Source organism: Tamandua tetradactyla, chromosome 15 (genome assembly GCF_023851605.1).
Source record: "Tamandua tetradactyla isolate mTamTet1 chromosome 15, mTamTet1.pri, whole genome shotgun sequence".
Classification (NCBI taxonomy): domain Eukaryota; kingdom Metazoa; phylum Chordata; class Mammalia; order Pilosa; family Myrmecophagidae; genus Tamandua; species Tamandua tetradactyla.
Window position 1 is genome coordinate 39,322,855 of NC_135341.1, and position 248,376 is coordinate 39,571,230.

At 39.8% G+C, this 248,376-nt stretch overlaps 2 protein-coding genes, 1 non-coding gene and 6 pseudogenes across 12 annotated transcripts; 4 read left to right on the plus strand and 5 right to left on the minus strand.

Moving 5' to 3' along the window:
* Positions 1–3,298: 3,298 nt before the first annotated feature.
* On the plus strand, positions 3,299–9,225 carry LOC143656798 (cytochrome c oxidase subunit 6A1, mitochondrial pseudogene; annotated as a pseudogene).
* Positions 9,226–29,478: 20,253 nt separating this feature from the next.
* LOC143657279 (transportin-1 pseudogene) lies at positions 29,479–31,765 on the minus strand (annotated as a pseudogene).
* Positions 31,766–31,794: 29 nt separating this feature from the next.
* On the minus strand, positions 31,795–35,260 carry LOC143656799 (transportin-1-like; annotated as a pseudogene).
* A 1,049-nt stretch (positions 35,261–36,309) lies between these two features.
* KLHL18 (kelch like family member 18) lies at positions 36,310–98,037 on the minus strand. Of its 2 annotated transcripts, none has more exons than XM_077129499.1 (10): positions 97,590–98,037; positions 63,956–64,086; positions 61,106–61,246; positions 56,732–56,930; positions 53,586–53,746; positions 51,995–52,131; positions 50,234–50,456; positions 44,964–45,068; positions 43,052–43,163; positions 36,310–42,308 (listed from the first exon to the last, which is right to left on the minus strand). In XM_077129499.1, exons 1-10 carry the CDS (start codon positions 97,716–97,718, stop codon positions 41,922–41,924), a joined length of 1,725 nt encoding a protein of 574 aa, XP_076985614.1. In that variant the 5' UTR covers positions 97,719–98,037; the 3' UTR covers positions 36,310–41,921. The 2 variants fall into 2 exon arrangements, with proteins under 2 accessions (XP_076985614.1, XP_076985613.1); XM_077129498.1 differs by having other exon boundaries at positions 50,234–50,471.
* On the minus strand, positions 70,258–70,366 carry LOC143658206 (U6 spliceosomal RNA). The gene has a single exon (XR_013163207.1). It is a non-coding gene; the product is annotated as a U6 spliceosomal RNA (small nuclear RNA).
* Positions 97,864–180,165, plus strand: KIF9 (kinesin family member 9). Of its 9 annotated transcripts, none has more exons than XM_077129489.1 (22): positions 97,864–98,210; positions 98,517–98,647; positions 102,602–102,699; positions 104,765–104,930; positions 106,670–106,776; positions 110,112–110,336; positions 138,793–138,876; positions 139,011–139,103; positions 139,941–140,088; positions 140,745–140,809; positions 144,706–144,783; positions 145,984–146,052; positions 146,750–146,854; positions 147,964–148,019; positions 148,755–148,845; positions 149,338–149,471; positions 151,030–151,224; positions 152,452–152,666; positions 155,419–155,595; positions 155,911–156,026; positions 156,420–156,524; positions 176,828–180,165. In XM_077129489.1, the coding sequence occupies exons 1-22, from the start codon at positions 98,095–98,097 to the stop codon at positions 176,876–176,878; spliced, it is 2,625 nt and encodes an 874-aa protein (XP_076985604.1). In that variant the 5' UTR covers positions 97,864–98,094; the 3' UTR covers positions 176,879–180,165. The 9 variants fall into 9 exon arrangements, with proteins under 9 accessions (XP_076985604.1, XP_076985605.1, XP_076985611.1 ...); XM_077129493.1 differs by lacking the exon at positions 98,517–98,647 and adding an exon at positions 99,205–99,449 and having other exon boundaries at positions 98,097–98,210; XM_077129495.1 differs by lacking the exon at positions 98,517–98,647 and adding an exon at positions 99,260–99,449 and having other exon boundaries at positions 98,099–98,210.
* LOC143657931 (DDB1- and CUL4-associated factor 16-like) lies at positions 115,717–116,364 on the minus strand (annotated as a pseudogene).
* LOC143656800 (cleavage stimulation factor subunit 2 tau variant-like) lies at positions 177,440–203,686 on the plus strand (annotated as a pseudogene).
* Positions 203,687–219,367: 15,681 nt separating this feature from the next.
* LOC143658183 (U2 spliceosomal RNA) lies at positions 219,368–219,499 on the plus strand (annotated as a pseudogene).
* The last annotated feature ends 28,877 nt before the right edge of the window (positions 219,500–248,376 follow it).

Below are 248,376 nucleotides of genomic sequence, written 5' to 3' on the forward strand. Positions count from 1 at the left end.
TTTATATGCACATATAACCCACATGTCAAATATTATATATTGGCTTATATGGGAAAAATAGTTTTAAAAGATGCAAAACTGAAATGCAGAGGGGCAGCTTCTCCCGAACATCAACTAGTTCCATCCCCCTATCTCATATTAACAACAGCCCCTTCCAACATGAAAAAGCTAGAATGGTCATGGCCCAAATACCCCTAAAGAGTGGGAGAAAGATCAAAGGTGATGGTGGAGTTATACAGAGAAGGTCGGGCTTAACAAATTAATATGATTGCTGAATCATTATACTGATATTTCTTTTAGTCTCCAGTATCTTAGGGCAGCTAGAAACAAAAACCTAAAATTGCAGAATTGTAACCCATACCAAACTCTGAAATCTGTTCTACAGCTAATTGTTGCAGTGTACTTTGAAATTTATTGCTTTTTTAGCGTATACGTTATTTTTTACACACACACACACAAAAAAAAGGAAAAAAAGAAGGAAAAAGCACACCCCTTTAGGACAGAGTATCTTTGCCCAGGCCAAAAGCTCTCAACACACTCAGTACATTCCCAGAGTCAACTACAGAGCCTCCCCAGTAGATGGAGGCAACATTTTGACAGGGAGTAGGTATGAACATTGGTTTGGAAATCTAGATGATAACAGTTTTTACTCTTTTCACTTAATTTGAAAGAGCACGGGCTTTAGAATCAGAACTACATATTACTGTCTTCTTTTCTATCTACTGACTATGAACACGTTATTTACCCTTTCTTAGCCTGTTTCTCTTTGGAACAGAAGATTATTCTGAAAATTATATGAGGTGATGTGGGTAAAAGTTAGCACAATGCCTATATCCTAAAAAAAAAAAAAAGCTGGAAAAAGAGAATTCTATTATGTTGAAGTCCTTAAAATGTTGTGTTTCTTTATCAGTGTTTCATTTATAAATAATTTCTGCGTACTTTGAGATATCTGTAATTTCAAATTTATTTGGATATAGATCAGAAAAGGTTGTTTTCAAGACAAATTGAGGAGTATAAAAATACAATTGAGATTTAAAAAAAAAAGGCAGTCACAGGCATGGTCTATCATAAGGCAAAATTTTCCTCTGGCTCTGGACCTATAAAACTCAGAACAAGTTATCTGCTGCCAATTTACAAATAAAGGATAGTCAGAATACATATTCCCATTTCCATAGGGAGAAATTGGAAGGAACACAGGGGTCACCAGACCAAAACAGTTCTGAAAACCTGCAGGGCAAATACCATTAGATTTCAAAGTCTAAGAGTCATTTATCCTTGGGGCTTTAGAAAGCAGCAGTCCCACCCTTTCCAAGGGCCTACTTAGTGGCCCTGCTCTCTGTAAAAGCTGGGGTATTGGTTGCAACCTTGGGGGACACTGGGGAGACCACCTTTTTCTTAGTTCTTCCCTCTCCAAACTCGGGGCAGCACTTTTAAATTACCCTGGCTCGCCACTTTTAAATTCTAACATCCATCCAACAGCAGTACTCAATTTGGCCAAATTATCTGACATTTTAAAACAAGGACTGCCTTCCTTCCAGTTTGCACCGACACATTCCCCATTTCTGTCTAAAGCCTTATCAGAGGTATCTTTAGAGTACACATTTCTACCAACAATTTCTTCAAAGCATTCTAGGCCTTCTCTATCAAAATCTTATTCTCACAAGTTTATCATATATAAAAAGTTACCAAATCTGTGCATGAGTATTTCTATTACAGCAAACATTCTCTTTAACTAATAATAGCTTTTCCAGATGATTTAGGGTTTTGAAACATAAATAATTCCTACTAGATTGCAAAAAAAATAAATAAATCACAGCATTAAAGTAATACTAAATTACCATTGGTACAATACTTTTCCAGCAGTTCTGGCAGGCTCACAGTCTTTTGTAAATGAAGATACCAAACAGCTTTAAGCAACAAAAAATTTTGCACTTTCCATAATTCTTGACAGAAGGAGGATGCCAGAACATATGTTTGCCAATAAATATTGAACAATCTCTAACAAGGAAGACAGTTTCTTTCTGGTGTGACTGGACCCCCAGGGAGTTTCAGATATCTGCTCAATGCCCGAGGCCATCATCCTGGCCACCAGGATTCCCACTGGAACCCCCAGTTTTAAGGCTTGATCCTGCAAAGTGGAGCCTATAAATGAAGTGGAAGTGTTCCTATCAGCCTTAGGACTGTTACAACCAATCAAAGATGTACATCCATGGTGGGGCATTCATCATAAATTCCATTTAATACCTACAATGAGAGAGAGAAATAGCCAAATGTGCAGCAAATAAAAAACTGTTCAATTATTCTTTTAAGAGTCTTCTATGCTTGAGTTAGTTTCTGTTGATTGTGGTATAGGAGTCTTTTTACACTCAAATTTATATTCCTTCCCAATATATGTCTTCTTAAGGAAACTTGGCATCCTGCAGCCCCTGCTTAGGATGAAATCATTGAAGACAGTCATTCCATGAAGCTCTTCAAGTCCAGAGGTTCAGAACACCTCTGTCAGCTGGAAAGGCATGTGGTGGCATTTGCTAGCTTTCTGTCCTATAATGAGAATTGTAACTTCTCATTTCATAAGGATTCCCTGGGAGTGTTCTTCTGCATCTCCAAAGATTTTGTGGCTGTGTGGACTCTCTTGGTTCTAGGTCATTGAAGTTTTGATGGCTTGTCAGGAGGTGAACTGCTGCTTTCTTTAACTTCTGCTCACTTTCAGGGTTGTATTTTTACCTCTTCACCCTTCCCACCAGCAGTTCATACTAGGACCTCCAGCGCCACTCGGGTCCAGGCTGGAGGCAGCGTTCCATGCCCATATGCCTGATATGGCCCCAAAATTCTTATCTTGTGCCTTTGTCCACTTTTTCACTTTAGAAATTTGTAAGGGCAAATACCCTAATGCTAATGAAGGAACTGAAGTCAGCCATTAGCTGGTTTTAAGGTTTTACATTTGTAAATGGTTTCAGCCTATACTGGCTATTGAAATAACTCTGCCTCCCTTCCTTCCTGCTTACCTTTGCCTATTGAAATGATAACTCTGTCTGTCTTCCTCTCTGCTTACTATTGAAATTGTAATGACTTCACTTACCCTTGTCAGAATCCATAAAAACCTTGAACCCCCTAGCCTCGGAGAGACAAATTTTGGGGCCACTAGGCCGTCTGCTCTCCTGCTTCATGCATAGCAATAAACTTTCTCTCTTTGAAACCCCATAGTCTCAGGAATTGGTCATCGAGTACACTGGGCAGAGAATTCACCACCTTTGTCTGGTATCAGTTGGTGACTCTGGTGGGACCAAAAGATCCTAAGATGCAAAGAGGTCGTCTACTGGAGGTTCAGGTAAGCACAGTAACTGAGACTTTTGCGGCCAGTTATTTAGTCTACAGCCTCAGCAACCGGTTTTGTTTCTGTTCTGCCAGCACTACACACCCTTTTGGCACCTTAAAAAAGCTTCAGAGAGAAATTGTTTCCAGGTCCAAGTCTGGACATCTGCCTGGGTGAGTGGGTCAACAAGGAAAAAGAGTGGATAGGGAAGTTAGCTCAGTTGTTTGAGTCCCCTAGACCTAGGCTTGAAAGCCTGGGTCTCTCTTCCAGAGCAATCCCCCTTGCTCTGACCTCTACACCTTCTGTTTTCTGAGTATCATTCTGTATGAAGTTTGAGGCCCTGACCTGAGTTTGTGGGGTATACTCCTGGAAAATAATTAATCCAATAATTAATTGTTGTTCAATGAAATTAAGTATGCCTGTTTAATTGTTAACTGCTGTGTTAACTAGGTATAGTGTGTAATGTTTGCATAATTGTTAATTGATTTGAACACTTGTTTGAAACTGTTATGTGCCCCCAAAAAGCTGTGTTCTTCTAATTCTAATCCAATGTTGGGGGGCAGCCTGTGTTTTTAATCCTAATCCAATATTGTAGAGTGGGGCCTTCTGATTAGATTGTTTCCATGGAGATGTGACCCACCCAGTTGTGGGTATGACCTTTTGATTATATGGAGATGTGAACCCACCCATTCAAGGTGGGTCTTAGTTTACTGAAGTCCTTAAAAGAGCTGACACAGAGAGCAGAGAGCACAGTTGCTTGGAGACAGACAGAAGCTCAGAAAGGTGGCCACTGGAACCAGTTGCTGAAAACAATGAAACCCAGTAGTAAAAGGCCAGCAGATGTCTCCAAGAGCTTTCCCATGTGATAGAGAAACCCTGACTGCTGTGTTTCCTCCAAGAAGATATCCTCTTCTTAGTGCCTTAATTTAGACATTTTCATGGCCTTAGAATTGTAACTTGTAACTTAATAAATTCCCTTTATAAAAGGCAATTAATTTCTGATATATTGTATTCTAGCAGCATTAGCAAACCAAAACAGTGTGTAACTTAGATATAATGATACCTGTTTAATTGTTAATTGGTGTGTTTGGTCTAGTCTTTAATTGGTATGCTACTTAAATATATAGTGTTAAGAGTCTTTAAATTTGTTAGTTGGTGTCTTACTGCATTTATATTGGTCAAGTGCTCCTAATTAGTCACTGATTACAGAAGTTCTTTAAAATGGCAACCTTTAGGCTGTATTAAAAACTGAAAAAAAAAAATAGTTACGAACCTATGAAATAGAGATTTATTTCTGTAACACAATCTGGCCTCAATATGATTTAGAATCAGGAGAGAAATGGCCTGAGAATGGCTCTATGGAAAGAATACTGTATTACAGTTAAAATTGTTCAGCAAAAAGGTAAAAATGGGATGAGATGATATATATTCAATCCTTTATTTGTCCTTTTCAAAAGTATTTCTGTGTTTCTGTGTAACTAGCTTTCTATTTGTGCCTGCCTGTTCAATGTGTCCTCTCATAATTCCAGATGGTAATAGCAAATTAACAAAAAATTTCTTAAAAGAGTTCTATTTGAATTGCTTAAAAATAAGTAGGTACTTTAATATAAATATTTAATTAGTACTTCTGAAGTAAAAAAGAAAGGAAAAACTATCTGGGCAGCAGGGTTCAAGTTTTAGTAATTACTGTGAAAAAAAAAAGAACATTAGGAAAAAACTGCCCTTGGAATTTCCCTAAGCTTCCAGGAGTTGCCTCAGGGAAAAGGCAAAGCCCTTTTCCAATTGTCCAGGCCACAGATTTAGATGAAATAGACCTATAATTGAAAATAATTAAAAGAAGGGCATAAAAACTCTCAAATCTCACTGCCCACATTTAAAACGTTCAAAACCAAGTTCAGAGACTTGTGGGAAGATGGCAGAGTAAGGTAGGCTGGTTTTACTCATGCCCTGTGAGGCAACGAGAGGTGACAGAAAAAATAACTGAGATTGAAGTCCCAGGGGGTAAGTGATCAAAGAGGGTCTTCAGCATTTTGGAGGGTGGCTCTGGTAGAGAGAAGTGGGGAGATTGGGATGAGGAGAGCAGGGTGAGTCTTTCTGGACACAACCCTGCCAGGGGAGGTTGGAGTTGTCCACAGAAGTCCAGATCTGAGGGAATGGATTGTCCCTCCAATCTAACCTCCCCAGCAGACACCTGGGGAGAGGAGCCCAGAGGCAGGCCTAGCTGCCCAATATAAAAAGCCATGCCCACTGGGTGCTGGGATCAGTCACTCTGCTGGGCGCTGTGGATGGCTGTCCCATCAGGTACTGTGAATGGAGGATCTGCCAGGTGCTGGGCACAGCGATCAGCTGCTGATGATCATTGTGACCAGCTGCCCCATCCCCACCCTGGGAAAGCTGTTCCTCTGCTGTGTGCTGAGAGTGTCCTTCCCCCACCCATCATGCATGCCATCTTGTGCAACTGGCCACTGTATGTAGGGAGAGGTGGATCTGAAAGAAAGAGGAGGCACAAGAACACAATCTGCTGGGAAGAAGCAGTAAGTGCAGTCTGGCAAACTCCCTATCTGCATAGTTCTTTTTAATTTTCTTTATTTTTAATTTTTATTTTATTTTTTCATTTTTTCTTTTCCTTTCTCTTCTGTGGGCACCAGTCTGAGTTCATTCCCAATATATCTTGGGGTATCTCCTTCTGGCTTTGGAGTCTACTCTTGCTGAGGTGTTTTTCTTTTTTTTGGGGGGGGGGGTAGTAGTGGTGGTGCATGGGCTGGGAGTTGAGCCCGGATCTCCCATGTGGTGGGTGGGCATTCTGCCACTGAACTATTCATGCTTCCCTGTCTAGCAATTAATAGATGCTCAAGTAGAATTGCACTCCATGTATAAGATCAGGGCCTTGGTTAGGTGGGGAATTACTGACAAACCAAGTACAAAAGGACCTTCAGGGCAGTGCAATGGTGGCTCAGCAGGCAAAATTCTCGCCTGCCATGCCAGAGACCTGGGTTTGATTCCTGGTGCCTACCCATGCCAAAAGTAAAAGAAAAAGGGACCTTCAATGCAAACCCAAGTAAATACAAAACGTTATATGCGTGAAGGAAACCAACTTGCAAAATAACATTAATGTAATCAAATGCCTCAAATAAATATGAAACTCACAAAGCATGTGAAAATCCAGGCAGAAATGGACTAGCTAAATGACCAAATCAAAACACTGAAGGTGTCATAGAATATGGACTACTCAAAGATATTTATAAAGAAATAAAGTATATCCAGAAGACAGTAATAGAGCATAAAGATAATTTGAAAGATTAAATAGAAAAATAGCAGATCTCACAGAGAAGAAAGATACTGTAGACCAAATTAGAAATATACTAGAGACACACAGAAGCAGATTCAAAGACGTGGTAGGGAGAAGAAATGAGCTAGAACACTGAATAATTGAACTGAGCACACAAAATAACAAATGGCAAGAAAAAATGAAAAAAAAAATGGAACTGGATGTGAGGGAAATGATGGACAATAAAAAGCATGCAAATATAAGAGGTGTCCCAGAAGGAGAAGAGAAGTGTAAAGGGCTGGGAAGGTTAGTTGAAGATACAATCAGAGAAAACTTCCTAAATACTATAAAAGACATTCATATGCAAATCAAAGAGGCCCAACAAGCCCCAAATAGAATAAATCCAAATAGGCCTACTCACAAGACACATACTAATCAGACTGTCAAATGTTCAATAGAAGCAGAAAGTCCTGAAAGCAGAAAAATAAAAGCAATCTTCTATATATAAAGGAAACCACGTAAGACTGAATTCAGACTACTCAGCAGGCACCATGGAGCGAGAAGGCAGTAGTATGATATATTTAAGATCCTGAATGAGAAAGACTTCCAGACAAGAATTCTGTATCCAGCCAAGTTGTCCTTCAAAATTGAAGGAGAGATTAAAATCTTCAAAGACAAACAAAGACAGAGAGAACTAGTCAACAAGAGACCTGCCCTATAAGAAAAACTAAAGGGAGTGCTGGCAGCTGAAGGAAAAAGACAGAAGAGGGAGGTCCGAAGAAGGGTACAGAATTGAAGTACCAAAAAGGGTAATTTAAAGGATAAAAAACAGGGTGAGAAAAGGATATATAAATCTGACAAATAAAAACTAAAGGATAAGATGGTAGATTCAAGAACTGCTTTACAGTAATAACTTGGAACATTAACAGACTAAACTCACCAATTAAAAGATACAGATTGGCAGAATGGAGTAAAACATATAACCCATTGAAAGGCTGTTAACAAGAGACACATCTTATACCCAAAACCACAAATAAATTGAAAGTGAAAGGATGGAAAAAGATCTTCTCTGCAAACTATAACCAAAAGCAAGCAAGAGTGGCTAAACGAATATCAGATAAAATGGACTTTAAATGTAAAGATGCCACAAGAGCCAAAGAAGACACTATAAATTAATAAAAGGGACATTTCACCAAGAAGAAATAGCAATCATAAATGTTTATGCTCCCAGTTGAGGAGCTTCAAAGTCCATGAGGCAAACAACAGCAAAATTAAAGTAACAATAGACGTTTCAACAATAATAGTAGGAGACTTCAGTGCACTACTCTCCACTATAGATAGAATAACCAGACAGAACATCAATAAGAAAATAGGGAACTTAAATATCTGTCATAAAGGAATTAGACCTGATAGACATATATAGATATATAGATCGCTTCACCAAAAAAAAACCCAGGATAAACATTCTTCTCTAGTGCTCATGGAAGGTTTCCAGGATAGATCATATGCAGGGACACAAAACAGATATTTATAAATTTAATAATATTGAAATAATTCAAAGCATTTTTTCTGAAGACTATGGAATGAAACTGGAAATTGATTATCTCCTAGAACCAGAATTTTCACAAATACATGGAAATTAAACAACATATTCTTAAATAATCAGTGGGTCAAAGAAGAAATTGCTGGAGAAATCGGTAAATATCTGGAAATGAATGAAATTGAGAATACAACATATCAGAACTTATGGGATATGGCAAAGGCAGTGCTGAGAGGGAAATTTATTGCTCTAAATACTTATATATAAAAAAAGAACAAGCAAAAATTGAGGACTTAACTGCTCACCTGGAGAAATTAGAGAAAGAACAGCAAACTAACTGCAAAGCAAATAGAAGAAGAGAAATAACAAAGATTAAAGCAGAAATAAACAAACTGGAGAACAACAACAACAAAAACAGTAGAAAGAATCAACAAAACCAAAAGTTGGTTCTTTGAGAAAGTCAATAAAATCGATGAACCCCTAGCTAGGCTGGCAAAGAGAAAAAAGAGTGAGGATGCAAATAAACAAAATCAGAAATGAGAGGGTATCAATACTATGAATCTGGAAGAAATTTTAAAAATCATAAGAATATTATGAACAAACAAGATAACTTAGATGAAATGGACAAAAACCTAGAAACACACGAACCATCTTCACTAACCAGAGATGAATCAGAAGATCTCAACAAATCAATCACAAGTAAAGAGATTCAATCAGTCACAAAAAACCTTTCTACAGCTGTTTCTGCTTCTGGCACTGCAGTTGTCCATCTCGAAAATAGCGGCTGCTACTGGGTCCTGGATTTCAGGGCTGCTAACTCAGTCTTGGCCACAGAGGTGGCCTATGTTGAGTGGCACCCATAGTGAGGAGGGCTCAGCTTGTATGCGGAAGGCCCTCATTTTCTTCATCGTACTTCCCGGGGTGAAAGTGAGCATACTGAGCACTATGCTGAAGTTGCACCACGAAGAGCACACGAGGCCTGATTTCATTGCCTACCTCCAGTTCCACATCAGGTTCAAGCCTTTTCCCTGGGGAGATGGTAACCATACTCTATTCCATAACCCTCATGTGAATCGGCTTCCAACCAGCCATGAAAATGAATAAAAAGAACTTGGATCACTACTGAAGCACTGGGGACCACAGCACTGGGTTGGACCTTTACTCTGTACATGGACAAGAGTGGATGGGATCCTATACTCACCTTTACTTTCATCAAATGATGACCAAATGATGATGATCTTCCATCCCTTTACTTGATGCAGGAGATGTCTTACATATATAACTTATCTTAGATTGGTCAAAAATAAAATAACATAAAATAAAAAATTAAAAAATAAACCTTCCTACAAAGAAAAGCCCAGGATCAGACAGTGTATTAGTTAGGGCTCTCTAGATAAACAGAATCAACAGGGAACACTTGCAAGTATAAAATTTATAAAAGTGTCTCACGTGACTGCAGGAACGCAGAGTCCAAATCCACAAGGCAGGCTGTGAAGCCGACGACTCCAATGGATGGCCTGGATGAACTCTGCAGGAGAGGCTCACCAGCCGAAGCAGGAATGGGGCCTGTCTCCTCTGAGTCCTCCCTAAAAGGCTTCCCATGATTAGATTTAGCATCACTAATTGTAGAAGACACTCCCCTTTGGCTGATTACAAATGGAATCAGCTGTGGATGCAGCTGAAGTGATCATGACCTAATCCTGTGAAATGTCCTCATTGCAACAGACAGGCCAGTACTTGCCCAACCAGATAAACAGCTACCACAACTTGGCCAAGTTGACACATGTCCCTAGCCATGACAGCTCACCCCTTGTCAACTTGGCACCTATATATATATCACCTTAAACCATACTTAATTTCCAAACGAGAACAAATAAGCACACATTTTTTTTTCTTTTACCTGACAATACTCAACCGTCCTGCATATAACTGGAAACACATTAAATCTCTCCAGAATACGGTGCAAATTCTTAGGCAACATTCATTCTTAAACTTGATATCTTACAACTTAAACAGTATAACATGAACCAAATAGCATTACAGTCCTTGTTGCTGTAACTGGTCATGTGGTCGAAGTTCATATTTATCACTACCTTCTTCCACTACCCATTCCATCTTCCCTTTACCCTCTGTAAGCACTTCAGCTGGCCGTGGTTCTTTGCCTGGTGGGGTGACCCAAACCTTCATTCCTGAAGTTTCAGAGCCATTGGTAGTTCTGCATGGATTGTGTTGTTGCAGTTTTCCATTGATTTTAATCACAGGGCATGGTAGTACTAAAAGACTCCCTAGGGGATCTCCTATATTCCAAGAAAACTCTTCTTTACCTCCATTATGTAGTTGCAGTCCTACTTCCTTCTGATAGTCAGGGTCAATTACCCCAGACAATAATGTAATCCCCTTCTTGGCTTGTTGATCCAGAGGCATAAGTAGCCCAAAGTGACCAGGTGGCAATCTTAACTTCCAGTTCAGTGGTATCATTGTTGTTTCTCCTGGAGGAAGCACACCCCGTTTAAAACCTGTAGACCAGCAGAACTCAGGGTAGCAGGGACAGGAAGCAAAAATTTTCCTAGTGGATCACTAGGGATAATAGTGAGTGGTACCACACCCATTTCCACCCCTTGGTTCCTGGACCCACGGATCCTGGCTATGGGAGAAACAGCACCATACAGCGGACGCTGATTCAGAGCATACACAGCTTCCTGGAGAACATTACCCCAGCCTTTCAAGTTTTTGTCATCTAGTTGGCACCGTAATTGAGTTTTCAAAAGGCCATTCCACTGTTCTATTAATCCACCTGCTTCTGGATGATGGGGAACATGGTAAGACCAGAGAATTCCATGAGCATGTGCCCATTCCTGCACTTCATTTGCTGTGAAGTGTGTTCCTTGATCCGAAGCAATGCTATGTGGAATACCATGACGATGGATAAGGCATTCTGTAAGCCCACGGATAGTAGTTTTGGCAGAAGCATTGCGTGCAGGGAAAGCAAACCCATATCCAGAGTATGTGTCTATTCCAGTTAGAACAAATCGCTGCCCCTTCCATGAAGGGACTGGTCCAATGTAATCAACCTGCCACCATGTAGCTGGCTGGTCACCTCGGGGAATGGTGCCATATCGGGGGCTGAGTGTGGGTCTCTGCTGCTGGCAGATTGGGCACTCAGCAGTGGCTGTAGCCAGGTCAGCCTTGGTGAGTGGAAGTCCATGTTGCTGAGCCCATGCATAATCTCCATCCCTAACACCATTACCACTTTGTTCATGAGCCCATCGGGCAATAACAGGAGTTGCTAGGGAAAGAGGCTGACTGGTATCCATAGAACGGTTCATCTTTTCCACTTGATTATTAAAATCTTCCTCTGCTGAAGTCACCCTCTGGTGTGCATTCACATGGGACACAAATATCTTCATGTTTTTAGCCCACTCAGAAAGGTCTATCCACATACTTCTTCCCCAGACTTCTTTGTCACCAATTTTCCAATTATGGTCTTTCCAAGTCCCTGACCATCCAGCCAAACCATTAGCAACAGCCCATGAGTCAGTATACAAACGCACCTCTGGCCAGTTTTCCTTCCAAGCAAAATGAACAACCAGGTGCACTGCTCGAAGTTCTGCCCACTGGGAGGATTTCCCCTCACCACTGTCCTTCAAGGACACCCCAGAAAGGGGTTGTAATGCTGCAGCTGTCCACTTTCGGGTGGTACCTGCATATCGTACTGAACCATCTGTAAACCAGGCCCGAGTTTTCTCTTCCTCAGTCAATTCACTGTAAGGAACTCCCCAAGAGGTCATAGCTCTGGTCTGGGAAAGAGAAGGTAATGTGGCAGCAGGAGTGGAAACCATGGGCATTTGGGCCACTTCTTCGTGTAACTTACTTGTGCCTTCAGGACCTGCTCTGGCTCTATCTCGTATATACCATTTCCATTTTACAATAGAGTGCTGCTGTGCACACCCAACTTTGTGGCTTGGTGGGTCAGACAACACCCAGCTCATGATAGGCAACTCAGGTCTCATGGTAACTTGGTGGCCCATGGTTAAGCGTTCAGTCTCTACTAAGGCCCAGTAGCAGGCCAAAAGCTGTTTCTCAAAAGGAGAGTAGTTATCTGCAGCAGATGGTAAGGCTTTGCTCCAAAATCCTAAGGGTCTGCATTGTGATTCTCCTATAGGGGCCTGCCAAAGGCTCCAGACAGCATCTCTATTTGCCACTGACACTTCCAGCACAATTAGATCTGCTGGATCATACGGCCCAAGTGGCAGAGCAGCTTGTACAGCAGCCTGGACCAGTCGCACAGCCTCCTCTTGTTCAGGTCCCCACTCAAAATTAGCAGCTTTTCTGGTCACTCAATAAATGGGCCAGAGTAGCACACCCAAATGAGGAATATGTTGTCGCCAAAATCCAAAAAGACCAACTAGGCATTGTGCCTCTTTTTTGGTTGTGGGAGGGGCCAGATGCAGCAACTTATCCTTCACCTTAGAAGGGATATCTCAACATGCCCCACACCACTGGACACCTAGAAATTTTACTGAGGTGGAAGGCCCCTGTATTTTTGTTGGATTTATCTCCCATCCTCTGACATGCAAATGCCTTACCAGTAAATCTAGAGTAGTTGCTACTTCTTGCTCACTAGGTCCAATCAACATGATATCATCAATATAATGGACCAGTGTGATTTCTTGTGGGAGGCAGAAATGATCAAGATCTCTGCGAACAAGATTGTGACATAGGGCTGGAAAATTGATATACCCCTGAGGTAGGACAATGAAAGTATATTGCTGACCTTGCCAGCTGAAAGCAAACTGTTTCTGGTGGTCCTTACTAATAGCTATTGAGAAAAAAGCATTTGCCAGATCAATAGCTGCATACCAGGTACCAGGAGATGTATTGATTTGCTCAAGCAATGATACTACATCTGGAACAGCAGCTGCAATTGGAGTTACCACCTGGTTGAGCTTACAATAATCCACTGTCATTCTCCAAGACCCATCTATTTTCTGCACAGGTCAAATAGGAGAGTTGAAAGGGGATGTGGTGGGAATCACCACCCCTGCATCTTTCAAGTCCTCAAGAGTGGCAGTAATCTCTGCAATACCTCCAGGAATACGGTATTGCTTTTGATTTACTATTTTGCTTGGTAGGGGCAGTTCTAGTGGCTTCCACTTGACCTTTCCCACCATACTAGTCCTCACTGCATTAGTTAGAGAGCCAATGTGGGGATTCTGCCAGTTGCTCAGTATGTCTATGCCAATTATACATTCCGGAACTGGGGAAATAACTACAGGATGGGTCTGGGGGCCCACTGGACCCAGTGTGAGATGAACCTGAGCTAAAACTCCATTGATCACCTGGCCTCCATAAGCCCCCACTCCGACTGGTGGTCCAGAGTGATGTGTTGGGTCCCTTGGAATTAATGCCACTTCTGAACAAGTGTCTAATAATCCCTGAAATATCTGATATTTCCTTTTCCCCAAAGCACAGTTACCCTGGTAAAAGGCTGTCGGTCTCCTTGGGGAAGACTTGGAGGAAGATTAACAGTATAAATTTGTGGCAGTGTAACAGAGTTCTCCCCCAAAGGGACCTGGCCTCCCCTTCATCCAAGGGGCTTGGGGTCTGTAAATTGTTTCAAGTCTGGAAACTGATTAAGGGGCCATGACTCTGTGTTTCTGTAATTCAGGTTAGACTTCTGTTCACTTGACCTAGAACTCTATTGTTTATACAGCTCCAACAAGAATTTAGTAGACTGCCCTTCTATTGTATTTCTATGTACCCCATGATTTACTAGCCAATGCCACAAATCTCTGCATGTCATATAATTTTGACACCTCCTTTGAGTCTGCTGTCTATTATAATAGCCATGTCTACCCTGTCTTTGGTGATTAAGTGCTGCCACCTGACATCTGCCAACTCGGGATCATGTCATCCCCATTGTGTTTAAGGATTCCAGTGCAGTGGACAGCAGTTCCTACAGTAATATCTGACCTACAGAGAAGTGCAACCACAGAGCTCTTCAGGGATGATGGTGCTAGTCTCACAAATTTATATCTCACTGTTCTGGTAAAAGGTGCATCCTCTGGACATTCCTGGGGTGTAAGAGCAGGCTTTGCATGATAAACCCACTTTAACATTCCAATCTCTGTAAGCCTCTGGATCCCCTCATCTACATTATACCAGGGCAGTTCTTGCATTTCAACCTCAGGTAATGTCGGCCACCTTTTGATCCATGTTTCAACCAACCACCCAAACAAGCTGTTAACACCTTTTCTAACCACTCGAGCTATAACATTGAATGCAGAATCTCTGCTTAGTGGGCCCATATCAATAAATTCAGCCTGATCCAGCCTTATATTCCTCCCACCATTATCCCACACTCTTAAAATCCATTGCCACACATATTCCCCTGATTTCTGTGTATATAAATTGGAAAACTCACACAGTTCTTTTGGACAATAACATACCTCCTCATGTGTGATACTTTGTACCTCACCTTTAGGGGCCTGTTGAGACTTTAGTCTAGTTATAGGTCTGGAAGAAACGAGGGGTGGTGGGAGTGGGTCATGAAAAGAATTAGAAATATCTTCCAAGCCATTTGCTTCAGGGTCTTCATTTGCAGTTTCATCTGGTGAAACAGGATTAATCACTCTAGGGCTAATCCCTTCAGGAGGAGGTTGGGTGGCCAATTCCTCAAGGCAGGCTGGAGGTGGGGCAGCTATGTCCTCAGGGAAGACTATTACAGGGTTATCTAGAGAAGACGCAGCATGGCCTAGGGTTTCAACCTCGCCCCCAACATCATTATCAATCCATATGTCACCATCCCATTTTTCAGGGTCCCACTCCTTTCCAATCAATGCCCTCACTGCCATTCCAATCAATGGCAGACACCATGCAAGACTGAGATTTCAGTTTATGTTGTAAAGTTGCTACTCTAACAATAAGATTCTGAGTCTGATTTTCAGAGATCTCAAGTCTACGGCTACAGGAAATAAGATTTTCCTTCAGGATACTCATAGAAACTTCTACATCTTTCAGACGGCGCTTAAGCTTCTTGTTTGAAGCCTTAAACCCATCCCTTTCATCCCTTAATGTAGCCAGTGTATCAAACAACAACCAACCAACATCTCTATAACTCTTATTTCTACAAAACTCTGTAAAGGTGTAAAAAACATCATCCCCCCAGAGTCTGGCTTCGTACAAGCAAAGCATTAGGAGAATCGAATGATGATATTTTGACTATCTCCTTTGCCAACTCAGTCCATGGATTGGGAGTGTCATTCTGATTATGGGAATCAGAGTCCTTAGTGTCTCTGAGTCCAGTCAGAGTAGAAAACCATTCATAAAAACCCACTTTTAAGATTCTGTTTCTTAAGAACCACTTTCAGTACCAAGATGTATTAGTCAGAATTCTCTAGAGAAACAGAATCAACAGGGAACACTTGCAAATATAAAATTTATAAAAGTGTCTCAAGTGACCGTAGGAATGCAGAGTCCAAATCCACAGGGCAGGCTGTGAAGCCGATGACTCTGATAGAAGGTCTGGATGAACTCCGCAGGAGAGGCTCACCAGCCAAAGCAGGTATGGGGCTTGTCTCCTCTGAGTCCTCCTTAAAAGGCTTCCCATGATTAGATTTAGCATCACTAATTGTAGAAGACACTCCCCTTTGGCTGATTAGAAATGGAATCAGCTGTGGATGCAGCTGAAGTGCTCATGACCTAATCCTGTGAAATGTCCTCATTGCAACAGACAGGCCAGTACTTGCCCAATCAGATAAACAGCTACCACAACTTGGCCAAGTTGACACATGTCCCTAACCATGACAGACGGCTTCAGAGGAAAATTTTATCAAGCATTCGAAAAAGAACTAATACTATCATGCTCAAACTCTTCCAAAAAATTTAGGAAGAAGGACCACTACCTTACTCATTTTCTGAAGCTCACATCATTCTGATACCAAAAACAGATAAAGACACTACAAGAAAGGAAAACTACAGGACTAATCTCCCTAAAGAACATACAAAATTGTCAACAAAATTCTACAAATTGAATCTAATGACACATGAAAATAATTAAACATCATGACCAAGAGGGGGTTATACCAGGAATGCAAGGGCATTCAACATAAGAAAATCAATGTAATAAAGCACATTAACAAATTGGAAAAGAAAAATCACATGATCATATCAATTGACGCTGGAAAAGCATTCAACAAAATTCAGCATCCTTTTTTGATAAAAACACTTTGAAAGGTGGGAATCGAAGGAAACTTTCTCAGTATCATAAAAGGCATACATGAAAACCCATAGCCAGCATCATACTTAATGGTAAGAGATTGAAAGCATCTCCCTTTAATTTGGGAATGAGACAAGGATGCCCATTGTCACCACTATTATTCAACATTGCACTAGAAGTCCTAGCTAGAGTGATTAGGCCGAGCAAGAAATTAAAGGTATCTGAATAGGAAAGGAAGAAGTAAAACTTTAGTTATTTGCAGACTACATGATCTATACTTGGAAATCTTGAAAAATCTATGACAAAGATATTTACGCTAATAAACAAATTCAGCAAAGTGGTAAATACAAGATTAATGCATACAAATCAATAATGTTTCTGTTCACAGATAATGACCTAATAGAAGACATAATTAAGGAAAAACTTCCATTCAAAATAGTAACCACAAGAAAAATGCATCTAGGAATAAGCTTAACTAGGGGTGTCAAGACCTTGTACACAAAAAACTAGAAAACATTGCTAAAAGAAATCAAAGAAGACCTAAATAGCTGAAAACACATTCCATGCTCATGGATCAGAAGGTTGAATGTCATTAAGATGCCAATCTACCCAAATCAATCTACAGATTCAATGAAATACCAATCAAAATTCCAACAACCGACTTTGAAAACTTGGAAAAGCTAGTTATCAAATTTATTTGGAAGGGAAAGAGACCTCAAATAGCTAAAGGTATCCTAAAAAAAACAAGAGTGAAGTGGGAGGACTAACTCATTCTGACTGTAAAGTTTATTGTAAAGCCACAATGGTCAGAACATCATGGTATTGGCACAAAGATAGAAGTATTGACCAATGGAATTGAATCATGAGTATAGAGATACACCACCAAATCCATGGACAACTGATCTTCAATAAGGCACCCAAATACACTAAACTGGGGCAGAACTGTATTTTCAATAAATGGGCCTGGGAGAACTGGATATCAATAGCCAAAAGAATAAAAGAGGTACCCTGCATAATACCCTATACAAAAATTAATATAAAATGGATTAAAGATTTAAATACAGTACCATAAAACCCCTAGAAGAAAATACAGGCAAACATCTTCAAGACCTCATAATAGGAGGTAGCTTCTTAAATGCTACATCCAAAGCACAAGCAACAAAAGAAAAAATAGATAAATGGGAACCCCTTAAAATCAAAAGCTCTGGGCCTAAAGGACTCTGTTGAAAAGGTGAAGAGGGAGCCAACTCAATGGGAAAAAGTTTTGGAAACCACATATTGGATAAAGCTTTGCTATCCTTTGTATATAAAGAAATTATGAACTTCTGGGCCAAGATGGTGGCTTAACAATGTGTGCATTTTAGTTTGTCCTCCAGAACAACCTCTAAATAACCAGAAATAGTACAGAACAGCTCCTGGGGCTATGTCAGTGACCGAACACACAGCATACCCCAGTCTGGACCAGCTGGACTGGCTGTGAGCCACCCCCAGAACCGTGAGTTCCCTAAGCCGCGGCGGCTGGTGCCCCTCCCTCACAGGCTGCTTCCCAGAGGAGAAAGGAAAGAGATTTTACCAGCAGCAGGAGCTGAGCCCAACCAAACACCAACTGTGGAATTAATTAACAAATTCTGACTACTAAAAATAGGCCCCCAGCTTAGGTGAACCTGGTCAAAGCTGAGGGCACTCATTTTTGCCCTGGCGCCAAGGGGGCAGGGCTGACAGAAAAAGAAAAAAATAAAGGAAACAGAGGTTTTCATGGCCATGTTTCTACAAAGGATTGACTGCTTTTGGATACAGCAGCAGGGCTTCTCAGGCTGCAACTGCCCCAGGCATAGGCAGAAGTGAGCTCTTTGGGGGGCTTGTCTGGAGACTGTACCTTCCCCAGGGGAGGGATGAAGCCCAACTCAGGTGGAATCCCTCCATCAAGGAATTCAGACACCAGGGCTTGGTAATTTGAAGCCATTAAAACCAGCCTACAACCTCTCCTCTGTCTCCACCACACCACCAGCAGGGAGAGTCTGCCGAAGTTAAAGGTACCGCATCATCTTATGCTGGTGGGACCTGCAGTCAGACAAGCGCCACACACAGGGCAGGATAAGAAAAACAGAGTCCAGAGACTTCACAGGAAAGTCTTTCAACCTGCTGGGTTTCACCCTCAGGGAGAACCAATGCAGGTGACTCTTCCTCCTGATAGGAGGCCAGTTTGGTCTGGGAAAATCTGGCTGCGGTCTATAATACCTAAGTACACTCTCCTAAGTGTGGGGGGAAAAGATACCATACAAGCAGGGCAAGAAACAAATACAGAAGAACTGAAAAATTCTCCTCTGTTAAACAAAACCTAAGGAAGAAGTCCGGATAAAAGCTGAACTGAATGTCAAAGAACAGATAGACAACAAATTCATCCAGCAAGAAAACCCTAGGTAACAGAAGTGAAAACAATCTCCAGAATAAACCAATTAAGGTAATTAAATGCCTAGATACACCAGGAAAATAACAAATCACACCAGGAAAATTGAAGATATGGCCCAGTCAAAGGAACAAACCAACAATTCAAATGAGATAAAGGAGCTGAAACAATTAATTCACAATATATGAACAGACATGGAAAACCTCATCAAAACCCAAATCAATGAATTCAGGGAGGATATAAAGAAGGCAAGGAATGAACAAAAAGAAGAAATGGAAAGTCTGTAAAAACAAATCACAGAACTTACGGGAATGAAAGACACGGTAGAAGAGATGAAAAAAACAATGGAAACCTACAATGGTAGATTTCGAGGGGCAGAACATAGGATTAGTGAACTGGAGGACGGAACATCTGAAATCCATCAAGAAAAAGAACATATAGGGGAAAAAATGGAAAAACATGAGCAGGGACTCAGGGAATTGAATGACAATATGAAGTGCACGGATATACGTGTTGTGGGTATCCCAGAAGGAGAAGAGAAGGGAAAAGGAGGAGAAAAACTAATGGAGGAAATTATCACTGAAAGTTTCCCAACTCTTATGAAAAACTTAAAATTACAGATCCAAGAAGTGCAGCATACCCCAAAGAGAATAGATCCAAATAGATGTACTCCAAGACATTTACTAATCAGAATTTCAGAGGTCAAAGAGAAGGAGAGAATCTTGAAAGCAGTAAGAGAAAAGCAATCCATCACCTACAAGGGAAGCCCAATAAGACTATGTGTAGATTTCTCAGCAGAAACCATGGAGGTGAGAAGACAGTGGGATGATATATTTAAATTATTAAAAGAGAAAAACTGCCAACCAAGAATTCTATATTCAGCAAAATTGTCCTTCAAAAATGAGGGAGAAATTAAAACATTTTCAGACAAAAAATCACTGAGAGAATTTGTGACCAAGAGACCAGCTCTGCAAGAAATACTAAAGGGAGCACTAGAGACAGACATGAAAAGACAGAAGAGAGAGGCGTGGAGAAGAGTGTAGAAAGGAAGACTATCAGTTAAGGTAAAGAGAAAGAAAATTAGATATGACATATAAAATCCAGAAGGCAAAATAGTAGAAGAAAGTACTACCCGTGCAGTAATAACACTAAATGTTAATGGATTAAACTCCCCAGTCAAAATACATAGAGTGGCAGAATGGATTAAAAAACAGGACCCATCTATATGCTGCCTCTACTCAAAGGGCATGAGGGCAAGAACACAAATGGACATTTGCACACCAATGTTTATAGCAGCATTATTCACAATTACCAAGGGATGGAAACAGCCAAAATGTCCATCAACAGATGGGTGGCTAAACAAACTGTGGCATATACATACGATGGAATATTATGCAGCTGTAAGACAGAACAAAGTTATGAAGTATGTAACAACATGGATGGACATTATGCTGAGTGAGATTAGGACAAATACTGTATGGTCTCAGTGATATGAACTGACATTAGTGAATAAACTTGGAGAATTTCGTTGGTAACAGAGACCATCAGGAGACAGAAATAGGGTAAGATATTGGGTAACTGGAGTTGAAGGGATACAGATTGTGCAACAGGACTGAATATAAAAACTCAGAAATGGACGGCACAATACTACCTAACTGTAATACAATTATGTTAAAACACTGAATGAAGCTGCATGTGAGAATGATAGAGGGAGGAGGGCTGGGGGCATAAATGAAATCACAAAGAAAGATAGATGATAAAGATTAAGATGCTGTAATCTAGGAGTGCCTAGAGTGTATAATGATAGTGACTAAATGTACAAATTTAAAAATGTTTTTGCATGAGGAAGAACAAAGAAATGTCATTGCTGCAGGGTGTGAAAATAGATGGTAATAAATATTTTAAAATTAAAAAAAAAAGGAATCATGCAACTCAACAACAAAAGAACAAACAACCCAATTATAAAATGGGCAAAGGATATGCATAGACATTTTCCTGAATAGTAAATAAGCAGGGCAAGGAAGCCCTTCATTAGTTATAAAAGAAACACAGATCAAGAATACTGTGAGTGAAAGGCAGAGTAAGATGGTGGTGTAATACGGTGTATAATCTAACTTGTTCTCTAGCGCAGCTAATAAATAGCCAGGAACTGTATGGAACAACTGATTGAGGAATTTCAATGACTGGACATGCATCGTACACCAGTCTGGAATGGGTGGAACATCCAAGATCCCTCACAGAATATGCAGATAGTTACAGATGGTTTAAATGAGTACAGAGAAAAAGAGGGAATAAAAAACATCAGTGTTTAACATGGATTATTGTTGGAGGCTTCTGATACTGGTGGGAGGAGAACGAGGGGGGGTCAAGCAAAACAGGAAGAGAGAAAAGTGGACTGCATTTTAGCAAAGCATGAATATGTGGCACATTACAGTTATATGAAATGGGCATGTATGTATGAGGTGAGCACAGGCATAAAGGATTAAAATTTCCAAACAGGGATAATCTTGAAGACTGTGTAACATTGAGGAAAGTGTTTATGCCAAGTGATAGAAGCAGGATCCAGAAGCCTACCTATCATGGTAAACTTCATAGTTTACCTATCAGGTAAACTATGGGGTATTCAACCATACCCCAACCCCAGCAAAGAAGTTACAGGGCAAGAGTTGCCCCCCATGGCATGGGGGCCATAATGCCCTTGAGTCCAAAGCTTCCCTTTCTTATTCTGGCCTGACCCCAGCCCAGGAGCTGGAGCACCAGATGGGTCACAAAGGGCAACTTCATCTGGAAAAGCAGACAGCTATCGACAGATAGACCTTGGGAACTCGGGAGCCCAACGAGAATCAGTGTTCTACTGTTTTTTATTTTTTCAAACAGAACTATTGTGCTATGTAGCTTATACATATAATAACTTGTACAATTTTAAGTGTACATTTTTTTTTTTAGTTTTTTATTAGAGAAGTTGTGGTTTACCGAACAGTCATATATAAAATACAGGATTCCCACATGCCACCCCACATCAACACTTTAAGTGTACATTTTGATAAGTTTGTCATGGTATACACCTGTGAAACCATTACCACAATCAAGAGTGAACATATCCACCATCCCACAGTTTCTTTGTGACCCTTTGTCATCCCTGCATCCCTCTCCTCAGCCAACCCATGCTCCTCACCCCTCCCCCATCCTCAGGCAATCACTGATTTGCTTTGGTCCCTATAGATTAGTTTGCATTTTATATAAGTGAAATCATACCACATGTACTATTTTGTGTCTGGCTTCTTTCACTGAGCTGTGAATCAAGAGTTTATTCCTTTTACTGCTCATATGGACATATCACAATTTGTTATCATTTACCTGCTGATTTTTCCATCTGCCACTTATTGAGTGACCTTGAGGAGGTTTTTTTTCTTACTCTAAAACTTAGTATGTTCATCTATAAAATGGGGATATCCCAGCTTTGTTTTTTCAAGCAGGCTATTGGGAACCTCTGATAAGACTTAATGTGCAAAGAGGTTTCTTACCCAGTCCGGTGGCAGTATGAGGATAAGACTTACCTTCATACTGGCAGCAGAAAATGCATGTTCCAAGAAGTATTTTCTTGCATGGCACTTTTTTTGGATCAAATGATGTTATTCATCAGATTCCTTTGGGAAAGGAATGGTTAGCTTCAGAGTAAGAACCAACTCCCTTTAAAAAAACAACAAACCCAAGGAGGAAAGCTCTGCTTGGGATGGAGGGGCTGAGTGCCCCAGACTCTCCATCTCTGGGGGCCACATATCCTTTATGTTAGGGGAGCTAGTCTGAATTGCTACCCACCTCCCACCCAAACCATCTGTGATAGTTAGATTCAGTTGTCAATTTGGCCAGGTGAGCATACCTAATCTTGTTGCTGCGGACATAAGCCAACGGTACGTGAACCTCATCTGTTGCCAATTACATCTGCAGTCGGCTAGGAGGCGTGTCTGCTGCAGTGAGTGACGTTTGACTTAATTGGCTGGTGCTTAAATGAGAGATCGCAACGTAGCACAGCTTAGCAGCTTGGCATTCCTCATCTCAGCACTTGCAGCTCAGCCAGGGCCCTTGGAGATGGAGAAAGAAATCACCCCGGGGAAAGTTGTTGGAACCCAGGGGCCTGGAGAGAAGACCAGCAGAGACCATCCTGTGCCTTCCACGTAAGAAAGAACCTCAGTGGAAAGTTAGCTGCCTTTCCTCTGAAGAACCAGCAAAATAAATCCCCTTTTATTAAAAGCCAATCCATCTCTGGTGTGTTGCATTCCGGCAGCTAGCAAACTAGAACACCATCCAAACAGGAGAACACGGCTGTCCTGCTGCCTATGGACTGCAGGGGTGGAAGCAGGAGATCAGTTAGGAGGTAATACCAATAATCCAGTTGAGAGACATGCTGGCAGTGTGGACCAGGGTGGAGGCAGAAGAGACAGAATTGGATTGGAAGTAGAGTCAGCAGAACCAGGTCATCACTTGGCTGCAGGAGAGGTGGAAAAAGGAGATGAATGACTCTCATCCTCTCCCACTCCCCTAAAACCACAACTGAGTTCTTGAATGAGTAAATGGGAAGGTAAGGGATACATTTAAGAGGAAGGGGAAAACCCAGAGATGAGGTTTGAGGGTAAGATCAAAGCTTCTGCATTATATATAATCATACTGAAACATATACAAGTGAATATGTGACTCTGGGCTGGTTCAGAGATAAGGCTACAGATACTAACCTCAAATATGGGAAAGAGAGATATCCACTAGGAATAATGTATGGAGTGAAATCAAAGTCTAGAACTGAGACCTGAGGCCTCCAACATCCAGAAGCTAGAATGACGTAAAAGTGGGCAGCACAAGTTAGAGAATGGGGGATAATCTTTGGGGTAAGAAGACCAATTCAGCAACAGATAAAAAGGTTTATACACAATGACCAAATGGGAATTACCCCAGGAATGCAATGTTGGATCAATATCTGAAAATCAAATTAATGTTATTTACCATATTAACAGGCTAAAGGACAAAACAAAACATTATCATCTCAATAGACTCAGGAAAAACATTTAACAAAATCGAACACCTATTTGTAATGGGGGAAAAAAAAACCCTAACAAACTCGGAATAGAAGGAAACTTCTTCAACCTGAAAAAAGTTATAAATGGAAAACCCACAGCTTTACATAATATTTGATTGTGAAGAACTATATGCTATCCCAAGGGAAAGATTCCTACTTTTGTCATTTCTATTCAACACTATATTAGAGGTCCTAGCCAGTGCTTAAGGTAGGAAATAATAAAAGGCTTCCAGATTGGAGAGGAAAAATCTATTCACAGATAACATGATCATGTATGTAGAAAAACTCAAGGAATATACGACACACACATATACACACACAAAAGACAATTTTAAAAATCTACCAGACCCAGTATGAGTTTAAAAAGGTCATAGGATATAAGATCAGCATACAAAAGTCAATTGTATTTCTACAAACTAGCACACACATGCACAAAACACTCTAAAACAAAATTAAGCAAATAATTCCATTCACAATAGCATAAAAAAGAAAAAATTTAACAGAAGAAAAGCAAGACCTGTACACAGAAAATGACAAATCACTGCTGAGAGAAATCTAAGATCTAAACAAATGAGTAAAATTTCATGTTCATAGATTGGAAGATCTAATATTGTCAAGATGACAATTCTCTACAAATTGATTTATTATAAACTCAATAAATTATCCATGAAAATTCCAGAGGTTTTGTTGAAAATGATAAAATGATCATAAACTTTATCTGGGAATGCAAGGCACCTAGAATAGCCAAAACAATTTTGAAAAAGAGCAAAGTTGGAGAACTTACACTACTCATTTTAAGAATTTACTATACAGCCAGAATAATAAAGATAATCATATAGATCAATGGAATAGAGGAGTCTACAAATAAACACATATTTATGGTCAATTGATTTTTTCTGACTTATTACATTTTTTTTAATTAGAGAATTGTAGGTTTCAGGAACTCGTGTAGAAAACAAGAGTTTCCATATACCATCCCTCACTTACAATTTTAACTATTACAAACACTTTGAGTTAGTGTGGTACTTTTGTTACAATTGATCAAACACTATTATATTATAGCTTACATTATGGTTCACTATTCATGTTGTACAGTCCTATGATTTCTTTTTTTAAATTTATTCTATTAATATATACAATCTAAAATTTCCTCTTTAAAGCACATTAAAAATATATAATTCAGTTATGTTAATTATTCACAATGTTGTGCTGTCATCACCACTAACCATTACCAAAACGTTTATCACCCCAAACAAAAACCCTGTGCCAACTAAACATTAATTTCTCATTCCCTTCTTTCACCTGAGCCCCTGGTAACCTTGTATTCTAATCTCTGACACTATGAATATGCTTACTCTAATTATTTCATATCAGTGAGATCATACAATATTTGTGTCTGACTTATTTCATTCAACATGATATCTTCAAGATTCGTCCATGTTGTTGCATTTATCAAAACCTCATTAACAAAAACAAACACATATGTGTGTGTACATTTTGTTTATCCATGCATATGTCAATGGATGTATGGGTTTGCTTCCATTATTTGGCAACTGTGATTAATGGCACTATGAACACTGGTGTGCAAATATCTGCTCAAGTTCCTGCCTTCAATTCTTTTGGGTTTATACCTAGAAGTGGGATTGATGGGACATATAGTAATTCTATATTTAACTTTTTGAGGAATCACCAAACTGTTTTCCACAGTGACTTCTCCATTTTACATTTCTCCCGACAATGAATGAGTGTTTCTATTTCTCCATATCCTTATTGACAATTGTTATTTTGAGTTTTTTCTTCTTTTTCTTTTTAGTAGTAGCCATTCTAGTGGATATAAAGTGGTTTCTCATTGTGGTTTGGATTTCCATTTTCTTAATGGTGAATGATGCTGAGCAGCTTTACATGTGCTTTATGACCATTTGTATATCTTTGTAGAAATGTCTATTTAAGTCTTTCCCTATTTATAAATTGGGTTGTTTGTCTTTTTGTTTGTTTACATGGGCAGGCACGGGGAATCGAACCCGGGTCCTCTGGCATGGCAGGTGAGCATTCTTGCCTGCTAAGCCACCATGGCCCGCCCAGTTGTTTGTCTTTTTGTTGTTGAGTTGTAGAATTTCTTCTTAGATATGTGGTTCCCAAATATTTTCTCCCCTTCAGTCGACTGCCTTTTACTTCCATGATGAAGTCCTTCAATGCATAAAAATTTTAAAGTGTTGATGGGGTCCCACTTATCAATGTTTTCTTTCATTGTTTCTGCTTTGGGTATAAAGTCTAAAAAATCATTGCCTAACACAAGATCCTGAAGGTGTTCCTCTGTGTTTTCTTCCAGAAACTTTAGTTTTGGTTCTTTTATTTAGGTCTTTGATCCATTTTGAATTGATTTTTGCATATGGTGTGAAGTAGGGGACCACTTTAAATCTTTTGCATGCAGATATCCAGTTTTCCTAGCATAATTTATTGAAGAGATTTCTTCCCCTATAGAGTGGACTTTATACCTTGTCAAAATTCAACTGGCTATAGATATGACAGTTTACTTCTGAACTCTCAGTTAAATTCCACAGGTCTATATGTCTGTCCTTGTACCAGTACCATGCTGTTATGATTACTGCATTTTGTAGTAAGTTTTAAAATTGGGAAGTATGGGTCCTCCAACTTTGTTTTTTTCCAAGATGGCTTAAGCTATTCAGGGTTCCTTACCCTTCCATATAAATTTAATGATTGGCTTTTACATTTCTGCACAGAAGGTCATTTGAATTTTAATTATGAATGCAATGAACCTGTAAGTTGCTTTGGGTAGAACTGACATCTCAACAATATTTGTTTTTCAATCTATGAACATGAAATGTTCTTTCATATAATGGGTCTTCATTTATTTCTTTTAGCTATATTTTCTAGTTTTCTGTGTACAGGGCCTTTACATCCTCAGTTAGATTCCTAGACATTTGATTATTTAAGTTGCTGTTATAAATGGAATTTTTAAAAAGTTCTTCTTCTGATTGATCATTACTAGTGTATAGAAACACTACTGATATTTGGATGTTGACCTTATACCCCACAACTTTGCTGAATTCATTTGTTGACTCTAGGAGCATTGCTGTGAATTTTTCAGGATTTTTTATATGTAGGATCATGCCATCTGCAAATAGGGAAAATTTTACTTCTTCCTTTCCAGTTTGGATGCTTTTTTTTTTCTTCTTCTTCTTCCTTTTTTTTTTTTTTTTTTTTGCATGGGCAGGCACCAGGAATTGAACCTGGGCTTCCAGCATGACAGACAAGAATTCTGCTGTTGAGCCACTATTGCACCACCCTAATTTGGATGTCTTTTAATTCTTTTTCTTGCCTAATTGCTCTGGCTAGAACTTCTAGCACAATGTTGAATAAACAGTAGTGACAGTGGATATCCTTGTCTTGTTCCTAATCTTAGAGAAAGCTTTCAGTCTTTCACTATGAAACAGGAATGGTAGATATGGGTATATCATATGCACTCTTTATCATGGTGAGGAAGTTTCCTTCTATTCCTAATTTTCTAAGTGTTTCTATCAAGAAGGAGTGTTGAATTTTGTCAAATGTGTTTTTTGCATCAATTGAGATGATAATGTGTTTTTTCCCCTTCATTCTGAATGTGGTGTGTTACATTAATTTGTTTTCTTAGGTTGACTCACTTGGTTATGGTGTATATGTTTTTTGATGTGCTGTTGGATTTGGCTTGTTAGTATTTTTATTTATTTTTAATTTGTATTTCTGGTAACATATATACAACCTAAAATTTTTCCGTTTAGGTTTGCTAGTGTTTTGTTGAGGATTTTTGCATCTATATTCATAAGAGTTATTGGCCTGTAATTTTCTTTTCTCGTGGTATCTTTATCTGGCTTTGGTATGTGGGTAATGTTGGCCTTGCAGAATGAATTAGGGAGTGTTTCCACCTTTTCAATTTTGGGGGAGAGTTTAAGCAGTATTGATGGTGATTCTTCTTGGAATGGTTGGTAAAATTCCCCTGTGAAGCCATCTGGTCTTTGTTTTTTCTTTGTTAGGAGATTTCTAATTACTGATGCACTCTCTTTATTAGTTATTGGTTTGTTGAGATCTTCTATTTCTTTTTTGAGTCAGCGAGCGTAGTTTGTGTATTTCTAGGAATTTGTCACTTCATCTAGGTTATCTAATTGGTTGGTATATAATTGCTTATGGTATTGCTTTATAGATAGCCCTTTTATTTCAGGGGGGTGAGCAGTAAGATCCCCCTTTTCATTTCTGATTTTGGTCATCTTGAGTCCTCTTTTTTTCTTCATCAATCTAGCTAAAGATATGTTAATTCATTGATTTTTTTAAAGAACCAACTTTTGATTTCATTGGTTCTATTGTTTTTTAATTCTCTATTTCATTTATCTCTGCTCTAATCTTTGTTATTTCTCTCCTTCTGCTGGCTTTGGGCTTAGCTTGCTCTTCTTTTCTCTAGTTAGTCTAGGGTTGAGTTAGGTCTATGATTTGAAATCTTTAGTAAACATTTAGAGGTACAAATTTCCCTTTCAGCACAGCTTTGTTGCATCCCACAAGTTTTGGTATGTTGCATTTTCATTTGCATTCACATCAAGGTTTTTCCTAACTTCCCTTGTGATTTCCTCTTCAACACATTGATTGCTTAAAAGTATGTTGTTGTATTTCCACATATTTGTGAACTTCCCATTTCTCTCTGTTACTGTTTTCTAGCTTCATTATCTCGTGGTCAGAGAAGATACATTGTATAATTTCAATACTTCTGAATTTGAGACTTGTTTCGTGACATAAGACATGGTCTAACCTGGAGAATGGCCCATGTGCACTTGAGAAGAATGTGTATTCTGCTGTTGTTGGGTGATGCTTTCTATGTCTGTTTGTTGGGCCTACTTGATTTAGAGTATCATTCAAGTCTTGCAGTTCCTTCTGTCTAGATGTACTATCCATTATTGAAAGTGATGCATTAAAGTCTCCTACCATTAATATATAACCACCAGTTTCACCCTTCAAATCTGACAGTATTTGCTTCATATATTAATGAAGCTATCCCGGCTCTCTTTTGGTTACAATTTGCATGGTATATATTTCTCCATCCTTTCATTTTTAAACTACTTATGTCTTTGAATTTATGGTGAGTCTCTTGTAGACAGCATAGAGCTTGATCATGCTTTTTTCTTTTAATCCATTCTGCCAATCTCTGCCTTTTGACTGGAGAGTTAAATCCATTTACATTTAAAGTCACTACCGATAGTACAGGATTTTCCTCTGTCATTTTTCTATTTAGTGTTTGTAAGTCTTATACCCTTTTTCTCTTAATTCTTTCATTAACGCATACTTTAATATTTATTTATTGTTTTGTATTGTAACATTTCTATCTGAATATATTTTTCATATATTTTCCTTGTGGTTACCATGGGGTTAAAAGTTAACATCCAAAAATATAATATTCATATTTGATTTGATACCAACTTGACTTCAATCTAGCATACACATAAACTGTTCCTATATTCTTCTGTCCCCCCTTTTTATATTTGTTACAAATGATGACTTTGTACATTGTCCAAAACCATAGATTTATCATTATTTTTTATGTATTTGCTTTTTAGTACCTGTAAGAAGCAGAATTATATACCCCAATATATATATATATATATATAAGACAATAATACTGCATTTATAATTACCCAGTTACTTTTTTTTTTTTTTTTACTGTTTGTAACCCCCATTCTTAAGTTTCCTTTATTGTGCACAGTAGAACTTTTCCTCTTATCCCTATGTACCATTTATATGGTTCTTGTTTTGGTACAATTTCCCATATTTCAGAATGTACTGTTTTGTGAGAAGACTGTTTTTTTTTTTTTTTTACCTTCTTCACATCCAGTGTGGAGTTGTAATTAGAGACAGATTTCCACCCACAAAGGCTCCAGATGTTAAAACGCTTCCCAACATTGACTTAATCCATGACAATAACACCTCCCTTCCGCCCCTCCTAGTAGGGTTGGGATTGTACTGTATTCCCTATTGGTTCACCCTTGCCCCCTTTAAAGGGTAACATTTTCCCTGGGTGCAGAGGCTCCCTCTTAGTCTCCAAGACTGAAGGACCCCTAATTATCGGACTGCAGCCTAAGTGTATGAGATTAAACACCATAAAATGCTGCATAAAATGCTCTTTTAAGGGAAGAGAAAACTGATCAGAGAAAAGCCTCCAATTTTCATCCCCAAGTTGATTTTTAAATCCATGAAGGATCTTACAGAACATGTCTCTGAGATCATCCTTTGGGTTTATCCATGATGCAACAGCATCACAAAAAAATATAAAATCTTGGGTTACTCTACTGGGAGTACTGATCATGGTACAAAAACCACAAAATGAAGAATCATTTTCCTCATTGTTCCTTATGTTTCTCAGAGAGGTGCACCAGGGCTTTATAAACTGCTGTAGCATGGGGGCCACCTCTTGAGGACAAACATAACCAAGACGACTAACTGTTATTGCTGTATTGTCTAACAACATCTTTCATGTGTTGGGTCTGTTAATGATTTGTACAAGCTGGTGCAACACCATAGGAATATAAGGCTGCATCTCTATGCCCATTTGAATGGAAATTTCTCCATTTGCCCACGTGGCATTGTTGCAGACTGAAATGAACTCTGAGTTTAGGCTGGTTCCCAATACTGGCATGAAATCAGCTATACAAAGCTTAACATGCTGAAAGTAAGCTTTCGCCAAGTCACCTAACAGAGCAAAGGAACTCTATCCAACTTCTGGCATTTTATCCTGCATGTGTTGATACATTAGTGTTAGAATGTTAGTTCATGCTACTCGCTGTTCAATGTTGCCTCCAAGTCCTTCAGCCAGGCCACCGAGTAAATCAAGAGCAGCTATCATAAAATCTTTATCTGGAGCCTATATTGATCTGGCATTATTCAGCATGGCTTGTGTAAGAGTCTTCTGTACTAGATTTACACAATGCTGATATATGGGTTCACAATATGGAAGGAAGCCAGACTGCAGGGCTGTGGCAACTGAAAATAGGCACTCAAGTGAAGGGAAGAGATCTTTATCTTTGTCCTTTAACATGTTCCACTTCTCGATCAGTGGAGGCATTAGCATCTGAATATATTCTGGTTTATTTAAATGATGTCCTACTGAATCTGCTAATGTTCCTATGGCATCATAAAGAATGACAGGTTCTTATGCTGGCATTTACTAAATGCAAAGACCATGATATCAAGTATATAAGCAAGATAAGGAACAAGTTCTGTACAAGCCTCCTCTTCTAGGGCAGCAAAGGCACTGCAGGCAGCTTCTTGTACTCTCTTGCTGCTATCCAGGATATGCTTTAGCAATTCTGTCATTAATGGCTTCAGGTATATGTCTGGGAGCTGGCTGACTACCCAGTGTTCACAGCAGCTAAGAGTCCAGCACATTATAGAATGCACAAGAGCCTTTTTATCAGAGAGGTACTGAACGAGGTGAAGAATGAGCTCAGGCAAGTATGGAATCACGCCTTGCATGCAAAACTTCAGCAACTGCTCCTAAAACCAAGATGCCTGATTTTTTAACCACCCATTCCTGATGAAAAAGTAGCTCTTTCAAAAGGTGCAAAATATGTGGCAAAAGCTCATCATGATATACATTTGCAAGAACATCTAGGGTAGCAGCAGAACATTTTCTTAGATTCCAGTCAGAAATTGTATCATCATTATCCATTTCATCATCATCATCATCTTCCTCTTCAATTCCATCTTCATCATGCTATTGAGCTACTGTCTTTGATCGATGAAAACATGGCCTTATATCCTACTCACTATCAGGAATTGTTTCATCTTCTTCAACGTCACCCTTAAGCTGGGTAATATCTATATATGAATACTTCATGCCATTCACTAATGCAAGAATCAACCTGGGACAGAGCATCCTCTTCAATAAATGGTGCTTGGAGAACTGGCTATCCATATGCAAAAGAATGAAAGAGGATCTGTATTTCACACCTTAGGAAGATGCTTTATGAGTACATCTTTGCATATTGGTTGCTCAGCCAAAGTGAGCCAAAATTCACAAGCTTCTAAAGCCACATTTTCATCTTGATCTTGGGTCATCTGCAGCATGTACTAAACTATATTATGCATGTGAAGAAGCAGGTGATTCATTTGAACTTAAAGCAACATAACAAGAGCTTGGCACACATTTTTCCATATCTCTGGTTCTTCATTATTGGCCAATGCAGAGTTCTCAAGGAAAGAATCAGTGTGCAACATCAGAGCTTGAGTCCTATTGATGATAAACTGATTTTTTATCATCTATATACTAAACAGCATGAGACATTATTTTTGGACTATTGTACTTGAAGAACTGTAAAAACTTGGGAATCATGATGTTGAGAGGATGATCTAAAGCATCACTATCTAAAATCTCAGTAGAATCTTCACATATCTTCTGAAGGGCACCCAATGTTTCCTCACAGGTATTGTAATCTTCAGAATCCAAAAGGCTAGAGTTTTGGTAAGATGTCAAGCCAATTCTGCAACTCTCCTTTGGAGGCTATGGTTGTAATCAAATTACCTACAGTGGCTCTAATGAGAGGAGAGGAGTCACCAATATTATTCAAACATTCACTTTTAATAAAGTCTGTTACACCATTTGGAAAATTTTGAAAATGTGCTTTCACATTATTCTTCAAGATGAGATCACTCAATGATCTTGTGGGCTCATCTTCAGATTTTAATTTTGTAAGACCAAAAATCAGGTAGTTGTTAAAATCTGGATATTGATTGAGTTATTCCAGTTTCTAGAACAAAAGATAGTTAAGGAAATGTCCTAGGGTAATTTCTTTGGACTTAAATTAACAGGGGTAAACAGACGAGTATTTAAGATCAGATGAATGAATTTGTTTCTCTTACTGGATCCAATAAGGCCTCTCCATTTCTCCACAGTTTAGGGCAATGTCACCACCCATGGCCTGAAGCCAGTGGCACCCCCGGGCAGGGGCGCGAGGGCTGCATGCGCAGGAGCCCTGCGGTGGCAGGTGGGCCTCTGCCCACAATAGGAGGGAGGGAAGAGAGCCCCAAACAGTTACTTTTACCAGAGGCCTTTCTTTATGCTGATTTGAGCTACTACAGTCTGGTGTCCTTTCCTTTCAGTCTGAAAAATTCCCTCTAGCATTGCTTGTAGTACAGATCTAGTGATGATAAACCCTCTTGGCTTTTGTTCATCTTGGAGTATCTTAATTTCCCCCTTATTTTTTAAAAAACAGACTCACTGGATAGAAAATTCTTCTTTGGCAATTATTCTCTTTCAATACTTTATTTTGCCCCACGGCCTCCTAGCCTCCCTGTTTTCTGATGAGAAATCAGAACACGATCTTATTGGGGCTTCACTGTAAATAACATGTTGCTTTTCTTTTGCAGCTTCAGAACTCTTTCCTTGTCCTTGGCATTCAACGGTTTAACTACTATGTATCTGGGTGTATTCATTTGAGTTTATCCTATTTGGTGTTTGCTGTGATTCCTGAATGTGCATATTAATATATTTTGTTAAATCTGGAAAGTTTTCTGCCATTATTTCTTTGAATATTCCTTTTGCCCCTTTCTTCTCCTTCTGTGATTCCCATAATACATATATCAGTATACTTGATAGTATCCCACAGGTCTTTTAGGCTCTGCTCATTTTTTTTCTTTCTTTCTTCTCCTCAGCCTGAATAATTTCAATTGTCCATCTTCGAGTTCACGTATTTTTCCTTCTGCCAGCTTCTATCTGCTGTTGAAACCCTCTAGAGAATTTTTCATTTCAATTATTATGGTCTTCAACTCCAGTATTTCTAGTTGTTTCTTTTTTAAAATTTTATCTCATTTGAGGTTCTCATATAGTCATTCAGTATTTTCCTGGTATCATTAGTTCTTTCTCTGTGTTTAATCTCCTTGATGATATTGGGGACAGTTTTTAAATAGCCTTTGTTATGTCCAAGGTCTGGTTTTGTCCATTGCTGGCATCTGGATTTTTATTTTGCTCTTTTGGATGGTCCATCATTTTGTTTTACTTTTTCTTGCAAACTTGTTGTACACTCTAATATTTTAAATATTAACTCTGATTTAGTCCCTGCATTGTTTGTTCCTTATGCTTGTATCCACTAAGTGATATGAGAGATTTCCTTGAGTTCCTGTGTGCTGGTTTGAAAGTATCACATACCCCAGAAAAGCTATGTTTTAATTCTGATTCAATCTTGAGAGGGCAGCCATTTCTTTTAATCTTGATTCAATACTGTAGGTTGGACTCTTTTGATTCGTTTATCTCCACAGCGATGTGACACACCCAATTGTGGGTATGACCTTTGATTGGGTAGTGATGTGACTCCACCAATTCTAGGTGGGTCTTGATTAGTTTCCTGGAAGCCCTTAAAAGAGGAAACATTTTGGGGAGAGCTAGAAACTACAGAAGTCTTAGAGCCAACAGAGGGAGCAGATGTAGACACTTGGGGAACAGCTGTTTCAGAGAACAGAGACACAGATATTTGGAGATGCTTGGTGCCCAGTAGACATCACCATGAGATGTTAAGCAAGCCAGAACCTGGATAGAGCCAAGGGAAACCAAGAGATGAAAGCCAGCTCCAGAGAAGCAAAGTGAGGAAGCCCCACAGGAACAGAGACTGAAAGCTATGGAGCCCATGACCAAGAGCCCAGCAGATGCCAGCCACATGACTTCCCAGCTGACAGAGCTGTTTCAGGTAACCTCTTGTTGGTGTCTTAGTTTGGACACTTTCACTTTCTTAGAACTGTAAATTTGTATTAAATTCCCCTTTTAAAAAGCCATTCCAGTTCTGGCGTGTCACATTCTGGCAGCTTACAAACTAACACAGACAAGAGGTAATAAAAACAAACAAATGCAAAAATACTTTTTAGTCTGAAAATTGGTTCTGCTTTGGCTGTTCTCTTTCAGAGTTTAGCCTTCTGATGATCAGCCTGAGGCAAATGGGAAGTGTTGGCTTCTCTCTGTCTTTTCTGAGCCTGCCTCTTGTTCTCAGCCTGTGCTTGCTCTTGGCCTTAGGAATTCTCATTTACCAGAATTCAAATGCCCCCTCTACTTCCTATGAAATAGACTTTCTCTTCCTCCTAGGTGCCTTATTGTGTGACTTAAATTGGGTAAGCCTTTGCCCCCATTCACTCTGACTTGTTTCTTACACTGTTTTAGCCTTGGCAAGCTGCTTCTGCCTGCAGGTCAAGTTCTGGGAAGTTGAGCCAGCGAGGAATTTCTGGTTCAGTTCTTGAGGCTGCCACCCAACAGACTGACAGTGACATAGAGGCACTCCAGTATGTGTGTAAGGATTACTCTGCTCCTTCCAGAAAAGAGCCAGGGATCTACAATAGGAGCACAGGCTGGCTCCACACTGCACTGTGGAGGGGATAGGAGCGGCCAGTAGGGTGTCATAAGCTTCTCCTCCAAGTTTTTGAAAACCATGTTTTCTTGATTCGGCACTTGGCCAGTTAACAGCAATCCTTTTACTGTTATCTAAGGGTTCTGATGAACATAGCTCTGCTAATTTTTGATTAGTTATTTAAATCAGATATGGCATGCTGGAACATCTTATGCTGCCATCTGGTCCTTAATTGATTTTTGATAAAGGCATCAAGGCAACTTAGCGGAGGAAAGGATAGTCTTTACAATATTTGGTACAAGAAAAATGGATATCCACAGGCAAAAAGATTAATTTAGACCCTTTCCTCACACTGTAAACAAAAATGAACTAAAAATGGATCATATATCTGCATGCAAAAGCTAAAATTATAAAATGTCTAGAAAGACATTCTCATAAATAGGTTAGGCAAAGCTGTTCTTAGATATAACACTAAAAGCACAATCCATAGAGTGGTACACAGTGGCTCAGTGGCAGAATTCTCACCTGCCATGCAGGAGACCCAGGTTCGAGTCCCAGAACCTGCCCATGCCAAAAAAAAAAAAAAAAAAAAAAAAGCACAATCCATAAAAGGAATCATTGATAAACTGAATTTGGTCAAATTTAAAACTTTTACAATTCAGAAGATATTAAGAAAATGAAAAGATATGCCACAGACTAGGAGGATATATTTGCAAATCTTATATCTGATAAAGGACTTGTTTCCAGACTAAAGATTTCCTACAAATCATTAATAAGATATGCGACCTAGTTAAAAAATGGAGAAAAGATCTGAATAAATATTTTACTACAGATACATAAGTGGCTAATAAGCATATGAAAAGATTATCAAAAATATTAATTACAGGGCGGGCCGCGGTGGCTCAGCGGGCAAAGTGCTTGCCTGCTATGCCGGAGGACCTCGGTTCGATTCCCGGCCCCAGCCCATGTAACAAAAACGGAGAAACAGAATACAATAAAACAAGAAAATGTTTAAAAATGTTTCCCTTTCTTCCTTCCTTCCTTCCTTCCTTCCTTCTATCCTTCCTTCCTTCTCTCTGTCTTTCCTTTAAAAAAAAAAAAAAAAAAAAAAAAAAAAAAAAAAATATTAATTACAGAAATGCAAATTAAAGCCCAGTAAGATCTGTAGGATGACTATAATAAAAAAGACAGATATTACCAAATGTTGGTGAGGATGTGGAGAAATCTGAACTCTCATATGTTGCTGGTGGAAGTATAAAATGGAAAATGGCACAATCACTTTGGAAAAACCACTTAGACAGTTTCTTGAAAAGTTAAACATAAACTTAACATATGACCCAGCAATTCCATTTCTAGGAATCCACTCAAGATGAATAAAAATATATGTCCACACAAAGACTTATACATGAACGTTCATAGTAGTACTATTCTTATTAGCTCCAAATTGGAAGCAATGTAAATATCTATCAATTGTGAATGGATAAACAAAAATGTGGTATATCCAAATAGTAGAATATTATTCAGAAAGAAAAAAAAAACAAAAGGAATAAGCTACTGATATTCTACAATGTGGATGAAACTTAGCTTTTCATTATTCTAAATGAAAGAAACCAGACCACATATTATATAATTTCATTTATATAAAATGTCCAGAATAGGCGAATCTATTGTGGCTGCCTGAGGATGCGGTTGGGAACAGGGACTGACTACAAATAAGGATAAGAGAACTTTTGGGGATGATGGAAATAACCCCTCCCTGCCAAATGGAATGGCTGTACAACTCTGAATGGTTTAATGGCTGTACAACTCTGAACTTTGGCTAAAAATAATTGAATTGTACACTTAGATGATGGTCAATTTTATCCTATATTAGTATATGTCAATAAAACTATATATATATTTTTAAACAACAGTGAGGGAAAACACAGGAAGACTAAGGAAGCATGATTAGGTGACTTTGGAATCTGGATATACCTGACTGTCCTTAGGTTTTGTCAAGAAAGATTGTTGAGCTTCTACCTGCCCAGTGCTAGGAACACAATAGTAATGAAGATTTTCAAGGAGCTCACCACTAGTGCGTAAGTCAGACATGCAAAAACGTCATTACTGTGGCGGAATACAACTAGGGGCAAGCACAGAGGTGGGGCACTAGGCTGACCAGAGATGCTTTCCTGCAGGTAGAGCTATCCAAACTGAGCACCTGAAGGATTGGTTTAGGAAGGCTGAACTGGAAGAGATGTCAGATGACATCTTGCTATCTACTCCATGGGAGTTCCTGAGAGGATCAACCCATACTTTGAAGTTGGGTTTTATCTGGAACCAGCAAACCTAGAAAGAGAATTCAATAAGGAAGTAAGCTCTGTTAAAGAGAAAAGCATCTGTATACTAGTAAGAGATTAAATTAGGAATCTAAGACTGGATTAATGTCTATGAGAACTGTGTAATTCTCTTATAATTTTTTGGTTGTATAGTATTACATTATTGTGAGCAGCAGTAAAAATCAACAGTGCTGGTCTTTGGGGTGAAGAAGAGCAGACTGCTGCTAGTCTTGAGGGGAGAGGAGACCCAAGAACCAAATAATAATAATAATGATAGTAGTAATAATAATAATAATAATAATAAGGAAGAAAGAGGAATGGGAAATCTTGCTGATGAGTATAGTTAAAGCCTCTCTGGTTCACTCTTTACACATGGGGCTCTTCAGTTCTGATCAAGGAGGTGTAGATTACATGGAAAGGGCTGTTACTACTTAAGAGGCATTTGACATTTCTCCCGCAGTGCACAGCATGCAGGCAATTTGGCGTCCTGTTTCAGCACAAAGCTGACTGCTTCTAAAATCTAAACAGTTTCTTCTCTTTTCTCACTGCCCACTATGCTTCCCCTGTCCCTTTACAGTACTGGGCATCAGATTTTGAACACAGTATGCATGGAAGTTGGATGGACCAGCTGCTTCAAAGGTCAAGAAAGTGGTAGAACACTGGATTGAGTGTGGAGGTATGCCCTCAAGTGTTGACAAAACCAATAGTTGGTGAATCAGGGCAGTTAGCCATTCTAGGGGCAGTTTCCTTATGTTAAAATGAGCACTTGCTATCTACTCCATGGGAGTTCCTGAGAGGATCAAGTGAGCATTGATAGACATTAGTATTTATATATGAAACACATGCTAGTGGGATGGGTGTGTGCGCGCGCGCGCATGTGTGGCATCCTTCCAAATATTAAAAAAATAAAGTGCTCCTCGAAGAACGAAATCACTACCCAAAGGATGAGACAGAACATACACTAGCTTTTAGAAAACTGTGATTGAAGAATTTTCTAACATCCACAAAAATAACTAGGGTGAAATTTCAGGAAGGCAGATCTGGAATGTGATTCTGTTTGGGGAAGTGGAAACTAAAGACAGAAGTCCAGCTGTCACACTTTGATGGACATCAGAACTATTAAGAAAACTTGATCACACCAGAGCTACCTGGGCTGCACTCCAGACCCTAAGGAGCTGAGACTCGATAGGGACATACATATCAATTTTACAGTGACTTTTATGTGCACAAAAGTTAAAGCACCTATGGCCCAAAGTATCAAAAAAGGAGTTGAAGGTGTCTGTTCCAGGCAGTTAATAGGCCCGCCATATTTTGCCGAGCGAACTCTGGGAGTTTTGCGGCAGTGAGTGAAGGAAAGGAGAAAATACAAGAGAGAAATGGTGATTTAGACAGGAACACATATGCTGTAGTAGTATGCAATGAAGCCCTTTGCTATACATCTTGCTTTTCCCTTTTCTCCACAGAAATATTTCCACATTGTCCAATATATATTTTTTCACTGAATCACAATAAATATTTGCTTCTAATTAAACGAAATAAATCAAGAAAGGGCAAGCTATTAGTTTTTTCTTTTTTTAATTTCTCTTTGGTTTCTTAACACAAGACATGCATTCTTTAAATAAAAAGATATAAGATTTTCTGGGAAACAATAAATTGGGGAAGGGATGGAATTCCTACCTAGTTACATCTCTGTGGTCAAGTCAAAAGGCTGGTTTTCAGCCTCCTATCCATGGCTTTGATCTCAGGAGAAACCCAGAAGAGAGGGCTCTCTATGCTATTCAAGGGAAATGCCCAAATACAGTGAACAGCAGCCTCCTACTTAGAGATGGGTTACACCCCAAGGCCCAGTGTGTGCAGTATCTGTCTTTTCTTCCTGTTACACCCTTTTCACAATATCCTAGGGTGATGTCTTTTCCAACACCAGAGAGCCAGACCAACATTTGCAAATAGCTACTGATCATCCGAGCGAGGAACTGACCAGAGAGAGAGTGCAAAAATGTTTATTTGTTCACTTGTGCTCAGAGCTCGGATCAAAGCACTGGCTTGACCCTACCTGGAAATGCTGATCTCAGGTATGGCAGTGTAATTTCTACACAAGGAGAGGGGAGTGGACTAAAAAACCCAAGCTCCAGATCCTGGGAAAATGATCTTTCATCCCTACTGGCAAAATGTGGGACTGGCATCATAAGGATCAAGTAGGGCCTACTCAGTAACCCACTCATTAATGATTCTTACAGCTTTACAATACAGGTTTGTCAGTGCTGGTTCAAACTCACAAAAGAGGGGCTTTTAATAATAAGATGGGCTCTAATATACTACTTTCCAAAAGGAAACACAGACCTCAACCTGCTTCTGAGTCTACCTTCATAGGCAAACCTGGCACAAGGAAAGCACAGGTGGAGAACAACTGCAGGAGGGAGAGGCTGGAGCCCCACCATGAGCCCAAGTTAAACCATATCAGATTGTTGGAGCTTTTAAAATGAAAACATTAGTTTCAAGTGCTTGTAGGAGAGACCTAGCTCCTAACTTTGAACACATGGCAATCGCACACACCGGTAAACCTGAAAGCCCTGGGGTGGGAAAAACTCCCCAGGCTCTGCAGAATGCCTTCCACATAGGCTTCCACGACACTCAGGCAGGCAGCAAAGGTAAAGAGACCAACCAGATGGAGAGTTGGGACCCTAGACCCAGTCTTGGGTTAAAGGGATCATATCCTCCTTTTGTCTCTACTGGAAGATTTGAGCAGCAGCAGTTGAAGGAAATTGGCCTGAAGCATGCCACATAGTATACAATTTTATTTTTCCAGCTTGTCCTGGCTCAATTATAGAAACTGGAGGGATGGAGACAGCTCCACTGCCCAGAGCACTGGTAACAGAAAGTGTCTTCCTGTTGGGCCTCACTGTGCTACATCAGAGCCCCTTCAAGAAGTCATTTGTCAAGATTAGAGGAAGAAATATAAAACAGTGTTTTCTAGAGCAGCAGCAAGAAAGAAGAGATTCTTTTAGCCTTTAATTCTTTACGTCATAGAGCCATTTTTGCTTGAATCTAAAGATTCACATTGCTGGTTGGTTTACCAAGGGCCAAGAGGACGCCAGACCCCTGGAACTGGTGAGTAGATGGAGGAGCAGTGAACTGGCCGGGCAGACTACTTTACTAGACCAAATCAGCCTATGGCTGGTGGAAGGACCAAACCCCTGGTTAGGTTCTAGAGGTACAAATGGTCAGTGTACCCCAAAAGCATCACAATAGGGAGAATTATCTAAAAACACAGAAAAGTGAGAATCTGGACAGACCTGATGCTTCCTGCTGGTCAAGACGAGAAGGAATGAAAGCATGGGGTGGGAATCTGAATGAGTGCCCACAATGGCAGTGGGAGGTAATCACGGGAGCCCCTGGAGCCTTCGGCAAAGAGTTGGGGAGCTCCCACCCAGAAAAGCGGCAGTAGTTCAGCAGACTTGCAAGCCTACGATTAAAAAAAGTCCTCTGTTGACAGGTATGCAGACAAACCCATGAGAGCCCTCTACAGGACCACTTGAGAATGAACTGCTCCCAGATATACTGGGGCTCAGAGGGAACCCCAAGTGCTCTGTCAGGCCTCAGGACCCTGGGATCTGAGTGTGGGAATGGATGCCACCCTCTTCATGTTTGGCGTTTTCCCCTTTAGACACGTTTGCCTTTAGTATCTTTTATACATATTTCTTCCTATAAAATAGTTCACTCAAAAGCGATTTTTTTCCAGTTTCTTTCAAGTGTTTTTTGTTGTTTGTTTAATTTTCCATCAGTTTCTTTCAAGTATCTTTTCTTTTTCTTCTGTTCTCTTCAACAGGATGAGGAAAACCTCTCGAATCCCAAAATTAGACATGGGAAAAACTTGTTCTCTCTGTTCACCCAGGGGAGATGACAAAATCCTTTGAGACTCACAGTGGAAGGAGCATACTTGTGTGAAATCAGCACATTGCTGTGGCTGCATCATTGAAGGCAGTATAAAACATAACTCGGAGCATGTACTTCCTCTCCCAGCCATACTCATTTCCAACAGGTTTGGCCACTGCAGCTATCCCACGGCAAATAAGGAGGAATGTCAGATGGAAGGCCTTCTAGACGTGAACAGCCACAGAGCAGTGGTGGTGTGTGATAGGCTTAGATGGAGCCTGTGTAGGTATGGACCAGCAAAGCCGTTCCATGAAACCAGTTGCCAGGGCCCAGAGAGGCTTCTATCCCATGTGGTACATCTTGATGACCTAGGCCTGAAGGTCACAAGGGCAATACACTGAGGGAGGACTACAGCACCTGGAAAAACCGTACCTCTGGCGAGCTCACATTTCACCCCACTCTGGCCCACTGCCTCTCCTGAGAGGGACTGTCCCTGGAAGGAAGCACCTATGTTTATACCAGATCCCTACCCCATGACATCCCACCCTCTGCCTTAGATAGTGAGGAGAGGGACACAGCCCACACCGACCCCTCCTTCATGACATGCCATGGGAGCCATAAATGTCCAGCGGTCTGACTCTTGGTCATACATCTCCACCGAGCTGAGGTTCGACTGTCCATCATAGCCACCCACAGCGTAGAGACGCCCACAGCTGGCCACAAGGGAGACCCGGCTCCGGCGTGTGTGCATAGGGGCTATCAGGCACCACTGATCCGTCACAGAGCTGTACATTTCAGCGATGCTGAGGAAGCCAGAGCCGTCATAGCCCCCACAGACAAACATCTTGTTTCCCAGTGAGGCGGCTCCATGCCGGCAGCGCTTGTTGAGCATGCCAGCTGTGGGGTGCCAGGTGGCTGTGTGGTGGTTGTAGTGCTCCACCTGCAGCAGGGAGAGAGGTACAGCACAGTCAGAGCCAAAGCTTAGTTTAAGGGGTGACCTCACAGGGCACAGAGGCCCACATGGTGTCAAGATCCATGGGAGGCTTGAGAACAAGGAGCTCTGTCACCGTGTGCTCTGGCTCTGAGGCCCCGTTTCCTCAGCTGCATACCTGCTGCATAACCTAGTTTGTAGGCACAGGTAAGAGATCAGTCAATCTGATCCCTTCTGTTTGCAACTAAGGAGACAATTAAAAGCTTTGCCCAAGGATGCATTGCTATGTACCAACAGAGCCAGGATGAGAGCTGGAGCTTCAGAAATCTGTCCAGAGTACTTTACACCACAGTACTGGCTGTGGTATAGAACTACGACTAAATGGCTTTTGAAACTTTTAAAGAATAAATACAATTTCAAACAAATTAAAAGAATGCAACTATATGCAAATTCACACTCAGTGTTTGAGCTTATTTTTACCTACACAAGGTCTCATGCAGCATATGATGGACAGCTGAATAGGGTCAGGGAGAGGATGGCACAGCTACACTTTACCATTCTTTGTGTATACCAGCACTTATACACTGGATGTTAAGAATTTCAGAGCATACTGTAGTTGGCCTGAAACCTCACAAGATGATGATGCTTTATTTAGCAATGGCAAGGCTGAAGATTTTTCAAACCATTCTCTTTAAAAATAATTCCCAAAGATGGGAGGAGGTGTTCTTAGCCCAGGACAAACTTAGACTCACACTGCTGAAGATCTGTAAACCATCGTGGCCTCCCGAGACATATATCCTGCCCTCAAAGATGGTAACCCCAGCAGCACTGCGATTTGAGCTCATCGGGGTCACCACTGTCCACCTTCAGGAGAGAGCAAAAACAAGAGAGGATGCATGAGATTCAGAATTCCTGTCCTCCCAAGACAGCTTAGCCAGGCTCAGATGAACTGAACTGTGTTCCTTTGCACCCTGGGCAATGTCTTGCTTTCATTGCCATCCTACCACTTCTGCTGACTAGTCTCTCTGGTTGGTTGCCTTCTCTCAAGCTGCAGACTCACAGCAGTTCTTCTCTGCTCATCTCCATGGCCACTCGAAATCAGCATATCCCAAATAAGGCCTCTCTCTCCTACGGATCTGCTCATCCCTTGTACTTCTTGATTGTGTTAATAGAATCACAAGCTAGCTAGCTGCCATACTTATTAAACCCAGCATTTTCTTTGGCTTATTCTCCCTCACCTTTAAATTCTCATGGTCACCAAGTCCTGGTTGGTTTGCTGCCTAGTCTTTGCTTGTTCCCAAAACCTTTGCCACTGCCCTTGCTCCCATGGACACTGCAACAGCCTTCTCAAGGGTGATCTAGCTTTCAGACCATCCTCACCCCAGCCCCACACAGCCAGAGAGCAACTGCTCTCAAATACAAACCAGCACCACGACCCTCCTGTGGCTCCTCACTGTTTTTTTTGAAGGCAGAATCCAGGTTCTTTAATGTGGTTCTGTTCTGTCTGGTCTTCACCTACTTTCCCGTCTCACCCCCAGCCACATACCACCCATGCCTTTTCTATCTTCTTTCCACACCCTGGGTTGTAATTCCTCAGTCACATTGAGCACTTTCTCATCTCTGAGTTTCTCTTCTTGTTCTACGTCAACAGTGTGCATCTCTCACTGTCCATCTATGATAGGGTCTCACCTCAGATGATGTCCCTGCCAACTTGCCTCTCCCCTTAACACTGAGGAAGATGAAGGTACCCCCCACTCTATATCCAGCAGCTTCAGGCACAGGCTTCCTGGGTAGGATTATCCTACCATATCTGTGGCCCCACCAGACAGGGCACTTATTAAGGATATGAGACACCCAGTGTGCTGGCCAATATACAGGAAGTTGATTAAGTAAACAGAATAATATGGAATTAAAAGCATCCTCATGAATCCATTTAACTAATTTTTCTTACATAACTCCAGAAGATTCAAAGTACTAAAGTGAAAAATTTGGGCTAACCTTGCCAGTATTTCCCAATGAGTGTTCCACAAATATTAGCCCACAAGACAGTAACAGGTGTTACATTAAAAGCACTAGGTAGGGCGGGCCATGGTGGCTCAGCAGGAAAAAATGCTTGCCTGTCATGCTAGAGGACCTGGGTTCGATTCCTGCTGCCTGCCCATGTTAAAAAAAAAAAAAAAATCCACCAGGTAAACAGGTTTCTTTACTCCAGAATTTCTCAAAGCCATTATAATGTTACTGTCTATTACGGAAAAACAAAAACTGTGGTGGAATAGTTGTCATTTCCCAAGATTATCTGACCATGTTTTTCTTTTTTCCTCCCAAATCATATCCTACTCACTTTAGAAAATGCTGTTCATCTGTTTATCCCCTCTCCTCTACATTTCCACTTAAATGGTCTGATTTAGCTAAGTAGAACAGACCATTATACAAATAAATGTTTCCAAGTATCTAGGTAGTCTTTTTGTTTTTAAAATTCATTTACTCATCCATTCATTTAACCAGTGGTTCTTAAATAGTTCTTATATGCAAGGTACTATGGGGGCTGAAAAGAAGGGTCAGATATTCTCTACTCTTGAGAAGCTTATATAAAAAGTTGCAGTGTTAATTTTTCATATTTTCTGTTTAAATCCAAGTTGACCCAGGGGAAGTTGGAGTCCTTACTTGTCTGTTTCGGGTGAGTAGGTCTCCACGGAGTTGAGGGAAGAGTTGCCATCATAGCCCCCACAGACGTAGATCTGTCCATCCAGCACTACTGTCCCCATGGCACTGAAACAGACAGAGCCAACAGAGGCTGTCATCCCAGATGGGCCTCAGACTTCCTGGGCTCTGATGCTCCCTCATGCTCCCTGAGAAATAAACCTAATCATCAACACATCTTTCTAGAATGGTATGTGACTAAGGAAAGCAAAATTGAGACGACATGCTGTCCTGTGATTCCTCTTGCACTGTATCCCCAATAAGTCCCAGCTTACCTCCTCTTGCTCCTTCTCAGTTACTGTCTGTCTGAAATGCTCATGTCCCACTGCCATACTGAGCAACCAATTTACCCTCAATTCTTTTCCCCCCTCCTCCTCAAAAAGCCATCCAGGCTCCCTCCGCAAGAATTACTCGCCAATCCCACATTCTCAGAGTGGCTTCTTTATCACAGCACTTGCTACAGTCACTCACTCAACAGATATCAACAGTTTAGAGTGCTGAGCAAGCCAAAGTCCCTGACAACCAGGCACTTATATTCTGGTACCATGGGGTACTGGGGATCTGTGTGCCACCTCTTAACTAGTGGGGATCTCCTAGAAGGCAGAGACTGAGAGCTCTTAGTGTGATATTTTATAGATAATAGGTCCTCAACACATGTTTATTATATTATCCCATTATTTTACCACTTAATGCACCAAAAAGTTTGACAGAATGTTTTCATTACATATCTGGCCCTCCATGGCCTCTAATTTGTCTTAGTGGGCAACGCTACAGCTCCCACTGTTGTGTACTTACTATATGGGTCAGGTACTCTACACTTGCTATTTTCAACCCTCACCACACCCTATGTGCTGATTTGAAACTGTTATATACCCCAGAAAAGCCTTGTACTTTTACTCCATTCTTGTGGGGACAGATCTGTTGTTGGGTAGGACCTTTTGACTAAATTGCTTCCATGGACATGTGATCTACTCAGTTCGAGGTGGGTCTTAATCTGCTTACTGGAGTCCTCGATGAGGAGAATAAAAGGCAGAAAACAGAGTGAGAGAGCTCAGGGCTGATAGAGAGAGCAGTGTGATGGGAGATACTAAGCTAAGAGATGAAATCCAGTTTGCCCAAGAGAAGCTAAGAGAAGACCCACAGATACTTAGAGAAAGAAAACACCCCAGGAGAGGCCAGAAGGACCCACAGGAGCTGAGAGAGCCATTCTGAAACCAACCCAGGAGAGAAGGGTCAGCAGACATTGCTATATGCCTTCTCATGTGACAGAGAAACCCTGGATATGGTCGGCCTTTCTTGAGTGTAGGCACCCTCTTGTTGATATCTTAATTTGGACATTTTCATGGCCTTAGAACTATAAATGTACAACTTTATAAATCTCCTTTATAAAAGCCAATCTATATCTGGTATACTGCATTCTAGCAGCTTTAGTAAACTGAAACATCCTGCAAGGAAGGAAGTATCAGCATCACACTGTACAGATGAAAAGCTGTGGCCAGCAAGGCTGAGCTTTGTCTTCAAGACTGCCCAGTAAAAGTTTGCCTCCAATTTAAATGTAGACAGGTCTGGCTCTCATGTTATTCACATGCTAAGCTCTCCTAATATCAAAGACCTAAGATTTTGATGTAAGTCATACAATCTTCCATTCTACATAATGCCTAAAGAGAAGTTAAAACCTTGTGTCTGATGTTTCTTTTATCTACCTTATGGACAGATGTGTAAAACATATGGATTAAAAATAAATAAATAATGGGGGAACAAATGTTAAAATAAATTTAGTAGACTGAAATGCTAGTGATCAATGAAAGGGAGGGGTAAGGGATATGGTATGTATGTTTTTTTTCTGTCTTCTTTTTCTTTCTTTTTCTGAATTGATGCAAATGTTCTAAGAAATGATCATGATGATGAATATACAAATGTGCATACTGTATGTTGATTGGTTTTATTGATAAACATTTAAAAAAAGAGAGGAGAAGTTAAAAATGAATGCCCACACCCATCAGGATGGCTATTAAAATAAGAGAAAATAATAAGCGTGGGTGAGGATGCAATAGGAACCCTTACACATTGCTGGTAGCACTGTAAAATGGTGCAGCCACTATGGAAATCAGTTTGGCAGTTCCTCAGAAAGATGAAAATAGAGTTACATTATGACCCAGCAATCCCACCTATAGGTATAATGCCTACAAGAACTGAAAGCAGGGACTCGAACAGATCTTTGCATATTGATGTTTAGTACAGCATTATTCATAATTGACAAAATGTAGTAGTAGTCCAAATGTGGGAAGATGAATAGTAAACAAAATGTGGTATCTCCCTACAACTAAATATTATTCAGCCATAAAAAAGGAATGAAGTTCTGATATACATGACAACATGGATGAACCTTAAGGACATCATATTGAGTGAAGCAAGCTAGACACAAAAAAACAAATATTGTCTTGCTTATATGAAATACTTAAAAGGAAATTTCATGAAGACAAATAGTAGATTATAAATTACCAGGGGTCAGGGGCAAGGGACTACTGAGAGGGAGTTATTGGTTCATGGGCACAGTTTCTGTTTGAGGTGATGAAAAAGCTGGGGCAGCAGCTATTGGTGATGGTAGCACAATATTGTGAATATAACTAATAACTGAACTGTACACTTGAAAGTGGTAATATGAGAAATTTTGAGTTTTTACATATGTTACTAAAATAAAAAGTTTAAAAAAAAAAAGAATGCCAAACTGATTTTCACTGCTTTCAAACCTGATGCTGGAGAAGATTAAAAATGAATCTTGGCAAAAATACAACAAAAATAAAAACAAACAAAAAAAGAATCTTGGTGGGGGAATATATGAGAACTGTGCATTTTTTGCAGGATTTTTCTATAAACTTATAACTGCTCTAATAAAATTTCTTTGGTGGGAAGAGGTGAGGGAGAAAAAAAAATGAGTCTGGGTATGTAACCAACAAGAAAATAAAATACATCAGGTGTACTGCCACCTTGTAAGCATACACAGCAAATACAGTTTTGAAGAGCATCCATCTGTGAGCTCGTCTGATCCCCACAACGTCCCTTTGAGAGAAATGGCAATAGTGTCCCTGAACCAACCTTAAAGAGGAAGGAAACTTACCCCAGGCAAAGAGGGAGGAAATCTACCCTAGGCAAGGGCTGTGGGAAGATCATCAATTTATTAGACATGGTCACTATTTTTCAGATGCAGATATAAGATAAAAATATAAAAATTAAGTAATAATAAAGGTGTGAAACAACAATATGAGAAAGAATCAAGAGATGTCACAAAACTGTATGAGACTATCACATAAGAAATAAAGTCAAGTGTGAAGAGATACAGGAAAAAGTGATCAATGTGGACTAGAATAGTTCAGTATGAAAAAGCTTCATGGAGGTGGTCTGGAAGACTCAAGGAGAGGGGACAGGAAGAGACAATAGTAAGGAGGTTGTCACCAACCTTCAAGACAGCCAGCCATGTGGGAAGTAAGGTGAGAAGTGACTAAGAACATTTTGGGGGAGCCTATAATTTAAAGGGGAGGAAACGGAGCTGGGCCTAAGCTACTAATAACAGGGCATTAACCACTGTGAGAGAAAACATACCCAGAGGACGTTCCTCTGAAACAACACTCCAAACCCAATGCCATCAAAGCAAGTGGCCCCCAGCAAGCATACAAGGAAGGACAACTGATTGCAGTCAAAACAAGGAAGCCAGGAATAAAAGCAAGGAACAGGGTTGGGGATATAGAGCAATGAGTCATTTGATGCCACAGAAAGCTGCAAAGTATCCAAGGAACAGGAAGTGAGGAAGCACTAAGGTGGGAGTGGTGGGAGGAAAGAACCATGAGAAGATGAGCTCAAGGGTTTTGTATGGAGTAGATTCCTCTGAAACAAAACCCACTTTGATCCTTTGTGAATCTAGTCTTACCGGCACAAAGGCAGATTCTTCCCAGCCCCACCGCCACATACAACACTGCAGAATGTGGAAAATTTCTATTATGGTCATTACACTTTTATGTGGCAAAGGACTTCCACACTAACTTTTCTTCCTCATTATTCTGAACAGTTACTTGATTTTCTTTTTTTGTGGTAACCTTATCTTACAAAAGAGGATCCCAAGCATGGTCAGGTGAGGGGGCTGTGAGACTAGTGTGCAGATCACAGAATTACAAAGCAGAAAGGTTCTTGAAGAGCATCTGGGTCCAGTGGTTTTCAAATCCTCTGCCTTTTGAAAATTCACATACTTTTTTTTTCTCTAAAGTTGGGCATATGTCAAGATAAACACACAACAGAGATAGTAACAGAACTGTTTTGTTAAGTGGGTAGGGGGCTTGGTATCCTGTACTCTTGGGCTGTTTTCTACCTAAGTTAGTCCTCTGAAGAGAAACATTAGAGTGCCATCTGAAACCACTGATCTGGTGCAGCCTTGCTGGGGCAGAAGGATGGAAGAATTCGCCTAGTTAAACCCCAGCTGCTGCACTGGTCTCCTGCTCCAAAGCTCACACCGCCTGAGGAAATCACGTGTTTGAAAAAAGGAAAGATACCACCTGTCAGGTTTGCACTAAGAGGGCTAAATGGAGGAACTGTTTAGATGTTCTTTAATTCCACCTATTCAGGAACATAAGCAGGCAAATATTAAGTGACATACAAACTTAGTCTGTCTTGCAAATACCTATGTGTTTGCTCTATGCCCAGGGAGAAAGTGCAGTGACCGAAGTAAAGAATGTTGTTTTGGTTCATATAATCCCTGAGCAATGAAGGTGCTTATGTGGCTGGGACCATGAAGGAAAGAAAGTCCAAAAAACAAAAAATTTCACAAACAACCCATCTTGGGTTTTCTTTCATCTCTAATAAAGTTAAAGCCTCCCTACTCTTCTGGTTTCAATTTTAACCCCTCCACTTCTGTAAAATCTTCCAGACATTCCAGATCAGTTTGTCTCTCTTTGAATCTCCTATAATACACATTTTCAGTCCTTATCTGGCACTTAAATAACAATACAACGTAGTACACATGTCCATGTCTCATCTCCTAAATCCTCAAATATCAAGGCAGGTATTTTACTATTAAGCAGATGGGGGCTGGCTCCCTGGAATTACTGGGTGTGGCTGGCCTGGCTGTAGGGAATTCCCAGGCCAAAGGTTGAATAATACTTTATCATGTGGCCCGGCTTGTCTACACAGCGCTCCCCAGATACTCAGTGTGTATGTTTGGGATGCACAAATGGCTTCCAAAATACCTTCTCTTGCTATTCATGCTCCCCACTCTGGTCCACGTGTCTGTCTCCGGGTTGTAGACCTCCACAGTGCTGAGCCGCAGCTGGCCGTCGTAGCCCCCGATGGCATAGAGAAGCCCATTCACCACAGCCACACCAACACGGCTGCGAGCTGTTGTCATGGGATGGCACTTCTCCCAGTGATTGGCGATGGGGTCGAACACTTCCACCACATTCAGGGAATCACCTGCATAAAAATTTGCTACTCAAATTAAAACAAATGAGACCACACGTTTAGATCACACCTATTGGGCACTGATTATAAGGAATATTTGACTTGATTCTATCAGCTCTTCCGACAGAATTAGTCAAACCAAAAGCACTCAGTAAGAATTTTTAGCCATCATAACTTCAAACTAAATTTGAGTTGGAATAGGAGGCATTAATGTCTAAAATGGGGCAGTTTTCAGTTATAACCAGATACTCCACTGCTTAGAGCAAAAGATTAAGGACTATTCATAACAGGCCTACTATTTCCCTAATGCAGGAGACATGCCTGAGGAAAGGGCATAGGCTCCAATGCAGATTCTCATTTACTATGTATGCCCTTTGGCAAGCAGCTTTGTGTCCTTGAGCCTCTGTTCTCTAATATCTATTGCAAAGTTGCTGTGAGGATTAAATTACATAGTAGATAAAACACCTAGCATTTCTCTGGAATATAATAAGTACTTAGTAAATAGTCGTTGTCATAGCAAGGAATAATATTAATTTTGACCCTACCTTTTTCATCAGGTTTTTGTGAGATCAAATGAGATAATTCCCCACCCCCATTTTAGTCTACTTTGGGCACTGATCAGCACTCATCATGCTTTATTTTTACTTAATTGAAGACCTTACTTTTCTAGGTTAACCAGCAGCAGAGATTAGAATCCACCCTGCTTTCTTCCTGGCCTAATATTCTATTGCTCCACATTACCCTCTCCACATACCATCAACTAAAACAAAACTGCCCAGGACCGCCCCCCAACTCCCCCACCTCCATACAAACCTGAATAGACACTGGAAGGACACTGAAGATGTCAACTTCCTGTGCCATTGTACTGCAAGGATTCAGGTGTCCACATTACCCTCTCTACTAAAACTCAACTGCCCTGGAATGGTGTCTGGGGCAGGGAGGAGGGCAAAGGGCCCCACAAAGCTTTCCTGAAAACCTCATTGTATGATACAAGAGTGCCAATATACCACATGATTTATAAAACGTGTGTGTCACCAAGATGGGGATGAAGAATAAAAAGTATTATTGATAGTGGCAGATCCTGTGTATTTGGAGAACCTTCCTTCTGATGGTGACATTCTCACAGTTTAACCCCAGATATTCATATGACAATGTGACTAGCCTGATAGTGGCACGGGGTCTCAGAGTGTATGCTATCCAGAGTAGGAGTAACTGCTGTAAGCCAGTGCAATGCTCGGAAAAGAATGCTGGCTCAGGAGCCAGGACTGCTGAGTCCTAGTCCTTTCTCTGCCAAAATCAACTTGTGTGAACACATGGCAAGTCTGGGGTTTCAACTTTCCCTTTTATAAAGTAAGGGGGTGGGGAGTGGATCTCAAGTATCTTTAAAGGCCCCTCTGGATGTTGTATTCTGATTCAATGGTGTTAAAATCTGACATGCTCTAACTGCAGACCAATCAAGGCACTGCAGACCAATCAAGGCACTAGAAGGGCCAAGTGAGGTGTTTGGTGGAGTCCAAGACAGGGCTTTACAAAGGGGAGATGCAAGATACCTGCTGAGTTGAGGCCCCCCACAGCGTAGATAAGTCCAGCAATGGATGTACAGCAGCGGGGCCGAGTTCTGAAAGCTGGCAGGTGGGGCCGGCGTTCTGGCATGAGGTGATAGTCTTTTGCTTCATCCACCAGGTCCCTGGAATGAGGTGTAAGATGCTGGGATAGAAGGTATCCTCCCAACTTGGTCCATATTTGTACTGTCCAAGTCTTGGCTCCCACTCTCCAAATGTAGCAGGAACCTGGGAGGAAAAGCTTCTGGAAGGTTTGGTCTCAAAGAATCCAAGTAGGTTCTAGGAAAGCCACACATGGCTGCTGAGATATGTTCAAAATTGGAGGGACAAGACAAGCAGAGCCCATCTTAGCTAGTGGAATCAGAATATCTATTCTTTAACAACACAAACTAGGACTGAGAAAAAACAGAGTGGTGGCTAAAAGAGCTGGACTTGAGGAGGTCTGCAAAGCAGACTGCATCCTGTCTCCACTTAGATCCAGCCCTCCCTTTCCATCCCTATGACTGGACTGCCCTATGCTCATACCTTGTAGCCTTGTAGTTAACCATCTTTCCCCTGGACTGTAGCAGCAGCAGCTAACAGTTTCTTACTGATTTCCCTGCCTCCAGCCCTGCTTCCTCTATTCTACCCTTCACACTATAGTCTGAGCTGTCTGCTTTTCTAAATGCAGATTCACCATGTTGCTCTCTTTTAAGAACTTTTGATAGCTACCCATTCTCTACACAATAAAGTTCAAAGCGTGCTTGAGGCTGCTCATCAAGGGTCTCAGTTACTTCCAGCCACACCTCCACCCCTTCCTGACACACACACCTCCACACTGTTTGCACTGAGCTACTGAATTCTCCTGAACCAGCTACTCCCAATCAGGGATAGGAAAATGAAGGAGAAAGCCAAATATGTGTCAAATTGTGTCAGAGAAGGGAAAATAGCATTTGATTGCTGTGAATATGACAAGTAAAGTGAAGGAGGAAGAATAATTTTCTCCAATGATCTTTTTCAAAAATCCTCCTATAGAGCTGCCATCTTCTGAATTAGTTTGGTGGTACCCTCTGTTATAGTATCACTGATTTACTCTGGGTAAAAATTCTGTATGCTGGTAAACATATTGTTCCCTTTACCTATCACCATGGATGCAGAGCTTACATCCACCTGAGATCAGGAAACTGACCGGTACTTACTGAAGAAGGTGAGGAGCCCCAGGAAGTCACATTTGTACCACCAAGTCAGCTGCTGGTATAGATAGGGTCAGGGCAAGCAGAACGTACAGATGCTTGGAGGTTCATAAATAGTGCAATGGATGAAGATACTAGAAAATCCTCAAATGACTGAGGGGAAGAAAGGCCTTTCTGCCTTAATGCTCCTTTGTGGCATATTTTCCTGCCCAAGGTGCAAGATTTGGGGTCTTAAGAATTCTCCCAGGTTCTAGAGAGAGAGAGCAGGCCGATCAGTATGCCATGAATTAGAATGACCACTCCAAATCCTTCCTCCACTGAGCTGGAGCAGAAGTGGCTTAAATTGACAAGTTCTTTTCTTTGCCCAGACCCTCAGCATTGTCCTGTGCAGGTCCATCTTTGCTCACCTGCATTTGTGGCAGCAGCGCACCAGATCATCCTGCTGTACTCTGTCGGACAGGAACTGGGGCCGGCAGAGAGGCAGGCGGATATTGGACAGCAACTCAGGCAGGCAGGATGCCCTCTGCTCCCGGTCATATCGGACCCAGGCCAATGCAGCTTCAAAGACCTGCCAAGACAGAGTGGACACTGGCTGATGGCAGCAACTCCTCCCAATCAGAGGTCACACCCCTGCACTTTCTAATCACAAACCCTCCCTACTTCCTATGAGGCAGTCCCTTGGACCCATCAATCTTGTCTCTTATTTGTCTTCTGAATCCACTACTTTCTGCTTCTCCAGATAACTAGTTTGGTCCAATCTCTTGAAACAAAAGCCAAGGTCACTGTAACAGCTTCCTGGACTTCATTATGATGGCCTAATGAAAACTCATCAATGGTTCCTTTCCATTTCTGCATCTTAACAAAATGTTTATTTTCCTTCCCACTGCTCCTGTACCCCACCTCCACTGAAACCTCCTTTATCACCCTTCACTCTCCTCAGATTGGGCTCTTCCCCCCCATTCACACTGCCCCCTTCACCTAGAATATCCTCCCAACCTCTCCTCTTCAAACTCACTCCTCTCTTTAAGGCCTGGCTTAGGAGCCTCATTCCCCAAGAGACCACAAGGGTATCTCCTAACACCTTTCAGCCTTACAGAATGCATCATTCAAATAAATGTGAGCTGCCCCAAGTCATATCAACTAGTGGAAGAGGTAGGGTCAGAACTTCTCCCTCAGGATGAAGCTCTCTTCTCTAAATCACAGCATCCATACTGTTTGAGCTCAGGGTACACTTTTCTATTGGTCCCTAATATTCAGGAGTGTGGGCTCTTCAGACATTAAGGAAATTTGCTGAATTGGAATTGAAATCCCAACAGCTTGCCTCCTGCACACTGGGACTCCTCCAGCAGAGCCACACAGTTTCACGATTCTTTATTTCTAATATCTAAGCTGCTCTGCTTGGATTTTGTTAGACTTCTCAATTGACCAAACAAGCAAAGGCCTTGCAGCAGTACTGTTCCTCGTGCCTGTAGGACTACGTCCAAACTTCTCACCCTCACATTCAACACTCTCCAATGCCCAGCCCTTGCCACCTTTACCCTAAATCACATTACTTGCTATCCTTTTAAGATAACTTGCACCTCATCTTTATTGTTCAGAAAAAAAATGGTCTGTGCTCCTCTCTGGCTACTGATGCCCTATACTCTCGTTTAAGTTTTCCATGACCATCCCAAGATGACCTCTGTCCTTAGAGGGCACATATGGCCATCCAAACCTTGCATTACCAATAGCTCATCCCTTCCATTGTACTAGTTATCTGACTCTGACCTCCAATCTTTCCAGTTCAGTAACAGACTCCAATTAGCCTTTGACCTCCCTCTTTCCCACGGAACATCATTCTCAGGTCCTGCATATCTCCCTGCCTCTCTCTCATCCAGCTTAGGGTCCATGGACTATTATGCAGGTGCCCTTAACTTTCATGCCATGACTGGATCTCCCTCAATTATACTTGCTTGGAAAAAAAATCTGTACCTGATAATGCCTTTAAATTTTGTTCCTACTCTGCACTTGCACCAGAAGAGCTGAACATAGCTGACAGAGTACATAGCAGAAATGATCAGTTTGCTTTAAATTTGTGACTACTAATCTCAGGCAGCAGCTTCCTATCAAGACCTCCCCATTACCCTAGTATCGTCTACTTACTTTCTCTTTCTCCTAGAGGACTATTTCACATCATTTTTTAGCTTTCTTCAAGTTTCTAACACTCCTCCCTTATTCTCACTCTCAGTTTTCTCAGGTTTCTCTTCTGAAACTAACCAGAAAAGAAAGTCCATACGCTCTACCAGAATCTTCCTCCCAACCCTCCCTCCATCCTTGCATATGGGTGTGTGCACTAAGCTCTCCCTCCTGCCCTGGTGGCTGTGAATGGCCTGTGCTCCTATTAAAAGACACACCTCATTGAACCCTAGATCCAGTCTGCTCTCATTTACTCCAGGACATCATGCCAGCAACTATTCCCCCTTTTCTCTTGCATTACCAATTCTCACTCTTTGAGAAAATTCCCATCGGCAGTCTAATATGCTGTCATTTTTCTCATCTTAAAAAAAAAAAAAGCCCTCTTGACTTTACATTCCCCTCCATCGACTGCCCCAATGCCTTGCTCTTCTACAGAACATGAATCTTTCAAAAAGTTATCTATTCTTATACAACTCTGTGATGATATTGTGAGTTATTGATTATATAGCAAGAACGGAATGATCATATGGTAATAACGTTTGTGTTTGTATGTTGTTATGTTGAATTAAAAAAATTTACTTAAAAATAAAGTTATCTATATTGCTATTTCGAATTCACAGCAGGATAATTTCTAGTAGTAAATATTAAAAATAACCCAAATGTCCATGAATAAGGAAATGAGGGTTGATAAAAATCAATGGAATATTATTTAGATACTAAAATATATTAAAAGTTTTCATGAAAAATACATATAATAAAACAAAGCCCATGAGAGAGCTGCATACTTAAGATCTCAACTTTGTAAAAACAATTAACAGAAAACAAGATTAAAAAAGAGCAGCATTTTTCCTGTTAACCCAAAAGAACACTCAGGGCTCTATATGAGCTCCTACAAAAGGTGTATACACGTTTATTTTTCAAAACTGTAAAACCTTCAGATGGTTCCTAGGCCAGATAAGTCCTAAAACCCAGAGGTGCCAGTCTCTCCAAGAACATCAACCAATTCCATCCCCCATCCCATACTGTCAACATCCCTTTTCAACAAGAAAAAAGTTAAAATGGGCATTTTCCAAATATTCCCAAAGACTGGGAAAAGGATCAAAGGAGACAGAGGAGTTATAACAGAGAAGCTAGGATTTAAAAAATGAATATGACTACTGAATCATTTCACTGATATTTCTTTTTAGTCTGCTGTGTCTTGGAGCAACTAGAAGGAAATTGAGGAACGTAACCCATACTAAACTTTAGAATTTGTTCTACAACGACTTATTAAAAGGTACTTTGAAATTTATTGCTTTTTCAACATGCTATATTCACATACAAAAAGAACACCATCCTATTTGCCACCTGCATGGAACTGCTTCTGTGCTTTACGTACCTGCTCCTCTGATTTCACATTTAGCTCATCCCGAGACACTAGCTCAAGTACATCTTCCAAGGGCAAGGCCAGGAATTCTTCTGACATGGACACTTCCACAAAGTGCTGGTGGATGAAGCTGTTGGCCGCATCGTACAGCACAGCACACATCATTGTCTCAGCAAACTGGCGCACACCCAAACAATTTTTAGGATGAAGCCTTTTGGCATAAGAAAAGATGAAAAGGAAAAATTTAGAGGAAGAAAAACGTTCTTTTCTGTCATTTTCACACTGGTTCTTGGTAGAGTCACAGAATGAAAACAAACATTTTTCTAGCTTTGTTGGAAACTCCCAGTGTGACATCAGGTGTGCCTCTCTGGGCTACAACGACTACAGATATAAAATTAAGCAGATTTTCCTCAAAAGTCCCTGCCTCTTGGGCCTAGCGCTCCATGAGTAGAGGGAGAATGAGCAATCTGGGAAGTCCTGTGAAGCAGGTTTTCAGAAGGAAGGAAGAATCTGAGACCGCATACGGAACGTGTGCTGGCTTTCATTCAGCTGTGGTGGGCTTGGCTGAGGGTCTAGGGCAGCACTCCACTTCCAGTCACTAGAAAAGCAGCAGAGCTGAAAAGTTAGAGTTTAAGCAGGTGAAGAGATAACTCTTCATAAGGCCCCCTACACCCCCCCCCTTTTTTTTTTAACAGAAACAGGCTCTATGGGCCTAGTGATTCAGACATCTAGAAACAACAGTGGCAGCTCTCATTTATTTAGCACATCAATGAGTCATGTACTTCACTAGCCTTTCTCCTGAACCTTTTTAGCAACCTGCAAAGTAGTAATTGTTTTCATTTTATAAAGCGAAAACTGAGGCTCTGACATACTAAGAAGTTTTCTCAATCCCTCTACAAACAAATAGTGGTGCTGAGATTGAACCCGGGTCTCCTGTGCACATTTCCACAGCACCAAGGCAAATAGGCACTCACTGAAGCCAAGGAAACCTGGGGCAAATCCTGTCCCTATCGCTCACTGGGCAATGTCGGGAGTGTTCCTGAGGTTCTCCAAGTCTCCAAAGTTTCCACACCTATAAAAAGGTGATGACAACTGACCTTCTAGAGCCACGGCCATGATTAAGTAGAATGCAGACAAAAGCACTCAAAATGGGACTTAGGATGAAGTTATTTTTATTTTTATTATTGTTATTTTCCTTACTACTGTTGCATCTAAGAAAATTCCAGATGAGCCCAGTATGGTTCTGAAAATCTTGGTGACAGAAGTAGAACCTGGGAAGAATAAGCCTTTTCTTATGATGATTTTGAGACTGATAATCAGCAGAGGGAAAGCATATTTGTCAGATTAAAAATTGCCAAAGCACTTTTCTTCATCAGAATTTTCTCTCATTTTCCCCATAATAGTATAAGCTTATAGGTAAAACTTTAACTTACTAAGCAATATTCACCATTGCTCCCCACAGTCAAAGAATTGAGGTTGAAAATTTACCAGCAGCAGATCAGTCAAGAACTGAAAGGAGCCTGGCTTAAGACTAGCTAAATTCTATATAGCTATTGTTTCATTCCAATCTGTCCAGTGCTTTGGAAACCTATGTGAATTTCCAATGGCCAAGGAACATGAGCATCAAGCAACATATAAGCAAGGCATTGTAGCCAGTGAGAAGCCCAGGGCTCAAGATCAAAATGCTAGTTCAGTCATCTGTCAAATAGTACCCTTCCCTTAAAGCACTTATAGTGACTAAATGAGACTTATTAAAGTACTTTACAAGTATGTGGCAGAGATAAGGATAAACCTTCCCTAGGCTTCTATACTGTGTGAGTCACTCTTGCCTAATGCTCAGACATCATCTAAGAGGAGGATTCAAAATGTCATGAACTAGAAATTGGATAGAGTTCAAAGACATGAGAAAGGATGAACAATGTAGCTGAATTGTTATACATTTCCATCTTCTCCCCTCTCAGGTTAGGGCTCCTATATCTCATCTCTGATTGTCTCTGACTGCATAATATTGAGCACAAAGCATATCTTTTCAACTGACTGGGCTTTCTCATGCCAATTTTAACACATGGCATGTGTTAAGTTTGTTTGTATGACAATGGATGGGGACGAAGGAGGGAAAGTTGACATATAGGAAAGAGGTCCATTCAGAAACAGGAGGGAGACAGGAGGGAACAGTAAACCTTTGGTAGGTGGATTCATTTCTTTCATTCACCACTTCACATCCTTCTTTCTTGTCAACAAACACCAGCTGTGTTAGCAAGGAGGCCACATAAGATACAATGCTTTATCCCAGGTCATCTACCTAATCAGAGGGAGGAAGCAGTGACTTGAACTAAATAAATTATTTACAGTTTGGTTCATTGATGCATTCGATGTTCTGATACGGATTTAAGAGAAGAGTTTTGAGAAACACACAGCTCCAGTGTTCACCTGAAACAATGAGCCATATACCTGGAGGCTGTGGAAAGGGTCAGAAAGAAAAATTAACTTCAGCCTCAGGAAAAAAGCAGTGTTCTAAAAAGCAGCCTCAGAAACTACTGCTCTAAGGATTCTGATGTCTCTGCAGCTTCTCCTGTTATGCCCTGTTTTTTCCACTGCACTTTGGTTCCTAATAATGGTTTCCTCAAGACATTAACAATCAAACCTTGAAACTGAAAGGTCCATATATCTGTCTTCAAGGGCAAATAGGAAAAGGGTAGGGGTGAGCCCATAACATTCTGCAACCAGGATGAGGGAGAACAAGCCCAAGGAACAGAGACAATGATAGTAACTGCTAGAGAGAAAATAGAAAGCAGGTCAAGCCTCTGGGGCCTGTGACAAGGAATAAAAGCAGAAATGAGGTGTGGGTTTTGGCTTCAGAAGGGTTCCTGCTGAGCTGAAAGAAAAAAATGTCAAGGATAGATTCCAATACATCAGGCTTTATGTTTAAGTACCTGAAGTTCCTAAATTGTTATTGGTTCATACAAAAATTGCACAGGTCTAAAAATCACTTTTCTAAGCATCTTTTAGGTGACAGTATTTGATAGGAGCCTGCATTCAGTGTTGACAGTGATAACCTCAACAGACCCTAGGTGGAGCTGTTGTCTTCTTGGTGAGGGTGTGAGGATGGACAATTCAATCATTCGCAGAGCAGGTACTTAATTAGGTCATTCTCTAGGTTCTATGGGAACACAGAGATGAACTGAGTCCAGTTTTTGTCCTTAAGCAGCTCACAAATGAATAGGAAAGACACTGCATGCCTGCACACATCACCACACACATCTCCCTAGTCCATACCAGAAGGCATTTTAGGGCAGAGACATAGTTTGCTCTGGGGCCTCACTCTCACCACAAAGTCTCTGTTTGTAACACTGGGAATGGTACTACCTACTTCACGATGGAACCACTCACCCAGCACCCAGAAGATACATGCCTCTGCATTTCCACCATCCTTACCATGTCATTATGATTAGCTGCATACCCAGCAGCACTCAGTGATGACTGTGAGCACCATTCAGGGAGGATATGGATGCAGCAAGAATTCAGAGAACTGCCAAGTGAATGGGACTGACAGAGTAGGAGTAAAGGAAGCCATCTCTGAGAGGAGATGAGGCTCAGTATGGCAAAACTGAGAGTAGGAATGTTGGTCTCATTTGGGGATGAGAGGACTACACTCAGGTGGGGTCTGGGCCTGGGAGAGACCACAGAGGTAGTGGCACTGTTCTGTTTCTCCCTGACTATGTGTGGCCCAGAACTAACCCTCAGCCCAAGAACTGGAAGTTAAAAGCCTTTACCCTAATGACCAAGGGCTGTGCTTCCTGGGAAGGAGGAAAAGCCTTCTTATCTGCTTATAGTCACCAAATGTTCATGGAAGATCTACTAGACCTACTACCTGGTACAGGAAATACATACGGGTACAATCAATAGGCCTTATCCAAGAAGAGTTTTCGGCTTTACAATGATTGCTCCAGGGAATTCAGGGGTATAGGGAATTCTAGGAGGTGAAATTTGGGTTGTCTCTTCAAGAGCTGAGGTAAAAAGAAAAGTAAAAAAAACAATCATGAAGAGGGAAAGATCTAAACAAAGATGAAGATGGTTATGGAACAGTTAGGTAGCACCCAACAAATAGGATCGGTGAGAATAGTCCACTAAATTCCTGGCTGGTCAATCTGCAAAGGAGAAAGGAGAACAGGCAGGGCCATGTTAAATCATGTCTCACAAAGGTTCTTCCTGAAGAAATGGACACTGCTTGATAGTGATTACAGGAAATGTCTTCTTTGCAGAGTAACCTTCCTGGCTCATCCCTTCATACAACTCTATGTGTCCCAAAGACTTAGCAAGCAAGGGATTCCAGAATGGAAATGGTTATGCTCTCTGCCATGTGCCGGGCCCACTGCATCATCTCACCGTTCTCGGAGAAAAGCACAGCAGGCGTCTTTGATGCTCTGCAACTGCAGGAAGCTTGCTCCCATGAGCAATGACTGGACATTTTGCTGGTCTATGGCAAGGTGGCCGTTGTAGGCAAAATTGATCAGAGCCTCCAGGGCACTACAGGAAAAAGGAAAAGCCATGAAACACTCCTAGGAGATGGGTCTTTACCCACAGGAGACTTGGGCCCTAATTGAGCTGACATCACTGAGTGGAGATTAGATAAGCCTTGTTCTAAAACGCATTTGGCCCAGACTTTTGAGATTCTATGTGAAGGAACAACACTTCATCACAGCCGAAAACTCATTCTACTTCTTAAGTTATTCTTATTACTCAAATAATTTTATTATATAACATCCTAAAAAGAAAAAGCAATCATCCCAAACTTCACTATCGATGGCGGTTGTTTTTTAGGTCCCTCTTCAGAACGTGTTCACATGCACACATAACTGTATGGATATAATCATACAATACTTAAAAAGTCTTTTCCCATGTTGCTACAATGTCTTTGGTATTTATCATTTCTAGAGGTTGCTATATAATATTTCAACATGCATATGTGTTACAATTTATTTCTTTTATTGGTAGACATAATAGCTATTACATCTTACTGCCACATAAATAATGCTTTTGGATTATTAATTCCTTGGAATACATTTCCAGGAAGAGATTTCCTAACACTTTTTCTGGCCCCCAATTCACATTCAGAATAAAACCCAAATTCCATCTATAGGGCTGTGTGTGGTCTGGCCCACCTTCATCTCTCTGACCTCATCACCCTTCACTCTTTCCCTTCCTCATTCTATTCCAACATGCTGAACACATTCTCACTTCAGGGCCTTTGCACTGGATGCCCCCTCTGTTTGGAGGGCTTCCTCCCTCCTTCCCTTCAATTAATGTCTTGGTACAAATGCCACCTCATCAGAAAGGTCTCCCCTTTCTTTTCCACCCTCAAATAGCATTGATGGCTGGCATCATTTGCTTGCCTTGCCATTAGTCTGCATTACTTTTTTTTTTTTAACTTTTTAATTGTATAATATAACATATATACAAAGCAAAGAAATAAAAAAAGCAATAGTTTTAAAAGCTCTCTTCAAAAAGTAGTTACAGGACAGATCCCAGAGTCTGTCATGGGCTACCACATGATCCTCTCAGATTTTTCCTTCTAGCTGCTCCAGAATATAGAAGGCTAGAAAGAATAAATTTTTTTTATCATCACAATCGACTTTTTTTTTTCTTTTGTGTGAAAAAAACATAGAGACAAAAAAAGCAACAAATTTCAAAGCACAGCACCACAATTAGTTACAGAACATATTTCAGACTTTGGGATACAATTTGGGTTACAATTCTACAATTTTAGGTTTTTACTTCTAGCTGCTCTAAGATACTGGAGACCAAAAGAGATATCAATTTAATGATTTAGCAATCATATTCATTTGTTAAATCCTATCTTCTCTGTATAACTCCACCATCACCTTTAATCCGTCTATCCCTTTCTTTAGGGGTGTTTGGGCTATGGCCATTTTTAAATTTTCATGTTGGAAGGGTCTATCAATAATATAGGTAGGCAGATGGAACTAGGTGATGGTTTGGAGAGGCTGGGCCCTCTAGGTTTCAGGACTTATCTGGTCCAGGGACCCTTCTGGAGGTTGTAGGCTTCTGGAAAGTTACTCTAGTGCATGGAACCCTTAAAGAATCTCATATATTGCCCTAGGTGCTCTTTAGGATTGGCTGTAGTGGTCCTGTTTGGGATTTAGGTACACTGCTTTACTTTTCTCATATTACTTTCAATCCCAGTCATATCATGCATATATTTATCCACTGTTGGATCCCCACCACCAGAATGTCAGCAAAGCAAGAAGAGGTGCTTTCTGTTTTACTCTAGGTACTCAGTGTACACTGTAAGTACCAAGTCAATCTCTGTTGAATGAAGCACCTGAACTGTGCATGGTCATAAGCACAGGTCCTTCAGATATAGATCTTCAGAGAAGAGGAGGGCCTTTGGGACAACTGGCCTTGGAGGCTCACTTCTGTCTTTATTTACAAGTCTTACAGTGAATACATAAATCCCTCTCTTCACACAGTAGGGCAGATCATCTTCAAGTATCCAGAGATAAAGTCCCCTAGCTCCTTTCTCCTCAGTTTTCACCACTGTGATATTAAGCAATGAATTAAGCAACAAAAGACAGGTTACTGACTAACAGAATAACCTTGGACTTGACCTACTTGGGCTTCAATTTTCTGATCCATCAAACAAATATATCACCTACTACCTTATTGATTTGGATTGTTCAACAGAGTGGTCTCTAGACACATGTGGCTATTTAAAATGAAAGAAAACTTAAAATTTCCCAGTCCCACCAGTCACATTTCAAGTGCTCAATAGCTACATGTGGTTAGTAGCTATCATTTTGGACTATGCAAATAGAGTATTTTCATCATCACAGAAAGTTTTAATGAATAAGCACGGCTCTAGACTGATGAGAAGGGTAGCAAATGAAGACATTTATGGACTATTTTGCCAGCTGAAATGGCTAGCACAGAAAAGTACACAGAATAATAACATACCACCACCCTCATAGTCAGCAGCCAGTTTAAAAAACATCTTAGACTGTAACTCCTATTACTCTAGGAGCAGAGTAAAAACAGCATCAACATTCCTGTAATTTTAACCATGTCTCAGGCCACTGGCTGGTTCTAACTTGTTTGCTAATTGTTTACTTTGTGTGTGACACTGTACTTGATACGGTGCCTACTGAGGACTCCCAAATGGCACCAAGCACAAGGCCAAAGCTGCAGCCAGTGATAACTGGTGGAGGGCTTTAATACCTTGGGTCCATTCCTTGCATTACAATCTCATCCTGCTTGCACTCCATCATGTCATTCGTAAACATAGCATGGAAGTATGGGATTGAGGCTGCTAAGACGATCCGGTGGGCACTGAATTTGTGGTCCCCAATCTGTGGGCAAAGTAAAATACAAAGTCAGGTAGTGCGGAATGCAAATACAAAAAACCAACCTGTCCCTTCCACAGTTGAATCCTCTGTCTATCTTAATGGCACTGAACCCCAGTGCATGAGAACCAAGGTTTGTCATGGCAACCCTGAACTATTTTCAATTCAACATACTCAGTTACAGAAGAAGAATGTAAATAATACAGTGTAATGAGGTATTAAAATGGTGAAAAAATGTAAGTGTGAAAGCTTCAAGGAATGGTTTTTATAACTATGACAGTTTCCACTGCACTGTTCCCAATTCCCCTCAACTCAAATATCTGATACTGTTAAGACTAATATTCCAACCCCAGTTTTATTAGAAAGCAGATGGAATACACAAAAAAATCTGTCTAAGAACTCAGGCTCCTAAAAGTACGTTTCTCAAAAACAGCCCATACCAAGTGTTAGAAAGAGGTAAGCAGACACCAAGCCAGACTCGAATAGGGGACGCAGATGGGGACCAAGCATGGAGCAGGCACCGTGGAATGGGGTCAAATGCTGGGTGCCTTTGGGCACCAAGCAGGCTGTTTGGTAACAAGGGAACCAGAACTCCTCTGCAGGATCCCAGCAGCAGCAGGAGTAACTGGTGCCTTACACTGGCCAGAGCTCTGCCCCTGGCTCTTGCAATGACACAGGCAGACTCTCTCTTCAATATGTATCACTTCCTTACCATCACACCCTTAGCCTGACGTGTTCTACAAAGTTTTCCAACTATCTGCCAAAAGGATGTTCCCATTTACAGCTCCAAGCTACTTAGATATTTCCACTTAAGAACTTTCCATTTTTCAGAAAGAGCTAAACTGTCATTTTTCCCTTTCCCCTAGGTTCCATTCTAGCAAAATGGTGCATCATCCTACCTGATACTTGTCTCTTTGTGTCACGTTTGCTTAAGGATTCCAGCTCAGGTTTTGTTATTATGTCCTCTTTTTCACTGAACTTCAGGTTCTTTATCGTAAACGGTCCTTCACACACACATACACGATTTTCCCAACAGCAAAGATCTTTATTGAATTTAGATCCTATCAGATCCCTGCTTTTCGGTATTCATACCTGTGAGTACCATCCCACAAAGCATCAGGGTTAGTCCGTGTGCCCGACAGAATACAGCAGAAGTGATAATATGTTACCTCCAAGACCAATCATGAAAGGCACTATGACTTCCTTTAACTCTCTCTCCTGGATTACTCATTCACTCTGGGGAAGCCAGATATTACATTCTATGCTAATATTTTTATTGAGAAATATCCACATAGATACAGTCCAACCATATTATAAATCAGTGGTTCACAATATCATCACATAGTTGTGTATTCTTCACCATGATCATTCTTAGAACATTTGTATCACTCTAGAAAAAGAAATAAAAAGAAAAAAAAAAGAACTCATAAATCCCATACCCCTTACCCCTCCCTCTCATTGACCCACAGTATTTCAATCTACCCAATTTTTACCCTTTATCTCCCCCTATTATTTATTTATTATCCTTATTATTATATATATATTTTTTTAACTCATCTGTCCAAACCCTGGATAAAAGAAGCATCAGGCACAGGGTTTCACAATTACACAGTCACATTGTAAGAGCTATATAGTTAGTTATATAGTCTTTGTCAAGAATCAAGGCTACTGGTTACAATTGTGTTAATCATATTGGCTAAAGTCTGTATTGAAAGATAACTTGTCTCCCCTCCTTTGGCCTTATAACTTTAGTACTGAAATGATAGTTCTGCGTGCTGGTTTGAAACCATTTTGCACCCCAGTAAAGCCATGCTCTTTAATCCTAATTCAATATTGTTGGGTAGGATCTTTCTTATTGTTTCCATGGAGATGTGACCCACCCAAATGTGGGTGGTACCTTTTGATAAGATGGTTTCTATGGTTTCTAAGGTGGTTTCTATGTCTCCACCCATTTAAGATGAGGCTGCTTACTACAGCCCTTTAAGGACATTTTCACAGCCTTAAAACTGTAAACGTGTACCTTAATAAATTTCCTTTGTGAAAGTCAAAAAAGAAAAAAGAAAAGAATCAAGGCTACTAGAACACAGTTCAACAGTTTCAGGTACTTCCTTCTAGCCACTCCAATACACAATAAACTAAAAAGGGATATCTATATAATACATAAGAATAACTTCCAGGATAACCTCCTGACTGAACTCTCTCAGTTCAGTCAGCTTTTAGCTTTTCTCTCTTTCCTCTTTTAGTCAAGAAGGATTTCTTGTTTCCATTGATTCCAGTTCCTGGCTCATCCCCAGGACTCAGGTCCCATATTGTCAGGGAGATTTATACACCTGAGGGTTGATTTCTCAGTTCTCAATTCTATCCATTGCTCTATATGTCTGTCCTTGTGTCAGTACCATACTGTTTTGATCACTGGCTCTGTAATAAGTTTTAAGATCAGGAAATAGAGTACTCCAAATTCATTCTTCTTTCTCAAGATGGCTTTAGCTATTTGGGGCCCCTTATTCTTCCATAAAAATTTGATTATTGGCTTTTCCTTTGCTGCAAACAAGGGTGTTGGAATTTTGATTGAGATTGCACTGAATCTATAAAGCACTTTGAAACTCCTGTAATTTTAATACCTGTTAACACCTTTGTTCAGAAAATTAAAAGAGGTGATGGAGTTACACCAAGGGGAAGAGGATTGGGTTTTAAAAGTCAATGGGTAATTTAAATGTGCTGCATCTCATAAAAACCAGTGCACCTGGTTTTTAAAATCATGAACCTACTATCCTTTGATAAATATTAAAAATCAAAGAGACCTCCTGGATTCAAGTACAGACATGAAAAGGAAAATGATGTGAAGCTGGAGAAGCAGACAATGCACTCCCGAATTATGCATCCTTCTGAGCTACTGAACTCTTTGTATATAACCCTGGTCATTCCCTGAAACTTCGGGTATTTACGTGACATTGGAGACTCAGAAAGTCAACATTACCCCATTCAGCACCTGTTTAAAAAGTTGAAAAAGTGATCAGACTTTGTCTAGAGATATGAATGAAGCTTATCTGGATAAAACTAAGGTAAATCAGAATACTGGGTAAAGGATGATATGGACCATATTTTCAAACTTCAACCTGTATGTGAGATCAAAGGGAGAGATGTTTATTTGGTGCAAAATTTATATTTTGGGTAGTGCATTCCCTAATTTAATCTGTATGGTCAGTTTATCTGAACACCATAATTACATGGAATCTTGACTAGGGCGTGAGATCTTGTTGGTTTGTACATGTTAGTGTGATGTCCTAATATATCCCAGGGTAGTTTGGGCAGAGAATAAAAAAGTATTGCAAAGTCCTCTAGGGGGACTGGGGAGAAAAAAGGAAATATTAAACTTCCCCATCTGGGGAATTTCTGATATTCTTGCAAGCAATGGGGGCAACCAATTTAATAGGCTGAGCCCTCAATCTTGGGGCTTGCCCCTATGAAGCTTATTCCTGCAAAGGATATGCTAAGCCTACTGATAATTATGCCTGAGAATCACCCCCAGAGAGCCTCTATCATTGCTCAGATGTGGCCTCTCTCTGTAAGCCAACTTGGCAGGTGAACTCACTGCCCTCACCTCTATGTGGAACATAACTCCCTGGCAACATGGGACCTGACTTCTGGGGATGAGCCGGGACCCAGCATCACTGAAATGAGAAAGACTTCTTGACCAAAAGGGGGAAGAAAGAAATGAGACTAAATAAAGTTTCAGTGCCTGAGAGATTTCAAACAGACTTGGGAGGTTATTCTGGAGGTTATTCTTACACATTATATAGATATCCCTTTTTAGTTTATGGTATATTAGAGTAGCTGGAGGGAAGTACCTGAAACTGCTGAACTGTGTTCTAGTAGCCTTAATACATTAAGAAGACTGTATAACTATACAGCTTTTACAATGTGACTGTGTGACTGTGAAAACCTCGTGTCTGGTGCTCCTTTTATCCAGGGTCGGACAGATGAGTTTAAAAAAAAAAAAGAAGATAATAAATAAATAAATAATAGGGGGAGATAAAGGGTAAAAATTGCATAGATTGAAATACTGTGGGTCAATGACAGGGAGGGATAAGGGGTATGAGATGTATGAGTTATTGTTTTTTCTTTTTATTTCTTTTTCTGGAGTGATGCAAATGTTCTAAAAATGATCATGGTGAAGAATACACAACTATGTGATGATATTGTGAGCCACTAATTCATAATATGGTTGGACTGTATGTACGTGGATATTTCTCAATAAAAATATTTAAAAAAAAAAGAAAAAAGAATTCTACATTTTACTTTAACAATATCAGGAAACCAGGGAACAGTACTACACAAGGATTTTCAAGTTGACCAGGCCACTTGGTACAGGTAGAACACAAGCTGGGAAGGCAGAATTGTCGGTGAGGAGAGCAGTCAGGAGACTGCTGCCTAGTTCAGAGGAGAGAATTGAAGAGCTTGGTCTGGATAGTGTCAGAAAGGTGAAAAAAGAACAGGCTCAGGAAAGATGCTGAACTTGGAATAACTAAGACCTGGTGACTGACTACGTATGCGGGTGAGGGAAAGGAGGTGTCAATGACTCCCAGACTTCTGGCTGTTGTGACTTGGTACATGGAGGTGCTATTCACTTAGGTCAGGAACAATGGAAGAAAAAAGCGCCATCCTGTGCAGACCAAGCTGATGTTGCTGCCAACTCTGAGTCCTGTGTGGAGGAATGGATTTGACTGATTTGTACAAATGGATGTGACTCGAAGGCACACTTGCATACCTGACAAGAGAGGTGCTCCCTAATGGCAAATGGATAAATGACTAGCTTTTTCTGAGAAGGGCCTCACAACTACAATTTTGGTCTCATTAAATTAAGTGATATATAATACATGTGAAAATACCTAGTGTTCTAGTTTGCTAGCTGCTGGAATGCAATATACCAGAAACGGAATGGCTTTTAAAAGGGGGAATTTAATGAGTTGCTAGTTTATAGTTCTAAGGCCGAGAAAATGTCCCAATTAAAACAAGTCTATAGAAATGTCCAATTTAAGGCATCCATCCAGGGTAAGATACCTTGGTTCAAGAAGGCCGATGAAGTTCAGGGTTTCTCTCTCAAGTAAGAAGGCACATGGCGAACACAGTCAGAGCTTCTCTCTCAGCTGGAAGGGCACAAGGCAAACATGGAGTCATCTGCTAGCTTTCTCTACTGGCTTCCTGTTTCATGAAGCTCCCTGGGAGGCGTTTTCCTTCTTCATCTCCAAAGGTCGCTGGCTGGTGGACTCTGCTTCGTGGTGCTGCTGTCTCTGAATCTCTTATTCCCCTTTTATAGGACTTCAATAAACCAAACCAGACCCACCCTCATGGGTGGAGACATGTCATCACCTAATCTTGTTTAACAACCACTCTTGACTATATCACATCATCCAGGGAGATGATCTGATTACAGTTTCAAACATGCAGTATTGAATTGGGATTATTTTAGCTTTATGAAATGGGATTTATATCAAAACATGGTTTTTCTTAAGCGGCATACTTCCTTTCAAACCAGCACACCTAGTAAAGTGTCATACTTAACCTAAGTTTTGTTGCACCAGCTGAGAGCTCCAGCCATGAAAGATTAGAATACAACTGAAAGGTTTACAAGTTCTGATGAATAGAGAGCTCTGGTCCAGAGAATAGACTTTTGAGTCCTGCTCTATCATAAAGGTAGACCAAATCAGAGCAAGTTGTCCAATTTTACCATGCCTCAGGTTTCCAGCTTGGAATATAGGATTATTATTTATGGGGGCATGTAAGGAACACAGTTAAAATTTTTGAGATTCTCAAGAGAAGCACTATAAATACTGGCAAGCATCATCACAATCTCTTTGTTAGACGATACTATAAAGTACAGTACAGCTTTAAAGGTCAAAATACTTGGCAGAATCTTCACCCTGTGCCTGTCCCAGGGGAGACCAAACAGCACAAGTCATATATTATATACAAACAACACCTAATAGTGACAGCTTCCAGGCCAGCTGTTATCTTTTTGCATGACCCAGGCAAATCTCTTCGCTTCAACCCTCTGAGGATCAGTTTCTTCATCCGTAAAATAAGGGAATTTAGCTGGATCAGGTTTTCCAAAAGGCAGTAGTTGTGTTAATAATAATCTGCTGTGAATTCAACAAAACTTTTTTAAAAATTTTTTGAAAATATATGGAACGCTTCATGAATTTGTGTGTGTCATCCTTGCGCAGGGGCCATGCTAATCTTTTCTGTATCGTTCCAATTTTAGTATATGTGCTGCTGAAGTGAGCACAAAGCTTTTATTTTTAATCATAATGCTATCTACAAACATTTGACACACAATTGTACACACATATGAAAGATATAATTTATCTGGTCTCCAGATTAGTGGCACATATGAATTTAAAGGTCCTTTGCAAATAACCTCAGAAATCCTTCAACCTGGGAACCCCTGCAACAGAGGGGCTCCGAGCTCCTTCCTGGATAGTATAATCTAAGACTATGACTAGATAAAAGGACACAGTAATCATGACCACCTTATCACTCACCTTAGTTTTGGTTTTTTGTTGTTTTTTTTTTTTGCTGTTCATTTTATTTTATTTTTTCTTGCTCTAGTCAATTCGGATTGAGTTGCTGTTATCCACTTTAGTTCTGACTTGCTTTCACAAACACAGACACATGCAAGAAAAGCTTCCTATTTTCTTTCTTGGAAAGAACAGGAGAGCTTCCTCTTGACCCTGCTCTGCTAGTATCTTTGGATCAACAGGGACATGACACCACAAGGTCTGTTCCCAATCACAGGCAGATGCTCAAACAGGTGCTTATTCAAGCAGGAAAAATAGCAGAGCAAAATCTGTCGGGAGTAAACTGAGACAGGTGCTCCCAAAGAAATACGATACAACCAGAAAAGATTATCTTCGATGGAAAACATTTTGATACTACTGTTCCTTCTCTTAAGGAGTTAACAATTAATGTATGGAATATTATTCAGCTGTAAGAATGAATGAAGTCATGATGCATGTGACAACATGGATGAACCTGGAGGGCATTATGCTGAGTGAAATCAGTCAGACATAAAAAGACAATTAGGGTATGATCTCATTAATATGAATTAAATATAGTGAGCAAACTCACAGAGTTAATATCCAGAATATAGGTTATGAGGATAGAGAATGAGGAACTGATGCTTAATTTGTGTAGAATTTTTTTTTTATTAATTAAAAAAAGATTAACTAACACAACATTTAGAAATCATTCTGTGTAGAATTTTTTAATAAGATTGATTGTAAATGTTTGGAAATGAATAGAGGTGATGGTAGCACATTGATGCGTGTGTAAATAACAGTGCTGACTTGTGTGTGTGATTGTGGTTGAGAGCGGAAGTGCAGGACGTATCATCAGAAGGAAAGCTAGAGGATGAAATAAGGGATGATAATAACATAGTGAACCCTGTAATGGATGATGAAGTTGGCCATCGTACAAATATAAGAATGCTCTTCCATGAATTAGAACAAATGTATGCATAACTACAAGTTATTAATAATAGGGTGGATAAGAGAAAAATGCACATAATGCAAACTTTGGACTATAGTTAACAGTAATATCTTAATGTTCTTCCATCAGTTGTAACAAAGGTACCACACCGATGCGAAATATCAATAATAGGGGGTGTAAGGGGCATGGGATTTTTCTGTTTGGAGTTATGGAAATGTTCTAAAATTGTGGTGATGACAGCACAGCTCCATAATTACACTAAGAGCCACTGACTGTACACTCTAGATAGACTGTATGATGTGTGAATAAAACTGATTTGGAAAAAAAAATACCAGCCCACATCACAACCGGTTTTATGCTGGTATTCACAGACTGTTCCTGCTGAACCTGTTGAATGTCTACACTTTGAGGAATTCAACACTGAAATAAACTGCTGTCTTATACAAAATGCTTGTTCCTTTTTAGAAGCTGAGTTAAAAAAGAAGCACTCACATTGGAATCATACATGGCCTATTTAGGCCTACCACCACCAACGTGCTTTTTTGTTAACTTCAGGTTCTTCATCATAGTTACACAATGATTCTTCCTTCTCCATGAAGTTTAAATATTAATTAGCCCCAACAAATAATGCAGCCTTACCCATCAGAAATGTGGGTGGTAGACTGAATAGACATGCTTCGAAACACCTGTTTTCCTACTTCAGGTATCATCCAGTCGTCAAGTACAGAATAAGCCCTGCTCCACCCTCCAAACAAATCCCACCCCTGGCCTGACCAAAATCTTTCTCAGATGTTACACCAGTAAAGCTATTCTATATTTGGCAGGTGAAGTCTCTTTCTAAAGTGCTGCACTTGTTTCTGCTTTTTTCCTACTCTAGTAGTATTCAAACTCCTTAAGGGTAGTAAGTGTCTTGTATATCCATCAAATAGCCCAATAGGGTATTCATTGAAATTTAAAATACCCACTCTGACCTCTGGTAGCCTCTGAGAAAACTCAGCAGCAGCAGCCCAGAAAATCAGCAATTCCCTATGAAAACAAATTGCCTCAAAGTAAAAATGGCAGTTTCACTAAAGGCTATAGTCAAAACAGACTATAGGTTCTCTCAGTTAAATTCAGAAAAAGACGAAACGAAGGCATTGTGATTTTCTACTCATTCCCTTCAAATTTTCTCATCTATATAAATAGGTACAGTAAATCCTCAGATACCTATAATACTTAATACTTAAGGGCTGATATAAAAATACATATTATTATTATCTACTCATCAATTACTAACTATCTAGATATATCTCTATACTATAAATACAATTATCAACCATCTATATATTCATAATGCTATAATAATATATTTACTATTAATACTTTTACTATTATGGTTTATTAACTAATTCTTTTAGGTCCCTGAAGATTATCAGAAAACACTGGCTTCAACACATGCCAACAAAAAACTTCCTAAAACCTATGACTAGCAATAGGGTTCATTTCATGTTGGCTCTGTCCAGCACTCCTTACCTTTTGTGAACTTCTCCCATCTTCATTCTAACCACACTACAGGACCCAACATATAACCTAAGCTATAGGAATCATATCCTTTCTTACGACTTTTCCAATTAGAAAGAAGGAAGAGGGACAGTCTTTCCAGCATAGTAAGGAGCTGTCAGGTCTCCATCACCCTCCATGTGTTAAGGTCTATAGCAAACAAGTGTTTTATTGATTAGAAACACTGAGGAGCATGCAGAAATGTGTGAATGTGTACAGAAATAGCAACAGATAACTGCTGCATGGATGACTCAAGTGTTGAATTCCTAGCAGTTTATTTTCCTGAAAAAGTTACCATTGCTTTAGATAGGGATAGCTACCACTACCACCAGGATATTTTTCCAGCTGTTTTTGCAGATACCACTCTATAATACTTAGCAATTGGAAAAGGTCCCAAAGAATATGATGCTAGAATGGTGAACATTAACCAAAACAGAACAGAACACTGTAGGAGAAAGGCTGGGATGGCAGTTGTATGGAATAGCTAAAGGCTTATGTAGATGGTTCCATCAGGAATCATGCACTTAGGATGATCCTCCTCTTCTAAGGCCTCTGAAACACCCATACATCCATCATTTGAGGCATACTGTGTGGGGTATGTGAGCTGTCAAGATCACCAAGTATCTCCTCTGTAAGTGTGGACAGTAGATTCTGGAGAAACAACTCCTTTCCCCCCACCACAGTGACACCCTGAAGACTGGTTCCACTGCTAGTGGCAGTTGGAGATATCTAAATTTCTCAAATTTAACTTCTTTCCACCTGTGTTAATTTAGGCTGTAACCATCTCCTGCTTGGAGTGCTGAGGACCTCTTTCTTTTCTTCAGAAATCCTTCGGTCTCCAAACCACCTGCACAGAGATGCTCCACTTTAGCCACATCACTTCTCTGTTTTAATACCTCTGGGAACTTTTTTTTTTTTTTTTAGCGTTTGTTCTTCCTATTACTTATTTTTATTCCATATGTTCTACTTGTTTGTTGATAAGGTAGATAAAAGGAGCATCAGACCTCTGGGAACTTTTTTTTTTTTTTTTAGCATTTGTTCCCCCTATTATTTATTTTTATTCCACATGTTCTACTCATTTGTTGACAAGGTAGATAAAAGGAGCATCAGATCTCTGGGAACTTTTTAAGGGGCATTTTGTCAACAGTTACCAGAATCTTCCTCTTTGATTCAATAATGCTCCCTCTAGGATTGGTACTTACAGAAAGCTACAAACAGATATGTACTAGTATATTCATTCACTGCACCACTGTCTGAAATTAAACTGTATAACAACCTATACGTGCTCATCAATAAGGAAATGGTGAAATTATGTTATATTCATATACTGAATAATCACAAAAAGATGAGAAAATTCCAAGATATAATAAAAAGCAAGCTGCAGGATATTAAATGTAGTTTGATTTCATTTATATAAATAAATAGTTTCTTTCATTCAATAAATATTTCAGACATTACTACTTACCAGAGAAAGAAAGAGTAATAGAACAAGAGACATAAAGCAAGGGGGAAGTGATAGAATATGACCCAACAACATTTTAGAAGGATATTTAATTAACTGTTAATTAGATGTTCTCTGAAGTGCAGTGAGTAGGGCCTTTTGTCTTTCTGTTCGGATTCTTTTTTATCACGAGTATTTATTTTCAAAATTAAAAAACAAAACTCAAAGACTTAAAAAAAGACTTAACTTGGCACATAATGTTCATTATAACATTTCCTCTTCTCTCCTGCCACCCACCTCCCCTCCGTCAGGGTTCCCATGCTCCTAAAATATGGAAACTCTTCCTCCCCATCCCCAGACACACTAGGGTCCTCTCCAGGTGGAACCCATGTTTCCAGCAAGTGCAATTTCAATATGCTGCTACTCCTGCTCTTTTTACTATTGTTAGTTACTGCTTTGCTATTCTAAAATCCAGCTTCATTCTTCTCAAACTTCTCAAACTGGAATCTACCAGGTGAGGAGGTAAGGAGACCTAGAAGGAGGCTGACTCAATTATGAAGTTATGAAAATAAGGGCTTAAACTAGAGCAGTGGGAATGAAAAAGAGAAGATGCAGAGACAGCTTTGGTGATTGACTGGCTGCTCCATTAAACAGGCAGGCTGACACTGCCCTTACTGTATTACACTCATGGGATCACCACTTGCTTAACCAAGGAAAAAAAAGTAAAGACACAGAGGAAAGAAAAGGAGAACATAACTACAAATCATAAAGACATTAATAAGCAAATTCTGTGAAAAATGTTATGCAAATAAACTGAAAAATATGTAACATAGGCAAATTCTTGTAAAAATATAACCTGATATGCAAATGGACTTTTTTTTCAGGTTAAACAATGGGAGTTTATTTGTTCATGGTTTTGAGGTTAGGAAAAAGGTCCAACTAAAGTCATAATCAAGACGATGCTTTCTCCCCAAAGACTGTGGCATTCTGAGACTGCTGGTGATCCTTGCTCCTTAGCTGGTCACATGGCGAGGGACATGGTAGCATCTCTTTTCTCTTCTGGGTTCTACTGATGTTCAGCTTCTGGTTTTCTCTCTGTCTATCTGTGGCTTTCTCTCTCTGTGTCTGTTTGAATTTCATTGTGCTTGTAAAGGACTCAGGTAATAGGATTAAAATCCATCCTGATTGAGTTGGGCCACATCTTAATTGACATAACTTTATCGAAAGGGCTGATTTGCAATGGGTTCATATCCACAGGAATGGATTAAATTTAAGGACATGTTTTTTTCTTGGGAACATACAGCTTCAAATGGCCACATGGTCTATATTCCTTCTGAAGGGAGTCACACTGACTGCTCCATGGAGAAGAGACTCCCAGCAGCTCAGGTCAGATTTTGCCTCCTGAGGACTTAGAAAGCTTTTGGCTCACAATACACCTTTTGATTTCAGAAAAGTAGATGAAGCAGTGAACCCGGAATGGTAAGTCATCTAAGTCCAGAAAAACTGTTGAATATTCATTGATTGGCTGAGCCTGGCAACCCCACTGCTCTTGGCTCTGAGATTTGGTAGGTAGCTTCTGGGGTTTCCTAAATATGGGGGTCAAGGTGGTACCTTCCTGTTCAGAAAGGACTGACAGCCTTAGGTACTGGTTTCCTGCCTCAAATGGACTTTTAAAATAGTTTTGAGTAGTCTTCCCATAAAGAAAACCTAAGGCAAGACAATTTTGCAGAGGATTCTACCTCACTTAAATTTAGCAAATCACACCCTGCAATGTATTAAAACAAAAACAAAAACTTATGTTATGATCATGTTGGATTTATCCCAAGAAGACAAGATGAGCTTACCAACAGTAAATCTATTAATAATACCATTCTCCACATTGACAGATCAAAGGAGAAAAAGCATGACAGTAACAGATTTAGAAAAAGTATCTGATACTTGATAAAACTTATCACCCATTTGTGATAAAATTATTTGCAATTTAGGAATAAGATGAGAACGTCCTTAACTTGATCTATCAAAAACCTCCAGAAAACATGTTTTTTAAAGGTAAAATGTTATAAGCCTTTCTTTTAAAGTCAGGTACAAGAAAAGCTGTCTACCCTTATGATTTCCACTCAATACTCTATAAAGGTGCCAGTACAAGAGGGCAAGACAAAGAAAAGATTTATAAGGATTTGAAAACAAAAAAACAAAACTATCATTATTTCCAGATTATATAATTGATCTATGGATAAATTTTAGAATAAAAGTTTTATCAATATATAAAAATCATTTGCATTTCCATTCGTCAGCTACAAATGTTAGAAAATATAAATTTTAAAAGGTATTATTTACAATGGCATCAAAAGAGTAAGGTATCTATGGATAAATAAACAAAAACCTCTAGAGAAAAAAAACCTACAGAAAATGCTACTGAAAGATATTAAAATGGATCTAAATAAATGAAGAGATGTACTACATTCATGGACAGAAAGTTTCAATATCATAAAAATATCAACAGTCCCCAAACTGATCCATAGATTCAATGCAATTCCAATCAAAACAGCAACAGGTTTTTTTCAAAAAGTGGATTCTGAGTTTTACATGGTTTAGAAAAGAGTTTAAAAATAGACAAGACACTCCCCCCCCCCAAAAAAGGTAGATGGATTTGCCCTATAAGATGTCAAGATTTATTTTAAAACAATCAAAATTAGGAATGTGTGCTACCAAAACACTGTTAACATACTGACCAACTGAACAGTATGGGGTATTCAGAAACACACCCCATTTATACACAAACTTGACAAATGACAGAAATGGCATTACAGATAACACGGAAAAGAATGTCCATTTAATAAATGGACATATACAAAAATCAATTCCAGATAGAGTAAAGCCTTAAGTGTTAAAGGCAAAACTTTAAAACCTCTAGAAGAAAATATAAAGTCCTTTTGATTTTGTGATAGAGATTTCTTAATCAAGACTCCAAAAGCACAAAGCATAAAAGAAAAGAATGATACATTTGATTACAGTAAAACTAAGAACTTCTGTCCATTGAGACACCATGAAGGAAAAGGCAAATTACAACAGAAGGAAGCTATATGTGGCACATAAAGCTACAAATAATCAGAATCCACAGCATGCCAAGAACTCCAGAACATCAACAATCATCATAAGAGGACAGAGAGAAAAATAAATTTAGAATTTTAGTGAAACACTTAGATATTTCACAGAAATAAAAGATGCTCAATCTCAGCAGTAATTAAGGGCAATGTTATTGAAGACCACAATGAGACATCATTTCACATTCACGAGATGGACAAAAATTAAGAAGTCTAATAATACCAAGGGTGGATGAGGATGAACAGAGGAGCTCTGAAACACTGCTGATATGTATGTAAATTTGTATAATCCTCACTGTGAAAAACAAGGACACTATTAACAATGTCTTGAAAAGTTGAACATGCACATACCAGTGACTTAGTAATTTAACCTCTAGCTATACCTTGAGAAATTTCCTATGAGCTCCAGAAAACATTACTGAAATATTTATAGCATCATGTTAATAAGAGCAGAAAATTAAACAAAACCAAAAGCCAAACCAAATAGTCATTGAGAGAACAACAGATATATAAATTCTGATACAGTCACACAATGGAATATTAATCAGCAGTAAAAATGATTCAACTAAATCAATACATATTACAACATGTAAAATCCTCAAGGCAAGGATCCTGACAATGTCAAAATTTTTTGTTTTAAAGATTTTTGTATAAAAATCTTGTAGATAATATTGGATATATGTAAAAGAATATATATAAGTTAGGAAAACAATAAACACCTGTGAATTCACTATGGACTAAACAAGCTTCTTAATAATCCACAGATCTAAGAGGAAGTCTCAAGGTAAAGGAATAAAAAAATACATTGAACTGAATGAAAATGAAAACACAACATATCAAGATTTGTGGGACACTACTAAAGCAAGTGGTGCGATTATAGCACTATTTGCTTACATGAGAAAAGAAAATCTGAAATGAATATTCTAAGCTGTCATTTCAAAAAAACTAGAAAAAGAAAAGATGAACTCAAAACAAGCAAAAGGAAGGAAATTAAAAAGATTAGAATTAAATAAAATTGAAAACAAAAACAATACAAAAATTAATGAAACAAAAGGCTGTTTTTTTTTTTAAAAGATCAATAAAATTGACAAATCTCTAGCAAGACTAACAAAGAAAAAAGGCAGAAGACACAAATCACCAATATAGGAAAGCAGCAGCAGATATTGCCAAAGACTCTGCAAACATCAAAAGGATAAAATACTATGAACATAAATTTGACAACTTAGGAGAAATGTACCAATTCCTTGATGACCACAAACTACCACAACAAACTCAAAGTGAAACAGATAATCTAAATGGTCCTATAACAAAAAAGGAAATTGAATTTGTAATTTAAAAGCCCAAAAAAGGAAACCTCTGGCCCAGAAAGTTTCACTGGAGAATTCTATAAAATGTTTAAAAAAGAATTAACAACAATTCTACCCACTCCCTTCCAGAAAACAGAACAGAACAACTCCAAATTCATTTATGTGGCTAGTATTACCCTCATACCAAACTGGATAAAAAGCATTAAAAAAAAAAAAAAGAAGAGAAAACGACAGATCAATATTCTTCAGGAAGGCATATGCAAACTTCATTTAAAAACTGGCAAATAAAATTCAGCAAGATATAAAAATTATACAACAACATGACTAAGTGGGTTTTGTTTTAGGAATTCAAGGCAGGTTCAATATTCAAAAATCAATCATTGTAATTCGCCATATTAATAGGCTAAAGAAAAAATCACATAATCTGAACAATTAATGCAGAAAAAACAAAATTCAACAATATTCGTGATAAAAAGAAAAAAACAAAAAACTCCTACAGCACTAAGAATAAAGGAGAACTTCCTCAACTTGATAAGAACATCTACAAACAACCTTCAACTAATATCAATTTAATAGTAAAATACTGACTGCTTTCCCTTAAGACTGGGAGCAAGGCAAAAGATGTCTACTCTTGCTATTTAACATAGTCCTGGAAATTCTAGCCAGTGTATTAAGGCATAATGATTAGAAAGGAAGAGATAAAACTATCACTATTGGCCAAAGACATGATAGTTTACCTAGAAAATCTGAAGCAATTTACCAAAAATAAAGAATCCTCTAGGATTAATGTGAGTTCACAAGGTAGACAGAAACAAGACTAACATTCAAAAGTCAATTGTATTTCCATATGCTAACAATGACCATATGGAAACCAAAATTTAAAATACAATTGCTCCAAAAATATCAAATACTTAGGTGCAAATATAACAAAATTTGTATGCTGAAACTACAAAACGCTGTTGAAGTAAATCAAAGGAGAGCTAAATAAATGGAGAGACATACAGTGTTAAAGGTTCAGAAAAAAGATACAAAATAGCAAAGATATCAATTCTCTCCAAACTGATATACAGGTCTGTAGTAGTTAGGTTCAAGTGTTAACTTGACCAGGTAATGGTGCCCAGTTGTTCTGTTGCTGTGGACTTAAATCATCAACATGTGAATTTCTTCTATGACTGATTACACCTGCCATTGGCTAAAGGGAGAACCTTCTGCAATGAGAGAGGCTTAAAAGGAGAAGTCAAAAGAGAGGAGTTCATAGCCAGTTTAGACCAGATGTTTGCAGATGCCCAAAGAAATTACTCTGGGGGAAAGTTGTTTAAACCCAGAGTCCAGGAAAGTGGATCCAGAGGGAGGGGCAGCAGACGTAGCCCTGAGCCTTACTATGTGACAGAGGAAAGCCAGCTGCCTTTCCTCTGAAGAACTGTAAATTTGTAACTAAATAAATCCCCTTTATAAACGTCAGTCCATCTCTGGTGTATTGCATTTCACAGCTTTAGCAATCTAAAACAAGGTTTAACACAATTCCTACCAAAATCCCAGCAAGACTTTTAAAATAAACAAATAAATATAGACAAGCCTATTCTAAAATTTATATGGAAAGGCAAAAGAACCAGATTAAACAATTTTAAGCAAGAAAAATAAAGCAGAAAGCCTCATTTTACCCATTTCAAGACTTACTATAATTACAATAAGGACGACTGTGTAGTACTGGCAGAGGGATGGAGATGGGAATCAATGGAACAGAATGGAGAACACAGAAGAAGCCTCATATAAGTACAGACAATTTTTTTGAAAAAGGTACAAAAATAACTTCAATGGCAGAAAGGTAATTGGTGCTGGAGCACATGGATATCCATAGGCAAAAACAAATTTTAAAACAAAAAGAAAAAAGTATCTAAATCCCAGGCACTATACAAAAATTAACTAAAAATGGATTATAGATTTAAATGTAAAATCTGAAACTTTAAAACCTAAAACTTACCTCCTCAGTCTTTTTTCTGACCTCACCTGACTCTCCTGAGTTTCCTGCTTCTTTAGCAGAACTTACAAGAGGCGATTTTTTTTCTCCCATAGCCCTTGTACCCGAGCATGGGGATATGGTATGGGGCCTTCTTGTTCCCACTGGCACTACTACCCTCCTTCCTCTCTAGACCCACTCCCTCCTAACTTTATTTCCCCTCATGAGATTATATCTCTTATAAACCCTCACTGACATCTGCAGCAGTACTGTTCTTTTTTTTTTTTTCAATAATTTCAGCTCCTGACTCACTGTCTCTCTTAAATAGATAATCCTTTTATCACTTTCTGTTCTCGTTTTTTGAACTCCTTTCCTTTATATAGCTATTGTGCCCCATGGTCATATCCTAAACTTTGCTATAACCAATAATGCAACCCCTCCCATCACCATCTGCATAATTTCAATGTCATGCATCTCACTCTTTGATCACACCTCCTATCTTGCTAGAGCACATCATCTAGAACCCAGTTGTCAATAATTCTTTGACCTTACTAGAGATGTCAATGCATTGAGCCTAAATCTTTTTACTGACTCTGATCCCCCTGACCTTCTCTCTTGCCTCCTTATCCAGATTAAAATTCATGGAAAACGATTAAATCCACTCCTATGCTTCTCTCTCACTTATCATATTTTCTTGGCAAAATTACAACCTAGCACATTCTTGAGTCTGCTAGGCTGCTATGACAAATACCACACAATGGGTTGGCCAAAACAATAAGCATCTAATGTCTCATGGTTTGGGAGACTAGAAGTCCAAAATCAAGGCATGGGCAAGACCATGCTTTCTTCCCCAAATGTGTAGCATCTGGTGTTGGTTTGCTGTAACCCTTGGGGTTCCTTGCTTGCATCTCTGCTCACGTCAATGGTGAACTCTCTCTCTTCTAAGGTCACCTCTTCTAGTTTCCACTGAATTCCAGCTTTAAGCTCCTCCAATGGCTTTCTCTTGATTCTGGCTTCCAGTTTCTCCTCTTTATAAGGACTCCAGCAATATGGATTAAGAACCAACCTGATTCAACTGGCTATGCCTTAACTAAAAATATCATCTTCAAAGAATCTTATTTACAAATGGTTTCACACCCCCAGGAATGTGAATTAAGAACATGTTTTTCAGTGGGGTATATAATTAAACCTACACACCATTCCTCCAACATATCAGGCATGTTCCAGCCTGTGAGCCTCTGTATTGGCCATTCCCTCTGCTTGGAGGACTCTTCAGCCAATCATTCAAATGACTTACTCTCTTAGCTTCCTTCAAATCTTTGTTCAAGTATCTTCTCAACGAGGCCTATACTGATCACTCTACTTAAAACTGCAACCAAGTAATTATGCTAAAACTATCAGGAATCAATACCGTCAATATAAGGAAAACATAAGGAAAAAGTTTAAAATTAAAGAAGTAAACTTTCTATAATGTTAAATTTGAAGTAGAAAATCAATAGGATGTCAGTTTATTTTTATTTTCAAATATAGGTATTTCCTAGCTTTGTCCACTGGAGAAAACTTGTAAACAAAACAATCCAATAGTAATGAACCAATCTAGCACTCAAACTGGGTTCTCTAAATACCATTCCACACTTAATAGTATTAGGATCCTTGGAGAAATGGCTAATTCCAGGATTAGGACTAGAAATGCACAAGATGAGTCTGGGTTATCTTATCAGAAAATAAGGAAGCTATCAAAGGTTAGTAAATCATGTCAAAAGGGCATGTTAGCCAAAATGAAGAAGCTTCTATTGGTTAAAAGTGGAAAATTTAAGTATCAAAAAGAATAATAAATGCAACTGATAAACATTAAATAAACAACAATAAAACCTACAAAGTTCATAATGAAACAGAAAAACAAAAGGCTGCCTATTTCCACCAAAAGAAAAAAAGGATCAGTGTATATACCACTGGAGCAACACCTTACTCTAAAAAAATACAAACCATATTTCAGGGTAACAAAATGACTTGAGTTTATTAGGGAAAGCTGTTTCTTTGTTTGTTTTAGAAGAATCCCAGTTAATAACTAAGAAAGGGATAAGAAATCACCATCTTGTACTTCCAATGACCTAAATGAATCAAGCATGATCACTGAGAGGTGGAATTATTAGAGGGTAATATACAGTGTTTGTTAATAAGTTATTACCACTGGACCTGGCAGATCAAGCATAGCAGCATGGCTTGCACCACAAACAGACAGTGGCTGCCTCCTGACAAAAGAAAAAGTTAACTTGAATGTAATCAAGATTCCAGAACCAATTTCCACTCAAAGAAAATTGGGGATGGGAGTGAGAGTATGGAGGTAAGAAGGAACAAATTACATGGCACCACAAAGAAAGAGTCCAAACAAACCCTAAATTTGGAGCTTCTACAGCAGAGCTTCTAAAATTAGTCCATCAGTAAACCATTACACATCTGTGACAAAATGACAAGATAAAGAGTTTTCTTTGCCACGATGTAAACTGGCTATATCCCATTTAGTTTAGCTGACATGTTTACCTTAGCAAGTCTTTCTAGTTAAGGAAAACAGACCAATAGCCAGCAATCAATGGATGGGCACCAACTTAAAGGCAATTGTTTTAGATCAGCCATAAATCAATGACAAGCAAAAGAGGAGATAAAGAGACTCAAACATAAAACCAATGCGTGAGCACTAGATCTTGATCTGAACAAATCAAATGAAAAAATATATTTTGAGTCATTCAGGAAACTAATTATAGACTGAAGTATAGTAATTAATATACATTTTGTTAGGTGTGATAGCAGCTTTAAGTTGTATAAGAAAATGCCCATATTTTTAAAAGATGTGTGCCGAACCATAAGGCTTGAAATGATGATATTAGGGATTTGCTTTAAAATACCCAGCAACTGGAAGAAAAAGCAGCAAAAAAGGTTTAGATAATATAAGATTTTTTAAAAGGTTTAAACAATGTGGTAAAAAATCTTGATAACTGTTAAATCTGGATAATAGGTTTATGAGTTCATTGTACTTCTCTTTCTTCCATGTATGTAAGAAATTTTTCATAATAAAGAATGCCATTTAAGAAGCTGTTACCCATTCCTTTCTCCTTACTCCTTTCTCCATTTCCCTTACATTGCTTTTTCTTTTTATCCTAGTACTTATCATCTTTTAATATCTAGCTATTCAATATTTATAGAATGCTATCTTAGGTTTATAAAGATATAAAAACCAACCAAACCAAAATTCTTATTCTTCTGTAACTCAGATTCTAGTAGGGGGAGACAGGATAGCACAATAAATAGCAAACGGTGGCAGCATGTTAGCAAGAGAGGGGTCAAGGATGCTTGCGAGGCTCTGGTCTCAGCATCTGCCAGGATGGCATTGCCATCAACTAAACTGGGAGACCACAGAGGGAGGTGTCAAGGGTGTGGGGGTAGGATTATGAGTTTGGCTTTGGCTCCCACCAGTACAAGCAATGCTGTCAAGTAGGCATATGAGTCTGAAGTTTGGGAAAGAGGTTTGGAATGAAGACATAAATCACCAGCACACAGATGACAATTAATGCTATGAGATGGGATGAGATCATCACGGAAATGAGCATACACAGGGAAGTGACTCAAAGACTGAAAAATGGACCCTCATTTAGGGGTTGAAAAGAGGAAAAAATGACAAAGACAGAGAAGAGTGACCCAAGAGACAAGAAATCAAGTAAAGCAGATACTATTATAAGGAAAAGGGAGTGATCAATTATACCAAAACTGCTGGTAAGCAGAACAAGATGCAGACTAAGCATTTAACAATGTGACAGTCACTGGTAAACTGTGACAAGAGCAAATGGTGATGACCTCATATAACTAACTTATTTCTCCTTATAAAAGCACATGACCTGCAGTTAACAGGAAGCGCATCAACAGTACCACAGCAATATTAAGAGTAAATTATTGGGTGGGTGAAGGGCAAGAGTTAAGGGGAGATTTAGATTTGCTATTTGGTGAGGGTGTGCTTGTCTTTTTTATTTTCTCTTTGGACTAATGAAAATTGTCTAAAATTGAGAGTGTTGATGAATATACAACTAAATGAGACATGGATTGGGTATTCTGGACATTATCCATGATGCCCAATGGATGTAGGTGGCTGAAGGGTATACTGACGGAGAAGCAGGAAAACTGTGGGGTATACATATGATGAAATATTATGCAGTTACAAAAAGGAACAAAGTTGTGAGGTATGCAATGGAGTGAATAAACCTTGGGGACATTATGTTGTGCAAAAATATGCCAGAGACAAAAGAACAAATATTGTATGGTTTCTTTTAGAAAATATAAGAAAATCGGGGCATAGATTATAAGCTCTTATAGTGGTCTCATTTAGTCTGGAGTTGTAAGTGTATTTCTATATTCTGAGATGCTGTGCTATATGTGTATAACCTGGTATTTTCCTGGGACTCTGGGTGCCTGCATGACACCTAAGACTCAGAGTTGGAGTGCTGCAGCTATGAAAGTCAGCATTGCTATATACAACAAAGATTAAAAGAAACCAAGAAGAGAGACCAGGCTTCAGTTAGAGATAAGAACAAAATTGATCGGGTTGGGACTAAGGTAAATTAGAACACAGGGGTAAGGAGGACATTGTATTATAGAGCTCCAGCTACTGTATGAGACCAAAGGCAGAGAGGTTTATTTTGTCCAAAACCTAAATTCTCTGTTACACACAATCAAAATCAACCTGTCTGGATAGCTCATTTAAAATAACCCAGATACTCTGATTGCCTGAAACTCTCTCAAACATTAGGGACTCCCAAGTTAATAAGCCAGGTTCTTGATCTTCAGGCTTGCTCTTAAGAAACTTATTTCTGTAGCAGAGAAGCTAAGCTTAACTGTAATTATGTCTAAGCATTACTTACAGAAAACCTCTTTTGTTGCTTAGATGTGGCCTCTCTCTCTCTCTCTAAGGCCAACTCTGCAAGTAAAATAATTATCCTTCCACTATGTGGGGCATGACATTCAGGGGTACAAGTCTCCCTGACAATGTGGGACATGACTTCCAGCAATGAGCCTGGCACTGGCACTGTGGGATTGACAATGCCTTTCTGACCAAAAGGAGAAAAAGAAATGTAATAAAATAAGGTACCAATAGCTAAGAGAGTTCAAATAGAGTTGAGAGACTATTCTAGAAGCTACTCTTATGCAAGCTTCAGCTAGATGTTGTCATTTGCATTGGTTTGCCAAACCCCAAACAACAACATTTATGTTAAGCCTAAAGAACACCTAAGGCCTTATCTGGTATTCTACAAAAGGTTCACTAAGTTTATTTTCCAGAAACCTATAACCTCCAAATGGTTCCTAGGCCAGATGACCCCTGAAACCCATAGAGGCCAGCCTTCCCAGGAACATCAACTAATTCCATCCTACTATCCTATACTGCTGACACTTCTTTTCAAAATGAAAAAGTCAGAATGGGCATAGCCCAAATACCCCTGAAGATTGGGAGAAGGATCAAAGGAGAAGGAGGAGTTAGAGAAGACAGGATTTAACAAATGAGTATGACTGCTGAATCATTATATTGATATTTCTTTAGTCTCCAGTATCTTGGAGCAGCTAGAAGGAAAAACCTGAAATTGTGGAACTGTAACCCATACCAAACTTTGAAATCTGTTCTATAATTACTTGTTAAAATGTACTTTGAAATTTATTGCTTTTTTTTGTGTATGTCATATTTCACGATAAAAAACATTAAAACACATACACACACATTCCACCAAAAGAGAATTCTTTGTATATTTCAAGTTACCTAGAACAGCTTGGCAACTGACACTCATATTTGTTGAATGAGTTAAATTTTTTAATGAATCAATTGAACTATAATTGAGTCAGGTCATGTCAGTCTCCATTTTAATGGTCTCGCTATTGCTTACAAATCATATCCAAACACTAAGCTAGCTCCAATCTACCCCATTCAGGTTTTAGCCCGCACCATACCTAAGTACCAAGCTGATGGCAATTTCCCCAAATTGATCTGTTCTCTCTGCTTGAATCTTTATGTTACTTTTTTTGCCTAGTAAACAACACCTCTTACTTTAGGATACAGCTCAAATTCTCCTTTCTCTGAAGGGCCTTCCTGGCCTCTGGGCAGTCAGTTCTCCCCCTTCTGTGACACATGGCCCAAGCTTCCCACAGCACACATTATGAGTGCCTCCCCATCCAATCTGAAGATTCCTCCCAAGGAAAGACAAGGCTTAAATCTTAGCATGTAATGCAGTGTTTCATTCCCAAGTGGGGTTAATGAATCCTAAAACTCATTTTAGCTCAAAGGTTGCCTTTAGTCCTTTACCTGAGATGCAAACACATGAAAAAATTTCTGAAGAGCTTCCCCTCTTCTTAACTATTAACCTTCTTCTGGTTCACGAATGTTTCAAAGGTGGGAAAGCACAGAAAGTATTATTCTCTATCTTATGAAAACTCAACTGGCTGAAATAAAAACTTCAAGAAAAAGGTGGTAAGGCTTAGGGTCAACTTGTGGAGGGCTTGACTTCCAGGTTACCAATGCATTCCCAGCCCTAGAAGAAGAAAACAAGCCACACTATAGCTGCCTTGTTCAGGTAGGATTCTAATAACTAGCATGCAGGGAAATGGGGTGGGGGTCATGCTGGATGGCCTGCCTGACAGCCAAAATATGGGCAGAGGGGCAGGCTTCCATCCCATCTAAGCAGAAATGATCAGTATTCACAAATCCATGGGATTGGGAAACTGACAGCAAGTATAATAAAGACATCAAGTTTGATCCAGGGTTTTGATGACATTTTCAAGCATGCTGTCTGAAACTTTCTACTGATGGAACTTGGGTGTCTCTGGTTTAGGTGGACCTACTGGGAAGTGACTCAGAAAGGAGGTAAGGGAAGGTGTCAACCAGTTGGAATAAAAAAAAACGATCTGGGGCTATAGGCCCATTTACAGAGCAAGCCAAAACACTCAGGCCTAACAACATTGCCCAACTCTCCCCACCTACTCAGCCAAATTCAACAAGGTAGAATGGGGGAGGGGGGGAGAGGGAGATGGGAGGGCAAAGTTTTCAGGAATTACTAAATATCTGGCTTAATCAACAGCTTGTGATTGGCAGATGTTTCTTACTAGTCCAGACTCCTTACCATGAGAATTCAAGGAGTCACAGCCTGCATCCACCCCAACTCCCCAAACTCACTTTTCACCTCACTCCTCCTCATACTATCTGTAGAGAAACATACTAAGTGTGTAGTCTCATGCCTGGGCCTTTGAACTGACTTACGCAAACTTCAGTTAGACACTGCTACCTATCATAACTTGCCAAATCCCTAATGAGTGGGAGAAAGATCAAAGGTGATGGTGGAATTGATACAGAGAAGGTAGGGTTTAATAAACGTATGATTGTTGAATCATTACATTGATATTTCTTTTAGTCTCCAGAATCTTAGAGCAGCTACAAGTAAAAACCTAAAATTGTGGAACTGTAATCCATACCAAACTCTGAAATTTGTTCTACAACTAATTGTTGCGATGTGCTTTAAAATTTATTCATTTTTTAATATATATGTTATTTTTCACAAAGAAAAGAAAGAAGATGGATCATGATGATAACAAAAGAACAAGTAGAGAAAAATTTCGATGTACTATGATTACTTTCCAGAAACCTACAACCTTCAGTTGGGTTCCTAGGCCAGATAAATCCTGAAACCCAGAGGGGCCAGCCTTACCAGAACATCAACTAGTTCCATCTTCCTATTCCATATTGTTGACAACTCTTTCCAACATGAAAAAGTCAGATTAGGCATGGCCCAAATTCCGCTAAAGACTTGGAGAAAGATCAAAGGAGAAGGTAGAGTTATAAGAGAGAAGATAGGATTTAACAAATGTGTGTGACTACTGAATCATTATATTGTCATTTCTTTTGGTCTCCAGTGTCTTGAAGCAGCTAGAAGTAAAAACCTAAAACTGTTGGATTGTAACCCAGATCAAACTCTGAAATCTGTTCTATAGCTAATTGTTGTGATGTGCTTTGAAACTTATTACTTTTTTGTATATATATATTGTTTATCACAATAAAAAAAAAATGTCCGCGAGGTACTACAACAACAAAGAATCCCCAGATTCTAATTCAGTAGGTTTGAGGTGGGGCCTGAGATTCTGCATTTCTAACATGTTCCTAAGATACACTGATGCTACTGATTTAATGACAACATTATAAGTAATGTGGGTTAAGGCACAATGGAAGAGAGTTATTAACTGCATCTAGAGGGTTACAGGAAGACTATCTTCAGAGAGAAGAACATGAGGATTTCTGACAAACACCCACTGTGCTAGAAAGAAGATGGCATGGGTCTCTGAATACCAGAAACACAAAAGCTGGCAGGGGGATAGGCAGGCAAACTTGTGACCCCAAGACAAAAGAGGAGGGGAAGTTTGGCCAGGGTAGAGGCAAAAAGAATCTGGGTCTGCTCTTATTTCTTGCTCTCTTCCCTTGAAAAGAAAGAATGCGAATGGAGCCTTGAAGGATTCTGCCTCACAAATGTGAGGGGTTATCCCAAGTGTAAGGAATATCAGAGGCAAACACAGAAGCTGGAGAGCACAAGTCATGAAAAGATAGCCAGCTGACTTAGGAGGAGACCATGGGAAACTAGGGGAGAAAGGGAGTGAGGGTGCAAGTCTGGAGGACTTCAAATCTGAAGAACACAGCTGGTGGTCCTAGAAAAGCCAACCAGTAAGTGGCCACTGACATCAACAGAATGTCCTTAAGCTTCTTCCTCTCACATTTCACAGACAGCACTGATGGATTTCTGCGAGCCAGATTAGAATAATCAGAAATTCAGTTAAATCAGCAGTCCTTTCCTTAATCCTATTGAAAACCAGCCACCACCTGTTACTCCTGCATTCCCATTACTCCATGGCTCCCCCCAGATCTTGCTGACTTAAAGTGAGGGCCCATGGATATGGGAAAAAAGAGTCTTTACCCAACATGGTGGAGGGGAATCTTCTAAAACCTCCAAGAGCTGAGCAGCTCTGCCCTACTTACTATTCCTTTAATAAGTTTCTAAACTCTGATTTTTCTTATGTGCAAAAGAACAGAATTTCCTTCAAGAACAAATCCTTAGCATCATCTCTCCTGAATGGGAGAAGGATAAAGTAGAAGTGAAATCTTGTGCTGTCTGCATGAACTGTGGAAAATGCATCCTACCTTTCTATACCATAGGTATATCCCTAACACTCTTCCCTGATTTCATTCATATATAAGTAAATGAACAACTACTGCTTGGCTTCATTCATCCATCCATTCATCTACTCATCAAGTGTTTAGTGTGCGATACTGTACCATGCAAGGAACTGTGCTGGGCCTGGGGTGCAGTGGGGGCTACCTCTTTGACTTTGTGCCCTTCCACTTTTCTTCTTGGTCACCTTATCACACCTGCTTCCTGCTGTTTCTCAAAAACGCCAAGTAAGTGCCTGTGTAAGGGCTCTGTGCTTATTATTCCCCCTGCCTAGATTCACTCTTCCAGATATCCTCATGGATCACTCCCTCATTTCATTCAGATCTCAACTTAGGCTAGCTTTGGGCCCCTAACAAAAACAAGACTCTCAGTCCCCCATTCCTGCTTTATTTTTCTTCACAGCAGTATTATCACCTGACAATTACATCTATTCATCTATTATATGCTGACCTATGCCCACTAGAACGTAAGTTCACCCTCAAATGATGTTTGCCTACTCTGCTCGGTTATGTGGCCTCAGAATTTAGAACAGTGCTTGATGCACAGGAGGCGCTGACATATCTGCTGAGTATACTGTTGAATGGAAGTAGGAAGTCACTTAGAGCAGGAGAATGACATGCTCAGAGCTGAGCCTTAAGAAAATAAACCAGTTAGCAGCACAAGGATCATTCTCCAAAGGGTCTGTTAGAATTTTCAACATGTTACTGAAGTTAACGAAATCCTGGGTTAGGTAAAAGGCGATGGCAGACGGGGTGAGTGCACGGGTGATTCAGTGGTAGAATGCTCGCCTGCCATACCGGAGACAGGGGGTTGATTCCCAGCCCATGCACCCAAAAAAAAAAAGGCGATGAGGATGTGACCTAGAATAGTAGTTCACTGAGCATCTATCACATAGATACCACATAAACAATTCAGTTACAGCTCTTGCTCTCATGGAGCTACAATTCTGTAAATAATTATGTAATAACTCTTACGATAAGCACCATAAAGTACAGGTAAAAGAGGGAGGATGAGCCAAAATTCTGTGACTAGAGTTTCAGTCCTGCGTGACTACATAGCTGGGTGTCATCCTTTCCCAAAGGGAACAAAAGAAGAGATGATTTAGAAGGCAAAGAGGATTAATTTTAGACATAAAGAATAAGGGGGCTATCAGGACAAATGGAAATGCAGAGCTAATATCTGGGAGCAAAATAAAGGGTAGAAATATAGATTTGAAAGCGATTTGTAGAATATGCCACCAGATCTTTGCTTGGAAGATATGTTGGCACAGCATGTTTTGCTGGTCCTTGTGATACCTCTGTCAAGGTTACATGACATTTAGATTTTACAAATCAGTATAAGAAAAATAAACTCACAACTTGTGTGCGTTGCTTAAACATGTATCTCCTAGGAGTCAATTCCTTTTAAGGGACCATTTGAAGAGCAGTTAAAGGCTGAGCTAATACCTTCTAACTGTTAACAGCTGAAGTGGCATATACAAAAACAAAGGAATAGCTAAGATTACCCCTCAGTATCAAATGTCTGAGACATAGAGACAAATTCTGTTTTTAGAGCTTCTGGAGTCACAGAGCACCACAAGCAAACTTCACTTGCCCACCTTGTAATAAGTTTTATGAGCTTCTCTTTTGAGCTTATTTTTTGAAAAGCATGTTTTTGTTCTGAACAGATATTCAGCACACTCTGCCAAAACGTACAACTATTTTAGGCTCTACTTTGCCTGCCAAAAGCCCAAACTCTGACCCTTACCTTCAAGGCCCTGAACACAGACGGTCAGGTCCACTAAAACACAGGAGAAATCATGGTCTCCTCTGCTTCAACTGAGACAGAGAGGGAGTATGGTGTCTTTAGTTAGTGACCTGGAAGCATTCTGTTTCAAGCTCCAATACAGCTGCCAGATTTTAAAGATGAGATGTAAAATTTAACAGTAACTTCTATGTCAGTTATTTAGTCACCAACCAGTACAGTCCCATGATCACCTTCAGTGAACTGGAAGAAGCAAGCTCTTCACTTGTGGCTCATCTGTACTCTTTAACAAGAGGTGATTCCAATTCCTAGATACTGTGTTGAAACTACAGAAGTATATACTGGAGTATACTTTAAAAGCCTTAAATGTTACAAGGCCATATCAGGATATAACAAGAGTCAGTAAACTATGGCCAATATGCTTGGCCCATGCCTGTTTTTATAAACAAAATTTTACTGAAACACAGCCACACTCATTTGTTTATGTATTCTTTTTTCTTTTTTCTAATTTTTTTGTGAAATGCAATTTATGTATTTTTTTAAAGCTGCTTTTGTACTACAACAGCAGAGTTGCATAGTTGCAACTGAAACTAAATGACCCACAAATCCTAAAATATTTACTATCTGGCCCTTTTCAAAAAATGTTTGCCAACTCCTGGTACACATGCTTGGCTCACCCCCTCTTTTCCTCAATGAGAAAAAAAGTGGCATATACGATCAGCTGTTTGGGTAGAAAAGGTCTTCCTAAGCTTCTCACAGGAAAGCTGGGCTGGTTCCATGTCAATGAGGCAGCAGGCGTGCCAACAGTCAACAAATTAACAGTTGGAAGGTAGATGCCACTGTTGTAATTTAGGAGGGGCAAGGAACACACCTCCAGAAAAAACAATATGATCTCATTTTCCAACAACCAGCCTACAAGTTGAACCAGGTGGGGCCAAAGGGCAAACAATGGAGTCTCATGCACAAAATTATAAAGGAACTGCCTGCAGTAAGAAGCAGCCCCAGACACAGACTTCTTAAATTTATTCAGTCAGGCAGCTAGGCTGCAGAAGCCTCTAGGTGAAGCACCATGAATGTTGCTCGGCTGGTAACCAATTTTCCAGGGTGTATACTCAAATCTCTTTCCCCACCCACACGTTAGGCAGCATCAAGCTCTCTATTCATCTAATTGGTGTCCAAATTTAACATCATTCTCCACAACATAACTTGAATGAGAAAGAGACTAAAAAATGGACTTTTTAATAAATACAAATTCTTATCACAAGTGCTCTGCTGCAAGGAGTCTATTCTTCCTCTCAGCTCTAACTGGTCAATAAAAAGAAATAAGGCTGAAAATAAACACAACTACCTGAAAAAAGTCATGGGAAAGCCCTGGGAATGAGCAGTTTTCACAAATGCAAGTTTTCCAATACAGTGCAATTTCAAAATCAAAAAGTTAAGAATTCATAACTGGAAGACGAGGAGAAAAAACTTGCATCTTTCTTCTCTCCTGAAATAGGACAGCGGAGTGGCACACGAACACATACATCATTGTCCTCTGTGCTCAAAGATGACATTAATGATAGTGTCTGTTCCTTACTTTGCTTCATTCCAACAACAAGGCAGGTGAGTAATCTGACAAAGGGCATAAATGCATTTCTTTTACTAACAGACAGCTGGGTTGGTTCTCACATAACATAGCTTTGTGCCTTGGGCAAATCCCTTAATATCTCTTAAGCCTCAGGGATTTTTTTTTTTCATCTGTAAAATGAATGGCTTTGCTAGAGGACCTCCGCAACTCCTTTTAATATGATTATGCTAGCTCTATAATTATACCTGTGTCATTCACTATACTACACATAGCATAAAAATGGCATGCATCAGCAAGTCCTTACCTCATTTCCTGACATCCTTCTCCACCTACTCTTTCATCACGAATTAAGTGGTGACAACAAATTGGGCAAGATTCCAGACTCATACGTATAGCACTTGAAGCCAGTTTCAGTGAAAATTGTGTTCCTGGATTTAGTGGGTCAAAAGGAAATATTCTAACACTACGCCTTGTACCCATGGAAAAGACATTTTCTTTTGGAAGTGATATTTTCAGATTCAGGTTAAAAACCTCAGTAGAGGCTTTGAAAAAACACTGAGAAGACTGAAGCCAACAGATCTTTCAAGAACCATTTATCAATGGCTGCAATATAAAATGTATATGTGTGAGTGTGTGTGTGTAGAGGGTTCTTCTCATCTCTGTGCTTATGTGTTAGCAAGTGGTGTACAAATTTGGTGACCCCATTCTGCTCTCATAAATATGGAAAAAGAAAGGTATTATGTGAGTTGAAGGGAGAGTAGAAATATATGAATATGGTGGCTCCAGATCTCATAAGTAAGAAGTTGTGGAGAACACTTATTCAACCTGGGGAGTCTCTTCCTATAGCTGGACCCAGATCACTCTGACAGGTAAAGAGAGGCCTGAACCTTGAGTTCCTGGTAGCCCAGAGGAAAGGAGACGAAACTGACCAATGGGAAGAGGGATGAGAGCCTCCATGGATGTATGTCACTCTATCCAGACCAAGCCATATGCCACAGGTTGCTGAGAAGTCTTACACTGCTATCCTTCTAACCTTTAAGATACTGTCATTTGTCAAGGAAAAGGACGATGGATTTTTATTTACAGGAGAATAATATCTAGTTGGATTTATAACCCAAGGTCCAAAAAGATGGGTTTCAGGTAAATTGCCCTCAAAATGAAATGCAAAATTCTGCACGTATTCAAGTATGTGCACTTTTTTTTAAAAGAGGGTACTATAGCTTTCAGATTATCAGAGGTTCAAGTCACCATAAATGCAGAAAGAGATTTTTAAAATCCAGTACCTTTTTCTGTTATGCCTCTACTTAGCTATCCAACAGATTTCCAAGGAAATTAATTTCAAATATTTCCAAAAAAGAAAATTAAGTCTAGGTTTAAGAGTTGACAGTAAATTTTCAGAACATGGCATACCTGCTAATACCCACTAACACACTTTCCCTAAAACTCAGAAGATAGAAAGATGGCATGTTGTTAAGGATGAGTACAATTGGCTGAAGCACATGGTAGCAGCTGAAATCTGTTCAGTCACTGTCCGTGATGGAAGAGGCAGCAGGAGAGAATGAAAGGATGCCTGGCCTACAAAATGGAGACTGGGAGTTTAGTTTCAACTATGACTAATCTATTCCACGACCTTGGACAAGTCCCTTCCCCTTCTGGACTTGTGTCCTCATCTGTAAAACGTGGGCTACTTGAAATGAGCAGTGGTTTGCAAATTCTTTTATGGCAATGAAACATTTTGTTCAGATAAAATCCACCAAAAAATTTCATCATAAGCTAAACAAATTCAAAATGGCAGGGTGAACATACGCATTTATCTCCACTCCCTGTGGAAATCCAATTAACTTATTAATTGGATTAATACTACTTATTGAAGATTTATTACATGATTGTTTTTGAGTGTATTAATCAATGGAATCCCCAACAGGTAGGTTCTAACATATTCTCATTTTATAGATGATGAAACAATCACTGAGCATTGAAAGAACTTGCCCAAGTTTTCACAGCTAATCAGTGTCAGAGCCAAGATTCAAATGCAGTAGACTGGCTCCAGAGAATGTGCTATACTGGCTCTCAGACTGACAATCAAGAAATAGCAAAGGTACAAGCTCAAGAGGAAAAACAAAAGCAGAGAGGGATAGCAGATTGGAAATGTCAACAAAATTTTGGAAGATGAAAAGCAGACACGTGAGTAGTAACTGACATAGATAAGCAGTACAAAAGGGATGCCAATTCCCACTGCAGATTAAACACACTCTAAAGCACAACTATTGGAGGCACTGGTTTTCTCAGTGTTAGGAGGGACTGAAAACAGGTAGTCCAGGTCCCCTTTCCCAGGCAAGCAAGTTCTCCTTTACCACCCTAGCAAAAGACTGAGGTGGACAGGATGAACAGAGACTCCAGACTGCAGTAAATACGGCACTGATGAAGATGAGAAGTGGCATGACTCAGTCTGCATGCTGCATACTTAAGTGAAAGGCCCCAGTATGCTTCCACCAGAAGGCTCCGAGAATGATAATAGCTAGGCGTATACCAGATATAAGGAAGGAAGATCCATGGATTCTGGAGGAAGATCTATGCATTCTGAGCATATCCCAATGAAAAGGCTCATCATCACCCTACAGCTGTGGCTTTCAGGATGTGGTCCTCAGATCAGGAAACTTGTCAAAAATGTAAATTCTCGGACCCAGGCTAGACCTACTGAATCAGAAATTCCTGGGTGGGACCCAAGAGCGAGTGTTTTAACAAGGCTACCAGGTGATTCTGATGCTTGATGGGGTTTGGGAACCAATGCCCTGTAGTCAATAAGTCCATCCCATACTAAAAAGATTCGAATAGCTTTTTAGTGCCTCTCTGTTTATTTGGAAGACAGTCTGGAATCACCAGAAGTCCCCTTGGTTCCTCTCTCCCACTTCAGAAGATCCTTTTCCCATTTAGGCCACTTCACTCCTCTCCTGGAAAGCTAATCTCCTTTAAGAGGGGTTCAAGGCAGTGAAAATTTATGACAAGTATTATGAAAAGAACACCACAATTTTTTTCATTTAATCCTTACAATAATAGAATTAGGAATTATCCCTATTTTCATATTTGGAAAAGTGAGGCTTAGAGAGATTAAGTAACTAGTCCAAGGTTACAACTAGGATTTTAATCCAAACTCTTCTGTCTCCAAAGCCATACTCTTAACCACCTTACTCTTTCACTTCCAGAGGTCTGACTAAAATAGGTGAAGAACAAAAGTTTCCTTAACCTTGTAGAAAATAAGAAGAGCAAAAAGATATTTCCATAGATCTTTCTTTTTTTCCTTTGGTTCTTTCTTTCTTTCTTAAACAGTGGTCCTCTACAGAAACTGAGAGCCTTCCAGCCAAAGGGCAATAGGGAGCAACAACTGTAGCAGCATCTCCTTACCTAGAGGGTTCCACATGGCTCACCAGTTTGGCATAGCAGGAATGAATGCCAAGCTCAGGAGGGAGGCTGGCTCATGAGACCAAATGTTAGTGGGGAACAGGAGGTTAAGAGATCCTTTCCCTATTGATGCTAGCACCTCTCTCCCCATCACACAGCCCATCAGCCTACTGTCCAGGACGTTTGGGGGAGGGGAAGGGTGCAGAGCACCTGTTCACGTCAAAAGATTTCCAGATCCCGTTTTAAGAGCACTTAAGAAGACACGGTAATAACAACCGAGGCAGGCAATGACTACTAAGAAGCCTGAGCCTCTAAAAAAGCACCGCCAACTTCGAGAGAGCAAAAAGAAATGTTTATGGTAACAAGAGAAGATGCTTTAGTGGTGCCCATCAGAATGTACAGACGGCCAACGCCCCTTCCTCCACAGAGGGGCTGCAAGTCCATTTTCTCTTGTCTGTGTGACGGAAAGGGAGGCGGGCACCCCCATCTCTACTATTCTGAGGGCCTCAGATGCTCACCTCTGCCCCTTTCCTCCCAAAGGCTAAGGGACTCAATCCTATTCCTGCCTCCGACCAGCACGTCTCTCCTACAGGTCTTGGTTCCTCTCCAACCTCCTCTACCCGCCCCTCACCTCGGCTCGACCTCTGTCTCTCCGCTCGCCCCTCTTCCTGCCACCCTTCTCCTCTTCTCTTCTCAGCCCCTCACTACCCAGCCTGGGGTACCTTGAGCGTCACGTCGCACAGCTTGCCCTGCCGGCGAATCTCCTCCATAACGCCGTAGCCGCGACTGGGCAACTCGGACACGGAGAAATGCACTAGATCCTCCAACTCCTCTGCACCGTCCTCCACCATCTTTCCCGGCCGCCGCGACTGCGCAGGCCTGGCCGGCCGGCTCAAATCTAAACAGGGCGGGGCAAGACCGCGCGCTGGTGGCAGCTCCGAGCTTGGGGCTGAACCTGGATGAGCCTGGGCGGCCTCCGTAGTCGTAAACTGCTCTGAGCCGGAACTCCTGAAGTCCTGCTTCCTGGTTTATACGCAGCTTCGTTCCCTCGCTACTGCAACCCTGGCTTCGCTCCTGCCGTTTCCGCAGATTTCCTGCACCAATCGGTGCCATTTCCAGTCCTCTCGATTCTGTTCTGCCATCACCGGCATCCTCGGCCGAGAACTACGTACTTCATTTCCGCCACCATCCGGATACTTCCGCGATCCTCGAAAGCGTCCCGTTGCCATGGCGACTGCGTACACAGCCCGGCTGCCGCGCTTTTGGCCACCAAGTGCAGTGCTAGGCTTCGGCAGCTGCAATTGCAGCTGTGGCTCTCCAGGAGGGCTGCTGCCTTGCCAGCGGTGAGCAGGGGCCGCCTGCCGCGGGGGTGGGGAGTGCTGTGGGAGAGAAGGGACAGCAGAGAGCGACGTACGCCAAGGCGGCCAGGGTCCGTCTGCTGTACAGTCCTAGAGTCCCTGGGCTTGACTCGATCGTGTGAAGCCCGGAGGAGCGGGGCGCAACTTCGTAGGACCCTGTTCAGCTTGGCTGCGGCTTAGGGTCTTTGAAACTAACAGTCCCTGGCTCCACGAGAGAGGGAATTCTTGAGGCCCAAGGGATGGGAGGGGAAGGGCCAGGTCATCTGGACTCTTCTGTACTCCTTGGTTTAGAACTGGAAGAGGCTCTGGGTCTCCAGTCCAACCCCTTCGCTGTATAGATGAGGAAACCACTCCACAGAGGGAGAAGAATGGGCCAAAGGCCCGCATCCACTCGGCCTCCATTCAGGGATTTGACAAGTTGGGTGAGAGAGTTGAGAAAAGCTGGTTCTGCCTGGATCCAATGTATTTAGCCCAAGGGAGGATGCTTTTGTTCCCGGGTTCTGAGTTCAGATATTGCTCTTATCCCCCAGTAGGTCTGAGGGTTCAGGTTGAGAGACTTTGCTGATGGAGTGCTGGAAGATAGGGACTCACCTGTTGACTGTGAACCCTCCAGATGCTCTCTTTCCTCTTGTTGAGCCTTTAAGAGTTCTAACTGGCAATTCAGTTCATTCCCACTCCTAAAACAGAGTAGGAAAATGAAAGCTTTTGATCTTGGAGATCTCCTGGTGGCCACTCAGAGAGAGGCTCGATTTGCTGCACCAGAAACCCCAAGATTATGTCCTCTTGAGAGGGGGTGTTCCCCACAAAGTCTTGAGAGGGAATGACACTACTAAAAGTGATAGGGCTTCTTGTAAGTAGAAGTTGGAAACCAGGTGTCCCTCTGGAAGGGCCTTGGGCCCAGGGATTGGCGGTCTGGGGAGGGAATGACGTAACATTTTCCTTAGGGTGGTTTGAATGTGAGAATGGATCGCTCTTTCAGTAATGACTGAAGATGGACCCGTCTATGGAGATTCAGCCACCCTCTTAACTTCCAGCCATGACCATCACCACCATCCACCATTTCCTGAGTACCTGCTTTGTTCTCTGCACTGTTCTGGCCATTGTGGGGGGATTCAAAAGAGATAAAAGGCGCAGTCTTTGACTTCAGGCTACTTTGTGATTTAATTTGGGAGCTGAAACCCATTCAAATGAAGCGGCATAAAAATGGTAACAAGCAGTATTTCAGTAAGTGCAAGATGGCATGGGGTCCCCAAATGTGTGGGTGTTAAGGAGCTGCTGAATAGCTGAATATAACTGGGTTAATAGGCTTGCTGTGGGTGAGTCTGTCTTCTGGCATGGCCAGAACCATGGGTGTCCCTTGGAAAATACAGATGGGGGTGACTGCATGTGCATGTGCATGTTAAGAAGAATGCAGGGCAGAGGTAGGGGCAGTCTTACTCTGCTGGGAAAGAGTGATGCTTTGGGCTGGCCTGTGCTACCCTTGTGCTCTTTGTGGGTTGGGGCTGCCAGCAGGGAGGCCTGGCACCTGCTTCCAGAACTGCACTGTTTCTTCATGGACCCTTTCAGAGGGTGCCCTGGGAAGCAGCTGAACTTCCCTGGGCAGGAGGATGGGCCCGTGGAACTGATGTGGGAAATGGTTCCCACAGCTTTAGAGATTGAAGGTAAGTGTTTCCTTAAGCCAAAACATACCTCCCTCCATTCACACCTATCTAATAGGTCAAAGTGAACTTGGAGATGAGATTTTTCCCTCCGGTCTCCTCAGTTTAGGATGCATTTTTGAGTTGTTTTCTAAAATTTAAAGTGTGAATGACCCCGTAGTGGCTAGAAAAAGATATCTACAAAATCATTACTTGAGGAATATAGGAAGTGTGCACATACTCTGCAGTAGGTAAATTATGTAAGTATCATGTCTGCTTATTTGATTTGATGTTTGAAGGACTTGTAACAGGGGTCAGAGATTTAGTGTATCATCATCAGTGAAACTGTATACTGGAGGGGCAGGACCTGTTTGTCTGTTTAAATTGCTTGTATAGAGATACTTAATGCCACTTGTTGAGTTAATATAATTGTAAGGGAAATCAAGTGGTCACCACATGTTATATCTGGAAATATAGAAGGATATGAATATTTTTTAAATTTTGAATCATCTTTATCAGGTAACATTCATTGAACTTCTCTTAGATAATACATGTAGGATGTTAACTTTTTTTTCTATAATGTGTTTTGGGAAAAAATAAACTAATTAGTGGTAATTAAAAAGAGGACTCCTGCTATACCTGGCATTTCTTTTAAACAGTAAAGGTATTGAAAATTAGTTTTTTAAAGATATTAAATATCAAATCAGTTTATTTGTTAGAGTGCTTTGCAATATTACAAATAAGCTATTTTTCCCTTAATAATTGTGTTGATATTGTTATTTTCCAATTTGACAATGAAATTGAGGAAGCTCTCCATGCCTCATAGTCCCCTAACTTTCATAAATTTAGAAATTCCTTTGCTGGTTGTCTTTTTCAAAAGTGTTTCTAGGAGTTCTGTTTAGCCTCAACTCTTCTATGCTACCCCATGAAAGTACAGGTAATTTTAGAGGAAAAAGCCTCATTTCTTATCAAACTGGTCCAAACGTGACAGGGAGATCAGCAGAAAAGCATATGATGCATCACACATCCTGCCCTTTGGGTCTTTCCTCTATTCAAATTCTATTTTGTACATTGTGGAGCATTAATTCTAAATAGGTTTTTACCATTCTTTTTATTATACTCATGTTTCTGTAAAAGTGAAATTATTTAAATTTGAGAGCCTAGTCTCAGGCTGACCATAAGCTACTTGATGATGTTAAAATTACAAAAACTAAAAAAAAAAAAAAAATTACGAAAACCAAAACCAAACATTAGATTGATCTTACAATGAAAAATTTATTTATAAATCAAATTCAAAATGTTTCATCTTGGAACAGTTTTAAATTGTATTATGTTAATCTCCCCAATGAAGCTGTTCAGTATATTTTCATCACTTTTACCTTGTTTTATAGTATTAACCATATTTAATAAAATTAATAATGATTACATGTAGACTTTTGCTTAGCTTTCCTTAGAACTCTTGGTATTTTCGGTCAATATTCAGTCCTTTGTCATCAGTGTAAATGATTAGGCACCTGAACAGCTGATTAAGTTTTAAGTTCTCCTTAAAGCAATAAAAATCAGGTCAGTTATTATCTCTACTTAATCTGTTTCTCCACTATATGCCAAAATTTACTGTCTAATTAATATTAAATATTTTACACAGGCACTCACTCCCAGGGATGGCCTGGTGTGATTTGACCAATGAAACTAATATTTAATCAAATATGAGAATTATTTGTTGTCATTTGGAAGGTTCTGGTGCAAATCAATTTTTAAAAATTTTCTAAAATAGTTCAGTTGAATGAGATCTTAGAGCACAACTAACCCTTGACTCAATGCAGTAATCAATCCCTTTTGTAGCATCTCTGCTAGTTAGCATCTAGCCTTTGCTTGAGTATTGATGGTGTTTAAGTTCCTTACCTTGAGAAGGCCTTTTCCATTATGGGACAGCTGTAAATATTAGAAAAGCCATTTAGCGTAATCTGCTTCCTTATCACTTCTGTTTATATGCTTTCATCCCATACTATGAAATCACATGAAGCATTTAACCTATTTTATTATATACAGTAGTTATTTGTGATAGTATAAATGAGGGAAGACAAATATATGGGTGGTTACCTGAAAGAAAATGATACTCCTTAAACCTAATTATTTTCTCAATTGAGAAGAAAATCATAGTATATTTAATGATGGGGTAGTTAAATATACTTCTAGATGATCAACTTCTGATCTCTTTAGGCTAATGGAGATAGAGGAAGGGTTGCTGCATCTAAGGTAAGTTATGTAATTGAAGAAAAGAAAGTTAGTTTTAATGTTCCCCAAATAAGTATTTTAGAGAAAAATATAATAAATGAGGCAAAGTATAACTGGATTCTTCTTAGATATAGAGCATTTCTGGAAACCGTATCTAAGATTAGGCTCCTCAAAGAAGCATCCTTCTTGTTTTGTGTTCTTGTCATTGGTACTTACATTTGGGGATATTGGTGGAAAATGGTGAAGCAGGAAATACATGTGTTTGTTGAACAGCTAGCATCCTGTGGATAGAGCACTGAAATGCTGGGAATTAAAAAGGAAGGCTGATTATACAATTTAAAAAGTTAAAAAAAAAAAAAAGAAGAAAGAAGAAGGCAACTGGCTTTAAGCAGATAGGGTAAATTGGACTACACATCACTCTTTTCTGATCTTAATGAATGACGCAGGCCCTTCTAATTGTTGTTTGTCAATGACTATTAAATTTCGTTGCTCTCTTCTCTTTAGCTAGAATGAGTACTAGGAAAAGAGTGAATGCGTTTGTACGTGTCAAACCCACTGATGACTTTGCTCATGAAATGATCAAATATGGAGATGACAACAAAGTAAGTGCAGTATGTTTACTTCCATGTGCCTGGGTCTCTTTCTGTCCCATCTCGCTACAGTGTGATAGTGTTTCCAGACAACCTTTTAAGGAGTAGGACAGAATTGGTAAAAGTTCAGATGAACTCTAGAATTCATCAAATCCAAACCACTCCTACTACAGTTTTTTGATGAGGAAACTCATAAAGCTCCCATTTCATATTGTCTTAGTTAATAAGTTCACCTTTAAACTAATGTCTGGCACAGAAAAACTGATACTTCTATATACTCATAAAACCTTCTGGTCTGTCATTACATAATCTCAGAGGGGTAAGTCAGAGTCTCTTAACTTGATTGCTGTTAAACTTAACAAGCAGTGGAAGGAGAACTGAAAAGATTTATCCATACCATGCCCTCACCACTGTCCTGAGAACCCTTCTGAAGTCTGTGGCAGGCTTAGGACAACTTGAGAATGTTAGATGTTGTCATTCAGCAATGAATGTGGACTGATTATGGCTGGGCAGCACTGAGTCACTCTTTAAAGCCAGAATTCAAGGGCAAACTTGTAAATCCTCAAAGATACTAGCAGTCAGAAAAGAGCTCATGTGTGACCTTATGAGATATTCTCTTTTTTTTAATGCAATTTATTTAGATATGTTCACACACAATAAAATCATCCAAAGTATACAATCACTCGTTCACGGTATCATCACATGATTGTACATATAGCCTCATGATCAAATTTAGAACATTTTAATTACACCAGAAAATAAATAAGAATGGGAAAGAAACTCTAATACTCCCATACTTCATATCCCCCCCATATTATTGACCCATAGTATTGGCATGATACATTTGTTACTGTTGATGAACGAATATTAAAACATTACTATGAACTATAGTTGAGATATGCCCTTTTTGGGTATGGTTTTGATGAACATAGGCAGACAGAGCATTTAATGTATGAATGGAGCCAAACCTTTCTCTTTGTCTTAGTTATTCTGATTGTGGCCAGGTCTTAGCTCCAGGATTAGGGCATCTAGTGTAAGATTTCATTGAGAGTCTGTTGGCATCAGAACATCAGAAGTCCCATTAACAAGATTGAAATCTACCACTGACTTTAACCAATAAATCCCTGAGTCAACTGCTGCCACAATAACTTGCTTTGTAGAAGCATGCATTCGAAAATCTGCTCACTATGTGTAGGCTGGGCACCCCCAACTTACTCTAATACTAATGGGTAACTGTATTCTTCCATGCATTGACCCAGAGTGTGTACAGGTAAGTTGGTGTGTGCTGCAATGCAGAGCTAGGGAAGCCTCAATGCCAATAACCAGAATGATGGAGTGCGAACCTAGGCCTTTCATATCAAGCTTTCTGTTCTTTCCATCTTAATCCAAGGCCTCCCTGTGCTTATTAAATGGATCAAAAGCTTGTTGAATAAGAACATGATATCATCGATGGGTGGAGGTGGGGAACCAAGACAGCTAGCAACCTGTGTATGATAGTGAGATGTAGTGAAACTAGTAAGAACTACGATTTTGTTTGAAGAATACTTTCGGTTTATTAACGAACAAGAGAAAACAGCACAAAATGACTGTCAAGGAACAAGAAAGATGGACAGGGGTTTATTCTGTTCTATTCTCCCTCACATACCAATAATCCTTCCCTCAGCCTCATGGATGGTGCCTCTTAGATGAGGGAAGACCAGTCCTGAAAGAAGAGTGCAGTGTTTTTCTGGTTCCGTGTTATGGAAAACTCTTCCTCCCATGCTACCCCACAGAAAGTTTCTCTCTATAGGATCATAAACTTGCACATCTAATACCTATTAAAGAGGACTTTTGAAAAACATCTTCCCAATTTTGAAGCTATACTTTTTCACATCTTTGGATATTTTTTAATTTTGTTTGAAATAGCACATCTAGAGACAAATTGCAAACCCAGCACATTAGATACCATTCTTTTCTGCTTAGTAGCCTAGATCCAGGTTTCCTAGTAAGTTCACTTCCTGTATTTGCTCACTATCGATGATATTTTTATGTCAGTTTCCTTCCAGGTGATCTTTTTTCTCTCTCTTTTTTTCCCTAGAGCATTGATATCCACTTAAAAAAAGACACTCGGAGAGGAGTTGTCAATAACCAGCAGACAGACTGGTCATTCAAGCTGGATGGAGTTCTCCATGACGCCTCCCAGGACTTGGTTTATGAGACTGTGGCCAAGGACGTGGTTTCTCAGGCCCTCAATGGCTATAATGGTAATTTACTTAATTAGTTATTGCCTCAGGCAAGATCCCTCAGAGCCCCTCGTGAGGAAAAGATGCAAGTATTTTATGGTTAATAAGTTGAAACATAACCTAACTTACCGATATTTATTTGCTTGTTTGTCTCCATGTTCTCATGGTGGAAAATTTATGTGATGGGCAACTGGAATCCTACCTTCATAGGAAGATTAAGTCACCCTGGATCTCCATATGTCATGCACAAGTATTACCCTATTTTAAATCATTCACACATTCATTTGGAAGATATGTCTTTATGATGAGTTTGATGGAGTCTGAACATTTTTCTCTCCACTATCTGTTAGGAGCTCTTTCCATTCATTCTGTCAGCATAGTCAATCTACTGTTTATATCCTAGTTCAGGATTATTTGTCTATGTATTACTAAAGTCTTGAGCAGATTTTTATTTTCTCACATTAAAAACAATTTTGACAAAAAGTCTCGGTGATACTGTTTTAGAAATTGTCCTTAATAGAGTATATCAGTTTGTAGACTTTGCCAGTCTGGTGGCTTGCTGACTAGAATGTCCCATTTTACTTTTAGCAACCCATGTTATGTAGTTTAAAAGTCCATAAGTGTGGATGTCCAAACATTATGATTTGTCCCATGCATGATATATAGGTATGGTACCAAGTGATGCAAAGATGTTCTCATTGCTTTTCATGACTCCCTGAGAGTGTGACCCTGAGGAAGTAGAGACAGAGGAATTAAGGCCCAGGGACATCAAGAATCTTGGGCTGTGAAACAGTAAATGAGTTCAAATTCCTAGGCAGATTCTAAGGCAGTTTTCAGGTGAGGGAACTCCTTCCTGCTCACTTGTATTGGGTAAATAAATACTGTTTCTGGCCCCAACTCACCTACTGGTGTTAGGGCCCCTTGTGTAAAATCTGTTCCCAATTCCTGGAACTAGAGCATCTGTGTTACAAAGGCAAACAATGATTTCTGCTGTCCAGTGTTGCCATGTAGATCTGCTGGGTAAATACCCAGAATTAGCCTTTGGGGTGGGATCTGGTTCAAGGTTGCCCACACCAGGAAGAACAGTAGGATGTGATGCACAGATCACATCCCAGAGCTTGGTGGTAATGGTAGACCTAAAGGATAGGAGAGGTACAAGAGAAAGTCTTCCCAGGGCAGGCAATGAAATGGGATCATACCAGCAGCTGTTTGTGGGGGTCCCATTTCTAGAAGTTTCATGGACCAATCAGCAACCATGTTTCTTCACATAGGAACTTAGTCTACAAAGAATTCTTGTGCCTGTAGGGAAGGCTGATGCCTCCTGCCTGGCCAGCTCCCCAGGGAGGCTGACCCCTGAGACCCTGGAAGTTCATGGCCTTGCTAAAGAAGGACTGGAGTTCAATGCTCTGATCTTCTTTATCGTTACAGAAAAAGTCCCAGTTCATCTGTTCCCTGAGTTTCCCTGCTCTCTTCAGAAGCCATATGGCCAAATCCTCTTGAGGAAGGGAGCAGAAGAGCAAGTGTAAACCACAGATTCAGAGCAGATGTCTATGTTTTGACCATTTATGTCCCTGTTCCCTTGTCCACATATCTCCATGGCAGGAATTCCTGATGCCATTGGCTGTTCCTGCTGGTCACCTTCATACCAGAGTCCTTCTGACTAGTGCTGGACATGCATTGGGCCCACGAGAGATTGCATGCTAGGGAATGGGAGAGCTTTTTTCTGGATGTGTCTGAAACACATTTTGAAATATTTGCAGGCACCATCATGTGTTATGGGCAGACAGGAGCTGGCAAGACATACACCATGACTGGGGCAACTGAGAATTACCAACACCGGGGGATCCTGCCTCGAGCTCTTCAACAGGTAGAGTAGGCCACAGTTGAGAAGCCACATGGGTCCCCTTTCTACATCATAGATGCTTCAGAACCCGGGCTGATTACTGGAGATAATGGGGTCTGGCCCTCAAAGAGTTGCAGTCTTTGTGAGAGAGAGGGTATGCATTACTCGGCAGGGGGTACCTCAGAAAAGTGGGAGTTTGGGTTTAGTCTCTGACACATACCCATGCGGATCCCATTTCCTCATTCATGAAGGAGGGAATTGAGCATGCTAACTGGACCCTTACTGCTCCTACAACCTGTGATCCAGTAATTAAGGATTTGGAGGTCCTAATCAATTTCCTTCCTGGTTTTGATAAGGGGGATGGAGACCCTTACAGAGCTTCTTTTCTGGCTTATTCTGGTTTCTTCCACTACCACAGCCCCTGTAAGAGCAGACAAGGAAAGAACAAGGCACAACCTCAGCTCTCAGGGCTAGATTAGCCCTGAGAGTCTGTTGGGGAACTGTGACTTAAAGTGAGGCAGACGCACCTTCCCTTAGGGGTCTGTGAGCCTGGGTTCTGTGAAGATCCTCTGGTTGGAGGCAGCAGGCAAAGGGCCTTCCCCTAGTGGCATCTTGAGGCTTTACAGCCCTGTCCTATAAGAAGTGTAAGATATCCTTCTACTATATAAATCATTCGTACCCCAGTTTTGGAAGCAGTATCCTTAGTATCCCACTCCAAAACCCCGTGTCTTAGACTTTAGTACTCTAGGCGAGTGCTGCCCAATAGGAATATAATTTGAGCCTCATATATATATATATATATATATATTTTAATTTTTTTATTAGTTAAAAAAAATTACAGAAACACAAACATTCCCAATATGTGATCATTCCATTCTACATATCAGTAATTCACAATATCGTCACATAGCTGCAGATTCATCATCCTGATCATTTCTTAGAACATTTGCATCAATTCAGAAAAAGAAAAAGACAACAGAAAAAATAAAACGAAAACAGAAAAAAAAAACCATACACACCATACCCCTTACTCCTCCCTTTCATTGATCACTAGCATTTCAAACTAAATTTATTTTAACATTTGTTCCCCCTATTATTTATTTTTATTCCATATGTTCTACTCATCTGTTGACAAGGTAGATAAAAGGAGCATCAGACACAAGGTTTTCACAATCACACAGTCACACTGTGAAAGCTACACCATTATACAATCATCATCAAGAAACATGGCTACTGGAACACAGCTCTACATTTTCAGGCAGTTCCCTCCAGCCTCTCCATTTCCTTAGTTAACAAGGTGATATCTACTTAAGGCATAAGAATAACCTCGAGGATAACCTCTCGACTCTGGTTGGAATCTCTCAGCCACTGACACTTTGTCTCATTTCACTCTTCCTCCTTTTGGTCAAGAGGATTTTCTCAATCCCTTGATGCTGGGTTTAGCTCATTCTGGGGTTTTTCTCAATCCCTTGGGGCTGAGTCTCAGCTCATTCTCAGATTTCTGTCCCACGTTGCCAGGAAGGTCCACACCCCTGGGAATCATGTCCCACGTAGACAGGGGGAGGGTGGTCTCATATATATTTTTAAGTTTTCCAATAGCCACATCTTTAAAATTAAAGAAGTGAAATTAATTTTATTAATGTATTGTATTCAACCCAATATATCCAAAATATTTCAATATGTAATCAATATAAAAATTATTAGAGCTATTTTACATTCATTTTCTCATACTTAGGCTTCAAAATCTGGTGTGTATTTTGTACTTACACACATCTCAATTCAGACATTAAATATTATTCACCAGAAATACTTGATTGGTATTTTAGATTTCATAAAATTTACAGTTGAAAAAATAAATTCACATACCCAAGTTATTCCAAGCCTACTTAAAAGTTTACCAATAATTGAATGAAGTATCAGTTTTTTACATTTAAATTAAAATTAATTTAAATTCAGTTACTCATTCATATTGGCCACAATTCAAGTGCTCAAAAAACCAAACAAGCAAACAAAAACATTTCAAGTGCTCAGGGGTCACCTATGGCTGGTGAACACTGTACTGGACAGACTGTATCTAGACTGTCAGATCTTGGACCTCTAGCCCAACTCACCATTTGACAGGTGAGAAAATTAAGGTCCAAACAGGCGAAGAGACCAGTCCGAAGTAACCTACAGAGAAATACTGAGAAGTCGAGAAGGCTGAGTTGTGGCTTGGCTTCTACCCTTAGAAGTTGAGTGACTGTAGACAAATAATTTTACTGCACAGAGCCCTGTGCAAATGGGTCTTGCCCCTGCCCTGCCTCACTCACAAGGGTGTTATGGGATGGAATTGAATAATGAATATGAAAGAGATTTATAAATGGTGAGACTCCATACAAATTAGAGATCTTCACTCCAGAGTCCTTTCTACTCATCATGCTTCTATTTCTTGGGACTCTGTAAGTATTAGCCAATCTGTAAATCTAAGCTCAAAAAACTACAAGATGATAATAGTTATCACCTGAAAGAATAGAAATATTAATAGTAGTTGTGGGAGTGGTGGTGGTGATGGTAACTTCTTGTTTGAAATGATGTATGTACCCTAGAAAAGCCATGTTTTAATCCTAATCCCATTTTGTAAAGGCAGCATTTCTTCTAATCCCTATTCAGCATTGTATGTTTGAATCTGTAATTAAATCATCTCCCTGGAGATGTGATTTAATCAAGAGTGGTGGTTAAACTGGATTAGATGATGAAATGTCTCCACCCATTCGGGTGGGTCTTGATAAATTTCTGGAGTCCAATAAAAGAGGAAACATTTTGGAGAATGAAGGAGATTCGAAGAGAGCAGAGAAGGCTGCAGCACCACGAAGCAGAGAGTCCATCAACCAGCGACCTTTAGAAATGAAGAAGGAAAACACCTCCCAGGGAGCTTCATGAAACAAGAAGCCAGGAGAGAAAGCTAGCAGATGAGTTCGCCATGTGCCCTTCCAGCTGAGAGAGAAACCCTGACTGTGTTTGCCATGTGCCTTCTCACTAGAGAGATAGACCCTGATCTTCATCGCCCTTCTTAAACCAAGGATGCCTTAGACTGGACATTCTATAGACTTGCTTTAATTGGGATATTTTCTCGGCCTTAGAGCTGTCAACTAGCGACTTATTAAATTCCCCTTTTTAAAAATCATTCTGTTTCTGGTGTATTGTATTCTGGCAGCTAGCAAACTAGAACAGTAACCATCACACCTATATACATTGTAAATTCTTTTAGGACAAGGATTATCTTGTACTTCTTGACCTTCCCTCCTGAGTAACAGCTCCCCTAACGCTAGCAGACTAATGGAGTTCTGCTCTTGGTGACTGCTGTCCAATCTTCCATCTAGGTTTTTAAGATGATCGAAGAACGCCCCACACATGCCATTACTGTGCGTGTTTCCTACCTAGAGATCTACAATGAAAGCCTGTTTGATCTCCTGTCCACCCTGCCCTACGTTGGACCCTCAAACACTCCAATGACCATCGTGGAAAACCCGCAAGGGGTCTTCATTAAGGGCTTGTCGGTCCACCTCACAGGTCAGGAGGAGGATGCATTCAGCCTCCTTTTTGAGGTGAGATGATCCAGACCAAGGGTTTGTCTCTTTCTTTCTCTTTACCTTCCTCCCTCCCTTTTAGTATTTTACTTGCTTTGATCATCAGAATAAATAGTAATATCTTCTTATTTAGAAAATTCAGATAGTAAAGAAAAAGATAAAGGAAACTTTTTTTCCACAAAAGGCAACAACAATGTATATTTTGGCTTATTTCCTTCTGGTCTTTTTTCCTGTGAAATTTTTTCTTTATGTAGTTGAAATTGTTCTATGTCCATTTTTTCATTTAACATTAAGCCATGTACATTTGTAGTATGGGAAAAAAATAAGGATTAATTTCCTTAATATATAAAAAAACTCATAAATCAATTTTTTAAAATTTCTAATGTATGTTATTTTTTAAAAAGTCATATAGGCTGGAACTTTCATACATTGCTAATGGGAATTTAAAATCATGTAGCTACTTTGGCAGTTTCTTAAAAAGTTAAGCATAAATTTTACCATAAGATCTAGCAATTCTGCCCCTAGTTAGCTATCCAAAAGAATTGAAAGCTATGTCCAAACAAAGGCTTGTGCATGGATGTTCATAGCAGCATTATTTGCAATAGCCCCAAACTGGAAATAACCCTAATGTCCATCATCTGGTGAATGAATAAACAAAATGTGGTATAGCTGCAGAATGGAATACCGTTTGGCAATAAAAAGAAATGAAATACTGATTCATGCTACAACATGGATGTACCTCAAATTTATGTAATTACTGATATATTTAGGTTTAAATCTGGCATATTTTTGCATGTGAAAGAAGCCAGTAACAAAAGACCATATGAAATGTCTAGAACAGGGAAATCTATAGAGACAGAAAGCATATCAGTTGTCATCTTGGGAAAGGAACAGAAATGAATGCATGTGGACCTGATGGAACTTTTGGAGATGATGCAACTGTTCTAAAATAGGATTGTGGTGATGATTGCATACTTCTGTAAATTTACTGACAGTCATTGAATTGTGCACTTTAACAGAGAATTTTGGGACATGTAAATTATACCTTTTATGACTTAAATTACTCCTATATGACTTAAAAAAAAACTTTTTTTTTTTAAGTCATATAGGAGTCCTTTATACCTGGATCCCTTGTGTCTAAAGCAAAGAATGAACCTCTCAGGTGGCCCCAATGGGATATTCTTGTCTTGTTGTTGTTCCTAACATTGCACTATGAAGAGTGATGTTTGCTGTAGGTTTTTAGTGCTTAAGGAAGGTTAAGGAAATTCCCTTCTGTTCCAAGTTTGTGATGAATTTTTATCATGAATAAGTTTTTATTCATATCACCTAGAAGTAGCCACTCTCCTAACTTCTGTGGTAAAAATTTCCTTGGTCTTCATTATAGCTTTACCACTTAAATATTTTGACCCGAACAGCATAATTTAATTTTTTTGAACTTTATGTAGAAAAGATTATGTAGGATGATTTCTATCATATCTTGTTTCTTTTACTTGCTTTTTTATGTGAAATTTATCCATGCTGTTCCTGTCGTTTTTCATTTTCATTATATTTCATTGTATGACTGTATTACAATTTTAGTTATCCATTCTACTTCTGATGAACATTTAAGTTTTCCCACTTTGAAGATATTTCAGAAAATGCTGCTTGGAACTTTCTTGTATATCCGTGCAAATAAGCATGGATTTCTCATGGTAAAGCCAAGGACTACAATTGGGTCAAGGACTGTGTATAAGTAGCTTAAGCTTTCCTGTGGATGATGCTAGCTATTTTCTGAAATGGTACACTCCCACCAGGAGGTTATTAGAATTTCCATTATTCTGACTTTAAAATTATGTATCCCACTGTGGATTTTTCATTTTTAAGATATTTTTAGCTATTTGGGGCCCCCTGCCCTTCCAAATAAATTTGGTTGTTGTTTTTTCTATTTCTGCAAAGTAAGTTGTTGGGATTTTAATTGGTATTGCATTGAATCCTTAAATCAATTTGGATAGAATTGACATCTTAATTATATTTAATCTACCAATCCATGAACATGGTATGCCTTTCCATTTATTTAGGTCTTCTTTAATTTCTTTTTATCAGTTTCTTGTAGTTTTCTGTTTATTCCTAAATATTTATTCCTAAATATTTTTGGTTAATATTGTAAATGGAATTATTTTCTTGATTTCCTTCTCAGATTGTTCAGCTAGTGTATAGAAACATTACTGATTTTTGAGTGTTGATTTTGTACCCTGCCATTTTGCTGTACTGATTTATTAGCTCTAGTAGATTTGCTGTACATTTTTCAGGATTTTTGACATATAAAAAATATATGTTTGCAGTGAGAGCTTTATTTCTTCCTTTTGAATTTGGATGCCCTTTATTTCTTTTTCTTGCCTAATTGCTCTTGCTAGAACTTCAACCACAATGTTGAATAACAGTGGTGACAGTGGGCATCCTTGTCTTGTCTGTGATCTCAGATATAAAGCTTTCAACCTTTTCCCATTGAGTATGATGTTAGCTGTGGATTTTTCATACATTGCCTTTATCATGTTGAGGAAGTTCCCTTCTACTCCTATCCTTGAAGTGTTTTCTTCAAGAAAGGATGTTGAATTTTGTCAAATGCCTTTTTCTATATCAATCAAGATGATCATGTGGTTTTTCTGCTTTGAGTTATTGATGTGGTGTATTAAATTAATTGATTTTCTTGTGTTGAACCAGCCTTGCATACTTGGAATAAATCCCACTTGGTCTTAATGTATGATTCTTTTAATGTGCTGCGAGATTCAGTTTGTGAGTGTTTTGTTGAGGATTTTTGCATCTTTATTCACTAAAGAGATTGGTCTGTAATTTCTTTTTCTTCTAGTATCCCTGCCTGGCTTTAGTATAGGGTGATGTTGGCTTCATAGAGTGACTTAAGTAGCTTTCCCTCCCCTTGAATATTTTTTTGAAGAATTTGAGCAAGATTGGTATTAATTCTTTGTTTTGTTTTGTTTTAATATATTTTTATTGAGATATCTTCACACACATACAGTCCACCCAAAGTATACAATTAGTGGCTCATAATATCATCATATAGTTATGTATTCATCACCATGATCATTTTTAGAACATTGTACCACTCCAGAAAAATAAATAAAAAGAAAAAAGAAAAAGTTCATACATCCTATATCCCTTCCCCCTCCCTCTCAATAACCACCAGTATTTCAATCTACCCAATTTTTACCCCATCCCTCCCCCCATTATTTATTTTTTTTATCCTTCTTTTTTAATCATTTGTCCATACCCTGGATGAAAGGAGCATCAGACACAAGGTTTTACCAGTCACACAGTCACATTGTAAAATCTGTATCATTATACAATCGTCTTCAAGAATCAAGGCCACTGGAATACATTTCAACAGTTTCAGGTACTTTCCTCTAGCCATTCCAGTATTTCCTCTAGCCATTCCAGTATACCATAAACTGAAAAGGGATATCTGTATAATGTAGAAGAATAACCTCCAGGATAACCTCTCGACTCTGTTTGAAATCTCTCAGCCACTGAAACTTTTTTTTTGCATATACAAAGCTGTTGTTTTGTTCAGCTGCGAAGCTGGAGACAGGATTCCTTTTGGACTGAATAGCAAAATGAGTTTATAAGCAAGGCACTTTTATACACACACACGCACACACACAGACAACCATACTATAGTTCCATAAACAACAAATTTTAATTCTCAAGACCTACTCCCTGTATCCTCCATTCCCCCTTAAAAAAAACAACAGGTTCTTGTAATATTTATAAAACCAATTTCACAAAACAGTCACAAAAGAACAGTTTCTGATACATTCATTTACACTAATAGTATGATATAGTTCAGAGGTCAGTAATTTTCCACTAACAAATATTTTTTCTAGCTATTATAATTCCTTCTTTTTTCCTTAAGGCAGGACAACTAAGGCTCAGCAGAAATAATCATTAGGTTGTAATATTCTCTCTCTTTAAAGTTGCTACGCATTTATAGAATTTGTGATTCCATTACTCTTCAATCTTTCTGATGTCACACTGCATTCAACACTTAATTAAGCAGAATAGGAAAAAACAAAACTAAAGTAAAGATAAGGACACTTGATATACTTCTAACAATCTGTTTTCTGATTCCTTTTAGATGCCCAGCCAAGCAGAGCCACACACAGGTTTCACTCTTTCTTGTAGGATACATGAAAATATTTAATGGTCTCATAATGGCTTATGATGATGATTTCTATTTTTTGATTTATCTACATAAACATGCCAAGATTCATTTACAAGGGCACATACTCTTACCTCTTCAGTAAGGAGAAAATCTAAAGCTAAGCTACATAGAAAAACAATGCTGCTAAAACTCTTTAAGTTCAGATTTTATTAGGCTATTTTTTCTCTTTAAGTTCAGATTTTATTAGGCTATTTTTTATGGTGAGGTTCTCTAAAGTTAAAAAGGTTCTTGAAAAGTTTGCAATGGATATAAAAAAGTACATAAACTCTGCTCCAGGAAAGAGTGTACAGATGAAATATTTTAATCCATTAGAGGTTAATAATGAAAGCATAAATGCTATTAATCCTATCAGATTAGTTTTTCTGAGATGTGTTTGATTTGCTCTTGACAAAAGTTTGGGTGCCAAGATGCAGGAAACACTCCCTATAGAATAGTTGTCTGTTTCATCCCAAGAGACAATCTTCTACGTCAGTTCAGCTGGAAACACCCTAGTGAGAGCCTGTGATTCAGAATGTCATGCTGTAATGGCAGGCAGCACCATAATAAGTCCAGAGTAGTATAGGCTAGGTTTGAAACTGTATCCTCCCCCTACTCCCAAATAGGAGCCCCTAAAGGGTGGCATACAGTCGTATCTATTTATAAGTTGGGAGAGAATCCATATTCCTATCACTTTTCTCACCGTTTTCCTTTGTCTAGTTGTTCAGTTTAATCCACCCATGTTGGAGCAGAGTGTGTTCTGAAAGGTTTTATAGTGGGTGGCCGACTTTCCACAATGGCTATTCTGAAGGTTGGGTGGCAAAAGAGGTGATGACTTACCTTTTTCCTATTAATAACTGGTTGTTTAGTTAAGAGTCTGTTCAGATAGGTAGAGTAAATTGGGGGAAGAACTGGGGTAGAGAATAGTCAACTTATCTTCTGTAATATGGTCCCTTATAAGTAATTCTCCACTGAAGCTCATTTTTTTCCACAGCATCTGTCAAAGGGGATGCCAAAATATGCATTTTCTATAGATGAATTATGAGGCCCTTAGGTATATATATTCAGTACTTAGTAAATCTGACTTGTCAGAGGGTGATAGCTTGCTTGCAAAGACATTTGTTTCTCAGCTGGGGCTATATGATGATGAACTTTGTACCTTTTTCTCAATTAGCTCTGAAAGTTATCAGGGCAAATGGTGGACCTTTATAGTGATGCAGTTAGGAGTTTGTTGGCTGTCTTTTGAAAGTGAGTGTAGGAGTAAGTAGTGTTGATGGGTTCAGTGAGAGTTGTTTACTTAACTATTTTAGTTAGGCAGCCACAGCAACAACCAGAAACACAAGAATTAGGGATGTGTTTTCGGTATTGTCATGAGACTGGCTTTACTTAAAGTTCGACCTAACTATCCGGTGGCAAATTGCAGTGCTCCATTTAGAGTGACATGATCCCTAGACTAGGGACCTGACTAGGGCTTTTAAGTGGCTTTTCAAAAGGTGGGATTCCACAAATGGCTGGGGAGGGGGGCTTGGGGGGCCATTCAGGAATTGGCTCTTGTTTGGGTACACAATTGGAGAATCTTAGACTTTTCTCAATGTGTATGGACTGGTGTGCTAGGATCTAAGAGTTTAGCATGATATGACCAGGAATTAGGATTTAAAGGTTTCCAAGTTGTAGACTATTTATAAGGCACTTAAGCTGCCAGGCAAGACTCTCAAGAGATATTAAATTGGGCACCGCAGGATCCTCTTCGGAGGATCTTCTTCCCTAGGACTCTCATTTTGGTAGTTAGCATTTTTTCTGTTCCTCACTTTCTGATTCTGATAGGAGATTAAGAGATGGATTTCTGGAACCCATTAGAATAGAGTAGAATAAGGAACCAGAAAAAGGTAACAATCTAAGCAAACAAACACTGACCAATATTGGTAAAGAGAAACGGGATTAAAAATCCTTTCAACAAGATTAATTTGTCTTTCAATCCATTACACACACACAGTATACCTCTGGTCTACAACACTGTACAGTTCTTCAAGATTATGTTGTATGTTCTTCATTTACAGAGAGGACATCTCAGTTCTCAGGACCAGTTCAGTGTGTAAAAGTATTAAGTCAGTTACCAGTGGCACAAGTCCTTCAAATCTTGGCTACCCAAGAAAGGTCCCCCATCTAGACAAAACTGATTTTTTTAGAGTGATGTCAACTGGCAGTAATACTGTGAAGAGGCACAATGTGCAGTCTGTTTTGTTGACAGTGATATTATATGTACTTGGCAACAAACAGAGGCTTGGTCACCCACTTTGTTGTCCAGTAGAGCAGCACCTTTTGTACAGGGGAATGGCAGTATGAGTTGTCAAGAGCATCTAGTGTGCAAAGAGCCAATGTTTTCCACAGGTAGTTGAAATGCTTTTGGAAGCTGGTGATTTAGTTGTGGAACTGACTGGAAAGGTAGCCATAATATTATGTTGCAATAAAAGGAGGACTCCTGTTAGAATAAAGACCTCAAGTCCTGCCACATGACCCAAGCAGATCTAATGCTGCCAACCTTATGTCCCCACCTGCCACAGGACCTGAAACTTTGCCTCATTTCTTTCTTCCCCCTTTTCTCAATCCCATGATACCAGGTCCTGGATTATCCCTGGAGTCCTGTCCCACGTTGCCAGAGAAATTTACACTCCTGGGAGTTATGTAGGAGGGAGGGCAGTGAGTTCACCTGCCAGTTGGATTAGAAAGAGAGGCCACATCTGAGGAACAAAGGAGGTTCTCTGGGGGTGATACTTAGGCATAATTGTAAGTAGGCTTAACTTCTCCTTTGTAGAAATAAGTTTTACAGGGGTGAAACCCAAGATCGAGGGGTCAGCCTATTGAATTTGTTGTCCCCACTGCTTGCAAGATTATCAAGAATTCCCCAGATGGGGAAGTTTAATATTTCCTCCTTTCTCCCCATTTCCTCCTTTCTCCCCATTCCCCCAAGGAGACTTTGGAAATACTTTTTTATTTTATGCCCAAATTTCTCTGGGTTATCGGGGCATCACACTACCTGTACAAACCAACAAGATCTTATTCCCTATTCAAGAGTACATGTAATTATGGTGTTTGAATAAGCTGACCATACAAGTTAAATTAGATAATGTACTAACCAAAATATAAATTTTGTAAAATAAACGTCCCTTCCCTTGGTCTCACACAGAAGTTGAAGTTTAAAATGTGGACCATATCATCCTTTACCCTGTATTCTGACTTACCACAGTCCTATCCAGATCAGCTTCATTCATATCTCTAGTAGAAGTCTGATCCCCTTTTCAACTCTTTTAACAGTTGCTGTATGGAGTAATGCTGACTCTCATAGTTTTAGTGCTCTAACTCTGAGTCTCAAATGTCACATATATACCCAAAGTTTCAGGTCACAACCAGGTTATGTACAAATAGCTCAGTATCTCAGAATTTAGAAATAACAGCTACAACTCTGGAATAGATGTGACTGCTCTAAGACTTTACAATCTAGGACCATTTACAGTAGGCCGCAACCTGATAACCTGTGCTCTTGACTTCAGTTCTCCCTGCTTGTATTATGGTTAGTCCATATGGGTGAGGCATGATAATATTTGTTTTTTCTTTCTGACATTTCATTCAACATACTGTCCTCAACGTTCATTCACCTAGTTGCATGCCTCACAACTTCATTCCTTCTTTCAGCCGCTTAGTAATCCGTTATATGTATACACTCAGTTCCCCTTCCATTCCTTAGTCATTGTTCCCTTCATCCATTGCAAATCACAAACACTTCCACCATAAACACCAATGTTCAAATGTCTGTTCATGTCTCCACTCTCAGTTTCTCCAGGTATAAACCTAGCAATGGGATTGCAGGATCATACGGCAGCCCCACCCCTAGCCTCCTGTGGACCCACCACATTGCCCTCCAGAGGGGCTGTACCACTCATCTTCCCTACCGATAGTGAATAGGTATATTTCTTTCTCCACATTTCTCTAGCATGTCTTTCTCTTTGTTCATTAGAAAAAAAATTTTTTATTGAGAAATCTTCACATACATACTAGTCCATACATGGTGTATACTCAGTGGCTCATAATATCATCACATAGTTATGTATTCACCATGATAATTTTTAGAGCATTTGCATCACTCCAGAAAAAAATAAGAAGAAAAAAAACTAGTATGTCCCATACCCCTTACCCCTCCCTCTCATCGACCACTGGTATTGCAGTCTAATCAATTTATTTTACCTCTTATCCCCCTTATTATTTTATTTTTTATCCACATTTTTTTACTCATCTGCACATACCCTGGATAAAAGGAGCAGCACACATTTCACAATCACACAGTCACACTGTAATAGCTATAATTATACAATCATCCTTAAGTATTAAGGCTACTGAAACACAGCTCAACAGTTTCAGGTACTTCCTCCCAGCCACTCCAATATACCATAAATTAAAAAGGGATGTCTAACTTAATGCATAAAAATAACCTCCAGAATAACCTCTCAACTCTGTTTGAAATCTCCCAGCCACTGAAACTTTATTTTGTCTCATTTCTCTCTTACCCTTTTTGGTCAAGAAGGCTTTCTCAATCCTGTGATGCTGGATCCTGGCTCATCCCCGGGAGTTCTATCCCGCATTACCAGGGAGATTTATACACCTGGAGTCATGTCCCACGTAGGAGGGAGGACAGTGCGTTCACCTGCCAAGTTGGCTTAGAAAGAGAGACCACATATGAGCATCACTGTTCATTTCTGATCAGTTTTATTCATACATCATACAATCCACCCTAAGTGGAAAATCAGTGGTTCCTGTATAACCACATAGCCATGACTTCGCCACCACAATCTATAGGGAGACATTTCCTTTTCTTCCACAAAGAATCCCATATCCCTCCCCCATATACCCTACTTGTTGACATTTAGTTTTTGCATAATGCCTTTGTTAACATTCAGTGTAAGCATACTAGAATGTTACTGTTGACTATAGACCCTAGCTTGAGTTGATTGTTTTTTTATCTGTGTACTATCCCATTTTCAACCCCTTGCAATATTGACATTCATTTTTTCTCCCTCTTTCAAAAGAATGCTTATATTTGTACATTTAATCACCATCATAGTATATTCTAGGGATTTGTAAGTTATACCATCTCAGTATTCATGCTCTATCTTTCCTTCTGGTGTCATATGTGCCCCCAGCCTTTCTCCCTCAACCATACTCACACATTCAACTTCATTCAGTGTACTTACATTACTGTGCTACCATCGGATAGTATTGTGCTATTCATTTCTGAATTTCTATTATCAGTCCTGTTGCACATTCTGTACTCTTTTAGCACCAAATGCCCAATCTCTACCTTCTTTCTGTCTCCTGATAACCTGTATTCTTAACTTGAACTCTCAAAGTTCATTCATTAATATATTAGTGAGACCATACAGTATTTGCCCTTTTGTTTCTGGCTCATTTCACTCAGTATATTGTCCTCAAGGCTCATCCACATTGTTATATACTTCATAACCTTATGCTGTCTTACACCTGCATAATATTCCATCGTATGTATATACCACACCTTGTTTAGCCCATTCGTCTGTTGATGGACATTTGGGCTGTTCTGTCTCTTAACAATTGTGAATAAGACCTCTATAAATACTGGTATGCAAATATCTCTTTGTGTCATTGCCTTCACTTCCTCTGAATACATACCTAGTAAGGGGATTGCTGGATCATACGGCAATTCTATACTTAGCCTCCTGAGGAACCGCCAAACTGCCTCCAGAGTTGTTACACTATTTTACATTTCTACCTACAGTGGATAAGAATGCCTCTTTCTCCACATCCGTTCCAGCATTTGTCTTTTTTTTATATATATAATGGCCATTCTAGTGGGTGTGAGATAATATCTCATTGTGGTTTTGATTTTCATTTCCCTAATAACCAGTGAAGTTTAGCATCTTTTCATATGCCTATTAGCCATTTGTATTTCCTCTTCTGAAAAGTGTCTGTTCATGTCTTTTGCCCGTTTTTTAATTGGGCTGTTTGTATTTTTGTTGTTGAGTTGTGGAATCTCTTTATGTATTCTAGATATGAAATCTTATCTGATGTGTTGCTTTCAAATATTGTCTCCTATTGCATAGGCTGCCTTTTTATTTTCCTAACAAAGTTCTTTGATGCACAAAAGTGTTCAGTTTTCAGGAGATCCCATTTATCTGTTTCTTTCTTCATTGCTCATGCTTTGGGTGAAGGCCTAGGAAACCACCTGCTATTAAAAGATTTATAAAATATTTCCCTACATTTTCTTCTAAAAGTTTTATAGTCTTAGCTCTAATGTTTAGGTCTTTGATCCATTTTGATTTACTTTTTGTTTAGGGTGTGAGATATAGATCCTCTTTCATTCTTTTGCTTATGGAAATCCAGTTCTCCAAACACCATTTTGAAGAGGCTGTTCTGACCTAGGTGGGATGGCTTGACCACCTTATCAAAGATCAGTGGTTTATAGATGAGAGGGTCTATTTCTGAACACTCAATTTTATTCCATTGGTTATAGCCAGTACCATGCTGTTTTGACCACTGCAGCTTTGTAACATGCTTTAAAGTCAGGTCATGTAAGACCTCCCACTTCATTTTCCTTTCTCAAGATACTTTTAGCTAATTGTGGTCCCCTGTGCTTCCAAATAAGTTTGGTTATTGATTTTTCTATTTCTGCAAAGTAAGTTGTTGAGATTTTATTTATTTGTTTGTTTGTTTGTTTGTTTTTTGCATGGGCAGGCACCTGGAACCAAACCCGAAGTTGTTGAGATTTTAATTGGTATTGCATTGAATCTATACATCAATTTGGGTAGAATTGACATCTTACCTATATTTAATCTTCCAATCCATGAATACAGTATGCCCTTCCATTTATTTAGGTCTTCCATGATTTCTTCTAGCATTTTATTGTAGTTTTCTGTGTATAGGTCTTTTTATGTCCTTAGTTAAATTTATTCCTAATTATTTGATTCTTTGGGTTGCTGTTATAAATGGAATTATTTTCCTTGATTTCCTCCTCAGATTGCTCGTTACTAGTGTATAGGAACACTATTGATATTTGAGAATTGATCTTGTATGCTGCCATTTTGCTGTACTCATTTATTAACTCTAGTAACTTTGCTGCATGTTTTCTGGATTTTTGACATATAGTATCAAATCATCTTCAAAGAGTGAAAGTTTTACTTCTTCCTTTCTAATTTAGATACCTTTTATTTCTTTTTCTTGCCTAATAGCTAGAGTTTCCAGCACAATGTTGAACACCAGTGGTGACAGTGGGCATCCTTGTCTTGTCCCTGATCTTAGAGGGAAAGCTTTCAGCATTTCCCCATTGACTATGATGTTAGCTGTGGGTTTTTCATATATTCCCTTCATCATGTTGGGGAAGTTCCCATCTATTCCTATCCTCTAAAGTATTTTCATCAAGAAAAGATGTTGAATTTTTTCAAAAGCCTTTTCTGCCTAAATCAAGATAATCATGTGGGTTTTCAGCTTTGACTTACTAATATGGTGTGCTACATTAATTGATTTTCTTGTATTGAACCAGCCTTGCATACTTGGAATAAATCCCACTTGGTCATGATATATAATTCCTTTAATGTGCTGCTAGAATCAATATGCATGTATTTTGTTGAGGATTTTTTAATATTCATTAGAGAGATTGGTCTGTAATTTTCTTTTCTTGTAGTATCTTTGTCTGGCTTTGGTATTACAGTAACATTGGCTTCATAGAATGACTTAGGTAGCTTTCCCTCCTCTTCAATTTTTTTGAAGAGAGAGCTGGATTGGTTCTAATTCTTTCTTAAATACTTGGTAGAATTACATATGAAGCCATCTGGTCTTGCACTTTTCTTTTTTGGGAGCTTACTGATGACTGACTCGGTCTCTTTACTTGTGATTGGTTTGTTGAGGTCATCTATTTCTTCTTGAGTCAATGTTGATTGTTCATGCTTTTCCAGGAAGTTGTCCATTTTGTTTCCGTTGTCTAGTTTATTAGCATATGGTTCTTCCTAGTATCCTCTCATTATCTTCTTTATTTCTGCAGGATCAGTAGTTATGTCCCCTCTCCCATGTCTTATTTTATTTATGTGCATCACTCTCTCTGTGATCTGTTTTTGGTTTTTGTTTTTTTTTTTTTTTTTTGCCTGGTTGGTTTTTAGGTCAGCCTAGGTAACGGTCCATCGATTTTATTTATTTTCTCAAGAAACCAACTTCTGGTTTTGTTGTTTCTCTCTGTTGTTTCATGTTTTTGATTTCATTTATTTCTGCTCTAATCTTTGTTATTTCTTTCTTTCTTTTTGCTTTGGGGTTAGTTGCTATTCTTTCTCTAGTTCTTCCAGGTGAGCAGTTAATTCCTCAATTTTTGCCCTTTCTTCTTCTTTTTTAATATAAGCATTTAGGGCAATACATTTCCCTCTCAGCACCACTTTTGCTGCATCCCATAAGTTTTGATATGTTGTTTTTTATTTTCACTTGCCACAAGATATTTACTGATTTCTCTTATAATTTCTTTCTTGACCCACTGCTTGTTCAAGAGTGTGTTATTTAGCCCCCATATATTTGTGAATTTTCCAGCCTTTCATCTTTCATTGATTTCCAACTTCATTCCATTATGATCCAAAAAAGTAGTAATTGATTAAGTGTGTAATTTCACTCTTTTAAATTTTATTGAGGCTTGCTTAATGACTCAACATGTGGTCTGTCTGGGGAATGATCCATGAGCACTTGAGAAAAATTTATATCCTACTGTTATGGGTGTAATGTCCTATAAATCTCTGTTAAGTCTGGTTCTTTTATCATACTATTCAGACTCTCTATTTCATTATTGATCCTGTGTCTAGAGATTCTATCCACTGATGAGAGTGGTGAATTGAAGTCTCCAGCTGTTGTTGTAGAGGTATCTACTTCTCCCTTCAGTGTTGTCAATGTGTGCCTCATGTATTTTGGGGCACTCTGACTCAGTGCATTAAATATTTATGATTGTTATGTCTTCCTGATGAATTGTTCCTTTTGTTAGTACATAAAATCTTTCTTTGTCTCTTTTAAGTGTTTTACATTTGAAGTGTAACTTGTTGGATATTAGTATAGAACCCCTGCTCTTTTCTGGTTGTTTACGTGAGATAACTTTTTCCAGCCTTTCACTTTCAGTTTGTTTTTGTCCTTGGGTCTAAAGTGAGACTCTTGTAGACAGAATATAGATGGGTCCCTGTCTTTTAATACATTCTGCCAATCTGTGTCTTTTGATTGGGGCGTTTAATCCATTAACATTTAATGTTATTACTACCATTGTGTCTTTTGGATTTTATGAGTCTTATATTTTTTTCTCTTTTTGCCCTTAACTGATAGTCTTCATTTCTACACTCATCTCCATCTCTCTCTCCTTTCTCTTCCTAAATGCCTATAATGCTCTCTTTATTATTTCTTGTAGAGCAGGTCTTTTATTCTACAAACTCTCAGTGACTGTTTGTCTGAAAATATTTAAAAATTTCCATCAATTTTGAAGGACAGTTTTGCCTCATATCGAGTTCAGTTTTTCTCTTCCAGTACCTTAAATATAACATACCACTGCCTTCTCACCTGTATGGTTTCAGCTGAGAAATCAATCCATTCATAGTCTTATCATACTTCCCGTGTATGTGATGGATCACTCTTCTCTTGCTGCTTTCAGAATTCTCTGTTTTTGACTTTTGACAATCTGATTAGTAAGTGTCTTGGAGTAGTTCTATGCAGATCTATTCTGTTTGAGGCATGCTGTGATTCTTTAATCTTTAATTTTATGTCTTTCATAAGAGATGGGAAATTTTCCGTGATTATTTCTTCCATTATTCTTTCTGCCTCTTTTCCCTTTTCTTGTCCTTCTGGGATACCCATAGCATGTGTATTTGTTTGTTTCACATTGTCATTTAATTCCCTGATACCCTGCTCATAATTTTCCATATCTATTCTTTTTTGTGTAGAATTTCAGGTGTCCTGTCCTCTAGTTCACTAATCCTTTCTTCTGCCTCTTCAAATCTGCTATTGTAAGTCCTCATTGTGTTTTTAATCTCTTCTGTTGTGCCTTTCATGTCCATAAGTTCTGCCATTCGTTTTTTTCAAGCTTTCAAGTTCTTTATTTTGCCCAATGTCTTTTTTTTGGTGCATGGTCCAAGAATTGAACCCAGGTCTCCTGCATAGAAGGTGGGCATTCTAACCACTGAACTACTCATGCACCCCTGCCCAATGTCTTCTCTATAACCTTCATATCTTTTGTCATATCTTCACTCAACTTGTTGATTTAATTTTTGAATTGATTTAGCATATTTTTTGAATGCTAATTAGTTGTTTCAACTCTTGTATTTCTTTTTTCTTTTGCTTGGGCAGGCACCAGGAAATGAACCTGGGTCTCCAGCATGGCAGGAAAGAACTCTGCCTGCTGAGCCATCGTGGCCCACCCTCTTGTATTTCATTTGAAGTGTTAGTTTGTTCCTCTTTGTTTTTCCTTGTGTGTCTCATAACTTTTTGTTGGTGTCTCAACATCTGATTTTCTTTATTAATTTATTAATAAAGAATAAATTAATTTATTCTGGAAGTCATTTTCACTCTTTTACTTAGTGAAAATTTCACTCTTTTACCTAGGATTTTCTTGTTGGTTCACTTTGTTCTCTGTCTCTTCTTTGGCATTCAGTTCGGCTTATTCTAGACCTCTAGCATAGCTTATATTTAATTGATTAGAATTTTTCAGCTCTTATTTTTCTGGTTCTTGCTGTGCCTAAATGGATCCTTTTTCTTTTTTTTAGGAGGGTCTACCCAAATATGATAGGCCACAGTCAGGTTTTCCCAGATATGTCAGGTCCTGGTCTCAGGAGGAAGGTCTAAACAGTGTCACATTTCCCTGAGGATGAGAGCCAGCAGGTTAACAGGAATACCTGTGAAGCCTCTAGACTCTGTACTTTTCCTATTCTTTCCAGCAGGTGGTGCTTGTCAGCCCTGCAGTTCCCTACTGGAGTAAAGTGGTATGGTGCCTTTAATTCTAAGAAGACACTGTATCTGCCAGGGGCATGATTGAGACAGAGGCTGAGGTAGAAACTGAGTTTAGGGCTTAGCCCCTGGGATCTGAATTATCTTTTTTTTTTTTTATTAATTAAAGGAAAAAAAAAAGAAATTAACCCAACATTTAGAAATCATTCCATTCTACATATGCAATCAGTAATTCTTAATATCATCACATAGATGCATGATCATCATTTCTTAGTACATTTGCATCGATTTAGAAGAAGAACTAGCAAAACAACAGAAAAAGATATAGAATGTTAATATAGAGAAAAAATAAAAATAATAATAATAGTGCAAAAAAAAAGACAAACAAACAAACAAACAAACAGACACAAAAAAAAAAAAACCTATAGCTCAGATGCAGCTTCATTCAGTGTTTTAACATGATTACTTTACAATTAGGTATTATTGTGCTGTCCATTTTTGAGTTTTTGTATCTAGTCCTGTTGCACAGTCTGTATCCCTTCAGCTCCAATCACCCATTATCTTACCCTGTTTCTAACTCCTGCTGGACTCTGTTACCAATGACATATTCCAAGTTTATTCTCGAATGTCGGTTCACATCAGTGGGACCATACAGTATTTGTCCTTTAGTTTTTGGCTAGACTCACTCAGCATAATGTTCTCTAGGTCCATCCATGTTATTACATGCTTCATAAGTTTATTCTGTCTTAAAGCTGCATAATATTCCATCGTATGTATATACCACAGTTTGTTTAGCCACTCGTCTGTTGATGGACATTTTGGCTGTTTCCATCTCTTTGCAATTGTAAATAACGCTGCTATAAACATTGGTGTGCAAATGTCTGTTTGTGTCTTTGCCCTTAAGTCCCTTGAGTAGATACCTAGCAATGGTATTGCCGGGTCATATGGCAATTCTATATTCAGCTTTTTGAGGAACCGCCAAACTGCCTTCCACAGTGGTTGCACCATTTGACATTCCCACCAACAGTGGATAAGTGTGCCTCTTTTGAGGGCTGTCACTTGAGCTGGGCCCTGCCCCCTTTTCTTAGGGAAAGATAAATCCTTTGGGGATTTATTTCCTTCACTTGTTACTTTGTCTCTTAGACCTATCTTAACTCTTGACCTTGCCTGGATCAGTACTCACAACTGAAAATGCCTGAGGCTTTCTAAAATGAGCTACTTAGAATAGTTTTGTTTCTTTTTAATCCTTTTCAGAGCTGATCCCCAGCGTCTAAGGTTCACCTATCAAAAGCCCTAGAGTTGGTAGCTGGCTGTGTGTGCCCCTTTTGGGCAGGGGTGGGGGCGTGGGGTGGGGCACAGCCCTTTTCCAGTATTATGAGCTTGGCCAACTCCAAAAGTCTCATTTTTTGTTTGTTTTGTTTTTTTTGTCATCCCACCTCTTCGTGCCAGGAGAGACCTCAGATTTCCTTTCCTGTTTTCTCTCCATTTATCTGTGCTCGGTGCTTGTATTCAGCAGTTTTATATTTGTTAATTAAAACCACAATTGGAGCTTGGCTAAGCTACCCTCCCTTGAACCCAGCAGAGATCACTTCCTTTTTCCCACGGGAAAGTATCTCCAACTGAGCCTGCAATACCATTTAAGGAGAGGTGCCAGACTCTTGAGTTTGGGACCTTTACTTACAGTTCTCTGCCATGATCTCAGCCTTCCACCTACTCCAGATTGGTGTATGATGTGTGTCTAGTCATGGATATCCCTGAAACGGTTGTTTCAGATAGTTCCCTGGCTATTTACTACCTGCTCTAGGGCACTAAATAAATTCCATACCCACTCCACCGCTGTCTTGTCCTGCCCTTCCCTACTTTTTTTTTTTTCAATCTACTCAATTTATTTTAACGTTTGTTCCCTCTACTATTTATTTATTTCTTATCCATATTTCTTTACTCATCTGTCCATAGATAAAAGGAACATCAGACACAAGGTTTTCACAATCACAGTCACATTGCAAAAGCTATATCATTATATAATCACCTTCAAGAAACATGACTACTGGAACAGAGCACTAGTTTCAGGTACTTCCCTCTAGCCACTCTAATACACTGTAAACTCAAAAGGGTATATCTATATAATGCATGAGGATAACCTTCCGACTCTGAAATCTCTCATCCACTGATAGTTATTTTGTCTCATTTCTCTCTTCCCCCTTTTGGTGGAGAAGGTTTTCTCAATCCCTTGATGCCAAGTCCCAGATCATACTAGGATTTCTGTCCATGTTGCCAAGGAAATTTACACCCCTGGGAGTCATGTCCCATGTAAAAGGGGGAGGGCAGTGATTTGCTTGCCACGTTGGCTGAGAGAGAGAGGCCACAGAGCAACAGAACAGGTTCTCTTGGGGGTGACTCCTAGGCCTAATTTTTTGTGGTCTTAGCCTATCATTTGTAGGGATAAGTTTCTTAGGGGCAAACCCCAAGATTGAGGACTTGGCCTATTGTTTTGGTTGTCCCTACTGCTTGTGAGAATATCAGTTCTCCAAATGGGGAAGTTGAATTTTTCCCCTTTCAATCCCTATTCCCCCAAGGGGACTTTGTAAATACTTCTTTATTCACTGTTCAAATCACTCTGGGATTTATCAGGGCATCACAGTAACCTGGACAGACCAACAAAATCTCATGCCCTATTCAAGTAAGTTCCATGTGCTTATGGTGTTCACTTAAACTGTCCATATAAGTTAAATTAGGAAATGCCTAGTCAAAATATAAATTTTGCACCAAATAAAAATTTCTCCCTTTAGTCTCGTACAGAAGTTGAAGTTGTAAAATATGAATAACCATATGTTTTCAACACCCTGTAATATTGGCATTCCTTTGTTCTTCCTTATGTAAAAACCTTTTTTAATTTGTACATTTAGTCATTATCACTATACTCTAGGCATTCCTAAATTATACCATCTCAGTCTTTATCGTCTATCTTTCCTTCTGGTTTCATATGTGCCCCCAGCCCTTCTCCGTCTATCATTCTCACATTCAGCTTCATTCAGTGTACTTACATTATTGTGCTACAATCAGGTAGTATTGTGCTATCCATTTCTGAATTTTTACAATCGGTCCTGTTGCACAATCTGTATCCCTTCAGCTCCACTTATCCAATCTCTACCCTATTCTATCTCCTGATGACCTCTGTTCTAAACTGAAATTCTCCAAGTTCACTCGTTAATGTTAGTTTATATCGGTGAGACCATACACTATTTTTCCTTTTGTTTCTGGCTAATCTCACTCAGCATAATGTCCTCAAGGATATAACAACATACCCATGTTGTTATATGCTTCATGACTTTATTCTGTCTTACAACTGTATAATATTCCATCATATATATATACCACAGCTTGTTTAGCCACTCAACTGTTGATGGACATTTGGGCTGTTTCCATTTCTTGGCAATTGTAAATACTGCTGCTATAAACATTGGTGTGCAGATGTCCATTTGGTCCTTGCTCTCATGTTCTCTGAATAGATACCTAGCAATGTGATTGCTGGATCATATGGCAATTCTATACTTAACTTCCTGAGAAACCGCCAACCTGCCTTCCACAGCAGTTGTACCATTTGACATTCCTACCCACAGTGGATAAGTGTGCCTCTATCTCCACATCCTCTCCAGCACTTATCGTTTTCTGTTTTCTTGATAATAGCCATTCTGGTGGTGTGAGATGGTATCTCATTGTGGTTTTGATTTGCATTTCCCTAATAACCAGGGAAGTTGAGCATCTTTTCATGTGCCTTTTAGTCATTTGTATTTCCTCTTCTGAGAAATGTTTGTTCATGTCTTTTGCCCATTTTTAAATTGGCTTGTGTCCTTTTGTTGTTGAGTTGAACAATCTCTTTATATATTCTGGATACTAGCCCCTTATCTGATATATGTTTCAACATTGTCTCCTATTGCATAAGCTGCCTTTTTACTTTCTTGACAAAGTTCTTTGAGGCACAATAGTGTTTAATTTTGAGGAGTTCTCATTTATCTTTTTCTTTCTTCAATGCTTCAACACTCAAAAATCTGTAGTGTTTCTATACACTAGTAATGAGCAATCTGAGGGGGATATCAAGAAAAAAATTCCATTTATAATTGCAACAAAAGGAATAAAATATTTAGGAATAAATTTAACTAAGTTAAATAAATTTAACTCAATGCTTGTGCTTTGGGTATAAGATCTAGGAAACCACCTCCTAGTACAAATTTTATAAGATATTTCCCTATATTTTCTTGTAAAAGTTTTATGGTCTTAGCTCTAATGCTTAGGTCTCTGATCCATTTTGAGTTAATTTGTGTATAAGATGTGAGATGTGACTCCTCTTTAATTATTTTCATATGAATGTCCAGTTCTCCAAGCATCATTTATTAAAGAGACTGTTCTGTCCCAGGTAAGTAGCTTGACTGCCTTATCAAAGATCAATTGTCTATAAAAAAAAAAAAACAACAACCAGCAATTGTCCATAGATGAGAGGGTCTATGTCTGAACATTCTATTCAATTTCATTGGTCAGTATATCTATCTTTATGCTAGTACCCTGCTGTTTTGACCACTGTAGATCGTAATACACCTTAAAGTCAGGTAGTGTGAGACCTCCAACTTCATTTTTCTTTCTCAAGATGTTTCTAGCTATTCAGGGCATCCTGCCTTTCCAGATAAATTTGGTTATCAGTTTTTCTATTTCTGCGAAGTAAGTTTTTGGGATTTTAATTGTTATTGCATTGAATTTATAAATCAATTTAGGTAGAATTGTCATCTTAACTATATATAGTCTTCCAATCCATGAACACGGTATGCCCTTCCATTTATTTAGGTCTTCTGTGATTTCTTTTAGCAATTTCTTGTAGTTTTCTTTGTATTGGTTTTTTGTATCCTTAGTTAAATTTATTCCTAAATATTTTATTCCTTTTGTTGCAATTATAAATGGAATTTTTTTCTTGATATCCCCCTCAGATTGCTCATTACTAGTGTATAGAAACACTACAGATTTTTGAGTGTTGATCTTGTACCCTGCCATTTTGCTGTAGTCATTTATTAGCTCTAGTAGTTTTGCTATGGATTTTTTAACATGTAGTATCATATCATCTCCAAGCAATGAGAGTTTTATTTCTTCCTTTCCAATTTGGATGCATTGTATTTCTTTTATTTGTCTAATTTCTCTGGCTAGAACTTGCAGTACAATGTTGAATAACAATGGTCATAGTGGACATTCTTGTCTTGTTCCTGATCTTAGGGTAAAAGCTTTCAGTCTTTCCCCATTGAGGATGATGTTAGCTGTGTGTTTTTCATATATTCCCTTTATCATGTTGAGGGTGTTCCCTTCTATTCCTATCCTTTGAAGTGTTTTATCAAGAAAGGATGTTGAATTTTGTCAAATGCCTTTTCTCCATCAATCGAGATGATCATGTGGTTTTCTGCTTTTATTTGTTGATATGGTGTAGTACATTAATTGATTTTCTTATGTTGAACCATCCTTGCATACCTGGGATAAATCCCACTTTGTCATGATGTATAATTCTTTTAATATGCTGCTGGATTTGATTTGCAAGAATCTTGTTGAGGATTTTTGCATCTATATTCATTAGAGAGATTGGTCTATAAGTTTCCTTTCTTCGTCTGGCTTTGGTATGAGGGTGATGTTGGCTTCATAGAATGAGTTAGGCGGCCTTCTGTCCTCTTCAGGTTTTTTTGAAGAGTTTGAGCAGGATTGATATTAATTCTTTCTTGTATAGTCAGTAGAATTCACATGTGAAGCCATCTGGTCCTGGACATTTTTTGGAGGGGAGCCTCTTGATGACTGATTTAGTTTCTTTACTTGTGATTGGTTTGTTGAGGTCATCTGTTTCTTCTCAAGCCAATGTTGGTTGTTCATGCCTTTCTAGGAAGTTGTCCATTTCATCTACATTGTCTAATTTATTAGCATATAATCGCTCATAGTATCCTCTCATTACCTCTTTTATTTCTGTGGGGTCAGTGGTTATATTTCCTCTTCCATTTCTAGATTTTGTTTATTTGCATCCTCTCTCTTTTTCTTTTTGTCAACCTTGCCTAAGGGTCCATCAATTTTATTGATTCTCTCAAAAAACCAACTTCTGGTTTTGTTGATTTTCTTGATTGTTTTCACATTCTCACTTTAGTTTATTTCTGTTCTAATCTGTATTATTTCTTTCCTTTTGCTTGTTTTGGAGTTAGTTTGCTGTTCTTTAGTTCTTCTAAGTGAACAGTTACTTTCTCGGTTTTTGCTCTTCTTTTTTGATATAGGCATTTAAGGCAGTAAACTTCCTTCTTAGCACTGCCTTTGCTACATCCCATAAATTTTGATATATGTTGTGTTTTCATTTTAATTTGCCTAGAGTTATTTACTTATTTCTCTTGTAATTTCCTCCTTGACCCACTGGTTCCAACTAGGCAGGTGAACTCAGTGCCCTCCCCTCTGTGTGGGACATGACTCGCAGGGGTATAAATCTCCCTGGCAGTGTGGGACAGAAAGTGTGGAATAAGCCACAACCTGGCATCAAGAGATCGAGAAAGCCTTCTTGACCAAAAGGGAGAATCGTGAAATGAACAAAATAAAGTTTCAGTGACTGAGAGATTTCAAATAGGTCAAGAGATTATCCTGGAGGTTATTCTTTTACACTATATGGATATCCTTTTTAGTTTATGATGTATTGGAGTGGCTAGAAGGAAGTACCTGAAACTGTTGAGCTGTGTTTCAGTAGCCTAGATTCTTGAAGACAATTGTATAAAGATATAACATTTACAACGTGACTGTATGATTGTGAGAACCTTGTGTTTGATTCCCCTTATATCCAGGGTATGGACAGATGAGTAAAAAATATGTATAAAAATAAATAAATAATAGCGGGGACAAAGGGTAAAATAAATTGGGTAGATGGAAACACTAGTGGTCAATGAGAGGGAGGGGTGAAGGGTATGGTATGCATGAGTTTTTTCTTTTTTCTTTTAATTTCTTTTGCTGGAGTGATATAAATGTTCAGAAAATGATCATGGTGATGAATATACAACTATGTGATGATATTGTGAGCCATTGATTGCACACCAAGTATGGAATGTTCATATGTTAAGATTGTTCATGTTTGCATGTTGTTTGGTTTTATCAATAAAAAATTTTTTTAAAAATAAAAAAAAAAGAATTAGAAAGAGACCCAGACCCAGGTTCTAACTGTCTTATTGACTTGTGTGTGCTTTTAAATAAATGTTTACATTCAAAAAAAAGAAAAAAAGAATATTTGTGTTTGTATGTTGTTTTGTCAAAGAAAAAAAGCATTAGGTTAGGAAACCACCAACTTCTTAGGAAAACCAACGGCAACTGGACTGCTTTAAGTTAGAAGAACCACAATGTAAGTAAACTATTCAAAGATTTAAATATGTCTACAGAAAAAGGATCCAACTCTTGTCCAGTAGTCAGAACCCCTAAGCGATCCTATTGTTGGTTTATGTATTTTCATAATGGCTTGGTGCCATGTGTTTTACCTAAAGCCAGTGCCATTTGCTTCTATGATTATCTGTTGAGATTAATTAATGAGCATGTCCCTAGGATTATATAATCCTATATTTGCTTCATACTGTTTCACATGTTGCAGGTTCAAAAATGGACGTTAAGTCTCCACGTCTGGGTGTGTCTTTTATTGTGCTAATAAGGCAGGCAGGGGTCACTTTAAGGACATTTTGGAGGCTTCTGCGCCTGTGCTTGGAACCAGTTGAATCCAGTTTCTCTGCTTGACCAGAAAAGCAGGATGCAGTGAACCGCAAGTGCAAGATGTTGGCTTGAGTATAGGTTCTAAATTTGTATAATTTATGTGCAGCTCATTAGTTTTGAATGTTGGGCTCTTGGTTCCCTTTTCCCATAGTTCTTGCTGGCTACTAACTTGCACATGTAACGGTTTCTTTGTAACCCTAGTAACTCCTGCCATCCTTCACAACCACTCCAACAAAAGTACCGAGTTCCCATATGTACCCCCACCCCCACCCCACAAACACATCTGCATGTGGTTTTCCCTATTATTAACATTTTGCATTAGCGTGGTACATTTGTTACAATTGATGAACTAATATTATTAGAATTATATTATTAGCTAAAAGTAGTTTACATTAGGATTCATTCTTTGAATTGTATGGTTCTATGGTCTTTTAAAAAAAATTTGTATGGTGGTAACATGCATGTAACATAAAATTTCCCATTTTAACTACTTTCAAGTATACAATTCAGTAGAATTGATTACATTCACAATGTTATAATGCCATCACCACCATCCGTTACCAAAATTTTGCCATCACCCTAAACAGAAACTCTGTATTCATTCCCCCCGCACCACTGAAAGTATTCTACTTATTGTCTCTATGAATTTGCATATTCAAGTTATTTCATATAAATGAGATTACACGATATTTGTCCTTTTGTGTCTGGCTTACTTCACTTAACATGATATCTTCAAGATTCATTCATGTTGTAACATGTATCAGAACTTCATTTGAGAAAGTGCTAGCTTTTATTCTGCACGTCCTCTCTTAAGAAAGGAGAAAAAAGTCTCTATCCTGGATTGAAGGCTTTGGCTTCTGGGGAGTTAATGGTTTTGTCACCCTTTGAATAGAAGTAGATAGCTCCAGGGGGAGGGAAGGGTGAGGCAAGTGTCTCCAGGTCTGCCACCCCTAGGATATGAAGAGCAGTTGGCACTGGGGGAGGGGAAAGGAGACATTCCCTATCTTTTTAATATGTTAGTTTCAGTGCTCAGAAGTCCCAGCCTGTCCAGAAACACTGAGAAATTCAGAGATGATTGCCTTATAGCAGCTGGTGGGCAGGTGCTCTTAGGGCAGTAAGAGCCTTGATTCTTTCTCATAGTTCCTGGATTCATGCTCCTGCTTTGTGTCTGGCCCCTGGACACAAAAAGAACTTCCTTGTAGTTTCAGCTGTGGATTCAAAAGGAAGTGTTAAATATTCTACCTATCATCTTTAGATGTTTGCAGTAGGAGTATTTCTTAATGCTCAGCCCATTAATATTGCAAAAATGGAAACCCCCTTCATGTTTTGGGCTGTGATATAATGCAAAAGGTATAAGGCTTGGCAAAGATATAGAGAAATAGGAACCTTGTATGTTGCTTATAGGAATGTAAAATGGTTCATCCACTGTGGAAAGTTTGGCATTTCCTCAGGAAGTTAGATATAGAATTACGATATGACCCTGCTGGAAATATCCAAAAGATTTTAAAGCAGAAACTCAAACACATATTTGTACACCAATGTTCATAGTGCCTGACATTATTCACAATTGCCAAAAGGTGGAAGCAACCCATCATCAGATGAAGGATAAACAAAATGTGGTATATCCATATGATAGAATATTATTTAGCTGTAACAAAACAAGTTCTGATATATGCAACAACATGGATTAACCTTGAAGATACCATATTGAGTGCAATAAGCTAAATACAGAAGGACAAATATTGTATGATCTCGCTGATATGAAATAATTTGAATAAGCAAATTCATAGAGTCAGAAGTTAGAATACAGGTTACCAGGGGCCTGGGTGTAGGTAGGGAATGAAGAGTTAATGCATTGGGAACAGCATTTCTTTTTGGAGTAATGGAAAAGTTTGAGTAAAATGGTGGTGAGGGTAACAGAACATTAGGAATGTAATTAACACTACTGAATTAAAAGTGGGAAAATTGAGAAATTTTATGTTGCATGTATGTTACCAGAATAAAAATTGAGAATAAAACCCAAAGAACTGTACAATACAAAGAGTGAACTCTAATGTAAACAATGGGCTACAGTTAATTATATAATTATAATAACATTGGCTAATCAGTTGTAACAAAGGTACCATGCTGATGCAAAATATTAATAGAGAAAACTCTGTGGGGATGGGGGTGGTGTGGGATGGGTAATGAGAATTTTGTACTTTCTGCTGATTTTTCCATAAACCTATAGTTGCTCTAAAAATTTTTTTTAGAAAAAAGGTGTAGCACTTGGAATCGTGGGACCTGGCCTTAAATCCAGGTTTCTTTCAAGCTATGAAGCCTTAGTCTTTAGCAGCTTATTAATTTTTCCAAGCTCATTTGCTCATCTATAAAAGAGGAGACATAAATGGTACCTGCCCCAGGTCTTGGCATGTAGTAAGTGCTCAATGGATGCACTTAATCTTCAGAATCAGGATTGGTGTTTGCCTGAGAACTGATCATGTCTAGAATTGAATCAAGTGGTTTGTTAGCAGCAAAAATTCCCCAAATCTTCATGACTTCCAGGACCATGTCCTTGCTGATGGGAGAACATTGAGGGTAGAAGGATGAATGTGAGGCCTAAAGATGTTCACTGTAGGATGGAGAAGGGAGAGGGAGAAACCAGTGATGACTCCGGAAGTGACAGGCCCTCAGATAGATGTGGACCAGGGCAGGGCGGTCAACAGAGGATACCTTGTAGAGGAAAGAGCACTTTCTCTGGGCTTCAGTGGTTGCTGAGTAAAAGTCAGAAAGACAAGGAAAAAGGGCACTTTAGGAAAAGAAGACTGACAGAAAAATATGTTGTGACCCCTAATACTCTTTTTTTTTTTTTGGTGGGGGGGCCCAGGGTACTTTTTTTTTTTAAATACCAAAAAACATGTAACAAACACAAACATTCCTATTTTGATCATTCCATTCTACATTTATAAACAGTAATTCACAATGTCATCACATAGTTGTATATTCATCCTCATGATCATTTCTTGGAACATTTGTATCTATTCAGAAAAACAAATAAAACGAAAACAGAAAAAAATTATACATACCATACCCCTTACCCCCTCCCTTTTATGATCACTAGCATTTCAAACTAAATTTATTGTAACATTTGTTCCCCCTATTATTTATTTTTATTCCGTATGTTCTACTCATCTGTTGACAAGGTAGATAAAAGGAGCATCAGACACAGGGTTTTCACAATCACACAGTCACACCGTGAAAGCTGTATCATTATACAATCATCATCAAGAAACATGGCTACTGGAACACAGCTCTACATTTTCAGGCAGTTCCCTCCAGCCTCTCCATTACATCTTGAATAACAAGGTGATATCTACTTAATGTGTAAGAATAACCTCCAGGATAACCTCTTGACACTGTTTGGAATCTCTCAGCCATTGACACTTTGTCTCATTTCACTCTTTCCCCTTTTGGTCGAGAAGGTTTTCTCAATCCCTTGATGCTGAGTTTCAGCTCATTGTAGGATTTCTGTCCCACGTTGCCAGTAAGGGCCACACCCCTGGGAGTCATGTCCCACGTAGACAGGGGGAGGGTGTTGAGTTTGCTTATTGTGTTGGCTGGAGAGAGAGAAGCCACATCTGAGCAACAAAGAGGCTCTTTTGGGGGTGACTCTTAGGCCTAATTTTAAGTAGGCTTGACCTATCCTTTGTGGGGTTAAGTTTCATATGAACAAACCCCAAGACTGGGGGCTCAGCCTATAGCTTTGGTTGTCCACACTGCTTGTGAGAATATCAGGAATTCAACTTGGGGAAGTTGAATTTTCCTCCTTTCTCACCATTCCCTGAAGGGGACTTTGCAAATACTTTTCCACTCAATGATCCAATCACTCTGGGATTCATCAGGGCATCACTCTGGACAGACCAGCAAAATCTCATGTCCTACTCAAGGTTCCATGTACTTATGGTGTTCAATTAAGCTGTCTACATAAATTATATTAGGAAATGCACTAGTCAAAATATAAGTTTTGTACCAAATAAACATTTTTTGCTTTAGTCTCACACATAAGTTGAAATTTTAAAATATTTATTATCATCTATTTTCAGCACCCTGCAGTAATGACATTCCTTTGTTCTTCCTCATGCAAAAACATTTTTAAAATTTGTGCAGTCACTATACACTCTAGGCATTCCTAGATTATACCATCTCAGTCTTTATTGTCTATCTTTCTTTCTGATTTCATTTATGCCCCCAGCCCTCCTCCTCCCTCTATCATTCTTACCCTAATACTCTTGATGAGTATCACTGACTGAATATGTAGGGACAGGTAGATAGTGACAAGCCTAGCGAGGTATCCATGGCAGTCACCCAGGATCAGTCCATAGCCCAGGGCCTCCCCTTCAGACAGGGGCTTCACTTTTCCTGGGGGTCCACTTTTCCTGGGGGTCATGGTATGACTCCTCTAGGGTTTGTTCATAGCATTTCTTGGGGACATTTAAAAAGACATTCTGATACATGTTACAGCCCTCGCAAGGACCCTTTCTCTCAAAGAATAGTCGTTCCCACCATATTCCTTGGTTCCAGGGCCCAACCCTGTAAATTAGAGGCAAGGGCCTGCTGTTCCTTTTAAATATATGAATTACTTATTTTTCCTAATTTTTAAAAGTAATACACATTCACTGTAATATATAAATGAAAGTATAAAACAATATAAAAAAGAAACAATAACCTAAAAATCCTGACCCAGAAATGACCATTACTAACATCTTGGTAGAATTCTGCTTGTTCTTTCTTCTATAAATGCTTTTGCATTTTTTAGATCAGACCATACATGTGATTTTGAATCCTGTATTTGTTGGTTATTAAAAGCTGTTTATCATTAGTACTCTTTCATCAACTCTAACAAATGTGCTACACCAATACTATGGGTTGATAAAAGGGGAGATAAGGGTTATGGGAAGATTTGGGTATACTTTTAAATTTTTATTTATTTTCTGGAGTAATGGAAATATTCTAAAATTGATCATGGGATTGTATGCACAACTATGTGCTGATACTGTGAACCAGTGATTATATACTTCGGATGGTTTGTATGGTGTGTGAATATATCTCAATAAAATGGCATTAAAAAAACTGTTAGTATTTTTCTGGATGCATAATGTTCCATTGTATAGTACATTCCCTAATTGTTGAATGTGTAGTTTGCTTCTGATTATTTGCCATCACAAATGACCCTGCGACAGAATCTCAGTGCAAACCTCTGCCTATACGTCCTGTTAACTCTCTAAGACAGTCCTAGAAATAGAATTGCTGGATCACTGTTTATGACCATTTTTCAAGCTCTTGATTCTTTTGCTCTTCACGAAGTTGTACCAATTTACACATTCTCAGCAGCAGGTGAAAATGCAGGTCCAGATTCCATTTTGTCTGCTTATCTTCTTTCTCATAAAAGAGGTTTGCCTGGAAAAGTCTGGTTGATTGTAGTGATATGGTATCACTTGTGCAGCTGTCAGTATAGATGAAAAATACCCCAAATGCTTTGTTATTTCAAATTTTCAAAATGTTATCTATATTTTCCTTTCTCTTCAGGGAGAAACCAATAAGATTATTGCCTCTCACACTCTGAACAAAAACTCTTCCAGGTCACACTGCATTTTCACCATCTACATGGAGGTAGGTTAAAGCTCTTTGAACAGCCTGGGAGGGGCAGTCAATTCCTGGGTGGTGGCGCCATGGAAGTATGGGGGGGGGGTGCAGCCCAATCAGAAGCTTCCCCTGTGAGGGTCTAACTTCTGGATGATTTGTAGGCCCATTCGCGGACTTTGTCAGATGAAAAGTACATCACTTCTAAAATCAACCTGGTGGATCTAGCAGGCTCAGAGAGGCTGGGGAAATCTGGGGTAAGTGAAGGGAGCAAGCGATGTGCCCTGTGTCCATCCTAGTGCTGTGGAAATATGGGACATGTCTCTCCTGCCATTTGTGAGCACAGTCCTGAGAAAAGCCTGGAGCAGTGGAGTATGTAGGCTTGACCCTGAGAAGCAGAGGGACAAAGTTAGCTATGGAGGGGCAGTTCCTTCCTTAGATCTTATGTAACCATCCAATGAGCTGATGCCGTGTAAATTCTTAGCAAGGTACCTGGCACTCAGAAAGTGCTCAATAAATGCCCTGTACTGGTATTAGCATTATTCTACATATGAGAATAGTATTCAGGTGGGCCACAATGTCTTAGTGGCAGAGTTCTCACCTGCCATGCTGGAGACCCAGGTTTAATTCCCGGTGCCTGCCCATGCCAAGGAAAAAAAAATAGTATGTGAATATTTACATGAGTATTTAATATTTAAGTGAATATTGGTATGAGTTATTTGTACAAATATTCACAAGAGTATTCAGGTAAACATTTGTATGTGCATTCAAATAAGTGTTTCTGTGAATATTCACAGGAACATTTACTAAAATATTTGCACAAGAAGTCTTATAAGAATCTTTGAGTAATGGCATAAATATTCATATAAATATTTGCATTCACATGAATGTTCATATGAATATCCACATGAATATTCCTATTTATATTAGTATTATCGAGATTAGCCCAAGATGGGATGCAATCCCATGGTATTGAGAGTAGACCTTTATTCTGGAAAGGAGGCTCTGGCCTGGCCACAGACCTACAGTGTTACCCTGAACCAGGAGGGAAGCCTCTCCACCCTGTCGAAGTGGAACTGACTTTTGCTTTGTAGTCTGAGGGCCGAGTCCTGAAGGAAGCCACCTATATCAACAAATCGCTGTCATTCCTGGAGCAAGCCATCATTGCCCTTGGGGACCAGAAGAGGGATCACATCCCCTTCAGGCAGTGCAAGCTCACCCATGCCCTGAAGGACTCTTTAGGTGAGGGTGTGGCTGGTGCCCAGGGAGGAGGGAACTGCACTCTAGGGGAGGGACAGTCCTGCCACATGTGCTGCTGGTGGTAATGGAATTGCCCCTCTGTGGCACAGACTGGCCTGCAAGTCTTTCACAGTAACCTCAGACGTGTGACTAGACAGGTGCCCAAAACATGGCATGCTGTTCATTCCTCACGACCTTTGCCTAAGCTTTTACCTTTACCATGAATACCTTGTCCCCAAACCATCTGGGGCCTTGAAGACCCAGGTGGAGGTCTTCTCCCATGATATCCTCCCTTCCCCTGCAGCCTCTATGACAGGCGCAGAAACTGTGTCTTGTCATCCCCTTGTCTCCAGCCCTTCAGTGAAGACATAGCCATTGGTGTCTCATTGTTCATTGAGTGCCATCACGGACAAAGTTCTGGCTCACACCCCTCTCCTACCACCTTGGCACTCCTTACCCCTTACTGTCTCTCCTCTGCTGTCCTCCCCTAACTCTCTTTGAGGTAAATGTGACTTTCTCTCTCCCTTCACTCTCTCTTCCCCTTGCAACCCAGTCTCCTGCATGCTTGGCTGTGTCCCTTCTGACTGTGCCGGCCTTAAGGGGTCTCTTGGTAGGAAACCCACATGGTTCATAGCCTTTCTGTGTCCTGCTTTTTGCAGGGGGAAACTGCAACATGGTCCTGGTGACAAATGTCTATGGAGAAGCTGCCCAGTTAGAAGAGACGGTATGTGAAAGACAGCCAGTGCAATCAGATTGGAATCTTTTCAGGTGTCAGGGCTGGGGAAGGCTGGCTCTAGGCTGGCTAACCTGGCACACAAGCGATAGACATTGTTGAGAACAGAGCGATCTGGGGGGTGAGTCTGAGCCAGAAGTGCTCAGGGAAGCCCAGAGCCCCAGGATCCAAACACTAAACACTAAGGGATGAAAGCTGTTTGAAGAAGAGGGCAAGGCAGGAGGCAGGCTCAGTATGGACACTAGCTGAGAACCAGATTTGGGGGCTAAAGGCCATGTTTCCAGAGGTGCTTCTCCTGAGTGTAGGGATCAAGCAGGAGTACTGGTTCATTGTTCTTTATAATCACATATACTTACAAACTTTGAAAACACACCACAGCATTGCAGGCTGTTTGTAAGTCTGGTATGAGCAGACAGGTATTAAGCACCTGCCATGTGTGAGGTGCTGATAGAGGAGCAGCGCAGTAGAGATGAGACATACATGGCCTTGGGCCTCAGAGTTCCCAACCCAGGAAGGAAGATACTCCATGTTCCTAAGTTATGTGAGAGGCACAGATGAAGGATGCACTTCAGAAGAGCGTGGAAATTTGGGGTAAGGTGGGTAATGAGCTGGGGTTAAAGGATTGGTGACAGGGTTGAGTGGAGATGTTCCTGCGGAGAAGATGGTGGGACTGAAAACATGGCCCATGCCAGGAACATCCTGGCCACCTGCAGTGGAAGGAGAAGAAAAGAGGAACTGTAGGGGCTGGATGGGGCTGAAGTCTTGGCTGTTCTGCAGGTGACTGAAACTGTCCTGAAAGTTGAGTAGGGGAGGGCTGTGGCCAGAGTTGTGACTCAGATTGACTAACCCAGTGGCAGGACACAGGGTGGCCCAGGGAGGGGGACAGCTGATGAAAGTCCGAAACCATAATAAGTACCCAAAACAGGGCTGAGGTAGTGGTGCAGATGAGTCCGAGTACCTCCAGGCCAGGGCTCTCCCCACAACCTTCCTTGGAAGTGCTGCACATCATAAATAATACAAATCTGGAAAACTGTCCTTAAAAATTTTACTTTTCAAGTGTGGATGTTTAGGGCAAGTTTCAGACACCTAAAGAATCCATTTATGTGAAATGAGTCATTTCCAGGAATACTGTAGGGCAGGACACTCCTGGAGGGCCTCCCACTGCACATGTTAGGGACCATCCCAACTTTCAGCAGGAGTTCTCCCAACACACATCTAGCACCCTGGGGTTTGGATGGCTGGAAGGAAAGGCCCAGCTGACATGCAGGCAGCATCCCCAGAGGAAGCATTTGGTTAACCTCCTCTCATAACAAAACATGGTTAAACCCCAAGAGGGGCCCTAAGAAACTTGGGCCTCCTGGCTGCCTTCCTAGGAAGAAAGATGGCCTCTTTCTCCTCTTATTCCCACCCTCCTGAGATGGTCTCAACATGGGAAGCAAAGTACCTGTTGTCCTTAGGGACTTGTGCTCACACCGCTTGGTTCTTGGATACCTAGAATTGAGCCCACAGAGCCCAAAGGAGCTGCTGCAGGAGTCTCACGAGTTTGGAATAATGAGATAAAAGCAGATTGGAAGTGTGTAAGCTAATGAGTCTTTTCTCCAAATATTTTAAAACTTTAAAAATGTTCTTATGTGTCTGCCCATGCAAAAAAAAAAAAAAAGTTTTGTTACAGCTTGTGTTGCTTTGTGCAATAACAGCGCATGTGTGTGCACGAGTAACTGCAGCATCAGAGGCGTGGCCATACTTGCTGCTGGGCTTGGTACAGGAGAGTCTGATCTGGCCCCTCACAGAAACGACACCAACTCTAATGACCTCTTTCCGAGGGCTCGCTGTGAGCCCAAGCACATTATATAATTCATCACTAAGTTTCCCAGTGACCCTGTGAGGCAGGTGTTCCCCAATGTACAGAGAAGTTGTGAGAACTGTCCAACGTTACTTGTGTGGCCTAGTGACAAGAGCTCTTACCCACCAGACCAGACTGCCCAAGCAAGAGCCCTTTCAGTCCTTCCTCTGGGCCACTTCCGGGTGACATATCCCCATTCCAAGCCTGCTTCCCCATTTCTGGGCCCTTTCTCTGAGTGAGCCCAGTATGGTAAGAGGCTGGGATCTCAAGGCCTGCTTCCTGCCACCACTGGCTGCTCCTGAGTGCTGACGAGGAGCCCTCCACCCCTCCCCAAACATAGAGGCAGGGGGTCACAGCAATGAGGCTGCTTCCCAAGGGTCTGCTCACATGGCCCGCCTCATGGGCCTCCAGCCATAACTACCCTGGGCTAGCTGCCCCTCTCCAGAGACTTGGGCAGAAACACACACACACCCTCCATGCAGACGTCACTCTATGGGCTCACGGGTCCCTGCAGTCTCTTTGGAGCATGCTTTCTCTTGAGTGTTTCTTTCCCAGTGGATTCTTTTACCTGTTTTGCAAATATCTCTGCTCACAAGTAATTGGCCAGAGATCCAGAGGCCAACTGGCACACACTCCCCTCACACAGCTATACATACCTATACACACACACGCAAACACACACACCCTTTTGGACTCTGCTGGGCTAAATTTTGGGCTTTGTCACTGGGTAACAAAGGTTAATAAGGCCATTCCTATTCCCCCCACTATTGAGGTTCAACGTTTGCCACACACCTAAGACTTGCTGGTCCTATAGGGAAAACCGTGATTCCTCACACACTCAAAAGTTTTTTATTATTATTATTCAACATAACAACATACAAACACAAAGAGTCTCACCATATGATCACTCCATTCTTGATATACAATCAACAACTCATAATATTATCACATAGCTGCACATCCATCATCATGATCATTTCCCAGAACATCCACATCAATTCAGAAAAAGAAAATCAAAAAAAATTCATACATGGAGTCTGGTTTTATCACCCCAGAATGAACCTACCCTAGACCCCTGCTGGCCCTCTAAATTTGGAGAACCATTCATTCCTACACAGACTACTGAATCCACTCCATGGTGGGCCTGGGCACATGCATTCCTGGGACGTGGCCTAGGGGAGTCTAGGCAGAGTAAAGTTGGAGCAGATCTACTCTGTCCATAATAACAGCCACTGGCTAGGTGCAGCTACTGAGTACTTGAAATGTGAGTTGAAATCAAGATGTGTTATATGTGTAATATACAAACAAGATTTCAAAGACTTCATAAGAAAAAAAAGAATGTAAACTATCTCAATAATAGTTTTTTTTATATTGATTGCATGTTGACCTGCTGATATTTTGAATATACTGTTTAAACTTAAATAAAATATATTAAAATTAATTTTACCTGCTTCTTTTTGCCTTTTTTAATATGTTGCTAGAAATTTTAAAATTATATATGTGGTTTGTTTCGATTGGACAGTGCTGATCTAGACTCTGAAAAGGGTATGAAATAGGATTCAGGGGCCACCCTTCTGAAGGGGGTGACCTGTTTTTTGTGGGAGGGGCAGAGGCCTTTCATCTGGAAAAGATCCAGGAGGGCTTCAGGGAGGAAGACCCTTTGAGCTGGGTCTTGGAGAAAGAGTAAAACTTTAGAAAGCAGAGAGGGTATGAAAGGACACTCTGGGCAAAGTGGGAGTTGCTTGAGGAAAGCTTAAAGGTAGAAGCTGTTCAGATTTGCATGAAGAAATAGACCAGTATACTTCCTCATAATTTACAGGATGAGGCCTGGGCTATAGACTGTCTCCTCTGTCCACTTCCAGCTGGGGGATCTTGCTGCTGAGGGCCCTTTTGTCAACTGTCCCCTTGGGGAAATGGGTCAACTCATATTAGCAAGGCCTTCTGAAGGGTCCGAGGAGGACAGGCCAGGTCTCTGAGAAGGCTGGTCCCTTGAGATCAGGCTTCAATAGGGAGCCAGCTGACATGTGTCTGATCTGTTTTTCAGCTCTCTTCACTGCGATTTGCCAGCAGAATGAAGCTGGTCACTACTGAGCCTGCTATCAATGAAAAGTATGACGCTGAGGTACTAAGGGGACTGTGGGCAGGCGCCCATTGTGGGGAGGTGTGTGTGTGTGAAGCACTTGAGATAACTTAGTGTACAAACAGAAACACAAATCTCTGCTCTCAAGAAGCTTATGTTCTGCTCAGGGTGGAAAAGATAGTTAATAATAAACATAACAAATAGGTGAGTTCTGCTCACATGTGGCTATTTAATTAAAAATTTGCTTCCTCAGTTACACTAGCCACATTTTAGGTACTCACTAGTTGCATGGAGCTAGTTTAGTGGCACTGACATTGAACAGTTCTATCACTGCAGACAGTTGTATGAGATAGCATTGGTCTGGAGTGTGTTAGAAGGTGATACTCACTATGAAAAAAAACAAAGCAGGCTAAAAATTAGGCAAGGGTGGGGAGGGGGTTGCACATGGGGGGTTTGGGGTGAACCTGATTAAGCAGATAGCTTTTGAACAAAGACATGAAGAAGTGAGGGAATGAGCCATGGAAATACCTAGAAGGACATCCCAGGCTGGAGGGTAGGATGCAGAGGCTGGAGTGTGTCAGGCATGTTTGAGGAAGAACAGCATGCTAATTTGACTGGCATGGAGTGGAGTAGAGTGAGGCTGGCAGGGCAGTAGGAAAGAGGCAATGGCGGCAGTTCACATAAAGGTGTATTCCGATATTCTGAATATTCTGAATATTCAGATATCTATGAATTATCCCACCAAAATCTCTAAGAACACAAAGATATATACAAAGACATTCTTGCAGCATTTTTATAGCAGCAAAAAATTAGACATACCTGGTTGTCAGTGGGAAATTGAAAGGTATATGTTGATGATATGGTTGGGAAGGATGAGGGTATATCCTGGAAAAGACTGTCCACATGTAGAAAGTGTCCTGGGAGACAGTGAGCTGCGCTGAGAGGGCCATTATTCTGGTAGGTAGAAACAGTCTGAGCCCTTGGGAGCACCTGTATTCACTCTGGTTCTGTCTTCCCTGCTGTAACAGGCAGAGGCCAAGGGGCTGCCCTCTCAGACCCTAATCATGCCCCAGTAGGGAAAGGGAGGGAGGTGCCCACGTACTGAGATCGGACTCTGTGAATTACTAGGAAGAGCTGGGATAGCTGGGTACAAGGTGGAGAATTGTGTGCTTCATGTAGAGGAGGCAGGTCATCTTCTCTGATGGTCCCTCTGTCCCCCCTCCCATGCTGTTTCCCTGGCAGCGGATGGTCAAGAACCTGGAGAAGGAGCTGGTACTGCTCAAGCAGGAGCTGGCCATTCATGACAGCCTGGTAAGGGGCTAAAGGCAGGAGGGGGGATTAGGGGAACCTGGAGGGAGCCAGCTAGGGAGGAGGATGAGGTGGGAAAGGGGCAAAAGGGGTCACAGGGCAGGAATGTTGGATGGGCAGAGAGGTGGATGGACAGAGGGACTGGGTGAGCAAGGGCAGAGTCCATATTGGGGTGTGGGGGTGGGGGCAGAGTTAGGGAGGGAACAGAAGCCACAGGGAAGAGAGGCAGGTTGAACCAAGGTGTGGGAGATTGAGGCCAGGGAGGCTGGAAAACAAGAAGCAGAGAGACCACGGGCAAGGATACCAGATGGACAGGGGTATTGGAGGCAGAGGGTCAAGGTCACAGGAGGTGGGGTAGGCTAGGGGTGGGGAGGGGGCAGCAGCAAGAGACCATGAAGGCAATGGGTGGGGCAGGAGTTCTCTTGTGCTGGGACTTGGCCACAGAGTCCCCTTTCCCACAGTAGTAGGCCCCATGTCCTATGGCCTTTCCTTCCCTTCTCCAACCCCTTGCCCCTTTCTGACCTGAGCACATGGCCTGTGTTAGGCCCTCTCTGCCAGCACCTAGTGGTGAAGGGAGTGGGGCTAGCTTGGGATGCCAGGGTCTATGCTCTCCTTGAATCAGCTCTCAGAACAGCCCCTGCTGCCCCTGCTGGGCTAAGGTCTGTGTTGCTTATTGACATGTTCTGCATCCTTCTCCAAGACCAACCGCACCCTTGTGACCTATGATCCCATGGATGAAATCCAGATTGCCGAAATCAACTCCCAGGTGCGGAGGTACCTGGAGGGGACGCTGGATGAGATTGACGTAAGGAGCCCTCCATGAGACTGCCAGGCCCACCTGGCCTGGGTCTCCCTTTTCTGAGCAACCCTTATGGGTGCTGTGCTGACCTCAGGACCTCACACTGAGTGGATGCAGTGGGTGGAGGGTAGCACTGGACCCCTGGCAGCAGGAGCCCTTGAGCCCACCACGGTCTCAGCTTCTGAGTTTAGGGTTTTCTGAGGCCATGGGTGCTCCACAGAGTGGTTGGCAGCCTTGGACACACCCATATAGGAGGTGGCCTATCACAGGGGTCACAAACTAGGCTGCCCATTAGGGAGTCCAAGTTTGGTTGCCTTCTCTCTGAGTGACTTCAGCAAATTGCTTTGCCCTGTGTACAGTCAGTTGCCTTACCTGTTCAGTGGGGAGGGAATCTGTGTTGGGATTAATTGAACTGCAGGGCTTGGCAGTACCCAGCAAAGTGAGGCTGATAAAGGCTGGTGGTCATGCTGGTTGACTATAATGCAGACCTCTCAAGGCCCATGTTGAAGTGGGTCAAGAAGAGGGTGACAGCAGATGCACAAATAAGGGTCTTCAGGGGGAGAGATGCATCCTATTTTCACAGTGCAGGGCATCAAATTCTTCATTAAGGACACATATGGGTAGATCCAGGGCTTGTTACCATGGGCAACTGAGAGGCAGGCCTGGGGACAACTGAGGAGCTGGCTCTGCTGGCTTGATCAAGGGTAATGCTTCCTTTAGGTCCAGGAAGCTGATGACCTTCCTCCAGCCACAGGTGTGTGTATGTCTATGTCTATGCAGAAAAGCCCACAAATGGGCTCCATCTGAAAAATGGCAGGCAGAAACTTTTAGAAGCAGGAGATTGCTAAGAACAATAATTTTTTTCTTAGAAAGTATTTTCAAGAGCTACTGTGTCATTTAAATTTTATAGAGATCCCAACTAAGAAAAGGTGATTTTTATAGCCTCAATAAATAGTCTTAAAGTTCTAACCAGATGTTTCTCTGCTCTTCAAGAGAGCTTGATGGCCACTTTGCTTAGAAGCTGTTTACTGTGCTGGTTTCTCTCCTAACATAGACACAGACTTGGTCCTCTTGTACTCTACAGTCTAACTTCTGCCTTGCTCTCTTCCTTCCAGATAATCAACCTCAGACAGATCCAGGAGGTTTTCAATCAGTTCCGGGTGGTTCTGAGGTGAGGGACTTCCTGCTTCCCAACCCATATCCACATCAGGCTGCTATTTTCATTTCCTGGACTGTTAGGACACGTGCTTCCAGACCCACCCTCTTCTACCCTCTCTTGTATGTGAGGAGCCAGACCAGAAACCTCAGGGTGTGCTCAGGTTCCTAGTGTCCCCGTTGAGCTGTGGGATCCTCCTGCCCTTTGCTTCCCCTGGGGAAGGCAGGGAGGATAGCTCTCCATTCAAGGCTACTTGGAGAGGAGGTGAACCCTGCTGGATGTTTACAAAGTTCTTTAGTTGGGTAGGAGGTCTTTATGGAGCACCAACGCTGAGCATAGCTAGAGCATGACATGGTGATAATGCCACCTTCCCCAGAGGCATTGTGGTTTATTTGGGTGCAGACACATCTGTAGCATGAGTGGCTTTTGCTGGGTGGTGACACAGTGACTGGTTATATGATTCTGAATCAGAACCCAGTTGGGGGAACATGGCCCAGAGGTAGGCTTAGTGCTTGTTCAGTGTCATCTTGGAGGCCCTGCAGGTTTGTAGTTTGGATGATGTGTGTGTGTATGTTGGGGGTGGGAAGATGAAGTCATTTTGTCTGTTTTATCTAGTTTGTTCATGATGAGGGCATGGCTCTGTCACAGGGGGCCTTACACAAATGACTTCTAACCCTGGCACTTGGTTCTTTCTCCATTGGGTTTAGAGTGTCCTGAGGTGCAAGGTATTCTTTCACTGTCTCTCCCAAGCCAACAGGAACAGGAAGTGGAGTCCAGTTTGCGCAGAAAGTACACCCTCATAGACAAGAATGACTTTGCAGCTATGTCTGCTGTCCAGAAGGTAAGGACACCTCAAATTTTCCCATCCTCACACCTTTCCAGAGGCCACAGGCAGCCTGCATTAAAGCAGATCTAGGGTTGTAACAGATAAAGGTAACAGTAGGATAGGCATGGAGTGACCCTTGCCAGAGTAAGTCACACATGAATTCAAAATGATTTTCATAAATTGGAGACATGACTAATAATGAACAGGACCTGTTCCTGGAGTTAGAACAAAAACTGACTTTAAGAGCCTCAGGGCTTGGAATGAGGCACCAGACTGATAAGAGGAGTTAATATGGAAAGCGGACATCAAGTAGGGTAGTCATGTGGCTGTCATGGACAGCCTGAAACTGGCCTCAGCAGCAACCACGTCTCAGGGTGTGGGAGAATCATACCCACCCCAAGCCTTTGACCCACATACACTGGGGGGTGGGGGTGGGGCACGGGCAGACCCTGAGGGGCCCAAACCTATACTCTAACCCATGACCCTGGGGCTGGTCTCTCCTTCCAGGCAGGGCTCATGGATGTTGATGGCCACCTAGTGGGTGAGCCTGATGGACAAGGCTTCGGGCTTGGGGTCGTCCCTTTCTCTGTCAAACCTGGGAAGAAAACCAAGTCCAGGAAAGCATTCAAAGACCAGCTCAGGTGAGTGCCTTCTTGCTTTGCCGGCTCAGCACCTGGCCCTCCTCGGTGCATAAAAGGGAGGACATGAGCTGTCCCCCAGTGTCTCAGCCACTGTGATGTCATGATAGATGTCACTGCTACCAATGCTAGCAAGGTCTGTGGGGCCTGGGCTGGGGCCAGTCCTGATAGCACAGGGGTTACTTCTTATCTCACAGCAACCCCACAAGGTGGGAGTTATTGTCCCCATTTTACTAATGACAAAACCAAGACTCAGAGAGAGAATTAACTTCCCAAGGTCATGCCACTGATGAGTGGCCAAGTCCAGGGAGACCCAAGGTGGTACCCCAGAGGCGTACCCTCTGGAATGTCACGTGATTCCCTCCACCCTCCCCTAGGGTCCTTTTGTGACTCAGGTGACCGATACTCACATCACTTAAACACTCTAATCCACTTTTCACAGAAGACTTGATTGTGTGCAAGGTAGGAGATGTCCATGGTTGCTTAATGAGCCAACCTCCCCAGGAGGTGCTCTGTAGCAGTAGAGAAGAGCGCAGGCTCCAGATCTCAGCTCTGCACTTCTTACACCCAAGGCCTCTCTGTGCCTCCCTTTCCTCATTATTAAAATCGCCTGATAATAATAATAGTATCAAAGCCATTGGAATGGTTGTGAGCTTAAATGAACGAATGCAGTCCCCACACATGACTACTCAGTAGGTATATTTTGTTGCTGTTATTATCACTTGGACATGGGCCAAAACCAGTTGTAGAAAACTGTCACATGCAGGACAACAGTCAGATGGCAGAGGTTGCCAGATGTCCTTGGTCTTCTCTCTCCTCTTTAGGAAGGACAGTCACACCTCAGCCCTCTCTGTTCTGCCACTGAGTAATCAGCACAGTAATGGATGGGTTAAGGCTCTGTTCCAAACCACACTTGTTGCAAGAAGAAAAGAGGAGGAAATGGGGGAAAAGCCGTGGGCTTCCTCAGCTTTTCAGAGTCAGTGGCTTTCCAGAGGGAGGATATTCCATGAGCCATCGCTCGGAAAGGGTGGGCAACTGCTTTCCTGGGAGTCAACATGGCCACTGAGTTAAGTGGGAAGAGCAGGGCATGGACTGATTAGAGCAGCAGGACAGACCTGTCTTGCTTTACCATTTGTCCACAGACAGATGCACCTGGGTTGGTGCTCTGTCGGTCCTTCCTGGGGACATTTGTGTGGCTAATACCTCAGCAGCCATTGTGGCTTCTGAAAGCCTGTGGCCCACCCTCACCCCACAGATCCACTGGCTTTTCATCCCTGGAATCTGTGCCCATTCTTCACAGGTGTCTCCTGCAGAGACTGCTCAATGGAGGATTTCTCATTCTGATGAAAGGGTGAAACATGGTCCCCATTGCTGAAAAACTCTCCCTCCCTATCTGCATGGCTTAAGTTCATAGTCTTTGCTCCGTGATATGATCAAAATAGGAGCTAAGGTGTGGTGGGGCTCCTGGTATAGTGAGGACTGAGGAAGGTCATTTCCAGTGGCATCTGAAATACCTTACCTCCATAACTGGGCCCTGGGGCTCCCTGCTTTCTCCTTCTAGCTCTTTGGCAAGAAAGGAAGGTGCCAGCAGCCCTGTGAGTGGCAAGGACTTAGATGTGAGTTCCACCTCCAAGACCCAGCTGGCACCGTCCTCTAAGGATGGGGATGTCAAAGACATGCTTCTGCGGGACCGGGAGACCTCCAGTATTGAGCCTCCTCCTTCAGACTCCCCAAAGGAGGATTTTCGCCTACCCAGGTGACCACTTAACTTTCATTCCTACACCATATTAGCCAAAAGTAGAGTGTGACCCTCAGTGTGTAAGACTGCCTGCAGATAGACAAGAAATAGAATAGGGAATAAGAGGCATAGACCAGGAGCACTGTCCAAAAAGAAGAAACATGATGGCTTATGAACTTGTAAAAGAGTCCAATCTCAGGTGTCATCAAAGATACACAGTTAAACTTGGACTCATTTTAGACCCTTCAAATAGCAGAGATTTGAACAATTTATGTTTCTTTCTTTTTTTTTTTTTTTTTTACTAAGTAATGCATTCAAAAGGTATAAAATTCTCAAAATGTGAAAAGGTGCAAACCCACTTCCTTTTCCTCATTTTCCTCAAGCCACCCAGCTTCCCTCCTTGGTAAGTCAGTAAGTCAGTTTGTTGTAACCTGTCCTAAGGAAATAATTAGAATTGTAAACAAAGATTTATGCAAAAAAGATGTTTGTTGCATCATCAATTATAAAAGAAAAAAATTTTGAAAATGCCTTCAATTTCCAACATAAGGGAAAGCGCTAAGTGAATTATCATCTCTGCTCTTGGATTGTGTGAGGGCATGTGGGACAAATTTTTCCCCCAGCCTATGAAAATGTTCAAACATTCAGAGAAGTTGAAAGAATTATACACTGAGCACCCTGGACTCTGCAATTACATGTTACTATGCTTGTTTTATCATGTGTTCATCTTTCTCTCCATCCATCCATCCATCTTATTTTTTTTCTATGTATTTCAAAGTAAGTTGCAGGCATCACTCTACTTCCCCCTGCCCCAAAACTTCATCCTACATCTCATTAACTAGAGTTCTTAAAGAGTTTTCAATAGCATGAAAAGCATACTTCAATGAAAACAGCAAAATGTAAAATTATTTATATAGCTTGACCTCAACCATTTAAAAATAAATCAAAGAAGATACCTTGGAAGGAGGTACAGCAAAGTGTGGTAGCCCACAGATCCTGAATGGTTTTTGTTTTTCTGTTTCTTCCATTTGTCCTTGCTTTCCTCATTTTCTTCATTGGGCATGCACCCCTTTGTGTGCTGTGTAAAACAGACATGAGGGAGTGATTCCCACACAGTTTAGCAGGTGGGGTAGAGGGTCTCCAAGATTCCTGCCCACCGAAGCCCCAGGGGAGGAAGATGAAGTACTTGTGGTTCCTAGGCCACCACCCCATTTCTCTCTCCCCCTCCTTCTCACTCTCCATTTCCAGACCCAGCACCCCGCCTTCCAAGCCCATGGCCTTCGAGGAGTTTAAGAATGAGCGAGGTAGTGAGATCAACCGTATCTTCAAAGAAAACAAATCCATCTTAAATGAGCGGAGGAAAAGGGCCAGTGAGACCACACAGCGCATCAACGCCATCAAGCGGGAGATTGATGAAACCAAGGAGGCACTGAATTTCCAGAAATCACTAAGGGAGAAGCAAGGTAAATGTGATGTGAGGATGACAAGAGGGCTGTGGGGTGTCAGAATCATCTTACTCCAAAAGAGGCAGCCTTGGGCACTGGAGGACCAAGGTAGGGAGGGCCCAGGAGGGGCTCTGGAGTGGAGGCACGATATAGAGTCCATCCCTGTCAGCCTGCCTCTGCCTGTGGGTTCCCTGTTGTGGCATCATCTCAGACCTAGGTGCTGGACCTTCCACCTAGTATATTCTGCTGTCCATGGAGAAATATGCCCTTGGTTCTGCACAGGCTTCCTGAGAGAGTTGGGCAGCTGGTCACTCCCACAAGGTCTCAGGAACCTTACTTCTGTTTGGGTCCTGGTGTGGTATCACTGCCCAGGGGTAGTCAGACTGGATGGGGTGCTATTCGGGACCACCAGAGACCAGAAATGAGAATACAAATACACAGGGCCAAGAGACTTCCTGTCGTTAAGATGATTCCCCATGCTGAACCCTGGCAAGCCCTCTTCTCCTAGGGCAGGTGGTATGGGGGGACAGGGTGACTGGCAGACTCAGAGACCAGGGACCCTGTGTGGCTGTCCTCACCCCATGCTTGCCTCAGTGGCAGGTGCTGCCTACACCTGCCCTGTGGGTCACGGACCTCAAGCTTGAGCATGCAGAGGCCTCTTTTGGGGTTCTAATCAAGTGCAGATCCCCAGCTGAACCAATGGTTCTGACCCCATGCTTTAATGAATGAATGAGTGCCCCTACTCTGAGGCAGGTGGTCCAAAGTCCACTCTTGTTCACATTCCTCACTCAATCACACTGTCTTTGTCCAGAAAGGCACACCACAGGTTGGGGCATTCTGTTGCTAAATCAGAACCCCATTCCAGGCTAGCTTGCAAGAGCAGCCTCACTGGTCACCTGAGGTGTCTCCAGACCTTACCTTGTTTTATCCTACAGGCCTGATGGATCATCTCACTCACAGGGGGTGGATTTTACTCATTTCTTCTCAGAGGGCAACTTTATTTCCAAATTCTTGGGTCCAATCTGCTCACACCCTATAGACCACTCATGGGACGCTATTCAGAGGTCAAGGCCCTCTACGGTTCTGGAAACTGGAGAAGGCCTATGCTGGTGGCTCCGGACATAACCCCACCCAGAACATCCAGGAAGGGGACACAGTAAATGTCTTACAGGACCACGAAGCACTTCTTTGTCTCCTTTGCCCACACTTCTTTGAAAATGTAAATCCTTATTAAATATTTACATATTTTAAATGATACATACATATTGCTCTGCTGATACCTCACTAACTCCTAAATATGCCTGAAAATGGACCTTTTCAAAGGATAAGAAGAGGAAGCACATTTAAAAATTATTTATTAGCTTTATCTTTTGGTACCAAAAAGCATTTTTGCCCTTTCTTCCAAAAGCAGTTGGCTTCCCTATAGTTATTAAAATTTCATCTTCGTCTTAAAGAGACAAATTAAGTAAATTCATTTTTCAAGATAAGTGTTAGGTACTCACTTGGCCCAGAAAGGTTAGTGAGTTTAGAACATTCATCTTTTATAAAAGAAAAGTCCAAAATAATTTTTAAGTTAAAGTCTTTTAAGTTTATGTGCGTGTGTATGTTGGAGACAACCATAAAACTTCTGGGCAACACAAAAGTTGTTTCCAGTCAGTCCCCATCTCAACAGAGTGAAGACTCTACTCTGTATAGGATTTGTGCTTATCAAAGGAACTACATCAGGACGTCATACAAGCCCACAGCAGGCCACTCTGCCTTGAAGGGATCTGGTGAGGGTGACTCTGGACTCCAAGTGCCTCGAGTTGGGACCCTTGCTTCTCCATTAATGGTATCAGTGATACTTAATGAGTCTTATTTTCCCTAGTAAACATGCTAACATTTTCCTCCTGCACCTGGTACTCCTCCTGTAGGTCAGATGGCCACACATCTCAGGTCCCACGCAGGACTCACTTGCCAAGGGTCCTTGGGGGTAAAAGCCCCACACCTGGGGTAGGGGGTGATGACATGACACCTTTGCTGAACTTTCAAGGTGCTATGACCAGTGCACAGCTGACTGAGTAGCTCCACAGGCCATGTTATCTTGTCTTAACCCAACAACCCTTGCCAAACTGTCAAACCTTTAAAAGCCTCCCATGCAAAAAGACTGTGGGTGAAGGGATGGCTAATAGCACATCTGACCCCTCTTGCCCTCCTGGAGTTCTCTGACAACCATTCTATGTGATAAAAATATCTATTCGTCTCTAATAAGAAAGCTAGAAAATGTTGAACTCATTAAGAGGGCAGTTTGAAATGTGGATTTACATTGCCTGTTATATTAATGATGAAATTTACCCAAAGTGCCTTGTAGTATTAGCCAATGATGGCAATTTATGTATATATTATTTCAAAAACACAAAATTCGTATACTAGGAGTGTTTGCTGAATATCTTTGGCTGATAGGGATTTAAGGTCAAAATAAGTGTGGAGCATGGGCATCTCTTCCCTCTCTTCTGCCCACTCCTACCTACTGTTTGTTCTAAAATGCCAGTGGAACCTCACTGATCTGAGCTTCCTCCCTACCTGTGAGGCACGCTCAGGCTACAGCAGAACATAGCAGGCCCCTGGAATCTGGCGCCTTTCATGCCACGCCCACTTCCATGCCATGCCCCAGCCCTTCTTTGTCTCCTGTCTTGGTGCTCTGCCAGCACCGTCCCCTTTCCTGAATGCCTTCTTCCTCCCACTCAGGTGAAGCCCTCCTCATTCCCTGACTTCCTCCATCCTCCTGCAGGTGAATATGAGAATAAGGGGCTGATGATCATCGACGAGGACGAATTCTTACTGATCCTGAAGCTCAAAGACCTCAAGAAGCAGTACCGCAGCGAGTACCAGGACCTGCGTGACCTCAGGGCTGAGATCCAGTACTGCCAGCACCTGGTGGACCAGTGTCGTCACCGCCTGCTCACAGGTGTGCCGGTCAGGAAGGTTGGCTGGTCACCTGAGGTCCAGGGAGGTTTGGGGTAGGGCTACAGTCTGGGTCCTGGAAAGCACCCCCAGATCTTCTCTCTGGCTAAGGCACGGGCCGAACAAGGGCTTCAGATCTATTGTTTCCAGGACTGTGCAGGCTGGAGATGGAGATGGGGACAGGCTGAGACCCTGGGGCAGAGTGTGAACAGGGGGTGAGTCTGGAACAAGCACAAGACAGAGAGGCACATACAGCTTTTGCCTGCTTCCTCAGGGGCTTTCCCACACCTGATAGTGCTGTCTCCCCACTTCCTTGCAGAATTTGACATCTGGTACAATGAGTCCTTTGTCATCCCTGAGGACATGCAGGTGGCACTGAAGCCAGGTTGCAGTATCCGGCCAGGCATGGTGCCTGTTAATAGGCTCATGTCTCTGGTGAGTGGCACAAGGGCAGGGTGGGGGTGATGGATTAGTGTGGGACAGTACCCTTTCTGTCTCTGTTCTTTCCACAAACATAGCAAGATGTAGGGTGCTCCCAGCCTCTTCCAGGCTGGTCCAGGCAGTGGGGCAGGTAGAGGTCTCTCCAAGTTAGCAAGGGACGGGGCACAGCAAAACCACTCTTGTGTTGCCATCTTTCTCAGTGTTTCATCCTGCCAGTGTGGCAGTGACAGATATTTGTAGGAAGTTTGGGAGTGGTTGAGAGCTGCCTTGGGTGGGGGTTTGCAAACCCAGTAAGGGACTTTGACCTGACGCCCCACCACAGGCCCTGCCATGGGGGCTCCTGACTGCCAGCCTGAAGGGACTCTGATGAGTGTGGGTCTCCCCCAGGGAGAAGATGACCAGGACAAATTCAGCCAGCTACAGCAGACAGTGCTGCCTGAGGGCCCAGATGCCATCTCCTTCTACAATGCCAAAGTCAAGACAGAACAGAAGGTGACTTGGTCTCCAGGAGGGTGGGGGCCTCGGGGACCTCATTACCTAGATACCTGGTATCATTCTCCCTCCTTTGGAGGGGGGGAGATGGTGCCAGTCCAGGGAGACCCAGTGTCATTCGCAGTCAGTGGGTACCCTTGGCCAACTCCAGAGTCTTGGGACTAGACTGGGCCCAACTGGGATTCCTCAGCCCATAACAGGGCTTGGGGATCCTCTGAGACCACAGCCTATTAGGGAGGATCTCTCCAGCAGGGACCACTATGGATAGGTAGCAGTGGACCCCGGATCATATGCAGCCAAGGCAGAGCTAGACATGGTGCTAGTCATAGGCCAGGTCTGGGACCCTCCTTTCTGGGTGGGTCCAGCTGGAGCAGAGGGTCTCTACTTTGCCAAGGCCCACCTGAGAGCTCTGTGTGCTATACACCATTCTGTGACCAGGTGGCAGATACACATGGGGCTTAAGGGAGCTCATTCTTTTACAAATATTTTTGTGGTTATTTGTTTACATTTTCAATAGGTGATACATTCCATTTAAACATTGAAAAGCATAAACGTTCAAACACCTCAACCCCCTTCCTCCCAGCTCCACCAAATCCCTGTCACATTTTTCTATCGTTCCCCTACATATTGTGCTGCATTTTGCTTTTTCCACTTAACAACCCTGACATCCTAATAATTCTTAACATTCTAAAGGTCTTTCCGTGTCAGTCCACGGGCCTGCAGCTGCAAAATAGTGCTCCAGTGCAGGGATAGAGCTTAATTTATCTAACCCATCTCATGTTGATGGGCATTTAGGAGGTTCCATTTCTTTACTGTTACAAACATTGCTGTGATAATTAACTTTGCACAAATATGAATTCACACGTGTGAATCTATGTGAAAGGTAAGTTTTTAGAAGCGGACTTCTGAGTTAGGAACATTTGCACTTTTGATGGCTGGTACTAAATTACCCTTCTAGTTCTAGACCCACCCACACCCACAGGAAGATGTGGATGTCTGTTCCCCATGGGCTCACCTACAAGATTCACTTTCAGACTTTTTTTTCCTCTAATCTGAAAGGTGAAAAATGGTCTCTCAGTGTAGCTTTAACTTGTGTTTCCCTTATGAATGAGGTCAAGCCTCTTTTTCATATGCTTACAGGCCATTTAAATTTTTCTCCCTGTTCATATCTTCTGATCATTTTTCTATTGGTTGTTGGTCTTTTTCTTGTTAATTTTACATATTATAGAGATTAGCTCTTTATATTATGAGTTACAAATATTTTTCACTGTTTGTCATTTTTCTTTTGATTTTACTTTGGTTTTTGGTAATTATTTTTTCTTTTTTTCTTTTTTTTATAAAATCAAGCTTATTAGTCTTTTCTTTCTTGGCTTCTGGATTTGTCTCATAATTTGAAAAACCTTCTGATAGTTGGGTCATTCTTAACATTTAGGCTTAAGTTGATATCTTCCCTGACCCAGATGGAGGAACCAAAACATACGCAAACGGCTTGAGTGAATGGGGTTTGTTATGTGGATTCTTAGGGTCCCATGGAGCAGTACATCTCAACCTGAGCTGTGCACACAATTCACAGAGGGTCATGTTAAAATATGGATTCTGGTGCAGCAGATCTGGGGTGGAGTCTGAGATTCTGTGTTTCTAATAAGCTCCCAGATGAAGTCCATGTGCTAGTCCAGGACACCACTTTGCCAAGCAAGGCCGCAGAGCACATCTGCCAGAAGCAGATGAGGGCTACTCTTCCTCTAGGCCTTTTTCCCTCCAGGCCTCTCCTAGCTTCTTCCTGAGGTCTGCTCCCTCTTCTAACTGTTCTCCCACTCCCTTCAGATTCTGCTCTGCCCACATCTTTAGCCCCAGGTCTTGGCCCCAACCTGGTCTGCCCTTATTTTCCAAGCTTACCAGTCCCAGCGCTAATATCACCTGACTCTTTACTTTGTAGCTTTCCAGAAGGAGAACCTAATTGGCTCCCCTTGGGTCATGTGTACATTCCTGGTCCAGTCAGCTGTGGACCAGTTGTAGGTCACCTGCTCACCCCAGCTGCCTGGGCCCACCCCTGCAGGAGAAAAGATGGCTAACAGGGCCTGAGAAGTTTTATCCAGGAAGCCACTTAGCCTCATGCTGTGAGCCACAAGCAATTTTATTGACCCTGGTCCCAAATCAGTGGGCAGTTTGCTGGGACCCAGCAACTTTGTCTGAGGCAGGAGACCCTGGCCAGGCTGCTGATCCCACCAGCTGTCTCCAAAGAGCTCATTCAGGGCTGCCCATGAAAATCTCTGTAGGGAGGCAGAGCTCTCTCAGAGCCTTTGAGAGAGAATGGGCTCAAACTTCCCAGTTTCTCAAATCAGTTGTCTGCGACCACCACACAGGAGCTTTCTTCTTTGCTCAAAGGGCAGTCCCCCCGTGCTCTGCTCAGAGAAGGAGCCTCACCTTGTCCACAGGGCCTCCCAGCCCAACCCAGGGAGGAGGCAGTAGCTGAGTGCTCATTCCTGCAAGTGCTGGTAGCATAGGTTCTTGGGTGGAGGGAGGGCAAGCTAATTTCACAGAATGACACAAGGAAAGGTAGATCCTGAGTCAGGATGGTGGAATGTAGTCATTGCTGGGCTGTGCTCCAACGGGGGCTTTGCCAGTGGCTTTGACCCTGAGCCTCCCTGCTTGAAGTAGAAAGTTCTGTACATCCCTCAGGGCCTTCTTGGCTGGAAAGCCTGAAGATCAGATGAAAAAACTTCCCATTGGAGCAGATCTGCTCTGGTTCCTGCTGCCAGAGGACGGAGCCCTATCATGGGTGGACAAGTCCTTAGACCAGCTATTACCAAAAGTCTGTTCCCCTATCTGTTACAGTGCTATGTTCTGTAGTCATGTGACTGGCTCCCAGGTGGCACAAAAAGCTAAATCCCAGTGGTTTCAGATGTGCAGCTCAGGTCAGCCCTAGGGTTGGTGGAAGAGAGGGGGAGTTAAAGGCCTGTTACACTCAGTCTGGAAGCACTATTTGTAGACAAGGAGAACAGGCCATTTGAGTTTGGGTAACACTGAGATTGGTCTGTGGGAAGTTTTCATGCTACCCGGCTGCCCTGATAGGTAGGGTTGAAAACTGACTTCCAGGATGTGAGCACATGCCTCCTAAAGAAATATGGTTTTGGGGAATGCAGGAATCATTCATCACCCTGGGGAAGCCTGGGGACCATGAGGGTGGCTCTGGCCTCTGGCACTCAATGAGATCCTGGAAGTCTGTTCCAAGGAATCAGGACTATAGGGGCCAGTAGCCCAGAAACCAAGCCCAGCTTCATGATCTTTCAGCATTGAGCCCATCAACTGAGTGACCTTCCCAGACCTCTGCCATCCACTTGTCTTCTAGGAGGTAGAGGGAAACCTGGGCACAACACTCTCTTGTGGGACTAGAACTTCATTGGACTACAGTGCCATGGGTTTGTATCTTTGCCACTCTCAAGGAGGGACTGCCTGGGATACAAAGAATGCACTCTGAGAAGACCTTAGGAACAGTCACCCCCAGGGCAAGAAGGTCTGCAGAAAAGTTTATGTGGGCTGTCATTCTAAGAAGAATGAATATGCACAGAGAAAAATGACAGGCCAGCAAACCTCAAGAAGCAGGAGGCTGGAGGGGCTCTGGATGCCATGGAGACCATGGTCCAGAAAAGCAGTTACTTGGGGACAGCAAGAGAATAACAAGCCTTGTACCTTTAGACCTTGTCCTTGCTCCAGAGGTCACCCCCTGTCTTTCATGCCCCCTACAAACCTGGGCTTGGTGTTTGGTCATACTGCAGCCCTGGCTCCTGTTTCCTTCTAGGTCTTGTTACTGCCAGTTGTGCTAGGACAATATGGGGCCACCTGCCCTTTGCTTCTGCCCTAGACTTGCTCCCAGCTATGAGGCCCACTTGGACTTTTGAAATGTCATAAACCCCATGGGCCATGGGTGATAAAACCACAGGCCATGCTAACTTTCCTGCCTTTTCTCTGAACTTCCTTGAGGTTCACCCTCTTCAAGTCCAGGCAAAAGCCCCTTCCCATCCCGAAGAAGTGAGGTCACTTCTTCAAAGACTTCTGCCTTATCATTTTAGGAGTTGGTCAGCAGTCAGTGGAGGATAGCTTCTTCATTGTAGCCTTTACCACTCAGGAGAAAAATGGTCAACTAGATGGTTTTAGGACTTATCAGAAACAATGCCCAGATGTTCAGAACGTGTTCTTCTGAAGTTCCCTACTGTGGGCACCATCTGCTTGCAGGGAGGCTCTTCTATGTGGAAGGGAAATCTCATCCATATTACCCCATGTTTTGGTTTTCCCAAGCATATCGTTCAGCAACATTCCCTCAGGACCACTGGTTTAACAGTGGTCTTTGAAAGATTACTTATCCCACATGACTCACAAATCTTCCAGCTCCATACCAGGTTCTATCCTGATTCAGGCTCCTGGAGAGAGACCATTGACCCCTGGCATCCCCTGGCCACAGCCTCTTGGTTTGCTGGTTCACAAGTCTGTCTTTGCCTCTTGTCTAGTAGCACCTGAAGAAACCAGAGTTTCTGGGCTCAGGCAGGACCCTCTTTTTGCTATCTGCTTCTGCTGGGGTTTCCTATGCATGTTCCCTTCTAATTTGCTGTTTCCCTGCAACAAGACAACCCTATGCTACTGTTTCACCCTGAGGCTGCTGCTCCATTCTTGGATGAGCCTCATGTCCTTGTGTGTGTCTACATTTGTGGCTTCTGCTCCTCTACTTGTGCCTCTCTGCCATGTGCTTCCATAACTCCTCCTTTTCAGTTCAGGCTTCCATCTACAGGATGAACTAGTGGCCTTCTTTGGAGACTCCAGTGGAACCGAGTGACTCCTCTCCAGATACAGTGTTCTACCTGCATCTTTTTATCCAGTTCCATTTGCCTTTCTTCAGGAATCCATATTTCCTAGTTTCTTTTGAAATTTTAAGATTTAAAAATGTTATATATTAACTTAATTTCAACTTTCCTGATTTCTAATGAGGTTGAGTCTTTTGTTGTTGTTTTTTTTTGGTCTCTTCCTAGGGATAATTAACATATTTATGATATAGAGGCTTCTTGTCCATGAACAGGACATATCTTCCCATTTGATTTTTTGATCTTTTTGTATTTCAAAAAAATTATTAAATAGAAACTTTATTGAGATATAATTAAAATACCATAAAGTTTGCCCTTTTAAAGTGTATGACTGAGTGGTTTTTGGTATATTCACAAAGTTGTACAACCATCACCACTATAAAATTCCAGAACGTCGTCATCATTCCCAAAAGGAACCCGATACCCATTAGCAATCATTATCTATACACCACCACCAACCTCCTTCCCTAGCAATCACTAACTACTTTATATGTCCATGAATTTGCCTATTTTGGACATTTCACATAAATGGAACCACACAATATGTGGCCTTTTGTGTCTGGCTCCTTCCCCTTAGTGTAATGTTTTTAAGGTTCATCTGTGTCTTACTTGTATCAGTACTTCATTCCTTTTTGTGGCCAAATAATTTTCCATTGTATGGATATACCACATTTTATTTATCCATTCATTGGTTGATGAGCATTTGGGCTGTTTCAACCTTTTGGATATTATCAACAATCTTGCTATGAACATTTATATTCAAATTTTTCTGTGGTCATAAATTTTTAGTTCTCTTGGGTATTTACTAGGAGTGGAATTACTGGGTCATATGCTAATTCTATGTTTAACTTTTTGAGAAACTGTCAAACTGTTTTCCAAAGCAGCTGTACCATATTATATTCCCACTAGCAGTGCATGAAGGTTCCTGTTTCTCCTCCTGCCATTTTTGTTTTTGTCCACCTTTTTAGTTGTTACCATCTGTGCCTTTTGAAGCTATTATGTACCTCAGAAAAGCCCCATTTTAATCCTGATCCAGTCTTGTCAGGGGCACCTGTTTCAGCACCATAGGGAGGAAACTTTTGTTTAGATTATCTCCACGGAGATGTGGCATGCCCAATTGTGGGTGTGACTTTTTGATTAGATGGAGATGTGATTCTGCCCATTCAAGGTGGGTCTTGATCAGTTTGCTGGAGTTCTTTAAAAGAGGAAACATTATGGAGAAAAATGTTGAAGAGTCTTTGATACATTTTGAATTAATTTTTTATATGATGTGAGGTAAGTGTTCAACTTTACTCTTTTGCACATGGGTATGCAGTTGTCCTAACAACATTTGTTGAAAAGACTCTCCTTCCCTCATTGAATTGACACCCTTGTTGATAATCAATCAACTGTAAATATGAGGGTTTATTTCTGGACTCTCAATTCTATTCCATTGAACAATATGTCTATCCTTATGCTAGTTTCACACTGTCTTGATTATTGCAGCTTTATAATAAACTCTTAAATTGGAAAGGGTGAGTCTCCAACTTTGTTGTTCTTCCAGATTATTTTCGCTATTCTACGTTCTTTGCATTTCCATATGAATTTTAGAACTAGCTTGTCAATTCATGTAAAGAAGCCAGCTAGAAAATTTTTAAGTGTATTTATTTTTACTTGTGGCAAAATATACGTATCATAAAAATCATTTTAACCATTTTAAGTGGACGGTTTTTTGACATTAAGTACATTGACAGTGAGTGCTGTTTAACTTTCACCACTGTTTATCTCCAGACTATTTGCATCATTCCAAACTAAAATGCGTACTCATTTACCAATAATTTCCCATTCTCCTCTCCTCCCACCCCTTATACTCACTATTCTGCTTTCTGTCTATATGAATTTGCTTATTTTAACTATTGCATATGAGAAATCTTACAATATTTTTTCTTTTGTGTCTGGCTTATTTCACTCAACATGATGTTCTCAGAGTTCATCCATGTTGTAGCATGTACCAGCACTTCTTTTTACAGCTGGACATCATATTGTATGGATAAACCAAATTTTGTTTATCTGTTTATCTGTTGATGGATACTTCAGTTACTTCCATCTTTTGGCTATTGTGAATAGTGCTATGATGAGCATTGATGTACAAATATCTTTGTCCCAAGCCTCTGCTTTCTCTTCTTTCGAGTATATATGTAGGAGTGGAATTGCCAGATCATATGGTAATTCAGTGTTAAACTTTCTGAGTAATTGTCCAACTGTTTTCCATAGAGGCAGTATTAGGTTATTGATTGTGATCTTCTTTTTTAATGTAGGCATTTAAAGCTATAAATTTTCCTCTGAGCACTGTCTTTACTGCATCCTAAGTTTTGATATTTTCAGTTTTGTTTTCAACATTCATCTCAAGATATTTCCTAATTGCCCTTGTGATTTATTCTTTGATGCATTGGCCATTTAGTAATATGTTGTTTAATTTCCACATATATCTTAATTTTCCAACTTTCATTCTGTTACTAATTTCTAACTCTATTCCATTGTAGTCTGAGAAGATACTTTGTATGACTTCAATATTTTAAAATTCATTAAGCTTTGATTTCTACTTTGACTCATAGTCTATCCTAGAAAATGTTCTATATGCAATTGAAAAAAATGTGTATTCTGCTGTTGCTGAGTATTGTGTTCTATATATATATTCAGTAAATCAATTGTATGATCTCACTGATATGAAATCATTAGAATAAGCAAACTCATTAAGTCAGAATCTAGAATATAGGTGCTGGTTTGGGAATCAGGAGATAATGCTTAAATTGTACAGAATGTATGTTTCAGTTGATTGTAAGGTTTTGTAATACAGTACATACAATATTTATCTCTTTGTGATAGATTGTTTCACCCAACATGATGTCTTCAAAGGTCATCCATGTTTTCACATGAATCAGAACTTCTTTTCTTTTTAATGCTGAATAATATTCCATTGTACATATATACCATATTTGTTTATCCATTCATTGGTTGATGGACACTTGGGTTGCTTCCATCTTTTGGAAAACGTGATTAATGCTGCTTTGAACATCAGTGTACAAATATCTGTTCAAGTTTCTACTTTCATTTCTTTGGTATATATACCTAGTGAGATTGCTGGGTCATATGTAATTCTTTCTTTACTGTTCTGAAGGACTGCCAAACTAACTTCCAAAGTGGCCACATCATTTTACCTTCCCACCAGCAATGAAAGAGTGTTCCTATTTCTCCACATCCTTCCCAAAACTTTTATTTTTCTATTTTTTTTTAGTAGTGGCCATTCTAGTGGGTGTGAAATGGTATCTCATTGTGGTTTTGATTTGTGTTTCCCTAATAGCGAATGATTTTGAGCATCTTTTCATGTGCTTTTTTTTTGCCATTTGTATATCCTCTTTGGAGAAATGTCTGTTCATGTCTTGCCCATTTTTAAATTGGTTGTTTGTCTTTTTATTTTTGAATTGTAGGATTTCTTTGTATATTCTGGGTATTAAACCCTTTTTGGATATGTGGTTTCCAAATACAATCTTTGAATAGGTTGTCTTTATACTTTCATGATAATATCCTTTGATACTCAAAATTTTAAATTTTGATGAGGCCCAATTATCTACTCTTTTGTTTCTTGTGCTTTGTGTGTAAAGTCTAAGAAAATCATTGCCTATCCCAAGCTATAGAGCTGCTTCCCTGCATTTTCTCCTAGGAGTTTTATAGTCTTAGTTCTCATATTTAGGTCTTTGATCTGTTTTGTATTAACTTTTGTATATGGTGTGAGATAGGAGTGGTCCTTCATTCTTTTGTTTATGGATATCCAATTATCCCAGCACCCACATAGCAGGGAGGGAAGTGAGTTTACCTGCCAAGTTGGCTTAGAGAGAGAGGCCACATCTGAGCAACAAAAGAGGTTCTGTGGGGGTGACTCTTAGGCGTAACTATAAGTAGGTTTAGCCTATCCTTTGCAGGAACAAGTTTTATAGGAGCAAACTCCAACATTGAGGCCCCAGCCTATTGAACTGGTTGTCCTCACTGCTTGTGAGAATATCAGAAATTCCCCAGATGGGGAAGTTGAATGTTCATTTCCTCCTTTTTTCCCCAGGCCCCCAAGGGGACGTTGCAAATATTTCTTTATTCACTACACAAATTACTCTGGGATATATGGGACATCACATTAACCTGGACAGACCAACAAGATCTCTTGCCCTATTCAAGATTCCATGTACTTATAGTGTTCAACTAAACTGACCATACAAGTTAAATTAGGCAATGTGCCACCCAAAATATAAATTTTGCACCAAATAAACATTTCTACCTTTGGTCTCACACAGAAGCTTAAGTTTTAAAATACGGATGATATCATCCTTTAGCCTGTGTTCTAATCTATCCCAGTCCTATCCAGATCAGCTTCATTTGTAACTCTAGCTGAAGTCTGATCCCTTTTTCAACTTTTTAAAACAGTTCCTGTATGTCTCCCTCATTTTTTAAGGACACTTTTGCCATATAAAGAATTTTTGTCTGGCAATTTTTCTCTTTCAGTACCTTATATTTATTATACCCCTGCCTTCTCCTCTCCATAGTTTCTGATGAGAAATTGGCACTTAGTTTTATTGAGGATCCATTGTCTGTAATGAATTGCTTTACTCTTTCTGCTTTCAGAATTCTCTCTTTATTTTGGCATTGATATTCTGATTAGGTGTTTTGGAATAGGTCCCTTAGGATTTATTCTGTTTGAAGTACATTATGCTTCTTTGATATGTATATTTTTGTTTTTCATAAGACTTGGAAATTGTTAGCTCTTATTTCCTCAAATATTCTTTCTGACCCTTTTCCCTTCTTTTCTTCTTCTGGGACACCCATGATACATATGCTTGTATGCTTCATGCTGTCACTCAAGTCCCTGAGACCCTGCTCAATTTTTTCTTTTATTTTTTTCTTCTATCTATTCTTCTGAAGATATGATCTTGATTGCCCTGTCTTCTAGTTCACTGATTCTTTCTTCTTCCTGTACAAATTTGTCGATATATGCCTTTAGTGTACTTTCAGTGTCCATTATTGTGACTTTTCCTCTAGTTTCCATTATGTTTCTTTTTAAAAACTTTTGAATTCTTCTTTATGCTCATACATTGTCTTCTTAATAATCTTTAGCTCTAAATTCATATTTTCCTTCGTCTCTTGTATTAATTTAGATTTGTCTGAACTTCTTCGATTAGTCATTTCAAATTCTGTGTCTCCTCTGAAGTTTTCATTTGTTGCCTTGACTAAACCATATCTTCTTTTTCTTAGTATGGCTTGTAATTTTTTGCAGATGTGTATGTATCACATTATTTTGCTGTGTTAACTCTGAGAATCAGTTTCTCTCTCTTACCTAGGGTTTTATTGTTGATTGGCTATGTATTAAGGCTCTTCTTTGATACTTGGTTCAACTTATTCTGAACCTTTAAAGTAGTCCATGTTTGTTCAGATTTTCTCAACTATTCTGCACCTGACTCTTGCACTGTATATGCAGTACAATTTTTAAGATTACCCTTTTGTATGTAATTGTTTCATCTCCAGATTGCTTCCTTTCCTCTGTCCTCCTGTGTTAGTCAGGGTTCTCTAGAGAAACTGAACCAACAAGGAGTCTTGGGAATCTTGATCTATTCTCTTTGTTTTTGTGCAGATTTTTCTCCCCAGGTTCTATGATTTGCTTAATTTCTTTTCCTCACTCAGTGCCCCCTTATCATTACACTTTTCAGTTCTGAAGCCCATCCTGTCTTACAGAAGTTTAATTCTCCCCCTGCCTTTTTTTTTTTTTATCTGAGGGGACTCTCCTGCCTCCAGTTTCTTCCCCATTGGGGTGTCCCACCTGGGGAGCCAGATGGAGTCAATCCATGAAGGTCTGGTTTGCATTTAAGTGATCCAGCAGAGACTGGACTGAGTGAGTGCACCTCTTGCTAACAGTTTTGCCTCAGTCTCTTTTTCCCCTGGGGCAGTTTTGTATATGGCATTCCTCAGCTATTTGTGTTCTGCCTTGGGTTTGTGCTGACTTGGGTCCCTGTGCCTGGTATGCATTGGTTTGTAACTTACTTCTCTGAGTGGCTCTACAGTCTGCATCAGTGGCAGGAAGCACCCAAGCCCTGCTGCCTCTGTGTGACTCTTAAACTGTAAGGGGCCAAGTGAGGAGAAAGGGTCTGAACTGGTGGTTCTGAGATGTAAATATCCTAATTTTGTTGATTTTTTCCCCCCCTTTTTCTTCAATTACTCATTTCTACGGTCTCTATCATATACTCCAGAGTTCCAAGAAAGTAGGATTTATCATTGTATTGTTTGATGCTAAGGGGAGACTTTTCCAGAGAATGTCTTACATTGTCACATTGATGATGTCACCTTTTTTGTATGTTTTGTAATTTTTGTTGAGAACTGGACATTCTGAGTATTGTGTTATTACTCTAGAAATCTAGTTCACTCCTCTAGGATTGCTAGTTTTTGTTGTTGTTGCTTTTGAGAGGTGGAACAGTTATTATGTAACTTTTCCAAGCTATTTTTTTTCTCCCAAATGGAGAATGGTAAGAGAAAGGATAAAAAAATAAATACTGCCTCTTTACGATTCCTCTGCCACTTTTACCTGAGGGGGGTTGGAACAATGGCTGCCCTCAGAGCTGCACCCCCCCCCCTCCGCCCAGTGATCTCAGATAGCTGACCAAAAGCACTCTTCAGTGACCCCTGGATTTTGGAGGACTAGCTCCTTGTATATAGCTCAGCCTCGCCCAGTAAGCTGCACTAGGAGCCCAGGCTGCAGTCCCTACTACTGCCTGCCATATAGGTGGGGGCTGGAAGGTGGTAGCCACAGCATGGAGGGTAAAATTCACCAAATATCTACCATGATTTACCGGCCTCTTCATCCAACTCTTCCCTGGATGCTAGGTGTTCCACTAGACTCCAGTGTTTCAAAAATAGTTGATTCAGCAGGTCCTGCTGTTTCAGTAGTTGTTTTGGTGAAAGGACTAAATCCTAGGGTTTCCTTCTCCACCATCTTCCCACAGTCCTTCAGCCCCAGTTGGAATTTTAATAGGTATTGTGATAATAGGTATTGTGGGAAATATTCCATTCTAACAATATTAAGTCTTCTAATACATGAACATAAGATATATTTTCCTTTGTGTTGGTCTTCTTTAATTTCTTTCAATGATGTTTTGCTGTTTGCAGAGTATAAATTCTGCACTTCTGTTGAATTTATGCCTAATATTTTATTCTGTTTTGGTGCTATTGTAACTGGAATTGGTTTCTTCCTTTCATTTTTGGATTGTTTGTTGCAAATATATAGGATTACAATTGATTCTGTATATTGACTTAGTGTGCAATAATTTTCTGAACTCATTTGATAGTTTTTTTTTCTTTTTTTTATGCTTTAATTTTTATTTTTTTTCTTTTTTATTTTTTTCATTGTAGTCTTTATTTTTTTATTAATTAAAAAAAGAATTAACAAAACAATTAGAAATCATTCCATTCTATATGTACAATCAGTAATTCTTAATAACATCACATAGTTGCATATTCATCATTTCTTAGTACATTTGCATCGATTTAGAAAAAGAAATAAAAAGACAACAGAATAAGAATTAAAACATTAATAGAAAGAAAAACAAACAAACAAAAAACCTATACCTCACATGCAGCTTCATTCAGTGTTTTAACATAATTGCATTACAATTGGGTAGAATTGTGCTGTCCATTTCTGAGTTTTTATATCCAGTCCCGTTGTACAGTCTGTATCCCTTCAGCTCCAATTACCCCTTCTCTTTTTTTTTTTTAATTAACGGAAAAAAAAGAAATTAACCCAACATTTAGAAATCATACCATTCTACATATGCAATCAGTAATTCTTAACATCATCACATAGATGCATGATCATCATTTCTTAGTACATTTGCATTGGTTTAGAAAAACTAGCAACATAACCGAAAAAGATATAGAATGTTAATATAGAGACAAAAATAAAAGTAATAATAGTAAAGTCAAAACAAAACAAAACAAAAACCTATAGCTCAGATGCAGCTTCATTCAGTGTTTTAACAAGATTACTTTACAATTAGGTATTATTGTGTTGTCCATTTTTGAGTTTTTGTATCTAGTCCTGTTGCACAGTCTGTATCCCTTCAACTCCAATTGCCCATTATCTTACCCTGTTTCTACCTCCTGCTGGACTCTGTTACCAATGACATATTCCAAATTTATTCTCGAATGTCTGTTCACATCAGTGGGACCATACAGTATTTGTCCTTTAGTTTTTGGCTAGACTCACTCAGCATAATGTTCTCTAGGTCCATCCATGTTATTACATGCTTCATAAGTTTATCCTGTCTTAAAGCTGCATAGTATTCCATCGTATGTATATACCACAGTTTGTTTAGCCACTCTTCTGTTGATGGAGATTTCGGCTATTTCCATCTCTTTGCAATTGTAAATAACGCTGCTATAAACATTGGTGTGCAAATGTCCGTTTGTGTCTTTGCCCTTAAGTCCTTTGAGTATATTCCCAGCAATGGTATTGCTGGGTCGTATGGCAATTCTATATTCAGCTTTTTGAGGAACCGCCAAACTGCCTTCCACAGTGGTTGCACCATTTGACATTCCCACCAACAGTGGATAAGTGTGCCTCTTTATCCGCATCCTCTCCAGCACTTGTCATTTTCTGTTTTGTTGATAATGGCCATTCTGGTGGGTGTGAGATGATATCTCATTGTGGTTTTGATTTGCATTTCTCTAATGGCCAGGGACATTGAGCATCTCTTCATGTGCCTTTTGGCCATTTGTATTTCCTCTTCTGATAGGTGTCTGTTCAAGTCTTTTTCCCATTTTGTAATTGGGTTGGCTGTCTTTTTGTTGTTGAGATGAACAATCTCTTCATAAATTCTGGATACTAGACCTTTATCTGATATATCATTTCCAAATATTGTCTCCCATTGTGTAGGCTGTCTTCCTACTTTCTTGATGAAGTTCTTTGATGCACAAAAGTGTTTAATTTTGAGGAGCTCCCATTTATTTATTTCCTTCTTCAGTGTTCTTGCTTTAGGTTTAAGGTCCATAAAACCGCCTCCAGTTGTAAGATCCATAAGATATCTCCCAACATTTTCCTCTAACTGTTTTATGGTTTTAGACCTAATGTTTAGATCTTTGATCCATTTTGAGTTAACTTTTGTATAGGGTGTGAGAGATGGGTCTTCTTTCATTCTTTTGCATATGGATATCCAGTTCTCTAGGCACCATTTATTGAAGAGACTGTTCTGTCCCAGGTGAGTTGGCTTGACTGCCTTATCAAAGATCAAATGTCCATAGATGAGAGGGTCTATATCTGAGCACTCTATTCGATTCCATTGGTCGATATATCTATCTTTATGCCAATACCATGCTGTTTTGACCACTGTGGCTTCATAATATGCCTTAAAGTCAGGCAGCGCGAGACCTCCAGCTTCGTTTTTTTTCCTCAAGATGTTTTTAGCAATTCGGGGCACCCTGCCCTTCCAGATAAATTTGCTTATTGGTTTTTCTATTTCTGAAAAATAAGTTGTAGGGATTTTGATTGGTATTGCATTGAATCTGTAAATCAATTTAGGTAGGATTGACATCTTAACTATATTTAGTCTTCCAATCCATGAACACGGTATGCCCTTCCATCTATTTAGGTCTTCTGTGATTTCTTTTAGCAGTTTTTTGTAGTTTTCTTTATATAGGATTTTTGTCTCTTTAGTTAAATTTATTCCTAGGTATTTTATTCTTTTAGTTGCAATTGTAAATGGAATTCGTTTCTTGATTTCCCCCTCAGCTTGTTCATTACTAGTGTATAGAAATGCTACAGATTTTTGAATGTTGATCTTGTAACCTGCTACTTTGCTGTACTCATTTATTAGCTCTAGTAGTTTTGTTGTGGATTTTTCCGGGTTTTCGACGTATAGTATCATATCATCTGCAAACAGTGAGAGTTTTTCTTCTTCCTTTCCAATTTTGATGCCTTGTATTTCTTTTTCTTGTCTAATTGCTCTGGCTAGAACCTCCAACACAATGTTGAATAATAGTGGTGATAGTGGACATCCTTGTCTTGTTCCTGATCTTAGGGGGAAAGTTTTCAATTTTTCCCCATGAGGATGATATTAGCTGTGGGTTTTTCATATATTCCCTCTATCATTTTAAGGAAGTTCCCTTGTATTCCTATCTTTTGAAGTGTTTTCAACAGGAAAGGATGTTGAATCTTGTCGAATGCCTTCTCTGCATCAATTGAGAAGATCATGTGATTTTTCTGCTTTGATTTGTTGATATGGTGTATTACATTAATTGATTTTCTTATGTTGAACCATCCTTGCATACCTGGGATGAATCCTACTTGGTCATGATGTATAATTCTTTTAATGTGTTGTTGAATACGATTTGCTAGAATTTTATTGAGGATTTTTGCATCTGTATTCATTAGAGAGATTGGTCTGTAGTTTTCTTTTTTTGTAATATCTTTGCCTGGTTTTGTTATGAGGGTGATGTTGGCTTCATAGAATGAATTAGGCAGTTTTCCCTCCACTTCGATTTTTTTGAAGAGTTTGAGGAGAATTGGTACTAATTCTTTCTGGAACGTTTGGTAGAATTCACATGTGAAGCCATCTGGTCCTGGACTTTTCTTTTTAGGAAGCTTTTGAATGACTAATTCAATTTCTTTACTTGTGATTGGTTTGTTGAGGTCATCTATGTCTTCTTGAGTCAAAGTTGGTTGTTCATGTCTTTCCAGGAACCCGTCCATTTCCTCTAAATTGTTGTATTTATTAGCGTAAAGTTGTTCATAGTATCCTGTTATTACCTCCTTTATTTCTGTGAGGTCAGTAGTTATGTCTCCTCTTCCATTTCTGATCTTATTTATTTGCATCCTCTCTCTTCTTCTTTTTGTCAATCTTGATAAGGGCCCATCAATCTTATTGATTTTCTCATAGAACCAACTTCTGGTCTTATTGATTTTCTCTATTGTTTTCATGTTTTCAATTTCATTTATTCCTGCTCTGATCTTTGTTATTTCTTTCCTTTTGCTTGCTTTGGGATTAGTTTGCTGTTCTTTCTCCAGTTCTTCCAAGTGAACAGTTAATTCCTGCATTTTTGCCTTTTCTTCTTTTCTGATATAGGCATTTAGGGCAATAAATTTCCCTCTTAGCACTGCCTTTGCTGCATCCCATAAGTTTTGATATGTTGTGTTTTCATTTTCATTTGCCTCGAGGTATTTACTAATTTCTCTTGCAATTTCTTCTTTGACCCACTCGTTGTTTAAGAGTGTGTTGTTGAGCCTCCACGTATTTGTGAATTTTCTGGCACTCCGCCTATTATTGATTTCCAACTTCATTCCTTTATGATCCGAGAAAGTGTTGTGTATGATTTCAATCTTTTTAAATTTGTTAAGACTTGCTTTGTGACCCAGCATATGGTCTATCTTTGAGAATGATCCATGATCATTTGAGAAAAAGGTGTATCCTGCTGTTGTGGGATTTAATGTCCTATAAATGTCTGTTAAGTCTAGCTCCTTTATAGTAATATTCAGATTCTCTATTTCTTTATTGATCCTCTGTCTAGATGTTCTGTCCATTGATGAGAGTGGGGAATTGAAGTCTCCAACTATTATGGTATATGTGTCTATTTCCCTCTTCAGTGTTTGCAGTGTATTCCTCACGTATTTTGGGGCATTCTGGTTCGGTGCGTAAATATTTATGATTGTTATGTCTTCTTGTTGAATTGTTCCTTTTATTAGTAGATAGTGTCCTTCTTTGTCTCTTTTAACTGTTTTACATTTGAAGTCTAACTTGTTGGGTATTAGTATAGCCACTCCTGCTATTTTCTGGTTGTTATTTGCATGAAATATCTTTTCCCAACCTTTCACTTTCAACCTATGTTTATCTTTGGGTCTAAGATGTGTTTCCTGTAGACAGCATATAGAAGTATCCTGTTTTTTAATCCATTCTGCCATTCTATGTCTTTTGATTGGGGAATTCAGTCCATTAACATTTAGTGTTATTACTGTTTGGATAATATTTTCCTCTGCCATTTTGCCTTTTGTATTATATATATCATATCTGACTTTCCTTTCTACACTCTTCTCCATACCTCTCTCTTCTGTCTTTTCGGTTCTGACTCTAGTGCTCCCTTTAGTATTTCTTGTAGAGCTGGTCTCTTGGTCACAAATTCTCTCAGTGACTTTTTGTCTGAGAATGTTTTAATTTCTCCCTCATTTTTGAAGGACAATTTGCTGGATATAGGAGTCTTGGTTGGCAGTTTTTCTCTTTTAGTAATTTAAATATATCATCCCACTGTCTTCTAGCCTCCATGGTTTCTGCTGAGAAATCTACACATAGTCTTATTGGGTTTCCCTTGTATGTGATGGATTGTTTTTCTCTTGCTGCTTTCAAGATCCTCTCTTTCTCTTTGACCTCTGACATTCTAACTAGTAAGTGTCTTGGAGAACGCCTATTTGGGTCTAATCTCTTTGGGGTGCGCTGCACTTCTTGGATCTGTAATTTTAGGTCTTTCATAAGAGTTGGGAAATTTTCAGTGAAAATTTCTTCCATTAGTTTTTCTCCTCCTTTTCCCTTCTCTTCTCCTTCTGGGACACCCACAACACGTATATTTGTGCGGTTCATATTGTCCTTGAGTTCCCTGATACCCTGTTCAAATTTTTCCATTCTTTTCCGGATAGTTTCTGTTTGTTTTTGGAATTCAGATGTTCCATCCTCCAAATCACTAATTCTATCTTCTGTCTCTTTGAATCTATCATTGTAGGTATCCATTGTTTTTTCTATCTTTTCTACTTTGTCCTTCACTTCCATAAGTTCTGTGATTTGTTTTTTCAGTTTTTCTATTTCTTCTTTATGTTCAGCCCATGTCTTCTTCATGTCCTCCCTCAATTTATCGATTTCGTTTTTGAAGAGGTTTTCCATTTCTGTTCGTATATTTAGCATTAGTTGTCTCAGCTCCTGTATCTCATTTGAACTATTGGTTTGTTCCTTTGACTGGGCCATATTTTCAATTATTTGAGCATGATCCGTTATCTTCTGTTGGCGTCTGCGCATTTAGACAGATTTCCCTGGGTATTGGATCCAAAAGTTTGGAAGATTTTTCTGTGAAATCTCTGGGTTCTGTTTTTCTTATCCTGCCCAGTAGGTGGCGCTCGTGGCACACGTTTGTCTGCGGGTCCCACCAGTAAAAGGTGCTGTGGGACCTTTAACTTTGGAAAACTCTCGCCATCCGGGAGGTTCGCTAGCCGAAGCGGCTTGGAAGGGTTCGAGCCGGCCCGGGGTCCGAATGCGGGGAGGGTTGCTGGCCGCCGCAGCCCGGGAAAGCACCCGTCTGAATTTCCTAGTCGCCCGGGCGACAAGCGTGGCGGGAGGGCGCCAGTGGCAGCGGCCCGCCCGGGAGAGTGCACGTTCCCGGGGAGTCACGGGTTTGGAAGGGGCCTCCCCCACCCGTCACCGTTCTCCGCGGCCTGGGGATTTCCGATCCAATTTTCTCAGTTGGTCCGGGGGGCCGCGCGTGGTGTGGGCGCCAGCCGCCGCGGTTTCAGGGGACCGCCTCTCCAATTCTCCCAGCCGGCCCGGGAAGGGGGAAGGGAGTGACTCCGGCCGCTTGCCGTCCCGCCCGGTGAAGCCCACGCACCTTGGCGATCTCACCCGAGCGGCTTCTCTCAGCCAGCCAGCCATTCCAGGATGGGGTACGCTGTCTTTTTTATCTCTGTTGTGGCTTTGGGCGCTGTTCTGTATCGTTTATACTCCCCTAGTAGCTGTCCTGGAGAAGAAACTAAGATCCGCACGTCTTACTAAGCCGCCATCTTCTCCGGAAGTGTCTCATTTGATAGTTTTAATAGTGTTTTAATGAATACCTTAGATTTTCTCTATATGAGATCATGTCATTTGTAAACAAAGATAGTTTTACTTTTTCTTTTTCAAAATGGATGCTTCATTTCTTTTCCTCACCTAATTTCACTGACTACAATCTCCTGTACAATGTTGAACAAAAGTGGTGAGAGTTGGTATCCTTGTCAGGTTCCCAATTTTAGAAGGAAGACATTCAGTCTTTCACCATTGTCTGTTAGCTGTGGATTTCTCTTAGATTCTGTTTATCAAGTTGAAGAAATCCCTTCTGTTCTCTTTTTTAGTATTTTCATCATGAATGGAATATTAGAGGTGTTATCTTTTTAAATACGGCTTTCTTTTTTTTTTCTGTTCTCTCCTAGAATTCTTTTAAATGTGTACTATGCCTTCTCTTTTTATCCTTTATATCTCTTAAAATCTCCTTTGTTTCTTCTACCCTGTCATCTCTCTGTGCTGTAGTCTGGGTAACTTCCTCAGATTCCTGTTCAAGTTTATTAATGCTCTCTTTAGCTGTCTCTATTAAGCTGTGTTTAAAATTTTCTATTTGGGCTACCTCCAGATATACTGTGTCACTTTTTACAAATTCTCATTCCATGCTCTTTTGATTCCATCTTAAACATTTCATGTATATTTTTATAGTCTTTCTTGGGTTGAAAATCTGTTTCCTCTTTTACTGACTCTCTCTCATAATGGCCTTTTCCCTTGTGTATTTTTTTAATCATGAGCTTATAGTCAATTAAACTTAATCTCTAGCTGTTCTGACTACCTAAGTTGAAATTACTTTCCTCCAGAAAGGGTTTGCACTAGCTTTTGTTTTAGTTAGAGAAGTTACAGGTTTACAGAGAGATCATGCAGAACATATGGAGTTCCCATATACCCATTTTTAACATTTTGCATTACTGTGGACTGTTTTAAAGTTGATAAGGGAATATTATTATAATTGTTGTACTTGCTTTTGCAGTTAGTGAAGGACACTACTCAGTACTATCTTAACCCCCTTCAAGGATTCCAGCTTAATGTGGGAACTTCAGTTTCAATTTCCCCACCTTGTGGAGAATCTAGGATTCATATTCATATTCTAGACTGGTTTTAGCATTTGCTTGCTTGCTACTCAACCACCAGCAAGCAAGCACTTTTCTTTTTAAATCCACTTTTTAAAAAATGTCCTTTCTGAGAGCCTGGTAGTACATTAAAGTTCATAGGGTATATGAACATCTATTTGATTTGAGAACAGAAAACTTCAGAATACATGGGTCCCCAACCTGTTGTTGGTAGAACCCTATTCTTTTCCATTCAAACCTAATTTTTGTCAGAAATTTTTAAGTAGGTCCTTGAAATATGTATGTCTCTTTAAATATGGCTGTCACAAACATTTTCTAACAGTCTTACACTTTCTTTAAGATGACAGAATGAGAGGGATTAAATGGAATATTATTACCATAGAATTGGGGGTAGTCAGAGGAAATCCATGTCTAAAAACTGATGTTTGCAGGAAGAATGATGACATATACGTGAGCAGCATAACTTCTGAGTCTTTGAAAAGTCCATATATTTTAATTTACTCTTGTTTTCTCCCCTTTTTTGTATCCAGCACAATTACTTGAAAACCATGGTTGGCCTCCAGGTAGCACAGAGAAAATAAGGTCTCACTGCCAGCATCTTGAAGGACAAGACTTATAGCAACTCCAACCTGCTCTAGTGGAGCTGTTGAACTATCAGCCCAGAGTGCCAGCCACTCTACTCCAAGGCCAGGACCAGCTGAGAGAACACAGAGTTTTCTGCCTTCCAAGGAACATCCTCTGAAGGACACCTTTGATCATCTTTACAGAACACATTTGATCTCAATTTTCTGTATTATATGCAGGGACAGGATAAAATAACTTTCTAGTTTGGGCCTTTAGTGTTCATCCATGGGCTTTGTTTTCTCTCATATTCAGAGAAGTGGGAGGATGTCTTCCCTATGTACAGGTGTAATCAGGACTGAGTCTCAAGTAAGAAAGCAAAAATGTGGTTCAGCCAGACTACTTCTGGGAGGACTTTGTCCCACTAGTCAGCCTCTTTTCACTTCTTGATGGATAGCCAGGGTGTCACCTTGCTCTGAGGAGCCCTGGGGTCTCACAGCTATCTCTGACCATAAGTCCTCTCCATGCTTCTGAATCAGGGAAGGCAGGAGGAAGCCCTCATAACTCAGTACAAAGAGAGCATGGTGAACCTGAAAGCCAATGACCCTGAAAGCGATGAGGCAGAACTGGGCCACTATGTCAGGAAATGAGTGAACATTTCTGGGGACATGTCCTCTACAAGTTAGCAGTACACTGCAGTCTTCCCTACCCAGCATGTCTGTGGGCTGGATGCCAGGGTTGGTCTCTTGTCCCTCTTTCTGTCTCTGTCTATATAAGCTGCAGATAAGCAAAACAAAGTGGTCATCTTACCCTGTATAAGAACAGGATCAGACTGTCAGGGTTGAGTAGGGAAGGGAGGACATTGCTCTTTAGTCAGATTCTAAGGCTGCAGTCTTGTCCCTTTCTTGGTGGTATCAAAGGGAAAGAGTTTACCAGTCTGTTTAGGAAACAAATTCAGGCCCTCTGGGCTTCCAGACAAGCCCCTGTATTGGGAAACTGTCTCCATGCAGTGAAAAGTTCAGAGCTTCCTTGGAATCTTTCCTCTCATACCGACTTATGTTTGGGTAGGTCAAGGCCTCAGCTTTGTTCTGTGTGAGCCTTCCCTCTATCTGATACTGCCTAGCAAGCACTTGATGTTGCTGTGATTGGGCTGACAGCCAGAGTCTCTGACATCTGGCAGCCCCATCGTTGGAAACTATGAGAGAAAAAAAACATATCTCCTCCAGTAGTTGATGTCCAACTCTGGGACCACTGTAAATGAGGAGAGTTGGAATGAACCAGGTCAAATCTGGAGAGGAAGAGAAATATGATAGGCCTCTGGGTGGAAGCAAATAAAGGGATTTCTGTGGTACCTGAATGTTGGCATAGTTGAGCAAGAGCAGATGTTTTCCCAAACAGTGAAAATGGCTGAAAGGCAGATTTTAATCACAAAATAAGCAGAAGATTAAAATAAGTTCAGTCCCACTTTGGCATTATCAGTGAGAGTCCCATAGCAGGAGGCTCTCTGGCAAGGGGGTTGCAGAACCCATTCTTAGACCAGAAGGTTGAACTGGATGGTGTTTGTCCAACTGAAGCTTCCATGATTCTGTTCTTTAGCCCATCTGTGAGCATCTGAATATGGTGAAAACAGAAAGACTTTCTTTGAGGTCTCTCCTCTCTCCCCTCCCCAGTTCCCTTGCTTTTACTGATTGATGCATGATGTTCCCAAAACAGTTTTCAGAAACTCACATCATAGCAAGGCTTCCCTGAGCAGCTCTGAAAGCCTCTGACCTAATCCGCCCTAGTGACACACATAGGACTCTGAGTGACCAGCACCAATGGTGTGCACATAGCCTTGTTGGTCAGTCCTCTTGCTCCCATTGATTGTTGCTAAACAGGCAGATCTGCCCAGAATCAGCCTATCCTCCCAGCTAGTAGAGACTTTAGGCAGACGGGTTCTGATTCCTTCCCTTCTTGTCTGTCCCCATCCTCATTAGGATTTGTTTGTGGTTCCCAGATCTTTGGAGCTCCTCAGGAAATAGGACATAGAAACAGGGGTGCATCTTTTTGTTGTGGCCACAAGAAGCAGTCTTTGGTGAAGCAGCCATCACCAGCCTCCCTTTCCTTCAGTTCCTCCTCACTGGTTGGAATGTCATGGCCCTAATGGACAGTCTGCCCACAGGAACTCCTGGACAGCCAGTCCTGGAGTCTGCTAGCCAGGGTAAGCTGGGCTTTTGTAATGGCTGTTGGTCTTGGGTTGTCACCTTCTCCTGGCTCAGTCATCATACAGCCATCCTTGGTTGGTTTTGTCACAAACTGAAATAAATACCATCAAGGTGAGCAGAGCCACCAGAATAAGCCAGAATGGAGCTCAGAAACTCACCCTCCACACGAACTTCTTACAGGAACAGAACCATCCAACATAAGAGGGAGGTAGAGGGCATTCTTTCCATTCAAATGGGCCTGATTTTCTAGAAAATAGTCCCTGCTGAGCTATTCTGACCATCAAAATCACCTCTGAAAGGACTTCTCATGCCATCAGTGTTACAGATGAGATGACCTTAAAACACCCCTGCTATCAACGTTTAGAGATGCTGGCTAAAGTATGACATTCTTTTAAATAAAAAGTTAAATTTTAAGGGAAGAAAGGAAGCTGCTAGCTGCTGGGGAAAAAGATGGACATGAAAACCAGGGTGGTCAGCACATGTACTGGCTGTGGCTGCTAGAGTCAGGCAGAGGGTGTATGGGCTGATTTTTTTCTCATGAGCATTTATGTCCACACAGGAATGAGAAATAAGACTAGATCCATGCCAGGAAGGAGGTTAGAAATAAGACTGCATAAAATTGGTATCCTGAATGCATCATCTTTGGTGAAGAGATGAGCTAGAAAAACTTGTCCCACTCGCATAGAGAGAGAACAGGGAAACTTTCCTCTGGGGTTGAGGGGAACAGGTTCCCCAAGAATTTGCAGTCACACACAGGTTTAGAATTCAGATTTAAACTGTGTGGTCAAGAACCACTAGCTGAAGAATTAGCATAAAAATTAGCCCCAAGCCAGTAGCAGAATCAAAGAACTCTTCAGCATTTCTGCAGCAAAGTCCTAGTTTAAACATGCTCAAAATCCAAAGAATAAACACATACGTACACACATACACACATACAGAAACAGCCTACCATGGTGGAGAGTCATCAGACAAAATGAAAGCAGGATTAGACTTCTAAGAACATCAGATAACAAATTATTGAATAAAGATTACAGAATGTATGTTTAAATAATTATAAACAAAATTAGGAATAAAAATATGAGAAAGGCTATCAAAAGAGTCTATTCAGATTTTTTAAAAACAGAACTAATGGAATGAAAAATACATAATTCTAAAAATTAAAATGAGCTAGAAATAGCAAAAGGGAAAATTAATGGCCAGAAAACTGGAATGAGATTGCCTAGAATGCAGCATATAGAGATGAAGACATGAACAATTGAATACATAGTATGGGAAGATCCAGTAATACATCTGTTTTGGTTTGCTAAATCTGCTAGAATGCAATTTATCAGAAATGGGTTGGCTTTTTCAATGGAGATCTATTAGGTTACATATTAGTTAGGGTTCTCTAGAGAAACAGAATCAACAGGAAATATTCATAAATATAAAATTATAAAAGTATCTCACGTAACCATGGAAACGTCAAGTCCAAAAACCGTAGGGCAGGCTGTGAAGCTGACAATTCTAATGAAGGGTCTGGACGAACTCCGCAGAAGAGGCTTGCTGGCCGAATCAGGAAGAGAATTTGTCTCCTCTGAATCCTCTTAAAAGGCTTCCAGTGATTAGATTAAGCATCACTCATTAAAGAAGACACTCCCCTTGGCTGATTACAAATGGAATCAGCTGTGGATGTTGTTGACATGATCATGATTCAATTTTATGAAATGTCCTAATAGCAACAGACAGTTGGCCAGTACTTGCCCAACCAAACAGGTACCACCACCTGGCCAAGTTGACACATGAACCTGGCCATGACAGGTTACAAATTTACTGTAGCCTTAATGTAGACATTAAGGCTCAAGAGGAAGACACTCTCTGAGGAAAGACTGCTGGCCTCCATGGATGTGCCGTCACATGGGAAGGCACATGGCAACGTCTCCTGGTTCTTCTCTCCTAGTTCTGGTTTAAAAATGGCTCTCAGCTCCTGTGGGTCTTCCTTGCTTCTCCTGGGACATTTTCTAAGCTCTCTGGGCTTTTGCTTTCTTTTTCCCTCTTCCTAAAGGGCTCCAGTGAAGGATTAAGACCCACTGGAATGGGCTGGGTCACATCTCAATTGAAATAGTCTAACCAAAAGGTCTGCCCCACAACAGGTTTGCCCCCACAAGAATGGATTAAATGAATATAGTCTTTTCTGGGGTATATAACAGATTCAAACCAGCACACTCCACCCCCTGGACCCCCAAAGGACATTCTTTCCATATGCAAAATACATTCATTACATCACAATATCACAAAAGACTTAAATTATCTCAGTAACAATATTAAGTACAAAGTTTCATCAAAATAAGTTACAGGCATGGTCTATCCTAAGGCAAAATTCTCCTCTGGCTGTGGACCTGTGAAATGTAGAACAGGTTATCTGCTTCCAATATACAAAAGAGGGACAGTCATAGGATAAATGTTCCTATTGACATAGGGAGAAATTTAAAGGAAAACAGGAGTCACCAGACACAGTTGCAAAAACCTACAGTCATACTTCATTGGATTTCAAAGTCTGAGAGTCATCTACAGAAAGACATTTTATCCTCAGGGCTAGAGGGAATAGCAGTCTTATCCTATCCAAGGGCTTATACAGTGGACCTGTGCTTTCCAAGCACTGGGGTGAGGGTTCCAACATCTTCAAGCATTGGAGACACCACCTCATTCTCAGACCCACTCTCAAGCATTGGGGTGGCACCCAGACTCTCTGCCACCTCTGGGGCACACTCTCAACTCAGAACAGTGATAGAAAGTGGTGGCCAGGCTTTCCCCAATCCCCAGGGGAATGTACCCCGCCTTCTCTGAGGCCTAGGGCAGCAACAATTCCTGAACAACAGAGCAGTCAATCTTCCCTCAATTCCCCAGGCATCTGAGAGCCCTAAGGCAGCAGCACACTTCCTGAACAATGGAGAGGAAAGCCTGCCCTCTGCAAACTCCAGGGCAAACTCACTTTCTCTAAGTGCATGGGTGGGTCCACTCTCCTGGCCCAAAGTTTCTTTGCTCCAGACATCAATTTCCAAAATGCCTTTGAAGTCATTTTTCCTTCAATCTGTCCCTTTTCTGTCCTTTTTAGTCCAGGCTGGCAGTGGTTCTGTTTACAAAGATTCTACAACAAACTTGTCAGTTTCCCATGCAGCACGTAGTGGTTCCAACTTTCAGAAAATAGGACTTTCCACAAATCCTTTCTGGATAATTCCATTTCCAATCCTGGCTATCCTGAAATGGCTGACTGGTTCCATGTTTGGTTAAATCCTCATGTGGAGCAATATACTCTGGGGACTCATTTTCTAAAAGCTCAAGACTTTCCCTGTCAGTTTTGGGTTTCTTTGTACCCGAGAGTTCAGCTCTTAGCTTATCCTTTTCCTCTCATATTTTACTATAAGCTTCAAAGAGAAACCAGGATGCATTTTTCACACATAGTTTGGAAATTTCCTCAGATATCCAAACTCGTCAATTTCAAATTCTGTCTTCCATCTGACACCAAGACTCAATTTTGCCAAATTTTCTGCCACTTTAAAACAAGGGTCACCTTTCTTTCAGTTTTCAATGACACATTAATCATTTCTGTCTAAGGCCTTATTGGGAGATTCTTCCAGAATCTTACCCTTATGCATTTATAAAGCTATTCCAGCATTTTTATATTTACAAAACACAGCACCCCACTTCTCTAATATCAAAATCTGTTTCAAATTTGCTAAAGCTGCTGGGATGCAATATGCCATAAATGGGTTGGCTTTTTCAATGGGGATTTATTACATTACAAATTTACAGTTCTAAGGCCATGAAAATGTCCAAATTAAGACATCAAGAGGAAGATACCTTCCATGAGGATAGACTGCTGGCACTGGGGGGAGAAGAGGGATTGCTCTGTCATGGGAAGGCAAATAGGACATCTGCTGGTCCTCTCCTGGTTCTGGTTTCAAAATTACTCAGCAGAGTTCTCGCCTGCCATGCCAGAGACCTGGGTTTGATTCCCGGTGCCTGCCCGTACAGGAAAAAAAAAATACTCTCTCAGCTTTTGTGGGTCTTTCTTACTTTTCCTGGGGCATTTTCTCTCTGAACTCTGGGTTTTTACTGTCTTTTATCCTCTTCACCAAGGACTCCAGTGAAGGATTAAGACCCACGTTGATGAGGGTGGGTCACATCTTAATTGAAATAGCCTAACCAAAAGGTTCCCCCCACCCAACAGGTCTGCCCCCACAATAATGGATAAAAAGAACATAGTCTCTTCTGGGATACATAACAGATTCAAACCAGCACATCTAATCACAGGTCGAGAGGGAGGTTATAGGGAGATCACCCTCTTGGTGATCTCATTCAGTCTTAAGGCATTAAACATCATCTATGTGCTGACTCCCAATTTTATATAGCCTAGCTTAGACTGCTTTCCTGAACTCCCAAACTGTGTGGCCAACTGCTTACTTAACATCTCCATTGAATGTTTAATGTACATCTAGAATCAAATTAAATGGTTAATTGTACTCACAAACTTGCTCCATACTCTGCCTCCCCATCTCTGCCCAATTGTTCAAGCCAAAAACCTTAATTTTATCCTTGAATTCTCTTTTTCTCTTACTCCCCACATCCAATCTTTCAGGAAATCCACCAGCTGTACCTTCCTACTATATCCAAAACCTGACCACTTCTTACCACTTCTACTGCCCCTACCCTTATCTAAGCCTCCATCTTGTTGTCTGAAACAACAGCTTCCTGTCTCCTTCTTCTCTTGTTCTCTTATAGTCTGTTGCTAATAGTATGAAAGCCAGGTTGATCCTTTTGAAATAGTTTAGGACATATCACACCTCTTCTCAGACTTTCAATGGTTCTCTACTCTCAGAGTGAAATCTAAGTCTGCAAAACAGTCCATAAGGCCCTACATGACTTGACCCCTATTACTTCTCTACTGCCATCTCTACCCTTTCTCATGCTTTCTCTGTTCCAGCAAATGAGCCTCCTTGCTATTCTTCTAGTATGCCAGAAAGCATCTGGCTCAAGACCTTTGCACTGGCTGTTCCCTCTGCCTGAAACATTCTTCCTCCAGATGTCCATATGGCTTACCCCATCTCAAATCTTTGCTCATTTGCACCTTCTGTAGCAGACACTGTCATGCCTTGACCATGCACCCATTCACATTCTATTTCTGCTTATTACTTCCTATAGAAAGCACCTAAAACTTTCTACATAAAGGCTTTCTCAGTCGTATGTGCTTATCTGCCTGTAGGGTGGGCTAACAGCCTTATAAGCAGCCCGTTTGGTATGTTAAAGCTGCTGGAATGCAATACACCAGAAATGGAACAGCTTTTAAAAAGGGAATTTATTCAAATGCAAGGTTACTAAGGCTATAATAATGTCCAAACCAAGGCATCCAGAGGAAGATACTAAAGAAAGGCCAATGGGTCTGAAACACCTCTATCAGCTGGGAGGGCTCATGGTGACATCTGCTAGCTTTCTCCCTAGCCTTCTCATTTCAAAAGGTTTCCCCAGGGGCATTGTTCTAGTTTGCTGGCTGCCAGAATGCAACACACCAGAGGTGGATTGGCTTTTAATAAAAGGGGATTTATTTCATTAAAAGCATGTAGTTCTTCAGAGGAAAGGCAACTAACTTTCAACTGAGGTTCTTTTTTATGCAGGAAGACACAGGGTGATCTCTGCTGGCCTTTGCTCCAGGCCTCTGGGTTCCAACAACTTTCCCTGGGGTGATTCCTTTCTGCATCTCCAAAGGCCTGGGTGAGTGCTGAGATGAAGTATGCTGAGGTGCTTGGGCTGCGCTATGTTGAGCGCTCTCATTTAAGCACCAGCCAGTTAAATCAAACATCGTTCATTACAGCAGGCACACCTCCTAGCTGACGGCAGATGTAATCAGCAACAGATGAGGTTCACATGAACCATCAGCCATTGGCTCATGTCCATAGCAGTAAAACTAGGCACCTTCACCTGGCCAAGTTGACACCTAGAACCTAACTACCACATATCCACCCCTTGTCAACTTGGCAACTATACACATCACCTTAAATGATATTAAAGTGACAAAAATTCTCTTCTGGCTGTGGACCTATGAATCTCAAAACAAGTTATCTGGTGACAATATGCAAAGGAGGACATTCACAGGATACGGGTTTTCATTTCCATAGGGAGAAGTTGGAAGGAACACAGGAGTCACAAGACCCAAAGAGTTCTGAAAACCTGCAGGGCAAACACCATGGGATTTCAAAGTCTGAAAGTCATTTATCCTTCAGCTTTAGAAAGTGGCTGTCCCACCCTTTCCAAGGGCCTACTCAGTGGCCTGCCTCTTTCCAAGTCAACTTTGGGGGACATTGAGGAGACCACTTTTTTCTTGGCTCCACCCTCTCCAAGCATGAAGGGCACACTTTGGCTCTCTGCCATTTCTGGGGCACATGCAAACCTCTCCATGTGGTGGCAGTTAGGCTCTCCCCAGTCCCCAAGGACTGTGCTGTACCTTCTCCAAGGCCTGAGACTGCAGGACTCTTCCACTGCAATGAGGTGGGAGACTCATCCTCTGCCCTCAGGGCAAACTCACCATCTCCATGTATATGGATGGGTCCACTCTGGTGGCCCAAGGCTTCCTGACTTCAGACCCAAATTTCGATGGTTCTCACTCTGCAAACTCCAATTTGTACCTTTTGTGTTCTCCTTTGTCCAGATTGGCAGTGATTCCATTTACACCAACAGTCTCTTCAAGCACCCCAGGACTTCTCCATCATTCTTTTCTCAGTTCCTCCAAAATCTTCCCCTTATCCATCCAAAAAACTGACCCAACATATCTGGTATTTGCAAACCGCAGCAGCACCCCACTCTCCAGTCCCAAAAATTTGTTCTAGTTTGCTGGCTGCTGGAATGCAGCATACCAGAGATGGATTGGCTTTTAATAAAAGGGGATTTATTTAGTTAAAAATGTGTAGTTCTTCAGAGGAAAGGCAGCTTTCAACTGAGGTTCTTTCTTACATGGGAAGGCACAGGGAGATCTCTGCTGGCCTTCACTCCAGAGGGGTTCATACAACTTTCCCCAAGGTGATTCCTTTCTGCATTTCCAAAGGCCTGGGCTGAGCTGCGAGTGCTGAGATGAGATATGTTGAACTGCTTGGGCTGTGCTACATTGAGCTCTCTCATTTAAGCTTCCACCAATTAAATCAAACATCATTCATTGCAGCAGGCACACCTCCTAGCCAACTGCAGGTGTAATCAGCAACAGATGAGGTTCACATGCCATTGGCTTATGTCCACAGCAATAGAACTAGGCACCGTCACCTGGCCAAGTTGACACCTGAACCTAACTACCACTGGCATTTTCTTTCTTCGTCTCCAAAGGTCTCTGGCTGTGTGGGCTCTGAAGCTTTTTCTAAAATGGTTCCCTCTTAAAGAGCTCCAATAAGCAACCCCAGTATGAATGGGGAGAAACACATCCCCATGGAAACAACTTAATAAAAAAGATCCCACCCAACAATAATGAATGAGGATTGAAGAACATGACTTTCCCAGGGTACACATCAGTTTCAAACCAGCACAAAGCCCTTAACCAAGAATCAGTGGATGAGTACCCCAGTGGCCTCCTCTGGGTGGGGCAACTCTGAAACTTGTTTCCATTATGCTGTAGAATTTTCCAAAATAAATGTACAAATTCACATGTATACAAATGAACCAAAAGGAATAAAACAAGTTGATAAAACTTGTTACATCAAGTTTTACATTGAAATACATTTCAATGCATTTTCAAGTTTTACATAAAATATCTGTGGTAGTTAGATTCAGTTGTCAACTTGGCCAGGTGAAAGCACCTGGTTCTGTTGCTGTGGACATGAGCCAATGGTAGGTGAATCTCATCTGTTGCTAATTACATCCGCAGTCGGCTAGGAGGCGTGTCTGCTGCAATGAGTGACGTTTAACTTAATTGGCTTGTGCTTAAATGAGAGAATGCAATGTAGCACAGTCTAGCAGCTCGGCATTCCTCATCTCAGCACTCACAGCTCAGCCCAGGCCCTTGGAGATGCAGAAAGAAGTCACTCCGGGGAAAGTTGTTGGAACCCAGGGGCCTGGAGAGAAGACCAGCAGAGACCATCCTGTGCCTTCCACGTAAGAAAGAACCTCAGTGGAAAGTTAGCTGCCTTTCCTCTGAAGAACCAACAAAATAAATCCCCTTTTATTAAAAGCCAATCCGTCTCTGGTGTGTTGCATTCTGGCAGCTAGCAAACTAGAACAATATCATTTACATGAAATATCATTTCATTGACATTCCTGTCTCAGGAATGTCAATGAAATGATAACATCATAAAGTTGTTTAAGTTTTGTTATGTAATTTATAATAATTTTTTTGGCTTTTAATAAAAGGAGATTCATTTTGTTGTTTATTAATTTAAAAAAATTACAAGAAACACAAACATTCCCAACACATACACACAGCAATTCACAATATCATCACATAGTTGCATATTCATCATCATAATCATTTCCCAGAACATTAGCACCAATTCAGAAAAAGAAATAAAAAGACAACAGAAAAATATAACAAACAGATAAAAAAATTTTTACAGGCCATACCCCTTACTGATCCCTTTCATTGATCACTAGCATTTCAAACTAAATTCATTTTAACATTTGTTCCCCCTATTATTTATTTTTATTCCATATGTTTTACTCATCTGTTGACAAGGTAGATAAAAGGAGCATCAGACACAAGGTTTTCACAATCACACAGTCACATTGTGAAATCTATATCATTATACAATCATCATCAAGAAACATGGCTACTGGAACACAGCTCTACATTTTCAGGCAGTTCCCTCCAGCCTCTCCATTACATCTTGGATAACAAGGTGATATCTACTTAATGCATAAGAATAACCTCCAGGATAACCTCTCGACTCTGTCTGGAATCTCTCAGCCATTGACTCTTTATTTTGTCTCATTTCACTCTTCCCCCTTTTGGTGGAGAAGGTTTTCTCAATCCCTTGATGCTGAATCTTAGCTCATTCTGGGATTTCTGTCCCACGCTGCCAGGAAGACCCACACCCCTGGTAGTCATGTCCCTTGTAGACAGGGGGAGAGTGGTGAGTCTGCTTGCTGTGTTGGCTGGAGAGAGAGGCCACATCTGAGCAAAAAAAGAGGTTCTCTTGGGGGTGACTGTTAGGCTTAATTTTAAGTAGGCTTGACCTATCCCCTGTGGGGTTAAGTTTCATATGAACAAACCCCAAGACTGGGGGCTCAGCCTATAGCTTTGGTTGTCCACACTGCTTGTGAGAATATCAAGAATTCAACTTGGGGAAGTTGAGTTTTCCCCCATTCTCACCATTCCCCGAAGGGGACTTTGCAAATACTTTTCCACTCACTGATAATTTATAATAATTTTTAATAACACATATTACAAAAATATAATGAGACTTCTGGTGACTCAAGATGCAAAGTGAGGTGCTACAAGGTTTTTGTCCCTCCATAAAATCTTTGAACATCCAGCAATAATTGACAGAGCTAACTTTCTCAGATTTCTGGAAAACAGTTAAAGGACTGCAGAAACCAGGTAAGCACTAAATCAAGGAAAGGTCAACTGAAAGCTGTAGGAAAACCTCAGGGTCCCCTTGTTAGTTCCTTTTTTTCCCCTCCATGGGTCAGTGTGTAGCTAGCCTACACTTTCTGTGTGGGTCTTTCGTCCTGTTCTAGAGAGACAAAACCAACCCTTATGCACATACTAGGGTGGATATATGTCTGTGTTAGTCTATCTGGTGGCAGCTTGAAGGACTGAATCAGAACACTCATCTGTCACTTACCATCCTAGAACTTACCCCTCTCCCCAGAAACAGCTTGTATACAGCTAAAACATTGTAAGAAACAAATAAATTGCAGCAGCATGAGGCTAAATATCACCACATTTAAGACATACAGTAGGGCACACAGGAGAAGAGAGAGCATTTGGATCACTATAAGTGGGGGAATTCCTAAGGGCACAAGTGCATATCCAGGACAAGATACAAACATAAAAAAGATTAGAGAAGATCTTGAATTTTCACCTCAGACTGTTCTTCAGGTTCATTGGTGGGAGGGCTAAGCTCTGAAGGAGAGTACCAGCCAATACAAAGTCAATCTGCAGATTGTGAATGGCATTTTTTTTTCTTTATTTCTGTTAGCTCCTGGAATCCAAGGAAATCTCTGTAATATAACTACCCGAATGCAAACTTGAGAACAGTCACCTTAAGGACAAAATTCTAGAGTTCAAATATTACAATGCACAATGTGAAACAAAAGATTACTAGCCAAATAGGAAATGATGGTCCATCCAAGGGAACAAGATTAAATATCAGAAAATCATTAATGAAGAATACCATATTTTGATTATAGGATATCTAAGACAAAAACGTTTTTTAAAGTCTTAAATATGTTCAAAGAGCTAAAGAAAAACATGAACAAGTAAGTAAAGCATATCAGGAAAATGATAAAAATGAGAATTTCAATAAAGAGAGAAATAATAAAAAAAGGAGCCTTACAGAAATACTGGAGTTGAAGTCCACAAAAATGAATTACAATTCCCTAAAGAGGATCAACAGTAGATTGGAACTGGCTGAAGAACTGAACTCAAAGATAAGACTATTGAAATTATTAAGTCAGAGAAGCAGAAAAAAAAAAGTGAACTGGGCTTAAGATATCTGTGGGATACCATCAAGCATACCAATATATACATTATGGGAGTCCCAGAAGGAGAAGAAAGAGAGAAAGTGGAAGAAGGAATATTTGAAGAAATCATGGTAGAAAACGTCCCCAATTTAACAAAAGATATGATACACACATTCAAGGGGCCCAACAAGTCCCAAAAGGATAAACTTGAAGAAGCCCGGACATATTATAATCAAATTGTCAGACGCAAAAACAAAGAAAGGACCCTGAAAATTGTGAAAGAGAAGCAACAAGTCATGTACAATGGCACTCCAATAAGATTGTGCTGATTTTTCATCAGAAACTATGGAGGAACGAAGGTAGTGGGATTAAATATTTAAAGTGATGGAAAAAAAATTACCAACCAAGAATTTTATATATGGTGAAACTCTCTTTAAAAAATAGGAAAATTAAAACATTCCAAGATAAGGATCTCTTTTGTTGCTCAGATGTGGCCTCACTCTCTCTAAGCCCAACTCTGCAAGTGTAATCATTTTCCTCCTCCCTCTCCCTATATGAGACATGACATCCAGGAGTGAAAGTCTCCCTGGCAATGTGGAAGATGACTCCTAGGGATGAGTCTGGTCCTTGCACCATGGGATCAACAATACCATCCTGAACAAAAGGGAGGAAAGAAGTGTAGCAAACAAGGTATCTGGCTGAGAGAATTCAAGTAGAGTTGAGAGGCTACTCTGGAGGTCACTCTTTTGCAAGCTTCAGTTAGACATTGCCACCTATCATAACTCAGCAAACCCCAATCAAAACCATTCCATCCTATTGTAAAGCACATTTAGGACAATATATAAGATTCTACAATGGTTCCACGCACTAGGGTAACTTTTCAGAAACATACAACCTCCAGGTGGGTCCCTGGACCAGTTACGTCCTAAAACCTAGAGGGCCCAGCCTTTCCAGAACATCAGCTAGTTCCATCTCCCTACCCCATATTATTGACAGCCTTCTCCAACATGAAAAAAGCTAGAATGGGCACAGCCCAATACCCCTAAAGACTGAGAGAAAGATTAAAAGTGATGGTGGAGTTATGCATAGAAGGTAGGGTTTAACAAATGAGTATGACTGCTGAATCATTATATTGATATTTATTTCAGTCTCCAGTGTCTTAGAGCAACTAGAAGTAAAAACCTAAAATTGTGGAATTGTAACCCATGCCAAGCTCTGAAATCTGTTCCACAACTAATTGTTGTAGTGTGCTTTGAAACGTATTTTTTTGTATACATTTTTTTCACACACAAAAAAAGTTGTGATAAAAAAAAAATTTCATTCCTTCTAGCCTCCAATATTCCGGAGAAGCTAGAAGGAAAAATCTGAGATGATGGTATGGTAGCCCATGACAACCCTGGGATCTGTCCTGTAACTACTTGTTGAAAAGTGCTTTGAAAACTGTTTTTTTTCCTTTCTTTGCTTTGTATATATGTTGTATTATACAATTTTTTAAAAAAGTTTAAAAATTCCCAGATAAATAATATCTGGAGGACATTATCACCACCAGACCTACCCTAAAATCAGGACTTCTTTAGATTGAAAGGAGCAGACATTAGACAGTAGATTGAAGCAGCATAAATAAATAAAGATCTCTGGTAAGCATAACTACATGCTACATGGGTAATTATAAATGCTAGTTCTATTGTTTTGTATTTTTGGCTTGTAACTCCACTCTTTACTACTTACAGGATCTAGAATGCAACTGCATAAAAATAATGACAAATACATGGTTGGGGCACACAATGTATACAGATATAATTTGTAACAAGAATAACATAAAGGTAGGGGGATTGAGGGGTATAGGAATATAATTTGTGTGTGCTATTGAAATTAAGATGGAATCAAATGCAACAAGATTGTTAAAGATTTTAGGTTGTTAAATATAAGCCCCATGTAACTGCAAAGAAAATATTTGAAAAACATACAAAGAAGGAAGTGAGAAGGGCCTCAGTATGGTTCACTAATAAAGAACAAATAAATAGGAAAGTAGATAGCAATGAAATAACTGAGTGACAAAATAAGTGTAAGACATTACTGCTATTGAATCACGTCCCCCACTAAAGGTATGTTCGGGTTCCATCCCTTGGTCATATGGTGTGAACCCATTTGTAAATAGGAAACTTGAAAATGGTGTTCATTAACGTGTGCCCAAACTGAGTAAGGGTGAATCTTAACCCAATATGCTAAATTCCTTACAAGCATAGGAAATTGGACTTGAAAGAGAGAAGCCACAGGAGAAACAAGAAGCTGGAAATCAATGGAACCCAGAATAGAAAGGAGACGATTCCTCCATGTGCATTGCCATGCAACAGGAAAGCCAAAGATGAAGGATCACTGGCAACCAGGCCTGGAATGCCATAGTTTTCAGGGAGAAAATGTTGCCTTGCTGACACCTCGTTTTTTAACTTCTTCTAGCCTCAAAACCTTGAGCAAATAAATTCCCATTGTTTTCAGCCAATCTATTGTATAGTACTTATTTTAGAATCTAGAAAAACTAAAACAGTTTTGCTATCAGAAAGTGGGGGCTACTATTACAAACATCTAAAAATGTGGAAACTCCTTCGGAATTTGGTAATGGGTTAAAGCTGGAAGAATTGTGAATAGCTTGATAGAGAAAAGCCTAGATTGTTTTGAGGAGTCTGGCAGACATACGGACATTAAAGGTACCTATATTAAGGCCTTAGAAGGAACAGATGAATGTTCTATTGGAAACTGGAGAAAGGGAAATCCTTGTTATAAAATGACAGAGAACTTGGCAAACTTGTGTTCTGAGGTTGGATGGAAGGCAGGACTTGAAAGTGCCGAACTTTTGGGAAAATCCAGCAACACATTAAAAGACTTATACATCATGACGAAGTAGGATTCATCTCAGGTATGCAAGGATGGTTCAACATAAGAAAATCAATTAATGTAATACACCATATCAACAAATCAAAGCAGAAAAATCACATGATCATCTCAATTGATGCAGAGAAGGCATTTGACAAAATTCAACATCCTTTCCTGTTGAAAACACTTCAAAGGATAGGAATAGAAGGGAACTTCCTTAAAATGATAAAGGGAATATATGAAAAACCCACAGCTAACATCATCCTCAATGGGGAAAAACTGAAAGCTTTCCCCCTAAGATCAGGAACAAGACAAGGATGTCCACTATCACCACTGTTATTCAACATTGTGTTGGAAGTTCTAGCCAGAGCAATTAGACAAGAAAAAGAAATACACAGCATCAAAATTGGAAAGGAAGAAGAAAAACTCTCACTGTTTGCAGATGATATGATACCATATGTCGAAAACCCCAAAAAATTCACAGCAAAACTACTAGAGCTAATAAATGAGTACAGCAAAGTGGCAGGTTACAAGACCAACACTCAAAAATCTGTAGTGTTTCTATACACTAGTAATGAACAATCTGAGGTGGAAATCAAGAAAACGAATTCCATTTACAATTGAAACCAAAGAATAAAATATTTAGGAATAAATTTAACTAAAGAGACAAAAGACCTATACAAAGAAAACTACAAGAAATTGTTAAAAGAAATCACAGAAGACTTAAATAGATGGAAGGGCATACCGGGTTCATGGATTGGAAGACTAAATATAGTTTAAATGTCCATTCTACTTAAATTGATTTACAGATTCAATGCAATACCAATCAAAATCCCAACAGCTTACTTTTCAGAACTAAAAAAACCAATAAGCAAATTTATCTGGAAGGGCAGGATGCCCCGAATAGCTAGAAGTATCCTGAGAAAAAAAAAGAAATCGGAGGTCTCACGCTACCTGACTTTAAGCCATTGTATGAAGCTACAGTGGTCAAAAGAGCATGGTACTGGCATAAAGATAGCTATACTGACCAATGGAATTGAATAGAGTGTTCAGATATAGACCCTCTCATCTAAGGACAATTGATCTTTGATAAGGCAGTCAAGCCAACTCACCTGAGGCAGAACTGTCTCTTCAATAAATGGTGCCTAAAGAACTGGATATCCATATGCAAAAGAATGAAGGAGGACCCATCTCTCACAACCTATACAAAAATTAACTCAAAATGGATCAAAGACCTAAACATTAGATATAAGACCATAAAACTGTTAGAATAAAATGTAGGGAAATATCTTATAAATCTTATACTAGGAGGCGGTTTCTAGACCTTACACCCAAAGCAAGAGCATTGAAGAAATAAATAAATAAATGGGAACTCTTCAAAATTAAACACTTTTGCACATCAAAGAATTTCATCAAGAAAATAAAAAGACAGCCTACACAATGGGAGACAATATTTGGAAACAATGTATCAGACAAAGTTCTAGTATCCAGAATTTATAAAGAGATGTTCAACTCAACGACAAAAAGACAGCCAATCCAATTACAAAATGGGGAAAAAGACTTAAACAGACACTTCTCAGAAAAGGAAATACAAATGGCCAAAAGGCACATGAAGAGATGCTCAACTTCCCTGGCTATTAGAGAAATGCAAATCAAAACCACAATGAGATATCATCTCACACACACCAGAATGGCCATTATCAATAAAACAGAAAATGACAAATGCTGGAGAGCATGTGGAGAAAGAGGGACACTTTTCCACTGTTGGTGGGAATGACAAATGGTACAACCGCTGTGGAAGGCAGTTTGGTGGTTTCTCAAAAAGCTAAATATAGAATTGCCATATGACCCTGGAATACCATTGCTAGGTATCTAATCAGAGGACATGAGGGCAAGGACACAAACAGACATTTGCACACCAATGTTTATAGCAGCATTATTTACAATTGCAAAGAGATGGAAACAGCCAAAATGTCCATCAACAGAAGAGTGGCTAAACAAACTATGATATAAGCATGCGATGGAATATTATGCAGCTGTAAGACAGAATAAAGTTATGAAGTATGTAACAACATGGATGGACCTTGAGGACATTATGCTGACTGAGATTAGCCAGGAAACAAAAGGACACATACTGCATGACTCACTGATACGAACTGACATTAGTGAACAAACTTGGAGAATTTCATTGGTAACAGAGACCATCAGGAGGTAGAAATAGGGTAAGATATTGGGTAATTGGAGCTGAAGGGATACAGATTGTGCAACAGGACTGAATGTGAAAACTCAGAAATGGACAGCACAGTACTACATAACTGTAATATAATTATGTTAAAATACTGAATGAAGCTGAATGTGAGAATGATAGAGGGAGGAGGGCTGGGGTACAAATGAAATCAGAAAGAAAGATAGACAATAAAAGATTGAGATGGTATAATCTAGGAATGCCTAGAGCATATAATGATAGTGACTAAATGTACAAATTTTAAAAATGTTTTTGCATGAGGAAGAACAAAGGAATGTCATTACTGGAGGGTGCTGAAAATAGATGGTAATTAATATTTTTAAATTTTACCTTATGTGTGAGACTAAAGCAAAAAATGTTTTATTTGGTACAAAATTTATATTTTGAATAGTGCATTTCCTAATATTACTTATGTAGACAGCTTAATTGAACACAATAAATACATGGAACCTTGAGTAGGACATGAGATTTTGTTGGTTTGTCCAGAGTGATGCCCCAATAAATCCCAGACTGATTTGAACATTGAACAAAAAATTATTTGCAAAGTCCCCTTTGGGGAAGGATGAGAAAGGGGGAAAATTCAACTTCCCCAAGTTGAATTTTTGATATTTTCACAAGCAGTGCAGACCATCGAAGCTATAGGCTAAGCCCCCAATCTTGAGGTTTGTTCATAGAAGACTCAATCCCACAAAGGATAGGTCAAGCCTACTTAAAATTAGGTCAAAGAGTCACCCCCAAAAGAACCTCTTTTGTTGCTCAGATGTGACCTCTCTCTCCAGCCACCACAACAAGCAAACTCACCACCCTCCCCCGGTCTATGTGGGACGACTCCCAGAGATGTGGACCTCTCTGGCAAAGAGGGACAGAAATCCTGGAATGAGCTGGGACTCAGCATCAAGGGATTGAGAAAAAACCCAGAATGAGCTGAGACTCAGCATCAAGGGATTGAGAAAACCTTCTCGACCAAAAGGGGGAAGAGTGAAATGAGGCAAAATAAAGTGTCAATGGCTGAGAGATTCCAAACAGAGTCAAGAGGTTATTCTCAAGGTTATTCTTATGCATTAAATAGATATCACCTTGTTAGTCAAGATGTAGTGGAGAGGCTGGAGGGAACTGCCTGAAAATGTAGAGCTGTGTTCCAGTAGCCATGTTTCTTGAAGATGATTGTATAATGGTATAGCTTTCACAATGTGACTGTGCGATTGTGAAAACCTTGTGTCTGATGCTCCGTTTACCTACCGTATCAACAGATGAGTAAAACATATGGAATAAAGATGAATAATAGGGGGAACAAATGTCAAAATAAATTTAGAGTGAAATGCTGGTGATCAGTGAGGGGGAGGGGTGGGGTTATGTATGCATGAATTTTTTTCTGTTTTCTTTTTATTTCTTTTTCTGAATAGATACAAATGTTCCAAGAAATGATCATGATGATGAATATGCAACTATGTGATGATATTGTGAATTACTGATTATATATGTAGAACAGAATGATCAAAAGTTACAAATGTTTGTGTTTTTTTGGTATTTTTAAAAAAAATTTAAAAATTAATTTTAAAAAATCCACTTGGAAAAAAAATTGAAGAGGAGGGAAAGCTACCTTAGTCATTCTATGAAGCCAACATTACCCTAGTACCAAAGCCAGACAAAGATACTACAAGAAAGGAAAATTACAGACCAATCTCTCTAATGAATATAGATGCAAAAATCATCAACAAAAATACTTGCAAATCAAATCCAGCAGCACATTAAAAGAATTACACACCATTACCAAGTGGGATTTATTCCAAGTATGCAATGACAATTCAAAACAAGAAAATCAATTAATGTAATACACCAAGAAGGTTTTCTCAATCCTTTGTTGAGTCCCAGTTCATTCCAGGATTTAAAGGATAAAAGTGAGAGAGGGAAAAGAATATATAGGTCTGATAAATAAAAACTAGAGGCAGACATAGTAATATTAGATAAAATAGATTCCTGAAATAAAAAACTTGAAAATGTATAGTAACATAGGTCATTACTATAGCAAAGTTGATATTTGTAATAATGTTCTACTTGATATATTGAATATGAACAGTTTTGATAGCTAATCAAATGATATTTGACATAGTGTTTAATATTTAGAATTAAAGAAACTCTGATATCTGTATCTGTAAATTTTTCCCCTGCTTGCTTTAATTTTAAAGTGATTTATAAAACATTTTGTACCAACAGAGGCTTTACAATGATTATTTAGACATTTAATTTAAATATGTCTATAGATAAGCTAACTAAGATAAACATTTTTGGTGGTTAAGATTTTCATACATTAATTGCGAAAACATTTGTATCTTTATACTTCCCTGAAATCCAAAACTTGAGCAAGGTGATGGAGGCCTGGAGGAGGGAACAAAATTGAAGAATGTGAATGAAGGTAATTTAAAGGAAGAGAAAGAGAGGAGGAAAATAATATACATATATGACAAGTAAAAACTAAAGGACAAGATGGTCAAGTCAAAAACTGCTTGTTTTACAGTAATTACTTTGAATTTTAATGGACTAAACTCACCAATTAAAAGATACAGATTGACAAAATGGATCAAAAAGCATAATTCATCTATATGCTTTTTACAAGAGCTACATCTTAAACTCAAGGACACAGATTCAAAGTAAAAGGATGGAAAATGATCTTCTGTGCAAGCTATAACCAAAAGAAAGCAGGAGTACCTGTACTAATAGCAGATAAAATAGACTTTAAATGTAAAGACATCATAAGAGACAAAGAAGGACACTACATATTAATAAAGGGAAGAATTCACCAGAAAGAAATAACAATCATAAATGTGTATGGTCCCAATCAAGGAAATCCAAAGTACATGAGGCACATATTGGAAAAACTGAAGGGAACTATAGACATATCAACAGTAATAGTGGGAGACTTCAATACACCACTCTCTGCTATAGATAGAACAACCACACAGAGGATCAACAAGGAAATAGAGAACCTAAACAATAGGATAAATGAATTAGATCTAACAGACGTATATAGATCATTACATCCCAAAATACGAGGATACACATTTTTCTCTAGCACATATGCGAAGTTCTCCAGGACAGATCATATACTGGAACATAAACTGAGTCTCTATAAATTTAATAAGATTGAAATTATCCAAAGCAGTTTCTCTAATCACAATGGTATAAAGTTGGAAATCACCAAAAAAACAGAGTTTTCACAAATATATGGAGATTAAACACACACACACTTAAACAATCAATGGGTCAAGGAAGAAATTGCTAAAGAAATTGGCAAATATCTGCAGACAAATGATAATAAGAATGCTACATATCAAAACTTATGGGATGCAGCAAAGGCAGTGCTGAGAGATAAATTTATTGCCCTAAATGCTTATATTAAAAAACAAGAATAAGCGAACCTTGAGGATTTAACTGCTCACCTGGAGAACTTAGAGAAAGAATAGCAAACTAACCCCAAAGCAAATAAGAGAAATAATAAAGACTAAAGCATAAATAAACAAACTGGAGAACAATAAAGTGATAGAAAGGATCAACAAAACTAAACGTTGGTTCTTTGAGAAAATTAATAAAATTGATGGCTTCTTAGCTAAACTAACAAAGAAGAAAAGAGAGAGGACATAAATAACCAAAATCAGAAATGGGGGGGGGGGTGTTACCACAGATCATGAAGAAATTTTAAAAGTCATAAGAGAATATTATGAACAACTATACGCCAAAAAACTAGACAACTTAGATGAAATGGACAAATTCCTAGAAACACACAAATCTCCTATACTGACTTCAGAACAAATTGATCTCAACAAACCAATCACAAGTAAAGACATCCAATCAGTCATCAAAAATCTCCCTACAAAAAAAAAAGCCCAGGACCAGATGGCTTCACAGGAGAATTTTATCAAACATTTCAAAAAGAATTAATGCCAATCCTGCTGAAACTCTTCCAAAAATTTGAAGAAAAAAGAATGCTACGTAACTCATTTTACAAAGCTAACATCGCTCTAATACCAAAATCAGATAAAGATGATACAAGAAAAAAATATACAGACCAATCTCCCTGATGTACATAGATGTGAAAACTCTTAACAAAATACTAGCAAATTGTATCCAATACCACATTAAAAGAATTATACATCAGGATCAAGTGGGATTCATACCAGGAAAGTAAGGATGGTTTAACTTAAGAAAATCAATCAGTGTAATACAACACATTAACAAATTGAAAGGGAAAAAAATCACATGATCATATTGATTGATGCTCAAAAAGCATTCCACAAAACCAGCATCCTTTCCTAATAAAAACACTTCAAAACTTAGTGTTTTTTTAAGGAAACTTTCTCAATATCACAAAGGGCATAAATGACAAACCCATCATACTTAATGGTGAGAAACTGAAAGCATTCCCTTGAGATCAGGGATGAGACAAGGATGCCCATTGTCACCACTATTATTCAACATTGTATTAGAAATACTAGCTAGAGCAATTAGACAGGAGAAAGAAATAAAAGGCATCCAAATAGGAAAGGAAGAAGTAAAACTTTCATTATTTCTTGATGACATGATCCTATACTTAGAAAACCCTAAGAAATCTGCAACAAATTACTTGAGCTAATAAGCAAATTCAGAAAAGTGGCAGGATACAAGGTTAATGTACAAAAATCAGTTATGTTGGGTGGTGTGATGGTGGCTCAGTGGCAGAATTCTCGTCTGCCATGCCAGAGATCTGGGTTCAATTCCTGGTGCCTGCCCATGCAAAAAGAAAAAAAAAATCAGCTATGTTTCTATACACAAGCAGCGACCTATTTGTGGTAACAAGTAAGGAAAAAATTACATTCAGAATACTGACCAGAAGAATTAGGTATCTAGGAATAAGCCTAACCAGGGATGTCAAGGACTTACATACAGAAAATTATCAAAAAGCTGCTAAAAGAAATTTTAAAATGATATAAATAGATGGAAAGTTATTCCATGCTCATTGATAGGAAGGCTGAATATCATCAAGATGTCAATTCTAACCAAACTGGTCTACAGATTCAATGCAATACCAATAAAAATCCCAACAACCTACTTCAAAGACTTGGAAAAGCTCATTACCAAATTTATATGGAAGGTAAAGAGATCTCAAATAGCTAAAGATATCCTTAAAAAGATGAGTGAACTGGGAGGTCTATCACTTCCTGACTTTAAAGCTTGCTATAAAGTACAGTGGTCAAAACAGCATGGTACTGGCACAAAGACAGAGGACCGACCAGTGAAATAGAATCAAGAGTATGGAGATTGACCACCAAATTTATGGACATTTGATCTTTGATAAGACCCCAAATCCACTGAATTGGGACAGAACAGTCTTTTCAATAAATGGCCATGGGAGAACTGAGTTTCAATATCCAAAAGAATGAAAGAGGGCCCCCTACCTTACACCCTTATACAAAAATTAATTCAAAATGGATCAAAGACCTAAATGTAAGAGCCAGTACCATAAAACATCTAGAAAAAAATGTAGGGAAACATCTTCAAGATCTAATAATAGGAGGTGGCTTCTTAAACTTTACATCTAAAGCACAAGTTGTGAAAAAAAAAAAAAGACAAATGGGAACTCCTTAAGATCAAGAGCTTCTGTGCCTCAAAGGAGTTTGTTTAAAAAGGTGATGAGGCAGACAATTCAATGGGAGAAAATATTGGAAACCATATATTGGATAAGGGCTTGATATCTTGTGTACATAAAGAAATTATACAGCTCAACAACAAAAGAACAAACAACCCAATTATAAAATGGGCAGAGGAAATGAAGATGCACTTTTCTGAAGAGCAAATGCAGATGGCTAAAAAGCACATGATGAAGAGCTGCTCATCTTCATTGGCTATAAGGGAAATGCAAATCAAGACAACAATGAGATATCACCTCACACCTATAAGAATGACTGCTATTAAACAAATAGGAAACTATAAATGTTGGAGAGGATGCAGAGAAATTGGAACACTTATTCACTGTTGGTGGGAATGTAAAATAGTTCAGCCACTGTGGAAGTCGGTTTGGCAATGCCTCAGAAAACTAAATATTGAGTTGCCCTATGACCCAGTAATACCAATACTCAGTATATACCCTAAAGATTGAGGGCCATGACACGAACAGCCATGTTCCCACTGATGTTCATACTAGCACTATTCACAATTGACAAGAGATGGAAACAATCCAGGTGCCCAGGGCAACAGACAAGTGGATAAACAAAATGTGTTCTATACATACAATGGAACATTATGCAACATTTAGACAAAATGATGTCCCCAAATGTGACAATGTGGATGAACCTTGAAGACATAATGCTGAGCAAAATAAGTCAGACACAAAAGGATAGATACTGTATAATTCTGTTATTATGACTCTGATAAAGCTTCCAGTGTTTTGGAGCAGCTAGAAGGAAAAATCTGAGATGAGGAATTTTTTGCAATAACAAAAAAAGAGTTTAAAAAAACTATAGGCAGTTATAGTAATATTAGACAAAATAAATTCCTGAAATCAAAAATTTGAAAATATTTAGTAACATAGCATTGACATAGTAATATAGTATTGACTATAGCAAAGTTGATATTTGTAATAACTTTTTACTTGATATTTTGAGAATACACACAATTTTGATAGTTAATCAAACAGCATTTAAGATAATGTTTAATATTTTGAATTTAAGAAACTCTGATATTTATATTTATAGATTTTTTCCTTCCTTGTTCTAATTTTAAATTGGTTTATGAAACATATTGTCCAAACAGGCTTTATGGTGATTACTTAGATTTTTTTTTAAATATGCCTATGGATAAGCTAACTAAGATATCCATTTTAGGTAGCAAAGATTTTCATACATTAATAGTTAAAATATTTGTATCTTCAGGGTGGGCCATGGTGGCTCAGTGGCTCAGCAGGCAAGAATGCTTGCCTGCCATGCCAGAGGACCCGGGTTCGATTCCTGGTGCCTGCCCATGTAAAAATATATATATATATATATATTTGTATTTTCATATTTTCGTGAAATCAGGAAAATATTTAGTAACATAGGTCATTACCATAGCAATACAGATATTTGTGAGAACTTTCTATTTGATACTTTGAGAACATTCACAGTTTTGACAGCTGACCAAATGGTATCAAAGTTAGTGGTTTAATCCTTAAAATTTAAGAACTTTACTATCTGAATGTCTATTTTTACCTTGTTTCATTAATTTTAAATTGGATTTGAAATTTGCTGTGCAAACATAGGATTTACAATGAATATATGGATACTTTATTTAAATATGCCTATGGTTAAGCAAAGATACCATTTTTAGTGGTTCTAAAAAAAAAAGAACAAGAAGGCGTTAAAGAGCCTATGGCCAGCAGTGCCCATCATTGACTCGCCCTATGGGGACCCCATCGATAAGGAAGATGCCCCTGAATCAATTACTAGAGCAATTGCCGGTCTCCCTCCAGAGCAAATGTTTGAGCTAATAAAGCAGATGAAGCTCTGTGTCCAAAACAGTCACCAGGAAGCTCTAAATATGTTGCTTCAAAATCTGCAACGGGTTTATGACTGTTGCAGGCACACATGGTGATGAGAATCATGGATCCAGAGATTGCTTTGAAAATTCTGCATTGTAAGATACATGTCATGCCACTAATCCCGGGCAAATCTGTGTATCTCTGGTCTAGGCCTGTGCCCAGAACCAACAGAACCCTCCAGTTTCTCAGCCTCAGCATTTGGTTAGAAGACCCATGAAAGATATTTCTCCTCTGATGCAAATTCCTACCCAGTGTGGAAGTCCAGCCCCAGGGACGATCCCAACTGCTGTTCTCAGACCTGGAACTGGTTCCCTAACTCCTGGAGGAGCAATGAAAACCCAAATTGGAATGCCCAGGTTGACTCAGTGCCTTTAGAGTTGGGGACATGTGCAGATGTCAGATCCCTAAGCTCCTATACTTCATGGACCCATGACTGCTGCTGGCCTGCCTTGTAGAGGACTGTTAGGACATACTCCAGATGATTCATGTGGAGAGACTTTGCTTTCAGTTACTAGAGAAATAGAGTCTAGAATTTATGTGGGCCCACCCCACCACGGTCCCCTCATGCACTATGTCTCTGGTCATGACAACTGTGGACCTTCCTCACATGAGATGAGGGGAGGCCCATTAGCAGATCCTAGAATGCTAATTGGAGAGCTCAGAGGACCCCTGATAGATCAAAGGGGTCTATCTTTGGATAGCAGAGGTAGTAGAGATTATCTAGGGATAGAAACTCAAGCTATGAAGACAGAGGTCTTACAGACATGAGTAATGGAGAGAAGAGGAATGGAAACCTGTGCAATGGATATTAGAGGGTGATGGAAGTTAGAGGTATGAATACAAGAGAAATGGAGATAAGTGGCCCTAGCCCAGTTGGAGAAGCCCTATGATCAGTGAAATCTAGGGTCATAGGGTCATTGAAATCCCATCAGCATGGGACCAGTGGCCCTCAGGGTCACAGACAGGTTCTAAGCATTTTAGGAGTGGGAAATCCTAGAGCTGGCATGCAGAGGATAGGCATCCAAGGAGCAGGCATGCAGGGACAGGCATCCAAGGAGCAGGAATGCAGGAGGCTTGCATACAAGGAGAAGGCATGCAAGCAGTGGGCATGCAGGGGGCAGGCATACAAGGAGGCAGGATTTAGGGAATGGGCAAGTAAAGTGGAGGCCAGACTACAAGTTTTGGTCCAGGGCAGAGCCAAGTAACTCTACAGGATCAAGAAAAAGCAGCCTTAATCATATAGGTTTTTCAACTGACTGCAGATCATATTGCCATGCTGCCTCCTGAGCAAAGGCAGAGAATCCTGATTTTAAGGAAACATATCTGAAATTCACCGGAGCTTCTTAAAAGATTTTAGAAAATACGCATGGCAATAACCTCAAAAAGTTAATTCTATTGCATGGAGAAGGGGTAGAAAAACCTGACTTATTCGTCACCACATTTGAATGGTTAATGTTTATCTCTGCTTCCTAGAACCTAATTTCATTTCTTGTTGTCTTTTTCTTTCTGTTTTTCTTTTCATTTTTAATTGGGGGTAGCGGGAGGAAGGAGTGGGTCTGTTCACTTTAAGTTACCAGAAATATACAAAAGTAACACTGAATATGATTATATTTTACCAAATAAGATTACAAAGAGACAGCTTAATTGAACACCATAGTACTTGGAACCTGGTGTAGGTCATAAGATTTTGTAGGTTTGTCCAGAATGATGCCCAGATAAATCCCAGAGTGATTTGAATAGTGAATAGGGAAGTATTTGCAGAGTCCCTTTGGGGGAATGGTAAAAAAGGGGGAAAATTCAACTTCCCCAAGTGGAGAATTCTTGATATTCTCACAGGCAGTGGGGACAGCCAAAGCAATAGGCCGAGCCCCCAATCTTGGGGTTTGTCCATATGAAACTTAATCCTGCAAAGGATAGGCTAAGCCTACTTAAGATTAGGCCTAAGAGTCACCCCCAAGAGAACCTCTTCAGTTGCTCAGATATGGCCTCTCTCTCTGGCCAACACAGCAAGTAAACTCACTGCGCTCCCCCTCTCCATGTGGGACATGACTCCCAGGGGTGTGGACCTTCCTGGCAACGTGGGACACAAATCCTAGAATGAGCTGGAACTCAGCATCAAGGGATTGAGAAAATCTTCTTGACCAAAAGGGGGAAGGGTGAAATTAGACAAAATAAAGTGTCAGTGGTGTGAGAGATTCCAAACAGTCAAGAGGTTATCCTGGAGGTTATTCTTATGCATTAAATAGATATCACCTGTTTAGTTAAGGTGTCATGGAGAGGCAGGAAGGAACTGCCTGAAAATGTGGAGCTGTTCTCCAGTGGCCATGTTTCTTGAAGATAATTGTATGATGAAATGGCTGTCACAGTGTGACTGTGTGGCTGTGAGAGTCTTGTGTCTGATGCTCCTTTTGTCTACCTTATCGATGGACAAGTAAAACATATGGATTAAGAATAAATAAATAATAGGGGGAACAAATGTTAAAATAAATTTAGTAGATTGAAATGCTGGTGATCAGTGAAGGGGAGAGGTAAGGGGTATGGTATGTATGAATTTTTTTCTGTTTTCTTTTTATTGCTTTTTCTGAATTGATGTAGATGTTCTAAGAAATGATCATGATGATGAATATACAACTATATGATGATAGTGCGAGCTATTGATTATATGACAAGAACAGGATGATCAAATGATAAGAATGTGTTTGTGTGTGGTTATGTATCACAAATAAAAAATAAATAAAATTAAAATTTTTTTTAAAAAGATGAATACATAAGTGAATTTTTTTTCTTAGGAAATATATGTGGTAGTGTTCAGTGTTCAAGGAGCACAGTGTCCACAGCCTACATACAAGTGTTCATAAAATGGAAGATAGGTAGATAGATATGGCAAATGTGGCAAAATATTAAAATTGTTGGATCTGGATTTCTGGGTGGGAGATATGTTGAAGTTCTCTGCATATGGAGTTTGTATTATTTCTGTAACTGTCCTGTAAGTTTGAAAGCATTCCAGAATAATAAGTTTAAAATAAAAATGCAAAAAAAAGATTACAAAGAATATGCAGCAATATGAATGGTATCTGTAATATATTAATTACATTTTTAAGCATTGAGTAGAACTACGTGAAAACTGCACATAAAGTCTAAGGCAACCTGTGTTAAAATGGTAATGTGCTAAGATAGTTTAAGATTTTAAGATGCAAAATAAAGGCATTTACCTCAAAATTATAAAGTATATTTTTTGGTAAGCCATTTAAATACAAAATCCTATTTGGGGGCAATAGGAGGCCATAGTAGGTTTAGCTTTGTGTTCTCAAATTATTTTAAAATGGTAGAGCTAATGCAATAAGTTTAAACTTGTGATACTGGAATTGCTTTTTTTATTTTTATACTGTATGGTGGGGTCACATTTCATTCTTTTCCATGTGAGTATCTGTAATGGCAGCAACATTTGTTGGATTTTTGTTTATTTTCTTTTTGTTTGTTTGCTTGTTTGTTTTTTGGGAAGTGCATGGGCCAAGAATCGAACCTGGGTCTCCCACATGGCAGGCAAGAATTCAACCATTGAACTACAAATACAAGACTTTAGACTATTAAAGGAAATCAACTTCTAAAGTAAACCAATCAAGATATTTACACGATGCAAAGACAACAGATCACTAAGTATATGATGCAGACAGATATAGCCCAGCCTAACGATGCAATTAAAACACCAGAGGAGACACAGACATTGGAACAACAAAGATGTTCATATAACTCTACTAAATAAAATGAATGGGATGGCTAAAGACATAAAGAAGATCAAGAAGACACTGGAAGAGCATAAAGAGAATTTGAAAGAATAAATAGAAAAATAGCAGACATCACAGAAATTAAAGATATTATAGACCAAATAAAAAACATACTAGAGACACACAACAGCAGATTTGAAGAGGCAGAAGAAAGAATAAGGGAACTAGAGAACAGACAACTGATTTCAAACATTCAAAACAGCAAATGGCAAAAAAGATGGAAAAGATGTAATTGGATCTCAGAGAAATGATGGACAAAACAAAGCACACAAATATAAGACTCATTGGTGTCCCAGAAGGAGAATAGAAGAGTAAAGGGCTAGGAAGATTAGTTGAGTATAATGGGGGAAAACTTCCCAACCCTTATAAAGGACATAAATATACAAATCAAAGAAGACCAATGAATTCCAAATAGAATAAATCAAATAGGCCTTCCCCAAGACACATACTAATCAGTCTGCCAAATGTTGAAGGGAAGCAGAAAAATCATTAAAGCAACAAGAGGAAAACAATCTACTAAATACAAGGTAACCACATAAGACTGAGTTCACACTATTCAAATGCTGCTATGGAGGCAAGAAGGCAGTGGTATGATATGTTTAAGATCCTGAATGAGAAAGACTTCCAGCCAAGAATTCTGTACCCAGCCAAACTGTCCTTCAAAACTGAGGGAGAGATTAAAATTTCCACAGACAAACAAATCCTGAAAGAATTTTTCAACAAGAGACGACTCTATAAGAAATACTAAAGGGAGTTCTGCCAGTTGAAAAAAAAATTTAAAAGACAGGAGAGGGAGGTCTAGAGGAGGGCACAGAATTAAAGAATACATAGATCAGACAGATAAAATCCAAATGATAAGATGGTGAATTCAAGAAACACCTTTTCAGTAATAACTTTGAATGTTAATGGACTAAACTTACTGATTAAAAGATATAGATTAGCAGAATGGATGAAGCAATATAACCCAGTTATCTGCTGCTTACAAGAGACTTATCTTAGACACAAGAATACAAATAGATTGAAAGTGAAAGGATGGAAAAAGATGTCCCATGCAAGTTGTAACCAAAAGAAAGTAGGCGTAGCTATAGTAATATCAGACAAAATAGGCTTTCAATGTAAAGACATCATAAGAGACAAAGAAGGACACTATATATTTTTAAGAAGGGACTATTCATCAAGAAGAAATAACAATCATAGATGTTTATGCTCCCAATCAAAGAGCTCCAAAGTACATGAGACAGACATTGGCAAAACTGAAGGGAGCAATAGATGTTTAAACAATAATAGAAGGAGACTTTAATACACCACAACTCCTCTATAGATACAACAACCAGACAGAGGATCAATAAGGAAATAGAGAAGCTAAAGAACTTCATAAATGAATTAGAACTAACAAACATATATCGGTCACTACACCCAAAAACACCAGGATATACATTCTTCTCTAGTGCTCATGGAACATTCTCCGGGATAGATCATATGCTGGGGCATACAACGAGTCTTTATAAATGATAAAACATTGAAATTACTGAAAGCACTTTCTCTCATCACAATGGAATGAAGCTGGATATCAATAACCAGCAAAGAATAAGAACTTTCACAAATATATGGAAATTAACACAACAAGTGGGTCAAAGAAGAAATTGCTAGAAAAATCAGTGGCTATCTGGAGATGAATGAAAATGAGAATACAACATTTCAGAACTTATGGGATGTGGCGAGAGCTGTGCTGAGAGGGAAATTTATTGCCCTTATACCGATATTAAAAAAGAAAAAAGAGCAGAAATCAAGGACTTAACTGCTCACCTGGAGGAACTTGAGAAAGAACAGCAAATTAACACCAAAGCAAATAGAAGAAGAGACATATCAAAGACTAAGGCAGAGTTAAATGAATGGGAGAACAGAAGAACAATAGAAGGAATCAATAAAACCAAAAGTTGATTCACTGAGAAAATTAGTAAAATCAATGGAGCACTAGCAAGGTTGACAAAGAGAAAAAGAGAGGGGACAAATAAACAAAATCAGAAATAAGGGGGGGTCATTATAACAGATGCTGAAGAAATAAAAAAAAATAAGAGGATACTATGAACAACTATATGCCAACAAACTGGACAACTTAGATGAAATGGACAAATTCCTGATAACACAAGAACAAGTTACACTGACTCAAGAAGAAATAGAAGATTTCAACAAACCACCAGTAAAGAGATTCAATCAGTCATCAAAAATCTTCCTACAAAGAAAACCCCAGGGTTAGGTGGCTTCACAGGGGTATTTTATCAAACATTCCAAAAAGAACAAATGCCAGTCGTGCTCAAACTTTTCCAAAAAATTGAGGAAAAAGAAACACTACCTAACTCATTTTGTGACACTTACATCACTTTAATACCAAACCTGGTAAAGATGCTATAAGAAAGAAAAACTACAGGCCAATCTCCCTAATGAACATAGTTGCAAAAATTCTCAACAAAATATTAGCATATTGAATCCAACAGCACATTACAAGAATTATACACCAAGACCAAGTGGGGTTTATACCAGGAATGCAAGGATGGCTCAGCACAAGAAAATCAGTTAATGTAATACAGCACATTAATAAATCAAAAGGGAAAAATCATATGATCATCTCAATTGATGTTGAAAAAAGCATTTGATGAAATTTTTAAAAATACATGTTTTTGTGCTTCAGTTATTAATAACCTTATTATTTGTTATTTGAGACTAATGTTATTATATTAGCTGAAATCTGGCACAATAAACCCAGGGTATTTGACAGTGAAGGGAATATAAAAATTAATAGCAAGATGTATTCTCTACTTTGATGGTGTTGATTCAGAGGCTTTAACCTGATAAATTCCACATTTTGAATGGGAAAAATTGTCAGTGAATTCAGGAAAAGTTTGTTTCCTAAGAGAAATGCACAGCCTAGCTGTCCATGAGGGGACTTGGAGGATATACAATTTACTAAAACATTAGGGAATCCATTGGTGAGAGAGGCACTGGCATCATAAAGTGGTGGGCTTTAGGTAGAAGCTAAATAACACCTTGTGAAGATAGTTAATTCTAGTACAGTGATAATGTTTAATCTGTACAATCAAAGTAAATCAAGGGTAGGTGACAGAAGGATAAAGGTAGATAATCTTTTGCAGTATCTAGACCTGAGTCAGTTTTCATATTTGCAACTCATGGACTGAAGAAGCCAAATAAAGAAGGAAGAATCCTGCAACAATTTGGCAAGTATATGCAATATTAATTCCCCCAGTCTTTTCCCCAGTGAGATCTATAGTCATTTATTTTAGATAACTATACATTGGGAGAAAAAGGAATATCTTAGTATTCTATTGCACACAGCTCTGAGTTGGCATTAATATCTGGGGACCCAAAGAGGTGTGAATAATATCACTTCTATGTAAGATCAGGAATTTTTGGCTAGGTAATAAATGGAATCCTAGCCCATATTTGGCTCACAGTGAAGCCATAGACTCATACAATGGTCATATTTCTGGTCCCTACACATATAATTGGAGTAGACTCTGGGTTTTTTGGCCTTCAGATAAGAATTGTTATAGTGGAGAAGACCAAGTAAAAGCCTCTGAAATTGTCCTACCCAGCCAAAATAGTACATTAAACGTGATATTACATCCCAGAGAGGGAAATGGCAGAAATCAGCACAATTTTTAAAGACCTGAGGGAAGTATGTGTGTGGGGTCCCTCATATCCCCATTTAATTAACCAATATGACACTTGCAAGTATCACATGTTCCTCTAGAACGACTGTTGGTCTGCTGTAAACTCAATCAATTAGTAGCCCCAGTGCACACCAGATGTGGCATATTGGCCAGGGCATATTATCATAGTTCTGGGAACATGGTTTCTGGCCATTATCCTGGTGAATACATTTGCTTCCACTCCCTATCAGTATGAAGATTAGAAACTGTTCACATTCACTTGAAATAAACAAAAATACACATTTGCAGTTTTGATCCAATGTTATATTAATGCTCTTGCCTCCTGTCAATTTGCAAACTGAAGAGATTTAAACATTTTAGGCATCCTGCAAAACATCACATTGTTTCACTATATTGATGACATCATATTAATTGGACAGAATAAGCAAAAAGTGGCTAGCATGTTGGAGTCCGTGGTAAGACTCAAGTGCTGCAATGGGTAAGAGATAAACCTGCTAAGATTCAGGGGCCAAATGAAGTAAAATATGTAAGGGTCCAGTTGTCTGGAATATCCCCTCCAAAATAAAGGACAGATTATTGCATACTGCACCTCCCACCACCACGAAGGAAGCACAATACATCCTCACCAATATTGGTATGGTCAGTCTTTTACATTTTAGTCATCCTAATAGATGTGTAGTGATATCTTGTGATTTTCCCCCCCATTTTACAGATAAGGGAGCTGAAACTCAGAGAAGAGAAGAGACTTGCCTAAAGTCACATAACCAGTAAGGAGCAGAGCATGGATTCAAATGCAGATCTATTGGCCTCTATAGGAGGAGATTGCTCTCAATAATATTGGTGGCCTCATCCAATCAATTGAATGGCTTTAAAAGCAAAAATGAAGTTTCCCTGAGAAAGAAGAAATTCTGTCTTAAGAATATGGCATCATCTTCTGCCCATTAGCTTTTTTCTGGAGTCTTTCTCTGATATTCCAAACTCCAGCTAGCTCTCTGGGAACTCCAACTCTAGGCTGGATCCCAGGCAGAGGCTCAGAGCTGAAGCCACCTCTCTTAGGCATCTAAGTACCCTCCAGGAGTAGCATGTCTGAAACAGACCACAGCAGGCCCAGGGGTTCCAGGAGGAGGGTGGATGCATTCCTGTGCTGCCCAGCCCAGAGCCTCCTTTCTCTCTGTCCCAGACTTGTAGAGCTGGGCCTATTTTCAGGATTGGACTAGTATTTTCCCATAATATCTTGTGATTTTAATCTACATTTTCTCAATGGCTAATGATGTTGAGCATCTTTTCATGTGCTTATTTACTGTTTCAGTAAGAGTTCTCCAGAGAAACAAAACCAGTAGGATATCTAACATCTCCCTTTCTCTAATTGTCTATCTAGAGATTTATTTCAAAGAATTGCTGATGTAATTGTTAGGCTATCAAATGTGAAATCTTTAGGGCAGGCAATCAGGCTAGAAGCTAGTGGGAAGAAGATGGTGCCATATTCTTAAAGCAGAATTTCTTCTTTCTCAGGGAAACTTCAGTTTTGCTTTTAAAGCCATTCAATTGATTGGATGAAGACACAGATATTATTGAGAGCAATCTCCTATACTTAAAGTTAATTGATTCTAGATATTAACCACAACTACAAAACACCTTCATAACAACACCTAGATTAGTATTTTTAAAATTTATTTTATTTGTTAAATATACCAACATAGTGGCCAAGATGGTGGCTTAGCAATGTGTGCGTTTTAGTTCATCCTCCTGAACAACTACTAAATAACCAGAAACAGTACAGAACAGCTCCTGGAGCCACGTCAGTGACCATACACACAGTGTACTCCCGTCTGGACCAGCTGGACCGGCTGTGAGCCTCCCCAGAACCGTGAGTTCCCCAAGCCACTACAGCCAGTGCCCCTCCCCCATAGGCTGCTTCCCAGAGGGAAAAGAAAGAGACTTTAACAGCAGCAAGGGCTGAGTCCAACCAAACACCAATTGTGACATTAATTAACAAATTCTGACTACTAAAAATAGGTCCCCAGCTCAGGTGAACCTGGTGAAAGTGGAGGTCACTCATTGGGCTAACAGAAAAAGAAAAAAAGGAAAGAAAGAGAGGTTTTTGTGGCTGCATTTCTACAAAGGCTTGACTGCCTCTGGATTCAGCAGCATGACTTTTCAGGCTGCAACTGTCCCAGGCATAGGCAGAAACAAGATCCTTTCAGGCAGGGCTTGTCTCAAGTCTATGCCTTCCCCAGGGGAGGGGTGAAGTCCAACTCAGGTGGAATCCCTCCCTCAAGGAATTCAGACCCCAGGGCTTGGTAATTTGAAGCCATTAAAACCAGCCTCTAACCTCTCCTCTGTCTCCACCTTGCCCCCAGCAGGGAGAATCTTCCAAAGTTAAAGGTGCCACATCATCTTATGCTGGTGGGACCTGCAGGAAGACAAGAGCCACATACTGGGCAGGATAAGAAAAACAGAGTCCAGAGACTTCACAGGAAAGTCTTTAAACCTGCTGGGTCTCACCCTCAGGGAAAACTGGTGCAGGTGACTCCTTTCCCCTGATAGGAGGCCAGTTTAGTCTGGCAAAACCCGGCTGGAGTCTATAATACCTAGTAGACCCTCCTAAGGGTGGGGGGAAGAGGCACCATACAAGCAGGGCAAGAAACAAGAAAACAAGAACTGCAAATTTCTCCTCTGTTAAACAAAACCTAAGCTAGAGATCCAGAAAAAGCTGAACTGAATGTTAAAGAACAGATAGACAACAAATTCATCCAGTGAGAAAACCCTAGGTAAGAGAAGTGAAAGCAATCTCCAGAATAAACTAATTAAGGTAATTAAATGTCTAGATGCCAGCAAAAAATAACAAATCACACCAGGAAAATTGAAGATATGGCCCAGTCAAAGGAACAAACCAACAGTTCAAATGAGATACAAGAGCTGAAACAATTAATTCAGAATATACGAACAGATATGGAAAATCTCATCAAAAACCAAATCAATGAATTGAGGGAGGATATAAAGAAGGCAAGGAATGAACAAAAAGAAGAAATGGAACGTCTGAAAAAACAAATCACAGACCTCATGAAAATGAAAGGTACAGTAGAAGAGATGAAAAAAACAATGGAAATCTACAATGGTAGATTTTGAGAGACAGAGGATAGGAATAGTGAACTGGAGGACGAAACATCTGAAATCCGACAAGAAACAGAAACTATAGGGAAAAAATGGAAAAATATGAGCAGGGACTCAGGGAATTGATGAGAATATGAAGTGCATGAATATACATGTTGTGGGTGTCCCAGAAGAAGAAGAGAAGGGAAAAGGAGGAGAAAAACTAATGGAAGAAATTTTCACTGAAAATTTCCCAACTCTTATGAAAGACCTAAAATTACATATCCAAGTAGTGCAGCATACCCCGAAGAGAATAGATACAAATAGACATACTCCAAGACATTTACTAATCAGAATGTCAGAGGTCAAAGAGAAAGAGAGGATCTTGAAAGCAGCAAGAGAAAAGCAATCCACCACATACAAGGGAAACCCAATAAGACTATGTGTAGATTTCTCAGCAGAAACCATGGAGGCTAGAAGACAGTGGGATGATATATTTAAATTACTAAAAGAGAAAAACTGCCAACCAAGACTTCTATAACCAGCAAAATTGTCCTTCAAAAATGAGGGAGAAATTAAAACATTCTCAGACAAAAAGTCACTGAGAGAATTTGTGACCAAGAGACCAGCTCTGCAAGAAATACTAAAGGGAGCACTAGAGTCAGAACCGAAAAGACAGAAGAGAGAGGTATGGAGAAGAGTGTAGAAAGAAGGAAAGTCAGATATGATATATATAATACAAAAGGCAAAATGGCAGAGGAAAATATTATCCAAACAGTAATAACACTAAATGTTAATGGACTGAATTCCCCAATCAAAAGACATAGATTGGCAGAATGGATTAAAAAACAGGATACTTCTATATGCTGTCTACAGGAAACACATCTTAGACCCAAAGATAAACATAGGTTGAAAGTGAAAGGTTGGGAAAAGATATTTCATGCAAATAACAACCAGAAAATAGCAGGAGTGGCTATACTAATATCCAACAAGTTAGACTTCAAATGTAAAACAGTTAAAAGAGACAAAGAAGGACACTATATACTAATAAAAGGAACAATTCAACAAGAAGACATAACAATCATAAATATTTATGCACCGAACCAGAATGCCCCAAAATACGTGAGGAATACACTGCAAACACTGAAAAGGGAAATAGCCACAAATACCATAATAGCTGGAGACTTCAATTCCCCACTCTCATCAATGGACAGAACATCTAGACAGAGGATCAATAAAGAAATAGAGAATCTGAATATTACTATAAAGGAGCTAGACTTAACAGACAGTTATAGGACATTACATCTCACAACAGCAGGATACACCTTTTTCTCAAGTGCTCATGGATCATTCTCAAAGATAGACCATATGCTGGGTCACAAAGCAAGTCTTAACAAATTTAAAAAGATTGAAATCATACACAACACTTTCTCGGATCATAAAGGAATGAAGTTGGAAATCAATAATAGGCGGAATGCCAGAAAATTCACAAATACCTGGAGGCTCAACAACACACTCTTAAACAACGAGTGGGTCAAAGAAGAAATTGCAAGAGAAATTAGTAAATACCTCGAGGCAAATGAAAATGAAAACACAACATATCAAAACTTATGGGATGCAGCAAAGGCAGTGCTGAGAGGGAAATTTATTGCCCTAAATGCCTTTATCAGAAAAGAAGAAAAGGCAAAAATGCAGGAATTAACTGTCCACTTGGAAGAACTGGAGAAAGAACAGCAAACTAATCCCAAAGCAAGCAAAAGGAAAGAAATAACAAAGATCAGAGCAGAAATAAATGAAATTGAAAATATGAAAACAGTAGAGAAAATCAATAAGACCAGAAGTTGGTTCTATGAGAAAATCAATAAGATTGATGGGCCCCTATCAAGATTGACAAAAAGAAGAAGAGAGAGGATGCAAATAAATAAGATCAGAAATGGAAGAGGAGACATAACTACTGACCTCACAGAAATAAGGGAGGTAATAGCAGGATACTATGAACAACTTTACGCTAATAAATACAACAATTTAGATGAAATGGACGGGTTCCTGGAAAGACATGAGCAACCAACTTTGACTCAAGAAGACATAGATGACCTCAACAAACCAATCACAAGTAAAGAAATTGAATTAGTCATTCAAAAGCTTCCTAAAAAGAAAAGTCCAGGACCAGATGGCTTCACATGTGAATTCTACCAAACGTTCCAGAAAGAATTAGTACCAATTCTCCTCAAACTCTTCAAAAAAATCGAAGTGGAGGGAAAACTGCCTAATTCATTCTATGAAGCCAACATCACCCTCATAACAAAACCAGGCAAAGATATTACAAAAAAAGAAAACTACAGACCAATCTCTCTAATGAATACAGATGCAAAAATCCTCAATAAAATTCTAGCAAATCGTATTCAACAACACATTAAAAGAATTATACATCATGACCAAGTAGGATTCATCCCAGGTATGCAAGGATGGTTCAACATAAGAAAATCAATTAATGTAATACACCATATCAACAAATCAAAGCAGAAAAATCACATGATCATCTCAATTGATGCAGAGAAGGCATTCGACAAGATTCAACATCCTTTCCTGTTGAAAACACTTCAAAAGATAGGAATACAAGGGAACTTCCTTAAAATGATAGAGGGAATATATGAAAAACCCACAGCTAATATCATCCTCAATGGGGAAAAATTGAAAACTTTCCCCCTAAGATCAGGAACAAGACAAGGATGTCCACTATCACCACTATTATTCAACATTGTGTTGGAGGTTCTAGCCAGAGCAATTAGACAAGAAAAAGAAATACAAGGCATCAAAATTGGAAAGGAAGAAGTAAAACTATCACTGTTTGCAGACGATATGATACTATTACGTCGAAAACCCGGAAAAATCCACAACAAAACTACTAGAGCTAATAAATGAGTACAGCAAAGTAGCAGGTTACAAGATCAACATTCAAAAATCTGTAGCATTTCTATACACTAGTAATGAACAAGCTGAGGGGGAAATCAAGAAACGAATTCCATTTACAATTGCAACTAAAAGAATAAAATACCTAGGAATAAATTTAACTAAAGAGACAAAAATCCTATATAAAGAAAACTACAAAAAACTGCTAAAAGAAATCACAAAAGACCTAAATAGATGGAAGGGCATACCGTGTTCATGGATTGGAAGACTAAATATAGTTAAGATGTCAATCCTACCTAAATTGATTTACAGATTCAATGCAATACCAATCAAAATCCCTACAACTTATTTTTCAGAAATAGAAAAACCAATAAGCAAATTTATCTGGAAGGGCAGGGTGCCCCGAATTGCTAAAAACATCTTGAGGAAAAAAAACGAAGCTGGAGGTCTCGCGCTGCCTGACTTTAAGGCATATTAGGAAGCCACAGTGGTCAAAACAGCATGGTATTGGCATAAAGATAGATATATCAACCATTGGAATCGAATAGAGTGCTCAGATATAGACCCTCTCATCTATGGACATTTGATCTTTGATAAGGCAGTCAAGCCAACTCACCTGGGACAGAGCAGTCTCTTCAATAAATGGTGCCTAGAGAACTAGATATCCATATGCAAAAGAATGAAAGAAGACCCATCTCTCACACCCTATACAAAAGTTAACTCAAAATGGATCAAAGATCTAAACATTAGGTCTAAGACCATAAAACAGATAGAGGAAAATGTTGGGAGATATCTTATGGATCTTACAACTGGAGGCGGTTTTATGGACCTTAAACCTAAAGCAAGAGCACTGAAGAAGGAAATAAATAAATGGGAACTCCTCAAAATTAAACACTTTTGTGCATCAAAGAACTTCATCAAGAAAGTAGAAAGACAGCCTTCACAATGGGAGACAATATTTGGAAATGATATATCAGATAAAGGTCTAGTATCCAGAATTTATAAAGAGATTGTTCATCTCAACAACAAAAAGACAGCCAACCCAATTACAAAATGGGAAAAAGACTTGAACAGACACCTATCAGAAGAGGAAATACAAATGGCCAAAAGGCACATGAAGAGATGCTCAATGTCCCTGGCCATTAGAGAAATGCAAATCAAAACCACAATGAGATATCATCTCACACCCACCAGAATGGCCATTATCAACAAAACAGAAAATGACGAGTGCTGGAGAGGATGCAGATAAAGAGGCACACTTATCCACTGTTGGTGGGAATGTCAAATGGTGCAACCACTGTGGAAGGCAGTTTGGCGGTTCCTCAAAAAGCTGAATATAGAATTGCCATACGACCCAGCAATACCATTGCTGGGAATATACTCAAAGGACTTAAGGGCAAAGACACAAACGGACATTTGCACACCAATGTTCATAGCAGCGTTATTTACAATTGCAAAGAGATGGAAACAGCCGAAATCTCCATCAACAGAAGAGTGGCTAAACAAACTGTGGTATATACATACGATGGAATACTATGCAGCTTTAAGACAGGATAAACTTATGAAGCATGTAATAACATGGATGGACCTAGAGAACATTATGCCGAGTGAGTCTAGCCAAAAACTAAAGGACAAATACTGTATGGTCCCACTGATGTGAACAGACATTCGAGAATAAATTTGGAATATGTCCTTGATAACAGAGTCCAGCAGGAGGTAGAAACAGGGTAAGATAATGGCCAATTGGAGTTGAAGGGATACAGACGGTGTAACAGGACTAGATACAAAAACTCAAAAATGGACAGCACAATAATACCTAATCGTAAAGTAATCATGTTAAAACACTGAATGAAGCTGCATCTGAGCTATAGGTTTTTGTTTTGTTTTGTTTTGTTTTGTTTTGATTTTACTATTATTACTTTTATTTTTTTCTCTATATTAACATTCTATATCTTTTTCGGTTATGTTGCTAGTTCTTCTAAACCAATGCATATGTACTAAGAAATGATGATCATGCATCTATGTGATGATGTTAAGAATTAATGATTGCATATGTAGAATGGTATGATCTCTAAATGTTGGGTTAATTTCTTTTTTTCCGTTTATTAAAAAAAAAAAAAAGAGAAGGGATAATTGGAGCTGAAGGGATACAGACTGTACAACGGAACTGGATATAAAAACTCAGAAATGGACAGCACAATACTACCCAATTGTAATGCAATTATGTTAAAACACTGAATGAAGCTGCATGTGAGGTATAGGTTTTTTGTTTTTGTTTTTTTTTTTTCTTTCTATTATTGTTTAAATTCTTATTCTGTTGTCTTTTTATTTCTTTTTCTAAATCGATGCAAATGTACTAAGAAATTATGAATATGCAACTATGTGATGTTATTAAGAATTACTGATTGTACATGTAGATTGGAATGATTTCTAATTGTTTTGTTAATTCTTTTTTTAATTAATAAAAAAATAATAATAAAAAAATAAAAAAAAATAATACGTTCTAACTATTTTTAAATACAATTTTGGCAGGAAAATAGAATAAAAGTAGATTTCATACCTAAAAAAAAAAAAGAGACCAACTCTTCAAGAAATACTAAAGGGAGCACTGGAGACAGATATGAAAACACAAAAGAAAGAGGTGTGGAGAAGAGTGTAGAAAGAAGGAAAATTAGATATGACATATAAATTCCAAAAGGCAAAATGATAGAAGAAAGTACTACCCGTACAGTAATAACACTAAATGTTAATGGATTGAACTCCCCAATCAAAAGACATAGACTGGCAGAATGGATTAAAAAAACAGGATCCTTCTATATGCTGTCTACAGGAAACACATGCAAATAACAACCAGAAAAGAGCAGGAGCAGCTATACTAATATCCAGCTAATTAGATTTCAAATGTAAAACAGTTAAAAGAGACAAAGAAGGATACTATGTACTAATAAAAGGAACAATTCAGCATGAAAACATAACAATCATAAATATTTATGCACCGAACCAGAATGCTCCAAAATACATGTGCCAAACACTGAAAACAGAAATAGACACACTTACCATAATAGTTGGAGACTTCAATTCCCCACTCTCATCAATGGACAGAACATCTAGACAGAGGATCAATAAAGAAACAGAGAATTTGAATACTACAATAAATGAACTAGACTTAACAAACATTTATAGGACATTACACCCCACAACAGCAGGATACACCTTTTTCTCAAGTGCTCATGGATCATTCTCAAAGATAGACCATATGCTGGGTCACAAAGCAAGTCTCAACAAATTTAAAAAGATTGAAATCATACAAAACACTTTCTCAGATCATAAAGGAATGAAGTTGGAAATCAATAATAGGCAGAGCACCATAAAATTCACAAATATGTGGAGGCTCAACAACACACTCTTAAACAACCAGTGGGTCAAGGAAGAAATTACAAGAGAAATCAGTAAATATCTCGAGGCAAATGAAAATGAGAACTCAACATATCAAAACTTATGGGACACAGCAAAGGCAGTGCTAAGAGGGAAATTTCTTGCCCTAAATGCCCATATTAAAAAAGGAGAAAGGTTTTTGGAGCAGGGAGATGGAATAGGAGCTTGCTCTGTTCACTCCACACATCAACCTGGTATTGCAGTACTTCCAGGAATGGTGCACCCCACCCCCTCCTCAATTGCGGTGTGAATTGACAGACTTGACTTTTTTTTGCTCTCCTGCTTTGCTTGCTTTTCTTTACCAGACTGGTATGTCTATGGCTCCTTTCGTGTCCTGAGCTGCTTGTACTGTCGTTTCTTTCTTTCTTTCTTTCTTTCTTTCTTCCTTCCTTCCTTCCTTCCTTCCTTCCTTCCTTCCTTCCTTCCTTCCTTCCTTCCTTCCTTCCTTTCTTTCTTTCTTTCTTTCTTTCTTTCTCTCTTTCTTTCTCTCTTTCTCTCTCTCTTTCTCTCTCTCTCTCTCTCTCTCTCTCTCTCTCTCTCTCTCTCTCTCTCTCTCTCTCTCTCTCTCTCCCTCCCTCCCTCCCTCCCTCCCTCCCTCCCTCCCTCCCTCTCTCTCTTTCTTCCTTCCTTTCTTTCTTTCCTACTGTCACATCCTTTATTCGTGGCAATGGCCAACCCAGGGTTCGCGCAAGTGATAAATAAATGCTAGGTAGTAAGTCTTGTGTGAGCACTTTACTTGTGCTGCACGCAGGCCCTTTCCTTTGTTTGATACTTTCTCCAACATACGAGAGACCTTCTCCTTGTCACCATCAACTGCGTCAGCTGCTCCTGGTTCACTCTCTCTGTTCTATCCTAGGTCTTATGCTTCCTGGTGGTTGTAGCCACCGTTGTTACTAGCATCATACTCTCCATTCACCTTCTGCCTTACCTGCCACCTCACAAAATAAAATTTAAAAATTTTAAAAAAAAGGAGAAAGGGCTAAAATTCAGGAATTAACTGTCCACTTGGAAAAACTGGAGAAAGAACAGCAAACTAAACCCAGAGCAAGAAAAAGGAAAGAAATAACAAAGATTAGAGCAGAAATAAATGAAATTGAGAACGTGAAAACAATTGAGAAAATCAATAAGATTGATGGGCCCTTAGCAAGATTGACAAAAAGAAGAAGATAGAGGATGCAAATAAATAAGATCAGAAATGGAAGAGGAGACATACCCACTGACCCCACAGAAATAAAGGAGGTACTAACAGGATACTATGAACAACTTTATGCTAATAAATACAACAATGCAGATGAAATGGACAACTTCCTAGAAAGGCATGAAAACCAACTTTGACTCGAGAAGAAATAGATGACCTCAACAAAGCAATCACAAGTAAAGAAATCGAATCAGTCATCAAAAAGCTGCCCCCCCCCCAAAAAAGAAAAGTCCAGGACCAGATGGCTTCATATATGAATTCTACCAAACATTCCAGAAAGAATTAGTACCAATCCTGCTCAAACTCTTCAAAAAAATTGAAGAGGAGGGAAAGCTACCTAACTCATTCTATGAAGCCAACATCACCCTCATACCAAAGCCAGACAAAGATATTACAAAAAAAAGAAAACTACAGACCAATCTCTCTAATGAATATAGATGCAAAAATCCTCAACAAAATTCTAGCAAATTGAATCCAGCAACACATTAAAAGAATTATACATCATGACCAAATAGGATTCATCCCAGTTATGCAAGGATGGTTCAACATAAGAAAATCAATGAATGTAATACACCATATCAACAAATCAAAGCAGAAAAATCACATGATCATCTTGATTGATGCAGAAAAGGCATTTGACAAAGTTCAACATCCTTTCCTGTTGAAAACACTTCAAAGGATAGGAATAGAAGGGAACACGCTCAACATGATAAAGGGAATATATGAAAAACCCACAGCTAACATCATCCTCAATGGGGAAAGACTGAAAGCTTTTACCCTAAGATCAGGAACAAGACAAGGATGTCCACTATCACCACTGTTATTCAACATTGTGTTGGAAGTTCTAGCCAGAGCAATTAGACAAGAAAAAGAAATACAAGGCATTAAAATTGGAAAGGAAGAAGTAAAACTCTCACCGTTTGCAGATGATATGATACTATATGTCGAAAACCCTGAAAACTCCACAGCAAACCTACTAGAGCTAATAAACGAGTACAGCAAAGTGGCAGGTTACAAGATCAACATTTAAATATACCAACATACAAACACAAACATTCTTACCATATGATCATTCCATTTTACATGTATAATCAATAATTCACAATATCATGACATAGTTGTATATTCATCATCATGATCATTCTTAGAACATTTGCAATCAATTCAGAAAATAAATAAAAAGAAAACAGAAAAAATGCATACATGCCATACCCCCTTCCCCTCCCTTTCGTTGATCACTAGCATTTCAATCTACTAAATTTATTTTAACATTTGTTTCCCCTATTGTTTATTTTTAATCCATATGTTTTACTTATCTGTCCATAAGGTAGATAAATGAAGCATCAGACTTTTTACAATGACAGTCACATTGTGAAAGCTATATCATTATACAATCACCTAGATTAGTATTTGAGTGAACAACTGCATACTATAACCTAGGTAAGTTGACCCATAAAATTAACCATCATGTTTGTCATCTGGATATCTCCTTTGGTGAAGTAACTGCCCAAATCTTTTACCCATTTTCTAAATTGTTTTCTTATTGTTGAGTTTTGAGAATTCGTCACATATTCTGAATACAAGTCCTTTATCAGATACATATTTTGCAAAGATTTTCTCCAGTCTGTGGTTTATCTTTTCCTTTTCTTAACTGTGTCACTTGATATTGAGTTTATAATTTTGATGAAATTCAATCTATCAATTCTTTTGCCTAACCCATGGTAACAGAGTTTCTCCTATGTTTTCTTTGGGAAGTTTGATAACTTTGAGTTTTACGTTTAGGTCTATGATCCATTTAGTTTTTGTATTTATGAGATATGGATACATGTTCTTTTTTTCCATTTGCATATGGATGTCCAGTCATCCAGCACCATTTGTTGAAAAGGTTATTGTTCTAGTTTGCTAGCTGCTGGAATGCAACACACCAGAAACGGATTGGCTTTTAATAAAAGGGGATTTATTTTGTTAGTTCTTCAGAGGAAAGGCAGCAAACTTTCCACTGAGGTTCTTTCTTACGTGGGAAGGCACAGAATGGTCTCTGTTGGCTTTCTCTCCAGGCCTCCAGGTTCCAGCGACTTTCCCCGGGGTGATTTCTCTCTGCATCTCCAAAGGCCTGGGCTGAGCTGTGAGTGCCGAGATGAGGTATGCTGAGCTGCTTAGGCTGTGCTATGTTGAGCTCTCTCATTTAAGCGCCAGCCAATTGAGTCAAACGTCATTCATTGCAGTGGGCCTGCCTCCTAGCCAAGTGCAGATGTAATTAGCAACAGATGAGGTTCACATGCCATTGATTCAAGTCCACAGCAACAGAACTAGGTGCCTTCACCTGGCCAAGTTGACAACTGAATCTAACTACCACAGTTATATTTTCTCAACTACATAGTCTTTGTGCCTCTGTATAAAATCACTAATCCATATGAGTGTGGGTTTGTTTCTAGACCCTATAGTCTGTTCCATTGATCTATACCTGTATCTTTACTAAAAAACTAAACTGTTTTGATAACTGTAATTTTATAATCTCTTTGCAATTAGGTAGGTTTAATCCTCCAATGTTTTTCCTCTTTTTCAGAGTTGCTTTGTTTTTTCTAGGCCTTTGTATTTCTATGCAAATTTTAGAATTGACAAGTGAATGTTTATAAAAATGCCTGTTGGGGGATTTATTGGGATTGCATTAAGTCTATTGGACAATTTGGAGAGAAGTGACAACTTCACAATATTAAGAATTTTAACCACAAACAAGATCTATGTCTACATTTATTTAGGTCTTCTTTAATTTTTCTTAGAAGTGTTTTGTAGTTTTCAGTGTGCAGGCCTTTCACATCTTTTCTCAGATTTATCCCTAAGTAATTCATAAATTTTATGTTATTGTTAATGGTGTTATTTTTAAAAAATTACAATTTCCATGTGGTCACTGCAGTATATACAAACATAATTGATTTTTTTGCTGATTTATTGTTTTAAAATAGTGTTATTGAAATATAATTCACATAAAATGCAATTCACTGGTTTCAGACTTTTGCAACTATCACCACAATACAATTTTAGAAGATTTTGTGAACCTTCAAAAAACCTCTTACCACTCACTCCCCATTATCCTTCCACACCTCTCCCCACCACTGATCTACTTTTTTATTCTGTTGATTTGCCTATTCTGATATTTCACATTAGTGGAATCATACAAAATGTGCTCTTTTGTGACTGGCTTCCTTCACTCAATTCAGTGTTTTCAAGGTTATTTATGTTACATGTTATCAGACCATTTCTTCTTTTTTCAAATACTTTACTGAGAAATCTTCACATACCATATAGTCCATCCAAACTATACAATCAGTGACTCACAATATCATCACATAGTTGTGTGCTCATCACCATGATCATTTTTAGAACATTTGCATCACTCCAGAAAAAGAAATAAAAAGAAATATGTATATAAATTTCACACCCATTACTCCTCCCTCTCATTGAACACTAGTATTGCAATCTACTCAGTTTTTTGTACCCTTTATCCCCCCACCATTATTTGCTTTTCATTTTAGTTTTTTTTTACTCATCTGTCCATACCCCAAATAAAGGGAGCATCAGTCACAAGGCTTTCACAGTCATACGGTCATACTGTAAAAGTTATATTGTCATACAATTGTCTTCAAAAATCAAGTCTACTGGAAAACAGTTCAACAGTTTCAGGTATTTTCTTCTAGCTATTCTAATATGCCATAAACTAAAAAGGGATATCTATATAATGCATAAGAATAACCTCCAGGATAACCTCTCGACTCTGAAATCTCTCAACCACTGAAATTCTATTTTGTCTCATTTCTTTCTTACCCTTTTTGGTCAAGAAGGCTTTCTTAATCCCATGATGCTGGGTCCTGGCTCATTCCTTGCTGCCAGGGAGATTTACACTCCCAGGAATCATGTCCCATGTAGGAGGGGAGGGCAGTGAGTTCACCTACCAGTTGGATTAGAGGTGACATCTGAGCATCCAAAGGAGTTGTTTTAGTTTAAGCTGCCAGAATGCAATATACCAGAAGTAGAACAGCTTTTAAAAAGGGAATTTATTAAGTTGCAAGTTTACAAGTCTAAGACCATGAAAATGTCCAAATTAAGGCACCCACAAGAAGGTACCTTCACTCAAGAAAGGCTGATACCACCTGGAACACCTCTGTCAGCCAGGAAGGAATGTGGTTGGCATCTACTGCTTTCAGTCTTTCACCATTGAGTATGATACTTGCTGTGGGTTTTTCATAAATAGTCTTTAGCATATTAATACATTTTTTCTAAGTCTAGTTTTATATTTTTATGATGAAAGGATGTTGGATTTTCTGCATTAATTGAGGTGATCATGTGTTTTTATAATTATCACACAGTTCTTGGAAATTCTATTCCTTTAAAAAAATTTTTTTTCTGTATTTTAGTTTGGGAAGTTTCTATTGATTTTCATTCAAGCTTATTATTTTCTCGGGCATGTCCAGTCTACTGGTAGGTCCATCAAAGGGATTTTTCTAGCATTTCCTTTTAATTTTTTCCTTAGCTTTCACCTCTCTGTTTACATTACCATCTGTTTTTTCATTGTTGTCCACTAGAGCTGGTAGCATATTAATCATAATTATTTAAATCTCCAAATATGCCATATGTGAGTCCAGTTCTCCTGTTTCTTTGTCTATTCAGACTGCGGTATTTTTTGCCTTGAAAATTTTTGTTTAAAGTTAAAAGTGATGAATTTGATAATAGGAACTGAAGTAAACTGCCCTGTAGTATAAAGGTATATGGCTTGAAGTTATGCTGTGTTGACTATTTGCTGTAAATTTACGTGTGTAATGGGTTGCAGGAAGATGGTGGAGTAGAGTAGGCTGGGTTCGTCCTTGCTCCATGGAACAACAGGAGAGGGGATAGAATGTATGGCTGGGACTGCAGTCATGGGGGTGAATGGTCAAAGAGGGTCTTCAGCATTTCATAGGGAGGTCCTGGACAAGAGAGGCAGGAAGGTCGGGATGGGGAGAGCCGGGCGAGTCTGAATATCCACGCCTCAACTGGGCGTGGGCAGCAGTGCACAGGGAAGTGGGGATCCAAGGGAGCAGACGGTCCCTAGGCGCCAGCCTGCCTCAACAGCTAGTAGGAAACCTCCCTGCACAGCTCCACAGCCGGCAATACCCGTGGGGAGCCCAGAGGCATGCCTAACTGTCCACTGTGAAAAGCTGTCCACCGAGGGCTGGGTCAGTTGCCCCACCATGTGCCGCAAATAACCATCCTGAAGGCACTGTGAATGGAGGATCTGCGGGACATTGTGAGCAGCTGACCCGTCCAGCACACTGGAACGGCCCTCCTGCCACCGTGTGCTGGGAGCAGCCTCCAGCCGCTCACACAATCTTGCCTAACCCGCTACTGCAGTCGGGAGAGGCTGACCTGAAGGGAAGAGTTGGTTCGCGTGCGCCATCTTCTGGGAGAAGTGGTAAGTGCACTCTGGCAAATTCCATATCTGCCTTGTATTTTGTTTTTAATTTTTATTTTTTTCTCTGTCTCTTCTGTGGGCATCAGGTTGAGTTGATTACAGAAATATCTTGGGGTGTCTCCTTCTGGCTTCGGGACCTACTATTACTGAGGTGATTTAAAAAAAATTTTTTGAGGTGGGTCTCCCACATGGCTGGTGGGCATTCTGTCATTGAACTACCCATGAACACCTGCCTAACTTTTATACTTTTAATAGGCTCTCAAGTAGAATAGCACCCCTTACATGAGATCTGAGCCTTTGGTTTAGTGGGGAATTATTGACAAACCAAGTGTAAAAGGGGACCTTCAATGCAAACCCACTGCAAAACCTTAGATAAATGAAGGAAACCAACTTGCAAAACAACCTTATTAAGATAATCAAATGCCCCAAACACAACAGGAAATCACAAAGCACGTGAAAATCTAAGCAGAAGTGACCTAGCTAAATGACCAAATCAAAACATGAGAGGGGACACAGAATATAGAATTATTACTCAAGGATATTTATAAAGAAATAAAAGAAATCAAGAAGACACTAGAAGAGCATAAGGAAGAATTTGAAAGATTACATAGAAAAATAGCAGATTCTACAGAAATGAAATATACTGTAGACAAAACTAGAACTATACTAGAGACACACAATACCACATTCAAAGAAGCAGAAGGAAGAATAAGTAAGCCAGAAGAATAGAACAACTGATCGAGAGCACACAAAAGAACAAATGGCAAGAAAGATGGAAAAACTAGAGCTGGATCTCAGGGCAATGATGGACAACACACACACACACACACACACACACACACACACACATATATTCCATCATATGATGGAATATTGTGTGGCAATAAAAAGGAATATCGTCGTGAGGCAAACAATGAACTGAATGAGTCTTGGGAACAATGGGTTCTGCAAAATAAGCCAGAAACGAAAGACCAAATATGCTATGGTTTCTTTCAGAAAATACTTGAAGGAAATTGGAGCCTAGATTGTAAGCTCTTATAGCAGCCATATTTATTCACAAATTGTAAGTGTATTTCTAGTTTTTGAGACACTGAACTATATGGGATGAACTGGTATTCCCCTGAAACTTTGAGTACATATGTAACACCTAAGATTCAGAGCTGGAGCTCTACAGCTCTGAAAGTCAGCATTGCTACCTACAATAACGGTTAAAGTAACAGAAAAAGGGATCAGGCTTCAATTAGTGATAAGAACGAAGCTGATCTTGTTGGGACTAAGTTAAATCAGAATAAAGGGCAAAAGATGACAGTGTATGTACTCTAGAGCTTCACCTATTGTATGAGATCAAAGGCAGAGAGGTTTATTGTGTCTAGAACCTAAATTTTCTGTAACACACATCTAAATAATCCTATGTGGATAGCTCATTTAAGCAACCCAAACATGTGGAACCCAGAATAGGAATGAGGCCTTGTAATTCTGTGTAACTTAATGTTATACCTGGAGGCATTTCAAACTATGGTGGGCTGATAATTAAAAGGTATTGGTAGACTACCTTGAGAAACTGGATAAAATACACAGAAATATTAAATTTTCCCATCTGGGAAATCCTTGGTACTCTCTCAAACATTAGGGACTCCCAAGAAAATAGGCCAAGCCCTTGATTTTGAGACTTGGCCCTAGAAAACTTATTTCTGTAGCAGAGAAGCTGTGATTGCCTATAAGCATGCTGTCTTAGCTAGCGTTCTCTAGAGAAGCAGAATCATCAGGAGACAGCTGTAAACATAAAATTTATAAAAGTGTCTCATGCAATGTGGGGATGGAAGAATCCAGGATCTGTAGGGCAGGCTGTGAGCTGGTGGCTCCAAGGAAGGTTCTCAATGAACTCTTAGGAGAGACTGGCTAGCTGAAGCAGGACGAGTGATTGTCTCTTCTGAATCCTCCTTAAAAGCCTTCCAGTGATTAGATTAAGTGTCACGCATTGCAGGAGACATCCCAGCCGACATGGTCTTGATTTAGGTCCATGGCATGTCCTTATAGCAGCAAACAGGCCAGCACTTTCCCAACTAGACACCCAGGCCCTACTACCTGGCCAGGTTGCAAGATGAAGCTGACCATGACAGCATGCCCTAGTTGCTCCCAAGAAACCTCTTCAGTTTCTCAAAAGTGGCCCCTCTCTCCCTAAGCCTTACTCTGCAAGAAAAATTATTACCCTCTCCCATGCATGGTACATGACAAGTAGGGGTGGAAGTCTCCCTGACAACGGGAGACTATGACTCCCAGGGTTGAGCCTGGCCCTGGCACTGAGAGATTAAACAATGCTTGCCAGACTAAAAGGGGGACAAGAAATCTAACAAAATAAGGTATCAGTGGCTAAGAGAGTTCAAATGGAGTCAAGAGACTATTCTGGAGTTTACTCTTATGAAAGCCTCAGCTACATATTGCTAATTGCCATGATTTGCCATAATCTAATAATATGGCAAATTCCTATTAACTCTAATGAACACCTAGGGCTCTAACTGAGACTCTACAAAAGTTTCATGTACTAAGTTTACTTTCCTGAAACCTATCATCTCCAGAGGGTTCCTAGGCGAGATAAGTCCTGAAACCCAGAGGGGCCAGCCTTTCCAAGAATATCAACTAATTCCATCCCCCTATCCTATATTCTTTTTTTTATTTTATTTTATTTTATTTATTTTTTATTTTTTTTATTTTTTATTAACGGAAAAAAAAAAAAAAGAAATTAACACAACATTTAGAAATCATACCATTCTACATATGCACTCAGTAATTCTTAACATCATCACATAGATGCATGATCATTGTTTCTTAGTACATTTGCATCGGTTTAGAGGAACTAGCAACACAACAGAAAAAGATATAAAATGTTAATATAAAGAAAAGAAATAAAAGTAGTAGTAATAGTAAAAAACAACAACAACAAACAAACCAACAAGCAAACAAAAACAAAAAAAACCCTATAGCTCAGATGCAGCTTCATTCAGTATTTTAACATGATTACTTTACAATTAGGTATTATTGTGCTGTCCATTTTTGAGTTTTTGTATCTAGTCCTGTTGCACAGTCTGTATCCCTTCAGCTTCAATTACCCATTGTCTTACCCTGTTTCTAACTCCTGCTGAACTCTGTTACCAATGACATATTTCAAGTTTATTCTCGAATGTCTGTTCACATCAGTGGGACCATACAGTATTTGTCCTTTAGTTTTTGGCTGGATTCACTCAGCATAATATTCTCTAGATCCATCCATGTTATTACATGGTTCATAAGTTTATCTTGTCTTAAAGCTGCATAATATTCCATCGTATGTATATACCACAGTTTGTTTAGCCACTCTTCTGTTGATGGAGATTTTGGCTGTTTCCATCTCTTTGCAATTGCAAACAACGCTGTTATAAACATTGGTGTGCAAATGTCCGTTTGTGTCTTTGCCCTTAAGTCCTTTGAGTAGATACCTAGCAATGGTATTGCTGGGTCGTATGGCAATTCTATATTCAGCTTTTTGAGGAACCGCCAAACTGCCTTCCACAGTGGTTGCACCCTTTGACATTCCCACCAACAGTGAATAAGTGTGCCTCTTTCTCCACATCCTCTCCAGCACTTGTCATTTTCTGTTTTGTTGATAATGGCCTTTCTGGTGGGTGTGAGATGATATCTCATTGTGGTTTTGATTTGCATTTCTCTAATGGCCAGGGACATTGAGCATCTCTTCATGTGCCTCTTGGCCATCCGTATTTCTTCTTCTGGTAGGTGTCTGTTTAAGTCTTTTTCCCATTTTGTAATTGGGTTGGCTGTCTTTTTGTTGTTGAGTTGAATAATCTCTTTATAAATTCTGGATACTAGACCTTTATCTGATATGTCGTTTCCAAATATTGTCTCCCATTGTGTAGGCTGTCTTTCTACTTTCTTGATGAAGTTCTCTGATGCACAAAAGTGTTTAATTTTGAGGAGCTCCCATTTATTTATTTCCTTCTTCAGTGTTCTTGCTTTAGGTTTAAGGTCCATAAAACCACCTCCAGTTGTAAGATCCATAAGGTATCTCCCAACATTTTCCTCTATCTGTTTTATGGTCTTAGACCTAATGTTTAGATCTTTGATCCATTTTGAGTTAACTTTTGTATAGGGTGTGAGAGATGGGTCTTTTTTCATTCTTTTGCATATGGATATCCAGTTCTCTAGGCACCATTTATTGAAGAGACTGCTCTGTCCCAGGTGAGTTGGCTTGACTGCCTTATCAAAGATCAAATGTCCATAGATTAGAGGGTCTATATCTGAGCACTCTATTCGATTCCATTGGTCGATATATATCTATCTTTATGCCAATACCATGCTGTTTTGACCACTGTGGCTTCATAGTATGCCTTAAAGTCAGGCAGCGCGAGACCTCCAGCTTCGTTTTTTTTCCTCAAGATGTTTTTAGCAATTCGGGGCACCCTGCCCTTCCAGATAAATTTGCTTATTGGTTTTTCTATTTCTGAAAAATAAGTTGTTGGGATTTTGATTGGTATTGCATTGAATCTGTAAATCAATTTAGGTAGGATTGACATCTTAACTATATTTAGTCTTCCAATCCATGAACACGGTATGCCCTTCCATCTATTTAGGTCTTCTGTGATTTCTTTTAACAGTTTTTTGTAGTTTTCTTTATATAGGTTTTTTGTCTCTTTGGTTAAATTTATTCCTAGGTATTTTATTCTTTTAGTTGCGATTGTAAATGGGATTCGTTTCTTGATTTCCGCCTCAGCTTGCTCATTACTAGTGTATAGAAAAGCTACAGATTTTTGAATGTTGATCTTGTAGCCTGCTACTTTGCTGTACTCATTTATTAGCTCTAGTAATTTTGTTGTGGATTTTTCTGGGTTTTCTACATATAGTATCATATCGTCTGCAAACAGTGATAGTTTTACTTCTTCCTTTCCTATTTTGATGCCTTGTATTTCTTTTTCTTGCCTAATTGCTCTGGCTAGAACTTCCAACACAATGTTGAATAATAGTGGTGATAGTGGACATCCTTGTCTTGTTCCTGATCTTAGGGGGAAAGTTTTCAATTTTTCCCCATTGAGGATGATATTAGCTGTGGGTTTTTCATATATTCCCTCTATCATTTTAAGGAAGTTCCCTTGTATTCCTATCTTTTGAAGTGTTTTCAGCAGGAAAGGATGTTGAATCTTGTCGAATGCCTTCTCTGCATCAATTGAGATGATCATGTGATTTTTCTGCTTTGATTTGTTGATATGGTGTATTACATTAATTGATTCTCTTATGTTGAACCATCCTTGCATACCTGGGATGAATCCTACTTGGTCATGATGTATAATTCTTTTAATGTGTTGTTGGATACGATTTGCTAGAATTTTATTGAGGATTTTTGCATCTGTATTCATTAGAGAGATTGGTCTGTAGTTTTCTTTTTTTGTAATATCTTTGCCTGGTTTTGGTATGAGGGTGATGTTGGCTTCATAGAATGAATTAGGTAGTTTTCCCTCCACTTCGATTATGTTGAAGAGTTTGAGGAGAGTAGGTATCTAATTCTTTCTGGAATGTTTGATAGAATTCACATGTGAAGCCGTCTGGTCCTGGACTTTTCTTTTTAGGGAGCTTTTGAATAACTAATTCAATCTCTTTACTTGTGATTGGTTTGTTGAGGTCGTCTATTTCTTCTTGAGTCAAAGTTGGTTGTTCATGTCTTTCCAGGAACCTGTCCATTTCTTCTAAATTGTTGTATTTATTAGCGTAAAGTTGTTCATAGTATCCTGTTATTACCTCCTTTATTTCTGTGAGGTCAGTAGTTATGTCTCCTCTTTCATTTCTAATCTTATTTATTTGCATCCTCTCTCTTCTTCTTTTTGTCAATCTTGCTAAGGGCCCATCAATCTTGTTGATTTTCTCATAGAACCAACTTCTGGTCTTATTGATTTTCTCTATTGTTTTCATGTTTTCAATTTCATTTATTTCTGCTCTAACCTTTGTTATTTCTTTCCTTTTGCTTGCTTTGGGATTAGTTTGCTGTTCTTTCTCCAGTTCTTCCAAGTGGACAGTTAATTCCTGCATTTTTGCCTTTTCTTCTTTTCTGATAAAGGCATTTAGGGCAATAAATTTCCCTCTTAGCACTGGCTTTGCTGCGTCCCATAAGTTTTGATATGTTGTATCTTCATTTTCATTTGCCTCTAGGTATTTACTAATTTCTCTTGCAATTTCTTCTTTGACCCACTTGTTGTTTAAGAGTGTGTTGTTGAGCCTCCATGTATTTATGAATTTTCTGGCCCTCCACCTATTATTGATTTCCAACTTCATTCCTTTGTGATCCGAGAAAGTGTTGTGTATGATTTCAATATTTTTAAATTTGTTAAGACTTGCTTTGTGACCCAGCATATGGTCTATCTTTGAGAATGATCCATGAGCACTTGAAAAAAAGGTGTATCCTGCTGTTGTGGGATGTAATGTCCTATAAATGTCTGTTAAGTCAAGTTCATTTATAGTAATATTCAGGTTCTCTATTTCTTTATTGATCCTCTGTGTAGATGTTCTGTCCATTGATGAGAGTGGTGAATTGAAGTCTCCAACTATTATGGTATATGTGTCTATTTCCCTCTTCAGTGTTTGCAGTGTATTCCTCACGTATTTTGGGGCATTCTGGTTCGGTGCATAAATATTTATGATTGTTATGTCTTCTTGCTTAATTGTTCCTTTTAATAGTATATAGTGTCCTTCTTTGTCTCTTTTAACTGTTTTACATTTGAAGTCTAATTTGTTGGATATTAGTATAGCCACTCCTGCTCTTTTCTGGTTGTTGTTTGCATGAAATATCTTTTCCCAACCTTTCACTTTCAACCTATATTTATCTTTGGGTCTAAGATGTGTTTCCTGTAGACAGCATATAGAAGGATCCTGTTTTTTAATCCATTCTGCCAGTCTATGTCTTTTAATTGGGGAATTCAGTCCATTGACATTTAGAGTTATTACTGTTTGGATAATATTTTCCTCTACCATTTTGCCTTTTGTATTATATATATCATATCTGACTTTCCTTCTTTCTACACTTTTCTCCATGTCTCTCTCTTCTGTCTTTTTGTATCTGACTCTAGTGCTTCCTTTAGTATTTCTTGCAGAGCTGGTCTCTTGGTCACAAATTCTCTTAGTGACTTTTTGTCTGAGAATGTTTTAATTTCTCCCTCATTTTTGAAGGACAATTTTGCTGGATATAGGAGTCTTGGCTGGCAGTTTTTCTCTTTTAGTAACTTAAATATATCATCCCACTGTCTTCTAGCTTCCATGGTTTCTGCTGAGAAATCTACACATAGTCTTATTGGGTTTCCCTTGTATGTGACGGATTGTTTTTCTCTCGCTGCCTTCAAGATCCTCTCTTTCTCTTTGACCTCTGACATTCTAACTAGTAAGTGTCTTGGGGAACGCCTATTTGTGTCTAATCTCTTTGGGGTGCGCTGCACTTCTTGGATCTGTAATTTTAGGTCTTTCATAAGAGTTGGGAAATTTTCAGTGATAATTTCTTCCATTAGTTTTTCTCCTCCTTTTCCCTTCTCTTCTCCTTCTGGGATACCCACTACACGTATATTTGTACGGTTCACATTGTCCTTGAGTTCCCTGATACCTTGTTCAAATTTTTCCATTCTTTTCCGGATAGTTTCTGTTTCTTTTTGGAATTCAGATGTTTCATCCTCCAAATCACTAATTCTATCTTCTGTTTCTTTAAATCTGTCATTGTAGGTATCCATTGTTTTTTCCATCTTTTCTACTTTATCTTTCACTTCCATAAGTTCTGTGATTTGTTTTTTCAGTTTTTCTATTTCTTCTTTATGTTCAGCCCATGTCTTCTTCATGTCCTCCCTCAATTTATCGATTTCATTTTTGAAGAGGTTTTCCATTTCTGTTCGTATATTCAGCATTAGTTGTTTCAGCTCCTGTATCTCGTTTGAACTATTGGTTTCTTCGTTTGACTGGGCCATATGTTCAATTTTCTGAGCGTGATCCGTTATCTTCTGCTGGCGTCTGGGCATTTAGTCAGATTTCCCCGGGTGTTCGACCCCACAGCTTGAAAGATTTTTCTGCGCAATCTCTGGGTTCTGTTCTTCCTATCCTGCCCAGTAGGTGGCGCTCGTGGCACACGCCTGTCTGTGGGTTCCACCAGCGAAAGTTGCTGTGGGTCCCTCAACTCTGGAAAACTCTCGCCGTAGGGGAGGTTCGGCAACCTAAGCGTCTTGGAAGAATGCCAGCCGGCCCGGGGTTCCAAACGTGGGGAGGGTCGCCGGCCGTCGCAGCACAGGAGAGCGTCCGGCCAAATTAGCCAGTCGGCGCGGGGCACCAAGCGTGGCAGGAGGGCGCCAGCTGTCGCAGCCCGGGAGAGTATACTGTTCCCAGCCGACGGGGGAGTCACGTGTTTGGAAGGGATCCCCCGGTCACTGTTCTCCGCAGTCTGGGGGTTTCCGACCCAACTATCTCAGTTGTTCCGGGGGGCCTCGTGTGGTGGGGGCACCAGCCGCCGCGGCCTAAGGGGACCGCCTGTCCAATTCTACCAGCTGGCCCAGGAAGGTGGAAGGGAGGGACTCCGGTCGCTTGTCGTCCCACCCAGGAAAGCCCGTGCCCCTTGGTGATCTCACCGGAGCTGGTTCTCCCAGATAGTCAGCCGTTCCAGGATGGGGTCCGCTGTCCCTTTGATCTCCGTCGTGGCTCCGGGAGCTGCTCTGTATTATCTCCACTCCCCCAGTAGCTGTTCTGGAGGAGGAAAGGTGAGGGCGGCAAGGCTGTCGAGGCTGGTGGCGGAGGAGCACGGTGAAGGCGGGGGAAGAGGGCACCGTGGTGGTTGGAGAGCAGCCGGAGCAGGAGGGGGAAGAGAGGGGAGAGGGAGGTCGGGCGGCTCGGCTGCTGCGGGGCTTGGGCGCCGCGCGGCGGGCCGGCGGAGAAAGAGAGGGGAGAGGGAGGTCGGGCGGCTCGGCTGCTGCGGGGCTTGGGCGCCGCGCGGCGGGCCGGCGGAGAAAGAGAGGGGAGAGGGAGGTCGGGCGGCTCGGCTGCTGCGGGGCTTGGGCGCCGCGCGGCGGGCCGGCGGAGAAAGAGAGGGGAGAGTATCCTATATTCTTGACACTTCTTTTCAACATGAAAAAGTTAGAATGGGCATAGTCAAAAGATCCCTATAGATTGGATGTAGGATCAAAGGAGAAAGAGGAGTTATAACAGAGAGGATTGGATTTAACAAATGAGCATGACTGTTAATCATTATATTGATATTTCTTTTAGCTTCCTGTGTTTTGGTGCAGCTAGAAGGAAGAACTTAAAATTGTGGAGCTGTAACCCATACAAATTCTGAAATCTGTTCTATAACTACTTGTTACAACTTACTTTGAAATTTATTGCATTTTTGTATATATGTTATATTTCATATTAAAAACTGTTCAAAACTGTACTTTTGTTTTTGTACATATGTCATATTTCAACATAAAAACATTTAAAAAACTGTAGCTATCTATGCTTTCTATTCCTCTAGTGATCTAGTTTTTGTTTCCCCTACTGTCTTTTGGTTTCCCAAGAAACTCCTTTTTTATGTTAATGCAATTTTATCGATATATGTTATCCATTCGCATGCCATGTAATCACCCAAAGTGTACAATCAAGGGTTCACAGTATGATCAGCTAGTTGTACATTCATCATCACAATGGACTTTTTTTTCTTTTTTTGTGAAAAATAGCATATAGATAAAAAGGCAATAAATTTCAAAGCATACTGCAAGGATTACTTGTACAGATTTCAGAGTTTGGTATGGGTTACACTTCCACACTTTAATCCAAGCTAGCTGCTCCAAGATGCTTGAAGACTAAAAGAAATATCAGTATAATGATTTAACAATCAAACTCATTTGTTAAACCCTACCTTCTGTGTATAACTCCGCATTCACCTCTAATCTTTCTCCCACTCTTTAGGGGTATTTGGACTAGGCCCACTCTAACTTTTTCATTTTGGAAGGAGCTGTCAATAATATGGGATAGGGGGATGGAACTAGTTGATGTTCTGGAGAGGCTGCCCCTCTGCATTTCAGGTTTATCTGGTCTAGGGACCCATCTGAAAGTTGTAGGTTTCTGGAAAGTAACCCTAGTAAATGGAACCTTTGTAGAGTCTCCTATAATGCCCTGGGTATTCTTTAGGTTTGTCAGGAAGGGTTTTAGTTGGAGTTTGGCAAACTATGATAGGTAGCAATATCTAACTGAAGCTTGTGTAAGAATGGCCTCCAGAGTAGCCTCTCGACACTATTTGAACTCTCTCAACCACTTATAACTTATTTGTTACACTTATTTTCCTCCTTTTGGTCAGGATGGCATTGTCAATCGCATGGTGCCAGGGCCAGGCTCATCCCTGGGAATCATCTCCCATGCTACCAGGGAGACTTTCACCTCTGGATGTCATGTACCACACGGTGGGGAGGGCAATGATTTCACTTGCAGAGTTAGGCTTATAGAGAAAGTGGCCACATCTGAGCAACAAAAGAGGGCCTCTGGAAGTAAGTCTTAGGCATACCTATAGGTAGGCTAAGCTTCTCTTCTATATAAATATAGCTTCACAAGAGCAAGCCTCAGGATCAAGCTTAGCCTATTGATTTGGGTGTCCCTAATGTTTGACACAGTACCAGTGGTTTCCCCGGTAGTGAAGTTTAATAGTTCCTTTTAAAGGGACTTTGCCAATACTTTTTCATTAGCTGCTTAATATAATCTGGGATGTATCCAGGCATTACATTAAGCTATATAGGATTAAAGGTCCTCATTCTTATTCTGGGCTCCCTGTGTTTGGGTTGTTCAAATGATCTATCCAGAGAGGTTGAATTAGATTATGTGCTACAGAAGATTTAGGCTCTGGACAAAATAAACTTTCCTTCCTTTGGTCTCATAGAGTAAGTGCAGTTCTAAATTACAGACAATATCTTCCTTACAGGTATTCTGAATTACCTTAATCCTGACTTGATTGACTTACTGCTTATCTTTAAACACCAGGTTATACATACATAAAACAGGCTCTCAAAATCCAGAAATAACAATTACTGCTTTGAATTAAATGTGACTGCTATAAGAACTTACAATCTAGACCCCAATTTTCTTATAAGTATTTTCTAAATGAGTTCATACAATAATTTCTCTTTTGTTTCTGGCTTATTTATTTATTTTTCATGGACAGGCACCGGGAAATGAACCCGGGTCTCTGGCATGACAGGCAAGAACTCTGCCACTGTGCCACGGTCGCACGCCTTGTTTCTAGCTTATTTTGCCTCACCAAATGTCCCATAGGTTCATTTACAATATTGCATGCCTCACAACTTCATACAAAAACTTCATTTTTCTAACAGCACAATACCCAATCTAGCTTTAATATCCAAACTGTTGATCCACTTTGAGTTCATTTTTGTGTAGGGTGTTGTGGTGGTTATGTTCAGTTGTCAACTTGGCCAGGTGAAGGCACCTACTTCTATTACTGTGGACTATTGGGTACGTGAACCTCATCTGTTGCTGATTTACATCTGCAGTCGACTAGGAGGTGTGCCTGCTGCAATGAATGATGTTTGACGTAATTGGCTGTTGCTTAAATGAGAGAGTGCAACGTAGCACAGCCCAAGCAGCTCAGCATATCTCATCTCAGCACTCACAGCTCAGTCCAGGCCTTTGGAGATGCAGAAAGAAATCACCCTGGGGAAAGTTGTTGGAACCTAAAGGCCTGGAGAGAAGGCCAGCAGAGATCACCCTGTGCCTTCCCACATAAGAAAGAACCTCAGTTCAAAGTTAGCTGCCTTTCCTCTGAAGAACTAACAAAATAGTTCTTTTATTAAAAGTCAGTCCATCTCTAGTGTGTTGCATTCCCGGCAGCTAGCAAACTAAAACAGGTGTACTTTCATTCTCTTGGCTATTGATATACAGTTCTTCCATACTCACTTATTGAAAAGACTATTTTGCCCCAGTTCAGTCGATTTGGGGATCTTGTTGAAGATCAGTTGACCATAGATTGGGTGGTCTATGTCTGCATTCTCGATTCTATTCCATTGGTCAATGCTTCTGTCTTTGTGCCAGTACCATGCTGTTTTGACCACTATGGCTTTATAACAAGCTTTAAAATCAGGAAGTATTAATCCTACCAATTAGTTCATCTTTCATAGGATGCTTTTAGCTATTTGAGTTCTCATTCCCTTCCAGGTGAATTTGGTAACTAGTTTTTCCAAGCTTCAAAGTAGGTTGTTGGAATTTTGATTGGTACTGCATTGACTTTCTAGATCCATTTGGGCAGAATAGACATCTTAACTACATTTAATCTTCCTATCCTTGAGCAGGGAATCTCTTTCTTCCTATTTAAATCTTTGATTTCTTTTAGCAATGGTATGAAGTATTCTGTGTTCAGATCCTTTACATCTTAGTTAAGTTCATTCCTAGTTACTTGATTCTTTAAGTTATTATTTTGAATGGATTTTTTTTCTTTTAATTTTTCCTTAGTTAGGTCATCGCTTGTGTATAGAAATGTTACTGAGTTTTCATGCTAATTTTATATCCTGGCACCTTACTGAATCTCAGGATTCTCCAAGTATAATATCATGTCATCTGCAAATAATGAAGATTTTACTTTCTCCTTTCCAATTTGGATGTCTTTTATTTCTTTGTCCTTCCTGATTACTGTAGCTAGAACTTCTAGTACAATGTTGTATAACGATGGTGATAAAGGGCATCCTTGTTTCATTCTGTTCTTAGGGAGAAAGATTCCAGTCTCTCCCCGTTGAGTACTATGCTGGCTATGAGTTTTTCAAGTATGCCCTTTATCATATTGAGAAAGTTACCTTTGATTCTTACCTTTTGAAGTGTTTTTGTCAAAACAGGATGTTGAATTTTTGTCAAATGCTTTTTCAATATCAATTGAGATGATCGTGTGCTTTTTCCCTTTTAACTTGTTAATGTGCTGTATTATGTTAATTGATCTTTTTGTGTTGAACCATCTTTGTATTCCTGATATAGACCCACTTAGTCATAGTGTATAATTCTTTTAATGTGCTATTGAATTCAATTTTCTAATCTTTTGTTGAGAATTCTTGCATCTATGTTCATTAGGGAGATTGGCTTGTAGTTTTCCTTTCTTATATCATCATTACCCAGTCTTGGTATTAGAGTCATGTTAGCGTCATAAAATGAGTTAGGTAGTGTTCCTTTTTCCTCAATTTTTTTGGAAAGTTTGAGCAGGATTGGTGTTAGGTCTTTTTAGAATTTTTGATAAAATTCCACTGTGAAGCCATCTGGCCCTGGGCTTTTCTTTGTAAGGTTTTTTTTTTAAATTTGAAGAATAACATATATACAAAAAAGCAATAAATTTCAAAGCACACCAAAACAAGTAGTTATAGAACAGATTGAAGAGTTTGGTATGGGTTACAGTTACACAATTTTAGGTTTTTCCTTCTTGCTGTAAGAAGATTATTGATGACTCATTGAATCTCTTTACTTGTGATTGGTTTGTTGAGATCTATTTCTTCTTGAGTCAGTGTAGCTTGTTCGTGGGTTTCCAGGAATTTGTCCAGCTCCTCTGAGTTGTTGAGTTTCTTGGTGTATAGTTGTTCGTAGTATTCTCTTATGATTTTTTAAAAAATTTCTTCAAGGTCTGTGGTAATGACCCCCTCTCATTTCTGATTTTGTTTATTTGCATCCTCTCTCTTTTTCTTTGTCAGCCTTGCTAGTGGCCCACTGATTTTATTGATATTCTCAAAGAACCAACTTTTGGTTTTATTATTATTTCTATTGTTCTTTTGTTCTTCTATTCATATAACTCTGCTTTAATCCTTGTTATGTTTCTTCTTCTATTTGCTTTGGGGTTAGTTTGCTGTTCTTTCTCAAGTTCCTCCAGGTAAGCAGTTAAGTCCTCAATTTTTGCTCTTTCTTCTTGTTTAATATAGGCATTTAAGGCAATCAATTTCCCTCTTAGCACAGCCTTTGCCACCTCCCATAAGTTCTGATATGTTGTATTCTCATTTTCATTTGTCTCCAAATAGCTACCAATTTCTCTAGCAATTTCGTCTTTGACCCATTCATTGTTTAAGTGTGTGTTGTTTAATATCCATGTATTTGTGAAAGTTTTTGTTCTTTGGTGGGTATTGATTTCCAGCTTCATTCCATTGTGATCAGAGAAAATGCTTTGAATAATTTCAATGTTTTTAAATTTATAAAGACTTGTTTTGTGCCCCAGCATGTGATCTATCCTGGAGAGTATTCCATGAGCATTAGAGAAAAATGTATATCCTAGTGTTTTAGGGTATAGCAACCTGTATGTGTCTGTTAGGGATAATTCACTAATCAAATTGTTTTTATTCCCTATTTTGTTGTTGATCGTCTGTCTTGTTTTTCTATCTATAGAGGAGATTGGTGTATTGATGTCTTCTATTGTTATTGTTGAAACATCTATTACGCCCTTCAGTTTTGCCAACTGTCTCATGTACTTTGGAGCTCCTTGATTGGGAGCATAAACATTTATGATAGTTATTTCTTCTTGGTAAATTCTCCCTTTAATTAATATATAGTGTCTATAGTGTCTTTCTTTATCTCTTATGATGTCTTTACATTGAAAGTCTATTTTATCTGATATTAGTATCACTAATTCTGCTTTCTTTTGGTTACAGCTAGCATGGAACATCTTTTTCCATCCTCTCACTTTCAATCTGTTTGTATCCTTGTGTCCAGGATAAGTCTCTTGTAAACAGCTGTTCTATTTTGTTAGCTGCCGGAATCCAATATACCAGAGATGGGATGACTTTTAAAAAAGGGGAATTTAATAAGTTGCTAGTTTACAGTTCTAAGGCTGAGAAAATGTCCCAATTACAACAAGTCTATAGAAATGTCCAATCTAAGGCATCCAGGGAAAGATACCTTGGTTCAAGAAGGCCAATGAAGTTCAGAGTTTCCCTCTCAAGTGGAAGAACACATGGCAAACACAGCGTTATCTGCTAGCTTCTTCTCTCCTGGCTTCCAGTTTCATGAAGCTCCCTGGGAGGCATTTTCCTTCTTCATCTCCAGAGGTCACTGGCTCATGGATTCTCTGCTTTGTGGTGCTGCTCTCTTTGAATCTCTTTCTTTCTCCAAAATGTTTCCTCTTTTATAGGACTCCACTAAACCAATTAAGACCTACCCAAATGGGTGGAAACATGTTGTCACCTAATCCAGCTCGACAATCACTCTTGACTAAATCACATCATCTAGGGAGATGATCTGATTACAGTTTCAAACATACAGTATTGAATAGGGATTATTCTGCCTTTATGAAATGGGATTTAGATTAAAACAGGGCTTTTCTAGGGGGCATACTTCCTTTCAAACCAGCACATTCTACCCTCTGGCCCCTAAAAAAGACATGTTTTTCCCATATACAAAATACACTAATTTCATAACAATATCAGAAATCCATAAACCATTTCAGTAGCAATGCAAATGAAATACAAAGTTAGAAACAGTACAGACTCCTATCAAAGTTAATTACAGGCATGGTCTGTTCTAAGGCAAAATTCTCTGGCTCTGGACCTTTGTAAACTCATAACAAGTTATTTGCTGCCAGCATACAAATGAGGGATAGTCATGGGATACATATATGCATTTCCATAGGGAGGAAGGAACACAGAGGTCACTGGACCCATGCAGTTTCGAAAATCCACAGGGAAAAGACCATTAGATTTCAAAGTCCGAGAATCATTTATCTTCAGGGTTTCTGAAAGCAGCAGTCCCACCCTTTCCAAAGGCCTAAGCAGAGGTCTGCCTCTCTCCAAATGCAACCTTGGGGGGCATTGGGGCGACCACTTTTTTCTCGGCTCCACCCTCTCCAAATATCAGGGCTGTACCCAGGCTCTCTGCCATCTTTGGGACACATGCTCAACCCCACCATGTGGGGACAGCCAGGCTCTCCCCAAACCCCAAGGAATGTGCTTCACCCCCTCCAAGGCCTGAGGCAGCATGACTTTTCCACTGTAACAAGGTGGAAGGCCCATCCTCTGCCTCTGGGGCAAACTCACCCTCTCCACAGGCTTGGGTGGGTCCACTCTCCTGGCCTGAAGCTTCTTGACTTCAGACCTCAGCCTCCATGGTTTTGCCTCTGAAGTTATTTTTCCTCCAATGTGTCCCTTCTCTGAACCCCCCAGCCCAGACTGGCAGCGGCTCTGTTTATACAGGTCCCACAGAACTCAAGTTGGCTTTCTATGGAGTAGCCTTGGATCATGCCCATCAGACATAAGGAGTTTCCACAAACCCTTCCTGGAAAATCCATGTCCAATCCTAGCTTTCTTTGAAATGGCTGACTGGTTCAACATTTGGCCAAGACCTCCTGTGGGGCACTATTCTCTGGGGTCTCCCTTCCTGGAAGCCCATGTTTTTCCAGAACATCAATTTTTGGTTTCTTTGTACCCAAGCATTCAGTTCTCAGCTTATCTCTCTCCTGTCGCATTTCACTATAAGCTGCAAGGAGAAACCAGGCTGCACTTTCCACATTTAATTTGGAGATCTCTTCTGTTAAATATCCAAGTTCGTGGTTTTTAAAATCTGCCTTCCAGCCAAAGCCACTTGTCAATTTTGCCAGATTATCTGCCATTTTAAAACAAAGCTCATGTTCCTTCCAGTCTATAATAACATAGGCCTCATTTCTGTCTAAGTCTTTAACAGAAGTGTCTTTAGAGTCCACATTTCTACCAGCAGTCTCATCAAAGCATTCTAGGCCTTCTCTATCAAGCTTCTCACAACTTTTCCAGAATCTTCCCCTTATCCATTTAAAAACCCATTCCAACATATTTGGTATTTGTAAATTGCAGCAGCACCCCACTCCTCAGATACCAAAATCTGTTCTAGTTTGCTAGCTGCCAGAATGCAATATACCAGAGATGGGATGACTTTTTAAAAAGGGGAATTTAATAAGTTGCTAGTTTACAGTCTAAGGCTGAGAAAAATGTCCCAATTACAACAGGTCTATAGAAATGTTCAATCAAAGGCATCCAGGGAAAGATACCTTGGTTCAAGAAGGCCAATGAAATTCACGGTTTCTTTCTCAAATGGAAGGGTACAGGACGAACACAGTCAGAGTTTCTCTCTCAGCTGGAAGGGCACATGGCAAACACGGCATCATCTGCTAGCTTTCTCTCCTAGCTTCTGGTTTCATGAAGCGCCCCTGGAGGCATTTTCCTTCTCCATCTCCAAAGGTCACTGGCTCGTGGACTCTCTGCTTTGTGGCGCTGCTCTCTTTGAATCTCTTTCTTTCTCCAAAATGTTCCCTCTTTTAGAGGACTCCACTGAACCAATCAAGACCCACCCAAATGGGTGGAGACATGTCGTCACCTAATCCAGTTTAACAATCACTCTTAACTAAATCACATCATCCAAGGAGATGATCTGATTACAGTTTCAAACATACAGCATTGAATAAGGATTATTCTGCCTTTATGAAATGGGATTTAGATTAAAACATGGCTTTTCCAGGGGACAGATATCCTTTCAAACCAGCTCAATAGCATATAGCTAGATTATGTTTCTTAATCAATTCTGCCAGTTTGTAACTCTCAATTGGTAAATTTAGTCTGTTAGCATTCAAAGTTATTACTATAAAGGTGTTTCTTGAATCCACCATCTTATCATTTGGATTTTATTTGCCATATCTGTGTCTTCTTTTCCCTGTTTCTCTTTTACCCTTTAAGTTACCCTTACTGGTACCCTTCACTTCTGTGCATTCCCTCAGACCTACCTCTCCTGTCATTTTTTTTCAGCCAACAGAACTCCCTTTAGTATTTCTTGCATGGTCTGCTGGTCTCTTGTTGACAAATTCCCTCAGAATTTGTCGTGAAAATTTTAATCTCTCCTTCACTTTTGAAGGATAGTTTGTCTGGAAGTCTTTCTCTTTCAGGATCTTAAATGTATCATACCACTGCCGTCTCTCCTCCATAGTGCCAGTTCAGTAGTCCAAAATTCGGTCTTGTGTGGTTTCTCTGTACATACTAAATTGTTTTTCTCTTGCCACTTTCAGAATTTTCTGCTTCTCAGTAACATTTGACAGGCTGATTAGCATGTATCTTGGAGAAAGCCTATTTGTATTTATTCTATTTGGAGTTCATTGACTTCTTTGATTTGCATATTTTATCTGTTATAAAAGTTGGGAAGTTTTCCCCCATATATTCTCCACTAATCTTCCTAGCCCTTTTACTCCTCTATTCTCCTTCTGTGACACCAATAATTCTTATATTTGTGTACTTTGTTTTGTCCATCATTTCCCTGAGATCCAACTAAAAATTTTCCATCTTTTTTGCCATTTGCTGTTTTGAGTGTTTGAAATCAGTTGTCCTGCCCTCTAGTTCACTAATTCTTTCTCCTTCCTCTTCAAATCTGCTGTTATCTTGAGTATACTTTTTATGTGGTCTATAGCCTCTTTAATCTCTGTGATATCTACTCTTTTTCTATTTATTCTTTCAAATGCTTCTTTATTTATTTCTAGTATTTTCTTGATCTCCTTCATGTCATTAGTCATCCCACTGATTTTATTTAATAGAGTTATATGAACATCTTTGATTAGTTGTTCCAAAGTCTGTGTCTTCTTTGGGGTTTTAATTTTGTCATTAGGCTGGGCTATATCTATCTGCATCTTGATATGCTTAGTGATCTTCTGTTGCCTTTGAGGCATGTAAATGTCTTGATAGAGTTACTTTAGAAGTTGATTTCCTTCAGTAGTCTAAAGCTTTGTATTTGCCAGGTGGATATGGAGTAGGATGTGGGGCATGGGGTGGAGCACAAATGTGGTGACAGGTTGCAGCATGTGCATAGGCACAGGTTGGGGATGCTACACTGGTGCTTCTGAGTTTGGGGTGCGGGGTGCAGGGTTGTGGAGGTGAGGTGCAGGAGCCGTGGGGCAAGGTGCAGCTCAGTCAGGCCTTGGAGCACAAGAGCAGGGTGTGGTATGTGGGACAAAGAGGTAGGGTGCCATGGGAGGTTGATGGGGGTCTGTGCAGATGCACAGGGGGCTGGTGCACAGGCATGATGTATGTGACTACATGGAATGTGTGGGCCATGGGTATCAGGGTTGGGGAATGGGGCACAGAGGGCAAGGTGCAGGGAGGGCAGGGCACAGGTGTGCACAGGGGAAGGAGTCCAGGAGGGCCGGGATGTGGATGTGTGAGTGTGTAGGGTCAGTGTGCCAGTTTGAAAGGATGTATGCACCCTAGAAAAGCCATGTTTTAATCCTAATCCCATTTTGTAAAGGCAACCTTTTCTTCTAACCCCTTTTCAGTACAGTATATTTGAAACTGTAATTAGATCATCTCCCTGGAAATGTGACTCAATCATGAGTGATTGTTAAACTGGATTAGGTGGAGGAGTGTCTCCACCCATCCGGGTGGGTCTTGATTAGTTTACTGGAATCCTATAAAAGAGGAAACATTTTGGAGGGGAGGCATTTCATGAAACAGGAAGCCAGGAGAGAAAACTAGCAAATGATGCCATGTTCACCATGTACCTTTCCAGATGAGAGAGGAACCCTGACTGTGTTCACCATGTGCCTTCTCACTTGTGAGAGAAACCCTGAACTTCATCAACCTTCTTGCACCAAGGTATCTTTCCCTGAATGCCTTAGATTGGACATTTTCTATAGATTTGCTTTAATTTAGACATTTCCACGGCCTAAAAACTGTTAACTTGCAACTTATTAAATTCCCCTTTTTAAAAAGCTATTCCATTTCTGGTATATTGCATTCCAGCAGCTCGCAAACTAGAACAGGCTGGGCAAAGGGTGCCAGTTTGTGGGACGTGGGTCAGGAGCGGGTGATGTCGAATGGCCAGAACCCTGGTGTGGGTGTGCAGGTGTGGGGATGGGGGCTTGGGGCAGGGGTGCACATGTGTGCAGCACAAAGGCTATATAGCACAAATGCACATGTGTACACTTGCCAGTTGTGGGAGCAGGCTCTTGTGCCAGGGAGCGGGGCAAGGGTGTGTGAGGGTCTGGGAGGCTGGGCCCTGGTGTGCACGTGTGCAGAGCACAGGGGCAGCAGGCCTGGGTTGCACCTTCGTGGGCTGGGGTGTGGATGTGGCCTGGATTTGCAGGTCAGCATTTGCCCAGAACTGGGGGATGCCACGGGTGTGTGCACATGCACATGTTGGACGTGGGGGTCCTGAGGCTGATGTACACAAGCTCAGAGCTCAGGGGGTGGGGCGGAATTGCAACCAAATGGCCTGGGGGTGGGTGTGGCCCAGGCAAGAAAGTGAGCCCCGGCAGTCTGGATGCACAGGCGAATGCCTACAGGGAAAAGGGAGGGGGAGGTGCGGGTTGAGGGTCTGGGCTCAGGTCTGCAGTCTGAGAGGAGCAGAAGAGACTGTGCACTTGTGGAGAGAGATGGGCTGGGCTGGGACAGGTGTGTACACGTGTGTGGGGTGGGGATGTGGGGCAGGGACATGCGGGGTTAGGATTGGGGGTCACACTTGGAGCATGGTATGGGGTGGGGGCAGGGTTCAGGTGCGTGAGGTGTGGGAAGAGTCTCAGGGTGGGAGAAGTAAACCTGGGGGCAGCTCATTCAAGGAATGCGACTTGGCTTACTTCCTAGTCAGTGCACTCCGGCGGGCTCCGGGCCTCCGTTTGGAGAGGAGCACTTTAAGGGGCGATTCTCTGCATCTCAGTTCTTCAGCTTTAACACTGGGGCCTCCCTATGTGGTATAAAAGACCCTCCCAAGTCCCTTACACCCTGGAATTGCCATCCCAGTCACCTTCCAGTCACATCTCTAGCTGTTTCCTGGGGCAGGGGTGAACTCAACCTATCCTGTTCCACCATCTTCCCAGAACTCCTCTGTCTCCTATAATTTTTATTACGCATGTTAGATCTTATTCTATTTCTATCTCCTTTAACCTGTCTTTCATATTTTTCAGGTTTTTACTTCTCTGGGCTATTTTTGGAAAATTTCTTCAAATCTATCTTCTAGACTATTATTTCTCTCTTTAATTGTCTAAAGTGCCCACTTTATTTTCAATTATTGCTTTTTCATTCTAGACATCTTGTTTGCTTGTTTTTTATTTTTATATTCTCTTTAACCTTATAGTCTTAATCCTCATTTTTAATATTTTAACACACCTGATTTAAGTAACTTTATATTCCATGTTTAATAAGTCTTATAAGGGTCTAAATTTAACTGTTGCTGTTGTTTTTTCTGTGCTGACCCTTGCTCATGGTGACTAGTTTTGTTGGCTATTTGTGTTATTACTGACTATGGGGCCCTGTTCCTTTGGAACTTTTACTGTTGGAAATCTTTAAGGTCTGGAATAGGTGAATTCCTCTAGAAAGGAATTTCTTTTGCTTCTATGGGAGTGTTGTGGGCTGAAAACTATGTGTTATGCTGAAAACTAAGATGGACCTCCAATTCTCAAGATAAGGACTTTCAGATCATATAGGTAGTGTGAATTCTGGTTGCAAGCTTGCATGATATCTGCTTAATGGTTCCAAATTCTTAGTGGAAATTATTTTCCCTCCACCCAGTACCTATTTAAGAGTTGTAGGTTCTTATTTCATTCTGTGCAGTGTCCTTATGTCTAGTATTTTGTTATATGGAAAGTAAGTCCTTTTGGCCCTACTTTATTGAGTGGTCATTTTAGTAGAATTCTCTCTCTCTTATCCTGTGGCTGCTAACATTGAAGCTCAAAGTCTTTTACATTCAGCAGATGCTTTCAGTGTTCTATTTACATTTTTAGATTCCTAGTTTTCCATTGTTTTTGGCCCTCTTTCTCCTTTCTTGCAAACAGTGATACATTTTTTAAAAGTTCTTATAATTTTATCCAGCATGCTAACTTTCAGCATAAGCATTATCTGGGGTATATAATTCTACCACACTGCAAAATGAATGCTTAGGTGTGTTTCAGTTTGCTAAAACTAATGAAGTGCAATATACCAGAAATATGTAGGCTTTCATAATGGGGATTTATTGACTAACAATTTACAGTTCTTAGGCCCTGAAAATGTCCAACTCAAGGCATCAACTTGATGATATCTTGACTCTGAAGACAGGCTGTCAGCATCTGGGGTTTCATTTGTCACATGGCAATGTCTACCATTATCAGATATTAGAAAGTACTATAAAATGACTATAATCAAACCAGTACTGTTTTGGCATAGAAATAAATAAGTAAATCAGTAGAATGAGAAGAAAATCCAGAAATAAAATCTAGTGCATATGGAAATTTAATATATCAAACCCCCAAAAGAATGGGATTTTTTTGTCAGTTAATTGTGTGGGTTTCATTACTTTCAGCTTTGGCTTCAGTGGCTTCCTCTTTCAGTTTCTCTGGTGCTCTTTTCTGTATTTTTTCTCTTAGCTTCTCTTTCATTTTTGTCCTCTTATAAAGGACTGGAGTCCTTTGAGGAGTATTGAGACCCATATTGAATGGGGTGTGTCACATCTCAATTGAAATAACCTAATCAAAAGGTCCTACCTACA

What these genes read in the sequence shown, in the direction of transcription:
- KLHL18 (XM_077129498.1), bottom strand. Translation starts at nt 97,718, where the DNA reads ATGGTGGAGGACGGTGCAGAGGAGTTGGAGGATCTAGTGCATTTCTCC. An exon ending in ATGCAAGGAATGGACCCAAG is followed by an intron (nt 61,247 to 63,955) that starts GTATTAAAGCCC and finishes TTTTTCCTGTAG; the next exon opens with TGCCCTGGAGGCTCTGATCA. An exon ending in GTTTACAGATCTTCAGCAGT is followed by an intron (nt 42,309 to 43,051) that starts GTGAGTCTAAGT and finishes TCCCTGCTGCAG; the next exon opens with GTGGAGCACTACAACCACCA.
- KIF9 (XM_077129489.1), top strand. Translation starts at nt 98,095, where the DNA reads ATGGCGACTGCGTACACAGCCCGGCTGCCGCGCTTTTGGCCACCAAGT. An exon ending in CTATGTCTGCTGTCCAGAAG is followed by an intron (nt 148,846 to 149,337) that starts GTAAGGACACCT and finishes CTCTCCTTCCAG; the next exon opens with GCAGGGCTCATGGATGTTGA. An exon ending in GAGGATTTTCGCCTACCCAG is followed by an intron (nt 151,225 to 152,451) that starts GTGACCACTTAA and finishes CTCCATTTCCAG; the next exon opens with ACCCAGCACCCCGCCTTCCA.